Source organism: Apus apus, chromosome 1 (assembly GCF_020740795.1).
Source record: "Apus apus isolate bApuApu2 chromosome 1, bApuApu2.pri.cur, whole genome shotgun sequence".
NCBI classification, from domain to species: Eukaryota; Metazoa; Chordata; class Aves; order Apodiformes; family Apodidae; genus Apus; species Apus apus.
In genome coordinates, this window is record NC_067282.1 from 135,354,367 (window position 1) to 135,595,288 (window position 240,922).

The 240,922-nt window shown below is 40.5% G+C and overlaps 3 protein-coding genes and 1 long non-coding RNA gene across 13 annotated transcripts; 2 read left to right on the forward strand and 2 right to left on the reverse strand.

Annotated features, from left to right (window-relative positions):
• Nucleotides 1–2,563: 2,563 nt before the first annotated feature.
• Nucleotides 2,564–78,936, reverse strand: ABCC9 (ATP binding cassette subfamily C member 9). 10 transcript variants are annotated; one of them, XM_051620849.1, is made up of 41 exons: nucleotides 75,934–76,081; nucleotides 68,399–68,564; nucleotides 65,335–65,476; nucleotides 64,839–64,960; nucleotides 63,545–63,711; nucleotides 62,622–62,864; nucleotides 57,517–57,711; nucleotides 54,636–54,800; nucleotides 52,923–53,078; nucleotides 49,986–50,120; nucleotides 48,547–48,709; nucleotides 47,889–47,929; nucleotides 46,852–46,994; nucleotides 43,444–43,552; nucleotides 41,919–42,029; nucleotides 40,920–40,992; nucleotides 39,210–39,315; nucleotides 37,270–37,308; nucleotides 34,116–34,154; nucleotides 32,494–32,595; nucleotides 30,979–31,063; nucleotides 30,390–30,470; nucleotides 29,250–29,387; nucleotides 28,621–28,746; nucleotides 27,963–28,059; nucleotides 25,613–25,860; nucleotides 24,515–24,663; nucleotides 23,641–23,710; nucleotides 22,652–22,809; nucleotides 19,698–19,790; nucleotides 16,971–17,073; nucleotides 14,289–14,390; nucleotides 11,342–11,462; nucleotides 10,244–10,374; nucleotides 9,572–9,650; nucleotides 6,607–6,715; nucleotides 6,273–6,376; nucleotides 5,439–5,572; nucleotides 5,031–5,093; nucleotides 3,694–3,873; nucleotides 2,764–2,853 (listed from the first exon to the last, which is right to left on the reverse strand). In XM_051620849.1, the coding sequence occupies exons 2-40, from the start codon at nucleotides 68,541–68,543 to the stop codon at nucleotides 3,736–3,738; spliced, it is 4,725 nt and encodes a 1,574-aa protein (XP_051476809.1). In that variant the 5' UTR covers nucleotides 68,544–68,564; nucleotides 75,934–76,081; the 3' UTR covers nucleotides 2,764–2,853; nucleotides 3,694–3,735. The 10 variants fall into 10 exon arrangements, with proteins under 10 accessions (XP_051463849.1, XP_051485337.1, XP_051464700.1 ...); XM_051607889.1 differs by lacking the exons at nucleotides 3,694–3,873; nucleotides 75,934–76,081 and adding an exon at nucleotides 78,700–78,936 and having other exon boundaries at nucleotides 2,564–2,853; XM_051629377.1 differs by lacking the exon at nucleotides 3,694–3,873 and having other exon boundaries at nucleotides 2,564–2,853; nucleotides 75,962–76,081.
• Nucleotides 14,980–22,247, forward strand: LOC127383322 (uncharacterized). Its single transcript, XR_007889216.1, has 4 exons — nucleotides 14,980–15,196; nucleotides 16,021–16,142; nucleotides 18,211–18,315; nucleotides 19,696–22,247. It is a non-coding gene; the product is annotated as an uncharacterized LOC127383322 (long non-coding RNA).
• Nucleotides 78,937–94,649: 15,713 nt separating the features above from the next.
• CMAS (cytidine monophosphate N-acetylneuraminic acid synthetase) lies at nucleotides 94,650–113,481 on the forward strand. Its single transcript, XM_051638401.1, has 8 exons — nucleotides 94,650–94,841; nucleotides 97,942–98,084; nucleotides 98,318–98,473; nucleotides 105,503–105,636; nucleotides 106,881–106,975; nucleotides 107,722–107,893; nucleotides 109,747–109,897; nucleotides 110,612–113,481. The coding sequence occupies exons 1-8, from the start codon at nucleotides 94,666–94,668 to the stop codon at nucleotides 110,842–110,844; spliced, it is 1,260 nt and encodes a 419-aa protein (XP_051494361.1). The 5' UTR covers nucleotides 94,650–94,665; the 3' UTR covers nucleotides 110,845–113,481.
• A 10,016-nt stretch (nucleotides 113,482–123,497) lies between these two features.
• On the reverse strand, nucleotides 123,498–131,516 carry LOC127389171 (sulfotransferase 6B1-like). The gene is made up of 6 exons (XM_051629435.1): nucleotides 131,372–131,516; nucleotides 130,384–130,568; nucleotides 129,411–129,537; nucleotides 127,150–127,244; nucleotides 125,612–125,798; nucleotides 123,498–123,879 (listed from the first exon to the last, which is right to left on the reverse strand). Exons 1-6 carry the CDS (start codon nucleotides 131,514–131,516, stop codon nucleotides 123,761–123,763), a joined length of 858 nt encoding a protein of 285 aa, XP_051485395.1. The 3' UTR covers nucleotides 123,498–123,760.
• Between the last annotated feature and the right edge of the window lie 109,406 nt (nucleotides 131,517–240,922).

The following is a 240,922-nucleotide window of genomic DNA, read 5'->3' on the forward strand; positions in this document are numbered from 1 at the left end:
AGGAGGGGTGTTATGATAGAAAGCTAGAGAAAGCTGGGATGGGGGAGAGTGAGTGCAGAGCTGTGTCAGAAAGGAAACAGAGCAGAGGGTATGGAGCTAAATCAGGAAGGAGTGGGAGGCCAGAGGCAAAATAAGGAGCATTCAGGGACGCAAGCATGAGCCTTGAAAAGGATATGGCATAACAAGATGAAGAAAAAAAAGAAGGCTGTGGCAAGAGAATAAGGGCTGAGCAGCAGAAGGGGAGTGTGATGAGTCAAAGAAGCAAATCTCCAGCCTAATATTTCCTTTACCATGTATGTACCACAGCCTGTGGAAACTGCTCCTAATGCATTTAAGACCTTTATATGCAATTAATTGAAATCTGTTTCAAAGGACTTTGTCCTTTCTGCACTCTTCTTAGTTAAAAAAAAACAAAACAGCTGTGTGACTGTTGGGAACAGCCTCCATTAGAGGAAAACACAGAAAAGGAAAGTTCAGCCTAAGCCCTTGGTGAGAATGTAACAGCATGTGCACAGAGTCTATAATGCAAGGAGATCTGGTATGTCTATAGCAGTTGGTTTATGTTTGCTGTCTCTCTTGGGATTTGTGTATGTTGAATAGGATTAATTGCTTCAGGAATAAAAATACGCTTTTAAACCTGCTAGGCAGCTATGGGACATGCTACAGCAATCATCAAACACTTCAACCATAATTAATGTAATACTAGGGCAAATATTTCTGCACACTTCCATCAAAAAGAATAAAGCATGATGATAGGGTTTTTTGCAGAGATAATATATTTTCTTCTCTACATGTTTCAATGGCAGTGCTAGATTCTATTGCTCTGGAAGGATGGATGAGCAAAGGAAGATGCTTCTTTCTGCTGTAATGGCTCCAAGACATACATAAGAGGAAAGAGGTACTAATTATTTGCCCTCTTAAGTACTAAAAGATATATAACACAATTCCAGGCTCACAGCAGTGGAGTTTAATGGAGTGGGAATCAGAATCTCACTTAACTAGCTGGTACCACTTGAAATAAATCAGGATTGTATCATCATCAAAGATACGCAGATAAACAAGGTACTTCATCTTCATACTGACAGAGTCTGACAGCAGTGAATCCAATTAGCTTTTCACTGAAGACAATGGAACTAAATCAAGAATGATTTTGGTCCTTTGGCTTTGAAATCTGAACATGCGCTTCTGCTGTAAACATCTGCTTTATTTTTTTAAATTTTCTTTGTATGACAAAAGTTCAGCACAAGGAATTAAATCAGAAAAGAGCCTTTCACAGCAGTAGACAGGGAAATCACAGAAGTACTTCCCCTCATAAATTGTTAATAAAATTCTGGTTTTAGTTTAATTGTGTCACACAGCTTCTATTTCCAATGGATAAGATAGGAAAAAGAAAAAAAAAAAACAAACCACTGTATAATTTTTACACCAATAGACTAAATGTAAACCAAATTTTAAATCCTCCAACATCAAAATTTGTAGCTTTTTGCTTTTTTGTTTGTTGTGGTGTTTTTGGTCAAGTACTGTGTTGTATGTTCTTTTCATTACAGATTAATAAGAACCACATTGAATATTACTGGCAAAGCTGGTGTCTTGAGCTCTGTCTTTGAAAGTGTCTGTGAAACTCTTTCTGGTTTAGTGCCTGCTGTGCAGTTGTCATGGTTCGGAACCTGCTATATGCACTAGTCAAGCACAGGCAACCTTTTCAAAGCTGTATGATGTAAATATGTGTATAAATTCACCTAAATTCTTGAAGAAACAGAAATAATTCAAAAATCATACCCTCTTGGACTAGGTCTGATTTTGAGATACATCAATAATGTGAAGGATTAAATACATACAAAACAATGAGTGGTGGGCTAATTATGTGCCATTTTAAGTAGAACATTTTAATGGACATGTTTAAAAGATTGGCTAATATCAAGTTTATAAATTCAGATTAATTTTAATATAAAGTCTTAAGATCCTGTACAAAATTTCCTCTATAAGCCTATCAAAGCATTCATAATTATAGGAAGATTGGCATGGCTTGACTGAAGAAAGTATGCAGAACATACATGGATCTAGGAACTGACTGTTGGAATAAGCCACCGTTGCACTGAAAAATAGTACTGTGGCAACTATAGTGTGCAAACTAAAGTGAAGGACAGGAAGAATTTCCTTATTTCTGATTAAATTCCTTTCCCTCATTCATTGCTCCTCCACTACAACTTGTAGAGCAAAGTTTATCCCTGTGGAATGCAGCAGATTTTCCTTACTGTTATGGGTTTGGATTTGTTGGTTGTTTTTTTTTCATTTTCCCCCCTGGAGACACAATCCTTCTGGGGACCTCTTGTTTCCTTGACAAACTGCACGATTCAGTTGCCAGTTCCAGCATCGCACATGCAGTTTATATCAGCAGTGCATTCTTTTGCCCTCTATAAAAGAAAATAAAGTACCTAAAAATCTAAGGAAAATGCCAAATTCCCAGGAAATAAACACGTCCGCCTCTACACGTGCATTTGTGTGTGTGTGAAGTTTAATAGCTTTTGAATGAAGTGATATTTTTATTGGTTTGAGGCATACATGTATTGCAATAGCTTTTATTATTTTGGAAGATGGAAGTGTGAGGAAAGATGCTCTAAAAAAAAAACCCATAAAAGTGATGTTACATTGAATAGAAAATATTTGCATTTCATTTGTTGAAAAACAAGTAATTAGAATGCATCATGCGATTCTTCACATGTCAGCCCGGACAAATGAAGCGAAGATGCCATCTTCTTGAGAAAGCAGGTTCTCAGGCGTATCATATTCTAAAATGTTCCCTCGTTTCATGACAATGACCAGGTCTGCAGTTAGGATGGTGTGAACCCGATGCTGCGGGAAAGAAAATAACACAGAAGTTCTCATTATGATAATTCTCACTGCAGTTCATTACTGGGCCTAAAGGAAGGCATGCCAAGTTGGTGAAAGGCTATCCTTGTTTACAGTGGTGTTTGGAGTAGGCCCTTGTACTACATCTTTAATCTGAAGAGATCTCCAATTACTTTATAGCTTCTGGCACCAAGTCTGAAAATATTTATGCACGCACTTCACTTTTGGTCAGCTAATTGTCATTATGGACAGCACAGCTGTTGGGATAAATCCTGCAGCATCACTGAAATACATCTTCCCCTTTAGGAAATATGGGTGAATAACATCTATGTTATTCATTATATACATCTATAACATGTATGTTCTGTGTTCTTAGGTGGCTTAGCATCCTGTTACACTCCTTGGTCTCTGTACCCTACCTGTCTGCTCTGCACCTATCTTAGGGCACTCCTGGGCTGTCTTCTGTACATCAGTTAGCTCCCTTTGAGATTAAATCTGTGTGTGCTCCGGCAATAGCTTCACCCTTCAGGCAGCAGGCATAAAACTGAGTTTGACTGCAGTGCTGTATGAATGCAGCCAGTCACGTATAGACAGAATGAACTCTTAAAGCATGATACTACACAGGCTGAAGGTCAGGGATAACTTCATGGGGTGGATTCCTTTGACACCACAGATTCCATATTAGCTACCTAAGTTTTAGTTAAATATGATTAGCGTATATAGTAATGAAATTAAACAAACCCAGGAATGACACAAGAAACATCTTTTTGCACTGTCATCTCAGAAATCATGCAGTAGAAAGGAAGCAGAATGAAAGGAAACTGAAGAGGTAAAAATAACTACCAAAGAGCCAGAAGTCTGGTGAACAGTGTGGACTGAGAGAGTCTACTTGTGAGTCTTCACCAAAGTGGTGAACAGGCCATCCTCTTTGAGGAGTAAGTTTGAAGCAGTGTCACATTCAACTAGAAAACCCTCAGAAAGGACTAGGACAAGATTGGCATCCAGGATGTGAGACACGCGATGCTGGAAAAAAGAAAAGAAAAAGAGGTGGGTGAAGGAAGGATCAGCCATGAATGAAGACAGGAAGGAAGTGAAGCCAACTCTGGGAGGAAAGTTAAATATTAATGTGTATTATTTTGCTCTAGAAACCAACTTTAGAAAGGCAAAGCAAAAGAAAATTGAGATTCCAGTCAGAAGGATGATTTGAATGGCAAATAAAATTTGAATGGCAGGCAACTGAAGGAGAATGTGCTTATTGCTACATCTTCAGCATTTACACATCTAAGAACCTTAAAGTGTATTGTAAATGAGCTAGGTTAAGTGGTGTGCCTGACACAAACTAGTCACTGACAGACTTGAAACCAGAGTCCAGGAGACGTAACTCTAATCTCTAACCGCAGGACTAGGTTCCATAAAAAGCAAATGAAACAGCTGTTCAAACACATATTTCTCTCATGGATAAAACATCTGTTTGTTGAGTAAGCCTGCTGTCATAAGGTGGAACACTGTGCCTGGGTGTAAGCGTGTGTGCCTGTATACGTGCGCGCATACACGTGCATACCTGCACAGATATATGGAGCTTTTGGGCTCTAGAGATGGCAGGAAAACAGGAAAAAAATATCATAAGCTATTAGTTGGACAGATACTAATTCTTAAGCAATTCCCATGGATTCCAATTTTAAAAACCTTTATCATAAACCACATTTTTTATTATGAAAGAAAAGATAACCCAACCTGAGATACCACACCAATAACCTTTAGAAATCTCAGCTCCTTTTATAAAGAAATTCATGCCATGATTGTAGATCCTATATATGCGTAGACTTCAGAGGTAAAACTCAAATCTAGATTTTGATGCAACTTGCAATTCAGTTTTAATTTTTTAGTGAGAATCACTGCAAATTTTCTTGGAGACAGTGTAGATGTTGAACTTGCCTCCGAAGTCCTTCTTCAGATCTACATGTTTTAGTTTGGCCCTCTTGCAAGATAGCATTTGCTGCAAAAAATTTCAGGTTGATAGCATATGTCTTGACATCTAGTGTCTGGGAATACTCTGGCCTTGTGTTTGAGTTTTATTTTGTGGTGTTTTTACTTTTAGGTAGTGATGTTTAAGTGGTGAAAGGCAAGATTTACAGCCTGAGGAATGAGGAAAGAGAGTATTTGTTGGCATCAGTACTTACCGCTATTGTTACAACTGTGCGGTCTGCAAAGGCAGTCATCACAACTTTCTGCAAAATGTTTTCCTATCAAAGGAGAAGGCTTAACTCAGTTATTTTGTCCTTTTACATTGTAATTAATGTGTCTTCCAGCACATAAGAGAGAGAGGATCATATTCCATACTATTTCTGATCTGCACCCCACATTCTCAGTAATGAAATGCCACATGGGTGAAAGCAGGGAACTTCTACATTTCATCCTTTTCTCCCCTCACTATAGGCATCAAACTCCAAAACACTTCAAAAGAAACAGCTGAAACTAAACAAAAGAGGAAAGGAAAAAAATACTGTTTTTTCTCTGCTAAAGAGGTCTCATGGATGCCTCCTCTTCTAGTAAGTCCATCCATCGATGGTGCTAATGGCTATACTCACTGTGGCCATGTCAATGGATGCTGTGGCTTCATCCATGATGAGAATGCTGCTCTTGCGGACAAAGGCTCGGGCCAGACAGAAGAGCTGCCTTTGCCCTACACTGAAGTTCTCTCCTCCTTCTGTGACCATTGCATCTGTAATAAAACCAGTTACTCTGAGAGTTGCAACACTCAAATGTTGTACGTTCATATTGTCAGGACCCAGTGATTTTGAGTGGGCACCATCAAAGCTCTCTTTGTGCATTATTCCAGAATCAAACAAAATCCATGTAAAAGCCAATAAGCATAATCTTGACTGAACACTGTGGAATGGAGTGATACCAAAAAAGTGAGCACAGCCTCTTGGGAAAGGAGCAATATATCATAAAGCAAATAGTTGGCACAAATAGTTAGCAAATCTGGCATGCTGCAGGATAATATCTTAGTAATATGAAATACACTTAATATGGAAGGAAATATGCAAGTTTCCTTCATGAGCCAGATCCAAAATGATAAAGGAAAATGCCCTGTCAGTGTTCTAGACAAGAGCTACAGCTCTGCTGGCAGAGCGAGATTCTGCTGAAGGAGGGAGGTAAAACTGCTCTTTTTTAACTCTTTGCTGACTATTCCCCCCACTATGATGCTGAGGTGCTTCAGGATTTTTCTGAATGAATGGAAAACCAGTCTACTCTTCAGCTTTTTAGTAAGAATATTGTCTCTAGCACAGAGACAGAATATTAATTAGCTGCCTGTCAACTCCTGCATGAGGGTTCAGTGACAGATCACATGTATCTGTTTACATTAATGCATTATTTCATTATTGGTCTATGTTCCCAGAGACTTGGTTTAGACATACCGAGGCCTCCTGGCAATGACTTGACCATGTTCTTCAGCTGAGCAATCTCCAAAGCTTCCCAGAGTCTATCATCAGTGCACTTGCATTCTGGATCCAAATTAAAGCTGCAAAGAAAGCCGTAACAGGTCTTGTTACTGCAATTACAGTTCATTCAGGTCTTCTGCAAAGGAACATTTTGACATTATGTGACTTGACTTCTGTTGGACGGACTGTGTAGATAGATTGGACTGAACTAGGAAAGATCCTTCTCTTTTCCACCCCTTTCTGTTCCACAGCACCCACCACAAACACGCCATGCAATGCTGCTTGTCACCCCCTGATGGCATTCACCTACCGGATTGAGCCACTAAACAATATTGGATCCTGGAGAATAATGGAGAGTCGGGATCGGAGAGTATGAAGAGGCAATTTGCTGATGTCTATTCCATCAATCACTATCCTCCCTGTTTGAAACAACATGCAGAAGACATGTGAGGGAGTCTCACAAAGCATATGACCTTGCAAGTAGCAGACAGAAAGATAGAACTGCTAGTCTGGTCTGGACCTCAGAGGGTGACAATGTGTGTGTCTCTGCGATCTCTCAGCACTGTCACATAAACATGGGGAAGGTGAGTGTATGTAGTAATGCAAACCTAGTGGCACTGTTGGCGTGCTCTCTTTCCTTTTTTTTTTTTTTCCCTCTCACCTTCCCTTAAAGGAAATAAATCCATGGCTTCCATGCTATGTGATTGATGACAGCACCAGGAGGATAATTTATTATGGGGCAACCTGAGCTTTACAGCCAAACATAGCGAGAACAAGGGCAACTTCTGTAACTACCCACGTCCTGGGCCTTTCTCTGTTCCCCTTGACTTTAAGTGTTGCAGAAGATACTTAACTTGAGATGGTGTATGTATCTGCAATCCATACATCAGGACCCAAAACTATCCTTCATACTCTAGAAGGGATGGGGTAGCATTAACCTTTTAACCAGATGCAGAGCAGAAAAACAAAAACTACCCTGCTGTCCTACTCCAAGGCAGTGTCATTTGAGTATTTGGTTGTGGATTAACCACATACTGTTCTGATAGCATAAGATTACTGGAAGCAGTCACATAAATCACTCCTTAACCTAGTAGTTCATTGCCCTAGAAGATGTTGCTGCAACAGCTGTGATACTTGGTAAAGTAAGAGGATTTTTCCTCTTCTAGTCACTACTTCAGGTCAATGAGCATATGGATCTCATTTAAAAATCTGATTTATGATGTGCTGACTGCTGATTTTCAGGCAAGGATGATGGGGGGAAAATACAAGAGAATCAGGTCAGCTGTCTGTAAGTAGAAGAGGGTGAGAAGGACAGAAGGAATCTCTTCCCTTGAATCCTCAAACAAAAGCCAGGAACTTTCCCTGGATGCAGAAACTTCCTCCAGTTTATGGGGAAGGGATGGGTAAAGGCAAATTGAATGAGGATACACTAAGGGGTATTTTCATCAGGCTCACTTCTGCAGTTTCCCTGTGGATTACTTCACTGAGAACCTTCACTTCTCCCTAGGAAGTATCTAACACTAAGTTCATCAGTTCTCTCTCCCAAAAGTGAGAACCTAACTATGAACAGGCAAATACATGGGTATTCAAAGCTGTGCATGTACGCCTTTTCCATCATTCCCAATTGTCATGATACAACATTTTGTGGGTTACTCTCTGTGGCCCTATTCTAATGAAAGACTTAATTCCCACCCAAATGGACTATTAAGAGTCTTATGCTTTTATTAGATTGTCAGAGGAATCAAGACTTCATCTGTAGGGTGCAAAGTCCAATTGATTTCAGACTTCAGGTGATAGGACTTCAGCATGAGATATCAGTGGTTGCATAAAGTTAAGCAACTCCTTTTCTTAAAAAATGAGGACATGAGAGAGGTTTATCAAAAGACGAGGTGGACTAATGAGAGAAAAATTACTATGGCATGTGATGGGAATAGGGGAGTTCATTTTTGATAGAAGCAAGGGTGCTCACGGAAAATAGCAGATGAGGAGACCTAAGGGAAAAAGTAAATTAGAGAGGAATTCAGAAATGAGGAAAATAATGAGGGGCAGCCAAGGAAGCCAAGAGAAATGAGAAGTAGTTTGAATGGGGGGCAAGAAAAGAGAAATGCTAAAGAACAAAGAAGCTAGAGGAACAAATTTAAACAAATAGCAGAGACATAAGATGGACAACATGAATGAAATCTTGGGTCTAGTAAAATTACTCAAAATCTTATTATGTAACTTTTGTTTAAAGCCAGGACTCCACCCAGAAGTGGACCTGCATAGGGACCAAATATGGATCTAGCTGAAAGAGAGAGGGATGTGCACAAAGGATAAATGGAGCTTGAGCAGAAAAGACTTAGGCATTCCCATTGGGAAAAATCAGGGATACAGAAGAAAAAGCGAAAGAAAAGATACAGAAGGAAGACTAAAGTAGAAGGAAACTTGAAACTGGCCATAAACATTATTATTACTTGCTTGCATTTTTTATATATCCAGGAACCCCAGTCATTGATCAGAAACCTGTTGCCATAGATACATATAGATACTTATAGGCACAGAACCACAACATAAGCAAGTATTAGCTGCATTAGATTTACTTATCCCCCCACATCCTACTGGGGTTTCCCTAGAAAATGCTCCACATGGAGTGGCTAAATTAGAAATATGGAAATGTTTGAAACAAAAAGATGACTTCCCAGTAAGTTCCCATGCTCCCACAACAGTACACGTGTATACGTATTATAGATGCCAGGGTGCCTATTGCTGCATATCAGTCCATGCCTATTAGATGGGAGAGTGAAATGCTGCAGGAGTGAAAACAGAAAAATGTTTCCAAAACCTTTAGGCAGTTTCTGCTGTAGTTGTGGGAAACCACAATTAAATAAATAAATAAATAAATAAATGAATCAAGGGAATGAGCTTGTTGAGTTCCAGTTTCTATTCTGTTCATATTTTGACAGCTATCGTAAGTTAATGCAGCTATTCTTTAAGGAGAAATTTAGAGGCTCCAGAGCATTGCTTATTTTTTCCTCCTATCTCAAAAAAGACATATTGTTCTGTCAGAGAATACACAAAAGAAAATTTAAAAAAAAAATTAGAAGTGTGCAACATTTCCTGGAAGAACCAAGTGCTACTCACAACGGAACACTTTGAAGGATCAGGCGTAACAAGCCCCATTCTAATCAAGTATCTTCTGAGTCAGAATATAAACTATCAAAAAAGTCTCCTTGCTTCTTCTGAAGAAATAAGGGGGAAGCAGGTCAGGACTGACAAAATACCTAGTGAAAACTAACCATCAAATATGTCCACCATCCTGAAGAATGCCAAAGACAGGGATGACTTGCCACTGCCAGTGCGACCACAGATCCCAACCTGCAAAAGAAAGCAAGATGTTACTTATGGAGCCAAGCTGTAGGTCAGACTTGCAGTCCTTCTGGGACAGCTGGACTGGATTGCCCTGCTGGTGAGTAGAAATGTCCTTCTCAATGGATGATGGCAGGCACCAGGGAAAAAACAAAAGGACATGGAAAGCACACTTCTCCTCTCTGGCCCTCATGATGCTGAGGGCTTTTCCCTGGAACATTTTTGAAACTTCAGCATTTTGACCTGGACTCCAATGACACTGTATGTTGTAATGTGAAATATTCTTGCATTTTTACTCTGTTTCAGTCTGGTGTTCATCTAACCTCTAACATCTAACCTCATCTGGCCACCTAGACTCACTCTATGTGAAGGGTATAGACTTGGAAAGACATGGGACTCTCAGATGGAAAACCGATCCTAGACAAGAATAAAGATGTCATCGGTGTAAGTTTCTTGACTCATGCCCAGGGACCTCAGAGAGGACCATTGCTGTCACTGCAAACTGTTGATACTCTTGCTCTTCTGCCACTTTAGAAAAGGAAACACACAAATGAAGCATCTGCTCCAGAATAAGGATGGTAGGCAATTGCTTGACACAGTACCTTTTGTCCTGGTTTGATATATGCCTTAACATGCTTAAGAACAGGCTTTAGGTTGTTTTCATATCGAACGCATAAATTTTCAATCTTGATTTCCCCTTCTTGGGGCCAGTCTTTTGGGACTTGAGAGGGATCTGAAATAGTTAAGAGTAAAACAAAATACAACAAATGTTGTCAGAGGGTCACTTTTTATGACATTCCCCTTTCCCCTCTCTCCTGCATGGGCACCTTCCTGAAGCCACTCGAGAAATGGAGTCCCAGTTCCCTGTCAAAGGGGAGCTGGGAACTGCCTGGTGGGCACGTTAGCTCTTAGCTTCCAGATCTTGACACATAAGATGAGAGGGCAGATGCTCTTGGCAATGAAATGGGGAGAAGCCAAATGAGCAGAGAAGAATGTAGTGTCAGTGCAGCGTTAACAAGTTCTTTGGTCAGTAACCAGCACAGGAAGGGCAGTGCAAGGAGGGATGTTGTTACTGTCATACAACATGAGCTGTTGACATTATCACAGCTCATATTTCATTCTGATTTGCAAATACACAAGTAGGTGTTGTCTCCAGCCTAATAGGCTTGGCTTTCCAGGGAAGTCTGCTGATCTGCAAGCATTTTGGCCTTGCACTTCAAGCCTTTCTAGAATACCAATGAAAACCAATTTGAAAGATATACAAGCAGCAATGTGCAGTTCAGGGAAGAGCTGCTGAGGTCTGACTGCCGACATGCCCCTGCCCTGCAGACCCCATCTACTTGCAAAGCATGTGACTTCTAGTGCATTCCTAACTTTTTGGTTTATTCCATATTTTTGTTTTCTGAATAGCTAGGTGGATGTTTTGCTCATCCCATCTGTAACTGTGGGCCAATACTTTCCGATTGTACTACAGGGCCATGCTCTGTTTCCCTGGCATTTGGTAGGGTTTTTTTATGTTGAGTAGTATGGCCTACTTATCTCATAGCTGCTTTGGCTATCCTCCTCATTTAGATCAGTGAGAGTTCTTGCATGTCAATGAGAACAAGCTTTGGCCAAAGAGGCAAATACATTTGGCATGACCCAATCTGCTGTGCTTTCATCTTTCCACATTAAAACCCAAGAAGATTAGAGTACAATACCCAAGTAGCCATCATAGTTCTCCGACTCCATGTTCAGGAAGCTGTGCACTTTTTTTACTGCACCCATCTGCACCTCCAGATCAGCCAGATTCCTCACCACCCAGTTCAAATAGTTGGTTATCTGCATCACAAAATAAAAACAAGGACAAGGTTCAGCCTCCTGTCTCTTCATCTACCTGTTTGCAAATAAAGGTTGGACAAATTTGTAAAAGTCTCTGGCCTGACTCAGCACAGTGGGTCTCTCACTGATGTTACAATAGTTCTAGACTCAGTGCAACAGCACCAAATATGTAATAAGCCAGTCATACTCTGACAGAAACAACTCTGACATAGTAATGTAGTACCTGGTATTCTCATCCTTGTTTTTTGAAGAACTATGGAAAGGCTGTAACTACAGTCTGAAGATGTGACTGATTAAGGGAATCTCTTATTCTCAGCCTCTAGTCATCAATACTGAAAGGCACCTTCTTTAAACACACACAAACAGAAAAATGAAAATAGGAAGCACTGTTAGGAAATATTTTACTTTATAATCTTTCAAAGACTGGAACTAAAGATTAAGAAAGTTTACTATTTGCAACTATATTGAAAAGATTTGATGGATGTTTCATCGCTGTTGCCTTCTGTGCATATTTAGACAATTCATTTATCTCTGTGAAAAATGTGAGATTTCTTAGCATAGAAATATACGAGAAAAAATGAATTATGGGCTCAATGGTATGTTCTTCTTGGGTCTTATTCCCATTTGTAATCAAAAGGCTTTGACCTATAGTAAAGATTATTACTTGCAGTGGATAATATTTGATAATTAGTTGTGTAACAATACGCAGGAGCTTAGAGAAACTGACCTGTAGTCAGGACTGACTATTTAAGGCTGAAAATTGTAAAGCAAATTCCTAAACATTTCCTAAACATTCCTAAGTCTGTTTTAGGTGCTAATATAAAAAAGAAAACCTGATCTTATTAGGGATAGTTGATTGCCCAGCACCTTTAAAAACTGAGATACTTTACATTCCTGAATAAAGGTTTAGAAACTTAACTTAGACAGTGAACATCCTATATACAAACATACTCAGATAAAGATGTTGACATTTATTTGTGGAGGCTGCTGAATCTGCAAAATGAAAGGTTTATTCTGAATAAATCACCAAGCTCCACTTCTTTTCCACTTACCTATTACTGATGCAATAAGCACACAGTAAATAATTTTCACTGTGATTCAGCAGTAATATTTGTTGTCAGTTTAGAGAATTTAGTTGTTTGCTTTATTCTTAAGATAGAGTTATTCTAGGGGGTAGTGTGAAGTATTTTCTTGGCTAACTCAGAAACCCACTCATTCTGTGTCCGGCTTTTGAGTCAGGAAGTTACAGAAATGGTTTGCAGATAAGTTAAACACTCTGCAGGATGGCTGCTTGTGCAGTAGCAGGCTGCAATCATAGATCTTGCAGACTTGATAACAGAGCCTGGCATCTGAAAAGCTCTACCCATTATTTCAACCTTTATCACAGTTGTGCAAGGAAGTTGGCAGTGTTTATACAAGGGGAGAGGATAAGCTAATGGATTTCTACTGTAAGCACAATGTTGGTACAAACAATTTGCTCTCATTCAGGGCCAAACATCAGCCCTCTGTTAGCTCCAAAGAAAAAGGATATAAAAAACTATGTCAGGGGATATAGGTAAGGATCCAACTCCATTCAAAGTTTCACCTGTGTTATTGTGGGGCAAGAGAGAGAGGGGTAATCACTTGGTGACTACAGCATTTTTTCCTCTGCTATGCCAGACTTCAGCACATGGCCAATTTACACTAATGATCTGTTTGCAAATACAGACTAAATAGAAAGAAGCCAAAGATGATGCAGACATCTTGGTGCTTCTAGATGTCTGCTAATGAAGCAGGATTACCAGGAATGTTTTCAGAGTGAAGTTGAAGCACTGGGACTGATTCTCAGCTGATGGCACATTCTCACACTGCTGCAACAGTGGTATGAAGGGGATTTAAGGCCACCTAAGGCAGCTGCTGAGAACCTTGAGTTTTCCATCATTTACATGCAAAGCCAAATCTTCAGCATTAGACCCATTCCCATACCCCTCCCTCATACCAGCGCCATAAAGCAGCCAGAGTTTTGCCATGCCAGCCATGATTTAAAAAATTCTTCCTGCCGTTATCCCCATCCTGCCTTTGTCCCCTCTCTCATGGTTAATTCAGCAGCATTTGTGTTCTCCCTGGTGTTGGTACTGACTCTATGCTCATGATGCACTCTCTGCCTCTTACAACCTACTAGACTAAAACACTGTTCCTTCTCCATGAATCAGCTCAAACAGCTCAGTGCTAATGACGGAGTTAAAATAGATCAGCTAGCGTCCCACCAAGATCTCTTAATCCCTAACCCCATCTCCTCCACTTTCCTACTGCTACCTGTCATGATGAACCATGCCTACTGGCCCCAAGGGTCCCAGTCCACAGATCCATTTAGAATTTCCTGGACAAATATTAAGCATCTGAGTAGTTTCCTCTCACAGGTAGAACTAGCATGTCTGGTTCTTCAACCATTATTTTATTTGGTCTTTGGTTAAACATTATCCAGGTTATGACAGCCTGTGGGATAGTATCTTCTGGCAGGTTTTGCCACATACAGGCTGAACCAACACTGTGTTGTGCGAAACAGAAAGCACAGCAGGTCCTCTTATGCATTTTTAATTTTCGTGCTCTGCCTGGGAGCACGCAGGGCCTGGGAATGGTCGTGGTTTTTTAATTGGCTGCTAAAGCCTGAAGCAAGTCTCAAGTTGCCCTGAACTCTTTCAACTTTGGCTCGAATCCATTAACTGCAAGATCATTTTTTGCAGGATTAAGAAAGCCGGAAGATAACCACGTATACATATTTTTTTTTAAATAGTATAAAATGAATATGTTGGTCTGAAAGTTCTTATGCTTGGCCTTGGTACCTACCGTCAGAGCGTACAGGAGACCCAGCCCCACAAACCCTGAGTTAGGCCCTTCGGTGATGGAAGTGACAGCTGCAGTCAGAACTATGCAAGCACCAAGGTAATCCTGGAATGAGAAAGGGAGAGAAAGGTTCTAGACAACATTAAAATTTGTGTCTTGTGGTATTTTAGCAGTCAGACTATGGAATATTCTCCCCTGGGAAGTGGTGGATTCCCCAACACTGGACACTTTTAAGACTCAGCTTGACAAGGTGCTGGGCCATCGCATTTAAACCATGTTCCTACCTGGAAAGGTTGGACCATGATGCTTGAGGTCCAAATGCAGCAAAAAGAAATTTTTTTCAGATACAAAGCACGTTTTCTTTACTAAGGATTATTTGTATCATGACGTGTAGTCCTCAGTTCTGCGTTGTTTTTCCTGCAAAAGGGCAAGGGCTTTGGTGCCCAACCTGAAATACTCTAAAGGAGCTCACTGAACACAAGTGAAATAGACCAGTATTTTCTGCAAATGCAGTTGGGTTAAGGTATTTTTTTGTGGCCGTCCCAGGAAGAGCAAGTATCAAAAAATCTAACCAGCACATAAAAAAAAACCCCAAACCAAAACAAACCAAGAAAAACATAAGAATAATATTGATATCCCTAACTCCAACCACTAAGACAAACTAATTCCACTCTCTCCTCTCTCTTTCAGGTCTTCTCAGACATGGGGTTGCCTCCTCAAAAAAGAGAAGTATCAGTGACTTCATAAAGTCCAAGAAGAATTTTGGTAGAAGTTATACAGGCAACACACATGTTTTATGGGCACAAGTGGGCAGACTGACATACAGTGTCTGCATCATGCAATGGGACACTGTGCTTGGTGAAGGCATCCCCAAGCCTGCTGTACACTTGCAGCCTGCAGTGAAACACCAGGTGGGTGTTGGTAGTGTGGTCTCTGAAAGCAGTGTAGCTGTGTAGTTGTGGTGCTGCAGAAGAGCTACTTAGCCTTGCCACAGCACTTAGCATTTCAGAGTGACTCTGTGCTAGACACCTGAAGGATCTCAGCTCTGCTGTGTGGCAATGACTTGCTTTACAGAACTTGCTGGGTAGGCTGTATTAGAAAGATCTGACTTCTCACAAGCTTTGAAGGAGCTTGAATCCATCTTCTTGATGTGTAACTGAATTTTGAAGTGAATGCCACATGTGATCTCATGTTGTCTGTCAGTTGTCAAAGTGCCTGTTTCATGAGACTGCTGATATTCCCACTTTCCCATTGCTCCCTGAATTATATTTACCTTGGACTACAGGGTTAGAATTTTCCACACATTTTTTTCCTCCTGTCTGATAATATCATGCCTGAAGTCTTTCCCTGTGAGGTTTGAAATGAGGGCTAGTTCATCTGTCTGTAAAAAATGTTGATGAGCAGATGGCAGATTCAAATTTAACATCCACGGGGAAGTAGAAGGACAATGGTCTCAAGTCTCCATCAGCAGCTGGGACAGGACCTCACAGTTGCTATTAAACCCTGCAAAGTTTTGAGTGATATTACTGTCACTGTGCCATTAGGCAGAGCTAAATAAACTATTCCTTGGCGTGACCACATTATTTCTAATGCTATGATGAAGTGATGCATATTCTTGGATCAAATTCATTCTGCATGTAAACAAGTCTAACACTGTGGGACATTAGCAGGCCTTGCTACAGCTTATTTCAGGATTGGTTGTTGCTGTATTATTTATCTATCTTTGATTTGGAAGCACATTCAGTTTGGTCTTGGATGCTGTAGGAAGGTGAAAGCCTCATGCATGAGGGAAATCAGTGCCACGATACGAAATGGAGCACAACTTTGTTGATCTGCCAGCATACCAGGGAAATTAAGGTAAGGATCCATACAGCCTTTAAAGTGAGGATTAATCATACCTGTTACTATTTGTGTCTAGCAGAATCAGGTCACTGCTCTGTTTAGTCACTGCTCTTTTAGTGTCAGATGAATAAGGAAATCACAGGGACTCTGCTTGCTCCTTCTTGCCTTGCAAATCTGGGAACCTCCTCATATGCTGTCCCTGGAAAGCCCCCATAAAAGCCAGGAGCCTGTCTCACTGGCACTGGCTGTGTTGTGCTCTACTATCATTCATTTTTCAGTTGGAGTCCAATTGGGCCATCTTTTGTGATATTGAACAGTACTGTAAATCACACAGCATGGACCCACAGCTGCAGTAAGGGCACTGCAAATGGGGACTCTAAATTTCAGCTGTGAGATAAAACATGTTGCTGGTGAGATACCTCAGGACCTGGAAGCTCAACGGTGCCTAAAACAGCCCTGGCAGAATAATGGCACAGTTGACTAAACTACTTAAAAGTCACATTCTGCTTTGAAAGCAGTTCCTGCTGTGCCAGCTCTGCAGATGCTGCACAGTAGTAGAGAAAGCCTAATTTCAACTTGCGTCAAAGTTTGTTCTTGCACTCTTGTCAGACACTAGACATCACAACAGCAAAAGATGAGGGAGACTTGTATTTTCTTACTCCTGGCCAAGAAAGCTGAAAAAAGCCTGTGGGTTTAACATCAACAATCTCTGATCTATTTTAAGGAACAGTGTGTATAATCTCATCCCAAGATTAATTCCCGTTATTATCTTCTTTGCATCAGGCAAAGTCTCTGTTTGCTTCCAAGGTTTCAAAACCATGGCAGGGACTAAACTGAACGTACCGTTCTGACCTCCAGCCATCTGTTGGCAGCTGACAGAAATAAGTAGGCAATGTTGTTCGTGTCCGTTAGTTCCAGCATACGTTGTTTAAATCTGGCTTCGTGCCTGCCAAGAACAAAGTTGTTGTATCACAACACATTACACACTCACACACAAAAGGATGAAGTATTAAACTCTCTTCTCCCTCCTGCTCTAAACCAAAACATTTTGCCCTTGTGCCTTTACCAAACTTTGGGTTTAAAACTCTTTTTTAAGGACCTGTATCTGCCATTAGGGCTCCCCTTTACCAGGCAGAGCTGGTACACTGGGAAGAAGTTTGCTTGACAAGCAATAAAATTGGACTAGATTTTTGATCAGAACCTGTGCCCTCAAGGAGACTGCAATGCCAGGGTGAAAGGGACAGGTTTCACTTCCCAGGGCATATCTGCTTTTATAGCTGTGGACTGTGCCTTCTGCTGCCCTCCAGTCCTCTCAGAAGTGAGTGCTGCCATGGCCCATCTCTTTTTCACAAGCCACTAGATTTCAGAAGTTACTTGGCCAGCTGCAGGAGTCTTCAGCAAGAGTGATATCTCTAAGGCTTAAACAGACTGTAGATTGTTTTCTCAGCCAATCACACATTGCCTCAGCAACTCGGACAGCTACAACGACGGAGAGCTATTGATCACTTTTGAGTTACAAAAACAAGCACTGTTACCTCCACTGTCACTTGTTTCTCTCTCCCACACATTTAAAAACCAGTACAAGGATGTCAGAGCACCTAAGAGTGGAGGGACAGTTTGGGGAGGGAGGAGAAAATCTCTGTTGGTGTAAGTGTATTAGATTTGTGGTGCCTTGCAGTACTTTAGGCATGACTTACAGTTTCGTTGTTCCATATTCTACTGTTTGTTAAATACCCTCACATGAATAAGCCAGCCAAACTTCATTCAGCAGCTTATTGTCTGTTTTATCATGGCAAGTTCTTAATTTCAAAGTCTCAAGGCCCTGTTGTGAAGCACCTGTAACCCCTGTTCTGCCAGAAACCTCTTTCTTTTTTCTTTTCTTTTTCTTTTCCCTTTCCCACTGATACTTTATTTCCCTCTGCACAGCTTGTACATGGCAAGCAACTTCCCCAAAACTACTGGTAACAGTAATGATGTTGGGAGGAGCAAAGATGCACTGAAATTATGGTCATCTGCCTTTCTGGCAGCAAAACTCCTGTTTTCCTAATGGAAAATCTGACGTGCTCAATCTGCATCTTTTCAGCCACATCCAGCTCATCTTCTGGGCACTTTTAGACTTTTATCCCACCAGAAGACAAACAGCAAAGGTCACTGAAGCTGCTCTCTGATCCAACTGTGCTACATTGTGGTAAGTTATATGAGGGGCTGCTCTCTTTTATCCTGGAACATGCTGAACTCAAAGAGCAGAGAATGACTAACAGGTCCATTAGTAAATATGAGCTTGCTGACAAAAAATGCTGGACACTTCAGGTTTTGTAGACAGTGGAGTGCAGACAGGAAAATGAAATGGCTTTGATTAGCGCCAGAGATCCTGGAAAATGTAAAAGATGGTTATGGTGCCTCGTCCTTCCCTAGTCCTTTTGCTCTCCGCCATCCAACCCCACATTACCATTTGTAAGGTAAAAAAGAGCTGAACGACTGATACCCAAGGAGTGCTAAGCTCCTTCATCCTTCTCAGGAGATAATATGATGAAAGGCCACTCTGAACCTCTCAAGAAGCACTCAGCATACACCAGCATCGGGCCTTAATTGTGACTCACTGTTTCGATACATTATTCTAGTTGATAAAGCTTGTTACTACAATTCTTGTTGACCACTGGCTCACATCTCTTCAACACAGCAACACTTTTGCTTGTCCTGCTGCAGCCCTTACTGCTGCACTCTGAACTAGTAGCCTGGGTCCTAAAGCTAGCTTTAAGTAATGAAGCAGTCTTAAGCTGGTTAAATACATATATAAATAGCAGTGAAGTGTGATCCACACCAGTTTCTAATTCTACAGAATGAGTTTTACAGAATGAGCATAAGTTCCACTCACTGGGGGACAACTGACAACTTTGACAGAGTCATTCCAGCTATAAAGCAGTGAATATACAAGGTGATTTTGGCCTATATTTCATGTAGTAATAGAGAAAAAAAAAATGCATGGGAAGTTGGAAAAGTTTTCTGAATCTTCTGGAATTTATTTTTTGGGTTTGATTGATGAGGCTAGGTTTTAAATTATTAAGATCAAGTTCTGCCATAGTTTTCTTGGCAAGTCCCTCTGGCTGCATACTGACTTTCTGTTGGAGATTGCTGTAACAATGTTTCCCTGCCTGAGGAGAGGGTCAAATACAGAAATTATTTAGGGGCACTTGGATGGCACAGCTTGTAGTATTTAGCAGAGGGGTCGGAAGGAGTGATGCCTGTGCCTGCCTGGCAAAGGAGAGCTCTCTGCTGTCCAATGAAGGCAGGATCAAACGAAGCACCTTAAAAGTTTAATTACTGTATCCTAAAAAACAATCAGTTTTAACTCAGTGCAAAACCAATGCAGATAAATTAGTGTGTTACTGAAAATATGCACAAGCCTTTAGAGACGTGGCAAAGCAATAGGAAAACAAACATTTCTTCACTGTTTTCAGATGGCTTAATTGAAGTGTACAAAATCCAATAAATTGCCTTCAGACACTGTACAACGAGCTGCATGTGCCAGAACAGAACTCAAGCATCTCTCTAATAATTTGTTTTACAGACCTGAATGCTCTGATGGTGGTAAGGCCTTCAGCTGTCTCAGAGAAGTGACAGAGTAAAGGTAGCTGGGTGCTGTCATCAAGCTCCTGGAGGTCCCTGGGAGTATGAAAAAGAAAAAGCAGCCATTACAATGTAAACACTTCTTTCTGTAGAAAGTTTACTGCATGACAGACAAGAATACACACTTTATGTATTGCACATATTATTTCCAGGATCACACAAAATGGTATTAGTGTAGGAAGACACTGACATGGGAATATCACATTTCTCTTTTGCTACAGGAGCCTTTGAATCATCTCCCAGCCTCCTCCCCTAATCTAGCTTCTGGTCCTAGCTAAGCTTGAATTTGTTACACAGCCATAATGACATTGTGATATCTCTCCTGGATAAAAACCTTTTGTCCATTTTAGCCAGAACCTAATTACCTTTTATTCTCAAACATTCAAATGCATTAATACAATTAATATCACTAACTTCAATTCAAAACAGCTGATTTTCAGCTTTATAGCATGTTATTTGTGGCTCTCACATCAGGTGTAAAACAGAGTTTGTGTATCTGCAAGTTTATCTATTTTATGGCAACTGTATCAGCTGGCCTAACAAAAAGGATGCCTTTCCATATGAACTTTGCATCATTTTGAGTATCTGTAAGTACTATGACATGCTGACCATAAAATACAACAGACTATAGCAGATCTTCTATGTGTAGAGTTCACATTATCACTTTCACTGAAATTAGAGAAAGCACTGACAGAAAAATAATATGAATGAGAAATTTCCTCAATTGCTCAGCCATGGTGTTTTCAAGACCTGCATGGAGCAATGATATTTAAGTCTAAAAAGTTCCAGCCCCCTGAAACAGGAACATTTTCCAAACCACAAATACATCTTTCTGTAACACTCTGTCACTGGCATAGCAGCTGGTTGTATAAACAGAAGAGAGGCCAGATCACTAGATATTTGAACTTTTTATTACTATCCTAGTATGTCTGCACACTGTATTAGATAGGCCGGGAGAAATAACTGCTCCATGATGTTGAATGTTACAGTATACAGAACTGAATTTGCTGCTTATGTTTTGATGATGAATATGCTGTCTTTCAAATTTATGATGGAAAATACACACAAGTTTTTGAGAGATGTAATGGAAAATACAACAAAGAATCAAAGTGCTGCTAGAAATACTGTAAATATTTGCATTTCTAAAAATTAGTGAAGCTTATATGCCCGGGAAGTACTGCATGCAAGGGAGTTATAAAAACCAGCTGAAGATATTCCTTTATCCCATATTTCCCAAGACTATTTTTCTAGAAATATATTTAATTTGTTAATTGCTATCATGGATTGAAAGAACACAGTCAACCCTGGATGTGTCACAAGCAATTTAAAAAAGTTTAATTTAAACAGATTAACAAACAAACAAAAAGGAAAAAAAAAAAAAAAAGAAAAAAGAAGAGCAGTTGCTGATATAGATTTTCCCAGAAAACTGAAAGGGAATAATATGAATGAGGAATGAGGTAGCTGTGAACTTGCAGAAGATCAGCAATTGCAAAGCAAATTGCACCTGTATATGCTGACCTACAGGGGTGATTAACTTCTCACTAGCTTGCATGGCATGGCTATCAGTACAGCACGTAGGAAAAGCAGGTTTGGAGACAGATGGAGACTTCACTTTCACATATAAAATTCCAAAGAGGAACTCCAGTATTTCCCTGGGGTCTAATCCATCAGATTTTGCCCACTCCCATATATTTTAAGTAAGAAGTTTAAACTGTGTACACTGCTATGTGTAGCAGGGCAGGGTGACACTCAGAAGACCATAATCCATTTAAGAATAAAAACCAGTTCTGCTGATTCCTTAACCACCTTGAGACCTGGTGTACTGCCATGTACAGCATTGCTTTGGAAACACAGGGGGCAAAGAACAAGGCTTCTGAAAAATCTCAGAGAATTTAAGCAAATTATTTCAGAATTAAGCATTTTTGTTTTGTGAATTCTGTTTTTTAGATTTTTAGAGTTTTCTTATTAATAAATCTTCCCTGGCAATTCTGAGGAAAGCTGATGAAAAAATTAAAGGTTAAAGTGAAGCTAAATGACTGATATGTTACTTTGTGGCCCTCCTGCTCCATTGATTTAAGGGAAATAAAAAACAAGATTTGCCTCTCTTAACAGGATGCTACCAAACAGCAGCTGATGCTTTACCACGTGCATACTGCAAAGACAGGGCCAGAAGTGACAGTTGCTAATGATGGTAGTTTATTTTGGCCTCCCTGCAGGTCAGCAGGCACCTGGATGGGTGTTTTGAAGTAGCACAAAATGGAGTGAATCCAGCCAGAAATCTGGCTGATGAAATAAATAAATAAACCAATCATGACTGATTGAATTTAAGAAAAATAATTCAATGGCTTGATTAAGATATCTTATTAAATAATGTAATTAATTTAGCAGTAGAAGAATGACTCTAAGAAATCATGGCACTCTTTTGGCCAAAACAATGTACTTTTTGTAGCCAGCAAACCATTCTGAATATTAAATGTTGCTGTATGGTGGAAATTACTTTCTGTTGAGGTTTTTTTCTCAATATGAAGAAAAAGCTGTGACTGACATTAGTCCAGGGAGTTATTTTCCATTCTTTACTAACCCTCAAAAGGTCAAAGAGGAGCTTTGACCAGATGTGAGCTGGCTCAGATGATTAACAAACTTCATGCTTATTTGACTCTATATCCAACAGTGTGCAAAAGTGATGCAACTAGTGTCACTGCCCCAAATACCCCAGCTGTAGTCAGGTCAGCTGGAAACATCCTCCATTGTATGTCCCAAACTCATACCTTAGGATCAAAAGCAGAACACCTTGGCCATTTTGCCCTTATACACACTTCTATAACCTCACATGCCATCACAATTGCTATGTACAAATTTTTTAGAAGAAATTTTCAGGACAGTTTTTTAATACATACTTGGAAGCAACTCTGAAGTATTTCTGGATGAAATAAAATGCTATCCCAAGAGGCACGAGGGCGACCAGGAACCATGGAGTGGCGTAGGAGATCATTCCGATGGCTGACAGGCAGAGTAAGGTGGATCTGGTAAGAGACTCCAGGGTAGGAGGAATGTGCTAGAGTGGAAAAAAACCCAACAAATATAAGGCAAAAGTCACTGGTAGAACCGTAATACACCTTTCCCTATACAGGATCATAGGTAAAGTGGAATGATACCACTATGCCATCACTGATACTCTGTTTACCAGGAGCCTTTATGTTTCTGTAGGTCTACTCCTCAAACTTGCAGATGTTATAAAATGAGTCAGTAGGGTTTTTTCTAAAGGTCAGTGTTTCAAAGAGCACAGGGAAATGGAAGCCATTTTCACCTTGTTTACATAATGAGCAAGAAAGAGAAAATTGTTTTTCATATCCCAAACATTTAGAGAAACAGCATGCTCTTTATCAGAGCCTCTTAAATTGCCTTCTGTGTTCCCATCACCCTCCCATTCAGGATTATTAGTCATCCAAACACTTCAGTTCACAGCCATGGTGAAAGTATCCCTTCCTCACCCTGAATACTCTAAATTCACATCCACAGGATGGAATATCTGTTTGTCATGTGTACACTCCCATATTGCTAAAGTTATTATATTCTATCCTGTCTCCTGTTTTGAGTCCAAAATCTGGTGTTTTGCAAATCCAGATCTTCCAACAGAGGCAACCAGCCTGCATATCAAGACATGAAGAGCCACTATTTCCCACTATGTCTATTCTAATGGTTACCTGCCCTCATTACTATAAACATGTGTGTACTTTCTATTTTGAAATTGTCTATTAACATTCCCAGAGCCTGTTTCTGCTATGCCTTTCTTTACTGAATATTTGAATACATCATCCTAATCACTAGCTAAGTGAAAATTTACAAAGTCAAGATGCAATAAACCAGAATATATTGATACATCTACCTGATCAATGATATTTGTATCAGCAGAGAAGCGATTTAGGATTAGCCCCAATGGAGTCATATCGAAAAACCTATCGAGCAAAATTAAAAGAAAAAGTTACCTGAAAAGGAATTCCAATTTTGGATAAAAAGCCTGGCCAGACAAAACACAGAGCTGTGTCCAGACATTTTCTAAAACCAAGCAGTAAATATGAATAACATAACACACCATAATGTCTGCATCCTCACTATCCAAATGCTTCTCTTTGCATTCCCCCCGTCCCACTTTTGAGTCTCCTTGTCCAAAAACCTTTCAACTTGCCCCCTGCTCTTTCATCCACACTCCTTCAAGATTTAAGATCCCTTCCAAAGATCGCAGCCTGAGCCTGGCTGCTATTCAACCTCTTGCATAGTACGGGGCACCAGGACTCCAGAACTTGTTTTATAGAAGAACAATGATAACTGCATTCATTGTGCAGGCATCCTTTTGGCCATCCTGCTGCCTGTGAGAGATGATGGTTATCATGCATAGAATCTGTCCCTGGCCATATGAAGAAACTTATCCACTTGTTTTGACCACATGCCCACTGCTCAAGGTTGGAGCTGGGTGCCCTGCAGCTAGAACTGTACTCAAAACTTTCCTTGACACCCCAGCCTTGAAGGGGGTGCTAGCTATCTGACACATTTCAGCCAGATAAGAAGGGGGCAGATTGTCACATGTTCTGACATGGAATTTTCCCCACTCATGCTCACTTAACTTGTTATTTTCAATTTTTGAGGCCTTGAAAAAAACAGGGCAGTTACAAGAGCTTTTCACAGGAGTATCCTCCTGGATACAAAACCAGGACAGGTTTTGGCCATGTAGGTTTTCAGGAAGAATGTTATTTTTGCTGTACCTGATTGGTCCAAGGATGATCTTGTTGAGGAGATTATGGTGTAGGTTCTTGGCTGCTGTGAGGCCCATCCACTCAACAGTCAGAGATGTGATGAGGCAAAGAACAATCCCTGCTCCAGAGAGGATGCTGAAGACAGCTACATGATGATTCTAATAAAATGACACATACATTAGTCCTAGAAACAAACACATTTCTCTTTTCTACTAAGAAGTTCCCAACCTAGCTGGTACCAATCAGCTAGCATGTCACATCACTTATATTACATAATTAAATTCACATAAACTTCAGGAAATAAAAGAACTATGATGGAACTGCACTTCATTAAGTTCACATAATTAGAATGTCTGGCAGTTCTAAGATCCCTCAACATACTGATAAGTCTGCTTCAAGACCCTGAAGCAATAGTCCAATAGTACTTAGAACTGGGAAGACAGACTGACTGGACAGACACCAAATTATGCAAATTGTTAGCCAAGAAACTCAGACAAGCAAAGTAGAACCTCTCAAGAACTAAGGCAACTGAGAGATGTTGAAAAGTTCCACTTTATTAAGCTCAAGCACCACTAAAATTCACAGAGTATATCCTAAACAAATCTGCCAGGGCTGTAACACATTTATGCCTTCTGAAAGTTTAGTAAGTGGAATCCAGGGAGATATTTTAATATAAGTCAAATTTACAGCTATAAGCAGATTGTATTTAAGTAGTACATTTGAAGACCCTTTTTTTTTTTTTTTTTTCTGGAAGGACATTATTGGACAGCCATTACTTAGGAAAATGGGGTCATCGACTTAGGTGTTAACAAGTCCAGATGGAAAAGTGTATTATGAGATTACTTTCTTTGAAAAGTCAATCACTTTTCTAACCTCAAACATACTTCTGTTTCAGTCTCGTGTGTTTGAAAAAACTGATAAAATTTGTACTGTCTTACGTTTTATCATGAACAACTCATCCATCCTATATATTAATCAATCTTACCATATCTATCTGTCTTTCCAATCTAGCTGGCTTCTAGATTAACAACAAATAATTACTTTAAAACAATTTTATTTGTTTATTTATTTATTTTATTCCTTGTCAAGCTCCAGGATATGGCCCACCTTTTCTGTGCTCTTATCATCATCAACATTCTTGACTTCATTTGTATTGTCCATGGATGTCCATGTGGCAAGGGAATAGTCTATGGCCACTATAACTGAGTGTTTCAACAACTTGGAGAAAATCATCAGAAAGAGCAAGAAAAATCCTCCAGAGGTTAGGTATCTCCAGCATGTTTTCCATGGCATCTTTGTTCTAAGCCTCAAGACAGTTGACATGTTATCATCTTCATCTTCTTCCTCTTCTTCCTCTGTAACTCAGACATTTGATCAAGTTAGCTTGGATTCAGTACAAAGAATTATACCCAGTTTTAATGTATTTGGTTGGCTTTTGTTGTTTTGAATTTTAATGGCAAAATTAAATTTGTCATTTAAAACCAGCAAACATTTCAGACATATTTCCATTAAGAATTCCTCTGTGCTCTTTGAGCAGCTCCATGGACTGTCAGTCTTTGACTTGATAGAGTTATGGTAATAAATACTTTAAGTCAAGGCTTCAGTGCTGACTCTACAGTAGAGACTAGGTCTTTCCCAGCCCATTTAGTCGCTTTTACTATAGAGTCAGCAGAGCATTTTGGGTCACATGGAAGATTCTAGAAAGCTCTCCAAGGCTTTCCATCCAGATGCTGTGTCATCTGTTGCGTGAAAAAAATTCCATTTTGATTTTTTCCTGAGTACTAAAGCTTTGTCTATATAAAAGAGCATTGCCTTGGGATTAATGTTTCTTCTAGTCCTACCTTTGATTATATGATAATTGTTCATATTATACTGGAATACAATTGGTGGAAGACTCTTCTATGGGAAATATCTATTTCCTAGGTGCATAAACATTACATTTTAAAATATTTTTTTCTTGGTAATAAAAATAGACATCACAGCTGTGCAGGCTGCATTTGGGGAAAAGAAAGGTTGACCTGCTATTGACAGCCTTGAACTGAAAGCACTTCCACCCATTTCTGATTTTGAACATTAAAAATTAATTAGTAAGTGATTTCTTGAAAGTTGAAATTCTACACTTTTTGGGACACTGAGACTTTGTGCATATTCCCTAGGTCACATAATAAGTGTGGGTGACTTGGAATGCAATGTCAGGTTATTTTTCTGCCCTGCAGTTACTGATACATTTTTTATCATCCTAATTACGCTTTTTGCAAGCTTTCTGCAGACTGCGTGGACATGCCTTTTTTCCCCTGTGTTTTCCATCTTACCCACAAAGAAGATACAGGCTTCCTTGCACAGACCAAAAGGAGGAACTTGGGAATAACCTCGGTTTACGCTCCTCCAATTATTTAACTGATAAAGTGTGCTGATGACTGGATATAGTAAGAGGTGTTCTCTGTGCCAAAGAAATATGAAGCCAACATAATATTTCCATCTCAGGGACTTTGGGGTCCAGCTCTGCCTATTATGCAGTGATTGGAAATCTTTGCAGAATGGAGCAATCCAGGACCTACAGACCTATGACTGGAGACAGCAATCGGTCATGAATATTGCCAGATGAAACACAAGGGAGCAATAAAGAGCCTACTAACAGCCAGTGTGCAATCCAGCAGTCACTCCAGCCAACATCACCATTATACTCCCTACAATTAGTGCTCCTTTTAAGTTAAGGTCAAGTTGACAGTTCTCCTCTCCTCTTTCCTGGCACAAACTTACTGCTTGCCAGGACTGACTACTCCATTTAGGTATGGACTAGCATGCCAGGGATGTTCTTCATGTATCTTGTTGCCAGCTGCCAATATTGAACTGTGTCCTTGCCTCTGACTCCCACCCTCCTTTAACAGCAATGTGACTCCAAATCTGCAATCTCTAAAACGACCAAGACTTTGGGGGCACAGGAAGCTAAACTTGAGAGCAAATCCTAAAATTTCTCCCATAAATAGTCTCATCAGATAGAAAAAAAACCAGATTAATTCCATATTCAAAAGATAATTGAAAAGAGCTACAAATTTGATCATGTGGTGACATATCAAGAGCCCAGAACAGATAACTCATGAGGGACAGGACTACGGATGATCCAACATTTTTGTGGCAATGCTGAGGCAGACCTACCTCAATTTGCATAAATAATTCTTACAGTTGCTTTACTTCTGTCTCACCGCTCACTACCTCCAGGCAGTATAAGTTAGCAAATAAATTAATTTGTTTTGTTACACCTTACCCTTGCTCAGTGTTTAGAGAAATCTTTGGAGAATCTCTTTAACAAGTCATATTCTAAACAGGGTGACTTTCCACTTTTATTAACAATGTAATCCACACTGTTGTCCACATTTTCAAACTTTGCTGCTAAGAACTGCCAGAAAGGCAATGATACGTGCTGATAGAATAAATGAAGTGAATTGATAAAACATACCTTCATCTTCATCTTCCAGTTGTGATTTGGATTCCCTGGGGTACATGGCCCTTCTAAGAGTTTTTCTCTCAAGAGTAGTCTGGTCAGCTTCCATATCCTGTAATAAGAAAACTTATTTATTAATTTGAGAGCTTAGCTGTCTGCCATTGTGGTAGCCCCAACAGTAGCCTCAAAGAGATAATTTTGATTATTTAGCTCACAGAATGCAAATGCACTGTAATTCAGGATTTATCTTACAGAACACCCCGCCTTGTCCTCTTTCTTTCTTCTGTCTTTCTTCCCTTTCATTCTCTCTCTTCTGGAATGATAAAACCTTCAAAAACATTCTTTAGAGTATCCTAAAGGCTCATGGCAATGACAGAATAAAAAGCTGAGATACTTTAGAAAGTCTCTTAGTCCTCCCCATGCCCCAGCAAAGGATAAGTTGTGTACCACATTTCAAAAGGATAACGTGTCCTTACAAACCAGCCATGACAGATCTACCACATACTTCCTAGACAATTTATTCCAGTCCTTAAAAGTTCCTTACAGCTCATGTGTTTTTTTCCCTAATGTCTAGTTTAAATTTGTTTTCTGGCATAGCTTGAATCTTTTAGAAAATAACTGAAAAAATACTTCCTTTCAGAAAGGTCATCCTTACCCAAATGCTCCTAATTACCTTTTCCAATTCTTGGTCTTGGCGATTCATCAAAGTTTTCCAGTGTTCATACAGCTCAATATCGTTGTTCTGGATATCCTTTAGTGTCCCTTCTCTAAGCACCATTCCATCCTTCATTGCTATGATCTAGGAGAGGAAGCATCCAATAGGTCTGCTCAGCAACATAGATACCATAATCACTGACCTGGACCCTACAAGACATTTCTGAGTATTGGTGAGATTACTGTTAAGCAAATTTTTGTGCTCATTTTATTCAGTAACTTATCAATAACTTCCTAAGTTTGTTGATACAGCACATAAACTGAAATTCCTTTAAGCCATGCTTACCTGTAGGTGTAAAAAGCACTGACAAGACATAGTAAGTAATCATATTTGCAGTTAAGTCATAATTCTCCAGTGGCTTTCAATAAGAAATATCAAACCACAAATACACAAATAATGTAAATTTTAAATTTCTCATTCTACTATAAAATCTGTTTTATGTAAAGTGGCAGTTAGCCACATCACATATGGAATTATGAAGGAAGGACTCCATTACAGAGAAAAGCAGTGATCTCATCAAGTGTTATGGTGCTCACTTCAACTGTGTGTTTATCATCAGCAAATCTACATCACATCTTTTCTCTTACCCAGTCAGCATGGGGTAGATATTGTAACTTATGTGTCACCAGAACAAGAGTCCTCTTGTCTTCTTGCAGAAACTTCAGAATCCCTTCCTGCATTAAATGATCACTTAAGTGAATGTCCAGCGCAGAGAATGGGTCATCCTGCAAACAAATCAAATTAAAAAATATTAGAACAGGATAGAAACATGTATTCCTTTAAAGAGCTTTTTAAAAACAGAAAACATCTCCCATTACTAACATTTCCTCTCTCTCTAATGACTAAGACCCAGTCAGAAGGCTGCACTGTGAAACAGTGAGCTAGAATCCATTGCTCTTCAGTTCATAGTATAGGAGTAAAGTTAATTTTTTGTGTCTAGATGTGTGCAGTGCTGGTATCACACTGCCAGTGTGCAGTAATCCCAATCAGGAACAGAACTGGAATTTCCTATCCAAATTTGAAAATGTCAAGACACAGAGCCAAGCTCAGGCCTAATTTTAAAGGAAAACTGGTACAGAAAAGATAAAGCAGCATTAGGAACTGTTTCAATTTCCTCCAAACTAAACTGTGGATGTGCTTGCTCTTAACTTTGAGCGAGTGTGGCTAGCAACAAGGAAGCATTCAGATAAGGATATTAATATGCAAACACTTTTTCCTCTAAGAACAGAAGTCCCCAATTAACTTTGATTAGAGGTGCAAAGAGCCCCTTGATGAGCAGCAGCCTCCTGAAATTCCTGACATGCCTTGAAATTAATAGCAGAGAAAAGAAAGTTTGTCCAGATCCATAGCTCTCTGCAGGAGAGCGCTGAACAGCCAACCTGTTCATTGCTCACAAGCATTATAGTGCTTTTCCTTAGAATTCCCACAGATTTCAGTGGAACTATGGTGATACTAGGTCACCACTGAGAGCAAGCAGAAGTTAGACAACCTGTTCTCCTCTTCCAGTGTTCATCTCTGTAGCAAATCTCACCTTCATCCGTCTCCCAGTAAGTTTTGCTGATGCCTCTGGTAGATGTTTATTTCATATCTCTATAATTTAGATTTGGAGTTGAATACAAGTCCCTATGGTTTTCTAAATCTAACATAATTTTTTCTAAAGCTAATTATACGGAATGACAGTTTTACTACTAACTTTCCATGCTTCATGTGAAAAAGAACTAGCTTACCAAGAAGACAATGTTGGTGTTCTGGTAGAGTGCTCGAGCTACACAGATTCTCTGTCGTTGGCCACCACTTAAATTAATCCCCTAATGAATATAACGGATCAGAAATATGCATCTTTGAATAAACATTAGGAGAGGACTTTTGAAATGTGATTTTTTAATATTATACAAAGTTCAAATAAAAATACAAAGCTTTATTAAAATGCTAATCCTGTTGATAAACAAGGATAATCCTCATCTAATATAAGAAAAATGATTATTCAGCAACTAATAATGGGCAAGTGTAAATTATTAAGAGCTTCTCTAAGCATAGCTTTTTAGATTGGAAAATACAACCAATACTAGCACCAAATTCTGGAGCAAAATATAGAAGACTTTGATCAAAAAATCCTATTTGAGAAACAGCTGAAGAAGGAAAAATGTTTCAACTTTTTTTATTTTACAGTAAACTCTGGTGAACTGCAATTATTTACCAGGCTGGCAGCCTAATACAGACTAGATACAGAGTCTAGTGACTCACTAGAGTGACATCAGAGTGTGACATCAGCCTTATGAAGGGTAAGCAGACATAAAAAGCATTCATATTATTTACCCTTTCTCCAATTTCAGTCTGATCACCAAATGGCAGTAGGTCAATGTCAGGCTGCAGAGAGCATGCATCTGTAACAGCTTTGTACCTGTAACAACAATATGGTCACTGCAATTATTTAACCAGCCACTTACTTTGCCAACATAAAAACCTCCAGATCAAATTCACTGCTAAGTTGTTCTGGCACTACGATGGATGGATGATTGCAAAAATAAATAGGGCAAAAGGGATTATTCAGCAACTAATCACGGAGCTTTATAAACCAAGCATTGTAAAAAATGACATATTTATTAGAGTTCTTTATCAGCAAGCCTACTTTTTAAAGATTCAATTGTGTAAATTATCAAGTACGTTCCTATCATGGAGCTGTTTTGCTGGACTCTGCAGAATTTGAAGCCATTTCCAATGAGTTATTATTCTTCCCCATTTATGTGCCTCTTTGTTTACTTTGGTGTTATATTACAGGACAAAGGACCCTTATTGTGCTTCTCATCTTGCCTGACTCAGGAAACCCCTTGCAAAAACTTGAAATTTGTTGTGAGATGTCTAGGTCTGTGAGCTATCACAGACAATCTGCTGATAAACAGCTGGGATCAAGCTATTTGAGTGGTGTAACTTAGGGCCCTTGACTCATGGATATGAGTGAGGTTTGGCCAGTGGATGCAGTAGCTGAAGAATCTGGTTCCTGAAAGTCTAGATGTTTAACTGGATTTTGAGATATTTGGTCATTGCTAAGTTTTAGTAAGTGGAAATGGAGGCATATGTCTTAACAAAACACACACTGAGTGGAATGGGATGTATTTTTAATAACTTAAAACAAAGACAGTGCTGCCTTTGTAAACATCAGCAATTTGTTTTCTTTTAAGTCAAGTCACTTTTTTCCACTGCATTTTTTGGCTGACCTTTTAGAAGGACACAAGAAGCAAGTGCTGGACAAGCACAACAGAAAACTGGGCACCTCAGCTTTCACACTCCCTTATCCTGTATTTCTAAAGGAAGAGTTAAAGTTATTTCCTTGAAGCAATCCATCTTCATACATGCAGTGTTTTTGTGAAGTAGCTGCTCCAGTAATTTGATCACAGCAGGATAAGCACATCAACTTGGTGGAAACATGCCTACTATTCCTGTTCCCAGAGTCCTCTGGCAACCTCAGGCTCCATTAAACAAAACACAAACATGTCAGAAGTCTCCAAAGGTGGGATTCATCTCACCTAACTGTAGCTGCTTGAAAAACAGATACATGGGTTCTGCTGCATTGCATGGGGAGCCACCATCGCGCTGTGATTTCTCACAAACACACACTCTGCTTTAGAGGGGAAGCCTTGAAAGACTCATTTAATGCAGAAACCTCCCTTTGAAATGGCTCAAGTCAGATTAGGTAAGTCTACCCCAGGGCTAATGTGCATTGGCATTTTTCAGAATCTACCAACTTCCTCCAGAAGGAGAAGCCAAATACCTCTTTAAAAGAAGCTGCTGGGTGGTTCTGCTATTTTTTAAAATTATTTTTTATATATTTACCTCTGTTTATTAAATGGGCTCCCAAAGATAATGTTCTCCTCCACAGTTGCATTCAGCAGCCACGGCTTCTGAGCTGCGTAAGCCACTGAGTATCTGTTTCTACTGCAGAAAAATAAAGAGCCTTAGTAAAAAGCAAAGCACTCACCTTACAAATTGTCTAAGAATTACTTTTAAAAAAAACCTAATTCATGAATGCTCATTCATAAAAATACAGGAAAGCACACAGGCACAGCAACTGTTACAAAAGTGAAGGGAAGAATTTTAAATTAGATGCTTTTTGTTAGAACAGAACCCACTCTCTCCCCCGGGGACAAAATCTACACCCCAGGTTGTATTCTATTCTACTTTAAGTGGCTGGTACCTACCTCAAGTGAGTAACTGCAATTTAAATCCAAAGGCAAATTACAAATAATCAAAATTGTTATATTCTCACAAGGCCAGTGTTTTTTCTCTTACATCAAAACAGAGAGTGAAAAGGCACAGTTCAAATCACATCAGGGCATTTCACTTGCTTCTTTCTGAAGTTTTAGATAATTTTACATGCACGTGAAATACTTTTTTCCCAGCAAATGTTTTTTTTTCCTTAAAATCTGTTGGATCGTCTGTGGACTGATATGATATTGAAAGAGAACTGTTCAATACAGACCGGGAAGAAATCACTGTGCTCTCCCAAGTATTTATTAGATGTACTTCAAATACTTAATGAAATGTGTACAATAAGGGTATGTATGTTCTTTACTTCTGGCTGCTTTGCCTGTGTATGGCAAAAAAAGGTCATGTAATTTCAGACATCTGAGATGTCCGAGATATGTAAGGAAGGAGGTGTCAACTGGAACCTGCGTGTGGATCTGAACACTTATCTTCCTTCTCAGTCTCTTTTGACATAGCTTCATGTGTAAGTATCTAGGATTTGTTATGGAGAGAGTGGGTGCTAGTTTATGAGATACAGCTGGTTAGAAGCAGTCAGTAGTATCCCAAAATTTTAGGAGTTTTAGCATTTCAGTATGTATTGCTATGAAATACGTCCTCAGGATTATAAGGTATCAAACCATGGTGCATCTCCCAACCACAGCTCTGTGTGCCACTAACTTCTCCATCATTCACAAGATGTTTTTCATTTGGCTTGTCCTTCTTTTAAACCAGCTGGCCCTTTCACTGAAGCCAGGGGTGGAGCCACTGCTGGACTTCAGCTGGACCACAGCCCCACCTTCCCTCCCACGCTGTGTGCCCTGCTCCATGCCCGAGCCATCAAGCTGGGCTCTGAGCAACAGGAAACCCAGCACTGAGCAGAAAACATGCAAACACACAGGAGGGCACAGGTAATGATGTCTTGTATCTAGTGGCCCTGTCTTGCAAGGTATGGAGCACACTTAAATTCCCAGTAATGTAAAACGGGAGCTGGGAGCATTGAACATCTTTAAAAGACTGAGGTCGTCGCACAATGGCTGGAGAATATTGGGATCCACAGAATTTAACACAATCTGTCAATTAATCCTATGGGAAATGATTGCTGACATAGTAAGAAAACAGAGAGATGGCTGAAGGGTAGACAGATGAAGCTTTGAGGAAATTCTGAAGAAATAAATCAGTGTATTATGATACACTAAAAACAGAAATAATACCTTCTGGGTGCTTCAAAAGAAGGTTCAGATTCATTTACACTGTAAATCATGGTAAATAATATTTAGTAAGCAGGAAATGCAGAGAACAACATTTTGCACAAATTTTATACACAGGGAAACTGGAATTAAGTACACATTTTAAGGAATTAATATCACTGGGGTTTTTCTGGTTTTTATGGGAAAATAAACAATATCTAATTAAAAACATATAAATTTTGTTAATGCAACAGTTTCATACCTGTAGTGTGTAGTGGCTAAATAGGCAAGTTAGAAAATGTATTAAAAATGAAAAGCATTTTGTAAAACCTTTTAAAGATGAAATTACTTATATGGTCTGGGCATAGAAAAGCTTGACAAGCAGTAAGTTAGCTTCTCCACACAGTTCTGCCAATCACCTGCAAAGGCTGGTAAATATTCTAATGCAAAATTTCTTCTGGAGCAAAGACAATTTCTACAGATACAATTTTGCAAGGTGCAAACACACTTTTGAATCATAACAGATTTTTAACCTGTTTATAGCAGTAAGGCTGCATCAAGCCATGCATGACACTGCAACAGGTAGACTCTTGTCAACCTCCACTTCTTAAGGATCATACCCATGAAATACATTTTGAAGAACATGCAATGGCAATAATGACATGAATTATTTGGTCAGTCCATCTGTTTGTTAATTGACATATTAACAGTGTCAAGGGCATGGAATGGCAGTCAAAGCAGCTCTGGACCAGCAATTGTGCTCACATCCAGGCATGGCAACACATCACTGCAAAGTGCAAAACCTAAAATAATAAGTTTATCTCAGGTAAATGGAAGCAGGCATCAGAAGGGACTAGAAAATTTATATTAATGTGTTATTTGCTTGACTAGTAAAACACCAACCAAATAAATCCTCCCCTCCCAACCCTATGAATCCTCCAGATGAATTATTTTACTGCTGAGACAGAAATGTCTGCTTGCTTGCTGGGATACCATTAATTGCAGCTACACTTAAAAGCAGAGGATCCAAATGTGGCAAAGGACATAAAAATCTAATAGCAGAGCCGTCATAATGCCAGACTCATATATTGAGCATCTTTCCAGAATGCCAGAACTGAGACATGTTGCTTTCTGTGCTGCACATCAGCTCTCTAAGAACTTTGATAATTAATGCCTCCTAAAGTGCACAATCAGTGTGTTTCTTTTGTGGCCCTATTGCCAGAGAAGATGTTACATCAGAAGTGAATGACCCTGGTGGTTATCTCAGAAGTGGAAAAAAAGTTACAAGAAAGTAAAAGATGGAGTCTAATGAGAGACTCAAAAGAGGTCAGAAATTAGGATCTCAATTTCTTAAACTCTTCTTCCTTAGTTAGATAATTTATTCCATGCTTGGCTTGACTTGTGTACTTTAATTCTTTGAATTCTGAGTGAGATTTCTGTGAGAACCCACGTTCATTAATAATCTCATGCATAAACACACATGAGACCTTTGCTGAGCTGAGGCCTTCACAAATAAAGGTATTAAGTATTTGGTCTTGTACATTATTGCTCTACTGAATCTGAAAGAGTGATGCAATTGCAGGGCGTGGGAGTGGGCTGAAACAGAAGCTCCTGAGATTTCTAAAAAGAGTATTTTGTTTGCCTGCTGGGGTCAGTAATCTTTGCTCTAATGTCTTTATTTATTGAAATGTGGCTATTTATACTAATCTTTATTCTGTACTATAAAATATACACATTCCCCATAATGGGGCATGGTGACTTCAAGTCTGAAATGGTAGGAAAAACCAGACCAATTAGATAGATTAGATGTTTTAATAAGATTTTTAATATATAAACAGATCTGTCAGAAATGGATTTTTAAGGAAAAGAAAAAGGCAAAAAAAAAAAAGGCAAAAAAAAAAAAAGCCTTGTTAAAGTTTGCAAAACTTTTATGGTAACTAAAAATACACTGATGCATCTCTAACCAGAACCAGATTTCCTCACCTACAAAATTAAAATTAAGGAGAAGAAAGGGATAAAAAAATTCTAGGATATCACTGTAATGGCAGAATGAACCATTTCCTCTGATAACACAGGCAAGAGATTTGAGGACTGAGCATCTTTACAAATTCTATCCAGCAGTTTGGAGGAACTTGTCACCATCCCTGCAACCAGCCATAGCAGGACAGAAGCACTAGTATGCTGACCTTGCCTATTGACATTTATCTGACAGGCCATGTATCCATCGATGGATAATGTCCTTCCATGTTTTCTATGAGATACTGTGGTTGCAACCTTTTGGTAAGCAGTTGTACTTGGTAATCCTTCTGAGGGGAAAACTGACTTTTCCTAATTTTTCTGGAAGATTTCCATAGCTTGAGGGCACAACAGGCCATCTGGCATGATCTATTTCCTAATTCCTGTGTTTCACATGCTTTTCACTTAGTACACAACAACCTGTTTGCACAGAAAGCAGTTCAATGTAGAGAAAATGTTTATCACATGAAGGGCTGCCATTTAGCCAGTCTTCTTTGGCTGGTGGTTTGAGAAGATGGGTCTGACTGTTAGACTTGCTGTGGATGAGAGGAATACATGTCTCTGCATATTTCTCACATCTGTCTCTGCATAGACTTAATAACTCAGGTCTGAAATGGGCTCTGCTGAATCACTGCATCCAGCTGGCCTCATGCTTCAGTGTTTAAGAAGTCTCTCTGGCTGATTACTCACTGGGAAAACAAAGCCAGCTCCTTGTGTAAGGTCTATAAGGTATCTGAGGCATGTCTCATGAAGAGCATTGAGATCTGGTCCATAAGATTGGCCCTGGCCAAGATCTCTTACAGAAAGATACACTAACATGCTTTCTTTCCTAAGAACCCAAACCAGTGAAAACTGAGGCAGCAGGACATACAGCTCTCACTGCAGACAACCACAACAGCAGCAGGGTATTCAAGCCCCATGATGGGCTTTCACAATGATGCTTTGCAGGATTACCCCAATACAATTAGGACTGAAATGAAATCCATAATTATTATTACTGTGCTGTTATACCTGAATTTGTTGGGGAATTCCCCTAGCCTGCATTTCATCCCTGGATCAGTAGCTGCGTTAGTCATGCATGTGGAATCACAAGGGAAGGGATTTAAGGGAGTAAACAGGACATTAATTATGGTTTATGTATAGGATCCACTTAGTGAAATACCTGAAGTATCCTTCTGTATTCATCTGTCTGTCAGGCATTCTGAAATTATCAGCAAAACATAACCATGTTTGCATCTGCTATATCACAGTATCACATTACAGTTTGCAATGAAAAAACATCACTCAGTAATGCCTGTGATGCTTGCTAAAACCTGAGTTAAACCCTCTTTGATTATGTGCAGACTGCTAATCTACTGGCAATACGATCTTAATTCCTCTTGAGCAATATGAAACTTAAATAGTATTTTCTAATCTTTCTATAGTATCTTTCTAAGATTTCCCTTTTTGTCTAATCTTCCCAAGATTCCGTATCTTTTTCTAGGACAAATTTGATTCTTTCTCAAATATGCTTTTGAAAACAGCTGTGCAAATCATTTTAAGGTACAGTCTACTCCTTGTATTTTATTAAACTATTCAGGAAAAAAAAGCACCTGACTGTGAAGTCAAAATCTTCATTATATGTTTCAAAGAAATTAACTGTGATAAGCCCCATATTCTTCTTCTTTCAAAGCTTAAACTCACATATAACTAACTAAAGTTAGTCTTGCCTTGGCTCCAATTGTACCTGCTACTCCAGTGAGATCATACATTTAGAATAGCAGCCAGTGAAATATGGCTGGGGAACAAAAAATACCATGCATACTAGCACAGGAAAAGCAAAAATACCCAGCCTGCAACATGGCTGTAAGAAAAAGGTGACAAAGGAGATTAATAGCCAAGGAATGGGGCAACAAAATGTTGGCCTTTGTGACAAAATTAATCCTTTCTCTTCAAAAAGCTGATGGAAGAGTAGGTAGTTTGAAGGAAAAAAACAACAACAACAGGTAGTTTTACGGAAACTGACCTGATCTTTAAAACTAAAGAACAAGTCTTGAGTTTACAGCACATCCCTTCCCCAGCCTCCACCCTGTCTAGGCTGGAAGAGTGGCTGCTGCTCTGCTTAGTTTATGTAGAAAATTCTCTTTCACTGAGTCTGAATTCATATGGGTCCTGAGACCTGATCTCTCTGGCAGTTCCCTCTTCAGCAACAGTTTCTTCAGAGCCTTTAGTCCATAGGTATGCAGGGTCCTCAGCCTGCTTTCTAAATGCACTGCTATGAAAAGTAACATTGACTTCCATAGATTAGGACTGGGCCAATACTAGGAAAGGGGAAAGTACTGCTCACCTGTGATTATACTACCTTTTACTGCTAGCAGCAGCACCCCTGGCTGGGAAAGAGCATTTCCTGAAGGCTGGTACCCCACTACTGAAGCAGCTCCAGCCTGTTATGCTTTCACAGGTGGGTACAGTAGCAAAATAACAATGCTGATTTAATAATCTAGGTAGGAACTCGAACTGGAGTGCTGCTTTGCCTTTTACTTGTTAACTATCTCACCCCTTCTGTGCTTCTTGAAGAATTTCATTATCCTCACAACCTGAGTTGCAAGTATTATCTGAAATGTTACTAAACTACAAACACCTTCTTTGATGGAACACAACAGAAGTAAATTGCACCTCATTGTTCTTCCCAAAAGGGGTTTGGAGACAGCCTGGTTATGGGTGTTATTTGCTATAAGACTTCTATTATAGCAAGTACCATAAATCCAGAGCCAACTTCCACCATAACAGGAATAGTTATCCACTAGATAACAAGAATAATATATGCTTTCTGTTCAGGTCATTTGATAGGGCTAATATATTAGATATTATAATATACTAATATATTAGAAATTAATCACCAGACTAGCCTCTTTCTCTTCCTGAGGCAGTTTGATCTGAACCATGAACAGAACAGCTATGAAAACGCTTCATAATTTGCAGGTGATGCCCTCCAGAGAGGATCTGGGTGATGGTAAACATCTAACATACAGTTCTGAGACATGAAGTTTGCATTTCTCACAGTAAAACCCAACTCACTCCTTTTAAAATTAATACAGCAATTCATAGCTATATGAAACATACTTGCTCCAGTGAACTTTCCCCTCCAGTGTCTGCATCTCTCCCAGTATAGCAAGGAGAAGCGATGACTTGCCACAGCCAACTTGACCCACAATCATTGTCATCTGACCTACCATAATAACAATAACAAAAAAGATTTTCAAAAAGAAAAAGACCAATTCTTCTCAAGTCCACAAGGCCCAGCTAGATCCAATTCTAAGTCACGTGAAATATGGTAAATATCAGTTAAAACTGCTTGGTTAAATTTGTTAGCATCCACTATGTAAATGGACAATAACACATGCATTCATCTATGGAAACATACAAGAATGGACAGATCAAGTACACACAATCTCCAGAGAAATGAGGCTATTGATTTGACATATGTTATCATTCATTGCATGAGAGTGTGTTACTTTACTGAAGTTTTTTAGGGTCAAATTATACAAAGCGGGGAGCAATTGCTTAGTCTGTGGTTCCGTGAAACTTCAGGCCAATCTAATAAAGTGAAACTGAAAGAAGATCCATTACTCTTTTCTCATTTGCTGTACTCCTCCTTCCTTTACCACAGCTTTTCTACTCTCAGTCCTACTCTGTAGTGGCAATGGTGCTTCTCAGATCTTCCTATAAACTAATTAAACTCACTAACTATGCTAGCTAGTGCATTTGCCAGGTAAGCTTCTTGCCAGTTTGGAAGTTAATGGTCTTGTTCCTTCCAAAGGAGATAAACTCTTAGACTGGCTCACCCAGCTTGTAAACCCATGGCCTTAGATGATAAACTGCTTGAAGACCTTCTGCTGGTGCTGTGTGTGGCCCTGGGCCAGCACAAAGAACTGTTTGTTCATCTATAGGACACCTAATGCTGTAGTGAAACAAATTATATAGACTTTGGGATTACCTATGGTATTTTGAGAGTACTTAATAACTAAGCACTTGATAGGATATTATAAAAAAAAAATTAATTAAAAAAGACTATTAATGGCATGAAACACCAATAGACGGTGTTAGGAATTTTACAGAAATAAAGTAATAATAACAGCAAGTTGCTACTTTTTGCACTTGCTGTGTAAGTCTTCCAAAACAAATCAATGTTTTTTTAAACCTGTGGAACTCCTACCCAAAGACACCAAGGATGCTAGAAATTACAGGAGCTCAGCTGGACAAAGAGAAGTTAATTGAAAGCAAAACCAGTCGAGGATTTAATGACAGACAAACTGCATGAGGCTCAAGGAACTCTCATAGATGAAAAGAGCTGTGAACTGGGAGACCACAATACTGAACAACGGTAGAAGTATAACATGTGAGTGCTGTGTCCCTGTGCACCCACTGATATCCACTGTAGGAAATAAAATACTGAACTAGATGGACACATGGTTTGAATGAGTCTGGAGTTCTCCCTTTCTTTTTTTGATATGTTACAATAAGAATTAAATTTTTTTCAACCATCTTTTTCATATTTATTCTTACTCTTGACTTTGTTCCTGCTGTTATAAAAACCTACATAAACTATATACGTATACAAAACCATGTAATTTTTTTATTTATTTATAGTGCTTTAGGCTAAAGATATAGCTATATGATCAATAAAGCTTATGATCTTGTATACATTTTAATATTCCTTTTTTCTTATAAAAATTTAAATGTGTAGTTTTGTATTTCTCATAAAATCCAGAAACTGAATTATGAGTCATTTGGTATTACATATTTAATGGTTAAGGTGTGCATTTATCTTACCTGTTGGGATTCTGATGTTTATGTTGGACAATGTAGCTAAACCACTTCCCCATGAAAAGTATCCATTGGTCACCTATGAAACAATTACCACATGTCAGATATATAAATACATGAGGGGGAAAAAATAGAATGTCTGGTTTTGATTTAAAATATATTACTGATATAAATCTATGATTAATAGACATGGTGAGGTATGCTCCTACACAGAAAAAGAAAAAGCAAGTTAGAGCAGTAAAGACTGTCAAACTCAGAAAAAGTTTGTGAATAAGAAAAGTTATATATACTGTATAGAAATGCAGTAAAGGGATGATCTTGAGTTGAACTCTACCAACACTTAAATTCTGTCAAGTATAAGATTAAAGACTAAGAAGAATGATTACAAGATCTCACATGTGACAATCTGAATACTATAGCTTATCAAGAAAAGAATCATCCTGTATATGGTAAATGGATTCCCAAAGTACAAATTGAATATTCACAAGGTTTATACTGGACATTAGAAAAATGTTCCCCAGTGTATGTTAGCCTTTTTGTACTTCCTTTGGAATTGACAGGGCCATGAAACATTCTTTGCACAGAGCACAAGGACATATATGGGGAAAGTTGACCAACATGACTAAGATAATTTTGTAATAAATGATGTAATAATAATAGAAAAAAAAAATTCAAAAGTTTTCATCTTGGTTCTAAGAGTGAAGAGAAGTGCATGAAGGGAAAGTCTGAAACACCTCTACTAACTTCTCCATATCGAATTATCTAGTTTTTGTTTCTTTAGACTCATGGTGCCCTTGTTTCCTGGGAAGACGGAGAATCACTATAAAGAGCTGGTCTGTAACAAATTGTTCTCACTTTGTTTGACTAAAGCACAAATTTATTTAAGGGCTTGTTCTGATAATGGACAATTTGCCTTTGGAAGAACAGCAGCAACTGGGGACTACTGGGCACTGTTGCAGGAGGACCTGCTCCTCTTGAAGAATGATAACAATGTTTTCAAACCACCTTGATTGCAACGTCATCTATCTCCACAGGACGTGTTTGCTTCCTTGTTGGCTGTTCGTAGCTTTCAAGCTGGTACCTCAAGGGCTGCTTTCTGTTGATGGCCTTGGTATGCTATGTAAGGAAATGAAGAAAGGAGAAAAGTTTGAATTCTCAAGAAGACAGTATTTGATTCCTTATAAAACAGACAATCCATTCCCTTTCTTAGTACGCTAAGTCACAAGAAGTAACCAGTGCTTTCCAACATGTGATATTGAAGACACACTACTGTGATGCACATATTTTAGTATTTCATGCACCCTTAACTGAAGCACAGGGATTGTCTTTCTGATTTTGGCTTCCCATGCGTAGAAATAATTTCACATTTCAGCTCTGTCAACATCCTCAAACCACTAGGTAAGTCTGCCCTACCTGAAGTAGCTCCAAACAAAGCTGTGTCATTGGAAGTGCAATAACATGCAGAGTTACTGGTTTGGTTATTGGAAGCAGAATAGCTGCAGGAGTGAGAAGCATATCAAAGTAGCTTGTGCAGAATTACTCACTAATGCATAACAGTGAACGTAGAGGTGGCTCATTCAGAGCTACCTGCGGTATTTTTAATTACCACCGAGTACCACTGGATTGGAATGAATCAATGTAGCCTTAGTGATTCCTTACAGCTGGTCTGTCTAAAGTGAATTATTTAACTGTTACAGATACTGTATTTATTTTTCCCTTTCCCAGTCCTCTAGACTTTGTTTCTCTCTGTAGGGCTGAGCAAAAACAGACAAGAGAAGCTAAATAAATGCTGAAACCATTTCATTTTTGTTTCCTTTATTATAGCCATTAAGACTGAAAAACAAGGGAAATGCTGATTGGGGTTGGCAAACTAATTTAATTCAGTTCAAATAAAGCTTATTTTGTGCTAATTCTTCTCTTCTGTTATTACTGTTATTTTCAATCACATTTCAAATTATATAAACAGACTCAAACAGTAGAAATATCTATCCTTCTTCTTTTCCCAAATCATCTCCCTTCGGTTTTTTTTGCCCTCAAATCTTACTCAGATTCACTATATGTTTAGCACTTCAGAAAGAGCATGTTTAAAATTAATTCCTATTTCACAAAGTTTGGTGTTGGTTTTCCTGCATCCAATTCTGAGTTTCCCACAGCAGAAATCAGTCCTATCTAAAGATGCCCAACATAGGATGGGTAGTACTGACAATACACAGTACAAACCCCAGAACCATAGGAAATGAACCTAGATAATTTACAAAAACTGAAAAGGCTGAATTTGAACCCTATGTAAATGAGCTGGTGTGTTACAAGACTTTTATTACTACTGGCACTTCAGCAATGCTTAAATGTGTTCGAGGATCTTTCATGTTGTAGAAACACAGAGATCCCAACATAGAAAAGGCAAAACTGGTCAACGTTAGAATCAGGTTAGAAGCTAAAACTCGCAAACCCTATCAGCTAGTCCACTGGCCTTGTTCAGGGCTATATGGCCTCTCTGCTTTGAAATTCAGTGTCATAAAACAGAACTTACAAGTCCTGTGTGCTTCTTACAGGATTCATAAGCTAGAGAGCTGTCGCCACCTCTCCAGCTGTCATCTCCAATCTCATCACTCAGGAGAAACTCATTCAGCTTCTGCACACTTGAAAGAAAACAGGACAGTGAGTTAATAGACCCACATTCCCATGAGTATATTTCCATTTTTATTCAGTCCAACCAGCACCATGTATCTGATGTGTTCCAAAAGAAGTTTTTGGGATACTTTTGGTTTCCTATTGGACTGTCTGCCACCCTGTTATCAAGTGAAAATATATTTATGTGGAAGACATTTGTGTGGAAGGACAGGTGAAAATAATTACTGTACTGGTAGCTGGGGACAAGAGGAGGTCCAGTCATGTGAGTTCCACTAGAGCCCTGTGGGAATGGTTTCTACCTTGGCAGGCCCATCTCTTCTGTGCCTTTCTCATGCCTACACACAGTCAGGATGCATATATGAATCATTCAACCACCTACATCCTCTGAAAATGCCAATGCACTAGGTGCATCCTGAACACAGTTTTTGCATGCAATACATGCAAGCAGGACTGTACAAATTGACTACTGTACAAATCAGCACAGCCATGGCCAGCCTTGGAGAAAGACCGTAAGAATTCTCTTTGCCTCCTTCTTAAAACTTTCCCCTGAGAAATAGTGTGCAGGTTCAATTCCTTCTTCATCACAGAAAGATTCGATCCTCTTTCTGTCACACTTCCTTTCAGAGTGCCAGAAGCACCAGGCTCTTTTTAATTTCTGGGAAAGAGATGAACAAAAGCACCCACTGGTCATGGTGAAGCTATGTTACTTTGCAAAAACTAAAATCAAGGTGCATTGAGTCAGAGACTGAGAAAACAGAAGGGCATACAACTTCAGATCAGTGATTTGAACATTAGTCTGCAAATGTGAAAGTAGTCCTGTTTCAAGGCCTGCCTGGGTGTTTCATATTAAAACATCAATATGTGTTGAAGCCACAGAGACACTGGTTAGCAAGAAAGCACTGCTATTGTCATTATCTGCTCCTCCCAGTACACCTGTTCCTACTTCCTCTTTTGAAAGGAAAATTTATATGTCTAACTCCCACGCAGAATTTCAGTCTTGCAGAAGTGCATCAAGCAAGAATGTATCTTCTTGTAGAAGGTAAAAGACCTCATTCTGATCATCTGCCTAAGAAGACATCAACTATTACTTTGCAGTGAGATCCCACCTGGAGCACCCTGTCCAGTTCTGGGGCCCTCAATGAAAGAAGGGAATGGACCTTTTGGAGCGAGCCCAGAGGAGGGTAACAGAGGGCTGGAGCACCTCTCCTGTGAAGACAGGTTGTTCAGACTGGAGAAAAGAAGTTTCCTGGGAGACCTCATCGCGGCCTTCCCGTACCTGCTGGGGGCCTACAGGAAAGCTGGGGAGGGACATGTTACAAGTACTGATAGAATGAGAAGGAATGGCTTTAAGCTGAAACAGGGTAGATTTAGATTAGATATTAGGAAGAAATTCTTTACTGTAAGCATGATGAGACACTGGAACAGGTTGCCTAGGGAAGTTGTGGTTGCCTCCTCCCTGGAAGTTTTTAAAGTTGAATGGGACTTTGAGCAACCTGGTCGAGTGAAAGGCATCTGTGCCCATGCAGGGGGACTGGAACTAGATGATCTTAAAGGCTGTTTCCAACACAAACCTTTCTCTGATTCTATGATTTGAAAGAGGGCAGGTACCCTCAAAAGCTTTCAAGGTACTAGAAATTCTCTTTGCAAAAAATTGAGATTCTGACCACAGTATAAGCATTTAATCGTAACACAAACGAGCACATACTTGTATACATGTATTTGATTGACGAGAGAGCCATGGAGTGGCCAAGCATGCATTCTTTATTCTTCACTTTGGCTCATGATGTTCGTGGGAGAAAGAGGTTAGGAAGTAAGTTTGCCAAAGGGTAAAGATTGTTTTGGCAAATACAGTCTTTAAATAATACCTGAGGGGTGGCCAGCAGTGCTAAGGATAATGTACACACCATTTTGATACTAGGGCCTGGCTAAACATAGTGCAGAGATGTAAAAGCTGGGATGATTTATAAAGGAGACCTGAGATTTTCCACTAGTCAAAAATAATTTTCAATATAGGCAAAATCTCTCATGCGGCCCTGCTGCTGCTTTGATAAAAATAAACCCTTTTTTCATTTTTATTTTTTTATTTAAAGTGAGTGTGGTACTGGCAAATGACAGCTGTGGAGCCTAAAGTCACCTTGACTGGTATTTGGTACGACTGTTACCACCAAAAAGAGGCAGCTTCAGCAGCAACACAATACCTTGCCAATATGCCTCAGTCTTAGCCAGAAGGAAACTATATTTCTGGGTGGGAAGGTTAGTTTGGTCTTCACCTCCTTCCAGTGCTTGGCATCTGACCCGTTACTGCCAGTCAGGTGACAGTTTGTGCCTCCTGGGACATCTTGGCAATGTGTATGTCTACATAACTGCTCCACAACCATGACTCTTACCAAACAGGCCATTGACACAACAGCCCAGAGTCTGAAATTTGACTTAATACTAACCAGCTCTCTTGAAATTAAGTGCTCCCTAGGAAGTTGAAGGAAGTTGTTCTGTTAGGGTTATCTGCATAAGTAAATGCCTAGAACATGTACTTTTCTGATGAAGAAACACATTTTATGAGCTCCTTTTTTCTTCTAAATCTTTTTCACTTCATGCCAACTTCCTTGCTGTCCTCCCATGCAGATCCCTAAACCTCACAGACTGAACTCCTGCATGTCTGCCTTGCCATGCTTCCTCTCCTGCCTCTCTTTGGTGCCATTCAAGGGAACAGCATTTCTTCTGTAAGAGAAGTCCTTCCAGGCTCAGTTTTCCTTGGGTAAGTAGTAGCCCTTCAGGGCCCAACGTTCCTGCAACCACTCTCTTTGCTAAGAGAATCCATGCTAGTGACAGACAATGTGAGGCAGGACAACACCAAATTCTCACTTAAAGCACAATGCACCCTTTGTAGATGCAGAGTTAAGCCAGTTGCCAGCAGGAAGGCCAGTCTTGCAAGGCAGCTTCAGGCCAGTCTCTCATTTCCCTCTGTGTTGACTAGAGTCCAGGAAAGTGCTAGGTGAGAGTGTTGGTGGATGGCCACATTGTGAGAAGAGGAGCATATCCCAAGGAAGGACAGTCCTGATTCTGGACTAACAAATTTAGTGAAATGATAACAAGAATAGAACATTTCTTTGTCTCTGTATCATCCAGTAAAAAGAAATTGTTACTCTGATTACTCAGGTTACACTTTCACATTTGTGAACATCTGAGTCCCACCTCTTAATTCTCTTCCACATGAGCGGGTAGAAACAACCTTTTTCTTCAGCACTCTCCCTGTTGTATTACTGAATGTAGGTGTTCAAGAGCTGGAGAAACTAGAAGGGCCTCTTACCTTATGATAGCCTTGACTGCAAAACGAACCACAGTGGAGAGCAGGAACAGTGGTGTGACCAGGATGTGAAACAATGACAGGGATGCAAAGGCCTGGGCGGGTTGCAGTGGCTTGTCATTGGTGTATGTGTAAGTCACAAAAGTCTGTCACATCAGGAAAAGAGAATGTCAGGATCACGAATCTTGAAAAAGATGGAAAAGGGCAGCAAACAAACTATTTTGCACAACTAAGGCAAATAACTATATACCTCAATTTACTGACAATCCCAGTAAGCTCAAGAGAAAGGTGAAAAGGATTTTTAAAACTTGCCAGTAATTTCAAGAGATTTACACATTTAAAAAAGAAACCAATGTCTTTGTAAAATCAAAGCATTTCTTTTTGTCAAGTTTTGTAACTGACTTCAGGGTTTAGACAAAACACACAACTCAGAATAAAGTTAGTAAGAATATAATAAATTTTACGGGTTTTTTTCACAGATGCAAAACTATGGTCATATTTCATCAAATTCTGGTACATACTGTCAGCATACACTGAGTAATTCCCTCAGAATTTGGGCTATGAAGACTGCTTACTGACTGACATGCCATAGTGCCTCTAGTGCATTAGGCTGAGATTTAAACCTGTCCGAGGACAAGCAGAATTTATTTGTCCTTAAATTCAGAGTGCCCTTTCTTTGAAAAAGGAATAATTTTCACTTTTGGACAATAGAAAAGCAAAGCCACCCAAAACCCTTGCATAATGACTACTTCTCAAAATGGGTCCTCTCTCAAGCTGCAGTGAGGTTTTTTTCCTTTATTTCTGATAGTAAAAACTTATATTTATTTTTGTTTTTACCAATTCACACCACAGCTGGTGAAATACCATCTCTGGAAATGGGCACTTCCAGTGTCATGCTATCCTACAGTTAGCAGAGGCACATTAACCCATCTGCTGGTTCTATAAGGATTATATCCAACAATAACAATGGTGTCCTCTCTTTCTTCTCCTCTCTTTTTCTCTCCCTTTTTGTAAGGAAAAGTGAAAAAAGCGTATCTTACTGCAAGCACAGCTGCTATTGGTATGGCTGCATTCATAAAAACTGTGAAAGAGAAATAAAATAGGCATCAAGTTTTATGGAATAAGAAAATACAGTTTTACAATTAGTTGTATGGCACTAGAATAATCCAGTTATTTCCAATTCAAATAACTAAAATTGCTCTGCAGGAAGAAATTTCCTCCCATGACAGTGAGCGATCTTAAACCCACAAATATATATGCCAAGAAATTCTCTAATTTGTATACTTCAGTGAATGGGGTTAAAAAGTTTTATGTGCACAATTATTATGTAACAAAACTAAACTATTACCCTCTCAGCTCTTCTACATAACAGAAAATACAGTTTCTTTCAGGCACTAATTTATCTTTGCTGTCATCAGAGCTGCTGTTATAAAGTCTCCTTATTATAAAGCAATTCATAACTGTAACGTCACAATGAAAGTGACAGAAAACTTGTTATAAAAAAATCAACAAGATACGCTCTGTATTTTAAAGTCTCTGTGTTATATATTTGTCATGCCTTTTTATTTTAAACACATTCCACACACACAAAAAAAAGGTGTCATGAGCACAGCTGTACTTCACTTTAGTTGATGTCAGGAGGAATGTTGACATGAAGAACAGGATCCACTTCCAAGCACTAAAAACATCGTTACTTACTTGAAAGAGACGTATGAAGTGCAAAGGTTTTGAGACTGGTGAGTTCCTTCATTCTTGTTTCTTCCACACTAGTACAAAATATGTGCTCCCAGGCATACAGCTTTAATAACTTAATGCCTTTTAGTATCTCATTTGTTTTCTTTAATCTCTCGGTAGAATAGTCCTTCATTTCAAAAGAAAACAAGGATAAGAAATTGATAATCCTTTGTAGTTTTAACGAGAATGCTCTTTTCCCTTCATTTCTGTTGTAAAATTAATTACAGATTTCTGATTTTGTTTGTGATTTTGTGCAGGCTTTCAGTTGCCATACTGAGTAAAACAATACAAAATTCCACATTGTTTGGAGATATTAAAATGCTTATAATCACGAGGGGAAATTAAGTGACCCTGTTCAAATAAATAAATAAATAATAAAAAATATCCAAGTCCTTTAGATAGAGTGTGAAACTCAGGGAGATGAATTAGCAGATCAAAGGCATCCACGACAGTGGACAGAAGGCTACCTGTAGTTGTGATAAAAGATTCATCCTGGGATTCATACTGACCGGTGATGAAAATAAGTGAGCTGTTTACTGATATATTTAGCTAATTGTCTCTCACCAGAAAACAGTAACCATGAGTTTTGGTAACATCATAATCCAAAAGATGTAAGTCAGAGGATCTCAGTAAAGAGCAAAAAGCAAGATTCAGACTATTTCTGAAACTATGCACAGATAAATACTCTGGTGGTATAAACTGGTGCAACTCAACAGGATTGAAGTGTGTTGAAGAATAGATTAATGTACATATAATTTGCTTATTGAATTTTGAGATAACAAGGATCTTTAAATATTGAACAACTCAAACATCAAAGGTTGATTTAAAAAGTTCAAGGATCACAAGAACAAAGTTAAAAATTAGACAAAGTATCAGAAAACATTTCTAATTGCTGAACTACATTAGGTAGCAAAATAAATTTGCAGCCCTGAAGAATGTACAATAGGTATTAATCCAGCCAATGCCAGCTCATTTTTATAGTATAACAAAGCTTGGGCTGAGGGCATAAATTCTCTAGCCATTTCAGAGAGGGATTGTACATATTCTTTCATACTGTCCTGTCAGTAATTTGTGCTGCCTCCTAGCATCCCATGAAATACATGAATGTAGGAATAACACCCTTTCATGGAACTGAATACAGATGAAACTGTGCTAGTTGAGGGGAAAATACATTCTGCAGAGACATCAGGTCAAGGCCCACATACTTTTTTCGGATTCTTGACCAACAGATGTTAGGAAGGGATATCAAACCACAGAAAGGGAGGAATGATGGAGTTAAGGGATGGCCAAAATTGGCCAAAATTCCACAGTGAATGTTCACTAACAACAAGAACAGAATCCAGAACCCCTCGTTCCTTGTGCTCATTTCTGGATCACAAATGTCACTGAAATAATTTACTTACAAGTGTGCTCTTCTGAGCCTCAGCCAACTTCGTAGCTATGAAGTACTGTATTGGAGCTAGCAGGACAATGACAGCAGCACCGACCAAAGCACTCACTCCAAGTAAATTATAGAGTAGGATCACACCCATTATTATCTATAAAGAAAAAAGCAACATAGAAGAAAAAGTAGATTCCAATATGCCAGAATGATAGCAAGAAAACGGTATTTGTTCTTCTAATAAACAGTTAAATGGTTCATAGGAATCAGCTGAGCCTATACTTCAGAAGGTCATGTTTGGAAAGTGTGGGAAATTAACCCAAAGGCCTTTAATTTTGACATTGACCGCACAGTTTGTGTTACTGCCTGGTAGTCCTAATTCCAGATGGGGCTTCCACAGAACTAAAGGAGCACTAAAATGATGGTGCTTGTCCCAAGGAATTTTACAGAAACCCTGGCCTCCAGTCTTATTTACACTAGAGCTTCTTACATCACTCCGGAAAAATTCAAAGGTCTTAGGACTATCATGAATCACAGTTGCATTCTGTTGTAATGGTCTTCTTGCAACTGCAGACAGGGGCACATCTAAGAAAGGCACAGAAGCATGAAGCAGATGTGCTGGGTGTGACACAAACCTGGCTCATGCAGGTTTGTAGCTCTGTAGGAAAATAACCAAAATGCTACCCTAGCCCTACAAAGAGTTTGGGAACACCTCCCACAAAGTTTTACCTCAAAATGCCTCTGATACAACTACTGCAATGCTGGTTCCCTAGTTAATACCAGCTCTAATACATAACATTTTTTATTACAAGCTTCAATTTCTGGTACAAAGATGTCCTCAGTGACAAGATGGCATAAAGAACTAGTTCCCTAATTCGTATATTTCTTATCTCTTAAACAAGTCAGTTCTGTCTTTAAATCTGCCTCCTCATTATACAATACCAGAAATAACAATCAGTGGAGCTCAACATTTTGAAAGCATTATTTAGGTTCTCAGGCTTCTGTAATGCAAATTAGCATGCCTAGATGCTATTTTCTCAGCAGAATAATACAAAGTTAGCACTTTGTACTCCGTGTAAGCTGAAGCCCTTATTGGTGGTCTGATCCTGCAGTCAATTTTTGCTCTTGGCAGCAGGCCGTAATTGGTGGATACACAATGTAGTTTTTAAGATCCACCCCAATCTTCAGCAGGGTATGGCTATATTGGCTCACACGGGAAGGATGTAAGCTCAGTGTTTCCTACAAGCTGTTCTGCTGGAGGAGGGAGCAGCCTTGAAAAGTATTGCATCTTGGGACATCTCTTGATGCTCAACTCCTCTGCATGAGGCAGGACAGGACAGTCCTATCACCTTTTCCAGAGTGGTATGGCTACAATACAACTCATACTTAGCCAGAGTTAGTTTCTTCCTTCTTTATTTATTTATTTTTTAGCCTATCAGGCAGCAGGGCAGATCACAACAAAACCAGTGTAACTGATATCAGCTGAATAATATTTTCAGAAGGAAATTGTAAGTATTCACCTTTCAATTTTATTGTTGGAGCAGAGGTGTAACTTAATCACTATGATTAGGGGCTTAAGAGCAGAAGCCCTGCACAGCCTTGGCCACAGATGGTCCCTCACCGAGTGGACTCATCAGGCACAACCTCATGGGTGATGTTACGCTTGTTCCCATCCAAGGCTGTGGTCAAGCTACCCCTGTTTTCCCTGTCTCCTGATTGTCTGAAGGTGAACTACAGGAACCAGTAAAATCATCAGAAGCTTCCTCAAACCAGCCTTTTATAGTAATGGTGAAGAAGTCCATTGCATTCCTACAGCAGCTGGTACAGACACTTTAGTAAAGAGAGAAGTGAGTGGTGAATTTAGCCTACATATAACTCATTCACTAGCCACAGGAATTAGACCACTTGTTCATTTAGTAACATTCAAAGTATTAAAAGCAACACTTACAAATAAACCTGGATGTGGAAAAGTGACTTAAAATTAAATCCTCTGTACTATTTCTAAATTCAGTTACCCTACAAGCTTTTTGGTCTTTTTCTCCAGAAATTATTTTATGACTCTCTAAATGCCACTCAATCCTAAAACAGACACATAAACCAAATATTTGATTCCATTAGTAGTAGTAATATCAGTTACTGTTATAATAGATTACTGATATAATTCCAGGATTTTCAGAAAAACAGATCTTCTGTAAGAGTGGCTTTTAGCCCTTTTTAAACTTGTTTCATGTTGGCACGATTACATAAAGGTAAGGACCGTGCCAATTCCACCTCAAGCTAGAATTTTGGAGGTGCCACAGGAGTCCAAGCTTCATGGAAAATCAGCGTGGTTCAGGTCATGAAGTCATTCAGCACTTCTGAAGATTTCTTTCAGGCTAAGAGCTTTCACCTTTCCTTCCTACAGGTTTGCCTACAGATCCTTCCCAGCCTTGTTGAGAACCAAAGTTTTACAGTAACTAAACTTGCTTCGATGAAAGCTCTTCTGAGCATTCCGTGCAGCACAGTGTCGGTGCTGCTGTCAGTCAATAAGTAGGATTCAACTGTTTTTTGCTCCTCCCACAAAATGTAGTTACAAGTGGACACTTCAAATGCAATACTTGGCACTGCTCAGACACCTGTGGTGCTGTTGTGTGGCAGAAGTAAAAATAATTACTCATGTCAGCAGCAGAAGAAATACGAGCAGTGAAAGGATGACAGGTCATAATTCTTAAAGCCACAGCCCATATCCATGACATGGAAATCCTGCTCAAAAAATTCCTCACTCTTTACTGGCCCCCAGAGAGACAGCCTCCCAGCTCTTGGAGGAGATGGTGGGCCACCTTTCTGCTTGCTAGTCCTCCTGGCAAATGAGCGTGAAGTCCAGGTTCTCCTCTAGATTTTGTAGTAGTCTTACAGACATACAGTCTTCTCAAGCAGGTTGGAGGATCTCTGAAATTAGGCCCTTACTTTGATGCTCTACCTGAACAGGCATTGCCCACAGATTGGGGCACAGGAACAAGAACCACATTAATTGATTTGTTTCTATGGCAACCAAGTTATTGATTTGTCCCAGCGTCATCTCTCCCATGGACAAGTTGGACGTAGAAAGCCTCAGGATCTTATTATATATCATTGCCTGTGGAAAAGGAGTAAAATGGAAGATATGAAAATGATATAATTGTAAAACAACAGTAGCAGCAGGACGTTTCAAACTGCAGTATCAATCTTTACCTAAGACAGCCCTTCTCCCAGTCTCTCACCTGAGACAGAGAGAGAGATGGAGACAGAGTGAGAGAAAGCACAAGAGAGAGAACTGACTTTTAAAAACTCCCATTCCTCTTAAAAGGTTTGTTGCTTAACGCAGACCTAAAATAGAACACAATGACAACAAAACATCAACATTTAGGAGACTAGGCAAAGATCTTTTTTTAACAAACATTTGGTGTGCCTGCTTTTCTATTACACTGTCAAAGAAATCCTTCTTTCTAATAGAATAGTTAAAGTCAAGCTATGAAGTTTAGATAAGGGTGGGTATGTATTCCCTTGGGTTTCTCCCCTTTACCTGGCCATCTATTTCCATAACATTTGTAGGAGCTTAACAGAATTTAAAATTAATCAGGGCGTATATCTACCAGTATTTTAAAGACAAATATTGTAAGCCCAGTTTGCAGCTATGACCAAACATAAAAGACTGAAGCTTCAAGGAAGTTTTTAAAATAATTTGAGCTCTGTGTCCTGTTTTGTCCATGAGCAAGGTAGTTCCTGTAGAATGAATCAGAAACGCCTACAAACCCTGGTGAATTACATCAGCTGCATCTAGTCCTAAAGTCCCCATTTTAGCAAAGAGTCACAAAAGGACAAGGAAATAATCAGGTACTCTTTCTTCAAGTCTGTACCATCTCTCCTGGGAGAAGGCAGGAAGTATTAGAAACATCGACATCTATCACCCTGCGCACAAAACCTACAAGCTTCCATGCTGAGATGATATTCTATGGTTAGTGACACCTGGCAAAACATCTGTTCCAGCCTCTGTTTTGTACATAGTGCTACGGTTGCCTGTGGAGTTCGGTCTGTGAAGATCCCTGCTACAACCCACCCAAGTTCTGAGCTAGAGCTGCTGGCTCCAGTTCATAAACACAACTTTCACAAAGGGTTAACGGATGCTGGTTATAGAGACACAGTTTTGGAGATGAATCACACCTCTCCCAGCCCACAGGACTCTACGCTAAAGGGCATAAATATTCAGAATTATCACTCATGATACATGGACAATGCTCCTGTAAAACAGAGCTCAGCCAAAGATACTCTGCAGTTTACAGTCAGCAGAAGTAACCTCATAAGCACGTGAACAAAGAAGATGCAGAGCGAAAATGACACTGCTTATCTTCATATACCTAACAACAACAGCAAAGGTATGTTCTTATATGCACAGAGTGAGTGTTAAACTTCCAGATGTTAGTACAATGGCTTTAGATTTTAGCAAAAGTAATTGCTGCAATCAGTTCGACTGTGTCACTGATACTACTTTTTCCAGTGTTCTGCATAAAACCACAGTGCATCTCTTCTCTCAAACACCTGTTAACTGAGTCCTCAGATAAAGAGCAAGCCAAATGAATGTATGAAGCCAGAGCTATTACTGGTTATTAATAGTTATTGCTACTTCTTGGCAGAACATGGGAACATCTTTGCTCACCAGTAAAGCACCTCGTAGGTTGATGCCAGTTTCTGTAGTCACGTAGTAGGATGCCTGCAGGAATGTCCTCTGCAAGATAAGGGCCAGGAAGAGAAGAACTGCCAAAACATAAACATTCCTGAGGAATTCCTCTGAGGAAAGATATGAATTTGATGGATCCTTCACCTGAAAAGAAAGGAAAAAAAAATATTAAGGTGGCATAGGAGGGATTGTATATTTTTGATACACTGGAAACAAAGGAATTCAGTCACTGCATTAGAATTAAAAATACTGATCATACTATGGGAAAGTTATGACAACCAGATTTCTCACTGCCCTATGTATCAAAATGATTCAGATACAAATTAAATACTCTGATCATGTTCCATCTTAACTTTTAGCAGTTCTAAAATGTTTAAAAGTTCTAAATTGTTCTAAAACTGTTTTTAGCAGAAAAGGGACAATGAGATCACCATGTCTGCCTTATCTGTAGTTTCTCCATCAAATTCTGATGACATGTAAGATAGAAATGTTACTCCTTAGAAAATAAAGCTTATTCCACTTGCATCACAAAGAAGCCGCAAGATAATATTTTTTATTATATGGGATTAGTTACTGATGTTGTATACGCATACTATACAAACAGTTCCTTCCAGAAATATAATCTATAACACCTATAAATTCTGAGTAAAATAAGAAACTATATGCCAGTATTCCCCACAAAATGAGATTTAAATGCCTCCGCAGGAGGAAAAAAAAAATAAAAAAAATCTTGTTTAAATAACTTTGTTTTCATTTTCTAGTTTTTATGTTCACTGTGCTGCCCTGTTTCAGGCCAGAAAAGGAAACAAATATACCAAAATATTGCAAGGAAGGCTGTTCCTTTGGTATTTCCGATCCAGCTGGAAGCAGGATGTACTGAAATTCTTAAAAAAAAAAAAAAAAAGAAAAAAGAAAAAAGGAAAAAGCCTGTTCTACTGAAATACTCTCACTGATTCTGTGATGAAAGGTTGTGAATACTGAAAAGTACCCACGTGCCTACCCTCTTGAAGATTCCCTCTTCTTTCTGGATTATTGTCACCCGCCATGAGACTGCAGGCAGAAGAGGGGTGCTCTGAGCCCTCCAGGCTCACCTCACTGCAGTCACCCCAGCCTCTTCACACCACACACTCCTCCCTCTGCCACTAGCAGCTGGCACCCAAAAGGTGTGTATAAGCACCTAACAGTGATCTCAAAAGGTCCAGTGTTTGTAACAACTAAATCCCACTGGCAGAAGCGGCTAAGTCGCTCAACCAGGCCAAGACTCTTTGAAACAAGTGTTGCTTAAGTGCACAATTGGTCAGATAAATAAATTTGAAAACTTTTAAAAGTTCTGCTGCAGCTAACTTGCCCAAGTTTCCATAGTGGGGATATCAATAATTAAAAAAAAATTTGTAGAGGCCTTTATCAATATACATAGAGTTCCCAGGAATTAAGGTGGAACAAGCACAAATTTCAATTAATTCACATTAACTGAAACTAGAGAGGTTTTAAGGGAGAGACACGTAATAGCAAGAACAACCAAAAGAAAATTTATCGAAATCCATAAATGAAATGAAAACACATTCTGAAATGTATCCAAGAGAAATAGTGATTGTCACCAAGCCAGACTCTTGGAGTGGTTTCAAGTTCTTCAGCGATTTTAATCTTCCCTTCAGCAGGCATTGATTAAAACATTAAAAAGCCCATAACTAAAACCACTACACTGAAGAGTACAAAAGATAAAGGAAGCAGACAAGGTGCAGATCCCTAAATTTGAGATCCAGAAATTAAAATTTTCAAGGTAAAATATCTTGTTTGATAACATGCAAAAAAAACCTTACCCATTTTTGAGGCAGAGTAAGCACTTTGCCTTTTAACTCTATGTCTCAAGCCCAACATGTGGAAGTTCAAGGATGGTAAAGAGCTTTAGTTGATAAGCTGCACAATTAAAGTCTCATTCTTTAGTGCAATGGGTGAATAAGAGTCTAAAGACAATTTCAGGCCATCAGTCAAGAAAACAAATGTCAGGAGTAAGCAGCCAAGGATAAGATGTTTGGATAGTGTTGACAGTCAAACGCTTTATCTGGAGAGGAAAACGTTATTCCATTACACACCTATCTGCTCATTCAAATACCAAACACACACTGCATAAAGTGTGTGGAGATGTTTCTGTATCAGAAGACAGACGTAGGAAAATTTCTTCATCATGTCTTCTCTGCTGCCAGCTAGTAAAATAAGTTCACCTGTCTCTTTTCACCAGCTACTAATAAACTATTTTTCTTGTGATAGAAAATGTTCTGTATCATGCTGTGAACTAGCAACTTCTGTGCATCTCTAGTATCATGAATGACATTGAATAAAGTGGATGCTTTCCAAATTCTATCATGTGCCAATGCATCACAGCAACAAGCAGCATAATCAGTCACAAACTGGGAGTGACTACAGATTCTAGAGACCTTAACCTGTCTACAAACTACAAATGGACAGATGGACAGAAATTAAGCAAAATCCCCAGAGTCATCCTTGCTGGATGAATAACTCAGGCACCACCAGTGCGTCTCCCATCTGAAACGAGGAGGCCCAGTTGAAGAGGAAACAGAAAAGCTGTTCCTTCTACCCAGAACTGCAGGGATGACTCCACCAAGAGGCAGACAGCTGGGCAACCTGTGTCAACCTACCTGTGTTGCATTCATACCAAAGACTTCCACTATGCAGGTTTATAACTGGATTGTCTCCCACCAAAAAACACTACATTTGCTTGAAAGAAACAACAAAATAATACAGTTATCATAGCCATATAAAAGCATGCAGTGTGAGGAATTAAATACCTGTTCTAGAGCCAATACCAAAAAATGTCTTTCAATCCATGTTGTCAGGTTACCTTTTCTGTTGTATTGGTATTATTGGTTGTATTCTGGAAGCCCTGGACAATGCCAGAAATGCATAATGGCCCAGCAAAACCCAGCAAGTCAGCCAAGTAACGGAACGTGCTGCTGAGAAGAATCGGTCGTCCAAAAGCACTGTACATGGCTAACCATATGGAGGGACTCCGATTGGGCTGGTCTGCCACCTTTTTCTGGAAAAGAGAGAAACAGGTATCAATGTTTTGCTTCCATCTGGATGCCCAGCTGGTTCCTGAAGGGTGTTTTGGAGAAGGTGAGGAAGCAAACACACTGTAGATATTAACAGATTTCAGACACGCTTCAGAGCGAATTCAAATTCTGCCTCCTCTTGGTAGCCATGGTTCCTCACCTCTAAATCCTACCACTTTTCTGAACCTGTGAATACAGGAATGCAAATACAGATAAATCCTACTGGCATGCAGCCATTGCTTCTTGTCACATGTGTGGTCAGGAAAAAGTTTGACCTTTCAAGCCTTTGCTCATATGGGAAAACTTGACTTTCACAGTACTTGTGAAACCACTCGATCCAATAAAGGCTTCTGATATGAGATAAAGATTGAAGAAAAAAAAAGACACCTACAAGTATGTAGTTTAATTTATCTGAATCTTTCTATATTTCAGTTCTGTGAATCTATGCAGCATCACAACTTTTGCTCTAAACCACCAGCCAGCAGATATCTCTATATCTAGTTAGAAGGGTCCTGATATTTCTGAGGTCCTTTCAACCTAAAGAAGAATGAGTTTCACTGAACAGATCCTTGGTCTGCAGAGTGCTTCCCTGTACTTCAGGCAGCAGCTTTTGACACTTTAAAAGACCATCTGTCATTTTTCAAGTAGCACAGATGCCTACAAGTTGTAACCCAAGCCAGGCCCTCTTGAGTGTTCACAGAGACATTTTAAGAATAGCCTGTAACAACAACCCCCTGCTCCAGCAAATCAACTAAAGAAAAGCAACTATGCCTGTACCCTGCCTGGCTGCCTCATGTGTTTTTTCTCTTTTCTCTGTTTTTCCTCTTACGCCACTTCAACAGTGGGATAGAATAGGTGCATGGTGCCAGAAATGGACAAGTGTACAGGAGGGGCATATAGCTGCTTTTCTGGCTTCTAAAAATTAGGCCAGCTGGTCATACCCAATGCCAGGAAGCTTAGTACAGAGAAATAAGCAGCATGGGGACAAATTAGAGCTAACATTTCAGAAAGCAGTAAGAATGAAACTGCTGCTTCTGATGAGGGAAACAGTACAAGGGCCTCACGTGTGTTTCCCAGAGAAAAGGCTCAGTTTGTTGGTTTTGAGCTAAACTGCACTACAGAGTCTACTGTCATCCCCCTCAAATAAGCTAATTTATTAGAAAAACACAACTACTGTCTTCTGGAAAATATTGCACACTCTATTCTGCATTCAATTAATAATAAATTTGGTAAATGGCAATGGTAAATCCTTATTTCTTTAATAAGATTTTACTACTTCAACAGCCATTTTCACTACTAGTACTATTCATGTAACTGTCATCAGCACATGAAACCTATTTACTTTTCACTGGAAAAAAAACTAATTGAATTAAATGATCTAACAATCTATATTGCTGAACACTGTTGTTCCTTCCTTTTTAATCAGAACTCTAAATTAGATGAAATATGCAATGGGGAGGGGGGATAAAGAAGATTGGATTTTTCTTCTAATCTTAAACTCTTTTCCAGAATGCTTCTTGAGGCCCAGTGTCAGGGGCTTGCAGTACAGTATGTTGTATGTGCCAATCCTATGCTTTATTTAGGTGTTGAAGGATGACCTGTCAATCACCACTCACTATAACTCTCTGACAACTACTGACAGGTTTCAGACAATTCCCAATTGAAAGTCTGGCCAATGCCATTAGAAATAAATAAAAAGCTTTGGGTTTCCTGTGTCAGAAAAACATTATTGCTATGCTGATTTTTTTCTACAGTTTCCCAGTCCCTTTAAGCTTCTGTGGCTTGGGAAGCCACCTGAAGCGAAAACTTCTCCTACTGGGCACTGGAGGCTGGAAGGACATACTTTCCTTTTGGAAGGTGAGAAAAAGAGTCTTAAAACATAATGTTAAAAATTATTCAGTTACAGAATAGGAGGGGAACAGTAAGAAACACGGGGAAAAGCTGCAGCAGCACAAACATGAGCTTAAGCAGTTTACACAACTATCCATCCTTCAGAATATTTATTGCTGGCAGGAACTAGTGAGATAGGAAAAGCCAATCGCTATGTGTTTTTTTGGCAACACTTTTTTTAGGAAAATACTCAAAGAGTATGTTTAAGAAAGCTCAGTTGTCAAAAGAGACACTGATATCAGTTATCACTGATAACTGCCTTTAAAATCCTAGAATATATCATGTAGCATGAAAATTATATTAAAATTAAAGTATTTGATGCTTTGAAAAAATACCTACAACAAAATAATTTTAAGTAGCAAGTGTATTTATAATGCTAAGAACTACTTGATGATAATTTGAAAGTGTAAAAAACCACCAAGCAGAATAATGAATTCAGATTTATCACTGAGAAGAAGGAGCCACATGGATTCTATCTATATAGTTAAATATGGATTTCAGGAGTTGTCCAGGAGTGTCAAAGAATACAAGAAAATGCTCCATCCCAGTGTTCACAGACTTCATGGTTACTCAAGTAGCAATATTCTATTTTAGCAGAATATAACAGCCATGAAAAGTTAATCTCAGAGTCTCCGATTTACACTCCTGTGTGCTTGGACACAGGTTTTGGAAAACAACGAATCTAAGAAAACATCATCAAAATTTAATCTGACTTGTTTCCCTCATGGTATTATTTGGTAAAGAACCTCAGCTGGTTCCATTTTCATTGCATGCAGAAGGGAGACTATGTCCTGTAAGCCATCTCAAAGGCATTTTACAATACAGAATATTCATGGCCATGTTCAGCATCTTTCATCAAGGCGTGATAAGAAGGGTTCAGAAAGGAACAGAAGCCTTCTTTCTGCAGAGCCATGGAACACAGCTGAGCTCAGCTACCTCCAGGCACAGGCAGGGGTAACATCACTAAATCCTGAGGATGCTGGGGGGCTCCCCTCACCAGCTGCAGAAGATTAGTGAAAAAGCACCCTGGCAGCAGAGACAGCGACATATAATCTCTTTCAAATTGCAGACCACACTTCAACCCGAAGAATTTTCCTAATTCTGTGGCTGAATTTTCTGACCAGCCATGCACAAACCAACACATTTCTCCATGGGAGTAAATTGCAGTCAGTTTCACTGCCTGCATCTTCGGATTGGTTTTAGCTCTTTGGTTTACTTTGTCTATGAAGTATCAGTTTACTTTCTCTATGAAGTATCAGTTTACTTTAGGGTTACAGCCTGTTTCTGAATATTAACACAAATGTTCTAGAGGCTGTGGTAACCTCAAGACTTTAAACAACTAAGGAAACCAAACAACCTGATGTAAGCCAGGTTTATAAATGTAGGCGCATGTAACTGGCTGCATTTACGCAAGTCTTCATACATGGATGACACGCGCTGGGGGAAGATACACACTGAATGTTTGCACTCATGCACATGAGCAATAGCAGCCTTAACTTGCCTTTTGGCATCTGAACTGCATATTTGTGCAGGCACACACAGTATTTGCTGATGTAAATGAGCTACAGACCAATGTTGGCACCCAGACACCCTGTCCTTAAGAATGGCAGAAAGACTCAGACCCTCGGGGACATGTAAGTGCCTGAGACTCTTTGGTCCCTTTAAGGCATTTAGACACCAAACCCTTCTATTAAGGAGCTGGCCAAAAGATGCACTTCTTTGTTGTGAAAAGTTCAGTCCCAATGGCTCACTAGCCTTCTACTTCAAGCAGGAGGGTCTTGGAGGACTCAAGTACTAGAAGCATTGACTACAAAAGGAAAGAGAAGCAACCTAAATCTATTAAAATACAATAAATTGTACAGATGATGGTTTCATTTGAGAGGGCACAGAGAGGAGTCTGTGCTTCATTAGTTGCTGGGAGCAGAGAGCTGCTTCTCCCAGCTTCCCCTCGTATTGCAGTTCTAAACCATGCACTGCTTGGAAACATGTTTATCTGGTGTATGCAGGAAAAGGATTTAGATGTTTTTGTACTATGCGCCACATTTTCCAAAGTGGCTACCAAATGCCTGTATTCTCTCTCTTTATCCTTGAGGATTGATAAGTATGTACAAATCAAGGAGGCAGGCTCTCAAATCTTCTTCCCTTCCCTTCCCTTCCCTTCCCTTCCCTTCCCTTCCCTTCCCTTCCCTTCCCTTCCCTTCCCTTCCCTTCCCTTCCCTTCCCTTCCCTTCCCTTCCCTTCCCTTCCCTTCCCTTCCTCTCTTCCTCCCTTCCTCTCTTCCTTCTTCTCTTCCTCTCTTCCTCTCTTCCTCTCTCTCTTTCTCTCTCTCTTTCTGTCTTTCTTGGGGGGGGGGGGAGGGAGGAGTGGGGGAGGAGGATGGGGACAGAAATCACCAGCTTTAAGCACAAATGAAATGCTACAGTTTCGCCTACATGCATCCCAAAGTTACTCTGGAAACTCCCAGTCTATCTAGTGAGTTTGCCCAACCATAATTTTTGTACTGGATGTGGTTGGGATGGAGTTAATTTTCTTCATAGCTTCCTTTATGGTGCTGTATTTTGGATTGGTGACTAAAAGCTGTTGAGACACCAGTGTTTTGGATACTCTTGATGTGTGTTTTTGGCTATTTCTCTTTCTGGATAAAAAAAGTGAAGATGAATGATTCCAGCTGCAACTCTGGACAAAATGTCTTCTAATTTAAGATGCTGTCACAAGTAGCTAAGATTTAAGCAAAGCTTTCCCTTTTAAAATGAAATCTAACAAGTGGTCAGCCTGTTACAGTTTTAGTTTCCAGTTGCTCTCAATCTGGCTACTCTCCCCTGCTGTAAATTCACTTAAAACCAAACAGTAACCATTGGATTGGAACTTCCTAAGCCAAGAGTCACCTTGGAACAAACAGTCCTAAGTTAAAAATTCCTTAAACTAGGATTTCACAGACGCACAAAAAATTTCTATACACTATAATTTCTATGGTCAAACAGTGACATGAACATCTTTGTTTTACCTTTTGTTCCTCGTATGCTTCTTTGAGACAAACATAATTTGTCAGTGCTCTCATTGCAATTGGAAGTTTTCCAATTGCCTTCAGGTCCACAGGTTTCTTGTGAGCAGATATAATAAGAGTATTCATCCACCAGTAAGTCGCCTTTGAGAGCAAATTGACAAATGGCTGAAGAAACCTCACCCCCAGGTCCTGTAGATCTTCTGGTGGCTTTACTTTCTGAGGGTTCATGAAAAAGACATACCTCTGGAGAAGAGAAAATGAACAGCATGTGTTCAGGAATTATCTTATTAATGGCAGTTTCTAGTAAAAATTACGTCTATTATGCATACGGTGTCAATTTTGCATTTAAAGGTAATTATGCAGTTTATTTAAACATAAATTTGCATGTAAATAGGATCATTTCCATTTTGACAGCATAATTGGCAAAAAATTGAGCAATATGGGATGTTGACACAGCTCTGTAGCCTATCAGTACCACCTATCTCTATCTAAACAACAACAACAAAGAATTCTTGGGATATAATTATATTTAAAATTATAATGGGTAAGAACATATGCTAACTTATACATTCACTACATAGTAGTTTATCTGCATTAACATGGAATTTAATGTATAGATTACACACACATATAGCCTTAGATGCACAAACGTGTGTGTATCTGTATGCAAACACGTATGCACTCTATGTGTACACATACACATGGGTACACACATGTACTAAGTCCAGGGGACACATCAAGGACATACAATTAAAACAGGAGACAAGACCCATTCATTTCTATAGAATTAACCAGACACTTATGTCTTGAGCTACACCTAGGCCTAAACTATACACAGGCCAGAGTTACTGGGACTAAAAGCCCATCTTCATCCCCACGGTACTACTGGTGTATTTTTGGATCCAGATAAAGATACCACATACCCTAACTCGAATGACATTGATCTCCACAGCCATCAGCAGCCCATAGAGGATGACCATAATTCCCGTGATGCAGAAACGCAGTTGAGAAAAAGGCACACCATCCTGGCAGTATCTGACAAGCTTGATGGTTTTGGTGACAAAGGCCATTATCCAGTAAAGAAAGAGAGCTGTAAATCAGGTGCACAAGCAAAATGAAAATAAATAAATAAATAGAAATAAATAAATAAATAAATAAATAAATAAGTAAATTTATTTTAGCTCTAGCAGTGCTGCAGGTGTTACAGCTCTTTCAAACAGACAGATTCCATGGCTTAACTCAATGGAAGCATGGTGATCCTTCTTATCACCAGCCTGGAGTCTGGCACAGTGCAATGTCAGCCCAAGTCAAGAACTCAGGTTTCACAGATTTGCTTTGCACTTTCTTTTCTCAGGCACTATTTTCTTCCCTGGGCCATCACATTTCAAAGAGATCCACAATGGCAGGTCTTTGCACAATTACAAAAGTCCATTTAAGATAATCTGAAGCAGAATTTTGTTATCAAAATGAAGAAAAAGTCACTTAACTTGACCAATATCACATTGCCTCCTTGAAAAAGCAGAGTGCATTGCAGATAAGCTCATTTTGAAAAAGATCTAATATAATTTAATCATATCATGCACCCTGGTTTGTACCTGTCAGTAGCTAGTGAAGGATATTGGGTTATAGGCAATTTGGACCATGTACTTCTATGAAACATTATCCTGCAAAATCTAGTCAGATTCTTCTGACCATCTCCTGGCTGAGACAGATATCAAAAACACCAGGTAGCAGTTTCTCACAGGTAAGCCTTCTCCCCCCACACCTTTGGAAAAAGTGAGAAGTAGCATTCCTCATTAGACTGGGTAATCTCAGAATCAACTGCAATGGATGCTGAAAAAACAACAGTCATCTGCACAGGATGGTGTGTGATCAGATTACTATTAAAAGTGGCCTTTTAAAATAGCCCTTTTGAACAAAGACAAGTTTTTGTCTCAAAATTATGAGCAGTTTTTTAAAAATACCTAAAAGATCACGGTATAAATACAATAGGCACACTATGCTTCTCCTTTTGTGATAATGTTTTAAAATAGTTTTCAGTGTGTACCTTATGAAAGGCACAATAACTCCTATAATAATACTAGTTCAAAGAACAGAGAATTATTCCTTTCTCTTTTAATATTCTCATATATTTCACCGTCCTCTTCAATCTAAACAAGTTGACTTTGGCTATGATACTGTTTGCTAAGAGTAAATAAATACCAGATTTAGGCTTACCCAACAGTAACTTTGGAAAGTTAGATGTTTCAATGTTATGGTAATAGACTATGGATACAGTGGCAGCCACAAATCCCATTATAGCTGGTAGAAAGAGATGCAGATGGCGAGATTTCATTTGTCTGGAAAGAAATAAGGTTTAAATTAGTGAATTTGGTGTCTTTTTTCACCATAGCTATACAACTAGGTGTTCTGCTCATCTATTTAAGAGGATAAATACGACTTGCCTAGAGACAAAAATATTTTTTTCATGTGAATGCTTTAACCTCTAATATTTAATATTTACTTGCCATTAGAGCTTGAAAGAAGAATAACAATATGTTAAGAACAATTGTTTCATCTTCATCCCATTAAAATCTGGACAGTTCATGAAACGATGCTGCAACTTTTTTTGGGAAAAAACTCCAATTGCCTTACTAGCCATGCTCATCATACATTATGAGGATACATTACTGAATACAATCAGCTTGACTATCCACCAAACACTGTCACTTACGTATCGGAAACTATACCCTCTGCTATTTCACACACATGTACAAAGAGGAGGGTGAATGTCAGGATCCACCGCAGGTTGTGCCCCGGGAAGTGAAGCCAGGTATTGTGATGAATCTGAACTTTGGAGCTTTGGCTTCCCCAGCCTGAGAAAAAAGAGTAATGAAAGAGGAAGATTATCATGCAGCCAGCATGTGAGTGATCTGGTTATCAATTCTAATCTACAGATTATACTTAATAATATATAACCAACACCAATAAACCTACATGACTATGGGGGACGTTGTTACTAATAAGATAACCCAGGAGAGTCTGAGTTGCTGTGTAGCCCCTCATCATTTGGATCTGACCCTGTGGACAGCGGGACAACAGACTTCCCAAAGAGAAGAGGTCCCTCAATAACAACAAAGATGAGAAAACCAAAAGAAACATCTGAAAGTCACCCTCACACAACAGGGACTGACAGATCTTAAGTGATAGTGTCTCTCCCAGTCACAAGCAAGACTGGGCAAAGTTTCCAACTGACATAAAAGTTGCATTCTCCAAGGAAGCCTCAAAGAGAAGTGTTTACTTAGAACAAACACAATTTATTCTCTCTGTCTCAGGCCTGTAGGGAGCGCTGTCTCAGGCGATGTTAAACAGCCATTTCCTGGTCTCTGTTCCTCAGGCACAGCCCAGCCTCCCTGCCCTGTGCATTCCTGGCACATTAAAACTCCCAGCACGGCACCAGGACTCAACTAATTTCATCAACAATGTCATCTGGAAGCCTACTTCCGCATCGTCACCTCAGACGGCACTTATCCTTTTCAGGCAAGATCCTCTCTGAAGCCAACAATCTGACAAGAATCAGGACACCAAGGACCTAATGGATGTGACAGTGGTGGGGGGAGCTGAGGATTGATTAGAGGTCAGCCTCTCATGAGGGTAAGTCTTGTCATGCATATGGCTCTGTCCTCTGTTCTGAGTCAGTCAGCCCACATGGCTGCGCACACCCCTTTACTGTAATGCAGCTCCTCGCAGACTTCCCAAAGCCCACTGAGAATCCCATGAACAGTACATTTCAGGGAGTAAAGAAACAAAACAAAAGAAAACAAACAAAAAAGACCAAAGATGTTTAACTAGGGCAGTGAGCATTGCATCTGTTTATTTCAGTAGCTGCAGAACCAAGTTAAAAATCCAGGATCGGCTTTTAATACAGAAGGATGCAGCATCTCATTGTGCCTAGAGGCTCACCAGGTGACTCAGAAACACATAAATCAGCCCAGGTTTATTCTATCTTGGGAACTCTCAGGATTTCACAATTTCATCCTTGTTTAATATGCCAAGTATGGCAGAAACAATATGTTATCTCTTCTCCATATCTAACTATGTAGCATTTTCTGTTTCCTGACATTTTCCTAATCAAATGTGGCTTTCTTTGGCCCTGCTGTCTTTGTCTCTCCCAAGGTGAGAGACACCTTTTTATCTTTCCCAATACATCTGCACAAACACGTTAATCATCAACTTTCTGTTTTGGAGTCAGTCAATACTGTGGACTCCAATTGGCTTTTAATGCTTTGCTCAACAACTATTTGTCCTGACAATCAAGGTACAAAATAGAAAACAAAGAATTACATGCATGCATTCATAACATACAATTTAAACTACTATGTTTTTTCCTAACATTATTAGAAAATTAAGGGAATTTTCAGTTGCTGCAATACTTTTTCAAAATTAATTGGCTAGTACCTGTAAAAATATTAAAGCAGACTGCTACCGCTTGAAGCATAACACAGAATATTGTAAAAGATTATTTCTGCCCTCAGACCTTTTGTTGAGTTTCCATCAAACACTGCTGTAGAAAGCCCTGTCATTCAAGGATGACTTACATCTCATCTCAAAGAAAGATCCAGCATTGGTGTAAAGATCCAGTACTGCTGAAGACAGTCCTCCATAACCTTTGGGGTTGTTTTTTTTAGCTACTCTTCTCTTACAACTGGTTTCTTTCACCCTTGTTTAATTATTTAATCATTTTTCAGTCACTGGATCTGGTTATCCTTTTGATTGTTAGGTCCTGAGTGTCTTATCCCATGGGTTCCAGTAGCCTATTATTCAATCACTTCAGTCTCTTTGTATAATGGAAGTCCTTAAGTGTCTAGTTTGAATATAGCCCCAAGTTAAAATCTTTCTCATGGAAGAAATGTATTATCATGTGTATATACGACACCAGGAAGCCAACAAGGATTTCTCATGCAGTTGTCAGGAGAATATTTATTCTTCTTAATGCTTATTGCCTTTTGATGGTTACTAAAATATCTTTATCTCCTACAAACAGTTAGAATGTCACTGCTTGACAGCTCTGAAAAAGTATTATATTTTATTTATTTAATGACTGCATATAACTGGGGTAAAGAGACAACTGTAAAGAAAATCTTTAGAGTACTAGTTTGGATTATTTTTTTTACAAGAATATGTAAGTTAGAGACACTCCACTGTCTCAATTCATCAAAAGAGATTTCTAACTTCTTATTTGCATTCCTGTGGAAAAGGATTAACTTCTTTGCTCTACTTCTGTTTACAAATGTTGACAAATGAAGGAATTATTCAATTTTAAAAGTTCTCTACACTTATCCTAGCCTTAGATACAAATTGCACAGAAGATCCAACACAAATTGGATATTCTCTGAAATTCACATAACTTGAAGGGGATTCAGACCCACGGTCCTAAGTCTTCTAATATCTAATAATAGCTAAGGTTGCAAGTTGCCAATTTAGAATCTAAAGAAAACTTCCCACAGGGAAGTTTCAGAGCATTTGAATCTGAGTTCTCTGGTTCTCATCCATCTTTTCGTGCTGCCTAGTCCAGATTTTATCTAAAATTCCCAACATTTCAAGTGGGTTGGCTTTGGGCTCTCTGGATCAAACCATTCTGTCTCTTCTTTTTTAAAATTAGTAAATACAAAGTAAATTAGTAAATACAAAGCATCCAAAAGTTTGCATCACAGGCTGCCAAGCACATATAAACATGATGTAGTATAAATACACATTCAAGTGCTTGTAGGATTGCACAGCTCCATAGAGTAACTCACCAATGAACAAAATTGGGAAGGTGATAAATAGCAAGAAGACATGGGGAACCAAGTTGAGGGCATCCACAAAGCAGACATTTCTTAGGACACCAGCACTGATGTTGTAGGCTGAAGCATTGTCGTTACCACAAAATGCAAGCCTCATTGCTTCCAGAAGGTCTGACTACTACAAAAAAGAGACATGTTGAAGCAATAGTTGACTACCAAGACTACTAGCTGTCCATTTAGCTAAACACAAAATAAATAAAATAGACACAGAAAGAGCACACTGAACAACCCATACAGAATAATTTAGTTGTATTTTGAAAATGCTTTTCAGCCTCATCAAGTATAAGCACATCAGCACCAAGCTGTTTTTATATTAAATGTACTGTTTAGTTCATTAAATATTTCATTATTCAAATTACTCCAATTTCTCTGTGAAAATATAAAGAACAAGAAAGTTTTGAAAAAAATGCTTCCTTTCTCATAGGAGAAGTCAAATGCACATAAGCTGTCTCCTGTATGCTCCTGCTTCTTTGACAAGCCAACATTCTCTGTGCAACATCTCTGCTCATATGCCTTGTGCTACATTCTTAGTGCAAGCTCTGAACCTTTGGTATTTCTTATTTGGCAGCTTGGCATTCACTGATATTTTGTATTTCTTCATTGTCCTGTAGAACAACAGTGGTCACATCCAGTTGTCATTACACATCATTGCCAAACTCTTAATCAGAGTAGATTGTATTGAAGACTGCACGGGCCGTCCAGCCACATTTACGCTTGATCCCACAAATCCTTATGCACGTGCTTAGCCTCATCTAAACAGCTCTCCACTCTCCACAGTCTCTTACGAGATTATCTCTCTGCACCAAGATAAGCTCATGCATTCATGATTGCAGAGTGTGGGCCACAGTATGACCCAGAGTTACAGCCAGCTTCTGGCTTTTATCAACCTATGCATCATTTATTCATTCTTCATGATAGGGAGATGAAACAAGATTGCAAACAAAATGTTTCCTTGCTGGTTTCTTTTCCCAAGACTTAAACATAGAATATAGTGCTGTAGAATAGGTTGTATGAACTCATTTGCTCACTTTTTTTTTTTTTTCCCAAATTTTACATGCTAAAATGGAAAGAATATCTTTAATTCAGCAAAGTATATGTATACTTTGGCAAATGCATCTTTCTGCAACAACATTGACATGAATGAGTTTTGCAGAATCAAAATATAGACATGCAAAAATGCATGCACATGGTTTAAAAAAAAAATTAGTTGAATGGGGAGAGAAAGGCTTTCCTTCTTTCTTCAAATAGTTTGGATTAGTCCTACGAGCCTACTTGTTTAAACAAGGTAAGCATAACAAGATAAGCATAAACTACTCAAGTACTCCCTCCAAGAGAATAGAAACATGTAGATCTTCAAAAGAATATGAAGTTCAAGAGGCACTTTGAACCTCTGCTAAACCTCTTTTTTGCTTTCAAGTAACTTTATGCTGGATCTGAAAACTATAATCCATATTGAAATACATCAGTGAAATTTGTAAAGGAGTTTAATTGAAAAGAATGTGATAAATGCTGTTCCTTTTCTAAACATATCAGCAATTTAAGGTCGGAGATTTGCCAGAAGTTAAGCATAAATCAGAGTCATATGGTGGATGACATCTTGCAAAAATGCATGTATGTACTTACTGTGGTGCACAAGCCGATGGGCAACCCACTCAATCTTCAGTAGAACACAATTTGATGGAGAGTTTGGGCCATTCTCTATAATTCTTAGAGTGATATGACCACTATAATAGTATCATTTTTAATATAAAAATATATTCATAAATGCATATGACCAGTAACAAAAAAGAAACATTATTTTACTATTAATTCTGTCTGAGTAGACTGAGGAGTTATTAGCAACATAAATATGGAGGTTTACAAAAACCTACAGAGAGATTCTTTGTGTTTCATTTGTAAAAGCTTGACATGTTTCCTTTAAGATAAACATAATGATAATTATAATCTCTTGAAAATCAGAAGCATTTTTCCTCATTTTTATCCAAGGTCAGAAGTCCAAGGGAGTTCTGCTGGGAATTTTCCTCCCTTTCCCACAAATGGGACTCTTTTCTAAGACAGCATAAGATGCTATTGTGGTCTAGTGGTTGGACTGGTACCGAAAGCCAGGAAGATCCTAAGTTCAAATGAGCACTGAAGCACTGACTTCCAGTGTAGCTTTTGGCTTCTAGTCAAAAATAAATCTGGGAGAAAGGATTAAAACCATGTCCAAGAGAAGCTAAGGGAACTGTTGTTTTTGTGTGTGTGTGTTTTTCTGGAAGGGAAATGGAATACAGGCAGTAGATGTTCCTGTGGAAGAAAGGACTATTAACTACATGGAGAGTGCTTTCTAGGTTTCATATCACACCTCAAGTAACGATCCCTTAAAGCTCTCAAGAAAGATGTATCTTTCAAGAATCACATCTGCATCTTGACAAGAGTCTGTGCTGTGCCTAGTTTTGTGATGCAGTATGCCCAGTAACGCATTCTTAAAAACAACAGTCCTTTGCATGTTTGTAGGGCTGAGGAAAAAATATGGTCCTATTGTTAGTACTTATGTATAGAGACAGTGCACCTGATGATAATTTTTGAGACTAGGTATAAGCAGTCTGCTCACAATACTTTTGTTACAGGTTACTTTCAAAAAAGAGGTAGAATGTTATTGTCTTCTCTTCAAATGAGAAAGAATATCAGAGACCCTAGGTTGGTTGGCTTGTTAATAAACCCAGAAAATAAAAAATATTGTATTTCTAATTGAATTAAATAGGGAAATTGGCAAGAAATTCCCAAGTTTTTACATCTGAAAACACTTCATCATTCATCAGCACATCCAGTGACCATGTTCATTCAACTGTCACAGGCTTAAAATCTATCAAAGCATTCTGATCAGTGTCATGAGGCTGTATTGACCCAATGCAGCTTATGATATGGTCCACAAAATGGACTTCCTCTTCTCCTTCCTTCCTTCCTTCCTTCCTTCCTTCCTTCCTTCCTTCCTTCCTTCCTTCCTTCCTTCCTTCCTTCCTTCCTTCCTTCCTTCCTTCCTTCCTTCCTTCCTTCCTAACTTCCTAACTTCCTAACTTCCTTCCTAACTTCCTGTCTTCTTCAAAGGAAAATCTGATACTAGAACGGCAAAATTTCTCATGCCTACACTCAGATCCCCTCCTTGCAAAGTTCAGAGTAGCTACAGAGGAACATATTCTTAGCACTGCAAACAATGCAACTAGCATTTAGAAGCTTCAGACTAATTTGAGAGTCTAAGCTGCATTTCCAAACAGTATTTCAGCATTGAGAGTTAAAGAGATACTGAACAATTCTAAAAATTTTAAAAGTTGTAAAAGGCCACAACTATACTGACTTTTAATGAATCCCAGTTTTGAAAAATTTCACTCAAAAACCTGAGCATGGAAATGAAGATGGTTTGGAAGATCTTGACTTCAGATGATCAGTGAAAGGCAGAGTGAAAAGGCATTATTCCCTCCTCCTCTGTAAACCCCTAAAAATATGAAGAATTGCAGCTGTGCTTACTGTTGTAACTCATCAAAAACTGCAGCTGCGTGTATAAAAGAAGATCGATCATTTTTACAACTGAGCACTGACCAAATTTGGATCCCTTAATAATAATTAAACAGTTCTTCCATTGGCTTTAACTCTTTTAGCAAGCTAATGCTGGGATTCAGTCAGAACTAAGTATGTAGAGAGGTGAATTGAGGTATCTTGCCTAAGTGGGGGAGTGCTGTTGATTTCCCTCAGCACTGAGCATTGTGCAAGTACATAATTAAATACACTGAAGAGTTTTTGTATTTTTCCCAAGCAGCAGTTATTGATCATGGCTAAAGACAGAATGCTGACCACACTGAACAACAGTCTAACCCCATAACGAATGACCGTGCTGGTGATCAGTGAACTAGCTCTATGCAAGTCAGAATACAGAGATGACTCAAGATTTCCCACAGTGTAGCCAGAAGTGATTTTCTCCTTATCAAAGATGAGGAGACAGACTTTTTCGGCCAGAGTTAAGTATGCAGGGAGAGATCAAAGAGGATAAACTGGGCTGCAGAGCCACATAAGCAGAGTTAAAGAGACGTCTGTTGCTCAAGGACAGAAGAGAGAAAAGCAGTAATTGCTGCAAGTCAGAGGTTATCAGATTCCCTAGCAGCAGTTGCCCTCCTACAACTTCCAAGACCCCTTCCTTGGTAACATCAGCAGCAGGACAAAGTTTGTCTTCCTGGAACTGTTCATGGGTGAATTATTCAGCAAAGCCAAATGGTTTTATCATCCCCAGCAGTCTGCTGTTGTAGGCAGCTGCCTGGTTTGCTGTAGGCTACACAGTCTAGTGGAAAGTCATGCAAGTGTTTGTTCAGTTTTAGAATTAATGGTTTTATATGACCATGGTACTGTTGTTCCCAACATCAGAAGCCCTGCACAGACCAAGCTTGAGATTGCTGCTAAATTGCTGCAGCTGCCATATTTCAATTCCAAAGTTATCTCATGCAGGACTAACTCAAGGATCCATGGGGCATAACAGCAGAGAAATGCCCACTAATCTCTTAGCAAATCCATGTATTCCAAATTAAGGGATAGCCACTGGAAACCAAAAAGTCTTCTTCTCATATGGATTGCCAAGACCTTTTCTCTAAGCACAGGTTCAGGTTGGAAGCTTTGGAGCTGAAGGTTTTTTTACAGGCAGATAACTTTGTCTAGCAAACAGGAGTGTCTGCAAAAAGTGGCAGCAGTCCAACTGCCACATTTAAAGTGATAAAATGTGTAACCCAAACATGAATATCCAGGAGAGAAGAGATGAAAGGATAACAAGTTGTTTTGTCATTTGTTTGCCATCTGAAGTTATTTACCACTATTTCTCATCAGGTAGCAGCAGCCTTTCAGAACAACTGTTGAGATCCTTGAATACTGATTTAGGAAGACAACCTTATTCATAGTCTTTACAAAAAATGGCTTTTCCAGACATAGTTCCCCTTTCTGTTGAATATAGTGGGCCAGAAAATTATGTTGGGGTGATTACATGAAAGTGAATACATCATATTACATTTGCATCCCTGCTAATTACAGCAGGAATGTTATACTTTATAATACTGGTGCCAAGCATACTAGCTTTAACCTAGTATTTCAGCTAGGGGAAATGCAGTGATGTGATAAAGATCTTCTGATAACAAGTATGTGCTTACTGAGGGTACCAGCTACATTCATCAACTCAGTAACGGTGCCAAATACCAGGTAATTTTTTGTTTTAACACCTGTAGGCTGGAATGCCTTTGTCCTTCAAAGTTACGGACAAATTGATCAACTTAACTTCAGTTTTTACAAATTCTAGAACTGGTCATAAATTTTCAGAGTATTTTTTTTTTATTTTTCCCTTTGAAAATAGCATTTGCTGAGCAGCCATCTAGAAGCTAAAGCAATGAGCAAAACTTCACAGAGGAGAGGAATGGCAAGAACAACCAGGATGACAGGCACCTGATGATGCCAGTGGAAGGCAGCTCTCCTTTTCACCATTTGGGAATCTGATTCCCTGTTGCTTTACTTTAATAATGATGTGAACTATCTGAACAACAGTCCATCCTGTAATGCAATAGCTAAAAAAGCTGATGCCCTTGAAGTGTTTGATTTGTAATGCTAAAATCCCTAGCACTGGCAAGGTAACACTTTCTAGTTTTGGGTTAAGGTGTGCAAACATTGTCATAATATAATAAGAGAAATCACTACAAAAAATGATTCAGGAATTAATATTCACTGTGAATAAGAAAAGGGTTTGGGGAAAAAAAAAAAAAAGGACAAAGTTGTACACATATTGTAGCATTGAACCCATTGAACCTAAACACCTACAAATCTCATTTTAACAAGCGTAAGTGGGGATTTTCAGGGCACCCAGCCAATTCCTGAGATAAATTTTCCATAAGCAATTGTGAAGAAAACCATGGGAAAATAGCAGATAATTTAAGTTTCCATTAAAATTATGAGAACATTCTCACTGAGTGCAAAACTCTAAGAATTCTTGCTAAGGGCATTTTAATTACCTTAGGGTCTTGTAAAGCAGGCTTAAATATCTTCATAGTCAAGAGTTTCATTTTACCTGGATTATCACTCTGTTCAGCATGCTCTGCAAGATATTGACTATAACAAAAAGAGTAAAAATACACTCCTCAGGTGGGCCTTGTTTGGGGGAAATAAGAATATTTTGGAAAAAATTTAAATGATACTGTTCCTTGTATTTAATAACAACAAAAAGAATCAATAGCTGCACTTTCTGATTAAAATACATCAGGTTACAGAGCATACTTGGATTTCAGCCCAGGTTTGGGTTTTTTTGGGGTTTTTTGTGTCTTACGTATAGTGTGCATTATATGCCCATATAGGCACATATGCATGTACCTATATACATATATATTGATATCTGTAGGCAGATGCAGGATGGAGAAAATACTTTGAGTTTTACAAAAGTAGTAGGTTCTTACCTTGTGAATAGTTAAGTAATTAAAAAAGCAGTATTTTTTCTTTCCTTCTTGAATTTTACAGAAAAAAAATTAACAAAGGTCAAATTCTTAATTTATAGGTTCGGATAGGCGCAATGGAAGGCCTAACTCTGAGTTTTTGCAACAGATTTTAGGTTAGTGCTTGTAATCTTTTTCCTTCCCAGGTATAAACCTGCTAGTTTGTTCTTATTTTCAGAAAAGCACTGGACCTAATAAAATCTATGTGATCTGTATTCTGTGCATTACTTGCAGAGAGTTCTGCTAAGGGAATGGTAAGTGCTGCCCCTTTAAAATCTATTTTATCCAAAATGATTGTGTACCAAAACCATCTCTTTTTCCTTTCAATTCCTATTTCAGCTGTGACCACCTGTTCTAGATAGATCCTGCTTCCTTCCTAAGCACTGTCTCGGTTACCTTGGGCCTCAAGGTGATTAATTATCTCTGATACATGTCAGCATTCACATCTGTAACTGCCAGATAGCAGCAGCCTGATCCAAACGCTGCTGCAGTCAATGCAGAGAATCTCATTGACTCCAGCAGGTTTTTGGATCAGGCTTCAAACACAGAGGAAAATCACAACAGCACCGGTGATAAACAGGCTGCTGGCACTGAAAAGCATTTCACACAGACATCTGCAGTGGTCTCACACACATCTAATACTCTGCTTTTTTCTTTTTGGGTAAGCTCCTTAACACAATGCGATTTCCAACATCAGCATGCTACACTGCCTGCTGTAAAACCTTCGACTTCACATGCCAAGACAGGAGAGTTTTAAAAAAGAAACGTAACCCCATGAACAGCAGCAAAGAAAACATCAGCAGGAGGGGACGGTAAAGGCTGAGAATGCCTGTGAATGGAAAAGGAAAAAGAGATTGGAGTTGTAATCCCAGGAAAGAGTGAGGAGCAGCCCTGTCCCACAGATATAAAGGGAAGCAGGAGGAGGTGGTTAGTGGAGATAATGGGGAGGGTCATCGCATGCCCGTTTAGTTGCTGAACGTTAGAGCAAACTCTGCAGCTTACCTTTGTAAACACACAAAAAAATACCAACCCAAATTGTTACTCCGTTGTGCTATGTGATCAATATCATCCCAATGGCAGGATTTTTCTGCACTTAGCGAAGGAGCTCCAAGCCCTGGAGTGGATTATTTTTAGGCTGGTGATGGGAAGATCAGCTGCTGCCTCCTATCGAGTTTCCAAAGTGCACAAACTCTTCTTGTCTTTCTCATACACTGAAGGGGGCAGGAAACTGGGAAGAGACAGGCAAGCAAAAAGCACCGATTTTTTGTCTCCTGAAGCTACAGTCCCCTGGGATGTCTTCTGCTTGCTTTTATTTTCATTTTTCCCTCACTGGAGTAGTAAGATTCCAGGAGGCTGCATTACAGCACACTGACTATAATCAGCAGGTTTTACTGAAGTAATTGATTTAGACAAGGTAGTCTGACTTTTGGCAGCTTTCTGGGGCTTCAGCTTTTTAACTCTTTTGAATTAATCCTGGGTAATTTGAATTTGACAACATAATTTTGCATGTCTTCCATCATCCTGAGCAGAAGAGAAAAGAGAAGTCTACCCAGATATTTCACTTTACCCTAGATCTCTCCAGACTCTTCTGCTTAAAATACAGACCAAATCCCACTCTTGGATCACACAGAAAAGAGAAACTTGAAGCATTGGGTGTCTTTTCTTTTGAATTTTTAAAAACTTGAAATAAAATTCAAAATTAATTTGATGTTCACATCAGGAATATGGATTTCAATGCAACAGCCCTTATTTACATGGGTTAATACTTTTTTTTGTCTGTAGAATACACTATATATGCTTACTTAGAGGGGAAAAAAGTCTGGAGAGAGCCTACATGTGGTTGGTTGGTTCATTTTCTCATTTTCTTTCAGTGCCATTGAATCAAAATTTAGCACCGTTCGGATTTTCCATCACGATAGTTTCACTTGAGCCCTACAACTCCAGACCACAAATAGCAAAGACTTGATGGTGTATCATGGGATATACAGTAGCACAGGGGTGGTTCCTGAGTGCAGCTGTTCAGTCATTAGGTACCAGAGGTGAAGGCCCCTGGGACAGAATTTGCTTAGACCTTGCAGAATCCAGGGATTGCATCTAGACCATTAGAGAGTAAATGATTTCCAATGAATTGTGGTCAAAGATGTTTTCAGGCCGTGAAAGGGATTACAGTGAGCTCTGAGCTGAGAGTGTAGTTGGATGGCTGAGGCCAAACAACAGCAGGACTCATCAAAATTTTGGCAAGCCCAGCTTTCTCCTTTTTCTCTGATGTTTCTTATGTTACGATTCTAGGCCTATGAAGGGAGAAACCTCAGATCTAGAGAAAATTAGCACCTCTGGTTGTCCCCAGGGGCTTGAAACATCAACACAGCATTGCACTGAGCAACTGGGACAGTCCTCAACAGTCCTCCACAGCACGTTAAATCTTTTACTTGCAGTTGCTTTGGGATTTTGGGGGGGCTTTTTTTTCTCCTTCCCTTTCCTGTATTAAAGTTCAATGTGTTTGAAATAAATATTGGGGGCTGCAAGCTTCTGAGTTCTGCTTTACGTTTCATTAAAGAAGATTTAAATTTTTTTTTTAATTCATATGATCATTCTCTAAAATGGCACGGTCACGTGATAGTTCTGAAAACATATTTAATTTCAGACAGAAGTAGCATTTTGTTACCAAAACATGAAAATCTGGTTCATTTTCATTCAGCTCTTTCTATCAAATTTTTAAACAGGAAAGAAAAAAAAAAAACAAAAAACAGCCAAGGCAAAACCAATGTGGAAGCAAGCAGCGTGTTCCATGTTGCTGTTTCTAAATGAATTGTTTTCATTCCCCTACATGACAATGTAGAGGTTAACATGCTTTGAAATGCATTTTGAAGAGGATTAAGAAAAACTAAAAGCTCTGATAAGATTTTTCGTATCCAGGCTTTTCCATTTGACGGGGGGGGGAGGGGGGGTGGGCTGGGGGTGGGGGGGGGGGGGGGGGGTGGGCTGGGGGTGGGGGGTGGGCTGGGAAGCAATAACGGGAATTCAAAATGTTTCAGGGTATGGAAGTGAATGTAAAAAAAAAACCAACAGAACACCTCAGGCCGATTCTCGGGCATATTTCACCAACCCCCCCCCGTCAGCCTGCAGAAGACAAGCGCTCAGTTACCGACACCTCCCGAACCCGCAGCTACCCGGGGGGCACCTCGAGGTGCCGAGGGCGCAGAACCGACCCCGGGACCGGCACCGAGGAGGCGACCCCGGTCCGGAGGCGGCAGCTGGGAGGCGGTGCAAGGGTGGGGGGATGCACCCTCCCTTCCCCCCAGAAGCCGAGCGCCCGGCCCCCCCCCGCCCCGCCCTGGGGCACTGACCGCCCGGCGCCGACGGGGGGGCCCCCTCGGGCAGCGGGAGGGGCGGGCGCATTGGGGCACCCCCGGGGGGGCGGCCGGCCCGGCCCCCGGCTGCTGCCGGGCATGGGGGAGCGGGAGGGACTGGATGGATGGATGGATGGGCATCTTAAAGGCAGAAGATGGTTTTTCTGATGGTTTGGGGTTTTTTTTTTGGGGGGGGAGAGGGGGAAGAGAAGAAAAATGTCAAAAAATTCTAAGCGAATCTTAACGAAACGCTGAGTTTTGGCTCCTCGCACCGAGGCGGGTGAAATCTCCACGGCCCGGCTGGCAATGATTTCCAGGCTGTTGAAGGTTCCCATCAGCTCGCCGGCTAAATCCAAAGGAAGCTAGATGGTGGAGGAATAGCGGGAGCGGATGAAGGTTTTACTAAGTAAACACTCACCATTGTGAGGACAATGACCCGGCAGCCGCTGCGGGTACGGATTCGTGTGCCATGGCTCCCAGCTGAGCAGTCTCCACTCGAGTGGTCTTGGTTTATTAACTCACTAAACAGGAAAGGAAGGGTGCCTGCTCTCTGGGCAGCGTTCACGTAACAAGCTGTTCTGGTCCCAGCTGACAATAGCTCTCTCTGCCACTTTCCATACCGAGGACCAGTCCATAGGTCTCCTTCTGCGTGTACTTTGTGGCACACCAACACCAGCAATCCAGTCACAGGACCATAAGGTGCTGCCACTCATTAGCCAAACTCGAGTAGCTGCCCGCAGGTTCTTGCTCTTCCCCATTTCGTAGGAGAAGAGCTGAAATCACCACCATTGCACCCAGGCGTGCAGGAGATTTTGTTTGAACTGTTGACACTGAAGTAGCTGTTTTGGAGTAAACCTCTCCTGGGTATCATGCAAGTGCAGATACATTACCTGATTTACACCCTATAAACCTTCCTATATAATTTATACCAGACTTTTATGCTAATACAGCAATATAAACAAATGCTTGGAGTGAATGATATAAACTGTGGTCTATCAAACCTTTATTTTACTTCTTAATTTGTCACACCGACAGAATCCTCATAGTGCTGTGTCAGGATTTATGCCATCATATACAAGGTCAGATTAACACAGCTTCAAGATCAATTTTATTTATGTTTACAGCCCTATATGTATATACATATACATATACATATAAATATGCATATATATATATATAAAGTTTGCTACATTTGTTTTAATTACACATCACTAATTTTTTCTCAAAAAAAAATGGATCTACCACGAAAAAGTTAATGAAAAAGCAAAGGCTCCATTTTCTCTTTTAAATATTTCAATGTAATGGAAAATGCAGCCTGGTCTTTGAATAATTCCGCTGTCCCTGTTAAGTATTTATTGTGATTAAGCTTGGAGGGGGGGAAGCAGTAGAAGCTTAGTATTATTTGAAATATTTTCCACAGATTTTTTGAAAGTTATTATTCCTGGTTTCCATGGGGAAAACTGTTGTGGAAAATATATACAGCAAAAGTTCAGCAGAGTAACCCAAGTGAAAAAGAAGTCTATATGGAGAACTACAAATACCAGACCTCAGAGTTCATCACTATAAAAGGCGTATAAAGCCACAGGACTGGAACAGGGATTTTCAGACCTTCTGATCTTTGATGGACAACAGAGCGTAAGTGGGGCAATGGTGGAGTCAGCAGCACCAAACACAATGCTATGATTTCGCTTGGTAGCTCTTAATCTTGGCTGAACGTGCATGCAAAGTGACAGCTTAGATGCTCACACAGAACCTAACTTTTCAGATCTTCGGTTTTATTTGCTCTGTTTGATAAAGGGTTCTGTTGAGGTTTTTTTATTTTTCATTGGTCACATTGACAACCAAATATATATGGTTTGGATCACACTCGATTTTTTTGTTCTGCTTCAAACCCCCCCAAAACCTGAGAGCTTTTCTTTTAATATTGGGGGGCTTTTTAAGACTGTCAAGAAAAATGTAAGATTTCCACATCCTCCAAGTCTAGAGTTTCATCCTAAGTATGATAAAGGAGACTTCTTGTACTGAAACTTAAATTCTACCAGACACTTAGGCCCACAATGATACTATGGATATTGCTTTTTAAAAAATAAACCTCTTCAACCATAAAGGGTCCCACATCTGCCTTTTACCTAAATCCTCCTACTCTGTTCTCTGAAGTTGCATATCTCAAAGCTGGAAGCTTTTTAACAGTCTGTGTTCAGGTTTTGGGGAACAACAACAACAAAAAAAAGACCTTCTACTAAAATTCAATTTCATAAAAAAGACAAAACACAAATACATTTAAAAACACTTTGATCATGCTTTTTATTGTATTTCATATAATATTATATATAATATCATATAATTATATATAATATAATAATATTTCATCTGGGTAATTTACTGCTGCAGTATGAAAACACAGTAATTGAGACTTTGATATGCACTGCCCTGTTTGCTTTATTAACTACTGCTGTATTTAGTGGGTACTAAACACTATTATCCTGGAATTCTGATTTTTATTTATTCTCTTCTTGCTCCTGTCATCTGCAACCCTTGCTGGAAATCAGGAAATGGTAAGGCAAGTCTAAAGTTCATCTTACAGCACACAGAACTTTACTAAATCCCATGGTTACATGGATTAAAATCTGGAATAAAAATTTGTCAAAAGGTTTAAGATTAATCTAAAATAACTATGCTCTTGACAGTAAAACATGTCAATGGCACAGCTGTGAAAGGCAATGTCTTAGCAGAAGACACAAAAGCCCATTAATGAAAAAATGAACAAAAGCTTCCTAAATTATCCAGCATTCAGGACACTACAGAAACATGTTACAAGGAATGGTGTCCCCTTAGACTTTCTCAAAACACCTTCTGAAGCTTCTTGGTAGGATATATTTCAGGTACTTCTGTAACACCTCGTCATGAGCCTGTGACAGCCGTCTGATAGCACGGTCAAAGGGTTCATGTAAGGAAAGAAAAAGTGGGAAAAATTGTTACAAGTTTGCTCAGTTCCAAGACAGCAACAAGATAATACCATATGGTACAAAATGTCAGAAAATAAAACAGTTTTTGGGGTGAAAATAGCAGTTCCTGTAGAACAGTAGTAGAAAAACACCACTCTGAAGTGTATAATGCTTCAAGGCAGGCTCTTGGCAGACAATGTAAGATTTACTAATATGACTTCAGGGAGATTTACATCATCTTTGCTGTAATAAAGCAAATGGTCTGAGAAATGTGAAAGGGAATTAAACAGACTTTCATCAGTGTTCATTCTCTGTTTTACATCTTGTCCCTGTAGCGGTCATGGGCTTGATAGGGAGCACTACCTCATTTCAAGTGGATCAGTGGATCCTTTTGTAACTTTGCATATTAAATGCTGGCATGCTGAGGCAAATGTGAGATCATCAAACCAATATGACCAGAATCACTCCAGCCAGATTTTCACTGTCTGAATTGGTATGGAAACTGACTGCACATGATCCTGCATTCAGTTATCCTGATGAACTGATTTATCCCTCCTCCCAGTTATCTCAGGAAGACCAAGCTAGTAGATGTGCATGAGCATGTTTTACGTGTTAAGTGATTGCTTATCACTCCAGCTGCAATTCAAAACAAATCCCATCTGTACAACTCAGATCCAAATCTGGTCTGTAGATGTATCATCATCCAGCAAATGTTTCAAACTAAAGGGTGGGGTTTTTTATCTACAGTGAGACAGATTCTGTGAGCCAATTTGTAGTAACTAATTGCTAGGTGTGGCAGAGGGACGTTTGAGAGCAGTTGAATATAACTGGTTTTAGATTTGAAACATAAGGCAACAGCCACTAGTGATAAGAATCATACAACATGGTATGCCTGAATAGATGAAATTACCTCTTCAAAAGGTCAAACTACAATTTCCCTCTTCAGAAAATCCTAGATGGATTTATGAGTACATGAAATCAGAATGCAGTATGTTCAAAACACATTTCATACATTGTATTGTGTCCAGAGCCCCTGATGTGTGTATATGCACTCTTTTATTCAGACTAAAAAAACCTCGAAGTCACTTTATCCATTACTATGGAAATATTCTGTTGTTGGAAAAAGTAGCTAATGGCATTCTGATCCATGTTGTTCCACAGAACAGAGAAAGAAACCATGAGAAAAAGTGAAAGGAAAAGAAAGGAAGTAAGTTTTAGAGGATGTTTCTTCCTACCTTCATTGAGCAGACCCTCTTGTAAGACAAGGTAGTTTCATTTGAACTGGATTTTTGGCTAAAATAACTCAAAAGATGAGATTCCAAGGGAAAAAAGAGAAAAATCTGGTCAATTACAGGAATGATGAAGACAAGAAGGTCCATTATGAAGCAACTGTGTTCTCAAGTTTCTCAGATTCATGTGCTGCCTAATCCTTAACACTAAGCTCAGGTAAACAGTGCTTAATTAAAATTAATTAAGACCCTGACAACAGTCAATAAACATTTGGACAACACCCTCAGGGCCATGATGGGAACTTTGGAGTTGTCCTGTTCTGGGGTGAGAGTTGGACTTGGTGATCCAGGCTGTCTGAGGAGGTGGTTGAGCCACCATCACAATCCCTGGAGACATCTAAAAAGACAGATGTGGTGCAAGGGAACAGGGCTTAGTGGTGGACCTGGCAGACTTAAGGCAGTCGTTGGAGTGGATGATCTTGAAGGTCTTTTCCAACCAGAATGATACTGTGATACTGTGAAGATGGTTCAGTACCAGCTTATAGGAAATTCATGACTAGTGGAGTTGATTGGAATTTTGCTTTGAGAAGCTTCTGTCTTGCACATTAAAAGACCCCACAACAAAACAACACAAAACTTCAAAGTATTTTTGTAATTTTTTAACTTTTTTATTTCTAATAAATACCTTTTTTCTTATTTCTGTCTTTTTCTTCCTCATTTTTTCCTCCCTATTTTAGTAGCAAAATACAGAGGAAGAAGTTGGGAAACCTTTTTTCTGGCATTTGAGAGTCTTTAGTATCCTGTGTTTGTTGAGATGAGAAATATATAAAATTGCACAAAGTCATATGCATGAAACATTTATCTTTCTTTTTCCTCTGACATTTTTTTCTGCATATTCAAAATGCTAACTTTAGGTATTTTGAAAATCTTAACTTACCTTCTTAAGTGCTACCACTGTTAAGTACATTCTAGAGATGCAGATTCCTGATACCACTGAGAATCAAATTTTCTAAGGAGATTCCCAGAGATAAGAAGATACATTAATTGAAGGAAAAGAGGACAGGGAGTGTATGGAATTATGTAGCTACTTAATGTACTAACGTGTTTTATCATGTTTGGGGCAACCAGACAATTAAAGGGGATCCTGATAAATAAAACAAACTGAAATACTATTTTATATAGATAATATTCCCACTACATTCAACACAGTTTCTGGACACCCTTTGAACAGTAGATATCTACAACATTTTCTTGCAGTGTATGGAGGTTTGCTGGAATCTCAGAAGCTAAAACATTATGTCCATTCAGTAAATAAAACCCAAAAGCATTAACAATCCTAAATGTATACACTGTAACTTGCACAGATAGAAACTGATTAAGCCTCCCAAGCAAGATGAGTTTGTCTACTGCTGCTGTACCTTCCTGCCAGTTCCTGGCACATAACTGTTAATAAAGATACTGCTATAATTTTAAAATAATCTCCTTTTCATTCATAGTTTGAAGCATTAAACGCTGGTTCCAAAAGAAAGTGTACCAGTATCCAGGCATCTTCCATTTACGTATGGAGCTGTGAAAGTGATACAGGAGAAAGTTCCTCCTCCCTATCAAGAGTGCTCGCTATCAGACCAATAGGTGTCATTCCCTCTAGCTCTAAGAAACACATCAAGGATGACAAAAAGTTCTTGGTTTGAGCTAACAGAGTATTTGACTGTGGAAAATGTGAAGACAGAGAGGAGGAAAACTGGCCTGCAATGATATTTACATGAACAATTTAACCTGAAGACAATAATGGTTGACAGAACAGTTGGATGTTTGTGGTCAGCATGGCCATGGTCAGCCCCAGGAAGAGCTCTGGCTCTAGAACAATACCAACTTGCAGCCATCTCTGCCCTTTCTGCCTGAACACAATTAATCCAGCCTGAGAAAAAGACTTTGTTCCATGTCAAAGATGTATTTTCAGGTTCTTTTCACAGTTAATGGCAGCTAAAGAAGATGTAATGCACTTCACACACTGTAACAGGAAAGAGATTTCATTGGTCCCATTCACTGGACAGGTCCTTGCAAATGCTTGTACTGTCAATAGTTACCAATGTTTTTCAGGAGTCCTGTCCTTAGACACAAGACACAGGAGTGATGTCTGATGTGTCTTAGACTTCCCATGAAAGCTTGTTCCTGCACTTGATCAGAGGTCTTTGTTTCAGATCACTGAGAACAAACAATTGCGAGTCTTCCTAAATTGTTTTTGGACACGGTGTGCAACACATGCCACATAATACATGCAAGTGGTAGCCAAGCTGAAAGGCACTGGAACAGCCTATTCAGGGAGGTGGTTGAGTCACCATCCTTGGAGGCATTCAAGAAACATGTAGATGTGGCACTTCAGGGCATGCTCTAGTGGTCAAGGTTGTGGGGCTTTTTGTGGGTGGGGTTTTTGGTTGGTTTTGTTTGTTTGTTTGTCTTGTTTGTTGTTTGGGGTTTTTTTGTGTGTTGATGGTTGGACTTTGTGGTCTCAGAGGTCCTTTCCAACCATGATCATTCTGTAATATTAAAGTTCTGTAAAGCAGACCACTGTGTACTACCAAAAAAAAGACCATCAATGGACCAGGGTTGGAATATGATTTGAGGTTACATGGTAGAACAGACTGAGGTTTTAGTTCCACATTACTAAAACCTTCTGACCTGTTTTCAGAGATTTTATTGAAAAATGACAAAAAAACTTGCAAAGGCCAGGGTAAGGGTATCCTAAGATGGAAGTCAATATGATTACTAGATAATGTCTGTATAAAGTAGAGGTTTCTGTGTCCAACTCTTTTCCAGGACACAACAAGGAAAAAGTCCAGAGTATACAAGTCATCTAATGTCCCTTTAGTCACTTCTTAGCCATAATGATCACTTCAGCTACCTGTTTCCCCTCAGGGGACACTTCAATAAAAAATGCATAACTGAAGCCTATCACTACAAATTAGGGTTAACTCAATCAACATTGCATGAGTGAAGCTGTTGGTTGGTTGTTTGGTTGGTTGGTTGGTTGGTTTTTTAAAAAACATCTATACAGTTAGTTTCTATTATAGATATTTCAAATGTTCTATGCCTTCATTAACAAAATAAAATAATTCTTTCCTCCACAATCAGCATAGCAGTACTTTTGGGGAGGGTTGATGAAAAATTAAAATTTATGGCAAATGTTCTATGGCTGCCTGTCTCTACAAATACATATTCAACGACTTGCCTTTCCAGTAGCAACTACAAGTGAAATGTGGTTCATGCACTTGGATGGGTAGTTCAAAATGACCATTTTAGCTCATTAGTTAGAGTGTGAGAACCATCTTTCAAAAATTTCCATTGTAGTGAAACAGGAAGATTGTACGTGCAGACCTGAGCTCTGTAATACTCCCAGGAGCTGTGCTGAGGCAAGTGACCCCATGGAAATGTGACACAAACTATCTCCGGGTCTGAGAAGCCAGTGAGCTAAACATGGAGACACAAGAGCAACAAGAACTTTCTGACTCTACTGGCTGTTGTGCAAGCAATGGTGAGTGGGGAGTAGATTTCCTAATAGCATGAATTAAAAGGTAGTATCAAGAGACCTTGATCTCTGCCTGATCTTTTGTACAGTCTTCTGAGATTCACATGCTAATAGAGAAATTATTAAGTGGACTATTTATCTGACCTTACAAAATTATGTCCAGGCTGTGCATGTGCTTTCTATCTAGGGCTTGCTCTGTGGGTCATCAGCCAGCAATGAGATTGTAAATAGGAACTGGTCCAAATAACAACCCTTTACTGTACTTGTTTCCCATCCAGCTTGAGGCCTAGACAGAGGGAGCATGTTTACACTGAAAGGAAGATGAGCAACATGCAGGCACAAGGAATTAATTTCACTTAAAGGGAAACTACCATTGCTTTATACCTGTAAGTCTTGCTCTCTGAGGAATAGAATTCCAAATTCAACGTAACTGTGAAAGAAGTAAAAAATACAGTAATTAGAAACTGCAAGCAGAAGACCATAGAATGGTTTGGGTTGGAAGAGACCTTAAAGATCATCTAGTTCCAACCCCCCTGCAAGGGCAGGGACACCTCCCACTAGACCAGGTTGCTCAAAGCCCCATCCAATCTGGCCTTGAACACTTTCAGAAATGAGGCAGCCACAACTTCTCTGGACAGCCTGCACCAGTGTCTCACCATCCTCACACTAAAGAATTTCTTCCTAATGTCCAACCTAAATCTACTCTCTTCCAGTTTAAAACCATTACATTGTCCTATTACTACATGCCCTCATAAAGAGTACCTCCCCCATAGCATAATGGCATCTGCAGAAGCTATTGTATGTGCAATAATAATAGATAACTGTCTGGAATTCTGTTTACAGTAAAAACAGCTGGTGATTTCAGAGTTCTCCGTGGATGCATTTTGACATCATTGTTAGAGTAAGGAAGGTAATTTATGCAGCGTTCTTCTTGTACCTCTGATGATGATTTTCTCAGCTGATTATTACCTTCTTCCATATCACGTGTTTTTAATGCTGCTACGATAATGGCACTAGACAGCTCTGCTCCCACCAGCTGGCAAAATGGCATGCAAATACTACTTTGGGTTGCTAATTCTGAGCTAGAGGGTTATACCAGAGTATGTTACAGCAGCGGTTTCAGAAGACATAGTAGAGTATGATCTGTATGAATCTATAATTCAATCCACTGCTTTAGCTAGAGGAAGGTATAAATTGCTTTAGACTAGGTACAAATAAAGCAACTGGATTTCTCTTCTACTTCACAAGATGCAAAGCCTCACACTTGGCAGACCAAAACCATTAGCAGCAGTCAGGGATGTTCAGTGTCAGGCAAAAAGGATATACGCATTCTTGTGCTTCAAGTGAAAGAATTTGTTAATGTGTAAAATAAACACACATTTCATAAATAGTTTTGACATATATTGTGGGCAAACAGCAGCAGCACATTGAGGATGTTTAGGGACTCGGGCAGATAAACTGTTTAATGACGCAGTGTTGAGATAAAATGACTGAGCTGGCTGCTAAAGTTGTAGACATTTGTAACAAAACAAAAAAATACAAAGAGTGTTATGAACACAATGTGAATGGAAACATATGTGTGTGAAAGCATCAGACTGCTGAACAAGGGGTGAAAGAATAGCCTGTACCGATAGTGAAGAACACCATTCCCTTGACACTTCCCAGAACATTGTTCTCAGCAATAAAATTGAGTCATGTAATGTTTAGGTCAAGCCCCAAAGGCCTTCAACTCAAGCCCACAAGACCCACAAGCTGGCTTGTCAGCTGCCTCCTCACAACAGGAAGATGGCAACAAGACTGCAGTATATGACATAGAGCATTTCTTTACCCCTTGGCCTGTTGGAAAAACAGACATTCATTTCAAACAAGCAAGAAAAAATGGGCAAACCCAGCAAATATCCCTAAGATTTATGAAGGCTGAAGTAAGCAACAGCCTGAAAGAAAGGACTGCCCCATAATAAACATTGATTCCTAAAGAGAATCAAAGATCTGTCAAAAAAAGAGGTTCATTGTTGTCAATCAAGAACTCCAGAGCAACGATGAACACGTGACAGAGAGTGTCCTTTGCTATCTGTGTTGCACAGAAGTGGTCCTTGCCAGAGAGACACATGTAGGTGCTTTTAACTGTGATTGGGACTGTGAATTAAATATTTGAGGCACTGTTAGTGCATAAAATCAACTTACACAGTGATTTTGTAAATAGATAAAAAGTGATCTTTCTCCTAGAGCTAGCACAAGGTTTTGTTATTATGAACTTCCCTTTTTTTAAAAAAAAAAAAATAAAATTCCATGTCCCTTCACCTCTCTTGATTCCTTCACCACTTTTAACTCCTCTCTATTCAAATATTCTCTGAGACCTGTGAGACTTGTGGGTTTGGGGTTCTTCTCTCTCTGCTTTCATTGTTAGATTGTCTTCCTTGAAAATCATAATTTTAATGAAATTACAAGAAAGGGAGATGGAAGGGACTTAAAGAGCATGCTTAGGTCACCCAGTGGTACCTAGAACAAATCCTAACACTGTGTCAGTGTCAGCTGCCAAAGAGGGAGATGTTACATCCTCCCTAAGCAATGCAGGAGTAATTGCCCCTCAAATTACTGTTTCTAATATCCTGTGACTACAATTACTAGCATGTCCCCTCTCAGTTTCTCCTTCTTTTGATTCAGGAGCTCCACTTCCCTCAACATCTCTTCACAGCTTCAGCCTAAGAAGGAAAACCAGAAAAAATTTCTGATCTTTTGCTTTGCTAGCTGGCAACAACTTTCTCTGTTTTGGGGGTTCAGCTAGCCTCTCATAGGCTAGGAGGGAAGATGTAAGAACAATAAGCTAGAAAAAAATCACCTGGTCATGAGTGTGACAGAGTGTTAGTCAAAACAAATTGCAAAACACTGAACCATTAAATGTCCTGACACTGTAAAAAGATATACAAGTTGGAAGAAAAAGAGTGAAAATGCACCAACTACAGGAAGAAAAACTGCCTTAATGTAGAACGGAACTCTCAAGGAAGCTTTAAGGAGGATCACAACTAAGCAACACTACAGGAGAAAATTTAACAAACAGCAATCAAGGTACACAAAGGTCTTTGCAAGTCTGAATGTCTTTCTGCTTGCACATCTGACTAAAAGCTTAAGCTTGTCCATATAATCGGGACACACTAACCTGGCACCTGAAAAAGTGTAGTATTGTGGGATAACTAGAACTGCTTAGACTCATTTTCCAGCTGGGGAAAGCTGCTGCTGTACCCTCTCTGAGGGCAATTCAAAGTTTAGGTGCCTTCAACTGTTCTCTAAAGGTACCTTCTGAAGGGTACTTGAACTATATGCTTTGGCTGTATGAAGAACCTAACTCAGGCTTCCAGTTTATTGCCTCATCTAGATGCCTGGATTTAGGTAGGGTGAATCTAAGCCATGGTATCAAAAATGAGGTATAAGTGTAAACATCTGCAACATTGACTTGATTTGCAATGCTGTTTGGATTATTTTATGGTAAAATTTAAATATAAATCAGTGTTGTTATTACAAGAATTAATAATTATTTTACAGGCAGACAGGTAACGTCAACACCATTTGTCAAATACTGTAATAGCCTTGGTAATAATAATAAAGACTTTGCTTCAGCAGTTTGAAATTACTCTTAGACATATTTCAGTTCTCTCCGATTTCTTCTGTGTACATGAGATTGCCAAAGGTAACACAATCCATCCAGCAGGTATTGAATTAAACACAGTGCATTTCAGTACACTGCAGAGTAGTAGTTTGCCCCATTTAATTTCTACAGAAAGTCCAAGTAATACACCAGGTCAAGTGTACGCTCTAAGTAATCATATTCTTTCCTGTCTGCTTTTAAGAAACCTCAGACCCTTGAATGCTTCCTTGGCCTTTTTTATAAACATATGTTAACCTTTATTCACCTAACTCTCATGTATGAACAGACTACATTAGCTCAAGATTTGCATGATGCTTCCAGTAACATGAATGGGTGATTTGCTAGACTAACAGGCCCGTTCCTCATTTCCTTTACACTGGTTTGCCTCTGGTGTAACTCCATGGATTTCACTGGAGCTATCCATGGTTCAGGGGCAGGAAAGGAGATCGGGGGATCTGAGCTTTCCTGAGGATCTGAACTTTCCTTTTGAGGTTTCCACTGCATGCTTCCTTTGATTCTTTCTTACCTGTTTCTGTAGCATTCATTATGTTAGATATACCCTAGAAAAAGACCCTGCAACTGGACCCACCTGCACCATTACTTATGGAGCATTACTGATGTAAACTGAATTGGACTCCATGCACACAAAATTAAATCCTGGCTCCAGCTAGGTCAACAGCAGTTTCACCATTGTTTTTTAAGGCACTTGGCTTTGTCCAACACACCACAAGGCTCTGCTCGTGAAGCTTGTGGGTGAGCTTCAGAGAATCACTAGTATTTACTTTTCCTGCTTTAAAGCCTACAAAGGCTGTTGAGACCAGTGTGAAAGTCAGAAAGGGCAGAGCAGATCTTCAGACTGGCAATTCAGAAGGAGAAAGACCAGGGTAGGTCTCAAGACTGGCAATTCAGAGGGTGTTAGTTTGAAAGCAGACCCCAGCTGTCTTACTAGTGAAGCTTCCTGTTCAGCCATGCCTGATACACATTAATAACACACATTGCATAACAAAATATTTCCCTAATAGTCTAAGTTTCACAATATGCTCTCTGTTAGCAGATTATAACCTTTGGACAGTGATCCCAGTAAGGCTTCAGCACAGACCTACTGAATGTCCTCAGTTTTGTCCATTTGATCTTACATGCAGACTTGAATGAATGGACTTCTTTCTTGAGAAAGTACCATGTAGTATTTAGAGCAAGTGAATGGTGGCCAGAAAGGAAATTCACAGATTGCATTATCCCCAGTGGAATAATATGGCATGGAACATGTTTGGGTTTTTTTTTTAATAGATTTATTCCCACTGCTTTTACTAGTACACCAGTATTTCCTTGAAGTGAACCAATTTGGCTCTACGTGTTCAGAGACAGTTGGGCATGATAGGGCTAGGGGCAGGGAGGCTGTATGGTCACAAGACCTTGACCACATTATATGATGTGGGAATGTGTGTTGCACCAGTTAGCTGTGATGAGAGAGTGGAAACCTTTTCCTCCACGCTGGGAAACCCGTGTCTGCAGGCCACTTCATGATTACATAAAACAGGGCACATGTGCAAAAGAAGCAGAAAGCATTATATTCTTTGTTTTGTTCTCCACTACTCTATTATTAGAATAGCAAATATTCTTATCTCACTGAGTGCTGTTACCCACACAGTCCCCTCAGCAGCAAGATGTCAGTACAAACAGGGAAGAAATGAGTCAGAATGTATTTAGGTGAGTAATATGTACCCAGTCTAGCTCAGGGCTCAGTTTAATTCTTAGGTGCTTAAATAGCTGGCTGATAAAATCTCAGAACCAGGTAGAGTTACAGAGACTAGAAAGCATAAAATGTCCCCTACATTAAAAATGGAGGGAAAGGAAGAGCCTGGTAACTGTCTGCTACGTCTGCTTTAGCAAGTAGTGTGATACAGGAACAGTTCACATGCTTTGAGACTCAGTTCAGAAACCCAATCATGATCTGAACTAAAATATTGATGCAGATACATCTGAACTATTAGTCAAACACTTGATTCTGGGGAAAAAATTATAGGATAAATAACAAACAAGTTTTGGCACATAAAAGAAATCAAAGCAATAATAACTTAACTGTCAATAATAGCTTAACTAGAACAAGTCAAATCAGTATAATTTCAGTATAAAAAACCAGGCCTGTGGCTAGAGGAAGATGAAGTAGATACCATCTATCTTAAGCTTAGTAAAACTCTTGACAATGTCTCACATAGTTTCACATAAATAAATGAGAGGAATTTGGTTTACATGAAAATATTTTAAGGTAGGGCAGATCTGGTTCCTGTAGGAATAAACACGATACTTCGTTTGGGCAGATACGGCCAGATGCAAAGACAGAAGCTGGAAGTACCTGGCTAAGTAACAGCCCTTGCAGAAACAAATCTTAGGTCATAGTGAACCACTGGCTGAATTATGTCAATATTGTGCAAGAAAAGATAGATTATATAGAGATGTACTAAGATGAGTACAACCTTCAAGGTATGTGAAGCAGTAAGCCTTCTGCTTTGCTTACTTGCAATATTCTGTTTAATTTTGAGTACTACATTACAAGCAGTTTAGAGGAGAGTAACAGCGATGATCAGAAGTTGGAATGATTTGAACAAGGAAGAAGGCTGAACTAATGGGCATGATTCTAAAAGGAAAAGAGTTGAGATGGTGCTTGTTTTCAAATATGCATATACCTGCTGAAGAAAGATAGGAGATAATCTGTTCTCTAGAACTGTTTGGGATAAAACAGGATTTAAGGGACCTCTGTTGCAGAAAAGAAGATTCACAAAAGATTAGGAAAAGCTATTAAACAAATCTCTACACTGCCTGGACAGTGAACATTACTAATAGTCTTTCAGACCATGTGAGCTACGTGCCTATGAACCATTCCAGCCCTATGAGTGAAAGATGCGCTTATGATGTGAAGAGAAAAAATAAACAAACAGGTTTCAGTTATGCACAGACTTAAAAACACACCCTGTAAAAAAGTTCTTACTAGATGAGCACCATATAGAAGATCTACTATGTATGCCAGGTCTTCTAATATGTCTCTTCACTGTAAGTTGAATCCAGATTTAGCTCCCTGCCTGGGATGTTCCTGGCCTATGAGAAAGCACTGAACTGAATTATGTAGCTGAAACAATTGCTATTGATAAATCACCCAATTTTCACCATAAGATGAAACAAAATACATATGCTTTTAACCCATTGCTATTCAACAGGTAGGTGTTTTTTATATTGTCTCTGAAAGAAATTTCACACAGCATACAATTTCTCATTCTTCAGTTGTTAAAGCCTTGTGCATTTTACTTGTAACATGCTATACAGCTGCCATTGCTGGCTACTTCAAAGGAATTTCTGAGAGAACTGCACAAAATCATATGATTTAATCAGTCCATAAAACTGACCTCAAAAGGACTTGTATCTTTCTTCTCAACTAAAGGGACCTTTGTGCAGCCTGTAGCTGTTGTGTTTGTTCAGAAGTTCAGCAGGCATTTGATATTCCTCCTTGTTACAGCTGTCTAAGTTTGACAGGTAGGGTCTAGCAAACCAGTTGTGCCAGATGACGAAGTTAGCACTACAGCACTTTTCTCCAGACTCTCCAGGAGATTCCTGCCTGTACAGTGGAGTTGGCAGCTCTCAGCAACGCCACCAGACTTCGCCGTGAGGGCCATCTTGTTCAGGCACGTGTTGTGATGAACTGCTACGGGCACAGTAACCTCTGCCAGGAAGTGTAGTGCCAAACAGGTAGCAACGTAGATGTGACAAAGGCTTGAAACTCTAAAGTTAGAGAAAAAAAATATTGAAATTAAGTGCATGGAAAGCGGTCTGCAGAAAATATAGTATTTGGTCTGTGTAGTAGAAAAGTAAGCTGTCCATCTCTGCTACATTTCTTTCAGTGGATGTCCACTTTAAAAAGCAGAACCTTCGATGATTGTTGTTCTTAAATGCCTCCCTGTGGCTGAGTAGAACTGGGAGTGTTTCCTTTGGTCGTGGTAGAAGGGGTCCTTCTGCTCTGCAGCACCTCTTACATGATCTGAGGTCGACTTCGGTGAACTGCATGTGATGCGTTCCAATTACGGACGGAGATCCCACGCCTCCTGGAGTGACTCTATAATGCTGTTCAACGGCCTCTACTTTCATTTTCCAAATGACATTAAAGAACACATTCCTTTGCCGCCTTCTATTGGCAACGCGTTACTTTATTCATCCAGTTTCTACAGGTAACGCGGACTTAACTTACCATCCAACTTACCAGCTGGACTTGACACCGGGTGTTTTTATGCTTTAACGTACCCTTTAGGAGCGGGGCACCAGGGAAGTGCCGGAAGGCTTCCCCGCTCCCCGCCCAGCAGGCTGCGGTGGGACCGCTCTGCCCCCTGCCGGGAGCCCTCCCGCGGGAAGGGCACGGCACCAGAGGAACCCCTGAAGTCCCGGGATTGACGGTGCTGGGGAAGGCGGGAAAGCCGCTCGCCCGGGGCTTGCGGGGCCCTCCGGGCGCGGGCTGCCGTGCGTGCTCAGCTCCCGGCTGCCAGGGCTCCCGCTACCGGAGCTGGGCACCGCGAAGCCACGTCGCGGGACAGGCAGGGAAGCCTCTGACTCTTTTTGTATTATTATTATTATTTACTTATTTTTTTTACGTGCATGAAGTCTTGAAACACCCGGCCACATCCGTACCGCAAGGCTCTAGAGAACCTCCTCCTGACCTGCGGGAAACACCGGAGCATCCCCAGCCCTCCCGCACCCCGCGCCAAAAAAAGGGGCACCCTCCACTGGCAGGCAGAAGGGCGCCTCGTCCCGCGCCCCAAAAGCAGCACCCGCCGCACACCGCTACACCCAGACCGCGACACCCAAACTGCTACACCCAGACCGCGACACCCAGCCCCAACCCCCGCCCTTGGCCACGCCAGCTCCCTCCCTCGCCGCCCTCCCAGGGGCTCCGCCCGCTCCCCGCACGCAGGCGCGGCCGGGCAGGGCAGGACTACACTTCCCAGCACCCCGCTGCGGCCGGAGGGGAAGGAGGCGGCAGCCGGGCCCCGGGGGGCGCGACATGGAGGCGGGCACGGGAGACTCGGGCGCGGGGGGCTCGGGCGCCCACCTGGCCGCGCTGGTGCTGGCCCGCGGCGGCAGCAAGGGGATCCCGCTGAAGAACATCAAGCTGCTGGCCGGGGTGCCGCTGATCGGCTGGGTCCTGCGCGCCGCCAGCGACGCCGGCGTCTTCCACAGGTCCGCATGCCCCTTCCTGCCCCGCTGCCCCCCGTCCTGCCCCCCCCTCCTGCACCGCGGGGGTGGGCCGGGGGCGGCGGGGGCAGGAGGGGGTGGTCTCAGGCCGGGAGGAAGGGTGTGCAGGGGCCCCGGCGCGGGGAGGGGGTGAGGGGAAGGGGCCCTGGCCGCAGCAGGCTCCCTGGGCAGCCCTCCCTTCCCAGCTGGCTTCTCCCTGACAGGCGCCTGGATCCCGGCTGGAGCGCTGCTGGCGGGGTTGGGGTTGTTGAGCCTGGAGAAGACAAGGCACTGCGGACACCTTATAGCCCCTGAGGGGGCCCCACAGGAAGGCTGGGGAGGGGCTTTATACAAGGGGACGTAGCGGTAGGACAAGGGTAATGGCTTTAAGCTGGAAGAGGTGAGATGTAGGTTAGACATGGGGAAAATTTTTAATGTGAGCGTGGTGAGATGCTGAAATAGGTTGCCCAAGGAGGTGGTGGATGCCCTATCCCTGGAAGGGTTCAAGGGCCCGTTGGATAAGGCTTTGAGCAACCTGGTCTCGTGGGAGGTTGGGGGGTTGGAACTCGATGATCTTTCAGGTCCCTTCCAACCCAAACTATTCTATGATTATAGCCGGTCACGCCCTTGGGTGTCTTTAGCCTTCTTGAAGCTGCTCCTTTGGGTTTGTTAATGACACAGGTGTGTAGTAGGGGATCCTCACTGAAGACAAAGAATGTGCTGTTAACGTGGCACCTGGTTTAGGATCCGGCAGGGCAGGGCAAGGTGTGGCACAGGACAAGCAAGCTGTACCTCACCCTGAGCTTTGCTGTCCCGTTCTGGTGAGGGACAGCTCTGAGGAAAACGAAGTTTTACAGTAAAGTAGTTCACAATTGTTGTGATTCATGGTTGGGGAGCCACTGGTTGACAGCGTTTGTCAGTAAGCATTAACGCTTTTACTTGCTGCATTAAATGAAACTTTGGCTGTAGGTAATCGCCCGTGCATCACCAAATCATAGTATAACTTTGGTTGGTGGTCATTAGGCCCCACCTGCTGCACAAAGCTGGGCTGGTTAGAGTTGCTTAGGACCACATGCTGCAGAGCTTGAGTATCTCCAAGAATGGAGACCCCACAATTCTTCTGGGCACCAGTTCCAGGGATTGATAACCCTCATAGTGAAGAATTGTTTGGCATTATCTAACTGGCAGTTCTGTTACCTGTCTGTGTCCTCTTACTGCGCTCATCTAGGAACAGTTCCTCCAGTTTCTTTCTACGTGCCCACCAGGTACTTGCAGATGGCAATGGAGTCACCCACTTCTCTTTGTGAGACTCAACCAAGACTGCTCTTTCATACTTACGGCTTGCATGTGCTTCCAGGCCCCAGCCATGGTGCTGGCTCTGTAATGGGCTTGCTTCCGTTTTTCTTAGTTGTATTGGGCAGCCCATAGCTGGACACAATACATCAGAAGCAGTCTCATAAACACTGAATGGAAGGAAATAATCATGTGTGCCCATGTGACACAGAAGCTCAGCTTGTGGCAAAGTGCACAAAGAGACTTTGGTAGCAATAATTAAAGCTAGATAGAAACAAGTATGTTGTTAGTGTTAAGAATATGGGCATTACAAATTTCTTTCTCTGCCAGAGTAAAACTGTGAATTTTCTACACACATACTGATAAAATGAATTAAAACCAGTGCATGATCAGAGCAGGGACTTAATGTAGTGAAATGGAAATGGAGCCCAGCTAGATTGAGAGCTGGAAACACACATGAGTATTCTGTATCTCACAGCTTCTGTACTATTATCTATTCTGGAAAATCTTTTTTTACTGTGTGAAGAGTAGAGGAAGCATCACTCATTTGGTTTTATTTTTATAAAGAAGCAGTCAAAAATGTTTCTGGCCTAGACTACTACTAATAATTTAATGCATGTGAATCCCTATTGCTTAATGACCTGTGGTGGTTATGGTGGTTTGAGTGACTTCCTCATTTTTCTGTTTGGCATCTGAAGTTGCTCAACAGGAAGCCAGGTAGGTTTATATAGCTTAACTTTGCGGCATAACAGGTGCATTAGATGGAAGTGTGCTAGGTTTTCTAGTCCCCTTTGAAACAACTGTGCTGACAGAATGCATGTTACACAACAAAACTTTGTTGGTTGAATGAGGAGTGTGTATTTAACAGGTATGTATACTAACCACCCTGAAGCAGTTCGTGGAAAACATCCCTTCTGCATTTGTTCATAAGGGTGTGACTTGATGTTGCTATTGCTATCATACATATTTTTATTCTGATGATCCCATTTTGCCTTTGGATGGAAAAACTAAACTAAAGCACCATTTGCTATGTATAGTGCATGGAGAATGCTGGAGTCTTGCTGAGAGAAGTGTTATTTTTCATAATTTTTTATTTTTATAGCTCACATGCTTTTTTGTCAAAATGATGGCAGCAGTAGCTTCACAGTGCCCAGCCAGCGTTTGTCATCACATAATACTCAGACTTAGTCCTTCCTTTTGCAAATGTTTATTATCCCTGAACAATCACAATCTTGCTTTACCAGTATTGAATGTTTTCTGAGCAAAAATATATGTGATTTTAACTTGAATAGTTTTTTCTCTGGGATTGCATGGAGCCTAATTAACACATTTTGAAACACTTGCAGAATGAGATAATGTGCTAACTGTGTGGCAGTTGTACTTACTGTCAGACTTGTTTCTGAACTCTTAAATTATTTTGAATGCCTCATTCAGACTATTCACAATTCAGTGATCTGCTAGCTTGCCTAACAAATTTTGATGTGTTGATGCTGGGTTTTTTGGTAATTCTCCTCAATTTTATGTTGCTTCAGCTTCCTGTACACTGGTAGATCAAGCACCCTGTAGTGTTAAATTGAAATGCAACCCAGGCCTGAGATGAGAAATCTAGTGAGTGTGTATGTTTTATCCCTATTGCTGAAAGTTCTTGTTGGACTGACAGGGATAGTTTTTCTAATGTAAATGTAAGAACTGGTTCCTTTCATTGCAAGGTGTAGCATATGCGTAAGGAATTGTTTAGATTAGATTATGGCAGGCAAGTCAACAGTGCTGGGTTTTATTCTTTATATTGATTTCTGTCACTGTCTGCCAACAGTATATGGGTTTCTACAGACCATGATGAAATTGAGAAGGTTGCAAAGCAATTTGGCGCTCAAGTTCATCGCAGAAGCCCTGAAGTATCTCAAGACTCCTCAACTTCTCTAGAAGCTATCAGAGAGTTTCTTAATCATCATCATGGTAAATCTGTAATGAAATACACTGATCTTTTATGCTGTAGCCCCAAAGGGATGCACTTACTGTTTAGAAATATAAGTAGAACCACTTATTATGTGGAAAAAAGAAGTAAAGCTTTTAGTAAATGGAAGCTAGAAGGATTCTCCTTTTCTGTGGTATCTGCTTATACCATGCTTTGCAGTTGAATGTATTAAAAATATTCATGGTTTCATAACTATTTGTCTGTTTTTCTTTAGAGGTTGATATTGTAGGAAATATTCAAGCAACATCTCCCTGTTTACATCCCAGTGATCTTATAAAAGTGGCAGATCTGATCCAGAAGGAGGGGTTTGATTCTGTCTTCTCTGTTGTGAGACGGCATCAATTTAGATGGAGCGAGGTAAAAAAAGGAGGTAATACTTAACTATTTCTGATTACAGTTACACTTACTCAACATTTTTTCAAATGGTTTATTTTCATAGCCACGGTATTTACATTAGGAAGTGGTATCAGAGGCAGTGGCTGAGTTCTTGGAGAAATCAGAGATGGCTTAGAAATCCCTTTTAAGTAGAAGTAGTGCTGCTTTGATATTGCTGATCTTCACTCAATCTTTCTGTCATTGTTTTGTACAAGTGATAAGGTATTGAAAATTGAAATGTTATTGGCTTGTCTAGGCTCAAAATATAGCTCCCCAAGGCTTAACATGTTAACATATTCTTGGTGGGTATTTATGCATATGTAGACATGACAGTGAGGTCCTGTCTTAAGTAGGAAAGTGTTTCTTTTTCCTATACAGTAGCTAACATGTGCCAAATAATGTGCAGTAGAGTCTTAGTGAAGATGAGAAGGCAACCTCTCAGCCTGGAGATTGAGGGTTTGTTTCAGCCTGCTAGTTTGCCTGCAGTTTGTTTCAAATTGCAAGCTTCCTTTTAGTCATGAAGGCTGATCTCATGTTAATTAGCTCATACAGAAGAATATTTTCCCCAAGAAAATATGCCTCTGAGCTACAGTTGCCAAGATTGCTAAAAACTTAACTCTTTACTTAAAAATAGAGGTTGTACCTTGTTGTAGCTGTAGAAGTACCTTCTGTCCTTGTACAAAGAACTATTGTACACATTATCTATCTTGACTTTGTGATTAAAACAGAAGTGTTTGCTTCTTTTTCTCAAAGTGCTTAGTGCAGATACTGCCACATTTATGTTTTTTTTAAAAAGAATGTGTTACTCAGACATTACAGTTATTCTTTTGAGATTAAAAAAAAACACCCAACTTGTCTGAAGCATTTTATATGAATTTAAAAACATCATGCTGTAAAAGAGCATGCAACATAAGTAAGGCTTAATGTTAGAGATAAGATTTAAAAAAACATAGGCATTTGCTTAGAATAAGCAGTTGACTTGACCATTCCTGGTTTTCCTCATAAGAGAAGAAATACTGTAACACAGTTTGTAAAGTATAAGAGGAATATCAAAGTCATGGGTGGTAGTTTAGTGTTCTGTGGATTGCACTTTAGGCAACCAAGTGAAAGTTGGTTCTTCATATCCTGAGGTACTTGAATGGACATCTGGAAAAAATTAAATCTCATTTGGATGTACCATGTAGCTTTCTGAAGTGATTGTGTGCCACCTCGTCTTTATAGGTAGACTACTAAATTAAAAATGCCTCAAGGCCTACCTAAAGAGCAAAAAATTCTTTAGTATAAAATTACATCTGAAGTGTTTTAATGTGGTGAGAGATAAAATGATTCTTTATCTCTCTAAAAGGAGTATATGGGAGGAGAATAAGGAACACATTGAGCAAGCATTAGCATCTTAAAGGTAAAAGTAAATGACCCTTCTGAAGTGTGGTGTTTCAGGTGGCTGATTCTCAGCATTATACAGTTTAGTTTTCTACTCCTTTTATTTTTTTTTCAGATGGATTTAAAGTACTGATTATGTTAAAAGAATTTTATATGTTTTCCTGTGTATTTCTGTTGTTTCCTCTGCATCAAGGTTTAATACTAATGTACCCTGAAACAGAAAGGTGTCTCTCTCTGACTGGAAGTGTTTACTTAATTGAGCACAAAGCTCTAGTGTATTTATGAAATACCAGGTGTGTATATATATGCTAAAGCCTCAGGATGTTTTGGATGTCTGAGAATGCCCTCTAGCTTTTTCATGGTTACTAGATCATGAGACTTGGTGAATTTATCTACTTTGTGCATGTCAGTGTGGGTGGTGTAAGGACAGAAGTCTCTATTCCCTGGTCTAGTTTCTGCTGCATGCACTACTGCTGATAGCAGTCTGGGATCTTATGGGGTCATGTTTATTCAAAGACTCTTGTTTGTTCATTTCTGGACACAAATCACTTATAAAATTTACTATAATGGGTATCCTTAAATATAAAGTATTTTGGGGGAGTGCATGATGTTTTCACAGGCACAAATTCTTCTCGTTGGCTCTGTTTTCACCTTTCAAATTGGTTCTCTTACCTGTCATTCAGGGCACTCCAGGTTTTAGGTGTAGGTAGCTGTATGTAGGTTATTAGCTTTTGATCTCCAAATTTCCTCTACTGGCCACAGTCAGTAATACAGTACTGCAATATGTAGATTCCTGGTCTGCTTCTGTAAGACCACTGTTTGGAAATCGTCATATTCTGTTGTTCTTGTAGTCCTGAGTGATTACTGGTGATGCTAGTTCCCACCATAATGTTGAGGTCTTTGCATTTCTTTTGTGTGAGTGTGTTGTTTTTTTGTTGTTTTGTTTTGTTGTTGTTTTTTTTTCTGATCAGACCAGGCAAAATGTCCTAGAAAAAAAGTTGTTGCAGCTTCACTGTGTCACAGAATCACAGAATGGTTGGGGTTGGAAGGGACCTCTGGAGATCATCTAGTCCAACCCCCCTGCTAGAGCAGGGTCACCTAGAGCAGATTACACAGGAACACATCCAGGCGGGTTTTGAATGTCTCCAGGGACCTCCCTAGGCAGCCTGTTCCAGTGCTCTGATACCCTCAGACTAAAGAAGTATTTTCTTGTATTCAGGTTAAATTTCCTGTGTACCAGTTTGTTACTGTTACCCCTTGTTCTGTCACTAGACACCACTGAGAAGAGTCTTGTCCCATCCTCCTGACACCCACCCTTTAGATACTTACAAACATTAGTGAGATCCCCCCTCAGCCTCCATTTCTTTTCATACCTCTCCATTGGACTCTTTCAAGTACATCCCTGTCCCTCTTGAACTGGGGAGCCCAGAACTACACAGAGTACTCCAGATGAGGCCTCACCAGGGCAGAGTAGAGGGGGAGGAGAACCTCCCTCAACCTGCTGACCACACTCTTCTTAATGCACCCCAGGATGACATTGGCCCTCTTGGCTGTGAGTGCATATTGTTGACTCAACTATAGACCTATCAATCTGACCTTGGTACCAGGGAAGGTCATGGAGCAGATCATCTTGAGTGTCATTAGAAGCCATATAGAGGACAACCAGGGGATCAGGCCCAGTCAGCATGGGTTTATGAAAGGCAGGTCCTGCCTGACAAACCTGATCTCCTTCTATGACCTGATGACCTGACTATTGGATGAGGGAAGGGCTGTGGATATTGTCTGTCTGGACCTCCAAAAAGCATCTGACACGGTTCCCCATAGAACTCTCATTAAAAAAACTGGCTGCTCATGGCCTGGATGAGCATACAATCTGTTGGATCAGGCACTGGCTGGACAGTTGGACCCAAAGAGTGGTGGTCAATGGAGTCAAATCCAGCTGGTGGCCAGTCACAAGTGGTGTTCTTCAGGGCTCAGTGTTGAGACCATTTCTGTTTCACATCTTTATTGATGATCTTGATAAGTACATAGAGTGTATTATCAGTGAGTTTGCAGATGACACCAAGCTGGGCGGGAGTGTTGATCTGCATGAGGAGGCTCTACAGAGGGACTTGGATACATTGGATCATTGGGCTAATGTTAATAGTATGGGCTTCAACAAGGCCAAGTGTCGGATCCTACACTTGGGCCACAACAACCCCATGCAACATTAAAGGCTTGGGGAAGTGTGGCTGGAAAGCTGTCTGGGAGAAAAGGACCTAGGGGTTCTAATTGACAAGCAGCTGAATATGAGCCAGCAGTGTGCCCAGGTGGCCAAGAAAGCAAATGGCATCCTGTCTTGTATTATAAATAGTGTGACCAGCAGAAGTAGAGAGGTGATTGTCCCCCTGTACTGAGCACTAGTGAAGCCACACATGGAATGTTGTGTCCAGTGTTGGGCACCTCAATTCAAGAGAGATATTGAGGTGCTGGAGTGAGTACAGAGGAGGGCAACAAAGCTGGTGAAGGGCCTAGAGAATCAATCTTACGAAGAACGCTTGAAGGAGCCAGGAATGTTTATTTTGAGAAAGAGGAGGCTGAGGGGAGACCTCATCAGTCTCTACAACTACCTGAAAGGTCATTGTAGAGAGGCTGGTGCTGGTCTCTTCTCACAGGTAGTTAGTGATAGAACAAGAGGGAATGGCTTCAAGCTGCAACAGGGTAGGTTTAGACTGGACATTGGGAATTTTTTTTTCACTGAATAGGCTGCCCAGGGAGGTGGTTGAGTCACTATCCCTGGATGTGTTTAAGGGTCGTTTGGATGTGGTGTTGATGCATATGGTTTAGGGGAGAACTTTGTAGAGTAGGGATGATGGTTGGACTCGGTGATCCCAAGGGTCTTTTCCAACCTGAATGGTTCTATGATTCTATGATTCATGGTCAGCCTGTTGTCCACCATGACTTTCAGGTCTTTTTCCCCAGAGCTGCTTTCCAGCAGGTCAACCCTTAACCTGTACTGGTACACAGGGTTGTTCTTCCCCAGATGGAGAACTCTACACTTGCCCTATTGAACTGTGAGCATTGAGTCCATCCTCCGTAAGTTCACAGGTGACACCAAGTTGGGGGAGAGTGTCGATCTGCCGGAGGGTAGGAAGAAGCTGCAGGAGGACCTGGGCAGTCTGGGTCAATGGGCCGAGGCTAATGGCACGAAATTCAACAAGACCAAGTGCAGGTCCTGCACTTTGGCCGCAATAACCCCTGGAAATGCTACAGACTGGGGGAAGAGTGGCTGAAGAGCAGCCCAGCAGAGAGGGATCTGGGAGTACTGGTTGACAACTGGTTGAACATGAGCCAGCAGGGTGCCCAGGTGGCCTGGAAGGCCAATGGAATCTTGGCTTGTATCAGGAATAGTGTGGCCAGCAGCAGTAGGGATGTAATTCTCTCCCTGTACACACACAGCACTGGTGAGGCCTCACCTCGAGTACTGTGTGCAGTTCTGGGCCCCTCACTTCAAGAAGGATATTGGGGTGCTGGAGCAGGTCCAGAGGAGAGCAACAAGACTGGTGAAAGGACTAGAAAGTCTTATAGGGATAGGCTGAGGGAGCTGGGGTTGTTTAGCCTGGAGGAGAGGAGACTCAGGGGTGACCTTATCACTCTCTTCAACTACCTGAAGGGAGGTTGTAGTTAGGTGGGGGCTGCGCTCTTTTTCCAGGCAACTAGGAACAAGACAAGAGGGCCTGGCCTGAAGCTGCTCCAGGGGAGGTTTAGGTTGGATATTAGGAAGAGGGTGATTAGACATTGGAATGGACTTCCCAGGGAAGTGGTGGAGGCACCATCCCTGGATGTGTTCAAGGAAAGGCTGGATGTGGCACTTAGTGTCATGGTCTAGCCAATGTGGTGGTGTTAGGTCATAGGCTGGACTTGATGATCTTAAAGGTCTTTTCTAGCCTCGGTGATTCTGTGATTCATTAGCTTTCTCCCCACCCAGCTCTCTAGCTTGTCATGCTGGATGGTAGCACAGCCTTCTGGCATGTCAGCCAATCCACCTAGTTTTTATCATCAGCAAATTTGCTGAGGGTACATTCTGTCCCTTCATCCAGGTCTTCAATGAATATATTGAACAGGACTGGACCCAGTATTGACCCCTGGTGGACACCACTACTCACAGGCTTCCAGCTGGACTCAGCCTCACTGACCACAACTCTCTGGGCTCTGTCCTTCAGCTAGTTCCCAATCCATCTCACTACCCAATCATCCAGTCCACACTTCTCAAGTTTGGTTGTAAGGATGCCATGGGAGACAGTGTTGAATGCCTTCACAAAGGGCTATTAGATTGGTCAAGCATGGCTTCCTGTGGTAAATCCATGCTGACTACTCCTGGTAACCCTTCTGTCCTCAACATGTTTTGAGATGGCACAAAGAATAAACTGTTCCGTCACCTTTCCTTCCTAGCAGGTTACAGTTGGAAAGGACCATCCTGTTGTCATAGAAAACAAAACCTTTGCAACAACACCATTCATGTAGCCGGAGGTGGATATGCCCTATGTGCCTGTTTCTGGCTGCCCCCAAAGTCTCCAGCTGACAAAATGAAAAACAAGATAACTTGGGTCCCAAAGTTTTTCATGCGTTGCCCCAGAACTCAGAAGTCTTTCTTGATTTTGCTCAGGTTATGGTTGCAGTGTAATTTGCACCCGTGGGAAAGAGTAACAATGGATTCCTGCTCTTAAGAAGTTGGGGTACCTGTTCAGCAACATCCTGAACTTTAGCTCCCAGAGTTCAGGGAGTATAGTGTATACTACTGCTCTGTGAAGAGGTAGTTATTCTGTGGTATTGTACTGTCAAATAACAGTTCTGCCCATGGGAGTTTCTGCAGCATTGCTATTCTTTTCTGAACTGGCATTGCTGTTCTGGTGGATGACAAAGCAAGCAAAAAGCTTAATGTTGACTCAGGCCAAAGTGCAGACAGATTTAGTTGAATCTCAAGAGCATGTCCCTTCCTTGCCCTTCCTTACTCTTCATGAAGAGGTAAGGAAGGCACCTTCTTTGCCCTCCTTTTGCTCTCATTTGCTTTTTTTAATCCCTCCTTGCCCTTCCTTGCCCTTAGACATTTAGAGGAAATTCTTCACCATGAGGGTGTTGAGGCGCTGGAATAGGTTGCTGAGAGAAGTTGTGTATGTCCCATCCCTGGAAGAGTTCAAGCCCTGGAAGAGTTCAAGGGCAGGTTGGATGGATCTCTGAGCAACATGATCTAGTGGGAGGTGTCCCTTGCCCAATGCAGGGGGATTAGATTCTAGATGATATTTAAGGTCCCTTCCAAACCAAAACATTTGATAATTCTGTGATCCTTTTAGAAGCCAGTTTTGGAGCCGACAACCTCTCAGGGTTTTTTTGTGTGGTTTGTTTGTTTGTTTGTTTGTTTGTTTAAAGTTGGAATGAATAATTTCCTTTTTTTATGCCAGAAATGCAGAGCAGTCCTTTACTTTGTTATTCACAGCACTAAGAAGGAACAAGCAGTTGAGTGGTTCTTCATAAAGCTGAGCAATGAGAGTCAGTAATGAAAGAAGTCGGTGACGGAACTGTTCAACAGAAAGCTATTTAAAGAAAGTACAGTGACTCTGAACAGGAATTCTGGAAAACTTATTTTGTCATTTTTCTTTGTTAACAGAAAACAAAATGACAGAGCCACAAAACCTGAATCCAGCAAAACGATACCGGAGACAAGATTGGCCTGGGGAGCTATATGAAAATGGCTCATTTTATTTTGCCAAGAGACATTTGATTGAGAAAGGCTACTTGCAGGTTAGTGCTTCTGTTTTTCATGGTCTTTAGAACAGTACATCTTTTACTCTTGTCATACAGGGTTCTGAATTCAAGAATGTATTTCTGTTTCTGATGCAGTCAGTATAAAGTAACAGCACTTTGAGCTCAGGACAATTTGCTTATTATGTGTAAGTTAACAGGGCTAGCTGTAGCTAGGGCAGTTCCAGTAAAACCATCTTCCACAGCAGACAAATTTATATAAATAATATTGAGCAGTGTGTAGCTATAGGCCTGAAATAACACAATGCTGAAGTTTCACATCCGTTGGCCAGGATGCAAGTGCTTATCTTATAATTCCCTTTTGTGTTACTAAGGATGTGCAACTGACCTTCATGCAGTGACATAGGCTCCTCATAGGATCTCTAAACTTGTATTCTTGACTAGTTTTGTCTTATGCCAATTTTGTACTGTCACTTCAACAGTCTTTTTCCCTTTCGTGATCTTTTTGTATTGCTGTAGTAATACAGAACAAACATACTTACTTCAGCTTTAATTTTCTTTATCTGCAAGTATAGTCTTTTAGTTTTCTCATGCAAGACAAATCTTCCATCTTACAGATCGTTTCCGCTACTTGTCAGCAGAACTGAAAAAAGGCCCCTTGATGTTCTTATTTCTCTCTTTTCTAGGTCCCTCACTAATGCAGAGATCCTGGCTTTAGGTCTCTCTCATTTGTATGAACCCATGCAGTACCAGCTACTGCTATGTGTTCTTCTGAGCATTGATCTGGATAGTACAGTTGTGTTGAATTCTACATTTTATAAAGATTGGGCCACTAACACTGAGGATCAGGGCTTTTAGTTTTAATTACTACTGAGGTGTGGCAGATATTTGTCCACTTGAAATTAAGTCTTTGTGTAGATAGCAAAAAAAAAAAAAAAAAGCAGCATACTCTTACTAAGTAAATACTAAAGGTATTACTATTTTACTGTATTAAAAGACCTAGTTAAATCTATGTAATGTAATAACTATAATGCATAATACCTTGCATGCCTTCTCTAGTTACAAAATGAAAATACTTATTAACCGTTGCTTATAGGAAGTTGTTTCTGATACTTGGTTCTGTGTCACAAGCAAAACATTGTTAATGATGGTTCATTTATATTAGAGCTGCTGTGACCACTGTGGAACCAGGTACTTTGCTTTCATTACATCTTATTCAATTGTGCAGTTTTGTATATATATTAACCAAAGCAGAAAGCTTTGATGGGTTCTGTCTTATTTAGGGTGGTAAAATGGCCTACTATGAAATGCGAGCAGAGCACAGTGTGGATATTGATATAGACATTGACTGGCCTATTGCAGAGCAGAGAGTATTGAGGTAAAAACACTTTTTGTCCCTGTATTTCTTTGGTATCACTGTTTCAAAGCATTATCATGTGAATTCTTAATATGTGTAATATAAGTAATCCAGATCAAAGATAATTGGACAGTTTTATTTCTGCCCCTCATTTTTCCTGTCTCTGTTGAAATAATCTGAGTAACCATTGCTGTATGTTTGTTGAGGTTTTTTTAAAGGTTCAGGTTGGGGAAAAGTGTAAGCCCCACTATACCATGGCAATGTGTTAGCATCATCTCTGGCTTTTCCAGTTGAGTTGTCATGGGCTTCCATGGTCTACTCCATGTTTAGTGATGCACATCACTAAGATTGTTCATGTAGAAGGCATGAGTTGATTACATCTTGCCAGCTGCCTTTTCCTTGCAGCTATTCTGCCCTCCCGTAGGAAATAACGGGTGGGAATGGAATGTGTTCTCTGTGCCTTTTTCATTCTTTACTCCATTTTGGTTTTGTCCCAAATAAATGCTGCAGAACGTAATATCTTACACTAAGGAAATAAATCTCATCCTGATATTTTTTTAATGGGCAAGGTAACTGAGCTGTCTTTTGGATCGTTCTGTTTCTCCTTTGGGAGAATATAGTTGGAGGGTGATGATGATAAGAAAAGACATTAGAAAAAAATAATTTCAAAACTGATTCTTCAGTCTGAAAATCACAATTGTATTTGAAATATTTGGTTTTGGAGTGTGCAAAAACTTCCATCCTAAAAACATAATTTCTTTTTCTAGCTTTGGATACTTTGGCAAAGAGCCATTAAAAGAAGTGAAGCTGTTGGTTTGCAGTGTTGATGGATGCCTGACAAATGGTCGCATCTATGTGACAGAAGATCAGAAGGAAATGGTATCCTATGATTATAGAGATATTGTTGGTATTGATCTACTAAAGAAAAGAGGAATCCAGGTAAGTGTTGTTCTGAAGTGTGAGGCTTTATGTCTAGTGTAACCTGTGCGTTAAAACATTCCAACATCTCACAGCACAGATGCTGAAGTTTCTTGGGAGTACTTGTGATAAAGCAGAACCATATATTGGTTCAGGGTTGGGGTAAACGTTCTTCTTGGATCCCTCAGAGGAAAATAAGTGTTTTGAGGAAATTTTCAGTCTCATTCACAGTAGCTATAGCACATCTCTCTTTTTGTCCTGGAAAAATGTGGGAAGAAATTTTTATGGTGTTTTGCTGGCAGCAATTGTGTTGTTCTGTGTAGGCTAGCCACCCATTAATTAGAAGTCAGCTTTACCAAGTAGGGTTATGTTGTTACTTCGTGGCAATAGATGAGGAAGAACTACTCGGGCAAATTAATTGATTATCCTAGATCACCCATGGTTGTTCAAAGAGGGGAAATCAAACCTCAAACGCTTTTGTCTGCATAGTTGTTTTATCCATAACTTGCTTGCTTTGAAGTTGTAAGAATTCAAGTGTAAATTAAAAACTGAAACAACACAGATTGTAACATGGCTACTTTCATTATTGTTGTTATTATTATTGATTATCATCACTGCTACTAAATTCTGCTGATCTGAATATTTGCTTGTGTTTATGTAAAAATAGCCTTCTGGCCGTTTTCTGTCCGTGCTGCTGGCTTTGATAGAGCTAGAATATTTTTTGGGGGATAAAAACTTAGTAGAGATTTGGGCTGTCTTCAAAGAGCCTTAACTCAGTTCTGCTGCAGATAGAGGTAGGCACAGATAAGACAAAGGTAGCTATGCCACAAGTAGACTTCCAGGTTTATTTTTGCAGTCTCTATTGTAGGCTTTCTTTATAACAGGTTAGATGACATTCATGACATACTTTGATGCAGCTGTTGCTGCCTTGGGGCAGTGAAGTGGAGTAGACGGTTTTTCAAAACTCCCTCAGCTTCATTTTCCATGAGGCAGTAAGGGGACCAAACCTGTAATAATTGTTTTGTTGCCTGTGGGAGCCCATTTCCATATTTGCTGAGACTTGGCATCTTTCATTAAAAACCTCCTGGTCTTTGTACTGCAGTTTGTGTTTCTAGAGTATATTGCTGATACACTCTTGATTTGTGCACCACTCCTCTTCATTCTGTACTTAAAATTAATGCCAAGTATTTGTTAGTATTTCAAAACAATTAGGAAGATAAGCTTGTCCACAGCTTAGACAGAAAACCGTTGGGGGGGTTGTATCTGATTTTTTTTTTTTTAAATCCTACTTCACTAATTTTCTAGTTTTTAAGCTACCTTGTACATCCTTTCCTAAATTTCAAAATTGGGATGAACTTCTGGAGATTATTTTGCTGTGCCTCTTCAGTGTGTTTAGTGTTCTGTTGATGCTCTGAAATCTTACTGTAAATAAAATTATGCTGTTAGGTAGAGGAGTTATGGAAAATATTTAATAATATTCTACTTCTGTAAATAATGCAGAAATCTTCCTTGGGAATTCTCTTATTCCCTACTGTGGCCGAATTAGATGATTTTGCAATAGAAAGCTAGCATGCCACTGTACTGTGATATCCAGTATTTTTTTATGATACATGTTCCATTTAAAAAGACAAATGTAAATTTCTTTTTGTGAACCTTAGGGCAGCCTACAGAATGGTGTTTCACTTAGGTGTGGTTGTGGCTTTGGATCCTAATCACTTCTGGTCTGAGTTTTGATTGAAGAAACCAGTTATTTGGTGATTTTCTGATATCTCAGTGAGCTTCTGTGGACAAAACTACTGCTTTTTAGTAAATCAAATTGCATGTCTTCTTGCTGTGTGTGTAGAATTTACTTTATCTTGGCTTTATTTGAATAGGTTCGGCTCATCTCTGAAAGAGATTGTTCAAAAACACTGTCAGCCATGAAGCTTGGATGTATAGCAAAAGTTAGTGCAACAAATAAGTTACAAGTCTTGGAGGACTGGCAAAAAGACATGGGTTTGAGCTGGAAAGAAGTTGCCTACTTAGGTCAGTTCTTTTTTTTAATTGTTAAATTTCTTATAGTATATGCGAATACAAACTTCATAGTGCCGCTTAACTTCAAAACATTTTATTAATACACTAAACTTAGTGAGATTGATCTGTGAATCACAGCACAGAATCACCGAAAGCAGGTATGTATTTTAAGTCTTGTTAGGGTGCAATCTAAATATTAAAGGCATTGATGGATCACTGTCTTATTTAGTAAGGGAAGTCTTGGCTGGTTTTATAGTGAGATTTAGGAAAGCTTTTTATACAAGCGTAGGTACAGCTCAGAATTTAGACCTGATTCTAGTTAATTTCAGATGGATATTGCATACATTATATCCTGAAATGGAAACAAGACATAGGCAGATTTAAAACCAAAAGCCATATGATTCTGTACAGAATTACATTTCAGTGACAGCTGAAGTGTATAGTCCTGCAAGTGCTTATTCAGTTGCTCAAATAATTTTGCTACCCTTAAAAAGTACCGTTCTCTTGCCTGAAGATTGTGTAAAGTGTGATCAGCATTTGCACGTATCACCAAGATTTTCTGAGACCTGACTCAAATGTACAAAGTGCTACTGAGCTGCTGACATGTAAATTGCGTTAAGAATACAATTTTTTTACAATAGACTAATATGTACACAGAAGAATACCAGGTCTGGTCATTTTTTCCGCTCTGTGATGTTTTGCCTTGTATGTCATCTTTCTCAATAGGAAATGAAGAGTCTGATGTGGAATGCCTGAAGAAAGCTGGCATGAGTGGTGTGCCTGCTGATGCTTGTGCTGTTGCTCAGAAGGCTGCTGGCTACATCTGTAAAAGCAGTGGTGGCTGTGGAGCTGTCCGGGAGTTTGCAGAACACATATTCCTGTTGTTAGAAAAAGTGAACTCTGCAAGAAAGCAAATGCAAGAAGTGAATGCAGCAGGAAAGGAAGTGCGAGGGAAATGAGAACAGCAGGAGACGAGATTAACTAGTGAAAGAAGAGTGACAGTTGGTCAATTCTACTTTTTTCTTTACCTCTTCCTCTCTCAGTAAGTCTGCAACCGAAAAGATGGCTAATCTTTCAAGTTTTACATTGCAGTAGAGTTTAAGGTCCCACTTTGATTTAGTGCTGGTATTCACGGTTGTATGCTGATAATCCTGATCAGGATTATTTTAAAAGCCATTCAAGTGGAATGGAAGGAATACTACAAAAGGTAGTGTCTTGTAAATCTACTCTTAATCATTACACCTGTCCTACAGGAATGGTGTGTCTTTACTAATCTGAATATCTTCAGGGATCAATGATTTTGCATGACTTGAGAATTTGTAATTCCAACTTAAAAAAAAAAAATTCTGACAGTTTTGCTCATATGGTTTACATTTCCCCTATCAAATGACAATATGACGTTGTAGTTGTGTCTTGGCTTTTTACAGTGTTCGTCCCTGATATGGAAGACTTTTAGCATATGCTGTAGAGATTGGGTGTAAATTAACTGTCAAACTTATTTTTATTTTAAAAGACAGCTCAGTTACTGTAAAGCCAGTTAATATTAGTGTTAGTTAAGAAAAGCACTTAAGCATGTGTTCCGTTTTGAGCTCATAAATAATTAAATGGCACTTGGAATTGTTCCTCTTCTCTTTGAATCTGTTTATATTGGGTTTTATTGAAGAGCTTAAATTAACATGCCCAAATGGCTTGCCAACTTTGAGTTAAATTTCTTATTCCCTTTGAGATATTTCCTTTGCAGAAACTTCTTTTCTTTCTCTGAAGGCTTTAGTAGATCACTAATAAGTAAAAAGAAGGAAAAAAAAAATGTAGTTTCTTGTATGTGAAGTAACTGCTGCTAAAAAGCAAAACAAAACCAAAAAACAACCAAAATGTAGCTGTTGATTGTAGATTTATATAATATATATATTCAGACTATTTTTAGCATGTTAATTTAAAGCTGGTGTGTGTGTATGTATGTATGTTTGTATTTATGAAAACCACCAATTTTACTGTGCCTTGATTTAAAGATCTCAGTATCTGTAAAAATGTCTAGAACTGACCTGAACGTATGCATCCATTTTCAATCCTACTATTTATCAGTGAGTTAAGATCTGCCTTGGGTTGTGATGATAAAATAAAAAGTACCTGTGGCACACAGGCGGGTTATTACTGAGCTAAATAATAATGGTTTGTGATTTTATTTTGTTTCTTTGCTAACTAGATACTCCCAGTGTAATATCCTGGTATGTTGCTCTCTGCTGATTAACTTCATGTTTACTTTCTTAAACAAAGCAAAATTTGAAACTGAAGTTCTTTTACTGCCTATCTGCAGTAGCAAGGTTAACAGGTGGATTGTTCATTGTACTAATCAGCTCTAAAGTTATCATTTAAGTATATATTTTCAGCGAGGTTTTAGAGTTCTGCACTAGATGACCCCATGGACTTTGCTATCAGGAGAGCCACATTTTGGACCGAACTATGGACATTGGTACAGATAGAATTATTTTAGTATAGACTATGTGGTAAAGCTTCCAAAGTCCAGATTGCATGAACAATTCAGGTTTGATAATGTCATATAGAATTGGCCAAGTTTTTAGTTATTTCACTTTGTCACCATCAAGTATCTTGCTGATTTTGATTTTAAGAACAGCTTCCTGTGAATAGATGGCTTTAAAAAAGCTGACTGTGATAAACGTCATTCCCATTTCTTTTATGTTAGAGAAAGCAAAAAGATAAGTGCTATTATAATAGAAGTATGAATTGGCAGTAGTTTTTGACAGAGTGCTCAAGAGCTCTTCTGATGTTTCAGCTGCATGTTAAATGTGCCACATCTACACAGGGTTTTGCCCAAAATTTCTACATGTAGAAAAAATAAATACAGAAACACTTTTTTATGAGTGTTGGTAATGGGCAGAAATAAATGGTAGCTATCTATGTTTTTACTTTGCCAAATTATTGTTTAGAAGACTGTGGTATAATCTTACAGGAAGAATATGAAGAATAAAAGAGCTCTAGAGACTATTTACAAAATAAAGCCTGCTTGAGGATATGAGAGATGCACAATCTACCTGAAGGGTTCATATTTGTATTGCCCACATGGCGAGGGAAAGCCTAATTATAAACTAGAGTAGCATAAGGGATGTCTTAATCACTCCTATTGATTTTGCGGAAGATCCTCAGTGTGGTGAAGGATTTAGAGATCACAGATGAGCAGAGGTAGTGAGGATAACTCTAGCAGTCACCTTAAAGGCGAAATTCCAGGTCCTGGACAAGCTGCAAAAGTGTAGTAGCTTTTGCCAGTGGCTCTTGTTTCAGTAAGTGTCGTGGTACCATGATTGCCTTTCATTACAGAGGTGTAGTTCACTCGTACTAGATTTCAGTGGTCATTTTTGTTATAGTAGGCTACTTTTGGAATAATATCTTTTGGTCATGTGAGCACTTGGGTTTTACTTTAAATTGCCTTATGTATATATATATATATATAAAAGATCTTAGGTAACATGAGCTGTTTGAACATGATTTTATGAACTGTAAAAAGTAAACTATGTAATAATTTATAATAAGGTATTATAAAAAAAAATAAAAGAGGTAATTGCCTGAAATTTGAAATAAAAGGTTTTTCTTTAGGGTTTTTTTTAGTAGAATGGCTATGGGGTGGTTTATGATGAATTTATATACTGTAAATCATACATGTCCAAGTTCATGTGCCACACAAATGGATTATATCCAATGCAGGTGGACAAATTTAATGCCTAAATTAATCACACCCATGCACCGTCCATTACTCAAAATCTTCATCTTAATCTGGTCTCAGAGGCAGATGTGGAGTGTTTTGCATATATGGTTATACCCTGTTAAATAAGCTTCTTCACTTGCCTGTGTTCCCTGATTTCAAATAGCTGGTTTCACAGCACTGTGCACTTTGTGCCTCGCTTAGTGAAAAGTAGGATTCACCTCTCTGCTTTCTGAGTTGTCAAAAACAGCCCAGTATTTCTGTAGCAGGATAATCTTTTAAGTAGAGCAGAACATACTAAGAATTATTTGGCAAGAGGTTCTCAGAGAGAATTTCCGTTTTGGTTAGGCCTTGAGATTTTTGCTGGTTATGACTGCTAGATGGCTCTTTCCAGGAGAATGGATAAGGCAAAAAGATAGAGAGTGACATACTCATTTGTCATTACATCTGCTGACTTTGGCACCAGAGGTAGTGTTTAGATCTTATCTACTTCTGACTCCATTAATTAATTTTAATCTGAGCTTTGTCCTATTCAATATATGTTTCTCTCCTGTGCTATTTCCTGTAGGGTGGTTCAACATCTTCTGACCTTAGTTTATTTCAAGTCAGTATGAATCATATAAAACTCAGCCTTCAGAGGCAGAGAGATTTTATAATACTTGGCAATTAAAAGTTCCTAATAGTTTTAACCTTTAAACATAGATTAGTTAACTTTTCCAGAGCCTTTCTGGGAAGGTTTTCCAAAATAGTATTTTCTATTAATATTCTATTAAAACACTATTTCCTGTTTCCAGAAATAACTCCAAATGAGTCTGGTTACACCTAGCAGGACTAATTAGCCTAAATGTCAGTGTTACAAGAGCAATAATAAGGTATGTTCAGTGGAAGAAAAACACACTATTATGCATGAGCCTGTTGCATAAATGGGTTAGAAAAACTTGTCACTAATGCAATTATCTGAAAAACCCTTGCCTGGTAGGTTTGTTTCTGTCTTGCTCTTGGACAGATTGTCTACCCCCATTTCTGATCCTTAAGTGTATTTATGTATGTGGCTCTGGTTTAATAGAGCTTTCCCACTGCTGGAGAACTAGAGGAAAGAGAAACCTTTGGAAGCAGTCCCAGTCTATATCTGCCTCCCCCACCTCTGTAGCATTATAGACCACTTTCCCTAAAAAGGTTGCTGTTATTTTCATTTTGCAAATGGAATTATTTTATAATTGTTTATAAAAAGTGTCTTAAAGGGAATGAGCAGGCAGCAATGCAGAGTTAATGTTACCAAATTATTCAGGTTAGTAAAGAGCAGGACTGATGAAACTAAATAGATTTATATAATAGAATGAGCTTAGTAGAAAGTAAATTCTAATGTCATATATAAAAAAAATATTCGTATCTACTGAGGAGTTATAATCCAGAAAAATATCTGCTGGCTTGAAGTGTGTGCTAGTGGTTTAAAAAGCAAACTGAATTTTAGGACTTACTAGGAAAAGCATTTCAAACAAAAAGGATAAAAGTAATTATTCCACTGTATAAACAAGTGATTTGCATGTATCTTGAATAGTGTGTGGTTTGTTTCTTACATGTTAAAAAGTTTATAGCACTCAAAATGTTTGTGGGAGGAAAAATGGATGTTGAAAGGAAGGAACCAGGTTCAGTGTGAGCAATAGACAGCTAAGAATTCTTCACTTTGGAAGACAAATGACTGAATGGAGTTGTGTTACATTTCTGTAAAACCAAGAGGGACAGGGAACTAGAGAAAGACTGCTTTTTTTGGCAATGTTTTCTTGTGGCCTCAAAACACTTGCAGCTCATGGATTTCCAAAGCTGGACATGGCTTACAGACATCTAATAAATCTCAGCACACTTAAAAGAGCCTTTGGCCACATGTTTACGTGTCTGATGGCTGGTGTGGTTCCTCTGGTTCTGAACCTTGGTTTCTTCCTCCTATTTCCTGTATAGGAAATACACAAGTTCATTTTTATCCTTATTTCACAACATATGTCAGTGGTTCATGCTAAAAATATCCATGTGTAGCTGTGACATAGGGAGAAGTAGGACATGGCATTATTATTACCAATAGGAATTAATAATCTAATCTTAAAAACTCATTGAAAATAGGGCAAAAGTTCACACAGGACTATGTTAAGAGGATGACGACATCAGCTGAATTGGCATCCAGGAGATTCTGGAACAAAATGTATCTGGCAGATGTAAGAATATTCAGGAGAATGTAACAAGTTTGACCTGTTTGTTCACATACTCTTACAGACAAATTCTGGACTAAATTGATTTACTTAGCTAGTATGGTCACTCTTGTATTGAAGTGATATGTGGATATCATGAAAAGTTACATTTCTGGGGAGACAAAGGCTGTAGTTGCACAATTTTTCATTGCCTGTACAGGCCATTTAAGAGTTTGAATATTTCTATTCTCCTACTTTTTTTTTTTTTTTTTTTTTTCTTTTTTTTTTTTTTTTTTTCCTGGTTACATCTGATCTACAGCAACAGTCATAAGTTTGGAAGGGATGCATCATCAGTGGATCCTTCTGGTCACTGATGCCCAACTGATGTGTTGTGATTTAATCGGTGAAGCCTGGTCTAAAAAAGTTGAGAATGGGATGAAATAATCCAATCTGGAAAAATATAAAACATCCCCATTCACTTGACCTAATTAATGTAAAGATTTATTCTGAGTGTTTATCTGCCTTTGGATTCAAGTGCTGCCATGCGTTCTTTTAGAGCAGCTGGAGCTACACTTGCATCAGATTCGAGTATGAGTGGGTTTTATGAGCAGTAGTTCCAATGACTCTAAAACAAGCCCTAGTCCTGACTCACCACATCAGTGTATCAGCATCCTTGTGTCTTTATGCACTCATTGTAAAAAAAACCTGTGGGCTGTCTGCAAGCTGTGCTGCTTTTTAATTCTTGCTCTTGTAGGCTTCATACACTGGCTTCATGTAACTGTGCACCTTGCAGCACATAAGAACTGAGGCTCCCCAGTTTTCTTACTTGTTTGTTTGAAGAAAGCACATATTTGATTTATAATGAAAGCCAAGACATTTCAGGGGTTTTCAGGGTAGAGTTGCAGTCAGTGGATGACATTGTAGAGAACAATGAGCTAGCTGGATCTGTGCCTTGCAGTGCATCTGCATTGATGTCCCTGCTGAGAAGCTGGGGAATTCGAAATCTAGGCTCCTTCAGTCAAGCTGCTGTCATTGGTGTCTGACCTTGGATAGCAGACAGATCTATGAGCTACCTTTATAACGCATTTCATGCACCTGCCAGTGAGGTCCTGCTGTTTCTGGTTTTGTTGCATTGTTGTTTGGGTTTTTTTTAATTGTAATGTGGGTAAATCGTGAATGTAGCCAGTAGGCAGTGCTAGACTGATTAATTCCTCATCCCTCTTAAGTAGCTAGGCAACTAACTGCAGCTTGAGCAGCACAGTGATACTACCTGGCTGTTGGATTACATCTAAGTAGTTTACCAAGGTCACAAAAGACAGAGAACAACAAACCAGTTATCCTTTGTTTTATTGAAAGGCCTTGCAGGCAGAAAAGGTAAATCTGCTTTTATTACTCCTAAGTGTCAGTATTTGCTTATATGTGAATGTGTCATGTGTCCCGTAATCCTGTGTCTACTGTGTCTGTTAGTGGATTCTGGGTGGTGTGGATTGATCGTTCCCGGGTACATCCTGGCTGTCAGAAATGAAGGGCTTCATAAGAAGGCTGTGCATCAGGCCTGTCTCTAGGTACCTCGAGACAGACCTGCTCCCCTCAAACCTGTGTCTGATTCACTTCACTGTGCTTCTGCTTTTGAGCCCTGTTTCATGCTAAGAAAATGATTGCCTAAGTCTTGTACAGAGCTTTGCAGTTAAAACACTACAGTCAATAGATGTCAGCAAAGAGCAACCATTTCTGTTCCTTACAGCGGCAGCTTCCCGTTTTGCTGGCAGAAAGCCTGGATGGCTGCAGAACCCACGCCAGAATGGATAGTCCCTGGTGCTATGGGATTGCCGTCATTCCAAGGTGACTATTCCTCCACTTAGCACTGGCCTGGGGAACAAATTTGGAAAGAGGCTGAAAGGAGGGACACAATGCGATTTGTGACTTCATGCTTTTCTGTCACTGTGTTTTTTTACTCAAGCAGCTGCCCGGTGCTCCTGCTCCCTCCCTCCCTGTTGGGGCTGCAAGGCACCACTGCTCCTCTCTGCTTGGCCAAGGAGAAGCCTCTTCCTCAGGAGCCTGGGAAGGGCAATGTCTCACCACACACGTCCACCATCTTTCACTGTCCTTTCCTACAGTTTATTCTCTGAGGTATGCAGGACAGGTAAACAGATTCAGGGAAAGGGAGGACTGTCTCCTGTCAAAGTTAACAGAAGTTGCTGCGAAATTGTCTGTCATGGTTGCTTGTCCCTTGAAAAGAGGTGGACTGTGGTCACCTGTGAGGCTGGACTGGTGACAGAGTGACCTTTCTGAACATGGTCTTTCAGTAAACACCTCCACCCCCACACTCAGCCCTTTCTGTTAGGCTGGATTCCTCCTGTCCTATCCCCACTGGGTTTTTGAACAGGAGTGCCCTTTGGCCTTCATCTGTGATATGTGACTGACTTTCCTTTCTCAGCAGCTTCAGCAAGTCCCATGAAAATTTCTTCTGGTACTCCACGTTTACTTTTCCAGCTGACAGATGGTTAAGTAAACCCTTGCTTGATCCCCTGAGCATCTCTGCTCTACTTAGACCCAGTGCAGAAGCCCACCAGATGATGTCCTGATCTCTTCTTTATTTTCCTAATGATTTCTGGCTTAGAATCATAGAATGTTAGGGATTGGAAGGGACCTCTAGAGAGCATCTAGTCCAACCCCCCTGCCAAAGCAGGATCACCAAGGCTAGGCCACACAGAAATGCATCCACGTGGAAAGTCTCCAGAGAAGGAGACTCCACAACCTCTCTGGGCAGCCTGTTCCACTGCTCTCTCACCCTCACAGTAAAGAGGTTTCTCCTCATGTTGAGGTGAAACTTCCTATGTTCTAGCTTATACCCATTGTTCCTTGTCTTATTACTGAAAAGAGACTGGCCCCTTCCTCTTGACACCCACCCCTCAGATATTTAATAGACAATAAGATCCCCTCTCAGCCTTCTCCTCAAGACTTAACAGCCCCAGTTCTCTCAGCCTTTCTTCATAGAAGACATGTTTAAATCCCTTAATCATCCTTGGAGCTCTGCGTTGGACTGTCTCCAGTAGATCCCTGTCTCTCTCTTGAGCTGGGAAGCCCAGAACTGGACACAGTACTCCAGGTGTGGTCTTACCAGGGCAGAGTAGAGGGGCAGGAGAATCTCCCTCAACCTGCTGGACACACGTTTCCTAATGCACCCCAGGATACCATTGGTCCTTTTGGCCACAAGGGCACATTGCTGTCCCATGGATAATTACTGCCCACTAGGACTCCAAGGTCTTTCTCCATGGAGCTGCTCTCCAGCAGGACAACCCCTAACCTGTACTGGTGCCTGGTGTTATTCCTTTCCAGATGCAGGACTCTACGCTGGTCCTTATTGAACTTCTGAGGCTCACTCTGCCAAGCTCTCTAGCCTGTCTAGATCTCATTGGATGGCAGCACAGCCTTCTGGTGTGTCATTTCCTCTTAGTAAACCCATGTTGGCTACTCCTAATAACCTTCTTTCCTTCCATATGGTTAGACGTGGCTCCAGAATGAGCTGCCCTGTCACCTTTCAAGGGATTGAGGTGAGGCTGACTGTTCTGTAGTTGCCTGGGTTATCTTCTTGCCCTTTTTGAAGACTCGAGTGACATTGGCTTTTTTCCAGTCCTCAGGCACCTCTCCCATTCTCCATGGTATTTAAAAAATGAAGGAGATTGGCTCAGCAACAGCATCAGCCAGCTCTCTCAGCACATGTGGATGCACCCATGGATTTGTGCACTTTCAGTTTATCCAAGTGATCTCTAACCCAATCCCCACTGACCAGCAAAGAGCCTTCCTCCGGTTTTGCTCCCTTGCTTCCAGTGACTGGGATTCCTGAGGGCTGATCTTAGGAGTAAAGACTGAGGCAAAGAAGGCATTCAGCAATTCTGCCATCTCTGCATCCTCTGTTACCATATCTCCCACCTCATTTAGCAGTGGAGCCAGTTTTTCCCTAATCTTCCTTTTCTCATTGATGTATTTGAAGAAGCTCTTCCTGTTTATTTTCACCTCCCTAGCCAGACTAAGTTGGCCTTTCTTGTTGAGTCTCTGCATATTCTGGCAGCATTTCTAGAATCCTCCCAATTAACCAGACCCTTTTTTCAAATACTGTAAATTTCCCTCTTCCATTTGAGTTATTCTAGGAGCTCCTTGTTTATCCATGCAGATCTCTTGCCTCCTCTACTTGATTTTTTTTTTTTTTTTTTCCAAGGGAATACATTTATCTGGAGCTTGGAGGAGGTAGTGCTTGAATATTGACCAGCTCTCTTGGGCCTCCCTACTTTCTAGAGCCCTAGCCCACGGGATACTTCTAAGTAGATCTTTGAAGAGGACAAAGTTAGCCCTCTTGAAGTCCAGGGTAGAAATTTTACCTATTTCTCTGCTTCTTTCTCTAACAATACTAAACTCTTAACATGTCATGGTCACTACAGCCAAGACTGCCCCCAGCCTTAATATCCATGGCCAGACCTTCTCTGTTAATACAAGTTCCAGCATCGCACCTCTCCTTGTTAGCTCTTCAACCAGCTGCAGCAGAAAATTGTTATCAATGCACTGCAGGAAACTTTTGGACTGGTTATGCCTGGCTGTGTGATCTTTCCAACTGGTATCAAGATGACTGAAGTCACTCATGAGCACCAGGGCATGTCATCTTGAGGCTACTTCCAGCTGCTTGTAGAAGGCCTTTGTCAACAACTTCTTGGTTTGGTGGTCTGTAGTAGATGCCCACAACAGTATCACCCATGTTTGCATGTCCCTTAACTCTTGCCCATAAGCTTTCAACACTTTCATCATCTCCCCCTGGGTTAAGCTCAATATGTTCTAAAAGTACACAGTTCTCCATTACCACATTCCAGTCATGAGATGACTTCAAAGTCCTGCTTCAAAGATTACCAGAACTGGCTCAAATTTCTTTTGCTGCCTCACTTCTCCAAACTCACTTGCATGTTCTACAAGGCACTCCTGAAGCTATTCAGAGAGATGTTTTCACCACGCATTGTTTTCCTCCAAGGAACTGCTTTATGCATCAAACTCTTTGTATCAGAACTAATGTGACTTAAGGTCAGGTTGCTAGGACGTTTATCTGTGCACCTTTTCTTCTCTTAGGGCTACTTTAGAAGATAGTTGTATGATGTTTTCAGGGCAAAGGTCCTTGAAGGAATTCACATGTTACTCTCACAAGAGTTCCAGCCCTCCCTCTGGCCCTTCTGCCCTCCCCCCACCTCTTGCACTCTGTTTCATGTGACCCAATGGCCAGGTGAGCCTAGGGAGCAAGCAAAGCAGGCTAACAAGAGCAGGTAGAAGCCTCATGACTCAGCTCTGGTGGCATAAATGTTTCATGCTGTCCTTTCTAAATCAATCTTGAGAAGAACCCTTACTCAGGAATGTAGAATACATAAATCAAATAGGAAATCAGTATTGTAGCCATTTATGTGCAATAGAGATTGGACAGAGCATCATTTCTTCCAAACCTAGTATTGCTGTGGTCTAGGTACATTTTGGACCTGTATTTTTTTATTTTGTAAGGCTGAAATTTCTCTCCAAAAGTTTTAACTGCCATAGAAAAAAAGAAAGAAAAACGGAGAGGGGAAGAGATATTTTTACAACATCTTACAAGTTGTGAAATTTTTTTAACATCTCCATGACCTTCTAAAATGACTTGTGAAGGCAGATTGACAATTCCATTAAAAATTTAGTTTGAATCCCTCTGCTACAGGCTCAGGAAGGGGAGGGAGAGTAGCAGCACAGTGGGGAGAGCAAGGGAAAAGAAGATGAAAGAAGTGGGTAGGTATAGCAATGTCTGGGAGACCCTGGTTGCCAGTAGCTACCATCTCATGCTTCCATCCTTTAGTAAGAGTGCCCAGCTTAGCTTTCTGGACCTCTGACATAGGCAAGTTGTGCTACACTGTCTGCAGCTGCACTGAGCACTGCTGGTGCCTATGATGGCCCTGCTACCCTGCAGTTTTACTGGCAGAAGCTCATTGCTTTCTCAGGCTATTACTGCCACACAGTTGCTGCACTGTATCCGAGTTGTAGCTACATTGTGTAAAGCTTGAGTAAATCTCTGTTTAAACCACTTGGAAATTAAAAATGCTGTACAAAGCATTACTGAGAGGTACTTCACACTCACCACTTCATATTCTAATCCCTTTGGCCAGTTCAGGACTATATGCTTTAACCCCATCATTGATCCACGTGGCATGTCCTCACCCTGTCCCTTCACTCACAGTTTTATATTGTGAATATACATATAGATGCTGCATAAATCAGTCTTCTCAGCTCAGTTAATGACTTACTTGCAACCCTTTTTTGCCCGAAGACCCTTTGGCTTTTTTCCATACTCAAAGGGCTATAAAAAATGTTTTTAAAATAAAATGTTCAAACATCTTCAGTAGCTTATCTCTTGCCACTTACTAATAGTGGAAGAGCGACAGCTAAAATGAGGGAAATGGTGGTCTGTGGTATTTTAGAATGAGGGAAAGATACTTTAGTGTCAGAAGAGCAAAGCATCATAAACAAAATTCTGATTTCCAAATGGATTATTTGCATAGAACAGTGCTTAAGGCAGCAACTCCCTTAAAGTGTGTTGAATTGGTAAATGGCAAGGGACTGCAGATGAAGAGGCTTTTCTCTCACTGAGCCCTTCAACACAAAACTTCTGAATCTTTTGTGCAGATGCAAAATCGGTAGGTACTGATGTCAGCTGGCACAAGCAAGGTATGAAATGTAAGGGCTCTGTGGCTAGTGTGAGGTGTGTGGCTAAAGAGAGCATTGATGTTCACTGGAAATAAGGCCATACCTCAGCTTTTCAGAAGCAAAACACCCAGAAGGTGAGCTTGTCTTACAGATGTGTACCTTCAGGGCCCACAGGGAGTCAAAGCAGAGTAACCATGCTTGTCTGCATGACTTCTTTTCAATCAACTTTTGCTGTGATTTTTCTGCCTGCTATGCCTTGGAATTGTATGGCTGGGGAGAACTAGTTTGGGGAGTAGAATCCTTAAAGGCAGCCTGCAGAGCCAACTTAAGGTTAGGACAGAAAACATATCACAGAATAAAATCAGAAGTCTTCACTGGGTTCCTAGAGCAGTCCCTCAGATGTGAACACAGACATGATTCTTGGAAAATCTGTCTTATTGGGGCAGAGTAAATAAATAAATTGTGTTCAGGTTAAAATGTGTCTGAGCAGCAGTTTATCTGCTGCAGTGGAACTGTTGAGTTCCATTGCACAAGGACTGTGAAGTACAATGTTTCTCATCAAAACACTGGAAACAAGCATTTTGCAGGACAAAAGTCAAACAGAAAAAACCCACATTAGTAGCTCCCCAACATGTGGTGCAGGAGTTCATATGGATTTGTATCAATTGCATTTAAAACACAAGCACTATACAGTGCTTAACCCAGAAATAAGTTATATCAAAGAGCTACATCGTGTAAAAACAAAATAAAGGCATTTTACAAACACACTTCAGATCTTCAAATGTACTGCTGCAGTTTTCAACTTCAGTATCAGTAACAAAGTCAAATAAGCACTTTCCAAATCCTTTCCCAAGGAGGAAATGAGTCTGGGGTCAAATCTTTGGTCATTTTCTTATGATGTGTTTTTAGACTTTTTATATATTCAAGTTCTTACAGGTTTGGGTTGTGTTTTTTTTTAACATCTTGGGTAAAATTTCTAAATCAGATCTAAGAAGTCCATTTGTATCCCCACAAAGCAAAAAATAAATAAATGATAAAGTAGATTTGGTTGTAGAAAAATGGATCTGACAACTGACTCTGTAAAACCATCTACATTTTCCCACTGAAAACTGAGTTCAGCTCTGCCATAGTGTCAGAATTTTCTTGTCCTCAAAATCTCATGTTTACAATTCTTTCAGTTAGGAGGACAGTAAACTGAATGGGAGCCTCCATTCAGAATTTCCCACCAATTACTCTATCTGTATTTGTTGATTACTGGGTACTGTTCTTCACATGGAGTCAAAATTCATAGGTAAGACTTTTTGCCATCTTGCTGAGTTTCATTTTTTCATTAAATATCTCCTCAAACCTTCGATTCTGTTTTGGAGTGAAATGGTTCTTCCAGTCACCAACAGCACCTAGGAGAACAGAGGCAGAATAAAAACAGTGAGGTTAGCAATACATAGTGCAGAAAATTATTTAAAAGCAGCCCAGTTTTGTTAATGTTGCTGTTGGCACAGTTTATTAATAGATAATTAACCATATCTCTTCAGTAGGTCATGATAATGAGTAATTGTTTTATTGGTCTGATGAGACTTGGATGGAAACAGCTGGATAATCATCCTGAAAGAGTGTTAAGCCCTCAGCCTCAGACTTCTTTAGTGCCAACAAAACTAAGTGGTACATGAAAAGCAGCACATTTGCTATACGGAGTTGGAGCTCTTCATCATCTCAGCAGAGAGGCATCTTGCTGCACCTTAAATGCATGCAGTTAATGGTCTCTACCTGGACTCTTAACAGTAGAGTGAAATGTTTACACCCTAGCTGAAATTAATTTCATCTAAGTCAAGATCTAACACTCATCAAATGAGAGGTGCCCCAAATGCAGCTGTATCTCTCCATTGACTAAAGAAGACTCCAAAAAAAGCAGGACTGAGTAACCTGATCAATGAGCTGTTACCCAGTTTGAGTAATCAGGGAATTGTTTTTTAAACCAACATGTTTTTGTGAGACAATGTTTACAGTTTCCTCTCATGCATTCTCCAAAGACCCTGCATCCCAAAACTCCTAACTGAAAACAGGGTTCTGAACAGGGAAGACAAGAAAAGAGAGCCCAACGAATTATATACATACATGTTCTCTAAACTGGCTAAAAACCTGGGATTCACACACGTGAACACGGAACTACGTGGCAGGGAAAGTGTTGGGATTTTTCAAATTTTTCAACATAGCTTTGTCAAAGTTCACTGACTTAGAAAAGTGTATCTGAGTTTTTTGTTTATTTGTTTGCTTCTTGCTGACAGATTGTATTTTGGCATTTGGCTCAGCGCACTGGTAAAAACATTCTGAATTAGTGCAATGTACCATTTCTCTACTTATAAATGAAAACTTTTTTTTCTTAATTGAAACATTTAGTTTTAACATGTCAATTATTGTTCAAAAACTAAGTAAAAATAAATATGATGGTTTTGGTTGACATACTATCCAAATCTGCGGAAGATTCTGAAACGTCAGGAGCAAGAAAACAGCTCCTGCAAGTATTTCTATGTCACATCTGAGCTGAGCACTGTTGAAGATGTTACTATGGATTCCAGGTTGGCCAAGGTCCGAAGTCTACCTGTGAAGCCATGAAGTGATTGAGTCATTAATTCTTTCCCTGTTGTCATTGTCAGCATATTCCTTTTTCAGGAATGTTTCAGGAAGTAAGACGTGGTAGGGAGGATAAAGGCTACTAGCAAGTCTCCTTTGTACGCAATGTGTTTGGCTCTTTCTCATTCTAGCAAACTAAGTGACCTTCGCAGGTGATATCACAGGGAACATGTTGTAAAAGACTGAGGTGGCCAGCTTTTAGATAAAAAAAGACAGATAAAGAGTAATGCTCTATGAACCTTTCCTTTTAGCTCAAAAGCACCCACAGAGCATTAGTCAGACTGCTGTTCATGCTCCTCTATGCTTCTCCTGCGTCAGCGTGCGTTTGCAACCCAAGAACTTAAAAACAAAGTGGTTTTTAAGATGGCTTCAAACTGAAGGCTCCTGTTACTGCTTCTGGGTTTGACCCAAAGTGTCACTACAGCCCAGAAAATACCTGGACTGCAGCCTTCTGGCTGGGTTCCCACTCCTGCTGCTTTAAACCGCACCCAGGGACCTTACCTTTTCTGAAAATCAGCTTCCTGTTGGATGTCAGTGAACAAACGGTGTGACTGGGATCACTGTTCTCCTTTTCCGTGTCGCTCTTCATCTCTGAGAAAGAGGACTTCTTGCAGATGTCTTGGACATCATTGTCACTGACATATAAATCCAGGAACAGACTAATTTCCTTTACAATCTTAGGCAGATCCTGAGGTACAAGAAAAATAAAGCTTTTATATTTCCGAGCCAATTATCAGCCTTTTAGTTGATATGAAATGATCCTTTTTATTATTTATCAAGTTTATCACACATATTTTCTTTCATGCAAAGCTAAACATGTCATTAGACTGTGTAGATGGCAGGTACAGTACAATACACACAGAAATGAATACATGCTGAGTAGGTGATATTGGATATAGTTTCATTGCCAATTTTACTCCTAGTTCAGGAAAAGTGTTCTCGTGTCACTCAGAATTATTTCACTGGAGATAGAGAAATACTCAAAGCTCAGTCTGTGGAAGTAGCTTATTTCATTGAATGTGATGTATCTAAAAATCCAACAAGGAAATCAGGATACAAAATGACTTGTTTATTTTCCCTGTAGTGGTTTGGTTTCTGGTTTTTGGTTGTGGGTTGGGTTTTTTGTTTGTTTTTATGGGGTTCTTTTTTTGTCACACTGAATGGCAGCACAGCCCTCTGGAGTGTCACCCACCCCTCCCAGTTTGGTATTGTCAGTGAACTTGCTGAGGATACAGTCTGTCCCCTCACCCAGGTCATTGATGATTGTGTTCAGCAAGACTGGACCAAGTATTGATCCCTGGACACCACTGGTTACAGGCCTCCAACTCGACCCTGCTCCATTGATCACAACCCTCTGAGATCTGTCACACAGCCAGCTCTCAATCCACCTCATTGTTCACTTGTCTAGCCCACACTCCCTCAGTTTCCTAATGAGAATGTTATGGGAGAGAGTGTCAAAAGCCTTGCTGAAGTCAAGGTAGATGACATTTGCTGCTCCCCCCTCATCCAGCCAACCAGCTATGATATCATAGAAGGCTAGCAGATTGGTCAAGCATGATTTACCCTTGGTAAATCCATGTTGACCACTCCTAACAGCTTCCTGTTCTTCAATGTGCTTAGAAATTACATCCAGAATGAGTCCCACTGATCATAAGTAGTTCTGTTGTTGTGTGTAACTTTTTGAAAATGTCACCAGAAATGTCAGGCATAACAGGTTCATCTGTGGCCTTCAACAGATGTCCTTGGTTGGTCTTTCCATAGGACCAAGAGCAAAGAGCTTAAAATTCTTCCTGTAGCCTGGGGGAAATAATGTAATATTTGTCCCATCTCCTGCATCTAGTAAGTGCAATTCTCACAGGATTTGGTAAACTTGTGTAGTCAGAATTAGCTCATTGATCTACACAAATACGAAATGTGCCCAAAGAAATACATTAACATTTTCCATCTTTCTCCTTTTTCATTATAATTTGCTCTTTGACATTTTTATGATGTTAATTTACAAGTAATGCCTCTGAAATAAGATCAGAGAGCATGTTTACCTTCTTCATGTCTTCATAGAACAAAAACAGGATGTTTTTGTCATTTTTGTGTTCTTCCCAACTTAGGAAATGATCAAACCAGGATCCACAGACAACTGAAAAGAAAACACATCAAAAAAGATTCATATAAACTTTATTCATAAAGAACTCTGCCTGTATCTCACACATTTAGGGGAATAATCCCTTCTTAGTATGTACCACTAGCTAGAAATATGCTTCACTAGGAAGTTAAATGAGTCTGTTAAATGGAGCACACTATTGTTAGCTCTATTTTGTCCCAGCAGAGAACAATCTATGTTACTTTTAAATGCTAAAGACAAACTATGTCAGTAATTTATAATACAAATATAGCACACAGCCAACAACATAGAGAACGTATTGTTCTATATTTGACTCGTATTAATTGTTTTGTCTGAATGCTACTTTTGCTGAGCCATGGGAGGAGAACTGATTTTTGCCTCTCTTTTAAAAACCAAAATTCTGAGCCTTCTGGTTGAAGGGCAAGATGGACTGCATTGAAAGATGAGTTGGAAACCTCCTGTAGTGTGAGAAGAGGCTTAGACAGAGCAGCCACAGCCAATGTTCTCCAGAACTGTGGCTTTACTTTATAACTGCTCCCAGAAAAGTGTAATGTTGTAATGGGCATAATTTTGGTTGCAAACTTTGAGTTGTAATTAAGTATTTTGCTGAATGCTTCAATCTGTAGCTATCTCCTGGACATAAAGCACCATCTAACTGCAAGGCATGTATGCTTCAGGGTGTACAATTAAACCATGTTGCCCTGCTCCAACACACTGGGGTTGTGGCCAATAGTAGCATAGAATAGCCCTGTTGGCTTCAGGGGTACAGCATACAGCCTTGGAGACTCCAGGGACAGCATCACAGTTGTGTCTGTGTGTCCTCATCCTTGTTCTGAGGGAGATTAATGCTGCAAGAGTACTACAGGATCTGAACCAAGAAGCAGAAACTTCCTATGTTTCTATGAGGAAAATGACAACCTCTCTCTCCACACCAACTCTTACGTAAATCTATGCTGTAACAAACTGTTATGTTTTTATGCCATATATAAGCACACAGAAAATAAAAGGTGGGTACTAAATTACAGACAAATGGGAAATGCTTTTAAAATTTAATATAATCCTATTTTCTTCCTTTCACTAATGTATGTTCAGAGTTGATGTTAAACAAGTCAGGATCCTGCAAATCACTGAAGAATGTGCCTCAGGCCTGCTCTGAACTAGGAACACAAGATGTGAGCCAAGAGCAACACAAGCCAGTAAACAAATTGACTGCTGGAGCTCTGATGTAAGCCCATGATGACTGCAATGGGACTTCTCTGTCAAAGTTTTCAAGCTGATCTACCATTGTTGCTGTTATCATCACTATGTTTGTATAGCAGGAACACATGTCCTCAAAGGAGTAATAAAGCACTAAAATGGGAGTGGATAACTGGAACATGGTCCTGTTGTGAGCTTCCAGGCCACAATGGCCACTTATTTTTGTCCTTGGTCTTTGGACCCTGCTACTAAGACAACACATAAGCAAGAGAGCTTTATGAAAGCATCTAGACTCCCCTTGAAAGGCCACCAAAGGCTTTCTTCAGGATTGGAGAAGGCACTACCCTGCAAGCATAGCTCTCAGTGCAGCCTGGGGACAGTCTTTCTGTGTGCCGCATTGCCTGCACTTTGGGACAGTAGTGAGGCGTGTAGAGCTGGCTGAGCCCCTTCAAATGGAGCAGCTGCCCTTCGAGGACAGAAGGTGGCTGCGGTGAGCCCAGCTGCCCTTACCTCTGCTTGGGAGGAGCTGTATACACATACCTCCTCTATCACAGATTAAACATGGGGAACTGTCTGTTTTTCTAGTTCACAAGAGAAGGTTGGAAATGTTTTAACACAGGCGAATCCACATCAGAATCGACAAATTGTCAGGGGTTTCAGAGCCTTTGTGGGAAGAAATTAAATAAGTGACTTATCTGTGGGAATGTGTTTTAAGAGATATGTCAAAGAGCAGCAACCTGAAAAGAGCAGTTGTGCTTAAATAATACAGCTACTTATCAAAATGCCTCCTTGCAGGGCTGAAGATAGCATCCTATTATTGGTCTTGTTTAGTTTGGTATTGGAATTTATCCTGGAAAAAAAACCCTAACTAAAGCCACATTAATAAGGAGTTCTGTGGAAGTTTTCAAACAGTTCACATTTCTTAACTCTTTCTGTGCATAATAAGCTAATGTAAACGGCAAGAAGAAAACATAACATCCTTACCATCTCCTTTTACAAACAAGTCAAAGAAAGCAGTCCAGGTGTCTACAGTGGGAAGGTTTGGGTTATCTCTGTAGTAATGATACATGGAAACGGCAGTGTCTTTTGGATTTCTACTGATGTATATCATCTGTAAGTGAAGATGATATGGTTATTAATTATATTATCTTTAGAGGTGCTCTATGTGCAAATGTAGCATTTTCACAGGCAGTTTGCAGCATCAAAACCCCTTCCTTTAGGATTCCTCCTTTGGTGACCACACCATTGAAATAAAAATGTATTTATATTTTGAAGGCAGAAGGCAGGAGTTGTCAGTAAATAATTCCATGTGAAGGTGTTGTGTTTGCTACATCTAGGTAATGTTTGTGTTTTATGAGATGCCGTGTTCATTTTAACTTACGAGTCAGTATACTATCTCATATATCTAAAAAATGAAACCATTTACTAATCAACATTCATGGGACAGCTGCTGAACATACATTTTGGCCTTCCATTCAAACTAGCTTTGTCCCAGAAGTCTGCATCTGAGTAATCCTGAAATGTTGACTTTATAGGGTCTGCACAAAGCTTCAACAGGAGGGGCAGAGTATATTCCCCCCAGAACAGCTTATAAAAACTCAAGATAAGTATCTTCTAAGCTAGTGCTCCAGCCACTATAAAATGGGGCCATGAGAACACACCCCATCCCTAGGGATATATTTCTGATTGAAAGATGATGAGGTTCTATTTTGTATGGTGCCTGCCTGGTATAGGAATCACGCCCTGGGGAGCAATGAGGCAGGAGCAGAACCCAGTCCCTAGCTCAAGTCTCTGCTCGCGCTGCCTTCAACTGCTGGTCAGCTGTGTCTCCAAAATTTAGAGCAAAACACTTCTGGAAACTATAAATAATTTTAAAATTATTAACACTCAACAAGACAACATAGATTCCCATTAGACACTTAGCATACCTTACTGCTTTTGTTTCTCTTTTCCTTACCTTGCATTTTTTATTCTTAAAATTTGGAGGTAACATGTGGTAGTCTAAGTGCGTTGGGATGATTCTCTTTGATGAGAGTTTATTCAGCTCCTCCAGTTTAGAAATGTCACCAAATTCAATGGGAGATGTTAGTGTAACTTGAGTGTTGTAAAGCTTTGTGATAACTCCTGCAAGCCAATGAGTGCCTGCAGAAGGGAGAAAAAAAAAAAAAGAAAAAAAGAAAAAAAAGATTTGTTACTGAGAAAATATGTGGAACATGCAGTTTTCATATAGAAACTGCTTATTAGTGCCCAAGTGATGCTTCTAATCCCCTAGATTCAAGAAACTTCACATAACTGAACAATCCCACTGCCTCCAAATGTATAAATACTGGAAAAATTAGAGCCATAACTGAAGTACAAAGCAACTCTGTAAGAAGTGTTATTATTGGTACCAAAACAGTATAATTAGAAAAACTGCTTGTCAGCTGAAAGGTGGTTATATTTTTTTACAATTTATTTTAGAACAACCTGTGGCCTGTTTTTTCCCTCATAATATCTTGAGTCTGTATATTTGGAAAGTACTGACTGAGCTTCTTTGGTGTGTGCTTCTGTGTGCAATTGAGTCAGAGGGAGAGGGAATAAGAAATGAATACATCTACAGCCAAGAGCCATACATATAACTTAATACAGATCTTTACTTACTCATAATTGAATGTAGAAAGGCCTCAGGAAAATATTTCAAGTACAGATTTTGCTTACAAGAAAGAAATATTTATTTTCTTTCTAGTATGAAAACACCTGAGATTATTTTCAATTAAAGAATCAAAACTTTGATAAATGACACTTATTTTTTCATAATTTGAACTCTTACTGACAGAATAATATAGTCACATCCTCGAACATTCTTCCCTGTTTCTTGTACACAGCAATTTCCCAACTAGTTATAAGCACAGAACATGAAACAAGCAATTGAGACTTTGCAACTAACATCTAAAAGTAGAACTTACCAGATTTGGGGTAGGAAACCAAAAGGACATCATCTTCTCTAGCATCAAAAGTATCCAAGGAATTTAAAAGTTCTGGAGAAGACCTAGTGGTAAAGGGAATCCCCTTAAACCTGTGAATGAGTTCTGCCTCACTGGGGCTGGACATGGTTGCTTAAGTCTTGGATTCCTGCAAATCAGATAATGCTGAAATGGTGAGGATTTGAGAGTCACTTCTTAGTCAGATGGTTTGAAGTGACAAATCGAGACTGAGCAATACAAACCTCATCCTTATATACTGTGCTACACACCATGGAGTCCTATCAGATATTGATTTTTCCAGGTAGTTGAATGAGGCAACTGAAATATTAGCAGTAACTTGATAATAAACTTGAAATGCAGAGTCATGAAAAATACTTGTCATTTGTAATTTATTAGCTTTCCAGATAAGGTAATGAGGTGATAGTCAAAATGTATTAATTGTGGAAAAATTACAAGAATGAGCATTGTATGTAACCTTAAAATATTCTTCACACAGTCATTTGGTAAGTTATACTTCGTTGTAAGCTGTTTCAGCTTCCAAGGAAAAAGCTACATCCTGAAACACTTTTTATTAATACCAAACCAATGCATTATTTTATGTAAATGAAGTCATTTTTTTTGTTTTGTTTCACCAAATATACAACAGCCTGAATTTTCAAAAGAGCAAATTGATTCCAAATGCTTGAATTTTGTGGTGTAAAGGAACTAGGTTTTTAATCATTTTCTAATTTCAGCCTGAAGCATCTTAAAAATAGAGGTACTTACAGACACAATCATTTTTGAAGCTGTCATATGTCTCCATAAGAGGGGTACAGACAACAAAAATTTCAAATTTAAAATAGATACATAATATTGGCTTGCATCTTGCATGCTTCATGAAGGGGTTGAAGATTTTTAAATCTTTCCACTGAGTACACAGATGCATGAAAATAAAAGTCAATTGTAGAAAAGAGGCAGTTCTTAATTACTTGTTTTGAAATTTTTCTTTTTTAAAAAAATTGAACCTGTGGAAGTCATAATTAATTTTTTTCAGACTGAAAGCTCCACTCTTGTTTCAAGTGACCTTAAGCAAAGTGAAGGCATCCCAGTAAAATAAATAACTCAGTTTTAAATAAAAACATTTTGGAGTGCTTAATATTTTCATTTTTTCTTTCCATGGCCACAAATTAGTTTAGTAATTTTTGAATTCTTTTCTTCAAACAACGATTGGCTTCACTATTCCTACTGAAAACCTCCCACAGTCTATTCAGCTGAGGCCCTTAAATATCTTCAACTCAATTTGAGAACTTGTTTTAGAAGAAAGCAATCCTTCATGAATTTCCCAAGTTTACCAAGCTCTCAGTTCCTTTTTTATCATAAATAATAACTTAGGATTGGTCATAGGAGCTGACTACCAAATGGACCTCCCATGACCCCTGGTAAGAAGTTAATGATTAGAAGATGCCCTCCCAAGAAACACCTGAGAACCTCCCCACACGGACTAAGGACAATTACTATCTTCTCTACTTGCTTCTTTCTAATTCAATCTCCAGGAAAGCCAGCAATTTAGGATTGATTTCCCCACCACCCCTCCCTTTTCTTGGCATTATTGGCAGCCTGCCAGTCAAACAGAAGTGAAGTCAGCAAACCCAGATCTTCTCACCTGTGTTGCCTATAGAGTTGCCCTTAAACAGTTATCGCTTGCAAAATGTTCTCTGTGCCATCAGCAAACTCCGAGTTCCAGTTATGAAGGGCTGAGTGGAGATGAAAATCATGGAAAATATACTCTGGAGACATGTTCCCTATCATAGGGGCTGAGAGGACATGGGTGAGTCTTTCCAGGAGCTAATCAAGTGAGTCAGTGAGAGTACAAGGAACACCTGGATACTGATGCTCAGTTAGAAGTTGGGGTAAGGAGTTCAACATTTTTCTCTTGCTCCCAGTCAGAAGATCTAAGACATCACTTCATATCTTAAGGTAAAAATCCTTAAAAATCTATACTCTATCAACAGATTTCACTTCGGTTACTTCAGGTATCAAAAGTATGTTTGGAACCATAAAGACACCTGTTTCTGTGTTATTCTGAACATCTGTATTAGGCTGAATACAGAGGTTTCTAAGGTTGATTTTGCACTCATCACTCCAGCCATATGCGTTTAGTGCAAGCTAATAAAAATGTCTTACCTTGACCTAGCAGAAATCATCTTATTGCAAAATGCTTTACATATTGACTAAGCTTTTTTCTTTTCATTTCTTCCTGCATTCCTGTTAGGTTTTGAGTCAGCACATTTGCCTAATCTAATCACTTGGACCTTAATTAATAATTCACAAATGAAATGGCTAAGGTGTAAAACAGAAGCAATACAGAAGCAAAGAAAATTCTGGTCCTTTTAACTCATCTCAACTGCTTTTTACACTAGGATCTTTATCCAGCATGTGTAATGTTAATGCCTATACTTGGAAAATAGGGCCTACTCCTGCAATGGTACAGTATCCTGAATTGCAGGGACTTAAGGAAAAAGAGAGTATTCAGCACCTCACAGTAAAAATGTTTTATAAAACTAAGCTAGCTACATTAACATTAAAAGCACATTATTATAGCTACATTATACAAAGACAGCATGGATTTAAAAAATGCCTTTCCAAATTCTCCATCCAACTTTAATGTTCTCCTTTATCAGTATTGTAACACAGCAGGTAGACTACAACTAATGTCTTTTGAACTGGGTTGATGCAAACATGGCAAGCTGATACCGAAGGATTCCTGCGTCTATTGCCTAGATGTCTGCCACAGGCTCTGAGGAGCTTCTCCCAGCATCATGTTGTCCTGTCCTGATCTCTGGCCCTCCTGGACCTAGCAAAGCTGGAGAAGTGGGCCCAGGTGAACCTCATGAGGTTCAACTTGGCCAAGTGCAGGGTTCTGCCCCTGGGCCGAGGCAACTAGAGAGATGAATACAGGCTGGGGGAAGACGTGCTAGAGAGCAGCCCTGTGGAAAAAGATCTGGGGGTACTAGTGGATCAAAAGCTGGACATGAGCCACCAATGTACAATTACAGCCCAGAAGACCAACAGCTTCCCGGGCTGCACCAAAAAAACAGTGCTGCCAGTGGATTGAGAGAAGTGATTCTGCCCCTCTGCTCTGGTGAGAACTCACCTGGAGTACTGAGTCCAGCTCTGGAGCCCCAAACACAAGAAGGGTGTGGACCTGCTGGAGTGTGTCCAGAGGAGGGCAATGAAAATCATCAGAGGGCTGGAGCACCTCTCTTATGAAGACAGGCTAAGGGAGCTGGGGTTGTTCAGCTTGAAGAAGACTCCAGGGGGATCTTATGGTGACCTTCCAATACCTGAAAGGGGCCTATAAGAAGGCTAGGGAAGACTTGTTCACAAGGGCGTGTTACGATAGGACAAGGGGTAATGGTTTCAAGCTAGAGAAGGGTAGATTTAGGTTGGACATTAGGAAAAAGTTGGTTGATATGAGGGTGGTGGATCACTGGAACAGGTTGCCTAGAGAGGTGGTGGAAGCCCCATGCCTGGAGACATTCACAATCAGGCTTGATGGGGCTCTAAGCAATTTGTTTTAGTTGGAGATGTCCCTGCTTATTGTAGGGGGTTTGGACTAGATGACCTTTAGAGATCCCTTCCAACACAAGACATTCTGTGGTTCTATGATTCTCTGTTTAACTTGAACCTCCTATGCTCCAGCTTGTGCTAATTGCCCCTTGTCCTGTCATTGGACACTGTGGGAAAGAGACAGGACTCATCCTCCTGACACCTAGCCTTTAGATCATAGAATGATAGAATCATAGAAGGCCGGGTTGGAAGGGACCTCAAGGATGATCTGGTCCAACCTTTCTAGGTACTACTATAGTTTATATGAGATATCTCAGCACCCTGTCAAGCTGAGACTTAAAATTGCCCAATGCAGGAGAATCTACCACTTCCCTTAGGAGACTATTCCAATTTTTGATTGTCCTCATGGTGAAAAATTTACCTCTTGTGTTCAATTGGATCAACTTGAGCACATCACCCCTTGTCTTTTCCATGTAACTCCTTGTAAATCGGGAGTCTCCATCTTCTTGGTTGCCACCCTTGAAGTACTGGAACATGGTAATGAAGTCTCCCCTGAGCCTTCTCTTCTCAAGGCTGAACAAACCCAGCTTTCTCAGCCTCTCCTCACATGGCACGTCCTCCAGTCCTTTGATCATCCTTGTGGACATTCTCTGGACCCTCTCCAGCCTGCCTGCATCCTTTTTGTAGAGCGGGGACCAAAACTGAACTCAATACTCCAGGTGTGGTCTGACAAGCCCTGTGTAGAGCGGGATGATGACTTCTTGATCTCTGCTGGTGATGCTCTTTTTGTTGCAGCCCAGCATTATGTTGGCTTTCTTTGCCACTGCAGCACACTGCTCACTCACGTTGAGCCTGTTATCCACCAAGTCCCCCAGATCCCTTTCCACAGAGCTGCTCTCCAGCCAGGTGGATCCCAGTCTGAACTGCACTCCTGGGTTGTGTGCTCCCAGGTGCAAGACCTTACGCTTCTTCCAGTTAAACTTCATAACGTTCCTGCTAGCCCATTCCTCCAGTCTGTCTAGGTCATCCTGGAGGGTGGCTCTCCCTTCTGGAGTGTCAGCCTCTCTAGTCATCGTGGTGTCATCAGCAAACTTTGTCAGGGTGCTCTTGGTCCCAACATCCAGGTCACTTATGAAGATGTTAAACAGCATTGGGCCCAATATTGACCCCTGGGAGACCCCACTTGTGAGAGCTTGCCAGTTTGAGAAGGAACTATTTACTACCACCCTCTGGGTATGGTCTGTCAGTCAGTTCCCTACCCACTGCAGAGACCACCCACAGGATCCCTTCCTACTGAGCCCTGACCAAGCTGTAGTTTGCTCTTCTAAAATCTAAACCCTTTGCTCTGAAATTAAACTTCACTGTGCTCAGCAGTATCCCAAACTCCATGATATTGTGATCACTGCAGCCATGGCTGTCACTAACCGAGATATTACAGAGCAGGTTCTCTTAGTGAGTAGTAAGTCCAGCTGTGCCCCATTCCTGGTTGGCACATCCAACATCTGTGTGAGGAAGCAGTCTTCTGCACATTCGAGCAACTTGATGGATGTCAGGTGAATTGCAATGTTGTTCCACCAGCAAATGTCTGGCTAAAGTCTCCCATAAGGTTTTGTTGACCTGAAGCTTGCCTGAGCGACCTGAGTATCGCTTCGTTGGTCACATTGTCTTGATTTGGGGGTTGGTAACAGATGCCTACTGTAAGGTCTCCCTTGGAGATGAACCCCTGATTTTGACCCAGAGGCATTCAATAGGGCTACCACAATTATTATAGTTGATATTATCATGTTATATATCATATAATTATCATATACATGCAAGGTTTTCCTTAACATAGAGCGTAGCTCCTCCACTTCTTCTCCCCTGCCTGTCTTTACTAAATAATTTATAATAAAGTTTTATATATATATGTATATTATATTATAATATAGACATAATATAATTTATAATAAGATATTTATAAGCATTTATGAGATCCCCCCTCTGCACTTTGAGCTGGTTCCAACTATTAGGTAGTGTGACTTAGCCAAAACCACTTCACGGGGAGGGCATTGCGTTGCTTTACACTGCAACAGCAGTTCCCCACCTGGTAGCCTATCTTGAAGTGCCTGGACTCTTGCCAGAGAAGCCTCCCTTCCTTGTTCCATCATTCAATACTAATCAAGTAGTATGATTTAACAACTTTGATTTCAGAAGTCTGTGATATTTATGCTACATCTATATTTAGGTATGCTGTGAAGGAAGTAAACCGTAAGTGCGGAGTCATGTTGTATTGCATGGCATATCAGATCATAAGGTTCCTTGACCTTATTTTATCCCTCTCACCACAAATCATTGCCTGAGGATATTTTCTGCCAAGTCTACAACTGATACAGCTAATCATAGTAACCTCATTGCTGCCAGCAGAGCTGTGCCCTTTGGAGAGCTGGCTGGCAAATGCCACAGCTGTGAGGTTACCACTGTTTGGCCCAGCTCCTTCCCTGCAGCTGCATTCAGTGGTACCTTCAAGGCACGAACACATATGTAACAAAGACATGAAGGGGCAAAGGGGGGTGGAGTGGCAAAAAAGAAAAGCAAACAAAGATTTTAACCTTAACTGGGGTAAAGAAGATGGTGCTGTGTACATGCAGGACGGCTCACCAGGTAAGTGCTCTCTCTGGCAAATGCTTGTCTGTCACAGTGGGATAGGCTGGGGATGTTCTTAGGTCCCTAGGGTGAGAGGACAGGCTTTGGAGGTGTGGGGTTCTTTTGGTTTATCGTTATTGTTGTATCTAACATGGAGGCTTAATGGGATAGGATCAAATAACAGTAACTAATGGGTCATCCTGTTATTGCTAGTGCATTAGTACTTAATGGTAACTTCACTAGTAACTTGAAATGATTCCACCTTGTTTTGCTTTCACAGAATCACAGAATATTAGGGGTTGGAACAGACCTCTAAAGATCATACAGTCCACCATCCTGCCTGAGCAGAACCAAAAAACCACACACAACTAGAGCAGATCACTCAGAAAGGCATCCAGACAGGTCTTGAAAGTCTCCAGAGAAGGAGACTCCACAACCTCTCTGGGGAGCCTGTTCCAGTGCTCTGTAACCTATTGTGCTTTGTTAGCATAATGTATAGAAATTGTCTGTTATTTTGAGGCACACATAACATACTAGGCTGAAGTATTCTATAGGGAGCCAGATAATTTCCAGAAAAAAAACATTTTGAGATGTAGGTTCTTCAGCAATCTACACCCTGTGGAGCATCACTGCACACAGTTTGGTGGCAAACGCTATCCTGTTGGTTCACACACTCCCTTTAAATACAGCAGCGAGAGAAACCAGCAGCCCAGCTAACCACAACTACCTTTGGGAAGGCTTGTGAGCCACAACCAGAGGAGGTGTACCACTGGAAAGAGGTGCGCTTGTGTCCATACTTGCAGTAAGACAGTGCCCAGCTTTGCAGGCCCTTGTACTCTGCCAGCTCACTGGTGAGTCCAATCCAAATTAACATGGTGATCCTGATGTTAGAGATAATGCTGTTTGCATTTGAGGGAGCTGTCTGGAAACTTTGGGTTCATACAAATGTCAAAGGGGAGCCAGTCTTGGCTACCAGAGAATGGAGGTCTCCATGTCACCGAGCTGCACACAGAACTTGCAGAGAACCTGATCTCTGATAAGTTGATTTCCCCATTGCACCATGTCTCATTTCCCCATGTGCTCATGACAGTCCTGGACCAGCTAAGGTGTTGCAGTGGCAGACAGGAGCATGCATGCACCTCCAGTTTGTCTATCCCTCCAGCCAGACCACTGTGACAACTCTGCAAGTATCTCTTCTCCCAGGAGGAAACCAAAGCAGTGATCAGTCAGTGCCAGCCCCAGCATTACCTCTCCTTGAGGTAAGGAGGCTGATCAATATGCTCTAGTTCTACACCCTATCAGTTAGGCAGTAAGATTCAGGTCATTGACAAAGAGATCAGTGGCTTGGCTACAGGACCTGTATCAGCAGTACAGACCTCATGTTGTGGCATGGCTCCTATCTGCAGTGGAAAGGTTAGAGGAAACTTCTTGTTCTTAAGAAGAGGCACCTCCACAGCAGCTGAGAAGAGTCTGTGCTAAACACAAACTTGGCATGTCAGGTTATCAAGGGCTTTCTTTCAACATTCTATGATTTTATGACATGGTGGAGGCTGGGGTTATTTCCTCATGCCCAAGAGTGATTTGGCTGGCAGCACCCACGACCCAGAGTTAGAAACATAACCTTCCTTCAGTCCCATCCACACTTGCAGACTGCTCCCTACAGCGGAGGGCAGAGCCCACAGACCCCCTTGTGCCCCCTCTGCTTCTGCCTTCCCACACAACACAGCTGCTATGCCTTGGTCCTAGCTTATTTTAAGGTCCTTTAAAGTCTTTGAGGAACAAGCCCTCAGGACCAGCACTTGTGGGAAATGGTGTTGACACTGTAACCAAGTCTCCTTTGCATCCCAAAAGGCCTGCCTGAGAGGATGGAGACTAGGAGGATTGCTTGCATATGGCCTGCAGCCTGCATGTCCAGTGATTGAGATAAGGACAAGGATCCAGGGGTGGAGGGGGTGGAGGTCCACTCCAGCTGCTCAGTCTTCTGACTCAGTTGTGCTTATTCATCCTTGTGAAACCAGGAAACTGCCTATAAAACAGGGGGCTGCAATGGTGGGCTTTGGGAGCCTCACTGACACCAAGTCTCCCCTGTTGGCTGGCCCCATGCTGCATCCAGGACTGGTGATTTTCTGTCTCTCTAACTTTTCTTCTCTTACTCTCTTCTTTCCTAAAATCATTAAGTAATGCAAGGGCTAACCTCGATTTTTTCTCAGGTTGTGCAGCTTGAACATACATGTACTGTACTCTTGTGATCTAAATGTCAGCCTTTATGATTGTGCAGCCAGAGATAATAATTGAAGTATCCATATTCCTTCTACAGTTTTAATGAAACCTAATATTAAAATACAAACCTTGAGTGGCATTTCACCTTAATCTGATCAAGGGGTAGTGGAGCCATTTCTTTAGTCTGTGACACTTTAATCAGTCTCCCAGGAAGGGCCAGGTCTCAGACTAAGGCTGGATCCAGCCGCACTTAGGCTATTCTCTGAGAAAGAGTTTAGATAGCAGTGGAGTCCAATCTGAGTCTCCCTGGGTTGCCCTACCCGGGTTGTGACAAGGTCTCAGTCACAAGTTATTAGACATAAACTGCAAAATGCTACAGGAATATCAGTAGGTGGTAGCAAGGAAACACAGCACCTTGAAGAAAGTTAAATCCCTCCCAGGCAGAGTCAGTACAGTCCCAGTGTCCCCAGAACTGTTATTAGCCACCCCCAGACAGCCAAATTAATTCCAAAGTCGAAGCAGAAGGTTGCTGTTTGTAACAGCTTTATGTCATTTGTAATAGAAACAGGAATTGAAACATAGGCCAGATCCAAACTAGATAAATGAAACTTGTTTAATGCTGGTTCTCTGCTTTTGTGTCCCGCAGTGGCTGTGTAATATTCTGCAAGCTTTCATGTTCCTTCTCTGTTCTTATGATTTTTTCCTTTTTTTTAAATATTATTTTTATGTGTTATTTGAACTGTTTAAACATTGACATTTTATACAGGAAATATTTTTTACATTTTCCTGTAAGTAGAGAATTCCTACTGCACACTTATCCTCACTGGCAGAATCAGTACATAGTTCAGAACAAGGGAAGAACAAATCAGACATTCTCTGCCACATAGTGTTTTAGTGTTAATATTGGACAGACGAAAAAAACCATCACCTTATTGTGGTTCTAAAGACAGTTTTCAAAACAGATATTTTACAGCTGCCCAGACTTTTTCCTGAGATGGAGTACGATATGTAATTCTTTCCTCCCATCATGTGAGATATCATTTTGTTTTATGGACTTAAAGGTACAAATAGCTCTACAGATCCTGTAGTCTAACCACAAGTCTAACAGTTTCTTCCAGTTGTACCTGGTCAGATCTCTACAGCCTGTTGCACACAGGTGCATTTTCTATCTAGTCTTGTTTGAAGTATTTATTCAAAACAACAGATAAATCATTTCAGCCATTCCTTTCCTAGCAGATAATTATTGTCACTGTTACGCCTGTGTCTTGCTTCTAACTTAGAAAAGGAAATTTTCCAAATGTGAATACCACAAATCACTAAATCACTCTATGTTATTTTTTTTCTACCACCTTTCTGGGAGTTGTTGAAATATAAATGACATCAAAGCCTTCAGTTTATCTGATTTTTTCATACACACCCTCATTGTAAATATTACAACCAAGACTTAGAACATACAGTGCAGAATACTGAATGGGTTCAAATCTCTTAGGGCACAAAGTAATGACTCTTAAGAATCACTTAGATCTGCTCTGTGTCACCAAGACAATCTAAACAAGCTTTCAAAGCCATTGAGCTCAGGCTAATTGGTCAAATTGCTGAAGACACAGGCCTTGCAGAGAGAGCTGTTGTTTATCCAGCTGGTTCGTGGTGCTGGTGGAGTGAACAGAGACCTGTGCAAAACATACACAGATAAACTACCCTTGTAAATAATGCTGAAGACAAGCCTGGGCAGGTCTTCACTCAGGTATGAACATGTCGGCAGGGCGCCCCTGCAGTGCTGAGCTGCGTATTGGGCTGCATAAGGAGTGTACCCAGCAGGCTAAGGAAAGGGAATATTCCCCTCTGAGTACTTCTGAGGCCACATCTGGAGTACCATGTCCAGTTTTGGAGCCCCGGTACAAGACTGTCATTGGCAAATTGAGGTAATTCCAGGAGAGGGCCCCCAAGCTGGCTGGGGCTGGAGCACAGAATGCACAAGGAGAGGCTGAGAGAGCTGGGTCTGTTCAGCCTCAAGAAGTCAAGGAGTTTCCTTAATGCTGTCTACTGCTACCTAACGGGTCCTTGTAGGGAAGGTGGACTCAAACTTTTCTCAAGAGGTGTACAGCAACAGGATGTGTGGCAACAAAAAGAAGCTGAGACAGACAAAATCCCATTAGATGTTAGGAACACTTTTTCATCATAGGATTGGTCAAACATTGGAATAAGTTTACCAGAGAGGCTGTGAAATCTCCATAATCAAAATGATTCAACACTAGGGTGGGCAAGGCCCTGAGCAAAATGATCCAACTTGGCCACTTTGGTAACTCTGAGCAGGGATGGGAATAGATGCTCTCCTGAGTTTCCTTCCTACCTGGATTGCTCTGTAGTTCTGTATTTCAGAATTAAATCATAGGACCACTGTTGAAACATAATCCTCATTTCACAAATTTGAAGCAGATATTTTCATCTGATGAATGTTGTCTTGATATATATATAATGTTCTGTGAATAGCAAGATAATATAAATGCAAAACTTATATAAAATAAGTAGTTAAGATATTGATGGGATCACTGCCAGTGCAAATTCATGTCTCTCTGAGTCAGATCTTAAATGCAAAACTTCCACCTAAATAAGCAATAAAAGAACCACCCCAAATCCAAGTGTTTTCACATATATCAGTTTTGTCTTCACTATCTACTACTTTTTTCTGCAATTGATCAAAAAATCCCAAAACTTAACTGACACAGTGTGGTGGTGTCTTCCCAATTGTCACTAATGAACAAACATTTTCAGCCCTAAAAATGTTGGGTAATATGTAGAATATAGTTGAGGAATCATATATGTAACCACATCACAAAACCTATGATTTAACTTAGGTGAAATAGTTATTTCTTGTCTTACATGATTGAAAGATCAGACTCCATTCCAGACTAATTAGGCTGAAAACCTTTAAAGACTGCTGGGCCAACAGCTGCATCAATGTTTAAATTCATGGATCCAAACTAAGATCTCCTAGATATCAAGCTTAGTATTTCATATTGGCTGTCTCTTCATCCTCATAGTTATCTTACCATAAGATATAGTAAAATGTGACTAAGGTGTAAGCAGGGTGATCTGTTAGTTCCTTTTTTTAATGCTATTTCTTGACTCGCTAGGTTCCACACTTCATCAGCACCAGCCAGCTTCAGTAGCTCCCATTCACAACAGCAACATCTTTATTAACAGGCTGAGTGCACAGTTTCTTCAGATACACTTTAATCAGAAAACTTTTTCAAAACTCTCTCATGCTGTCAGCTTGGTAATAATTTCATGAACCATTTTATTTTTCTCTAAAGAAGAGCAAATGCTTCTGAAGACCGACAGGTTAAGTGCAAAATCAAGCAAATTAGCACCAGCATTACAGATCTAGAATTCCAGCTGCTTTTCACAAAATTGCCCTCAATTTCCTGCATTTTCAGATAATTATTTCTTATATTTTTACCATTCTGTTATTATTATACAGAAAGAAGAAAAAGTAGTTGTCTGAGGGATAAAAAGAAAACTTAATGGAAGAAAAAGAACATGCAGTGCATTTCTGCACATTGAATTGCAGTCATATTCCTAAAATGATCCTTAAAATAAAATACAGATAGCAAATAAAAACATAAAATTCTGGACTTGTATTTCTTCAAAGTTTCAAATATATCCAGCATTGTTCTCATCAACAAGGAGGGGCTGGTAGGCAACATGATACTCAAGGGCAGCCTTGGCTGCAATGACCATGAGATGGTGGAATTAAAGATCCTTAGGGCAGTGAGGAGGGCACACAGCAAGCTCACTATTCTGGACTTCAGGAGAGAAGACTTTGGCCTCTTCATTGGTCAATAAGGAAAGAGCAACTGATGTCATCCACCTGAACTTGTGCAAGACAATTATAACTTATCTGGAGGCCTTGGAGAGGAGTCCAAGAACCCAAGGCTAAGTCCTCCAGACTACTTATATGTGAGTAGGTTCAGAGTAGGTGAAGGTCTCACCCAAGCTGCAGAGCCATACACAGGCTGTGGGTTTCTCTAGACACCAGCACATGTGCTGTGGCCAATGAAAGTGGATCAGTCTGTCCGCTTTCAAGCCAGGAGACCCAGATTTCTGAACAGCAGAGGAACCCAGAAGAATGGTTCAGCCACACCCACACCATGGAGAGATTTCTCCTACCTGAGACCCTCCTCACCAGCTCATGCAACATCCCCCTTTCAGATCCACTGGTATCTTTCCCCTCATTGTCACATCCACATAACTTATCCATACCTCTTCTCTTCTACTCTTAATCTCTGATTAGCTGCAGTCTTCGTAATCCCTGGCTTCTCTTCTCCTGAACCCTTTGTCAATAAAAGTTCACCATTACAATTTTTATTCTTTAAAACATACTTTAATTTTTGCATGGTTGAAGGCATCTGCATCTGACAGCATTTCTTACCCTTGAACAATGCTGACAGAGACAACTTGTGGCTTCCTTTTCCTACTTATCACACTCAGGTTAATTTTGTCCAAGAGCAGTTTAGAGTTGATGCCACAACATAGCTCTTTGGACAATTGAAATCACCTGGGAAACAGCCTTCTAGAAACCATCTTAAAATGTCTTCCTACACATATGGATGACAGTGTATTGGTATGTGAGCTTTTTGCATAGACCTATCCAGACAGCTTTACTGGTTTTGAGTTATATTGGTATTGCCCCAAATTTGTGGAGTCAACTATGAGCAAATAAGAAAATGATGAATGTTGTAGATTTGGAAATTATTATAAAAACCCAGGAGAACAAGAAACATTGTTAAATACTGTGCTTCATTTTTAAAAAAAGCAGGATTATATTGGACAAACCCCTAATATAAGTGACCTCATTTTTTGGCTCATTAGCTTTACTCTACAACCAGTCATATGCAAGCAAATTTCAAGAGAATGAAGAATTTAAATCACTTAGAACTGACCTTTAAATTATCTTCTTGTCATACCGGGATAATATAAATTATGTTCTCCTGTTGTACAGGGTCACAGGCAGGATGATTTTGTGTTTAAAAGAAACAAGATACTTTTTGGAGTGGTTTTTCATACAGAGTCTAAGCTCTATGACCTGGGCTGATTATTTATAGTATATCACCTACACACTGGCATGAGCAGGAGGCAGTTCAGACCAAATCACGGGAAAGTCTTAAATGCATCTGCAACCTGGCAGATGATTTGCTATATTTGATATATTAATAAATCAAAACCAAGAGCAGCCACATGACAAGACAAATAACAAGATATTTTTACTAGTAATCTCTTCAGGAGTTACAGGAGCACTGAATCTATAATCCACTAGCAGTACCATTGTTTTTAGCATATGTTATGTATGAGACAAAGAGCCAAAAAACTGACAGGCAAATATTTGCAACTTGGGGGGGAAGGACACAAAATCCTCAAAATTTATGAGTTTCTCTGCATATCCAATACATTCCAGCTCCTTCTGAATAGTGTTACACCTGTTGCAACAAATTATCCTCTCACATCTGCTTCTACAACCCTATTATCCTCTCTTGGCCCATTTTGTTTAAACAAACCAAAGAAAAAATGGGAAGTAAAATGAACATCTAACCAACCTTATTTCTATGGATTTGCCACAGGTCTCATATTAAATTAGTTTCTGGAGGATGTTGCAGCTGCTACCTAGAAGATCAATCACTTGACTTTCATTAGATTTGACAGCTATAAATGCTTCTAGATGGGGAGTCTGGCAGGCTTAGATTAGTCTCCTTACAAGTGAAACATCACACATCAATGCAAGCATAAGATAATTGCCCTAGCTGGCATTTAAGGGAACTAAAAGAAAAATGTTTCATATTTGGGTAAGAAAAAAATTAAAGAGAAAAAATTTAAAATCTTGGAAAGTAGAAATACTAATATCCGAGTTACCTCTTCTGGCATAATAAAGCAAAAGGCACAACAGTGAGATCAGACTCAGAAATCCAGATTGCTTGCTTGGGAAAGTAATTCTGCTATTAATTTCTGTTTGTTTGCTTGTTTCTTTGTTTGTTTTCAGGGACTTTTTTTTCTTTTCTTGCTTCTCTGAATACAATAAAATCTTTTCTAAAGCCAACTGATAAACTGTACTAGGCAGATTTCCAAAGCAGAGGCGCCTTCCATAGCCCAATGAAATCAAAAGAAAGGCCCTGATGTGTTCATCTGGTCCAATGCAAATATATATCTGTTTTGGAGACCATCCCATGTAATTAGCTGACTCAGGCAGCCCACTACCTCGGGTGTTCAGTCCAAATATGCTTAATACTCTTCCCACAGAATAACATATACCATGTTGAAAACCATTAGAAAGAGTACAAAACAGCCCAGGACATGCAACTGAGTCAGCTTAGAACATCTTCATTAAGCACCCCTTTCTGCAACCCCCTTGTAGAATTATTATTGAAATGCATGAGTGATGAACAATGGCATGGTTTGGCTTACCAAGTGTTAACTGAGGGGGATCTTATTTCCAGTAGAAACTTTCAAAGCTTCTAACCTGTCTTTTGGGAAATAATCTAGCAATGGAGTTCTGGGTAACAATATGGGCTGCAGAGAAAACAAACTATTTATTTAGTGGGGGAAAAAAAAGGAGATAATTTTTAATGGCATGTTTCTCCAATATCCTTTCCAAAAGTGGACCATTACAAATTTTTCTCTGAAAAAAATGCAAACTCCAGTCACTCATTTGCCAACAGCTGGGTCAAGCCTTATATTTACATGAACAACGAATAAAGCAAACTGCCTTCTTCAGCTTCATAAAAAAATGGCTGAAATCTTTACACCAAGTAGATCAGCCACTTACCTACATTCTGAGGACATTTATACTGGAAAGCATGTTTCTGTAGGCTGCTTGTGTTTCGATGAGGTTGTATTTTCTAGGAGAAAAAATAAAAAAGGTCTTAATATACCTTGCCAGCTCCATTAACATCTCCAGCAGTTCTGTTTGACCACTTAACAACACCCCCAACTGTGACAGGTATGTACTCACACTTCTTAGCACAAATGATACTCACAGTACTTTGTAAACACTGACATCTATGAGAAAACAAGGTAGTTGGAATTTGGTCCATTATCTAAATGATCTCTGCATAATGTTGTGGGAAGGTACATGAGGTTTTTTTCTCTTTTGGTGATGTTGTTATTTATTTTGTCCTTTTAGAGCTCAGCTCTGGTCCCAGACAAGTCTGTGGGTGTCTGTAATTCTCTCCATGGCTGTGTGATCCTGCTGGTGCTATTTCTCACAGCTCAGAGAGCATGGAATGCTGTCACAGGGCAGTTCAGCTTGCTTTAATTGGATGAACTAAGAGCAGTGAGGTAAGAGCAGAAGTCACAGATGGGATTTACACAGTGGGTTTTATGAAGAAATGTTAAAAATTCATGGAGCCTTGAAGGCGTTAGTGCCCAGTTGTCTTCACTAAGTAAGGTCTCAACAAGAGGCCTAGAGAAGAGACCACATGTGTTTAGGCACTGACTGAAGGGTGAAATTTTCCTTGTCATTAACCTACACTGGTTTTGAGCCACTGATTTTTGATGTGCAAATCCATTACTAATTCATTAAGCTATTCAGTCCCTCTGGGTGTATTTTTGTTTTGTTTTCTAGTCAGATTAATTGCTTAAGAATTTTGCATCTGTATATTTGGCTTTTGTAATGTCTCTAGATTAAACCTCTCCCAACATTCAGAAGCCTGTGTAGCAAAGTTTGGCAGACGAATTTCCACTGAGAAAAGAGAATGGTACAATCTTTAAACAGTCAGGTGTTTTAGTAGGGACTGGGTTCCAAGAAAATGCAAAACAGTAACTATAAAAAATGCAGGTACAACAGTCTCCATTCCCCATGTACTTACCTCTTAATGATGCCAGGAGGTGCATTAATAAGCGTTTTATACACTTCATAAAAGTATTAAGTCCAGAACATAAATAAGACTCATTCTGAAGATGGGAAAAGGACAGACTTAGTGCCCTTTCAACAGCTTACCTTCATCTATCTCAGTCTTCAACCTCTGCCCATCATAATGTTCCCACTCCCTTCTCTAATATACCCAAAACAAAGCCAAGGTGACAAATACAGAAGAATCACTGAAGCAATCAGAACTCATTGACAACCATGTTTGTAAACAATTTTTTGAGAAATAGACACTTTGCCAAGACCCACCTTCATGTAAGAGGAAAAAGTTAATTTATGTCAGCCACTTTTTGTGGGTCTTACTGCAAGCATCCCATGTCCCAGACTGTTATTTCCTTTTGACCTCCTTTTTTGTTTGACTAACCAAAGACTTTGGAGCTGTCCCCTCACTCCTTAAAATACAGCATAATTATTAAATAATAGAATCATCAAATCACTTAAGTGATTCTATCTTTCCAGCCAGTCTTCCCCAGACCTGTAGCATTGTTGTGGCCCCAGTACAGGACCCAGCACTTGGCCTTGTTGAACTTCATACAATTGATCTTGGCCCATTGCTCCAGTCTGTCCAAGTCTCTCTGTTGGAGCCTCCCTACCCTGAGGCAGATCAACACTCCCTCCCAATTTTTATTGTCTGCAAACTTACCAAGGGTTCATTCTATCTCCTCATCAAGATTGCTGATAGAGATGTTGAAAAGGAGTGGTCCCAACACTGAGCCCTAAGCAACACCTCTTGTGACAGGCTGCCAGCTGGATTGAAGTCCATTCACCACCAACCACTCTCTGGGCCCAGCTGTTCAGCCGGTGTCTTATCCAGCAAAGTGTACACCCACCCAAGCCATGAGCAGCCAGTTTTTTCATCAGAATGCTGTGGGAGACAGTGTCAAAGGTCTTATGGAAGTCCAGGTAGACAAAATCCAAAGCCTCTCCCTCATCAACCAGGTAGGTCGTCTTGTCACAGAAGGAGACCAGATTCATAAAGCAGGACCTTCCTTTCATAAATTTGTGCTGATTGGACCTGATCACCTGGTTGTTCTGTATATGGTGCATAATGGCACTCAAGAACAACTGCTCCACGACCTTCCCTGGCACTGAGGGCAGACTGACAGGTCTGTAGTTCCCTGGATCCTCCTTTTGGCATTTCTTGTGGATGGGTACCACACCTGCTACCCTCCAGTCCACTGAGACCTTCCCAGTTAGCCAAGACTGCTGGTAAATGCTGGAAAGAGGCTTGGCAAGTGTATTTTCCAACTCCTTCAGTACTCTTGGGTGCAACCCATCCAGCCCCATAGAATTAGGGATGATGTTTAGGTGGTGTAGCAGGTCACTGACCATTTCCTCTTGGATCACAAAGGTCTCCTTCTGCCCCACCATCCCATTTTCCAGCTCAGGGGACTGGGGTCTACGGAACAACCAATTTGACTGCTAAAGGCTGAGGCAAAGAAGGCATTTAGCACCTCAGCCCTTTCCTCATCCTTTGTCACTGTTTCCACCAGCATCCAGTAAAAGATGGAGATTCTCCCCAGTCCTCCTTTTGTTATTAATGCCTTTGTAAAAAGATTTTTTATTGTCTTTGACAGCAGTGGCCAAGTTGAGTTCAAGCTGTGCTTTGGCTCTCCTAATTTTCTCCCTGCATTGCCTTACTGCATCTCTGTATTACTTATGAGAGGCTTGTCCTCAAACTTATTTCTCCATCTTAGTTTGCTGTCCCCAGCTGCCATCATTGTATTTTTTGTGTTCAGGCAAAAAAAAGAAACAAAAAGCCTACTGAAAGAGCAATAGGAAGACACTTGATCCAAGCTCCAGTTCCCCAAACATGTCAGTACTGAGTTCCAGCAAGGGAAGGTCACCAGATTTTCCTAACCAAATTGAATAAGGTTTTTAAAAGTATGATGTGTATCTGCCTGCCTGCTTTTTCTTAGGACTGAGCCATAATGAAGACTTGGGGTGGAGGGAGGACATTTTAGTTGACAGAATTAAAGAAAGCATCATGATGATAATGGAGGCATTAGAGAAAGGTCTAAAAAATAAAGAAAAAATGTATTAGAGTAAAAACTAGATAAACATCTTACTGGCAGAGGATGTGTACAGAGAGAACACTGAACATGAAAACAAACATGAAACAGAAACATCTGGAAAAGGAGAATGACCTTGGGGAAACAATACCTATGAAGAAGAACTAGTCTAATCAGATATATAGATTACATTAAACAGCAGAAAATCTGGATTTGCCATCAATCTCTGCCTCTCATAAAAGTGTTTTGTTTACTCACAGGGTACTTTTTGAAGTTAGTATCTTTCTTATGTGTGCAGTGAGTAACACTGTAGGATTCCAATTGCAATTGAAGCTACTATGTGCAACTATGATATGTAAATGGCAGAGGGTATAAAACTAGGAGAGGTTTTAGGAGATATAGAAGGAAAAGGAAGAGCAGACAGAGGTGGTCAAGAGGAATGCTTGTGGCAGGAAACATCTCAAAGGGCTTGCAAAACGCCATTAAAATAAAAATCCTAAGATCTGCTCAGCTCTAGCCATGGGGGAGTACAATGTCAAAGATATGAAGGAAAACAAATATGTGATTCCCATTAACATTACCAAAATACGTGCAGCTAATTCCTCCACTGAGAGCTCCAACAGCTGGATCTAACAATGTGGATAATTTACACTGTCTCTTTTCATGTACTTCTGTTTGGTTGACCTGCTAGGAGTTTCTAATTGAAACATCATCTCTGTAAGTAGATGATGCACTTATGGAAACAAATGTCAGATGTGTTATTATTCATGCCAAATCACTGTTGGAGTTAAGTCACTGTAACCAAAGAAATTACAGGAAGGAGGAATTAGACCTGCAGCAGTTAAAATGTGTATTTGTACAGTTGTCTCAGGTAGCTGAGCATTAGGTAAAATGTAATAACTAAGGGTGGTGGTGACGTTATAACGAGGAATGAAAGGAGCAATACCAGCGATTTAACTGCATCCATGGCCACAGTCATATTAATCTCATTAACTAAAGTACAGTAAGGTTTTTCTCCATTTTAGAGGAGAGTGAAGTCAAAATTACAGAGGTGACTATTTCCTCTTGTAGTTGCCAAACCAATTATGGTAAATGAAACAGTGCCGATATATACTGTATGAAGACACAAGCATTTATTTTTCTGGCAAAACTTTATCTAGATCAGCATTTTTCATTTAGGGGTAAAATTGTATAACAATAGTAATCTTGAGGAGAAGGATATTTATTCTGTAACCCATTATTGGGAAAAGGGCAATTTTTAAATGAAGATAAAAGAAAGTGCTTCTTCTCCTCACCTTTATATATTTAAAGCCAAAGCAAAAAAATATAGTGAACATTTGAGCTGTCTGCATTTGAATCAATCAGCCCTCCAGAGAAGCCTCCATGTGCAGCTGTAAAACTGGCAGGCTTAGTAGTAATCTCAAGATTAAACTGTTATGAAAATTTGAATAATACTTTTCCCCCTTTGAGCTATAGTACATACCTGCCCTCTGAACTGTGATGGCTTTTTTTTCAAGGCACGTTGTATGAAAAGTACCCCCCTCTCCAGCTCTCTCCTTGGAGTGGTTTTTTTGGAGGGCAATCCCTTCTGATGCCCTCAGAGCAGCTAAATGGACATCACAGCTCCATCCCATCTGTAATACAACTCACTTAGCTCATTCCCACGTAGAAGACACTAACTGAAACCAGCCACCCTGGGCTGACAAAGAGTTTGAGTACCCCTTCCAGGATGCCATCAGTCTGTAATGGGGAGGGACCTGTTACAAGGGCATGTAGCAAGAGGACAAGGGGTAATTGTTGAAGAATGGCTTGAGCAGCAAGGCCATGGGCCCTTGCTATCTCCTCGAGAGGCCTTGAGAGTGTAACACAAATAGCAGCTGTACAAGCAATCTCTTTTTTAGCCTAACACAAGTATAAACAATCTCTCTGTTAGCTTAAACTAAGGCAAGGACAAGGTAGAGAAGTAGAATAATAGAAAACAAGGAAGAACCCTGGAACTCGGTGTGTATGTTACTATCCAGTAAAATCACTGCAAGTAGTTACCATCCAATGAAATCACTACAAGTAGTTACTATCCAATGAATTCAGTACAAGTAGGTTTGGAAAAGGGTATAAAAGTAACACTGTGTATTCAATAAATCGAAGCTTGCTTTATCAATCACATTGATTCTGGACTGCTTGCTTCCCTCGCCGCCAGCAGGTAATGACTTTAAACTGGAAGAGGGTAGATTTAGGTTAGATATTAGGAAGAAATTCTTCACTATGAGGGTGGTGAGACACTGGAACAGGTTGACCAGGGAGGTTGTGGAAGCCCCCTTCCTGGAAGTGTTCAAGGCCAGGTTGGATGGTACTTTGAGCAACCTGGTCTAGTTGGAGGTGTCCCTGCCCATGCAGGAGGGTTAGAACTAGATGATCTCTAAGGTTCCTTCCAACCCAAAACATTCTCTGATGCCAGCTATGAACTGCTGATCAAGGCTACTATCACAGGACTTGTTCAAATGAAGAAGTGTTTGGTAGTGATTTGTTTAGTAGTGTTTTGTTTGCAAAACTGGATGAAATTACCATTGAGTTTTGTCAGAAGAAAATTAAAATGTATATTCAGGTGAGGAGCTTCATCAGGAGCTTATAATTTTTGTACACCCTTCAAAAATATGGAAAATTTCACCCTCCAGCAACATTTTTTTCTGCAGAAGCACTGCATGGAGATAATATTTAAAGATTTTCATCTTGCTGACCATGGGCCCAGAGGAGAAACACTTATTTTTCTATTCAGACTGATTACAAAGTGAACTAAATGGAATAAAAAAATATTGATTCCTGAGCAGGAAATATTGACAGCTTGCTCACATCTCACTGCTGCACCTTCAGCTGCTTGTGGCAACCTATATTTTACCTTGTGCAGAAACAAATTTATAACCCATGTCAGACAACACTGAAGATGCCAGTCTTGAGAAACAAATATCACAGTTCCACGTCCAGCAGCAAGGACATCACAGTCTCCCAAATAAATTACTATTTAGTAACCAGGATAGTAATTCAAAATGGAAAGAAAGTGGGCAGGGAGGGGAAGGTACGATGTGAAAAAATGGGAAGTGGGATATCATGTGCAAAAATATTTAAGCAAAAGAAGGTAATCCAAAATTAGTTTTGTGAAAGAAGTGCAGAAAGTGGAAGTCTGACCCAGGAGTTTTGCAAGCTCATGCCTCTGAAGTGAGCAGGTGGATGGACACAGGAGAAGCACTGCAACATGAAAGCCAGCTAGCAGCAGCAGGAAAGCAGGTGACAGGTTGGAGAGGGTTTTCAAGCTTTGGAGGAGTGGTTGTACATTAGGTATTGTTGTAAAGCAATTTTGATAACATGCTAGTGGCACTGCCACTGGTATTAATAACAAAAACTTACTAAAGGATTATATAAATTATTCTAAGTTACTGTTGCCATTTAGACTGAACCATCAATGACCCAAAAATAAGAATCTGTAGAGAATGCAGGCACAGGATGAAGTCAGCAGTCCAGGGCTATAAATAGACATTTTGAATGACTAATTACTCATCACTAAAGGAACAGAACTATAAGAGTGACCAGTTTTAGGATCTAACAAAATAAATAACCCTTTAACAAGGAGGTATGCATGGCTAGATTGTATTCACAAAGCCATTAGTTATGCTGTGAGTATGTTACATTTCAAAGACTGTGGAAAGAGAATAGGAACCTCCTGGTGAATAATTGCACACATGTCTTATAATTAAACCATAAAAAGCATATCACATATGCCCATAACAGATTGTTTTGAACAAAGATATCTTTTAAAGACCGCAACTGAAACCACTAATTGTGTGAGCCCCGATGTTTGAGAATTATGTAGGTAGAAATGATCAGTCTGTCAGCTTGCAGCACTCTATATGTAAGTATTACCTTACTACTGCTGAAAGGACTGATCTTTCCAATGCCTGTGTTTGCTCTGGTAACCAAAGGTTTGACTGTAATTTGGATGCAGCTCTTTGAATTAATAACAAAATGAATGAAGATATGGGCATGCTGGAATTTGTCCAAAGAAGGGCCACGAGGATGTTCAGAGGGCTGGAGCACTTCTCCTATGAAGACAGACAGTGAGACACTGGTACAGGTTGCCCAGAGAGGTGGTGGAAGCCTCATCCCTGGAATTGTTCAAGGCCAGGATGGATGGGGCTCTGAGCAACCTGATCTAGGACGAGGTGTCCCTGCCCATGCAGAGGGGTTGGAACTAGATGATCTTTAAGGTCTCTTCCAACCCAAACCATTCTATGATTCTATGACTCTAAGAGGAAGTCTTACAGGTATTGAACTTATTTACAAGCTCAGGTTATGCTGAGCTAGCTTCCAGGGTGGATGCCAAAGCTGCAGTCAAAGGCTTAAGGGTGTTTGGAGTGAAACATAGGGACTTAGTAGGCAGAAAATCAGGAAAAAAAAAAGGGGAAAAAAAAAAAAAAGTAAAAAAAGTTGGCGGAAGTTACTCCAAAGTCAAATACTTGCACCGGGTCATCCTTCTTAGACTTCTGCTATGTCAATATAATCACATCAGCCTCTGTTACTGCAAAATAATGCAAAGCCTACCTAAGCAATTTTTCCTCAGGACACCCAGAGGCATAAACACTACATTCTTCCCAAAGCAGAGCAAAACTCAGTATTTTAATTTATGATACCATTAACATTTTTAAAGCTAAATGCAGAGTGAAAAAGCTCCATAGAACAACACTTACTGCCTGTTTTGAATGAAGGACTTGAAATTCTTTGTTTACAGTTTCTTGATTCACATATTTGAGCTGTAGTACTAACATACCCTGGTTTCTACTCCATCTGGTATTTGAAAGTGGGAAAGAGGTTTGGCAAACTTAAGTAAGCTACAGACATTTTTTGGAGTATTGATATTAAATTTCTCCCTGTAAAAAAACATTTTGCCTCTGTTTGACTAAGCATAATTCTAATTCTAGCAAATATTTCAGTATTTTTTGGCAAAATCTTATTATTCTTGATACTGCTAGCATACTTAGCAGGTCTGCTCTGACCTGAGGAGAATGCAACTGTGCTGGTTTAGTTTGGCGGGTTTTTTTGGTAGTGGGGGAAGGGCCCCACGAGTGGCTCTGGTAAGAAGCTGAGAAGCTCCCCCAGCTCTAGAACCAGCCAAAGAGCCGTTAGAGAGACAATAGATGTGCCTCTGCGATTTACATACAAAAGAACTAATATAACACCTAAGCAGGGCAAGCAGGGAGGGAGCTGAGCTGGAGAGGCAGAGCAGTGCCAGGGTGAAGATCCAGTGGTTGGTGAGGAAGAAGGGGAAGAAGGTGCCCAAGCAGAAGTTTCCCTGCAGCCCATGGCGAGATGGCAGCTGTGCCCCTGCACTCATGGAGGAACGTGGTGGAACATTCCCTGAAGGCGCCAGGAGGGGTGAACTTGACCACAGGACTTGGATTTTGTGGCCAGAGGATTTGCTGCCTGTGGACTCTGATTGCGCAGCTGTGGAAGACCCCAGGGCCAGGGGAGGTGGCTGTTCCCAAAGCAGCCCCTGACTCTGTGGGAAGCCCAGGCTGGAGCAGCTCCGGACCTCATGGGAGGGACACATAAAGGAGAGGTTCTTGGAGGACTCTCTCCCATGGGAGGATCAAATCCCCTTTTCATTGGCAGCAGTTCATGGCATTCACACTGCTCGCCCTCAGCAGCAGTCTCTGCACAGAGCAGTGTACCTGCTCCACGTCTGCAAGACCAGAGAGTTTCTGGCATGCCTCAACACTGCACTTCAATCACAACACAGCTTCTCCCACCATATATTCAGATTTATTACCTGGCTCACACTATGGCAGCACAAGGACTAGGAGGTGACCAGCCAGGCACCAGAGTAACTGTCTAACAGATTAGTGACATATCATGAATTTTAGCACATATTTTCATCAGATGAAAATGTATCCACTATCTTGTATTATTTCTACCTGAATGCCTAATTTCGGACCTGTACTTGTGCAAAGCTTCCTTCTCAACTAACTTGCACTGGTCAAATGACAATGATTGATAAAATTAACAAATGAGCCAAATAAGGATCAACCAAGTTGCATTATTCTGTCTGGCATCTAAAGGTATAAACATGCATATAACATGCTGCTGATTGCCCTACACTCTGTACAGCACCATTGTTTTCCAAGCTACCTGTCTCTTAGAAGTACCTCTCTCAGAACATAGGAGCTCAGCTAATGAGATCAGATGTGAGTGACAATCAATTTTCTCCCACTTGAGCCCACTGGCAGAAATTGTGGAGGCTGGGCTTTTGCAAACACATTATCTTGCTGTGGTTACTCCCTACACTAAAGCTAATCGATTTTCTGAAATACCTATTTTACCCCTTAGAAATATTCCCTGGCTGCCCACACAGCAGATTTCTGCATTGACAGTGAACTTCATTGTTTGTGCTGTGAGGCACGCAGCGAGTTTCAGAACAGTTAAGGAAATTTCTATTTCATGTCTATCTGTCTCTTGCAAAGTAACAAGTGCTGCCTGGAAAGACAAAGATTTTAGCAGGAAATCCACTGAGCACTAAAAAAATTCACTCAAATTCACTTCTGTGTGATCCTTCAGCGAGATAATAACAAATTTCATATAGAGAGTGTTTAGACATTTTTGCAGGCAGTACATTGTGTATTGGGCTACTGTTCAGGACACCTGAATGTCTTGAACACACCTTCTTCACTCAGCAGCTGCTGGATGACCATGGTCTTCCCTCTGTTTGCACAGCAAAGGTGAAGCAGGGGTATTGGTAGAGACCTCCTTCGCAATCTAGAATGAAACCCATTCCAGAAGTATCAGGTATTCTTCTCTTTAAAGCAGTGGTTAATAGCAACATTTTATGTCTTTTCACAGACAGATAAAGTTGGGCTTGGGAAGTTAACTTGGGAAGTGGAAACTTGTTTTGATAACACATGGGTGAGAGCTTTGCGGTCCTTGCTGCCTTTCCTCTTTCAGCTCTTTCTTAGAAGAGCACTACACATAATTTAACTAGATGTAGTATTGCTCTGTTAAGACATAGCATTGAACCATAACAAAATAATCAGGTGGAGATGTACAAGGTGAGTACAGATGAGGGCCAACATAGTCACTCTCAGCTGACTTTGTCCATGGAAAGATACAGGCATTTCAGGATGCAGCTTACTTAATTTAGAAGTTAGCAACAGGCTTAGATAAGTTGTGCCCTAAAAATGCTAATTATTATTTTTTTGCTGACCAGACAGGGAAATTGGGCAACAGTCCAGACAGGGACATCTCTGCCACAGAAAACTATGTGGGGTCAGATAATGGTAGTAAGGCTTTCTCACTAGGCTTGCAAGTATTTGAGCAACACAGTGAAGCCTCTTTCTACTTTACCCTTTGTACATCCAAGAGGAACATGCAACCGTATCTCATACAGAGTGTTACTTATAAATGGGACTTTACTGTTCAAAGACACAAAGTAACCAATCACTAGGGGCAAAACTAAGACCTCAGCCATGTCTTGGACAAACATCGTGACAAGAATTTCTTGTGTTCCTCCCATGTACTAGGAAGCAATAACTGGTGCACATTAAGCACAGATTTTAACTGTGTTACTGAAGCAGCACAGTGAGATCTCTGAGGAAGGAGGAATGTTTAGCTGAGAAGGTTGTGGGAATGGAGCAAGAGATGTATCACAAAAAATCTGTAGGAAATCTGACTTCATTGGTTCTGTCGCTCTTTTGCATGTTTGTTTGAATCTGCAGACCATCAAGTGAAGAAGATGCACTGCCAGGGTCAAAGAGAGATAAATTAAGTAATAGCACTGGCAGTGCTACTGTATCCACACACAGTCCTTTTTGCTGAAAACGAATTATTTGCAGACAGCAGTAAAGCATACCTAGAGGAGACTTTGTCTTAGCCATGTTATTATAAAATAATCATTTAGATCAATAAATGTTTCTTCAGTCTTCTTCCTGACTAGCCTAAAATCCCTGCAGAAATTTCCTTACTCTTCTGTAGTGGGAATAAGTAATTAATGACATGATTTTTACCATGCATGGGAAAAGAAGAAAAAAAAAAAGAAAAATATAGTCTTGTGCTTGTGTTTCAGGCTCTAATTTGCTTCAGAGTTTCCAACATGTGAGAAAAGAGTGAAAAACAGTAAAGGATAGTTATACCAGTTAATGTTGTGTTCTTCTTTTAGTACAATATCTGCACATTCAATGTCATATTGGAATTATATGTCTGGATGTGTATATAATTAAATTTTGTTTCCATTATGAATTTATTTTAAAATGAGACATTCAGAATGCACTGCAAGGTTGTGATCAATCATAGACTCACATTATATTATTTGTGCTCCAGGGCTAAAGGAATATAACTTCAGCTTTCAGGAGATTTCTTGCATGATTGCTCATTGAAACTTTTAATTAGCTTCCTGCAAATATATTGCCTTGCAAAGTCTGGGGAAAACTAGTCTTCCACTTCTCCAGGTCAAAAAAAGATATTCCAGTACCTCTGTCTTGAGCACAGCCTAAGCATCTGGTCATAGCTTGTGTTGTCTTGTCCAGTCATCTGGGGTGCAAGAGGTTCAGAAATCTGACTCTGCCACATCATAGCATTGTGGAAGAGTGGGAATTTAGTGGCATATTCCTTTCACAAGTAGAGCCATATTCCTTCCAAAGTTAGCTGATGCCTCAAAGGGATTTTACTCACTTTAGAGTGAGGGTGGTGAGACACTGGAACAGGTTGCCCAGGAAGGTTGGTGGGTACCCCCTCCCTGGAAGTGTTCAAGGCCAGGTTGGATGGTACTTTGAGCAACCTGGTCTAGTGGGAGGTGTCCCTGCCCATGCAGGGGGTTGGAACTAGATGATCTTTAATGTCCCTTCCAAATTGAACCATTCTATGATTGAAGATAACTGAAAGGCAATGCTTTCACAAAAGCAGGACCAGATACCCTGGAAGCTTGGTGTATGGCATTTATGGCAGCAGCATTAAGCTCCCAAATTCTACAGTTGGCAATGTTGGGTTATTCAGGGTAGCCTCATGAAAGGTGGTACATTTATAACTGAGTCATTAGGAGGGAGAGTGAAAGATCCTATCTAGGAAAGCAACTGACTTATTATCAGAAAATTGTGGAGAACATAACTTTCTCTTGGTGAAAACAAACACTGCTTGAGTCTGTGTGTTCTCAGTACATCCCCTGAGATGAAAAGTCATGTAACAAGCTTGGTATTGGCTGTTCTGCTAAAAGAAATGAGAGAGATAGTGGGGAAAAAAGCCAAGCACCTAAATTAACAGGGAAAAAAATGTTTTCTCACGAACTGCACTGCTGTTTCTTGACACAACATGTCAACTTGTTTTACCTTCTGAAGCAATTCAGAACACTACCTGCTTGTAATAATTCCTACAGATTCTTGAAAGAAACAATATTCCTTTCCAGAAGTGTAGAAGTCATTATGTTATGAGGAAATCCTGCATCAAATCTGCAGATTAAACATCAGTTCTAGATTAAATTAATGTATGGTCATAAATTAATGGCTTTAATCTTGAAATGAAAGCATGAAACAAAGGCTCCCTGCCACTTGGGGAACAAAAACCAACTTCAGGAGGATGGGGAGGAAACAATGTAGGTAAACAATACAGGCAAACTACCCGGCTTCGATCCCAGAAAATCTGAATTCTCTTCCACTATTTACCATGATGTTGCCAAAGGATTTGGCTTGAGAATCTAGAGTGGGATGTCCACATAGATTTAGATGAAGTCAGATGAATGTCAGTTTAGATGAATGTCCCTCCAGTTCTTGGCACAGAAGTTTCTGTCATCACTTCTTCCCAGGCATGTAAATGTCTGCCTCCAGATACCACTTTCCTCAGTAGGTTTTGCATTCCCCACTCTGTCTGCTCCATGTGTTTATTAAAGCAGGGCATGCATCTCATCCTAAACACAGGTGAGTCCTATGCTCTATAGTCTCTGATTCCCCACCTGACATTGTATTTATGTATGCAGATTTGTAACTTTGGGATCATCAGACTTGTTGCACATGTTCTGTACATGTTGTCAGGAGGAATGGCACTATCTGTTGAGTCAGTCCTGCTCCCTCTGAGTAAGTAGATAAGTACTTGTAAGCTGGCAGAGGAGAAAGAGGGCAACACCAATCTATGAGTGAAGTAATCAAAAGAGACATGAAAGAAGCAGGGAAAAGTACCATTTCCACACACTAGGAGGTGGCTGTGTAGGACAGAAAGAAATAATAATTGCCTTGCAAATTCCACTACTGGTTTTTTATTCTGGAACTGGACTAAATTAAGTACCAGGACATGTGGGAGATACCATATTGATGCAAAAAAAATTAAACTGTTTTCTGTCTTTCCCACAATGCTGTTCCCAGGTGAACTATCCGCTCAACATTGTTGAAAACTTTAGATGTTTACACTACTATTCTTCACCATCAGCCAAAAAAAAAAATAAATCCTCTGCTGTGGAAACCAACTGTCTTGCTAGGAGGACAGAAACACTGATCTGATTCTGTGAAGATGGAGTCACCAAGACTCTCTCCATGGATGAATTACTTTTCATGCAGTCAGAGGTGTCCACTCCTTAAAAATACGCATTTTTTGGGGGCTGGCACCATCCTGTTACAGTCCACTGACTGCTTTAACAGTGTAGGGTCTTCTCCAGTGAAAATAGATTATAATTTTAGATATACAACACAGGCAGAACTAAAATGGATTAACATATGTTTCTTTGAAGGCTGTTTGCTGACAGCAATTGCTTTTACATAGAAGAAATTTTCAGGAACTCCTCTAGCACTTATCTCACAGAGCTATATGGAAAGTGAAAAACAACTTTCAGAGAAGTTTTTCAAAAACAGTATGAAATTCATCAAGTAAATGGTTCAGTGTTTCATGCAACCTGAACTAAGATGTTCAAAGCTGTTGGCAAGGAAATCTTGCTGTAGTTTATCAACACTCAGAAGATAAGGTAAGATGGATCAGTGTTAAAACAGAGAAGCTGCACTCAAATCAAAGCTGATTTTAATGACCTCTATACTTGTGGATTCAAGTTTTCTAAAGTTCAGGTCTATCTTCAATAGTACATCTATGGAAGTTTCCCTGAACAAAGCCACAGGCTTTGGAGCCCATGGTGGGTCCTTGTTTCCTTCCCCTTGCTTTACAATCACTTAAATGGAAATTAAAAAAAAACACTAAAAGGCCCGTGACAGCTCATTCTTTGCTAAATACAAGAATATCTTCCTTGGAAGGCTAGAAGGTGTATTGGAAAGCCATGGGCATGCACATTACTTCTGACCTCTGGAAGTCTGTGTTGGTCGCTTGGCTCTCTGAGGGTAGTCAGCAGGAGGAGATGAGCAGGGCTGGAGGAATGCAGGGGCTTTGAGCACTTGAGCACAAACTCATTTCTAGCTCTGCCTCTCCTACCCTCCTACACACTCGCCTACCACCTCACCAGCTAATAGATGTAGGAAGTCTAGTCCTTCCAACAAGTGTCCGCAATCAATGTCTCTATGAGTCTGTTCAGGGAACAGCTAATTTTAAGAGCTCCTTAGGTGAACATAGGATGTAAAAATATTCAGTAGCCAGAAGCTAAAATACAAATGAGAAGTAGCAACTCTTTATTAAGGCAAGCTGATAAAGACACCAACTGAAAGGAAATATTCATCCTCATTAATCTCTTAAAACATGATGGCTTTCTGAAAGATATATTTCAATTTAACTGAAATTTGTTTAAGTGAAACAAGGTTCTCTCACCGAGGAGAGAAGAGGGGAATTGGGGAAATTCTAATTTATGCCATGCAAGAGAGGCAGCTAGCTTAGGGCAACTGGGCAACCTATTATTTGCTTAAAAAAAAAGTCTCCAGATACACCCTGTATGAGGTCACATAATGAAACACGTGATGTGCAATTATATGACCTCATGTAGGATGCCAGCCCTCTGCCTCCTGCTTTTCTCCTGCAGAGTTGCAAGGGGTAAGTTCCAAAAGCTATGGGAAAGGAACAGAGAAGAAATCTACACACATATGAAATTCTGGGAAGCTGGTGTCAACTTTTAGATTCTGCAACATTTCCAGACAAGCTGTAGTCACCTTAGACAAGGAAACTGCTGATCTTCCTCTCTGCTTAGAAATCACTGCGGGCAGTTTCCCTGAAGAAGCAAGGTCAGCTTACTGCTATCAGCAAAAGTGGCCTTGACCATTCTGCATGAACCAGCCATGTCACAACTCAGATAGGAAAGACAACGCATTGCCAATCAATTGCTCTTGTTAGGAAGGCCCTTTATTTTATGTCTCATACACAACATATAAATAGAATGAAGCCAGAAGACTGTGTCCTGCCTAAGGGGGGACTGCAGAGGCATCTAGGTTAATGAGCAACAGAACAAGCGGCCACAAATTGAGGTGGTGCTGTGCTGAGCTGTGAGTGCTGCATAGATATCAAAACAATGTCCTTGCAAATCCTTATTATCTTGAATCAACAGAGAAATAAACTAATTTTTTCCCTACTGCCATCTGAAACATATAACTCAAGCATAAAAAAGTAGTTGATCTACCCCTTGAACTGCTATTTTCAAGTTGGAGCTTCCTTCTGTGCTCTTAGGAAAAGGAACATTTGCATAATTTTCCAGACTTATGGCAAAAGTTAATCTAATGCATCCCTGTGGGACTGCCACAGTTGTTTCTCTGTACCTTTATTAGCTCATTTCACTACGTGTGTGGCCTTCCTTCAGGTATGAATGTCTGAATTGCAAGAGACAACATGAGTGACACCACTGAAGCATGTCACGTGAGTTTGGGTGCATAGCGTATATATATACACTATGGTGCATTTTTCTCCTCTTGATGACCAAGCCATGGCTATGTTTTCCCCTGTGTTTTGCAGAAAAGAGGTGTGAATATGAGGGCATCCAGAAGGAGGATGAGAAATAGTCATAGCATGACTAATAAGAGGAAAGTAAACAATTGCTTCATTTCTTCTGAAGAACAAAGTTACCTCAGTGAATAAATGTTGTTTCAGAATAGTATAGAAACCCAACAACTATCAGGGATCAGAATTAAAAATTAATCACATTTTCTTCAGAAAAATTACCCCGATATTTAAGGCTACAAGGAAGGCTTAATTCCCACTTCACTAATAACACACAGGAAATCAGCATTTCTCTTGTGGTTTCAGTTTAGTCCATTCACCCTCTTCTTCTTACCTTCCTGTAGTAAATTTTCATGCAACACTGCAGTTCACTGTTAATCAGATATTTTGCTCTGTTCTTCTTGTTGGGTGAGACAATTACTTTTTCAACATACAAAGTGCTTTCCATGTGTGGCTGATTAGCAGCTGCCTTCTCTGCTTTTTTTCAGAAGAGTAAACCTTGGCTTTTTTATCTATAGAGTAGTTTTCCTCATTAATGACTGAAGGACTCTTTCTCTCCTTTGCACAAACAGTTGGGTAGCTGGAGTAGACTAATTGAAAACCAGCCAGGAAGAACCCTGTATGTGAAGGCATTTGCTACGACAGGAAATTAAGAAGCTGGCAGGAGGGGGGGTGACTGGCTTTGAGATAAAGGCCTATTTATATTCTGAAGTGCAGCTTGACCTAACTGTTTGAAAGCTATAATCTGCAAGGGAGAAATGTCAAGAAAAGAGCATTGTACAATCTTCAGCTTCAAATCTGACTTACCATGCATGGCTACTCTTGTTCAAGAAGCTGAAATTAGAACAAAAGGACTTCTTATTCAAAACCAATGCCTATTGAATAATCAAAATCTGGCAAGGCTTTTTATTTCTTCAGAGTCAGTGAATGCTCAGAAACAAATATCTCATGTTTTGAAACGGTCTTTAAATTACTGTGCCTCATTTATGTTTTTCTGTATAAGGTCTATTACCCTAAGAAACTGAAGACATATTCTGCATATCCATATGATTTCCATTTTTTTGTATTTATGGCTACCTCACCTCACAAACAATTAAGAAAACTGAGTACAATTAAAATCTGAATGCAATTAAGCATGTGAGAAAGCAGCTGCTATAGGCAACAGATATATCTTCAACAAATAAGCCAAACAACCTGAACTTTCCCACTAGGAAGCTTCATCCACAGTATTTAACAATTTGTTACAGTACCTGCAATAATCATCAGCAGCTGCAAGTACTATGAAGACTGGAAATAAATCGGATAAACTGAGAGCCTGTTGCAAATAAAGCATTGATATCCTTGCATTGCAAAAGCATCAAGGTAGATATTTCTTTGCATTCTTCAAGACTAGATGCTGGTTCCAGACAGTTTTGGCCCTGAAACTGCAATAACCTATGGGGAACCTGAACCTCTCACTATTTGTTCTCCTGTGAACCTTTGATCTCCTTGGCCTCCTGTGAGTCTAAGGATATTCCCAAGATTCCTGGAACCCCACTTTTTCTTCCATCTGCATCAACTGCCAAGTACCTCAGCCTTCCTACCACCTGCTCTTTACAGGGCTCTTTCAATATCATACCAGCTCAAATACAAAGTCTAAAATGATGGTGACAAAACCATTTACAGGGAGCATAGCTGCAGGGATGCATTTTAAGTTGAGGAGTCAAACATTTATACAAATTGAAACTGAAACTTACCGTAATACATACTTGCAGTATCCCATCTAGTCATTTACTTGCACCAAGGGTGCTTATTTTGACATCTGAATTATGGAGCTTTTATATCAGGAGACTGTACTTCAGCAATCTGGGACTAACCTCCTATGGTCAGAAAAAACCAACCAGCCAAACAAACAAACCCTACTGAAATGGTCTCAAAGCACCTCCATTTCCCTAAAACTGCTGTCTGCATGAAGCCAACATCTGTGCCACTTACTGTATGAAGTACTGAAGGGGGAAAGAAATTAATAATGTCTTAATAGCTGCCACTGATGTGGGTGGTTACAAACCATTTTCCCTGGTTGATGGACTGCAAAAAGAGTCATTTTCTGTGAGGAAACCACAGGTTACAGAGCTGTAGGAAAAAGCGTTCAACCACTATAATCTAAGCCAAAATGTACCGCATCTCCGCTGGGCAGGATTTGTTGCACAGAGAATCAGTTTACAGGTGTGCTCCTGTGGGTCTAGGAACTGTGAGTCATTGAGCAGTTTTCTCAGAAAATAATCTTTCTCTTTAATAACAATAACTGCAAATATTTTAAATATTTTACAGTGGAGGGGAAAGAATAGCAAAATCAGAGAAAAGCACAAGGTCAGAAAATATGGAAGAGAGCAACAAAAAAAAACATTAAAGATGTTATGAAATATTAAAGCAAGAAGGATACACATATATGAACACTTGGGTTTGTATTTGCCATCATCTGTTTTTTTGCTTGTTTCGCTGTGAGAACAATCCAGACTGGCAATCTGCTCCTGTGGCATGGTTGCAATGCCACACACACAGTGGCTGATAGTGAAGGGACTTAATAAATCTCCTACCAACACAGGAGCTTTTCCCACATTGGGAGAGTATGAAGTTTCTTTGTTTTTCTCCTTTGAAACGTAGTAAGTAAAGACTCACGTTAGACTTTGATTTATTACTGACTGAAACCTAGTTGCTTTTCCTGAAAACTGAAGCAGCATTTTTAAGGTATCATGGGTGGCAAAAAAAAAAAAAAAAAAGATGCTTTCATAAAAAATAGAATTAAAAATATCTAAATGACATTCAGCATACGGTCACAAGAATAAAGACATAGATTTAACTAATGCATTTATTTTTTAATTAGACTCAAAGTACATACATTGCTAATTATGGGAGCTCAGATGGTTGATGGAGCCTTGCTGAGCCCCATTATGTTTAAAAATAAATGTTCTACTAGGTATCAAATTTTAATTACGCAGATCCTGCAGTTGAGCATTGAATACAACAGTGTTATAGTTTAGCCTAGTGCCCATTATCTACAAATGTCCCCAAATTAATATTTTATATATTAAAAGGAAATCACTCAGCAAGAGATTTTGCTATTAGTATACCCTAGAAGCACATAAAACCACATCCACTATATTGCACAATGTTATCCCTATGATAGAGATGTAAATGCAGTGTTGGGTCATTCTGATACTGACAGGTCTATGAACAATTGAATAAATACCTCTTCCTCTGCAGTGCAGTGATACATATAAGCCTGTCTATCATCAGACAGGAATGCAGTATCTATATGCAAGGGAAGCTGAAACTTGTTCTGGAAATCTAATGCTCACCCTGTGTTTGATCAATGTGTTTTATAGTATATACAGATCTACTGCTGAAGTAACTCCCTTGAAAGAAGGATGGAGAAAGATGAAGTACTGTGATCTCTTAAAAAGTCAGGATGGATTTTAAAGAATATTGACAGAAAGAAACAATACTAATAAAGCTTCATGTTTCAGATATAACTTACCTTTTCCATAGTCTCTAATGCGCTGGCTTTGCCACATAATAAAATGATTGTAACTTTATGGATTATGAAGTAAACTAAATAATTCACCTGAATATCAGTGAGCCATTTTTTCCACTAACTGTGGTGATCTGATCTTACTTTCTTCCGCCCTGCTATTGGACAGTCATCAGCTAATGTATTAAAATATATGCAGTGGGTTAAAATGATGATGTTACAGACTGTTTACCCAGATCAAAACGAAACATCTCAAAGGATATAATGGAATTACATATAAGATTAATGACCATGATGACAGGGAGGATAATGTGTTAGTACAAATATAGAGAGGTAAGGCTTCACTCACTCCTGGCCTGGGCTATAATAGCATGGTAGCCTGAAATCATAACAAATATGTCCAAATTATATTTCAATGTGTGCTCCAAACCCACCTTTTGCTTCACCCCAGATAGCAAGCTGTGCTATAAGGCACAGAGGCATCACTGGAAAGTGCCTTTTGGAGCACTAAAGATCCCTGTGTCCAATCTTGTCAGTAGATATAGTAAAACACGTCACCCCGTGTGTGGAGGGAGGCCCAGGAAGCACTTCTGGAGGCTGCTGTTTCCAACCGATGGAGACTGAGAGCCCCAGTCACATACTAGGACTGGGACTCACCACACAGGTGTTGCACAGCCATGCTGTGGATGTGGCTGCACCTGTGTGTGGAAGCATTGGAACAGTATCTGCTTCTAACAGGATATATAATACTAATAAAAGGCTGTTTGCTGTGCTGGCCAAATTCTTTAAGTATTGATTGAAGAGATTTAGAACACAATTAATCAGATGTGAATTACCGACCTGGGGAATTTCTGAAGCTGCAACAACTGAAGTGGAAAAGCTTTGATGTATCTTCATAATAGCCCTGTATCTAGATCTCTCTCTTTACAGCAAAAGAGACCAATAAAATTCCTGAACATTATCACAGCCAGGGAAGACAGTTTTCCCCAGCTTTTTATCTTCTTTTGAACATAATATTCTAAGTACTGAATTTAAGAACATCTTCTCCTGTCCAGCCCCTGATGTATCAGGCTTGCTGGATGGCAGGTCTCAACAGGATCATACCTGTTCAGTATTCTTACCTAAGACATGCAGTGTTCTGATTTATTTTTACAAATCACAAGAATACGATTTAGTTTAAGAGGAAAGTATACCCTACCATGCAATCTGCAGGTTCCCACAGAAGTGAGCTTGCAATTGCAGTTACAGCTGTAGCAGGAGATAGAATGGTTTCTTCACAAGGCGGCATGAAGGGAGGTTGTAGTCAGGTGGGGGTCGGGCTCTTCTCCCAGGCAACTAGTGACAAGACAAGAGGGCATGGCCTCAAGCTGCTCCAGGGGAGGTTTAGGTTGGATATTAGGAAGTCCTTCCTCACAGAGAGAGTGATTAGACATTGGAACGGACTTCCCAGGGATGTGGTGGAGACACCGTCCCTGGATGTGCTCAAGGAAAGGCTGGATGTGGCACTCAGTGCCACAGTCTAGCTGATGTGGTGGTGTTAGGTCACAGGCTGGACTTGATGATCTTAGAGGTCTTTTCCAGCCTCAATAATTCTGTGATAAGGTGAAACAGATTTTTATTCGTCCACTAGTTACTGAATCTGACAGAAAAGTGCACAAACACACACACAGACACATACAAAAAGACTATGGCTCCCTCTACTTACATGCTACCAACTTATCTACCTGCAATCTTAATTGTGCTAGGCTGAGGCAGAACATTTCTGAAAGTAATTGTATTTAGGGGAAAAAATATACAATAATTGAGCTTAAGGGCAAGATGCAGACCAGAAGGAGGATAACATGGGAAATAGGCACTTGTCTTTAACGCAATGATTCCTGTTATCATAGAATCATAGAATGGTTTGTGTTGGAAGGAACCTTAAAGATCATCTCGTTCCAAAACCCCTGCAAGGGGTGTAGACCCAGTAGAATAAGTTGTTCAAAGCCCCAACCAACCTTGCCTCAAGCACTGCCAGGGATGGGGCAACCACAACCTCCCTGGGCAACCTGTTGCAGTGTTTCACCGCCCTCACAGTAACTTTCTAGTATTTAACCTAAATCTCCCTTCTTCCAGTTTAAATCCATTCCCACTTGTCCTGTCACTACAGGCTCTTACAAAATGTCCCTCCCCAGCTTTCCTATAGGCCCCCTTCAGGTACTGGAAGGCCTCTATAAGGTCTCCCTGAAGTCTTCTCTTCTCCAGGCTGAACAACCTCAATTCTTGTTTGGAATAACATTTTCCTCCTTTGTCTTTCCTCCGTGGTATCTCCTGCTCCTTGAGCCACAAATATCACATTTTTTCTCCCTCCAACCTTCTGGACATGACAGTCCCTCCTGCATGCAGCCAGCCACCAGCAGAGACCTGGCCTGTTGCACCAGCATTTAAATAAACAGGGAACTCCATAGGCACAAAAGATGATTTAAATTCTTCCAAAATTATGTAGTCCCAAAAAGATGTTCTGTGCCTTTTCCTGTGTAACAAGCACATGCTGCTTCCAACTGTTGCCCTGGGTGAGAGACCTTGTTTGCCTCCTGGGACAGACTTCACAGCCTTTGCTTCCCTGCTCTGAAATCACAGAGAGACCCACAGAGAGGTCCAGAGCTAGACTGTTAGCAGCAGCATCCTCACTTTGAATAGGTGGGGAAAGGAAGGGATGCAGGAATCACAGGACATCTTTATGACTGAGCCGAAAAAAATTGACAGATATGGAAAGAAAACACTTTTAGTCTCCCACATCTCATCACCAGTAAATAACAGGGCCTTTCATTTGCTGACTTTTCTACTTCAGAAACATGCTATCAGTCTAAATGCACACGGCAGCATTTTATGTGTTATGTGTTACATATTACATGAAGAGAGAAGCAAATCCCAAAAATTGCTAAAGAAAGTGAGATCAAGGCTAGGAAAAGGAAGTGACAGCATCGCTGAGATGTTCGTAGTTCCACATTATCAGGCTGGATACATTTTTAATGGTTGAAAATATCCAATAGCCATCTTGATATTTGCAAACGTATCCATTATGTGCAATTCTATGTCAGATATTTAAGTTAACATTTTTCTTACTGGTGTGAAACTTTACTTCAGCTATTTGGTGGTCATTATTTGGGTGGCAAATTGCCTCCTCTCACTTGGTGGTTTTTTCCCTTTCCTGAATGGCTGAAGCACCTAAAAAGGAAGGGGAAGGGGAAGGGGAAGGGGAAGGGGAAGGGGAAGGGGAAGGGGAAGGGGAAGGGGAAGGGGAAGGGGAAGGGGAAGGGGAAGGGGAAGGGGAAGGGGAAGGGGAAGGGGAAGGGAAGGGAAGGGAAGGGAAGGGAAGGGAAGGGAAGGGAAGGGAAGGGAAGGGAAGGGAAGGGAATGGAAAGGAGAGGAGAGGAGAGGAGAGGAGAGGAGAGGAGAGGAGAGGAGAGTAGAGGAGAGGAGAGCAGATGAGATGAGAGGAGAGGAGAGGAGAGGAGAGGAGAGGAGAGGAGAGGAGAGGAGAGGAGAGGAGAGGAGAGGAGAGGAGAGGAGAGGAGAGGAGAGGAGAGGAGAGGAGAGGAGAGGAGAGGAGAGGAGAGGAGAGGAAAGGAAAGGAGAGGAAAGGAAAGGAAAGGAAAGGAAAGGAAAGGAAAGGAAAGGAAAGGAAAGGAAAGGAAAGGAAAGGAAAGGAAAGGAAAGGAAAGGAAAGGAAAGGAAAGGAAAGGAAAGGAAAGGAAAGGAAAGGAAAGGAAAGGAAAGGAAAGGAAAGGAAAGGAAAGGAAAGGAAAGGAAAGGAAAGGAAAGGAAAGGAAAGGAAAGGAAAGGAAAGGAAAGGAAAGGAAAGGAAAGGAAAGGAAAGGAAAGGAAAGGAAAGGAAAGGAAAGGAAAGGAAAGGAAAGGAAAGGAATTTTTTGAATTCTCATTCATTTTCTTTGCAGATTATCCAGTATTCATAGATAACTAAGAATGCAGCTCTGAATACTTGGCTCATTTTAACGGCCAACTCTGATTGTCTTGAAAGTGAAGAGGAGTGGGAATCAGCTTTAGAGATAAAAGTGACTCATAGTCTTCTGCCCATTGTGAAGCATTCTCTTAAATACGGAAATATTCAAAGATCCTTTCACCCAGGCCACAAACATATTGATGCACATGCACGTACATCTGCATTGAATGCCAGCCGTACAGAGGAGCCACCAATGAATATTGTATGAGCCTCTGCTCTGACTTGTCAGGATTGTTGGACACCTGCATATGCAATCATTTCAAATTGGCCAGGGTGCTTAAAACTCAGCTCATTAGTCTCCAGACCATATAAAACAGCACTTGTTTTCATTAGCTTGCACTAGCTGCTGCCTTGCTTTTTTGGCACTACACCAGGTGGCTCTAGAGCTCCCTTTCATCCATGTAATGTTACATTACTGCGTCAAAGGAATTAGCATAACATGTGGCATTTCTTCAGTATCAAACACCAAAGAGAAACATTTCCTTTTTTTCAACAGCCTGTGTTCTCTACAGCTTTTAAAAGGAACTGTTAAAAACAGGGTTTGCCAAAGCCTTTTAGGTCTCCCTCCTCAGCATGATTTCATACACCATTTGTTGGCAAAGTTGACAGGGGGGCAACATTATCAAAAAGTTCAGGTTAGAGCAGTGGGGGAAGGGAAAGAGTGCCAAAGCCTAGGCAAGCAGAAAACAAAGGCCTGCTTTTATCCTGCGATCTAGAAAAATCTTTAAAACACATGGTGAAGTAGGAGCGTGTAACTGGGGCTGATGGAAGCAGCTGGAGCTACAGCTTGGGTCCAGCCCCTGGGGCTGCCTGGGGAGAGAGGGCAGCAGGGAGGGCAGCAGAGCCCCAGCCTTCCCTCTCATGCCCAGATGAGGACTGAGGATGCCTCTGCCCCACCACAGTGCCAGCACTGCAGGACTACCCCATGCTCACTGTAGAGCTGATGTTCTCCTGCCTCTTGGCCAATTTTTTGAGACCTGCAGATGGGGAAAAGTGCTGGGCAGTTGTACCGTGTTGAGCACTTCAGATATCACCCCTGGTGTCCCCTTGGCCCCCTGGCATACCTGCTCCTTGCACAAAGAGGGGAAGCTCTCAAGTGTGTTTGAGATTTAGCCATGTAATCTGCCTGGAGATGTGGGTTTGGTATGAATCTACTTGCAAGAGAATTCCTTAATTATTTTGGGCTAAATGCTTAGGCTTATTTATAAAATAAGTTTGTGTGGAGTTACCTCCCAGTCGGCTCCCTCTCCTGTTTTCTGTAACCTTTACATCAGAGGACAGTCTGTTTCCCAAGGGAAAAACCTAACCATCCATTCCAGGAAAACACTGTGAGAAGTATATGAAATACTGTGAGGTCTATAGTGTGGTGCTCAGCTCCCTTCCATGGGGGAGGGAAAGGGGGGGTAGGGAAGTCCTGCAGCACTCAATAACACAACAGAGGCATTTTTGTCTTTCCCCCCTAACCTATTTTGTGCAGGTTTCTCTTACCTGTGTGGACCGAGCTTGGCTGGGGTGATGCATGAGGGCATGCTCCAGATATGATCTCTGCCTAGCAGCTTCTTCTGGCTCCAGTGGGACATGACCCTTCCTCAGGTGTCCTTCCTCTCTCCAGCAAAACCTGACAGCAGCGTGACTAGACAGATATTTTCTGTAACTGGTCATAGGAAAGCTCTTTTCTTTACAATTGACAGTCAGAAGATGATGAAAGCTACTGAAGGAGAAGCTAATAACCACTCTCCAAGAATGGAAACTGTTTCATCAGGGAAAAGCCTGCAGGTCAGCATCATGTGCCCTTTATCTTGATGACTATAGCAATCAAAATATATCCTGGCTTCAACCTTTTATCTCCATCTCGGTGGATCATGTGTCATGACTTCCCATATGGTGACCTCTTTCCTGAGCAAATCTCACTGCATCTCTCTTGCATGCCGAGGGCAAACACCAGGACACTTGAGCTTCTTCCAGGTAGCTACATAAACATCACAGCACTGCACAATAGAGCTCTAATGTTATTTGCAGTGTTTTCTGAATGTTCATTTTTCTTTATTTCCCACCTCAACAGCTTAACTGAACTTCAGGTCCCTACAAAGCTCTCCCAGTAAAGGGAATTCAAAGATGTGAATAGAGTAGCTGGTCCTGAAAAAAAGGAGACCTGGGATCCTTCTTCAGTCCTTGTGGCAAGACTAGCATGACAGGTCTATCATTTTGGGGGTGGTTTTGCTCTGTGTCAGCATATCACAACAGCAATGTTGCTATGGCATGGTCCTTGGATGGGGACCTCCTCCCATTGTGCCTTTCATGCAGCTTTCCAGCACAGTGTTTTCATGTGGGATCCCTCTGGGGTACTGACAGACAGCAGCTCCAAGGATCCTGAAATGGTCCATTTGACAATATCACACTTCAGATATGTAGCACACCCCTGAGAGGTATTTTAGCACCGTTAATTAGTAGTGTTCATTAGTAATAACTGCAAAGCATAGAGATAAACCATGGCATACACGGATAGGAGATATTTTATCCTCTGTATGTTTCCCTAAAGAAAGAACATCTCTGTCATATCTGTTCACCAGTGGCACTAACACACTGTCCTCCCCTTCAGGGAAGCTTTAATTATTTAATGCCTGAGAAATTAAATAGATGGTCTTACTCATTCTGATACACTGCAGGCTGGTTTGATTTAGTAGGGAAGAGATCTGATTATTCTGCTGAGAAATTAAAATAGCTAACAGCAAAATTAATTAACTACTATATTAATGAACAAGCAGCTCTAAAACTAATCTGAAATCTAAATTGAAGTGTATGTGGATGGGTGGTTGAATGAACATCAATTGTCACATGAAGCCTCAAGTGTAATTGGTGATTTTTTAATGTTTTTGTTCAGTGGAAACTTACCTTTCTTTAACTGATGGAAAGACAAGTCTCCTTCCCTTTGTACCAACCCAGTTCCTTGGGCCAGGTCTTTAAGTGAGGTGAACCAGCTTTTCCATGCACAGCATCCAGAGCAACCCCACTCACATTAACAAAATTAACTTGTGAATACACAAGGAAAACAGTGAATCTGAAGGCAACCCAGAACTTCCAGTTCCATATCCCAAACAGGACAAAATGCTCACTGTGAGTATGGATACCTACTTTACAAAGGTAATGCTGGCTTGAGAACTGAAGCACTCCCATGCTATTCTCACACACTGACAGCCTTTGACAAAAAGACAAAACAAAACAACAAAACAATAAAAAATCAGTTGGATCAGAACCAGATACAGGCTTTGCCGTGTTGACAGTTTTATGGTGTAACTCAGTAGGGGGTCCAGGACAGCTCCTTCGGTTTTGAGAAGGGCTGTGCTTCAAAACTATCCAAGATGAACCAAGTTTAACCAACACATAGGTAACGCAAATGAAGACAGAGAGCTTAAGGAGCAAGACGTTCATGTCAAGAAGCTTAGGAGCTTGTAAATCCGCTATTTTGCTGCTCTTTTTGGTTACAAAGATTGTATTTCTCTCCTATTTTTTGCAATACTTGAAAAAGACCAATTAAATCTTGTGCTAAAAGCATTGGTTGGCTTTTTCCAACAATTTTCTGAGTTTACAGGGCTTTTCTTCACCTCCCTGCAGGAACTACCTCCCACACACCCTTATACACTGCAAAGAAACTTCTTTTGCAGAAATAATGGAGAGAGCTGTTCCTACGGATCACTTGAATTTATAACCCTCCTAATGACTTTTTTTTTTTTCTTTTTTCTTTTTTCTTTTTTTCTTTTTTTTTTTAAGAGCTTACCACAGGGAAGCAGTAACAGGGCATATCTGCATCTCTGTGTTTGTTAATGGAGAGCTTTCATTTGAAAGTAAGCAATTACAATGGGGTTGGAGTGGTTTTTACATGTAGGGATAAGGCAACAGACAAACAGGAAAGGTGCACAGCCTGGAGAACTCTTCTGCAAGTGTTGTACATTTATTTTTCACCATCAAATATCTATACCAGACTGTATTAGTGACTGATCAAGTGATCAAAGACATGAATATATAAGTGAGAAATCTCACCTGAACATCTCCACAAGTCATACTGCAGGGAAGGCATCTGCATGCAGGGATGCTGCACATACAGTAAATGTGCTAGGGATAAGCAGAGCTTTGCCTTGCAAGAATCTCAGTCAGGGATTTCTTATGAGGGCTGAATTTGCTGGCAGTTCCTGAAAAATCAAGACTTGATTGGAGGCTGTGCCCTGCTGTGAGTTGCATACCTTGTTGTTGGATCATGTCTCTACTCTCCTTTGGAACCTGGGAGTCAGCCTTCCTCTCAGTACAGAATAGGTAGGAAGACTCACCTGAACATGCAGCTGCAGGTCTGGCATGTCTTAGCAGGGATCACTTCCCATCCACCAGAGCCCCTGAAGGAGATGCCAGACCCACATGCCTACCTGCCAGGCTTCCAGCAGCATCTTTCAGGTGAGAGAAGGGAAAAGGACAGCTAACACTTCCACCTACAGCAGCACAGCATTTCCCAGAAACCTCTAAAGGAGTCACTGTTAATTTTCCCTCCTGCAGTATCCCTGCATGGTGTGGGCTTCCAAATCTGTGACTTGTGATTTCCCCTACAGGGGCTCACATAGGGAAGTTAGGAAGAAGGGACAGAAGTGCACAGGAGGAGACACTCACTTATTCCTTGCAAACTTACTGTCTCTGCAGTCAAGTATTCTTCTTACATTTTCCCAAAACAGGGAGGATATGACATTTTATTTAGGGTAAGGCCAACTGAAGAGTTGCTGGCACCTTGGTCCTGCCCCACATGGCACACACCTGCCTCTAGTTGTAGGGCTGTGCAGTGAACCCAGAGGTGAGGGAACAAAGTTCAGAAAATAAATATCCCAGAAAGAGATGAGAGATGCTTTCATCATAAACATTTCAGAAGTGGCCTTGCCACACACCCCAGGTAGAGCTGCCTTGGGAGAGGTGAAGGGACCACACGAGGAGGGAGAGGCTAGAATCCGGATAGCACCTGGGCAAGGGAAGAGTGTGGGTGGGCAGTGGTGAAGGGGGACCTCTTCTGGCAGCTTGGCCACCACTGGAAACCTGGACTCTAACTGATCTCTACCAGAGAAAAAGGTGCGCAGCATTCCAGCATATAGCCCTTCCTGATGGAGAAAAAAAGGAGGAGCATCTCTTTTGGGAAACTCTTTTTCACTCTTTAGCGTTTCATGTCCAGGTTGTGCCCATGGTCAGCCCAGAAGGCAGGTATGGATGTCTTCTGGCTGGGAAGGAAACCAGTCATGGTTTCCCAAGGCCCAGTGCAAGTGGCCTGTTCCTTCGCTGCATGCTCTAGAGAGCTGCTGTTAATGCATGAAAGACAGAGGCATTTCTTCTTCGTGGAAATGGACAAAAGAGGAGAGAGCCTGCAGGCTACTATCTGCACTTTCATCCAGATAACACTAGGAGTCATTTGAATAAAACTGATTATATTGGTTTCAAAACCATCATCATTAATCAGAGTGGTGTTGTCTGCTCTCACACACTATTCCCTATTGCTCTCTCTTCTCCCTCATTTCCTTTTTTTTGTTGGTTTTTTTTTTTTTTTTGCTTTGAATTAAAGCAAGCTGCACTGCCCCTAGCAAGCTGTGGTATCCCTTTTCTTTCAAAAGAATGTGGTGGAAAGGCACCCATATATACTGGAGCAATCTGAAATGGAGAGCAAGCAAACTTGTTCAGAAAGCTTGAAAAAATTGTTGCAAAAGCCTTCTAATAGCCAAAACTATTGTACTGGCAGAGGGGAACCTTGTTTCTTCCCACCCTCTGCATCCCAAAGTGGTGCAGGGTCAGGGAACACCCCACAGGAAAGGAGTTGTGAGCACTCAATTATTGAAGAAAATGGCATCATCCAAGGGATGACACTGGCCAAATGACTGCAGCACCTCAGCAGACTGATCACACATAGTGTACCCAGCTGTACCTGGGTGCACCAAGCCTCCTGCACCTACCAAAGTGCACCTGCATGTGTTCAGCATCAACAGGACCCCAGCAGCCCTGCAGATGCACAGGATCTCACCGTCACCTGGTGCATCTGCCATAAAACCAGCGTGGACAGGAAAAGGTGCTTGTTGAGTTATGGGGGGGGGGAATCCAATATTTTCACACAAAAATGCATCATGAATAGGACTGGTAAAAAATCGTCACTGTGTCTGATAAGAGAGACTTATCTTCAGTTTTTGTCTTTACTTTTCCATTTGAAAAGTTGGTGGGTTTTACTGCTTTAATTAAACAGCTGGAGTCATGCATCAATGGATATTTCTGTGTATGAACTGGGAATTTATCTGTATTCTAAATCTATTTTGTATGCATGTATAAATGTATATACCCTAAAATCAATGGTGAGAAGCCTATTTAACCACCTTTAAGAAAGACAAGCAATTAACGCTTAGTAGAAGACTAAAAATTTGTTTGTACTTTCTTTTAGCAGTATTTTATGTTGGAGTCAAAGAAAGTGCCATGGAATCCTGCTGAAATGCAAAGCTGTCATGTAAAATGCCACATTACCCATGCACCTGATGTCTCCAAAACCTTGCAATTTTTACTACATGCTGAGTACAATTTAATTAAGAATCTTCATGCAGGGACTGTTGTCAAAGAGTGTGCTTTTCTCTGCATGCAGTAGTTAATAGTAAAAAAAAATAATAATAAAAGGATAATCCAATAGCAAGTGGAAAATCTGCAGCCAGACTCCTGCAAAGCCTCTGAGATGCCAATTAAAAAAGATTAAATAAAGCAGAATGTAATTTTGAGTTATTATTTTCAGAAAGCACATCCATAAATTATAAGGCGCTGCTTCCACCGGAAAGCTGCAGAAGCTGCTTTCCTAATACAAGCACAATGAGGCACCGGTGCCTCCACAAGGGCCTGTCAAATAGGAATTAATATTGTTTTTGAAGAAAAAAAGATATATTAAGCAAAACCACTACAATGCTTTAAAAGCAGGGTGAATCAAGCTGAAGCACAGTGTGTTGGCAGTTGACAGAAATGTTGCGTTGCCCTATAGCACAGGTACAGGGCTGGCCTTGCCTCCCCATCTCCAGTTTCATTTCTCCTTTGCAGGGTATGTTTGAGCCTCTCAAGGTTGCCAATAACTAGGATTTGAAAATTCAGCTTCTCACATCTCCAAGCCAGGGCTTACACTTTGAAATTATTCAGCCATGCTACTGAGAGACAGAAAACAGACAGAAAGAAAGGAGAGAGAGAAACATCTTCAGGACAAGCAAACTTGGTTCTGCAACTCTGTGGTCTCAAGTAAGGTAGCAAAATTGAAATGGAAGGTTTCAGTCCTGTTGGAGAAGAAAATTCTTGTCCACAAAACAGTAATTACTGATTTTTATCCACTTGCTGCCATTGCAACGAGTAGTACGGTATCTGTATGAGGCATTTAAGCACTTTCATCTAATCCAAGGACATCCCTGGCACAACTGACCTGAAACGTGTGACAATATTTTATATGGAACTTATATAAAAATTTGGCCACTGCAGGACCTTTAGCAGGTATAATTTCAAATTACTGGAGCATTCAGGTAGGAAAATACTAATTTCAAGCCCACTTGCTGTATTTTTCAAAGATACTAAAAATAATTTTCCTAGAAAGCAGGTAGCATTCCAAGCATGCACACCCAGATGCACAGAGATTGCTTGACCTTAGCATCTGGCAGCAAAATGTGGCAGCTGAGATATCCCGGAATCTACTTAGATGTTGTATGTTAACATTAATACCAACTGTTATAAAATTACAAACGATAATTTGTATCTCATCTAAAACCATCACAGTGGCAAATCAGTGCTGCCTTCAGCATCCCTTTAAGGAAGGGCATGTTAAGAGTGCCAGAGTTCTTATGACACTGAATCCAGGGGTGAATTTTGACATCTGATTATACAGAAGACACTGTAGCATTTCAGCACTTTGAATGTCTTTCAGGTCCTTGGTGACTTGTACATTTAAATGTTGACATACTTGGAATTATCCAGATGACTCAGAAGGCTGCATTACTAAATGCATACAAATCTGTGCAGTGAGTGTGCTTTGCCCCGTGATGGCAAATCTATGGTGCTATATAAATGGTTAATAATTATTTCATAAGTTACCTAAGTAAAACATATGATGACCATACATCACAGAATACTCTCAGAGGACACAATTAAACCAAAATCTAGAAATGGATTGATGTGAGGTTATAATTTTCGATGTTTGGATTTATGAAAGTGTATCTTTATTTTACACATTACCTGCCTAGAGTACCCTGGATGTCTCTGAGAAATTCTTATTTAAGGTACCAGTGAAGAATCCTAAGTCATAAGCCAGAATACCTCACATCTAAAGGTTTAGAACCATCATTAATTTAATCTCAAATATGGATCTCAAATCCAGAGCAAATAGCTCCTAAAAAAATAAAGTACACAACCCTTAATATCTAAAGAGGGCTTGTAACCAGTATGAATGTAATGTTGAGTTTCAAACTGAGAGAGAAAAATTAGTCTTGCTATAAAGACAGAGGAGTTGCAGAAGTCCCAGGAGACATCAGACCAGATATTCAGCTGTTATGAAATGATGTAGTTTTATATGTGCAGTATCTTGTCCACTATGGAAAATTTCTAACACAAAGAATGATAAGGTTCAATTCACTGTGATATGAATAATTCAGTACATAAATCTGAAGGAGCATCTGCTCTGAAGTAAAGGCAAATTAGGCTTGTATTATATCTTGCTTTTCTTATAAGTAACACTATTAAGTATGTAAATGTGTGAATTTAAGATTTTCTAACTGTCTGAATACTCAATTCTGTGCCAGAAGTATAAGGAGTCAGATTTTTTGGCTTAAATACATGCCAATCCAGTTTGATACTGTTATATCTGGATATAACACAGACTAGTGTATAACCCACAGGTTTTGTTAAAACAGGAGGAGAAAGGCCACATTCTGACTCCCCCAGAATGATCTGGCTGGTGCTGAGGCATATAAATGCTGTACGCTAACTTTTCTGCTCTCTAACTTGACTACTTTAATTCTTACTCACCCCATCCAATTTTCCTGTCTCCTAGCAATATGCAGTGACTTGTTCAGAGCATGTGAATCCAGCCAAAGAGCCAGACAGAAAATACATAATTTTGCATTTGCTTCTCTTGCATGGAACACAAATGGGAACGCCTCTGACACTAGTGCATTGTGGAGCACCCAGTGAGCCTCAGCAACTTGATGCTTAGAAATAATTGAAAACACAAAGATAAAGGACTCAGATTATCAGTTTAGCTTCAGCAGAGGTAGGCAGCTAACAGCTGAAGATTCACTTCACAGATTTTTAATATAGCTGTCTATTACACAGCTACCTCTTATAAAGTATTTATCTCTTCTATTACTGTAATGTCTCAGTGCTTCTGGAGCGTTAAAAACATATTTACCCCCATAAAAAAGTAAGAAGGTGCTCATTTTACAGATAGAGACATAGTATACAAGTACACTTGACACCCACAGTGTCAAACAAATTTAGGCATCTGCAGTTTGATAAATTCCAAGGCCTTCGGAGCATCTGTGCCTAAATTCCAAGCAGAAGTCTCACAGAAGACCTGGAGGGTGAGGGAGCAAGGGAGGACAGAGGACTGGCCCTGGTTGTCCTGAACTTCAGATGTCCACACCTCAATTACTGACCCATTCCGCTTTATTCCAGGAAGTGAAAGTCCTAGGAATACCTGACCCCCTGCACTACACTCAGCAAAATGACTGCATAATCCTATATCCCCTCTTTAACAAGGAAGACGTCATAAAGAAAGACCCAATCACTACTATATATTCCCAAAATGAATTTGGGAATACATAGCAGCCAGACATTTAGGATCAGGCTATGACTGTGCTAAAAAACTTTCACAGAGCTTTGTTCTGTGACTCTATGCCTGGGTCCTCTTTGAACTTTTTTAGAATTTTGAACTTAAATATCCTGCAACAGCAAGGCTGGTAATTTAACTGCAAGCTCTGTGAGAAATAAGCTTTACTTGTTTTAACCTGGCATGAGTTCTTTGGGTGCACTCTGCTTCTTGTATAACAAGAAAAAAGTTGACAGTAGTTCTCTGCCAATGCATTTTGGAGTTGTTGTTGTTGTTGTTGTTTGGTTTTTGTTCATAAATAAAACATTCGGACTGCTCTGATCCTAATGCTTTCTGGAAAATATGAAAAAATTCACCCAGCAGTGGCATTTTGGGTAGAACCATTTCTAAAAACACAATCAAAATGCAAAGTTAATAAAAATAATAGGATCTACATAAAATCTACAATTTATACAGTACACCTTGTTCATGTAGAAAACAAACTCTAAAATGAGAATTCTTTTGTTTTTTTCTAACACAGCAGGTCTCTGTTCTTAATTAAGCCTTATGACACTTCAGCAAGTTACACAATATTCATATTTTTCAGACTTGCCAAGTCCTAATAAAAAAATTAAAAAATAAAAAGAAAGCATTTCTATTGGCAAAGCTCTTGCACACATGGTCAGTTAATGAAGTGAAAATGTCTACTAGTGTGCAGTTAAGCACACACTTCCTTCTGTCCTGAAGTGGGGCCTTCCCAGTGATACAACCACCACTAAGACTCAGTATTACAGTAAACAGGAGCCCATTACCTCCTGCCAAGTTACTGGACTTGGAATTTCAAACAAAGATAACGAAATTTGACATCCAAGTCCTAATGAATTTCAATGTCCTATTCCTTTAGCAGCCTTTCAAAACCTTACCTTAAGCAAACAGTTGACCCCATGCTTTCACAAAATGGAATAAAGCTTGTAAGCATTTTGTGCCACATAAAACGTCCCTTGGCTAAATCTTAATACAAGTCAGGTGCCATACATGATAACTTTCAGTAACTGTGGAAAATATGGATTTTAAATGGCAACCACTCTAGAAACCAACAAATGTCAGTGGTCTTCTAGTAAATAGCAAGTAAGATACTGTTTCACTGCATGCCATTTACATCAGTCATTGCTGCAGCTTCCAAATTACACAAATGCTTCATAAGAGAGAGCTGGCAACTATCTTATGTTCCCTCATCCATGAGTCTCACTGCATCCATCACAGTAATAATGCATTCCACAAGGTAGAAAAAAAAAAAATCCTACAGAACAGCACCAAATATATACTCTTGATGTATATAGCTGAGATTTGGCAAAATCCCAACCTTCTTGTTCTCACAAATTCAAGAGAGCAGCCACAGGTTCAAAGCAAATTCCAACAGGAAATCACAGAGCCCATAAAGTCTTGTTACCTCCCCTCACCCCCAGCAACTCCCACGGCACTCTCCTTAGCTGTGAAGAGTTCCAAAATGTCCTGGACCTCTTTGCAGGAGATAGTGTCAGAGTAGGCAGGAGCTGAGGGGAGAGTTATGAGGGTCAGGAACACACGAGCCTAGGGATCAAGGGTGTTGAATAGATGGAGTCTTCCCTGGATGCTGGCCATGAACAGAAGAGGAGAAGAAGGAAGAAGAAGCAGGAAGAAAGGGGCTTGACTTCCATTATTCCTGCCTTTATACCAAATCTTATGTGTATATGCAGGGATGGAATATGTCTGATCAAATTTGCTGTCTGTCTAGTCCTTTCCTCCCTACGGGAGGGTTGCAGATACAACTCTTCTGCGCTTTCACTATCCCAAACAGATTTAACTGGTAGAGCAAAACATCCTTGATCTCTCAGCTGTAACATAACATTACAGAGTTATCAGTCCACTAGCTGGAAAACTTGCTGCTAGTTAAAAAAGAGCTCCCTGAAGGAAAAAAGTAATCAGTAATAGAAAAATGTCCTTCATCCTGGCTCAAAACAGGACAATTAGACATCCTCTGCTAACTTTCAGATTGATCCACAGAGAGAATCCCTGCCTGAGCTCAAATTCTGTGCTTAAAACATGATGCAAAACAGTGGACGGTTGTGACAAGAGCCCATTGAAAAAGCCCCTATTGACATTTTGCATAGATGAGCTAGATGGCAAAGAAATCCCCAGACTTCTCCAAGCTGCTCCAGAATTCCTTGCTAACAAATGCTCTCAGGCACCCCATGTGACCCTCGTCCCAGTGCGCCTCCCTCTCTGTGTTGTCACCGCACTGCTGGAACAGCCAGGACATGAATCCGAAGAGAATTAAGTGTCTGTTAACAGAATTCAGGCTGCACTTTGGACACGTGGAACCTATTAGCTTTTAAATCCTCTCCAGAGACTGCCCGTATTTATGATGCCACAAAGAAAATCTGTGTGCTTGGATATACTGAGTGAAATTGAGATGATCAAATGTATTTCCACACTAGTGGAAGATGAGCAATTCAGAAAAAAGGTTTCACTGAAAGATTATTTCTCTGACAACTGTCACCAATGTTTTTGTACAGGAGCCTAGGTTTTTATCATTATGATTAATAGCTCCGTTTCTCATTTTAACCAGAGTATTTAAGTAAAGGGCATATATTTTGTATCACATTTAAACAAGATTCTGAGCAATGCTGGAGGATGGATGGCCAGAAGGTAAAACAACATTTCCCAGTATAACCCTTTAATAATTCAAATATAAGAGTTCATAGTCTGAGGCACAGTAGCTCACTATCCTTTAATAAATATCTTGTGATACTACAGCATGTGTCTTACTATCACAGAGCAATACCAAGAGGGATGTGATAGACACTTTTACTAATTCTGCCTTTATCTTGGCATGTATGAAAGGACCAGAGTAGCAACCAGTTCCAGGTAAGACCTGCACCCATATGTGTTGACTTTTCAGTTTTGATTTCTCATTTAATAAAGTAATAGCTGCACTCAAAATATTATTCTGACTTTTAGGATTCCCTTTGCACCAACCTTGTGTTTCTGTCTTATGCTGTGTAACATGTGGAAAGTCTCAGGGTATGGATAACCCCTTAGACAAGCTCTCTAAACCTCAGCTTTGATGTCCACAGTTTGCTTCTGAGCTACTCGGGAAAGTTCTTTACTGCTGCAGCCTCTTGGTGGCAATAGCATAAGGCAACATACCTGAAAGTGTAGCAAAGGCTTCATCTGCCTGTTTTGTGGCAGCCGAGACTCCCCACTGACAGTTTGGGAAGAGGAGGCAATATTAAAAGTCTAAGTCCTTCTGCTAACTCCCCAATGACCTGCTCTTCGAGTTTTATCAAACTTCCTTCTGCCAAATATACAAGTTCTGATGTTTGCAAGAAACAAGATCTTTGGGGGGGAGAAGAAAGAAATATTAGTGAATTCTCATAAATTCTGAAGACTCTTTAATTATGCAGTTGATTAATACCTTTTGGATGGGTCTAAAGAAACTCAAGTTTTCTCTTCTTTCTTTCTACTCTCACCTTCACTTCACTGGCACCAGCACCTGGCTTTCACCATACATGCACTATTCCAGAGGAGTTCCTCTGGGTGTGGCTGAGGGAATCCCAAGTCCTTGCCCACACATTCTGGCTGGTTGTGTTGGACGAGGACCAGTGTCCAAGGCAGAACAAGCAAACATTTTACTTTCTGAAGTGCAAGCCCTCAGCTCATGTTGAAGAGTAACACCAGCATCAAATGCAAACACACAACTGTGCTGACAAAATGTGTATTCAGCCACCAGAGCACTCATTCACATTTTGGGACTAGATTGCTAGTTCCAGTGACCTCTGGCTGAGAGACTGAAGAGCCACCTAAGACGCTGCAGCAATTACTGAAGCTCAGGTACATTATGAAGCAGCAACTACCTTCTTTGCCTTAACGATGAATGTAAATACCTAAAACTGCAATGTCATGCCCTGTCAGTCTAAAAGAACCTGAAACTGCCTCTGCCTTTACCAAAATATTCCAGTTGCCAGACCTGGGAATTTCCCCCTTCCCCTCTCCACAGCATTTGCCAGCCAAAGCTGAGCACAGTGTGTGAGGCAGGGCTGAGAAGGACCTTTAATTTGACAAACGGCCTTTGCTTGAGAAATAATTTTAAATCATAGTAAGAGGTTAAATCTGTTGCCAGTTAACTCACCTCCTACACCGTTTAGCTTGTGGTTGTCCAGGCACATTCATATTTTTTTTTTCCTGCACCTTTTGAAGAAAAATGCATTCATAGAATGTAGCAACTTACAGACCCAAACTCCTGAAGAGGTTTACAAGCAGATTTCAGGTGTGACGTGTAAACTTAGTTGAAAAAGTGAATCGATCAGGAAGCATTATCAGCTTTCCCAACCTGAAATGAACGCTCTGGCGGTAAGTTTTTACCTCTGTATTCCAGAGTATTACAAACAGACATATAAATTGGCTGCAAACTGTAAAAAGCAGCTTAACAGAAAAATATAAGCTGCAATTTTTAAAATGTCTTTTTCTAGCAAGACACTAAGTTCATCAGTTGCTTAGAATTTAGCAGTTGAGACATTTTTATTGGCATGTCTCTACTGACTTAGAATTGTCCTATTACTACATGCCTTTGTTGAAAGCCTCTCCCCAGCTTTCCTGTAGGCCCCTTTCAAGTACTGGAAGGCTGCTATGAGGTCTCCCCAGAGCCTTCTCTTCTGCAGGCTGAACAGCCCCAACTCTCTCAGCCTGTGTTTGTAGCAGAGGTGCTCCAACCCTCTGATCATCTCTGTGGCCTTCCTCTGGACTCACTCCAACAACTCCATGCTTTTGTGTTGGGGAGTCCAGAGCTGGACACAGTACTCCAGGTGGGGTCTCACCAGAGCAGAGCAGAATAAAGGGTGACAATCACTTTCCTTGATCTGCTGGACAAGTTTCTTTTGATGCAGCCCAGGATCTAGTTGGCTTTCTGGGTTGCAAGCACTCACTGCTGGCTCATGCTGAGCTTCTCATCAACCAGCATCCCCAAGTTCTTCTCCTCAGGACTGTTCTTAAGCCACTCTCCACCCAACCTGTAACTGTGCTTTGCATTGCCCTGATCCAGGTGCAAGATGTTGAACTGGCCTTACTGAACTTCATGAGGTCTGCATTGTCCCGACCCAACACTCAACCCTGTCAAGGTCCCTCTAGATGGCCTATGATTGACAATGTGACAAAAAATTCGGGTCATTCACACCACTCCTTAATAGCAAAGTCAAGGGCATCCAACCATTTCAGGGTGAAGTTTTGACACAGAAGAAACCCAGTGTTACAGTAAAAGGACTTGTCAGGATTCTTCTTTACTTCACACTTGCATCATCCTTTATGGCCGCTGATTATTTTGAGCCAGGGAGGACTGTAATAGTCACAACTGATGTCACTATCCAAGGCATCCCAACTAACTATTCTTACTCTCAGCACAGGTTGAGCAAGAATATGTCTTTAAAGAAGTACACAATCTTGATTTAAAGATGTCAAATGGTATAAAAAACCACATCCCCTTCCTTTTGCAAGTTGTTCCAGTCCACGGTGAACCATATTGTTTTAAAAATTATGTTGTGAGCAGAATTTTTCACTGTGTTCTAGACACCTACGCATGAAGTAGACTCCCTTTATAGACAGTGGAAAAAAATGGGCCTTGCCAAAGCACAGTTCAGCTGACCTATTTTAGATCTAGACCTAGACAAGCAATTTCCTTTTCTTCCATTGGTTAAAATGAGGTCTAGTTCAGGTATATGTACTAGAGATATATTTATCAGACATAAATTATCTCTACACCTGAACTCCAAGATATATAGCCTCAATTACATTTCTGCACTGTAGACATCTACATCTGAAAAGGTGAATTACCTTCTTACCTTTACCTGGTCCCTGATTTTTCCATAATTTTCTTTAAATAAATAAATAAATAAATAAATAAATAAAATTTTATCAGACCACAACCAGTTTATGGCCTCATGCTCACTCTGATGAGCTAAATTGAAGGGATTTGTAAATCCCCCAGTATAATGCAGATTTTGAAGCCTTAAAGTCAATCTGTAATTGTTTTATGAAGCCGTCTCCAGTTTTCCAGGGGTTTGAGGGTTGATGGACAGCCATATGTGATGGTGCTTTGCACACCTTATCCCAGCCATATTGTGTCTTTAGGTACAGAGGCACAAGCAATGGCCCTGAAGGGACATACAGGCACCTTACAGTGTTGCTGTGCCTAAGCTCATTAGTCAGGTCACTCAGCCACCTAGGTCAGGAAAACTGTGATACTGGTGTGACATATTAATTCACAAGTTACATTGTTATCTCTGCCTTGTCTTGCATTGCACAGCTTAGGTATGAGTGCAGCTGGATTTAGAAAAATGTCCTTCTGATTAGGATGTCTATCACCAAAGCGCAGGATGGCAATTCATTTAGCTTAATATACTAAATAATGAAAAAAATAAAAGGAAGATTACAATAGGGAAACAAAATATCAGACATTTAATCAATCTTATAATGGATTTGTTTCAATTTGGAGTGTTCCTTGAACATCCAGCAAGGAAAAACAGCTTATTAGCTATAGTTCAAATACTACTTGCAGTTGTATTACCTGGAATACGTTTTATGTAGCAAAACTTCGAAATAACTCAATCTGGAAACCTATCAATATCAGTACAATTGTTTGCCACTACATGATCTGTGTTTATGCAGCAGCTGGTATTTCAGCCCCATATGATAACTACTTATTTGCCTTAAGCAAAACAAATCACCTGCAAAATGAAGGTTCATAAGGACAGTAAGAGAAATGTGTCTGGCTTTAATGGGTGTGTTTTATATAAATATTGCTCTTAGCATCAGAAGGAGCAAATTCATATCCCAGTAAATTTGATTACTAGGGAATCTGCAGCTCTCCAAACAGTGCACATGCCACTAGCAGATGAAATTACATGGAAGGCTGCAGCTGCTGCTTAATTAAGGGAATGATAAAGCTCAGGGGAACGTTTGCCCTCTGTGTTAGAAAACAGCAGAGGCAAGGCAGTGGCTGGGGAAGTTGGTCCATTCTGTTAGTATTTAAATCACTACTGTCTTCTCAAATTCCCCACAATGCTTCAATCCTGATGCCTGACCTGGAGCCTCACAAATTTCACTTGAAATCTGGTGGTGGTAAGGGAAAAGCTGCAGTATGTTTGAAGCAGTTTATTGTAAGCTGAGTCTAAAGGACTGGCAGAATTGGACTAACAAGTTCCTCTTTTTACTTACGCTCAACACACCTTTTCTTTATTGTCTTTTTATTGTGCAACTAAGAAAGGAAAAAATAGTTTTCCAGACCTCCTACCCAAATTAGCTCGATCTCAGTGAGTGCCTTGATCTCATCCTGCAGAGACCTGGCAGCTATAGAAAAGACAGCATGGGAAAACACTTGCAAGTGGTTCCCTGCAATATTCATACTTGAGTCTCTATTCATATTTCTTCTTCTGATTCATATATTTTGCTATGTATTAATAATATGGGCTTTTCTTTGCCTTATTTATTTAAGAACAATTATTTAGCTCCTTTTAAACTTTTCCAGATGGGTCATATAGTCACTGGTCAAGATTTGCTTTCTGTCTCTGCAGAATGAAAGGCATTTCCTTGTGAAGAAACTTTGGCTATCATAATGATGATGCCCTGGTCAGCACAATTCATTCTTAATGTCAACCTGAAACAAGAGGGTACAGAGAAAGACAGCTGAGCTTTGTAGCAGGCTGAAAGGCTAATAAGTAGTGGCTGCTGCATTCAGTTTCTTAGGAAACATTTCACTGTAACAGCTTAGATGCCTGCATGGAAAGAAATCAGTCTAGTCTCCTTGTCTGGCTGAATTTCAATGGGAAAAACAATTTAGAGTAGGGTCAAAATTATTTCAGAGAGGATCTTAACTAATATCTTAATTGTTTCATCCTTGATATCTTTAAGAAAACTACTCAGATAAGTAGAAGTTTTCTGTTTTGAGAAGTCAACAAGGCCATAAAATGGACTCTCTACCATAGAATTTTTTCTGTTGTCTCTAGCTGAATGGATCTCTTCCTGTTTTAGGACCTCCAACTTCTTTAAGGTCGAAGATAGATAAACTGTCAACCTGGGATTAGTGCAACTGTGACTGAAAGCTACAACTAACATACATCCTGTTACTTTACTCAAAGGAACAGCACAATACAGGTTTATTCTTTTTTTCCAGCCACCAGCAATAAAGAAATACATTACACTGGCAGAAGCAGTTACTCATTTTCAGATCTGTTCTACAAGGAGGCAACATAATATATAACATCATACACATGTCCTCCTGCTGAGGATAATCCTGGCTTGCTCCCATACAAATTGATGTGAACCTGATAGGGTAGCACTTTTCAGAGATTAATCTAGAGGTGGAAGGAGAGCTGAGTGAGCAGTTTGTAAGTCAGAATTTATCTGACAAACAGCAATTTTCTTTCCATTCTCAGAACCCTGCACTCTGGTTGGGATAAGGGGCAACTTGCACTGCAAATATGAACTTGAAATTCAGTTCCTTCATTGCTCTTCTTTCTCCACAGAAGAGGAAGAAAGGAGTAATACTAAATGAGCAAAACCAGAGGCCTGTTTCCACAACAGCTTGGCTCTTCTATCCACTTAGTAGATATATGGAGCTAAAGCTCCGTGTCATTATTGTCATCAGCTGATGACATTAACAGCTTGACCTTGCATTTTGACAACCCACAGAGAGCTCTAAGAGAAGAAGTACCTACTTCCACTCATGTGGTGAAATTTTGACTGCAAGAGGCCAAAACTAGGCAACTTACCAACTGATGGATCACAAGTGATTTTTAAAAAGCCTGTGTTGTTGCTAAAACTGGTGGTTCTTCCTTGAAACCAGGGCATGAGCTAAGATAACCAGGGGAAGCCATGGAGCTGCTAATAGCTGCCACTTATTGCAACTGAGTGAGTGACAAATCCAGGAGCAAGCAAGGGATCATTTAATGAATAATTTAATTTCATCCCTCTGCCCATAGAGTTAAAATGTTGCTAATTATTACTGTACAGATGGGACCAAGATCCTCTGTGGTTGGTTTGCAGTTCCCTGGAGAGGCAGAGTTCCATTAGAGGAGGATGTACGCCTAATAAAAAAATAATTGATGGCTATTAAGGGAAAATATGTTTTTTCCTTTCCTCATATTGTAAACTCCCAACTAATGGGTTAGGTGGCAAAAAAATTAGGGTAATGAAGAAACGTTTACTAGAAATGTGCTGCAGTATTTCTAAGGACACCAGCAGGTGCTGCTGAATAATTAATTTTTAATGTATTGATTCTATTTTACTGCTAACACTAACAGCCATTAGCAACATACATAATAGTAGAATCTCATTTGTGGGCCAATCTGTTGTCAGCATTCATTTTACAAAGAGTAGACAAAATATTCTCCATAGAAAGAAGAAATGAATATATTTCATATTCAAATGTAAATACATGCACACATATGCCACAAGCATGCACAGTAGTTTTTTGAGGGAATGATCTGGCACTGTCAGAGAAAATCAGACTAGGCAGTATAACACCTCTTTTCCCTCTCTGACCTCTGATTTTAGTTTGCTTTTAAAAGGCATGTCTTCCTGTTTACAGTCTCTTGGGATAAAGGACTGTGATGTATTAACATGCTTAGCAAGTTTGTTGAAATAAAATTATTAAAGCTCTTTAGAGAAAATAAATATGTGAGATAGCTTTGTCAATACATCAATTCCTATCAGTACAATAGCACAGAGTAGTTACACTAGAAAAACAGCTGGTGAATATTAGCTTATTTACTGAAGTCAAGAAAACAACCTTCGCTCGTTCCACTGATAAATCGTGGCTATTTTTTCTTCCAGTTAACTGAAGTCCACCATAGACAAAGAGAGTAAATATCATCATATATACCACATCATAAATACCACAGTAGCACATAGTGGTGTACCTCTAAATAGCGGTTCTACTTGAAACCAAGGTCATTCCCCTTTTATTACTACCCCTTATAAGCATGGCTAAGGGGTATAAGAATCCATCCCAAAGCCTTCAAGGATGTTTCAGCACAAGATGAAAGGAAAAAGTGCAAATACTTTTACCCATGTGGCATAAGAGGTGTTTGTTTCTTGACCCTGATGAGTACAGACATGCATTTTGATGTTCTCATGGAGGTGCACTCAAGAGCCTGAGGTTTATTTCAGGCCATTTTGTTGCGTCTGGCTTCATATAGAAATTGGAGGAAGCCAGTGGAGTTGTGTGTGCAGCCATCATTCACTCAGCTAACTCAGCCTGGGTTTGATGGAGGTCCTAAACCTGTCAAGTCTCCTCTGGGTTTCAAAATTAAAAGCTTTGGGCATTTCTACAAGCAGAAAGAAAAGGACAGTATTTCTGGTTGTCACAGTCTTTTCATTTACCGGCTGGGTGCCACTTCAAAACTGGGTGGAAAGCCCTGGTGCAGAGCAGATGTGTAATGTATCACTGGGCTGTCTGAAGCCTGACAAGAAACAGCAAAGTTTCCTCCAGAGCAGCTACCCTTTCCTGAATTCAAATCTGTCTAAACTTCTGTAAATGTGCAGTTAAGCATTTCATGAGCTCATATTTACTTGCTGGACCACAAGATCTCAAGCTGTCTATGAATGTAGAGATTGACTAAATGTAGACTTTTTTTACATGGATCTTTGTTTAGGAAAAGAAGTAACTACTATTGATAACAGCTAAAGCACAGAAAGAGTCCTTTCTAACAAACTTATTTGCAATTTTCTGAATTATTCCATTCAAAATGGGGACTAGGATTTGCACAATAGTAGCAGTGATTTGAATTTGGAGCACTTCAGCAACATCAGGACCTGAATTTGCCTCACTGTCCCTGCCTGACAGGAAATGCATGAAATGGCCAACAGCGCAGAGAAGAATAGAGGTTTTTAGGACAGTCCATTAAATTTGACATTTATCGATCCAAGCCTCCAGTCCTTCTCAAAGCCCCTGTTGTATAGATCCACCAAAGGTGCTAGTTTGGCCTGTTATGGAAGAATAGGGGGTTCCAGCAAGGGAACAGGCAGACCTGGCAAACTGAGGCATACCACAGGCACCTGACACTGTTTATACCCCCAATGCCTCTTGCCAGGAGGCACAGGCAGGTTTTGTGGAAAGGTGAAACAGCACGGAGAAGGTAAAAGGGAGTAAGATGGCTGAGCTGAAAACAAAGCTCTGGGAACAGAGATCACAGTTCTGACAAGCTGCCCTGTCAAGATACAGGCCACATATAAAAACGTGAATCCATTGCCATTGGTGCCATATGGACAAATGCGACTCGATAAAGATGGGTCAGCTGGAAAATGTGTTGCTGTGCTCACTGGCACTGCTGGGAAAACAAGCCAAGGCCCAAGCTGCAATCAAGGTAGCTGCCTCCTTAGGCATGCCTGTTCCTGTCTCAAAGGGAGCAGTGGTGGGAGCATCTTAAACATCTTGGGGAGACTTTTGTTCTCCTGTGGCTGCTTGTTCAATGCTTTCAAAGAGTGATTTCAAAACAGTAAGACCATGTGACAGAGGGAACAACTCATCAGTTTAAAAATACCTGATTTTGATTCTCTCCTTACTGACAAGGCAGGGACCGTTTGTGTTGCTCCAGATTCCTGCGGCAAAGGCTGCGTGATGTTTGTCAGAATTGCCTCCATGGCAGCTACAGCCAAACTCAGCAAACACTTTTAGCCAAGAAGGACTTTCATTTGGAGGAATGGGCACAGATGGAAGAAAAAAAGGAGTGAGAAATTTAGTGTTTCCATTTTCAGACTTCTTGACAAAGGATTTTGTTTCACAATTTGCTGAAGTTTAGTCTTTGAAGGATCGCAGTAATGATAATTAAACAAAATACATGGAGACAGAACAAAAATATTTTGGTCAACTAAACCATATTATTTTTTTTTTAAGTTATTATTTCCTTTTATCAATAAATTAATATAATCTCAAATGGAGGAAGAGACTGGGGTAGAGTTGACCAAGGTTAGGGGCCTGGGGGAGGGGGCCTTATTTATGCTCAATAGACAAAGGAAAAGCTCAGTTATTCATGCTTTCTTAGCCTCAGTGTGTGGGCATTTTTAGGATACAAAATTCTAGTGTGTTGGTCTCCTTCCATGCAGCGTGTATTAACACAGCCCTCAGATCTGTTCTCTTGTAAAACAGAACTGAGTTTTAACATACTCTAAAATTCATAGGCAAGGTTTCCTCCTATGTTGTAATCTCAAATGGAAACACATAAGTGGAGTAGAAGGGCAAGAAAAATTAAAACCACTGTGAAACACTGCTAGAGAAAGAGCCAGCACAGTTAGAAAGGTCCTGTAGCCATGTTATTTGAGAAAATCATGCAGGATAATTTATGTTTATCTTGCAAGACAGACTTTAACAATATTTACTTACATAACTGTCCTCCCTTAGGGCTCTGGCTGCTCTGCTAATTTGTTTGAGGCCAAGGTTCACCGAGCATTAAAGAAAACCAGATAATAAGATGGAAAGATAATTTGAGCCTAATGATAAGTTGGGGATGACACATGTTGAAAACTGCTGCTGCTGCTGCTGCTGCTGCCTGCCTCCTCACAACCTCATCTGGGGAGGCACACCACCCACCAAGGGTGTCATTTATGAGACTTAAAATGTGATGGCATAACAAATTCCCATTTCATTGGAGCAGGACTGTCAGTCCAGGGCAAGCTCTGCCAAGTAAACCTGCTGTCACCAGCCCCAAACTCCTCTGCCTGGTACTGCAGGCCATTAGCAAAAGATTCTGTGTGCAGCAATAATTACCTCATTCAACTTGTGCTGCATGTGACAAATGTTTCCTAAAGAAAAGATAGGGCAAGTGCAGAAACAAAAAGGGTTGCAGAGAACTGCACAGTGCTGGGTAGGGTTGACACTGAAGCTAGAAGCATTGCAGGTTCATTCAAAGAGATCCTTAGCAAAAGCCCAGTGAAGGAATCAGGAGATTTTCTATTATCCTTAGAGTGCTGTATCAGTCTCTCCAAAGGATTTAGGGGAGCACAGGTGAGTCAGTGTGAGCAAAGACTATCACCCTGATCTGATGTGCGCAGCAAGGCAATGTAAGGAGGGAGAATTGCCTTGTAAGTCTTAGATAGCAGCTGAAAGAGAGTAAACAATAATTTCAACTTTAACTTGTTTTTTAATCATTATTTCAGGTTAGGGATTGTTAAAAAAAAAATGACAATAAAAAAATCTTCACAGACTTTGAAGAAATCAGAGCTCTTTAATCTAAATACGTTATTTCCCAAAGCTACCTATAGCCTGGGGAGGCAAACTTTCCTGGTTTCCACCATCATAACAAGATCCTCTATGAAGGCAATTCAAAGCAATTAAAGCCCAGCTCTGGTTTGCTGTTGAGTATAACAGGAATTTAGGAGGTGAGCTTTTGAAAATATCCTCCCCAGATCTCATCTGGCTGGAGTATGGAGTTGAATAGACTGTGAAATGAAGGGATGAACAGAAAATTTTGCCTTATAAGGGTCCCAAGGAGGTTCTCTTATTCTTTGGGCAGGAGAGGAGAAGTTAAAAACAAAGAAAGAAACAAAGAAACCCCAAAAAACCACACACACACAAAAAACCAGACAAAAAAACCCGCAAAACAAATAAACAAACCCCAAACCAAACAAACTAAAAAAACAATCAGATGAAAAAACGCACAGAATTGGAGGCATTTTATGCAGTACTTGCCTACTTCTTTATAGTGATTATCCTCTCCTTGAGAAGCAACAGACACTCAAATCAGCTGCAACCAGATTATTCTTAAAGATTTGTATTACAGCAACACCTGGGGGCTTCATCGCCGATTATAACTGAGGTAGGCAGTGTAAAATTGAAGCATAAAAGAACCTTAGACACACACACAAGTTTATTGTCTAAAAAGACAAACCAGACAAAAGGAGAGAGAAGAAACAAATATGAAGAGGGAAAGGCTGCACTGCAGGGTAGCAAGACAGGAGAGCAAAGGTCCCCAGAGCCAGATCATTGCCTTGTCTGATTGTCTATTTGTTGCCTCTCTCAATGAAACCCAGGATGAACTAGTGTTGGCAAGAAGGCTCCCAAGAAATGCTATATTAAATAAATTACTAATATTTGTCCCAGACCATTAACATTAAGGCTGAAGGGTATTGGAGACAAGGTTTGGAAGACACAGTAGAGTAATGCAGAAGCCTTCATCCATGTGACTCAGAAAATACGCTTCAAAGGATTGTACTTTCAGAGCCCAGGAAACTGGCCAAACAGTAGGCCAAATACATAGCAACCACACTGGGAAATAAACAGAAAAGGAGGGAGGAGCAAAATGAGCCAGAGAAATCCTCAATTTCAGCTTCTCACAAGTGTGATAGTACACAGAACTGCATGCCAGCAAGATCTTTGCTTTTTGAAGCCTTTCATTCGCAAACCCCAAGAGATGTTGAAAAATTCCTTTGTACCAGCCAATAATTGAGGGCTTGAGAAATGGCTACTTCTCAGAAGCCTCCAATGATGCCCCCTCCACACCCAAATTAAAATGAACAGTAACTGGGTTCCTAAATCAGCTTGAAAATTTTACCCAAAGACAGTAGATATGAATACAGCCAGCAGGCTGATGAGTCATTTGGGTCAGCAAGTCCCCACGCAGAGAAAATTAGATGTCAGCAAAGTCATAGTTTTCAATATACACTGGTTAAAATTAGACAGTAGTCCTAAAACCTGAAAAAAAAAATTTCTGAATAAGTAATACGTGTCACTGTAGAAACAACCAAAGCCTTTTGAAAATGCAACAATGTGAATAGAGCAGATAAGAGTAATTAACTTATGTCAAATCTGTAAAGGCATGCAGATGAATATTAGTTTCAACCTTACTTCGTTCAAACATTCCCCCAGATAAGCCAGTTAATGGTTGTGTTAGGGAAATAAAAATTAGAAGATGAGAGTAGGAGCAATAAAGGCAGCAGACAACTCAGAAGCAAGGCACAAGAGAGCAAACAAATGAAGGGAACACATTAATCTGCAGACAGGGAAGAAAGAGCAGTCAAATAAGGGCACAGCCAAGTAATACAAAGCAGGGAACAGAGGCAAGGCAAGGAAATTCAGAATGAAAAGCCTGGGCAAAATATATGGTGGAAAGAAACAGAAAGGACTTAAGATATTGATACAAAGGGGCATGTCACAATAATTGTCTATCATCATGTACAGTAATTTCTTCCCTGAAGAAAAGATAAAGACAAGACAGATATAAAATAAGAATTCAACAGCCAGCTCAGACAATACCTGACAAAGAAATTAGTATATAGTGAATTAAAAATATGTTAATAGTAAATTATATCGCTCACTAAAATACACAGAGTGACAGCAAATAAATACGTTGAGTACGAGTTGTCACATCATGCATTTGTTAAGTAGTTGTACAATTTGGCACCAGTTTGTTTAATAAAATACAGAATTTGGGCAAAATAAACAAATACTTTAGTATGCTACAAAAAGGGAATTCACCAGAACAAGCTGTAGAGCCAGCAGTGTATAGATACGTAAAACATGCAAATCCCCTCACTATATGACTGTCCCCACTTTCATTGTTCAGCTCTTAAACAATTTGTTGTCTGGTTTGCAACTACCAGACTGTCTTTCTCTGTTTTATATAAAAAATAGTGGGACCTGAAGCCCTAATGACTTGCCCTGACAGCTCCAATACCTTCTTGTCAAATCAGACATCAAAGCAGCACAGTGCCCAGTTCCCAGGAGAAATTCATGTCCCTAAGCCACATGGCTTTCCATGGAAGAAAGGGATGTTTTCCACACACTGGTGAAAAGGTGCACTGCTCTTTTCCACTGATGCTCCTTGCCCAAACTATATTGGCACCATCTAGCTAATTGCCAATATCTAGCAAGCATGAGCTCTGCTTTTCAAGATAGAGTAGCTAAGAACGTGGAAGAGCAACTTGCAATATCCCCACAGTGGTCTCTGGTTTCCAGGCAGACAAGCAAAAACCTAATCCAGCAATCTGCTGCTGGCACTAAAGCTCACAGCAACCAGACCCAAATATTTTCTGAATCGATGGAGAAAACCAAGATTCTAAGCTTCTCCCTCATGTATGATCCACTATCTGAATGTTGGTTATGTGCTAAAGAAAGCTGGGCAGAAGCTTGCCAACAGAACAAGAGCAGAATAAAATTTCTCATAAAAATGTGAAAGACAGGTGAACACACAGGTCCTCAACCACTTTGGTAGCGCCGGTGACATCATTACTAGGCTGTTTTCTGGGGATATCATGAGAAGTGTATTTTTTCCAGAGACTAATACCAAGAAGCCTCACATTGGTAGGTATGGTGCTATCAAACCTCCAGACAACAGTCTATTGCTGTTCAAGGGGGTGGTGGCAATGGGTAGCACATTTCTATCTCCATTGCCCTGCTATCCTTTCCTCCTGCCTACTAGATCTGACCTCTCTGGAAGGGACCCATCACTGCAGACCCAGCTTCATGACTGGGTGGGCTTTGGTGCCCCTTCACCAGCACAGCATTGTCTGAGACCCCTGAGCCAACTGGCCCCACACAGCAGCCCTGCTCCCCTCCTGCTCTGAGGAGGAAGAGAATCCATGAAGAAAGGGAGAGGAGGGGCAGCAAGGCTGATCCCCCAACCCTTGTGCACCCTCTTTTTGCAGAAAGACTGCAGAGAAAGTAGTGGCCCAGAATCACAGAGGGTCAGGGAGAAGTAACATTGAGGTGGATAGTGAAGAACAGAGTTGGGCTACACTGTTCAGAACAACTCAGGGCACAAAAGCAGTGCCTACAGTATCAAGACAGACAGTAATTTTGCTTTCCCATGCATATAGGATCCTGATACTAGCTTATTATCCCTTTCTGGTATGTTAATGGTTAGACTTGATGATCTGAAAAGTCTTTTCCAACCAAAATGATTCTGTGATTCTGTGAATTTGAAGTTCAAGGCCTTGGTCTGAGTAATCTGAAGGACTGAGAAGTCCTTTAGGATCCAGGCTGTAATGTGAGGATTTCCTAGGTCCTTTTCCTTTCATCTTTTTTTTTTTTTTCCCCCCACCCATCTTCTCTTTTTCTTCAAAAATTCTTCATTTCATTACAATGTAAAAAGTACAGACACTGAGATCTCTTGAAAATCATTTTTTGGTGAAATATGTTGACATACTCAAGTTCATTATCAGAATTCACTGGAATTTCAATGTAGCAAAGCATATTACATCTCTAGTCATGTTTAAATATATAACCAAAAGGTACATTTACAAGTGTTTTGCATCCAGTTTTGGCCTATGTAAACAATGACACGTAGTTTATTCTCAAACTGGATGCATAATTAAAACCCAAACTTGAAGATAATATTGGTTGCATTATGAGAAAATCATTACAAATAGGAAGCTGCCTATTGAGGTATCCATAGTTAATAATACTGAAAACTCTGTATTTCCAGTGGAGTAGCAGGAAAATGAGGAAGAACATGCTGCTAACCCCCACTATCTAGTGCCAAGCTGTCTGCTAGCAGAGATGCGTGACCTGCACGGGCAGATCTCAGCACCGACTTGGAGCCTCAAGCACCTCAGAGAGTCCATCCATTCAGAAACACAGGACTGTGACACAAATATGAAAAATTATCTCAGTCGTGATATAATGGGGGCCCTCCAGTTTTTATTAAAGCTGGCTTGCTTACCATTCCTAGAACAGGCAACACGTACAAATAACTATTATGTGGCTAATAGAATTTCATATTAAAAAATGCATCACAAGGAAAAGATAGCTGGCAACTATTGATCGACACTGACGTGATCAACTAGATGTTTTGCATTGCTCAGGCAGGAAGATCAACTATTCTGAACAGCAGCAGCTGCAACAGAAATCTAGACAAAATAATCATTCAGAAATATTTGTCTCAGAGTGAATAGCTAATCAGAAAGAAGACCCATGCAAATTACAAATTACTGAAAATAAATAGAAAACAATCACACAAATTTCTTCTAAGCAGACATATCTGACTGGTGAATAAGATTTTGAAGGAAATCTACAGAAACAGGTGGTTTGAGAATCCTTTTCATTGACTGTTGGTGACAATATGATGACAAAAAATCTGGTATCTCTAATTGTACACATCCAACATGCAAATACTTTTCTATTTAGTCTGCTTTCAGTGATGGTTGCAATACATTTTTCACTTGGTCTGAGTAAATGACTACAACAGAAAGACTAACTGCAAGTGGTATGAGTTTGGTGTCAATTCTTGAGCTTAGATTCACACATCATCAGTTAGAAATACCAGTATACTCATCATCTGAAAAGACATTCTTGGGCTTCATGACACACACAAGTTAGCTCTCTATGAATACAAAATCAGTACTTAAATGGCTCACCTCAAAAAGCAACAAAATCTATAGATAACAATAGAAATAGAAATACAGATGATGGACAGGTTTTTACATGTGATCATTTACTCCAAGTGCATATCAAACACAATACCATAATTTGTTAAACCAACCAGCAGTTAGAAGCTTTAATGAATAGTATATTTTTCCAGGTCATCATTATTATTTATTGGAGCTACTGAAACCTCTACTGGCAACTATAAAATGTACTCAGTTTTTAGTATTTCAGATATGTTATGTGAAGTCCTTATTAGTATTATGTAACCATTTCAATGGTGCAATGTGATGGAAAAAACAGTTACCTGGAAGCTAGATAATTAGTATTTCACATATTAAATAATTAAGAAAGCTCACTGGTAGAGAAACAAACAGTTTTCTGTTTCCAGTCCAAAACATCAAATACCTTGTTATTTTCATATATATATATATATATATATAGAGAGAGAGAGAGAGAGAGAGAGAGAAAGAGATTCTGGGAGTAGCACACAGTCTCCCCCCAGAGAGTCATGTATTATTAAAATAGATGTTCTGCACATGACTCAGTAGACCCAGTTTGGGGTTTTTGACAGCAAATCTGGAAAGACAAGGTTAGCAAGTAGCCACATTCTCTTCATCCAGGACTAAAGTACAGTTTTATCTTATGGCTGCCTTCTTGCCCAACAACTCCTTTTTGTAGCCACCTCCCTGGGGCCAGACTGCAGCTCCACATCTGAGTGTGGGACACTGCCAGGGCTTCCCAAGCCCTAGATCTCACGTATGCTACATACATGCCACCTCAATGCAGTGGTGGGATCCAAAGCTACTCCCCCAGGGACTTACATGGGAGATACTGTTGCCACACGGTGCAGATGGGAAAGGAGCTGGGCAGAGCCTGTCTTAGGGGGAGCAGACCCCAGGGAAAACTGCCATGGACCCCAAAAAGGGGGTCATCACCTCACTCTTCCCCACTGGAAATCTGATAGAGGCCCTCACAACTCTTCTCCCAGTGAGAAATGTACTGCAGTTCATTAGAAGAAATCCCCTATGCTTTTTGCTCCTACTGGAATACTCATGCTCTTTGAGGTCTGATGAAAAGTATTGCAGACTCAATGGTAAAAATCTCTTGCCAGTCTGTTAAGGACACAAATGACCTCAGAACATACAATGGAGTTGAGATGTTGTCTGCCACTCAGACACTCCCATTGTGGACTTTGGAAAGGCAGGTGGGACTGCAGATATGACATGATCACTGTTCTTCTGTGTACTGCAATAACCATGGCATACAAAAGACATTTTGCTGATAAACATAGTAAGCTTTTCCCCATGCAGATAGAAGTGCATGGTTATTCTCAGGAGGTGGACCAGGCCTCAAATTCCTGTATTCTGTAAGTCTGGATAAAAAATGGTTTTAAGCTAGAAATGGGTAGATTTAGGTTGGACATTAGGAAAAAGCTCTTTAGTATGAAAGTGGTGGATCACTGGAACAGGTTGCCTAGAGAGGTGGTGAAGGCCCCATCCCTGGAGACACTGATGGGCTCTGAGCAATCTGGTCTAGTTGGAGATGTCCCTGCTTATTTTAGGGGGTTTGGACTAGATGACCTTTAGAGGTCCCTTCCAACCCAATATATTCCATGATTCTATGTCCTCAAGCAAAACTTACTAAAATCTGTCACCCTTGGGTGAACATTATTCAGCTTTTCTCACAACTTCTGATTGCCAACTCCCACATCTATTTCTGGCTTCAGTCAAAATCAGTGCCACCAGGGAACAGAAAAGCAGTTCCTACGTAGCTGAAATGCTTTTTAAACTCACTTCCCAGGCATGCTTCATGAAAAGCTACCTAGAAGAAGCCAATTAAGTAAATAAAAATAGTATTGGGTCTAAGTTAAGTTGATCATAGCTATCTCATTGACATAAAGGAGGCAAGCTCAGACTCCCACTTTCAATTATGCCAAATGCAAGTGGTGTTTCATGACGTCTTTAACTCCTGTTTATTAAACACTGCTAAATATCAATGAATTGAGTTTCAGCAGTGTCCTCTCTCATCGGGTAATGTCACCATTAGTACAAAATGATCCAACATGTTCTTTTAGCATGAGGCTTTGAAATATATTAGAAATTAGTCACTTGGAACAGCAAGGCAGGATATGCACAAGATGAATATGTGTGTGTATGGCTTGGTATTACAGATTTTTCTTTTCTCTTCTTTTCTCATAGTTCTGTCTAAATGAAATTTCCTTTGGGAAGATGGATCTCCAGTTTTTGCTAACGCCATTATCTGGTGTGTCAGAGCAGCATACCACAAATGCTGATGTAGATCAGGGTACTCTAACATGTTGGGCCAAAATCCAGGAGAACAACGACCATTTAGGAAAGAGAGATGGACAGACAAGGAGAAGGTGTTCTTTGGGGCTGTGACATACCCTGTATCAGCTGTAGGATGAATTTACCTGGAATGAGAACTCAAAAAAAGGTAAAAAGATTTTGAAATTCAAGCCAAACCTGATTTCAAATGAAAATTAGAAACTTAACTTTTAAAAAAGAGAAAAACTCAGAGCAAACATGAAAAGAAGAGCAGCCTGCTTTCAGGGCACAACCCCATTGCCTTTTCAAGCGAAAAGAGTTATTTTGATTTAATACTACTGTGTGTCTATGTTACACTGTGAGCTATTCCTCTGTAACTTCAAATATTGGCAGCCCTGAATGAGCCAGGAATATGTCATGTACACCAGTGTACCATGCAGTGGGTAGAGAAAGAGGAGTACAGAAAAACGATACTGCTAAAAGGGTGCTTTTGTAGATGATGCTAATGACAGAATAATAGAATGTTTTGGGTTGGAAGAGACCTTAAAGATCATCTAGTTCTAACCCCCTGCATGGGCAGGGACACCTCCCACTAGACCAGATTGCTCAAAGCCCCATCCAAATTGGCCTTGAACACTTCCAGGGAGGGGGCTTCCACAACCTCCCTGGGCAACTTGTGCCAGTGATTCACCATCCTCACAGTGAAGAACCTCTTCCTAATATCCAACCTAATCTCCCTTCTTTCAATATGAAACCAGTAGCCCTTGTCCTATCACTACAAGCCCTTATAAAAAGCCCCTCCCCAGCTTTTCTGTATGCCCTTCAGATACTGGAAGGCTGCTATGAGGTCTCCTTGAAGCCTTCTTTTCTCCAGGCTGAACAGCCCCAACTCTCTCAGCTTCTCTTTCCCTAGGAACCTTAACTCACTTATCTCTGCATGTCACAGCTGTAACCATATTCACAAACTAATCAGGTATTCTGAGTAGACACAATTATATAAAAAGGGCTAATAGTTATTAAATGACAATTTTTCTACCTCTATTTAGCTGTTGCCAAAGCCAGTAATACACAGGGGTCTCATTTTTACAAGACTTGAATGGACACAGTAAGCTTTAGTAAAGCCAAAAGTTAATAAAATAATTGCAACTACAGTGTAATTCCACTGTGCTGAGCAAAACAAATAATCATATAATGTCTGCTAGATTTTCAATAGCACTTGTTATCTACAGAACTCAGAGAGGCCAATATAAAAAAAAAAAATTGGTATCAGCTGGGACTTCATCAGAAGCTCACTACCAGGTGGCAGTAGGAAGGGAATGTGGCTTGCTCAATGCCCTGTAGTAGGCCATTAGCAGAGCTGTGAATTGAAGCAGATCTGAAATGTCCTAGTCAAAAACTGTACACACTTGGCTACCAAGCAGCTCATAGAGCTTGGATTACTAATTTTGATTTATTCTTTAATAAACATAAGCTTTATCCTAGGATTACCTACCACTATGATAATAATTAAGAGAGTGTTTCTTTGGTGGAGTGCAGGATCCTGTGTGGGAGGAACAGAATGCCCAGCAGGACCAGAACCCTGGACTTCCACAGGGCCAACTTTGGCCTCTTCAATCAATCGTTAAGAGAAGTCTCATGGGAAAGGGTACTAGGTGGTAAAGGGGCTCAAGATAGTTGGTCAGCATTCAAGGACCACTTCTTGCAGGCTCAGGACCAGAGCATCCCAATGGGCAGAAAATCAAGTAAGGGAGCCAGGAGACCTGCATGGGTAAACAAGGAACTGCTGGGCAAACTCAAGTGGAAAAATAGAATCTATGGATCATGGAAGGAGGGGCTGGCCATTTGGGAGGAATATAGGACAGTTGTCAGAGGATGTAGGGAGGCAATCAGGAAAGCTAAGGCCTCCTTGGAACTAAACTTTGCCAGTGAGGTCAAAGAGAATAGAAAGGGCTTCTTCAAATACATTGCAGATAGAATTAACACTAGAGGCAACATAGGCCCACTGCTGAAGGAAGTGATGCCCTGGTGACAGAGGATGTAAAGAAGGCAGAGGTACTGATGCCTTCTTTGCCTCTGTCTTTACTGCTGCAGACTCTCTCCAGGAGCCCCAGATCCCTAAAGCCCCAGAAGAAGTCAGGATAAAGGACGAGTTTGCTTTTAGTTGAGGGATCAGTTGAGCAATCTGGACATCCATAAATCAATGGGTCCAGATGGAATACACCTGCGGGTGCTGAGGGAACTGGTGGAGGTCATTGCTAGGTCACTCTCCATCATCTTTGGTAAGTTGTGGGCAACAGAAGAGGTGCCTGAGGACTGGAGGAAAGCAAATGTCACTCCAGTCAAAAGAAGGGCAAGAAGGAGGACCTGGGTAACTATAGACCACTCAGCATCACCTCCATCCCTGGAAAGGTGATGGAACAACCTGTTCTTGGCACTATCTCTAGGCATATCAAGGATGTGGGGGTCATTAAGAGCAGTCAACATGATTTTACCAAGGGAAAGTCATGTTTGACCAACCTTATAGCCTTCTATGAAGAAGTAGCTAGGTGGATAGATGATGGTAGGGCTGTAGATGTGTTTTATCTTGATTTCGGTAAAGCATTTGACACGGTCTCCCACAGCATCCTCGTAGAAAAGCTAAGGAAGTGTGGTCTTGATGGTCAGGTAGTGAGGTGGATCATGAACTGGTTGAAAGGAAGAAGTCAGAGAGTTGTGGTCAATGGGACAGAATCTAGTTGGAGGTCTGTGACTAGTAGAGTCCCTCAGGGGTCGGTACTGGGACCGGTACTGTTCAGTATTTTCATCAACGACCTGGATGAGGGAACAGAGTGTGCCCTCAGCAAGTTTGCTGATGACACCAAGCTGGGAGGAGTGGCTGACACACCAGAAGGCTGTGCTGCCATTCAGGGAGACCTAGACAGGCTGGAGAGTTGGGCAGGGAGAAACTTGATGAAATTCAACAAGGGCAAGTGCAGAGTCTTGCATCTGGGGAAGAACAACCCCATGCGCCACTACAGGTTGGAGGCTGACCTGCTGGAGAGCAGTGTAGGAGAAAGGGACCTGGGGGTCCTGGTGGACAGGAGGATGACCATGAGCCAGCAATGTGCCCTTGGAGCCAAGAAGGCCAATGGCCTCCTGGGGTGTATTAGAAAGGGTGTGGTTAGTCGGCCAAGAGAGGTTCTCCTCCCCCTCTATTCTGCCTTGGTGAGGCTGCATCTGGAATATTGTGTCCAGTTCTGGGCCCCACAGTTCAAGAAGGACAGGGAACTGCTTGAAAGAGTCCAGTGCAGAGCCAAAAAGATGATGAAGGGAGTGGAACATCTCCCTGATGAGGAAAGCCTGAGGGAGCTGGGTCTCTCTAGCTTGGAGAAGAGGAGACTGAGGGGTGACCTCATCAATGTTTACAAATATGTTAAGGGCGAGTGTCTGGAGGACGGAGCCAGGCTTTTTTCAGTGATGTCCAGTGCTAGGACAAAGGGCAATGGGTGCAAACTGGAACATAGGAGGTTCCATGTAAACATCAGAAAAAACTCCTTTACTGTGAGGGTGACAGAGCACTGGAACAGGCTGCCCAGGGAGGTTGTGGAGTCTCCTTTGCTGGAGACATTCAAAACCCACCTGGACAAGTTCCTGTGTGATGTGCTCTAGGTGACCCTGCTCTGGCAGAGGGGGTTGGACTAGATGATCTTTCAAGGTCCCTTCCAACTCCTAGGATTCTGTGATTCTTTAAAGGACAAACATGAATTATGTACCTGTTAATTTGCCATAGATGCTAAATGCCCAATTGCTTTCTTTGTCTTTGCAAATCTCTTAAAATCCCACAAGGGATGGGATTAATGGTATTACCTTTCAGCTGGGAAACAGCACACAAAGCAGAACATGCCCCAAGGTCAGCCATATCCTGACCTTCACCTGGGTAGGAATCACAGGGCTGGGAACAACATCCCCTGCTTTACAACACCCTGCTCCAATAATTTAATGTACTTTTTCCAACTCATTAAATAAAAGTGAGTCATTGCCAAGAAGGGAAAATAAATAACTTGCACTGCTACTTTTCCAGTTCTAATAGCAGTCCTTTCCCAAAGGACAAAACACAATGAGCTGAAAATTATATGCAGAGATAATATGCCAAGAGTCCGAGGCTAGGCCAGGTTATAAAGAGGGTGCAGCACCATGGAAGCACTTAACAGTTTAGCATAATTCTAGATTTTAGTACCAACTGCTGTAAAAATAGTCATTTGACAAGATGACAAGGTCTGTTGAAATGGAGATATAAAAGGGAGCTCTTAAGAAGCATCATTAAAGCATCTAATGTGAACCCAATATATGTACATGCTTGAACAGGCATATACATTGTCCAAAATCTTCAGCAAGAGAAAAGCTGAGTGGTGCCAGATGGAAACGTGGCCCACAGTGTGGATCTGTACAACTGCCATATTCTCATCTCAATTTACTCCTCCTCGGAAAAAAAAAAAAGCAAAGCTGTTCAAGTTGTAGGCTGCTCTAGTAATGGTCTCTTGTGTCATTTTGTCAGTCTTGAAAGATGTGGTAGTGGTTCTATTAGTCTGCTTTGATGATATGCACCCTACTGGCTGCCACAAGCCTGTTCCTTCAGTGTCCTCTTGGCTCTGCCCCAGATGCTCAGCTCCTGTGTCCTCCTGCTTACTCCCCAAAGAGCCCCACTTCAGGTCCCCAGAAAACTCCTGCAGGCAGTCAGTGGCTCACCACAAGGTCTTTTGTTGTCAGGTTCTCATCCACAGGTATTTCACTGCTCAGGAGCCCAGCTCACACTTATTCAAGGGACCAAAGGTAGCCCAATTTATGTCCTCAAGCTCTGGACAAAATCTCAACTCTTCCAACCTCAGAAGTCTAAAACCCCAGAAGTCTAAAACTTTCCAACCTATGCCTAGAAACAATCAAAACTCATGAACAACCAGTTACAGTCATATATTAAGCACTTTCTGGTCAGCAGATGGCAAGTTACCCCTGTAGGATCTCATTCCACTGGATAACTGCAGGCAGGTTAACACTGTCGCATGAGACATGAGCTCTGCCTTTCTGCCTGGAGAAGCAGTGCTTCCAAGGAAGCACCAAGGGAGTAGATACTTCTCTGAGGTACTCACTGGCTTTCAGTCAGGACTACTGCGCTTACAATCTGGATGCTTTCCATGGAGGGACAAATTAAGGACTTCAAGTAGAGAAACAAAGTACCTGGAAAAGGCCCAGCAATGTCAAAAATTGATGTTTTTCAGCAGAGGAGAGGAAGACTAAGAGGAGATATTAGCATTTTACTAATGGACAAAAAAATGCTTTAAAGATGACCAGGGTAAAAAATGTTCTCATTAGCACTGAAGATAGAGCAAGCAGTAATGAGCTTAAACTGCAGCTGCAAAAAAGTAGGTTAAATAAGAGAAAAAATGTTAGAATCATTCAAATAAGGAGCCAGGGGAGGTTAAGAAACCAGGAACCATGAAGGTACTTCAAGCTAAATAAATATACATGTATTAGAGAGAATTTACTGCCATTCTGCTCAGATTTTACTGCCCTGCAATACACTGGCAAAATAGGATTGAACCAAATTTGTAAATTAATGGGAGCCTTCTTACATAAAAATCAGTACATCTATCCATTGACTCTAGTTGTAGCAGTTGTTCCCATGATTTTTTTCAGAAATAACAGTCATTGGCTTGGCACTGCACCTCCCAGAAAGAGAAGCCTGCTGGAGACATCAATGGCAGTTTTAGAATCCAGCAATCTAGTTTTTCTTCAGATGCCTCCAGCATGCTCATCCTCCCAAGGTGGACAGCAGTCTGCAGCCTGGAGTCAGCAGTGGCAGCAGATTGGACCAGGACCTGATCAAAAAGAGTGAGTACAAATGCACACACAAAAAGGAGAACATGCCTTTGAAACCAGAAGTAAGGGGACCTATCACCAAAACATGGAGAGCAGGAGGTCATGCTGCCCTTCACAATAGTCATAATTTTAAAATTTGAGTGTTGCTGGAGCTAGTTACAGCTAAACCTGAATATCATAAGGGGCTCTTTCTACAACATCTAATTTCTTCCAAGGCATCTACATATAGGCCAAGCCTAAATCCAAGAGGACATACAAGATCTCATGTCAAATTTTGCAAACCAATGATGCTAACAATACAATTCCGCAGACCTTCGGGTATTTGTTCTTCATCAAAATTAATATAATGTAAAAAGGAACAACTCATAGCTGCAGGAATGCTGTTGTGTCTGGTTCCACTTTTCACAGCCCTTCCCTCCATTCTTGATTTCTTATTTCCTTTTTTAGTTTTGACTTTGCAGACAGTGGGCCATTTGGTTAAAAGTAAGAACACTAAATCTAGCCTTGCCAAGGTCCTGAATAATTCGAACATGATGTTGCTGGCATTCTGTTTTTGCCGAGGCTAGTGATGTAGGATCAGGCTTTTAGCATCCCTTCCTGCCACAAAACCTGACTGTCTGCACAATCTGACTGCTGTACATCCCCAGGAAACCAAGTAATACCATCAGCACTTTTCACAAACAAATATAAGAAACATAAAGACGAAGGAGGACGTTTTCAAAACCCTAGCTAAAAGCAAGAGCTTTAGTCTCAATGAAGTGCAATACAGAAATTGTTTTATCACATGTAGAAAGATTTTAACCTCCCCTGGAGAATTTTTCAGGTGATGAAAAATAACAGGAATTAAGGAGACAATTCCCTGTCCAGTTTTGTGGATTTTTAGGTTAATTTTTGTTGAACCTTGTTGTACCCTACAAAAGAGATGCCCAGTGTTTGCATTGCTTTTGCCCTGAAGAGCTCTTTTCTAGCTGGATAGTTGATAACTGAAACTCACCAAGGATAACAGAGGGGAAAGTGCATCTCAATCATTACAATATCCTGGGGTTTGATTGCTGCCAACAAATGTACCTTAGCATTGTTCCAGGCAGGAACTGGGACTTTTTGGTAAAAGAAGAAACAGCTGAAGGGAGCCATGATGACAGTGTTCAAATACACAAAAAATAACTGCAGCAAACAAGAGGACAATTGGTTCTCAAAGTCCAGAGCTCAAAAGGGTTAAGAAGCAATGAGCTTACATTACAAAAAGGGAGATTTAGGGTAGTTATTGTAAAAAAAAAATCTTTCTAATTCACAAAAACAGTAAAGCACAGGAATAGATTCAGTGGAGGTGACTGTGGATACTCTCTCCCTCAGCAGACTTTCCAAAGAAAAATTAGCTATTTATTTGTTGTATAGAGTTCAGGTCAGACTCAATTAGACCTTGGTGTAAGACAAAGGACTAGATAGTCTCTTCAGATTCCTTCCCTAACACTAGCCATGCTTTTAAAAAAAAAAATTCTGGTCCACAATTCTTGCTATCAAGCACAAAGATTACTTATAACCGTTGTGTGTCCATCAACACACCCACACGGAAACCAGCACACCACCAACCAACTCATAAACAACACAAGGCACTATACCAGCAAAACATGCAAGCACAGCAGCTCAGCCTAACTAACACCAATTTGGAGGAAACCTACTGATAAAGTTGACCAGTGCTCCTCAAGTTATCTTGTGAATTAAGATGCACCTGCATAAACTGATATTTTTGTGCTGAGTTCAACCCAGCCCAGAATTGGCAAGGCAACTTGCAAAAATAAGTGAACTTATGCAACTGCTTTTCTCAGCCACATTAGTGCATCTATTGTTTGTTTCCTGCCTTGCACTGCTTCCTTGCTCAGCTTAATTAGAGAAGAGCCTGATGGTGGGCCATTAAAACGTGCACACTGCAAAGAGGTGCCAAACAGCTGTGCCCCTCTAGCTAAATGAATAGCCTGTTAGCCACATCATCCATCATCCCTGGAGAATGCTACTCCAGCAAGGCTGAAAGACCATCTCCAAGGTGAGAATAAAATTAGAGCAACTTTTCCAGGGGAGAGGGAGGCAATTCCTAGCTTTTTCATTCCCTAGCCATTGCATCCCTCCTTGCATGTCCTTCTGCTTCCTCACTGCTGCTGGCATTGCCACCTTCCCTCATCCAGCTGTTGCTGCTTGAGATCCTCAGCAGGCTCCATATGCATCCTTGGCAGTCAGCATTAGGGAAGCACACACAAAGCCAGCAGGATAAAAAAATCTTACAGAAACTTATAGAACTATTCAGGTTGGAAAAGACCCTTGGGATCACCGAGTTCAACCATCATCCCTACTCTACAAAGTTCTCCCCTAAACCATATCCACCAACACCACATCCAAACGACCCTTAAACACATCCAGGGATGGTGACTCCACCACCTCCCTGGGCAGCCTATTCCAGTGTCTGACCGCTCTTTCTGTGAAAAAAAAATTTCCTAATGTCCAGTCTAAACCTCCCCTGTTGCAGCTTGAAGCCTTTCCCTCTTGTTCTATTGCAAATTACCTGTGAGAAGAGTCCAGCACCAACCTCTATACAGTGGCCTTTCAGGTAGTTGCAGAGACTGATGAGGTCTCCCCTCAGCCCATTATAAGATCACTGAAGAAGAAGATTCACCAGCTAGAGTGTAGGAAGCCAGTGAGATGGGTCTGCAGGCAGTCTGAGGAAGGTGTTTTGCAGTTTTGCTTCTTTAACTGATGCTACATCTGTGGTTCTTACTGCCTCCTGGAAAAATGGTGGAAATGGGGGCAATTGAAGCTTGGAAGCAACACCAAACAGAGCTATTGCTGGCATGGCCCTTGGGGGTAGTTATTCTCCCCTACACTTATCAGAGCCACAATCTCCGCTTTAAGTGTGTGTGGTGGTTCTTTCCATGGGGCTGCTCTTGCTCTCAGGAAAGAGCAGTGCCCTGCTGGGAGCACAGTGGAGCTCCCTGGGGAGTTGGAAAGAGGCAGAATGCTGTATGATGAATGCATGAAATGACATTTAAAACTGAGAGGTGCTTTTACTGCTTGGTAATGGGAACTAGGGTACCAAAGTGCTTCAGAGCTGATTAATGTGCCTGTGTGAGTAGCACTAGGTATCTTATCTGAGGGTAAATGGGGCTAGCACAAGTTCAGTACGGTGATTAAATCTCTTTTTGGATATAGCCCCAAGTATGTAGAGGACAAATTAATTTTCTCTATCTCTAAGCATTCATTTGCCATACAGTTGTTAACAAAAAAATTGCCAGATAGATGATATAGATGGGAGAAACAGGGTTGTGGTGTTTTGTTTTTTTTCCCAACACACCATTTGTTTTCTTTTGATTTGTGATTTTTTCCATCAATTTTATATGTATAAACCCCATTTTATCTAGTGGCAAATGGGGATCATATTTCACTGGCTCTCCCCTGTTCTACAAAACTACTGTTACTTCAGAGGCAATGTAATTGATAGAACTTGTAATTACCAAACATTTCTGTCAATTCCTGTTGTTTTGTTGTGTGGGTTTGTTTTTTTTTTTAATTTAAAAAGTTGAAATCCAATTTCAGACCTGCCTACAGACTTTTATAAATCAAATTCCTGGTAAGTGAGAGGCTGTTTAGTAACATGAAACCAACTGGATTTTCATTTTTGGCATTACATCCATATATAATGGAATTCAACCTTGAAGCAATCACTGAATTTGTTTTGAACTGAATATTGAAAAAGGAGGGGGTTTTCCAGATATTGCTTTCATCTTTGACATGACCATATTTTTAGTCTCATTAATGTTGCTTAGAAAAGCTGAATAAGCACTGATAGCTAGAAATAAAAGTCAGAAAAATTCAAATTAGAAAGAGGGCAAAACTTCACATTTTCAATAATGGTGACTACCAACTAAACGAAATCACTGGAGAAAGTGGCCAAATTACTAAAACAAATAGTTTCCAGACAGTCCTGAATTACTCTCTGGAGTGTAAAAGTTAGCTAAACATATACTATTTAGCTCCACTCAGACCTTTACTGGACAAAACTCGGGCCTGCACTGCTCAGGAGATCAGATTAGGTGAATAACATTGCAAGGCCAGAATATATTGTTAGAAACATTTGAAGATCATAGCTTTTTTTCATTTAAGAAGAGGGGAAAATCAGCAACCAGAAGATAGATCTTGAGGCTGCATTGGAGTGTGTGATGGGGTGAGTGTATAAGTCAGGCATATATAATTCCTGTTTATATTATCTCTCCTTTTGTTTGCAAAAAAGCTTGCTTCTTAAATACCTACATGTGTATTTCTGTTCCTCCCTGTTCCTGTGACTTTATTCTTTCCAGCTTTGTTTTCCTCCAGTTCTGACACATCTAAATTAAATTTATCTTCTGGTTATTGTTGAGACAGTTCCAGCAGCAGCAGCATGTGAAAAACATGCTTTCCGAGGGTCTTCAACTGCTGTATAGTGAGCTGGCCAGGAAATGCCAGTGTTCATAGAACTGCACTTCTTTAAAAAGACAATTCTTTACAGATTTTGGAAGAATAAGTCATGAACAGGAAGTAACAGGATTAGCACAAAACTTCCTGTAATTGAACCAATAAAAATTAGAAAATGCTTTGTTTTACAGCTAAAAAGTCATCTTCTCCCTTGCATTTAGAAAGAACTGTCTTTACTACTTGTGTCTGGGTATTAAGATCCCCAGCTTTCTGACATGAAGACAAACATCCTTGTTGAAACAGTCTGCTAGTTTTCCATGCATCACTCTTAAAGGAAAAAATTTCAGTATTGATTTCACTGCTCATTTAAATGGGACCAAAAATTCCTACTACAGGTCTAATCCTCTGGACTGTTAAGCTGTAAGAGAGAAGGTAATGGTGAATGCTTTCCTTTTCTGGATACAATTTTAAAGTAGGGAAAACTAGGTTTTAATTTTAATTTTTTTTTTTTCTTTCCTTCTGGAAGAAGGTTTTGTCCAAATCAGCTTCAGGGGAAAAAAAATCAAAAGGTGAAGACTACTGCAGGGAAAAATTGAAATTACATTTTCTGCATTCCATTTTGAATTTTTGCTTTACTTCTCCTTGTCTTACCTTTTAAAATTTAGTTATGTAAGTAGCCATACAACATAAACTACTGATAAATCAAAGTGGCAATGGGATGTGCTTTACCAATTAATATCTTGGACCTGTGTAGGTACAAAAGATATAAATAAATATCATAAATATAAATAAATATCAGCAACCAACAGTGGAACATATGTTCACTTCTCTGCTCCCCTTCCAGAAACATAGTTGAAAGGTCAGCAGATCAGATGTTTGAGATCTACACAAACATTCCTTTTACCTTTGAGCTCTGAAATCCCTTACAACATGATCAAATTTTAAAATAACCTGGTATAGTTATAATGTTAAGTCTGTTCTAAGTCTTGGGAAAGTTTCAAAAACTGACAATAAATTTCTTACACTTCTGTGGTTTTCAATCATTGTTGCTTAATAACTTGCATAAAACAGCATGGAAGAGTTTGGGGCTTTGTTCTTAAAACAGAAGAGTTTAAATTTATTATAATGTAATGATTTCACTGTAACATCCAATGTCCTTTCATACACTGAGAACAATGATTCATCTGCTCTCTATTTTTTCTTCTAAATAATTTGTACTATCATTAAATTAGAGCTACAGCTTACAACCACTTGCACACACAATTGATCTTCCAAATGTGGGCTGTTGAAAACAAGATTTACATGCATAATAATTAGACATCTTTCTCTTCCATTGCTTTAATTTGGTTTAGTAGAAGACTCAAATTTTTGTGTTAGAATATTACTACTATTATAGAAAAAGCTGGTTCTTGCAAGAGTGCACTGATCACAAGGGTGGAGGGGTATTTTATTTTCATGTACTAATTAAATATCACAGTGCAGCTCTAGCTTTACCCCACAGACACATTAGCAACACATGGATCCCGTCTACTGTTATTTCACCTGTACTTCATTACACTTCATCTTGCCTGTTACTTCTCTTTTGTACCCTGAACACCAGGACCAAAAAATACTGAAAAAGCACTAACTCTCTCATTAAAATTGAATTTGTCACACAGGTCAGACCACAGCTCAGTTTCAGCTGTGGCCAAATAAATAATTACATTGCCAAAAGAAAGCAATGTGGGATATGGTGGCAATATGGAGCTGTTCCACCAGAAAAGCCTGCCAGGAAGACCCCAAATGGGATCCATACAGATAGGAATAGAAGATGAGGGAAAAACAAACCTGGCAAAAAATCCAAGTAGTGTTACTTGGATTAAGAAGAAATTATCTGGGCACCTGTTGAAGAGCATAAATAGAGAAGCACTCTTGTGCTAGAATTGTCTTTTAGGAGCACAAAAATCAGAAGCAGCAATAACAAAGAGCAATATATCTGGTTTTGGAGGGGGGGGATAGGAAGGAACTTCTCAGGTTTTTCTGCAGGGAAGCACTACAGAGATGGTGCGAGGTCTCACCACATAGAGGAAAGAGAAAACACTGGGAAAGTGGTAGCACAAAATATTTAGGAAAAAAAAAGTAAAATCACTCTTTTATGCTACTTTGACACTACATCATACTCTCAAGCCCTGTTTTTTAACTAACCTAGGAATTTATTTTTTTCTCTTTATTAGTATAGAAATCTCTGAGGAATATACCAGAAAACTCATTAATAAAAACGAGACAGATAAATAAGGAGTGCTCAATATAAATAATTTTAAGTTATGGTTTTGAACTGGTTTTCAGGACATGCCTAGGTGGTGGAAAGCAGTGCACCGTCTGTAAATTACTTTTAGAACTACAAGAAAATTAATATATTTAATGAGAAGTAGATTTTTTTCCCCCTTAACTGTTTTTAATCTGAACACAACACCTCCAGACTGTATTTCTATTGCCTGGCTCAAGTGCCCCTTCCCTTGTCACTGAAAGCATCCCAGATTCCTTATGGTTCACAGCAGCCCACACTGGTGTACCTCTGTTTTGCTGCACTACACCATATGTATGTTTTATCTTCCCAAAATATTCAGCTGCCAGAGGTTTGAAGACTTCCAACAGTCAACTGTAATTTCCCACTGACTACCAGATTTTTGTTTTGTTTTTGATTGTGAAATCACTAGTGGCTAATTCTTTATGAACTTATGCAAGCTTGCTCATGAAAACAAAGACAGATTGGCTGGAGGTTGTCTCCTGAATCAGCAGAATTGCTCCAAAGCTCTAATCATCTGAACCAACAATTTTCAGTCCTGTATGTGTTGCTCTGACACATAAATTCAGGAAATGTTGGTGCTGTACTCTTGCTAAAGGAGAGCTTTCATAAGTAACTTTCTCATTTGGAGAACTTCCTACTTCAATTAGAATGACTGCTACAAAGATTAGATCCCATGCTTGCAACCATGATTAACAAGAAAAGGAAATTGGAAGCCTTATCATCTGACTGCCTGCTGTCATCTGGGGAGGGGGGGATCAAAGCATGTTATCATGGCTCAGGGTGGAAGCTGGAGGTTTCACCATCTGATTAGCTTGCCTTCTCTTCCAGGTCTGTTAAATGTCCAGCTAATCAGAACAAAAAACAACAGAAATGCTCTTATCTGGGAGAAGGCAGAAAGGTAATACCAGGATGAAAAAAATATAGCAACACTATTGTATTAGGCATCAGGCATATGCAGTAGGAATAACATCAGCATGAGAGATTTCATGCTTTGCTGGCTGGTATTAGTTAAATGTTTGATGTTGTATCCCAAGTGTGTTTTTCACTTGAAATGACAATTAATTTGTGCCCATTGTTCCCATCTCCAAGTGTCTGCTTTTCACGATGGCAAAACATCTGCATTGCTCTAGGCCAAACTAATATGAATTACCAAAAGAATTGTAATTTACCCATTTAGACAATTGCTGTCAACTGTTTGACAGTTGAAAAGTTTCCTATTTTTTATTATCCCAGTAGTCAGTCTGGCGCAGCTGACTAATTGCTCCATAAATGATGTGTTCTACATGAAGGTTCACACTGCATGGAAAAGAGAAAACATTCAGGAGAGCCTGATTAGCCAAAATATCCAAATGCCCATTATGGGAACAATTACACAAGTCAAATCAAAATGTGTCTTTTTGCTTCATCGCTGGCACTCTATGAATATACCATGACTCTGTGTGTGTGAATATATAAATTCTTGGACAGAGTGTCCCATACATACTAAAAGAGTATAAAATTGGTTGAGCTGAAGCACAGGCTGCTTTCCAACCTATGATAATCATTTGTCAATACTAGTGCATCTGCTGTGGCTGCACAGCACAAAACAAAGCTGACATTAAAATGAAAAAGAAACCTGCTCAGAGTAACTGTCTCCATTTTTAGTTAGTATCTTGATCAGGTTTTGAAGCCTAGGCTTAGTCAGTACAACAATGCTGCAATCTAAACATACTCATTACTGCTAATATGACATTTTAAATCTATAACAATATTAGACTATCACTGTATAAAAAACATGTAATAAGCCATATGAAGAAGGAAGAAAATAAGAACTTCTTCATGGATTGATGTAATTAAAATGTAATTATCTGTCAGGATAAAATCCAGATAATGATGGCTCATATTCTAGTAAATCTGCGTTGAGTACTAATACAAATGCCTTTGGAATACTACAAGGTGCTTTGCTGTTCACATTTCAAGAAAGCTTTTGAAAAAATAGAGGACTGAAGAAACTAATATGTGAGTTGTTAAAGTATTATAACACATCCTGCAACCAGCCTTGAGGAGCTCACATCATTGAATTTTAGTGAGGCAGCTCGAGCATGATGATCATAAGTCTGCAAATTCAGTTTTCTTTAATCTAGCAGCCAGGCACAAGAAGATCCAGTGACCTCACCATGAAGTCAGATGACCTCAGATTAGACATGAGTTGCACACAGCTATCAGTGAAGTTATCTCATCACTCACTCAAACTATTTCCAAGAATTACTGTGACACCATCTTAAAAAAAATCAACTTTTTAATACTTCTGTGACAGAAGAAGCACCAGCTGCCTGCTTTAGTTCCCTTCCAGTTTATGAAGGCTTCCCTCTGTAACCATCCCTCACTGGGTCACTTCTGCTCAGATAAGTGCAAAGGGACTTTGCAAGCTGGATACAGACAATTTCTGAGAGTACAAAGCAGCTGCTAGGTGGCTGACACTCCCAGTAGACAGCGAGGACTATGTGCTGCTGGGTAAGTGTAACCCACCTGCTGGCCAGCTACCAACCAGCTGGGCAAGTGTAGACCTCTTGTTTCTTTGGAAAGGCTGATCAATTAGTTGCTTCTCATTTTTGTGTTATTTCTTATTTTTCATTAGGGTTTTGTACCATTTCATGTTAGTAGCTCTCTTTTGAATCCTGTAGCTGCTAATATCACCATTGCAACAACTTTACTCCATCATTTCACTCTTCTTATCTTGCATGGCTTTAGCCCATGTAATTTCTCACAACTCAGCAACAGTTTTCTCAGTAAATGTGACCTCATCCACATAGCTCTGCTGAATCAAACTGACCCTTGGCTCACCATCAGCTAGACTTCAGTGGAGGGGGTGTGGTTCTGCTAGGAGACCTCTTACTCTAGATGGCTCCCTGGGAAGCAGAAGAGCTCCATATGCTGAAGGCCATTTCAGACCACATTTAAGCAATGCATCAAAAGCAGTACTGTTCAGCATTCATTACAAGAGTGTCCATGATAGAGATCTCAGATATTCCTAGTACGTTAAATGGGAGTCCTGGAGAGGCTGGGAACCACCCCAGCACAGGGTGTTGAGAACATTCAAGAGGTTAGCATGCAGGTGCTAAAAAACAAAAGAAATCTTTAAGCTCAGTTATCTCTTAGGTGGGCAGCACACCAAGAATTCAAGTGGGGCGTAAACTGTGTCACTGAGCGAGTGAGAGCCCTGACCTGTGCTGTAAAGCCTGCTGCAAAGAGTCTGCCTGTCAGTGAAAAGATTTTAATTGACCCTTTTTCTCTAGCAGAGTTGCTGTGCCACCAGCAGAGCTGGAATCACTGCTTACCACACTTGCACACAACCTCCACCTCAGGTAACACCACTAACAACCTTTGTTCTCTTATAATCTGAGCTTCCCAAGACAAGGGGTGAAGCCTGTTTCCACAGGCTGTTTCACACTGATGAAGGTGGCATGTAAACTGATCCTGAACTCTTATTCCAGCACTGACCTCGGTTCTTCCAATGGCTCAGACACACTGAGCACATGATTTTCATCCTCTGGGTAACTGCCTCTTTTAGTAACATGCTAGTAAGAGTCATCCTAATAAGGTTTGTGGGGTTTAGTCAGAATCATTCAGTCTTCTCCTTGGGCACACTCCCAGTGAGGCAGCCTGGCTAACACCCTGTTGTTGTTCCTCACGCACTGTTCAGAGCTGCCCAGGACAGAAGAGGATGCTTCCTGGTTAAGAAATGGCCATGGCTGGGGATACAAGAGTCTCTTCCATCACCTGTGTGACACCAAGAGATCACTCATCTTTGCCCAGAGTGTGGCACTCAGAGGATGAACAGATGCACAACAAGCAGGGGTTGAGCACAGCCCTTCCCTTGCAGGCTGCCAATGCACACCATCCACCCACAGCTGGGACTGCAGCTCCAGGGACATGGATGGGAGAGGGAATGGTCATGACTCTTTTGATCCTGCCTAATGTAGGTGAGCAGTCAGTGAGGATCATGGCAAAGACTGACATGGCCACCACGTTCTTCCTGTGCCACAATGGCTTCTTGTGATCATCCTGGTGGAATTTTTCTCCTTGGATGCCTCTGCTCCCTCAAAGAACTGTGGAAGCCTGCCATGTTCTTACTCTTTGATCATGTCAGATATTGTCAGCTCTCATGTCAGTACTTTTGGTACTTTTCTTTTAACAGGCACAAAAGGAAAACAATACAGATGGTGTGTCAAATGAACACAATGCCAGAGTCCCATTGCTTTCACATGCAGAGGAGATGACCTTTAAAAGCAATTGCCTTAATAAATTAAAATCAGTCAACCCATTTCAAGATCTCTTAAAATATTTATTCCTCTATTACAGGGAGAGCAGGGTGTCCAAATTCTTAGCTTGTCAGTTGATTCTCAAAAATGGGTTAGACTGATACATTGGTTGATTTATAGTTCTACAGATAGAGCATCTAGAAGATTTATTTCTTTTAAGTAAACATCACTCCCAAGTCATTCTGTAACTACAGTTATAAAAAGCAAGCATTTCTGCAAGCTTTCCTAGTTAATCTACAGCCACATATTTTGTACACAGGCCTCTGCCTATCAGGTTTCTGATTTAATTGTAATACAGTTTCATCTATTTTTTTGTATTACTGAATATACATACAGGCAACATTTACCACCTCGACTTCTATCACTTGAGCATTCAGAAATCCTCAGAGAGAACAGAAACCTACCTCTTTTGCTGTTTACAGCTACAGCAAAGAAACCCAGGAGCTCTAAAATCACCTGTTGACAGTCCAATCTCTTTGCAGGTTGCTGAGTCAAAAAAAAATAAGACTTTACCAAATAAATTACCTCTGAGCAGGGAGTGCAGAAGCAGGCAGGAAGGCTGAGGCTGGATGGTGCTTCTTGTCCACAATGGAACCTGCTGGTGCAGCCACACAGGAGCTTGCAGGCTGGGAGCTGAGATTTTCAGCACCAGCAGTGGGAGGGGAAGATCCCATCTCCCTGCAGAACAAATTCTGAGGCCTGAAAATGTGGCTTCAAATGGCTACAGTAACTATTTCATTATGAATTGCTGTAAGGAGCAAAAAGGGAATCCAGACTCTGTATAGCCCAGTAAAACATTGCCAGTAGAGGTGGTCTAGGTCTAGTGGTGAAAATCCTCTATGCCAACACCCATGTTTCAGGATGAGAGTCAGAGGACTACATTACTATACTTCAGATCTTTTTCCAAACAATGCACAATGAACCAGAAGAGATTCCAGCACCCCTGTGGGAGACTGCCTTGGTATACAAGATTAAATGTCAGCTTATTCTGGAAAGGAAACCAACCAAAACTCCTTCCATCTTAGGTACGTTTTGAGACGTAATAAAAAGGAGAGAGGAATGAGAGAAGGGGGGCGGGGAAAGACATGAAAGGCAACACCCCAGGGAGCTGTAAAAATGTATTTGGTTGAACACAGAACAGAGCATGTGAAGGTATGGGATATAGCCTGCAATACCACTGTTTGTTAGAAACTAAGAACCAGGCACTTCTCTCATCCTACCCAACAATGCCTTGAAAACAATAATGTTTCTACAGCCTCAACGTATTTTGCAGCTTCCAAAATACAGCACAGATGAGGTCCCACCAGGCCACCTTTTATGAAAGCAGCACTTTTTCCCCTAGAGGTGCTGGTATGTATAAAGGCATATTTTTTCTGAGCAGGAGGTGCCTGAAGGAGAAGAGCTCAGAGAGTACTTTCTTTTGGGGTCAGATAGCTGCCTCCATCAGCAAGGGCGCATGCACAGGCAGCCACAGGAAGCAGCAGCATTTTCTGGGGTGGTTTCAGGATGCCCTCCACAGCCAGGTAGACACTCAGTTTTTCCTAATCCAGCCCAACCTGCTGCGAGACGCAGCCAACATGGTGGTTGGCACCATCACCTTGCCTTGACCAAACCAAGTACCCCAGGGATCAGAACTGGGATAGGGGGAGGGACAGTGCTGAGATACGGGTAGGATCCAGACTGCTGCTGTGCCTCCACCCTCATTTAGGACAACTCCTCTTTGCCTGGATGTTATGTTTCCCAGACATGAACCACATAAGGATGGCTCTGAACATCTTATGCTCACAGAAAGTCAACAAAACAGCCCTGGGATCCCTAATTGCCACTTTCTTCATCAGGCTGCTCTCTAGCCACTTTCATATATTCAGAACTACCTTTTAGAGGGGAGAGTAGAATAAATGCTGCAGAAAGTCGTTGCTGTGTGGATTCTGTCGCACTCAGCCTATGAGAGAGAGATAAGGTTTCAGTCTCAGCAGAATAACCTTGCAATAGACTACAGTAACCAAAAGCAATCTGGACCTGGGGGTAGCTTTGATTTCACTAGGTTGTGCTGAGGTTACACTAAATTTTTACACTTTTACTACTGTTTTCTCCAGTTCTGCCAGCCTAATAGAACCAAGGAAGACAACAAAAAGGCTTAACTGGTCTTTGAAAGAATAAAACCCTGCCACTCACATGTCTGCATTTAAGGACTCTCTCTGAGTAGAGGCAGGTTGCTCCAATTCACCTCTTTCCACTTCTGCCATAGTCCCAGGTAATGTGCTTCTTGCTGGCAGAAGATGCTGGTGTTGGCAATGCTCCCCAGAGATCTGTGCTCTTGCTGGCAAAGATCTCCACGGGTTTGTGTGGGAACAGGGCCTTGGCACAGGCACTGGTGGCTGGCACACGACGAGAGCCACAACAGGGATCACCAGCTTTGGGCAGTGCCAGGCAGTTTTCATCAAGTCAATGTCTGTGCTGTAAACAACTGGGGGAAAAAAATGACCTGGCAAAGCACAACTGCTGAGTTTGGATTCAGACCAGCAAAACCCATCCCATCTGTGTCATTGGAGAGTAGTGTTTCCTTGGGAGCATCACAGCAAGGGGAGAGGCTGCAGGGAAATAAAAGTGGGGATAAGCCAGAGGTGAGTAGATGTGGAGATATTTTATTTTTATGCTAAGAAACACCTGATTTTATTAAAGGTGACAACTAATTTAGGAACTGGAAGAAGGCAAATTGCAATTCTGGTCACAAAATAAATACTTGCAGTACTTCCCACAGCTGAATAGTCATGACATGCTGCAAATGGATGTTATGAAGAGGAGAACAGGCTTTATGTAGATTGGTGTATGTGATACATAAACACGAATGATTCAAAAAAAATCCATGAGCAGGTAAAATAAAACTGAAAAAGTAATGAATGTTGGAAAGCCTTACATATGGGGAAATGAAATAAAAATCAGCAATACTAAAAAGAAAGCACTCTGAAAGTGAAAGTGAGAGCAACAATTGCACATGATGCACTGGGACAGGTATAGCATACGAAACACCCATAAAGCTGCAAACCAGACATGGTGGAAGTGTTGCAGAAGGCAACCTACTGTTGTCAGAAATCACAGGATCTGGTTTCTAGTGCAAACGTGGATTGTGCTGCTGCATCAGTGGCTTCCTGAGCATCTGTGCACCTGTGAACCTTCCCAGTGCCAGCTGTACATAGACACAGAGGCTGACTGTGAGACAGTTGTAACCAAAACTCATCACTACCAGACTGGGTTTCTGGAGAGTTGCTATGGACTGAACTGGAGGCTCCAGCACAGTTCCCACCAAGCAGTTGTACGCCTTGCTAAACACCATGGGAAAGGTGCCAACAGCAGGAGTTTGCAAAGCCAATGACTGCCTGTGGTCCTGCCAAGAGAGTCAGGCTGTCAGAGCAGTGTACAGCCTCAGCCTTTTTTGCTGCCTGTGGACCAGCACCTCAGGCCTGCTGTTCTGGCATTTTTAAAGAGAGGGGAAAAGTTGTTTCAAAATATAAGACACACCTGAAGTGGATAAAAACAAACAAACAAACAAACCTGAAACAACAAAAACAAAACAAACAGAAAAACAACAACGAAAAAGGGAAGAAAATAGGAAACCAAATGAAAGAGATAGTATCTACATAAAAAATAAACTGCAAAGTGTCAAGCTAAATCAGAGACAGATCAAAATAGGTAATCTTGGCTCCGCAGCAACATGACTTCAAGAGAGAAAATAAGTGCAGGGAGTTTTCAGCTCCTCCTTCACTTTCTTCAATAGTAGTTAAAAAAAAAAAAAAAATCACTTCCACTAATTTTCCCCCCAGCTCCTCATGAGAATAGAACATTCTGCTTTTAACCTGTTTTACAAAAAATACTTCAGACACCCTCAAAATTTTGTTTCCACAGTTCAGCATTTCCAAGCCAGTCACTAGGAAACAAATCTCCATCACAACTGGATCTCTCCCTTTGAGCCAGCCCAAGATTCAGATAATGACCAAAACTCAGAGCCTGATCGGAGATCTCAGCTAGGCATAGAGGGAGAGGAAGGCAGGAAAATACTAAGGCTGTGTCACCTTCCACCAGGTGGGTACAGGTAGAGTTAACCTTTTGTAGATGCCCCAGGGGCAGGATTAACCCTCTCTTAGTTAATCTCTTTTAACAACCTAGTTGGTGAGATGAACCTCCTGAATTCTCTGCACAGTACTCTCTGAGTAAGACCATGACACCCAGGAGGTTTATACTTAACACAACTTCACTTAAAATTGAGTGAGATTATAAAGCTTGTCAAAACATGCAACAATGTCACTCTCAAAGCAATAGGTTACAACTAGCAGAACTCAGCAAAATTGTACTCTCAAAACAACAGGTTACAAAGAGCAAACTTACAAAAATGTGATGTTACCCTTATGTGCAGAAAATAAAGTCAGAAACAGGAGGAGGGGGAAGGGGAGAGCGAGATTAATAAAAAGGGGATAGAAAAGATATCACTACCCTTAGATCAAGCAACAATCTTGGCATAACACTGTGGTTCTTGGATAGAGGAGGGATGGAGGGGGGCGGGGGTAGAAACAGAGTAAGAAAGGGAGAGAGACAGACAGAGGAAGAGAGTCAAAGAAAGAGGGGATAGAAAAGAGAACACCACCCTTGGATCCAGGGACAATCTTGGTATGATGCCGTGGTCCTTGGATGGTGGCCACATGCACCAAGTGTTCGGAATCTGCCTCTTTGATGCCACCTGGCCTCACCTCTCCTGTGTGAGGCTCGCCCTACTTTGCACAGACTCAGTGTTGGGTCCAAGAATGTTCTGGAAATGAGTCAGTGGGGAGTGGGGGTCCAGGTGGCCACTTGCCTCCCCCAGCCAGGTTGACTAAGCAATGACCCTTATTTATGTGCATGTCCCCAGTTTGGTGGCCTTACACAGGGCTTTCACAAGAAGGCACTCCACCTCCCCAGGGCCCTGCTTGCTGGCCACTGTTCCTTGTTGAGTAAGGACAGTGTCCTGTGTATTCAGGGTGGCTACCAAACGAGTGGGTCCCCTTGCAACAACCATGTCCAGGTGGCTTATCAAGTGAGGACCTCACCCTGAACACAATGTCCAGTTTGTCAGGATGGCTGTTTTGAGACAAATTAATTTCAGGACTCTGCAGTGAGTCCCTTCATTATTGCTTTGCTCCAGCTAAACTACCTTTACATTTTTTCCCAAAAACCGTCCTCAGATTTCCAGTCTGTTTTGCACGAAAAAAGTAATGCCACTAATAAGGCAAAAAACATGCCTTATTCCAAACCAAGATAGCATATGCATTAATTGCTCTTACTTCCTAATTTCTCTAATGCTCTTCCTCCCCTTAGTCTACTACATACGCCCCAGAGAGAACAGGATTTACTGGTGGTGTTTTTCCTCTTAGATTTTTACCCACATCCTTTCTCAGAGCATCTCTTACAGTAATTTCCATGTCTGCAAATACATTAATTGTAGGAGCTGCTTCCTGTCTGCTACTGTGAGTGTGAACAGCAAGGCTGCTCTAGGAAACCCACGATATCCCCACTACATCAAAATAAACTACCAAATAGACTATCAAAATAGCCTACTGGTTGTAGAAACAACTACAAGTGCAAGAGATTACCTTGCACCTATCAGGATGCATTAGATGAATGCTTGTGCAATCCTCTCATACCTAATTGCTCTGTGGAGATCATCTTAATTGCTGCAGAAAGAGATTCTCTGTTGTGACAGTTCCTTTTTTAATGACTTGTTTACACACTGGAGTCAGTGACTAATGTGCATTTTGCAAATAGCTTTATGTCCTACGGTCTGCACTGGAAACCCCCTGGCAGGGTGGAGCAGGAAATTTAAAAGCTGCTACAATCTCTTGTTTGCTGGCACTGGTAAGGCAGGAGGACACAGATAAGCTCTGTAATGACCCAGTTCAAACTAGGTGAATAGGGTTTCATTTTGTTGTCCACGTGTCTGTCCAATGGAGGAGTGCAGGAAGCCACTTCCTCTCTGCACTGGTGGATCTCACTACCTTGTCTCTAACTCTGCATTCTGTCAGCTCTGATACCACTATCAAGATACCTGCCAATATATACCATACACCAAAGTAGCAATGGGGGCTTAATTTGAGGGAGAAGGTATAATCCTCTAGTTGTATATGGTATGTATGACTGCACAGGCTAATCTTCTCTGAAATTCCCAACACTACCTTACTGTATCTTAGGTCCATGAACAGAAAGCTCACAGGCCATGAGAACCTCATGCTTCAGACCCTGGGCTTCAGGCCTGTGCAAATACTGAGTCAGCCCTCATGACTGATATTGTGGTGGTCCACACCATGTCATGGGGATGTCAAAAATCAGGCTTGGAAACTGAAAATAAGAAATCCCTAACCAATCTACTGCTCTTTCCTCCCACACTGGCCCCAAACTATTTCACCTCATTTCATAAATGACCCAGATCCAGAACAGTATTAGAGTTTTGTAGATGCTTTTGGTTCACTTTTGTCTACCATAACTACTGGCAACAATTTTCTTCATATTTGCAAAGCAGAAACTAAAGGCATTATCCATTTCTAAAGCTTTCTCTCAACAGCTGGACCCAGAGACTACACCTATACCAATAAATTATGCCCAGTGATTTCCCTGGGCTCTGTGCCAGTCTTGCCAACATCCATAATTCATAAACTACTGTCCAAAACAAGAGACTGGCATACAAAGTGCTTTTGGGAATGATCCCTAGATTGTCCTAATTCCTAAACTGTGCATGGCAAACATCCGGGAGACCCCCAGCTGGCAAAGGTGAGGGATCAGGCTGACAGCTTACTGGTACAAATGACTGTTATCCTGTACCTGGGAGCCAGCCCAGGCACCACGGAGTTTACTAGCAGAGATGCAGCCATAAAGGCTGCAGTAATGACAAACATAACTCATTCCTCATTTCTCCAGCATGGAAATCCACTGAGGACAACCCAAAACACACAGAGTCACTCCGTAACACTACATTTAGACCCATTTCCCCTACTGAAAAGAATGTTCCTACTCTGGCATTTACTGCTACAACCAAGTAATTATTCAGCCACGAAACAGCCTCGCATGTGTTTAGACAAAAAGCTTTTTGCATGCCCTCTAAGTGTTACACAAAATGCCCCCAGCATTCAGATGTCAGCCAATGTCAGTAGCTGTGGATAATGGTAACACTAATCAGTTACATGGGATTTGCCTTTCTAGACCCCTGCACTTGCTAACAGACCTGGCTCCTGCAGAACGATAGGAGAGCTCTGTAAGGGCTATTGGCTTCTTTCAGGAAAACAGAACAAAAAATAATGCCCACAGCCAGCTGTATTTTTAGTGATTTTGGAAGGATCCATTTTTGCAAGTTAGAGAGGAAAAAAACCTGTCCAACAGCAGCAACATTCTTAGAAAGAGTAAAGCAGACAACTGCTGAGAACCGGGTCCCAGCAATGCCCCAGGGTGAGTGGAAACTGCCCAAAGTTTAGCTAAACCACCACTGAACCTTTTGAAAATCCAGACATTAATATTTTGTTGTTGTAACAAAAAGTTAATATTATGTATTTAGCATTCTGATCCTCACATCTGAAAAAGGACGTGTCGAGAGAATATCAGTAATTTACAGCTCTAAACTCTGCTAATGATTTCTATGTTGCATGTGTTTCCTCAGCACTGCTCAGGTAGCACTTTAATACAATCTAATCTTCCCCTGGAAATCTGTCTTTGAATGGGTAAATGTATACTAACACTTTACAAACAATAATCTGAGCCTGACAGCAATATGAAAGGCCTACAGGAATGCTGATCACTCCCAATAATTTTAACAGAAATGTAAATTACTAGCAATATTTTTCAATATATATTTCTAGGTAGTTTCATTTCCACTCTTTTCAAATCAAACTGAAATAGAGTTCCTAATTCTTTCGCCTTCAGATTTTTGGTGAACTGAGCTTGAACTCAGCTCATATTTTTACTAATCCTGTGTAATTTTTCCAGAAATCCTGCTGCTCTTCTCTTTAAATACAAACCATCTGTCCAAAAGTTTCTTTAACACAGAAGTGAACTTTGCCCTTTACACGTCAGACTTATAAGCTTCACAACCAATCTGTCTGATATCAGAAAAGTCTGCTTCATATTCTGTTTCATTAATTGCATGGGAAAAGGCTTATGAACTGTTGGAAATTGATTAAAGTATGAACACATTCCTTCTAATTGCATTATATCTTGAGATAGACTTCAACAATCATTTCTTAATGAGAAGCAGAAGAGAAGAAGAAAACATTTCTCTGGCAAGTTATGATATAGCAAACACACAGCTCTCCTAAGCAAGCTGCAAAAAAAGTGTTCACCTGTTCCTCCATGTGAGGAACTTTTCCACCTTTTTCCTCCAGAAGCTTTATTTGCTGAAACTTTTAGCTTTAAGTGGACTCAAACTCAGCATTTTTAAGACAGAGGCACATCTAGGAATGTACAGAAAAGGTATCTTGGGGACAGGAGCCAAGAGAGAGCCTTGAAAACCCAGTGTTTTCAACACAGAAGTGAGACTAAGGCAGAATATAGTTGCTCCTCTATCCAATTAGCAAGCCTAAAAGCATGTGCACAGCCACACACAGATAGACGGGCAATTTGATAATGTGTGTGTGTGTGTGTGTGTATATATATATATATAAAAGGATAAAAAGAAGAAAATAATCAAAGATTTAAAGATCTTGGTTCCAAACTGCCAGAGTATTGCTGATGCAGTGTCAGCACTAGGTTCTGGCTGTGTGGAGAGGGTTAGTGATGGGAAAATTACTCAAGCAATTGCCATTAGTTGCTGATTACTCAACATTTCAACAGCTGAAAAAGAAATTATTAACTGGTTTCAACTTGAACCAAGCAGAGTATTTTAGGCCAGAAAATCAGCTAATTGAGACCAAAAGAAGATACAAAAGTCAACCAGATTTAGCTACTGGACTTGCAGAACTCCTTTTTATTTACATCCCCTCTGACCCTTTGCAGTGTAGATGCCTTCCCAAACTTTGCCTATCAATCAACTCTATTCCACTACCAATTATATGCTGGAGATGATTCTTTATTTAACACTCACCACAAACTTCATCTTCATTAACCTCCAGACATTTCCCTGCTGGCTCCAGAGACTGTGAATTATTTCTGCTTCTTGGAGTCTCCAGTATGACTGGATGATGCCTTTTTAACTGAGAGCTTCACAGGTTACTTAGCTGGATGGTAATCAAGCTTGTAACGATCTCCATGAGAAGGCTTTTATTGAGGTACATAAGAGAAAGAGATCTGCTTTACTTCTTATCAGGTGTCCAGCCTGTATCTCTGCCCATTGAAGTTCTCAAAGTACACTGTGACATACACCATTCCAACATTTGCACACAGGACAATCCTGTGGCCAAGGAAATCCCATCTCCCATAGGATTCCCTTTTTTCTTAACCCTTTCCAGCCCTATGGACCTGCATTCTCTTTGCTGGAGCAGTAGCACCAGTGAAATATCAACCTCCAAAGCAGACACAAAAGGAAGATCGATCTTTTGAAAGCCAATAGTGTTATAAACATGTTACTGGTTCAACAAGGTCAGACTCAAAACCACACATTGAGATTGCTGGGTCTTATCTGAGGTTGCTTCCCAAACTATCGTTGTGTATATAGCATCTGCTTGAAATGCTAAGAGCACCAGCCTTGAAATGGGGAGAAGAGCAAAGAAAGATCACTGGTTTGGTGATGGCAGCACTGTAAATCCTGTGCAAACCACCTGCTATCAAAGCAATTTGCATTGGTATTTCCTGGCTTCATACTGCAAACCTTGTGCTGTGTTGTGCTCTGCACAGCCTGCTGCAATCGCACTCTGCACAACCCTGTGGGTCCCACCACGCCCTTGACCTTCCATCTCTCTCTGGAGCTGTGGCAAGGCATTTGCACAGCTTCATGAGCAGCAAAGCTCAGGGCTGGGATACACTCTCGCTTTTCTGTGTGCAGTTCATGGCAGTCTTACCTCTTCCCTTTTAAGCCCAGAGCAGAAAAGCTCCCTACTCATAAAAGGCAATTCTAATACTCTCTCTGTATTTGGTTACTGCTGTGCCTTCTACTGCAGCACAGAGTCCAATGGAATTTGTAAACCATCACTTGGATTCTGACATGGTTCCTATGGCAGCTCAGCATCCAGGAATGGTGCAGCTGGGCCAGCAAGGGTGCCTGGGACATTTCCATCAGATACATTGCTTTAGGATGTCCTAGCAGAGGATACACATCAGTTCACAGACATCATTCATGATACCAAATAATTAATTTACAAGACTTCTGCTAATTTGCATGGAGTATTTTAGGTCAGCTATCCCAGCCTATTCAATGGATTTGTGTTGCTGTCAGTAAGTACTGGAGTTGGCCACCCTGTGCCAGGCGTTTGTGGAAAAGGTTGCATAGTATTTGTTTCCACCTTCTAAATACCTCTGGTTTGCTCTCTGCCTGGTGCCAGCAGGGTTTGCAGAATTAAACCCAGGGGATCTATAAACTCAGAATTGCACATGCTTTTATAAATATTAAGTTTCATAAGAGGCTTATGCAGTAGATAATAACCATCTGGATGATGGATGAAAAGCAGTATTTGTCAGAGGTGTGACATCACCTGGAGTATTGTGTCCAGTTCTGGAGCCTCCAACACAAGAATGACGTGGAGCTGTTGAAGCAAGTCCAGAGAAGGGCCATGAAGATGATCAGAGGCTTGGAGCACCTCTCCTACAAAGACACCAAACAGAGTTGGGGCTGTTCAGCCTGGATAAGAGAAGGCTCTGGGGACCTCTTATAGCAACCTTCCATTACCTGAAGGGGGCCTAGAGGAAGGCTGGGGAGGGAATTTTACAAGGGTATGTAGTGAGAGGGTGGTTTCAAATTGGAAGAGGACAGATTTAGATTAGATATTAGGAAGTAACTATTTACTGTGAGAGTGGTGAGATACTGGAACAGTTTGCCTAGGGAAGTTTTGGCTGCTCCTCCCTGGAAGTCTTCAAGGCCAGTTGGATGGGGCCTTGAGCAACCTGGTCTAGTGGGAGGTGTCCCTGCCCATGCAGGCTGGTTGGAACTAGATGATGTTTAAGGTTCCTTCCAACCCAAATCATTCTATGATTCTATGATTAGCACCCTTTTTAGCAGTATTGGTTTTCTGTACTCCTCTTTCTCTACCCACTGCATGGTACACTGGTGTACATGACATATCCCTGGCTTATTCAGGGCTGCCAATATTTGAAGTTACAGAGGGTTGGGCTAAAATGGAGCAGCTCACAGTGTAGCATAGATACACAGCATTAGTAAATCAAAATAACTTTCTTTTCTCTTGTAAGACCATTTCTTACATGCCTTATGTGGAGGCATCGATGTGAAATTATTTTGGAGATTCTGCCATGAGGCAACAAATGCAGAAGAGCTCTACAAAGCCATCAAGGATCAGTATTTCTGTGTCTAAAATGTCTGGTTTTCTCATGCGTGAGAAAGAAGACACCTGAGTCTATGTGCAGAAGGCAGAGATGGAGATCAGACTCCAGGGTTTGAGAACATCAGGCCTCCAGCAGCAGCAGCTGCATTCCCTCCCCATCCTCGTATTGCTGAGAGGACTGAAGAGCAGCTTAAACACAAAGTCACCTGGAGCAACACACAAGGAGTTTTCTGAGGAAGGAACTGTTGGCTGAGGTTGCTTCCACTGCATTCAGGGAACAGGATTTCAGGTGCATCCTCTTAAAATAAGGAAGATGATGCTAAGAAAATTAAGTCTGTCCATTTTGTCATGATTTTGTCCTCTTTGGGTTTGCCGCTTACAGCTGAGACGTGACCCTCAACCAAATGAACCTCACTACACATGCTGAGGTGCAGCTGTTAGAGGATCTCACATGCATATGCTCTCCTGTGCCCTCACAGCAACAGCCATGGCCTCTCATGTGGAAATATGGGAAATCTCCAGACCCTCTGGGAAATGCAGCATGCTGACAAGAAAAGACAAATGGAGGCAGCACCCCTTGCACCACATTCCATCCCACAGCTTGATAGCTTTAAAGTAGTATACTATAACAACTGTGATTAATAATGCAACCTGTCAAATTAAAGTAATTTCAAGCCAGGGCTGAATACCTGCTAACTTTACACTGGGGATGGCAGCACAAAAGCTAGTGGTGACACTTCATGACCACTAATACTTCATTATATTTCATTTCTACTGACAGCAATTGCTTGGAAGAGATACAGCAGGATTGCAAAAAATCAGCTGGAGTGCTGTTGGTCCCAGTCATGTGCTATTAAGGAGCGCCTGAACTGTCAAGTGCTCATGAAGAAGTTGAAATAAATTGTGTTTCTAAGCTGAGGGTATATAATGCCAGCCATTGTTATAGGGTAAAACTGAGGGCAATATATTGTGAAATATATAAAATTTGAGTTGGGTTTGTTGTTGTGACTAGGTTTCATTTTATTTGGAGGGAGAAGGGAGCAGATTGCCTCCCAGGATGTCATATTAATTTTCTACAATTTCTGGTAATTCCAGTGCTGCTTTTTATTGGATGAGCATTCATTTTCAAATGTATGAATATGAACCAAGTATTAGAAGATAAGGTACTAGTGCGTGTGTGCAATGGGAGCACTCTAAATGTTCATTTTAATGCACTGTAGTGTATGATGCTGAAAATAATTTCTGTACTTTAAATGGTTATACTGCTTTATGAAGCAGTAGAAGTGTGAAAGGAAGAAAATTAAAGGGACAAGATCACCCCTTGTTGTGCTATAATTACATTATATTTGTATTACTACATATTATCATTTGTATTGTAGTTTCACCTAAAGATAAAGTTGTAACACTATCAGCATAAATTTAAGGGAAGAGAAGAATTTTACAGGAAGGAAACAGAGGCACAACGGGACCTCTTCAGCACCAGAGGTAAGAATTTAACAGGGACCCTCTGATACCTGAAGAGATGCCCTGGTAATAGAGGAATAAACACTTTTAGGATGAACCTTATCTGATCTAGTTTAGGACATTCACCTCACCCAAAAGGAGAGGTGTCCTCACTGACTCCAACTGGGCAATCTCAGGGGCCACAGCAGGATCTGGTGAGCTGACGAGGTTGCTCCAAACCTGGGCGAACTCACAGTGCAGCATGAGGATCAACATTTGTCTTACTTATCTTCACTTCCTTAGCAGCCTCATATGCCTGTGGCTGCCTGCTCCAGTTTGTGCTTTCTCTTCTATTTTTGTCTGAAGACCTGAGTATAGACTGTGTTCGAGCTGAGCACACCCTGATAAAATGCTGCTAAGCTTTTATATTAACACTTACATTAGATTCAGGACCTGCTTGTAGGTACTTGTAGAAGCACCTGTGAAAGCTTGTCTAGATACAGTCATGGGATTACCTCAAGCTAAGGTTATGCATTCACTCCAGCTTCTTAGTTATTCTTCCTCCCTCACCAACAAGTATTCAAAATTAGTAACATAAATGTCTCAGGAAATGTACGTACAATTAGATCCAAAAGAACTACATGCAAAGCACAGTAAATCATGAAGTCAAGCACTCAGAATTAGAAAATACAAGAATTAAGTTTGTCTATGCAACATTCAAATCCCAGCTCCTTCCACTTCCCTTGTGCACCTGCACTGTGAGTTACATACATTTTAATTTTTTTTATAGGAATGTCTTCTTCCTACACTGAATAAATAGTTATTTATATTTCTTTTTTACACAGTGCAGTTGCCCTGAGCTTTCAAGAGTTCATACCATCAAAATATTCACTGATGAAAAAGCACTTGCTTCCTCCAGGCTACTTTTGTGGAATTTTTCCCCTCAGCATCTGCTTCAGTCTGTCAAGTATCTTTAATGCAGAGCGGCAGTTTTAGCAATGCCTGCAGGGATCTGAGTGGAAACCAGTGGGGACTGAGAGGATGTAAATCCTTTGACCAGAATGTGCAGGGAGCATCAAAAAGGACAGGAACCAGAAGGGAGGTAGAAGATTGGAGACCAGAAAGTGGGAGGGAGCAAGAAGTAAACAAAATGGAGGAAAAGAAGGCAAAATGTGTTGTGCTCAAACAATTGGGAAAAATGAAAGGTTGGAGAGGGGTTGGCCAGAGCAGGTGGGAGCAGGAAGGGACCTGGGAGGCAAAGGGAAAATCAGCCCTCACCCTCCAGGGCCTCAGTCCCATGGAAACCTGGAAGGAGATGCTCCATTCCCCCTGTCCCAGCCACCCTGGCACTGCTCCACCACCCTGTGCCATCTGCTCCCCGCAGAGGAGATACACACCTATACACCACCTGGTCGTCCTTCTCTGTGTCAGTCTTGAGCAAAAGAAAATTTGGGCTTGCAAAAAGATACAGCAAGGTCCTTTAGGCTGCCAGGCAGCCCACTGAAGAAATAGCAGCAGTCTCATCAGGCAATTTGTTTCCAAGTAGACAGGCCAACAATACGAAAACAAATGCTCTTACAAGAGTCCATCTGGAATGGAAAAGAGATTTAGGAAGACATTCTGACCTCTCTTGTAATTATACTGGCACAACGTAATTGCTCTAGTCTCCTGCAGTTCAAGCAAAAGGAAAAACAAGCTCTTCTCCTGGCAGTCCCATGGATTCAGAGCTAACTTCAAGGTTTGGGCAGGTTGCTCAGGCCTTGTCCAGTCTCATTCTGGGTGGGGATCTCCAAGGCTGGAGACCCCACAGCCTGCCTGGGTGCCTGGTCTAGTGTCCAACAACCACCCAGTCAAATTTTTTCTACCTAACAGGAGGTTCCTTTTCTGCAGCCTGTGGCTGTTGCCTCTCACACTTTCACTGTTTACCTTTGAGAGGAGCACAGCTCTGCTGCCTCTCACTCTCCCAGCAAGAAGCTGAAGAGCCCCATGAGCTGCTCCTGCAGAGTTCTTGTGTTCAAGCTGAACAAAGGGGCAACTGTCCACGTTCTCTCTGAGTGTCCTGTGCTCCTACCCTATGGCCATACCACCTTTCTCTAGAGTCATTCCAATTTTTCAGTATCTCTGTCATACCAGGGCATCCAACATCAGATGTAGTACTCCAGATGCAGAATCACAATTAACTCACATGTGAAAAATCCCCTTCCTCAACCTCCTGGCTGCACCACGTGATTGTTTTTTATCATTGCAAGCATATGCTGTTCTCTTAATACTCAGCTCGCTGTCCACTGCTCAAGCCCAGGCCCTGTTGCTACAAAGGATGTCTCCCAGCCTGCTGGAGTCTGTGCCATATGAAAAAACTTTGCACTTGTGTTTTTCTGTTGGCCACAAACTTTGCTGATGGCTTACATCTCTAACAATTATTAACGCAGACATTTAATAATTCCAAGAGCTAAACCAAATTCAACAGGCCACGTGCCATCTGCAACAAAAGTGCAGAGTCACTCAATGAACCTAAGGCCGTACATTAACTGAAGATAAAAATGCTCTAGTTATGACATAGGGCTGTAAAAGAGATTGTGACAGAACTATTTTGAACTTTGTGTTGTCCCTCCCATGCATATTTTCAGTCTCATCTCCTTACTGGAAAATGTTACACTCACTTGATTTTCAAGTACTTTGTGTTATGTTAAAATACTTCTTTTTAAAATTTAAACACCACACACAGAGTCTGATGATGATTTGGCATGCACAGTTGTATTTTATTTTTAGTATCATGACACATCATTTCTAAAACAGGGATTCTCAATAGCTATTCCTCGCACCTGTAATGTTTTTTTCTTGTAGTAAGCCTGCATAACACAGTAAAAGAATGTTCCCTCTCTTGGGAAAGTACTCTATGTCTTATGAAATATTTTTGTATAATAACATGGTAGAGATTAATTTCAACAGATCCTTACTTCTAAGTAGTGAATACAAAGTTCCAAGAAATCTATGTGTATATCCTGCCTGAATATTGCCTGGCAACTTTTTTGCAGTATTGACTTTTTCTTTGGCAGTATATACATGTACTTATTTATTTTTGATCATTTTGCAAGCTGTCTACATTGCTGGTACTGATGAAGAAAACCCTAGTTTTTACAGTCATTTACAGGTACATCATAAAGGAAAAGTACAAAGTGGATGAATGGTCAGATCAAAATACTGACAATACTACAGGATGCTTTTTGAGAACTGGATCAAATTGGATTGACAGGGACTGAAACACACTACAGTCTTATTCCTGGTAAGTGCCTATATAATAAAAGGAGTTTGTAGCAGAGTGGACCTGAGTCAGTTATTCCATCTCACAGTATATTTCAAAGTAATAAAATTAATTCTTTTTGTTCTTTAGAAAAGAGGCCCATACAGATGTTTTAACAGAAAGTAATTGTGTCCTAATATTCTAAAAAATATCCAAATGGTTAGTGCTTCTATTTAGATCTGTCTTTAGTTAGAAGTCTAAGTATCTTAAGCCTTCTCATCAAAACCCAGGGTGGATGAAGAAATGAAATAGAACATTTACATTAAATAAATAAATAAATGCAAAAATGTTCTATTTCTAAATTTTAGTTTCAGTTGTTACACCCATCAGACTTGGAGATCTTGAGGTTGTCAGGGAAGAGGCTAAAAGCTGGAGATGAGTAAGACCTGGTCTGAGAACCACTGACAATAGTGAGAAGACACTTGGTAATTTAATATCCACAGGATTCTAAACCTTCCATCTCAAAAAGAAAGAAGCAGGACCAGAAAGATTGCAGAGAAGAGCAGTAGGGATAATCACAGTTACTGGATGGCTTTCATTAAAACCAGTAACTAAAGAGGCTAGGGAGTCTAAGTCTGGAGAAGATTCAAAGCCTTTGACTTGGTGGATGGAGAAAAAGCTGTGCTATATATTGGGAAGTCAATTACCACACTGAATAGGCAATACAGGAAGATGTTTTAAGTGTGCTTAATGAAGATGGACATAATGAAACCTCTCATGGTTGCAATACACTTAAAATATTTTCTAACCAGCTCTGGCAAAACAAAATGTCACAGTGACCTGTGACTAGCACTCAAATGGATGAACTGTAGGTAGGGCAGCTAATTTATTTCAAGACTCCAGCTCTCTCTGCTACTATTTTTCACAGACATTAAAAATATTTTACCCTAACCTCTGTGTGACTGTGAAGAAATAGTCCTTGTTGACAGATAGCAGCTATTTGACATTAAGATGTTGAACAGTTTGAGGGGGTTAGAAGGCAATCTGTAGCAGAAATCACAAGCAAAGCCTTTTCTCCTAAGTGGTATACAAGTGTCTTCTCCTGAAAACCTCAACTTGAAGTTGTTATTTGACCACTTTCATGGTCATTAGGAGGACAGCACATGCTATTGCATCACCTGCTACCTGATGGAGGTAAAAATCTCTTCATTGCTGAACAGGCTTGAGAAAACATGCCACAGCCAACTGGTAGCTCCCTGTACAAAAGCCTAATGCAACAACTTCATAAAACTTCTAAAAAGAGTTAGGTACAATTGCACCAGACAGAAACATCTCTGTTAAAACATGCTCATTAACACCACGATACTTACATTGCAGTTCTCACTGAGTTCTGGTCTTTCATTTAAGTGTGTATTTTCTACCAGCCATGTAGATCAAGCAATAGAAGATGTGCAACACTTCTGCTAAAATGCCATGAAGAGGTGAACTGGGAAAGTACATGAAGGAAATATACTCAGAAGCCAATACCCTCACCAGGGAATCCAAGCTGGATATGTGACAGTGAGCTGGAAATTTGGGTAGAAGAGATACCCAGAGATTTTCCTGCACTAGGTATGTTCCTCTTGTGTCAAAACAACCTTCCCTATGACATTCAAGCATCTCCTCTCAAACACAGAAAAAGGGAGTGTGAGGTACTCATACTGTTGACATTTTGCTTTTTCACAGAACATTTTTCATACAAGGAATTAATATTAGATTATTGAGGTTAAAGGCCTAGGAAGAAGTGGCATAGGGCTAAAAAAATAAATACCTGGAGTCAGTGGTATAGCTAAGGCAGGATTCCCTCTAGAGGGAAAAACCTAACAGTAGCTGCAAGACATAGCTTTAAAGTAGCACTTCACCTGATTAAAGTGAAGCATAGCTTCAAGGACTTGGAGATTTGACCTATGTTTCCCAAGGCAGTATTGCCAATGTCCACTATGCAAGCAAGCACACAACAGAGAGACCATGTGCAGAAGTTTCTACCCCTTGAACACCCACCTGGCAGAAGTCTTCAGAGGAAGGGAGTTCTCTTTTTGTGAGCCCCTACTGACATTTGTTCTTCCTTGTAACAGGAAGAAATCTAGTGAGTGACCTACAGGGAGATGATATATTCTGAAAACTAAGAAATATTAAATGAGAAGAACAGGGATTTCTTATTTTTTGGGTAGGGAAATGCATTGAGGGTAAGGAAATATACTTCATCCTGAACTGGCTTCAGCAATTTGTATCTGCCCATACCTGAGTGAACTGGAATTTAAAAGGTCTCTCACTCATCTTCAACTGGCAGTTATCTGAGAATGAACAATCATGGCTAAAGGACAGCAAGCTTCTGTATTCCCCACTTCCCTTAGCAAGGAACACCTTTGCTAGAGATAATTCTTGCAATAAAATTAAGATAGACAAAGAGGGCTGCTTTTTTGTATCTATCAAGCTGAGAAGCCCAACTCCAGCTCTCCCTGGGATGACCAGAATAATTTAATCCTGTATCTTCCATTGGTCTTAAAGGAAGGAGGTGGGGAGGTTCACAGTGAGAGAGGACATTTTCATAATCTCAAAAGGAACTCAGTGTCAAACTCGAGCTATCTTGAAGACGTTGTGCACAGATAATCTAAAGACATCTAACCTAGATCAATCAGATGTTCAGATACAAGAACCACCATTTGCTTTAGGAAATGTATCAGGGCCTCTTATGTGGGTATTAAACTGAGCACTGGAACATTCAGTCCAAGCAAGTGGGATTCAATTACACTGATGTGAGTGCAGAACTGGAACCTCTTTAACAAAATGCCTGTGTCTCCTTGGGATTGCTACATACACCCAAAGTTGTGTTTCTGGCTTGTTCTGGGAAGGCAAAAATAAAGAGGTTTGCTTTCAGATTAATTCTCAGACTAACATTGTGGATAAATTTGTCTCACTGACTAAGCTAAAAAGAAAAGGAACCGAGTAAGCAAAAAACACAGAAATATCAGATGAGGACAATGGATGGAAATCTTGATAATAGACTAGACAGGACAACATAAAGAGGAATAGGAAATTACCTTGATTGCTTAGACATTCTAAGTTAAAGAATGGGGAAAAGACAAGAAAAAGAAGCCCCACAAATACTATTTTCATTTCTTCAAATTGAGATATTTATTTGTTAAGATAATTAAATCCAAATTATAAATAATGTAATAGTTACTTTGGAAAAATTCCATCAAAATTAAACAAAACAATGAGCCTGTCCCTTCTGATCATGCTCATTAAGACTCTTCAGCAATGAAAAAAGGCATAGACTACTATAAAATTGAGATTTGTTTCTGTCCACTTGCACAAATATTATAAATAAGACTTTCCTTATAAAAATCACATCAGATGATTGTGGCATATTTTGTAAAATGCAACTAGAAAAAGACAACAAGTTACTGTTAATAAATAGTACATTCAATAACAAAGTAATTTTTGCTATTGAGAGACATCTAGACATTTTGGGGTACAGTCACCATGAAACCACTTGAAAAAGAGACATTCTTCAAAGGAGCACTGCACACTACTTGAAAATGAACAAAATCTACTGACATAATAGAAATACATTATTGCCAGGCAAAGAAAGATAAACCCTTAGTCCTTGTAACAGTGTTAGCCAACAGCAAACATTTGCTACATTGGAGAGAATTAGACCAAAGCCCTAATCACAAGACTCTAAACAACAACACGCTTTGTGATGTTTAACACACTCCACACAAGTACCTTTGCCCCTGAGCCTGCCAAAATGCGGGTGACTGAAGCAGATGTTTACCCAAGTGCTCACATCATTTTGACACAACATCCAGCCTGTAGCACTTACATACATCATAAATGATACAATAAATATTACATGCCAGTCACTGGAGGTAAGACAAGTCCATGGAATTATGCAACCTCAGAGGCATAACAGTTTGCTTATCTACTTTAAAACCATCTCAAGACATTGAACTACCACATTACCACCACATTTTTCAATAAACTGGGCAAAGATAAGAAGGAATGCAAATCAAAGTACTAGAATTATGCGAGGGCAAAATTCACCAGCTAACACTGACATCCCACATCATGTTGCTCCTTTGGAAATATTGTGTAACAGAGCAAAAATGGCATTTATGACCATTCCCAAGAGACAGGAGACACCTTCTGTCTGTCTTGCCTGGGCTGTTGTATACCAGCATTACTATAAATCACAGACTGATCCCAAATCAGTTAGTTTTAACCTAACACTGAGCTCCTTCCAAGCAGAGGTTTATGACATGGTATGTTTCACCATTGATCCAAAATGTCACTCGCTTGAGCACTGCACCAGGAGAAAGGCCTGCCCTCGCTCATAGCCAGCCCTGCAGATAAGGTTTGCTACAAGGCAGGAGGTCTGAGATGTGCGGGTGGTATGACAGGGAGGTGAGAGCAAGGCCCTTCCAGTTACAGGTGGAGGCAAGCAGAAGCCAATCATGATCCTTCAAGAAATGCCTCCTGGGCTGCTTGTCTTTAAATAACTTACTTTGTTCCCAAAGCAAAACACTTAGGAGTTGGTATAACCCCTGCAATGAGCCAGCTGACTCCCTGGGCCCCTGTGGCTGGGCAGGTATTTCAGGGTTGTTGCAGCTGGGAGTTAAGGGAAAAAATGTCACTTCCTCCTGAAATCACTGCCTTGTCATGAATATCTCAATGAGGTAAATGCAAAGTTAACAATTTTGAAAAACCTTTACCTGGCCCCTTTCTGTTCCAGTCAAGCTCAAAACTCCTTCTTCGAGTTACGTGCACGTAGGAGATGCCTACAAGAACTGGGAGAAAACTCACAGCACTTTGGCTTGCACTTCAACTTCCAGCCATAAGCACGAAGCAAACTGGACCAAACCATGGTCACATATTTCCTGGCACAGGAACTGACTATTGAGTTTCATGAGCAGGAAACACACAGTGTGGCATCATCAATGAGTCTGACTGCTCTCCCAGCCATTATGCCTCTGTGAGCTCACACCTGGGAGTAAGTCTGACCTGCTGGAAATGCAAATATATTTTCCCTTACAGTAATGGAAGGAAGTGTATTTATCTTTGGGAGGAGAGCATTTTGTTTATTACCACCCTAACTGCAAAGCTTACGTTACCGGAATCTCAGTCTGGTCAGGAAAAGGGGGATAGAACAGGATGTGGTTCAGTGCAAAACCTGCTAGAAATACCTTCCTTCCATTTCTCTTCTCTTTTCAGTATTTTTACACTACAGAGCTCATACTAATAATCCAGCTCGTGGACACAACATTCAAATAAAAACACATGCAGTCTTTTACATTCATTATCATCCGCATGCTACATTTCACAGTTCATTATCAAAGCAATATACCACTCTATAAAAACATCACAGCGAGGCACCTTTAATTTCCTTCCTATCTTTGTTTGCTTTTCTCTTGAGCTTTCAGAAGTAGCCAGGTAGAAGCAGCATTGACACAGGTGAAAGCAAGGTGTCTGGTATGCCTAGGGAACAGGTTTAGAAGTCCTTAAATGACTGCCACCATGAAGGCAGGACTGCTGTGTCACCTTGAACTTCCAGAGCTGGAGAAGATGAAAATGACTCAACAAGATTTCAGGTGCTAAACTAGATACTCATACTTGTTCTTAAAGACATATTATTTTTAAAAATTAGGTTTCTAAATAAAAATACGAGACATTTCTATCCTATGCTTGGCGTGAAAAAATCAGAATTTACACCAGACTGTTTGCACATTCAGACTCCTTGCTCTTGACCTGTCAGTGGCTAAAGCACGGCATGAAAACATTTTGCATTGTCTTGCCTTCCACAACAGAGGAAAAAGAGTCTCGCTGCTATTTGACTGCTACAGTTTTTGCACTTGAAGATTCTTCTTCTTTCAAGAGGGCCACTGGCTCAGCAAGTGTCTTAGCTTGGCTGTGGCACAGGGAGGCTGCAGTGTGGAGCCACTCAGGCAAGCGGAGCTCCTGGCACCCAGCTCAGCTGATGAGCTGCTCAGGAATGGGAAAGACAGAGCAGGGGACAACATAACCTTGCTCCATGAGTTTCCAGCTGGGAGACTACTTTTCAGATTCAAAACTGTCCTTCCCAGCAGGGTCAGTGAGGCTGGCTGTGTCTGAGCACTGGCTCCTGCTCAGCCCTCACTGAGCGAGGGCTGAGCTCATGCTCCATATTTCATCCCAAGGCTCATATCACCTTCCATTCCCTGCTGGCTCTCCTCTCACCTGGCCAGGGTGTGAGCATCCAGCAGCCCCAGGACTACCCAAACCACTGTGCCAGCCTGGCCCCGCTGCTCTGCACAAGGGTACAGCCTCGGCAGCACCTCTGAGCATCTCCCAAAGACCCAAGAGGTTCAGGAGCCAGGGCTTGCCTCCAGCACAGGTATTCAGTTCCAGCAAGTCAAGCCCCAGGCAGTGTTTTTTAATGCCTTGCTTTCTGACACAAACAATCCTCCCTCAAGAAGAGGATAAAACTCCCTTCATTTAAAATGCAGACTGCTAGTAAACTCTCCACTGGAATAGAAACCTTACCAGGTGCAATTCCTGTACATGACATGTAGTAAAACTTTAGGTATTGGACAAGAATCTGTGAGATATTCACTGAGATGCAAACAAAAGAAAAAGTGTGTGGGGGTTGGAAAAAGGCACTGAAAAGAATACATGTACCAAACCCAAGAGGACTACTAGACTGATACTGATCTGAGTTGTCTATATCCTTGTCTAAGCTTGTAACTTCTGTGAAACTTAAGATAAAATATAACAAATTTGGAAATGAATTTATATTTTATTGATTCCTGATCAACTATGAGCGCACTAAGATATTGCTAAGATTCAAGATTTGACTGCATGCCATTTAGGCTAAAACCCAAAGGCATTTACAGCCAGACTAGGTTTCATAAAAGCCAGACTAATTTTCAGTTCTCCAAGAGGAGGTTAATTCGTTGAGACTTCATTGTTGATCATCATAAGCAGTGTTATGAAAATAAGATACTGTGCACAGCACAGAAAAAAAAAGCACAAGACCACCGTTTTTAAGACATCCAGCACCTGAGACTAGAATTGGGCCTTACATACAAATTGGCATTAAAAAAAAAAAAAAAAAAGAGAAAGAAATATGTCTTCCCTGCAAAGACTATCATGAAAGAAAAATTGCAGTCAAATAGCAAGGGGAAAAGATCATACCATTACCTCAACAGTCTAACAAAATTATTTGGCAATGAGCAGAAATATTAGCGGCATCAGATCCCTCACAGACAATAAATTACTTGAGGATATCTAATTCCCAGATACAGC

Excerpts from the sequence above, each read along its gene's own strand:
- ABCC9 (XM_051607889.1), bottom strand. The coding sequence starts at position 68,543 with ATGAGGCTTGCATTTTGTGGTAACGACAATGCTTCAGCCTACAACATC. Across the intron at positions 48,710-49,985 it reads AGGCTCAGAAGAGCACACTT|GACTATTCTACCGAGAGATT; the intron begins GTAAGTAAATTA and ends TTTGAAATGAAG. Across the intron at positions 43,553-46,851 it reads GCAGTCAAGGCTATCATAAG|TGTGCAGAAGCTGAATGAGT; the intron begins GTAAGAGGCCCT and ends TTTTCTTTCAAG.
- CMAS (XM_051638401.1), top strand. The coding sequence starts at position 94,666 with ATGGAGGCGGGCACGGGAGACTCGGGCGCGGGGGGCTCGGGCGCCCAC. Across the intron at positions 98,474-105,502 it reads GAGCGAGGTAAAAAAAGGAG|AAAACAAAATGACAGAGCCA; the intron begins GTAATACTTAAC and ends CTTTGTTAACAG. Across the intron at positions 105,637-106,880 it reads TTGAGAAAGGCTACTTGCAG|GGTGGTAAAATGGCCTACTA; the intron begins GTTAGTGCTTCT and ends TGTCTTATTTAG.
- LOC127389171 (XM_051629435.1), bottom strand. The coding sequence starts at position 131,516 with ATGTCCAGCCCCAGTGAGGCAGAACTCATTCACAGGTTTAAGGGGATT. Across the intron at positions 130,569-131,371 it reads GGTTTCCTACCCCAAATCTG|GCACTCATTGGCTTGCAGGA; the intron begins GTAAGTTCTACT and ends TCCCTTCTGCAG. Across the intron at positions 127,245-129,410 it reads CTTGTTTGTAAAAGGAGATG|TTGTCTGTGGATCCTGGTTT; the intron begins GTAAGGATGTTA and ends TTTTCTTTTCAG.